A 266263-nucleotide genomic window follows, 5' to 3' on the forward strand; every position below is an offset into this window, starting at 1 on the left:
GTTAGGAATATTCTCTGGAATCTAGGAATGATCTATGTATAGCCAGTCTGTCAATTCTGTGAGTGTCAGGAAGGGATGTTCCCAAGCTGGAAATGGCCTTCCCCCCTCACAGCTATTTGCCCTGATTCCAAAGTTGGGTTTCACGACATAGCTCATATAATACTACCCTTGGAGTAGGTGCCAGAAAGAGAGAAATGTCCTTCATCTCCAGCCCACCATGCTGGCATCTCCTTCCCACAGAGTACAGAGGCATCATACCCAAGGGGTTAAAGCAAGGACCTGGGAGGCAACCAACCTAGGTTTGCCTCTAAACTTGTTGACTCATGCTGAGAGTGCCTTCCGACAGCCTGCTTAGCTCCTCTGAGCCCAGCTTCCTCATCTCTAATGCAGGAATGATGAAGACCCTCACCATACAGCTGCTGGAGGATTACAAGATGAGGCACCAGAGCACTTGGCTCAGTGCCTGGGAGGGCAAGCATCCAATAAAGAATGACTAAAATACCCCAAATCATGTATCAGGAGGAAACGGCTAGATTGAGCTGTCATCCTGAAGGCACAGAGTTTTTGTTGGAGTAGAGGGGCATCTACTGAGTCTGTTCCTCCCCTCCTCCAGGCCCACCCTCATCCGGTGTTTACCAGACACAGCTGGGCTCTATTGTTCAGTGTGGGCCTCAGGGCTCTTCTCCCTCTTCCTTTATGGCCACTCAAGTCTGTTTTGCTTGGCACCCTGACAACAGCCGATTTTCCAAGTCATTCTTGAAAGGTTATTTTATAATACCCAAATGCCTCACTATCACTGAGGAACAGAGAGCTGAGAACACAGTGGTTATTTCAATCCTCAAGGGAGTTACATGGTATCCAGTGCTCCTAGGTCCCAGATTAAGCCTGCAACTCCCCAAAAAGTACCTGACCCTGACCTCACACTGAATCTCTAATCCCCAGACGGAGCCAATTTCTCCCTTAAATGCCGATTGCTGGGCTCAGCAGAAGAGAAAGGACTCAGGATTGTCCAAAGCCCAGAGTGGGGGCCATGGGCGACAGTTTTACCCAAGGATCAGTCTGGTTGGGCTGGGGTGGACCCGGTGGTGCTAACTACATGTCCTTGTACTCCACCAGACCCCTGCCAGAACCACCACTGCAAACATGGCAAAGTGTGTGAGCTGGATGAGAACAATACTCCCATGTGTGTGTGCCAGGACCCTACCAGCTGCCCTGGTCCCATTGGCGACTTTGAGAAGGTAAGGGTAGGGGGTTGGGGGATCAAGCCCTTGCAAACATGGAGTGGCTGCCCAGAACACTAGTGGCTTGGTGGCTCTATGGGGCAGCTCTAGTCTCAAAAGTTCCTTTGCCATGTAGTCACAAAGTGGAAGTAAGGCTCTGAAGCCTCTGCCTGTCACTGGGTCTCTCCAGCAACCAGCAAGAATTTATGTGGCACCAACAGGTTCCCAGCTCCTCACCAGATCTAGAAAGGAATATATCAAGAGCATCAGACACTGAGATAGGGGCTTTCTCTGCTTGGGAGTAGCCTAGCAAAGCATCAGGCCCAAAAATATGGGTTCTGGGGTCAGACTGAAGGTTGACTTCAAACCTCATTGCCACCCTTTTAACTTAGCTGTTAGATCTTAACTAAGTGCAGAACTTTCCCAAGTCTCAGCTTTCTCATCTCTAAAGTGGGTGTAGAAATAGGCTTTATTTCATAGGGCTATTGTGTGGATTTGTAGGAAGTACTTAGTACCCAACATATGCTATATAAAAAAATCTTTCAAACCCATCCATTCTGCCTCCAATCGGACTCATTTATCCAACCATCCATTCATCCATCCATATGATTATTTGTTGAGTGCCCACTCAAGACAACCAATGTGCTAGTGATGGCCTAGCTCAGGATAGCAAATCTGGTATCAACGTTATTCCCATAACCTCCTATCTGGGTTCTCCATCTTTAGTCTCTCCCCAGTACAACTTCTCCTATGGGCCCCAACGTTTAGCATCCTTGCCAACTCTTCCCTCCTCTTCACCCCTTTTCCTCCCATCCCACTGGTCTCCAGTGCCCATCAACTCTCCCTCTGCAGTGATATATAAGCAATTTTGAGTAAGCACATACAGGAGGTTTGACACAAGGCTCCCAGCCTCCTGACAGAGATAGTGCCACTGTCCTTGTTCTGCCCTCAGCACCTCTGCTCAGCCACCCCCATGTACAGAGATTCATTAGGAGGACTCGCATGCCTCAATGTACAGTTGTACTCACAGTGAAGACTTACTGCAGTGGCATGTTAAAGACACATAGCTAAAAAATACTGGAACAAGACATAGGGAGAGTCTGGAGGAACCCACGTACAGGCTTGCTTCCTTTCTCCACCTGCATGAGGGGTCTTACAAAATGCACTCTTTCCTCAGCTACAAAGATACTGGCACATGGGAGCAATGTTTCTGCTCAAGGAAATCCATTAGTGACTTAGCACTCAAAGTTTTCATTGAGGACTGGTCACGTAGGCATCCCTCTGCCTAGCACATACCCAAATTCCAGACTCCCAGAAGGAAAGCAGACGTTCAGCATAAACCGAATTGTTTGTACAAGCAGTCTAGGCACAGTGAGGCGTCCTTATCTTCTATGGAAAGTTTTATGGCAGCACAGGGACTTGTTTACCAGCCAAGTTCTTGGATGCCAGCCAAGGGCCAACATCGCAAGCGGGTCTTTCTAAGCATAGCAATCCCAGGCTCTCTGTGGTAACTTTCTCCTGTACCCTCTGCCTTTTTTGCCATCTGCATCTTTAACTCATCCTTTCCAGATCTGCCAGATTTGTTTTCCCATGTCTCAGCCTGATTCTGTTGTAGCTCTGCTCGGAGACCACCTGTGGCTCTCAGCAGGGGCTGAACATCGGCCCGGGAGCCCAAAGAGCGGGTTCTTATTGCAGCCCCACCACTAAGTCACTGCTTGGCCTTGGGCTCATTGCATTCCTCGCCTGGCCCTTTGTGTCTCCACCTCTGAAATGGGCAAAGATGGTGGTGCCAGCGAAGGGCTTTGGAAGTGAAGACGAGGTGCTCTGTGCTTTTTGCCGACAGGTATGCAGCAACGACAACAAGACCTTTGACTCTTCCTGCCACTTCTTTGCCACCAAGTGCACCCTGGAAGGCACCAAGAAAGGCCACAAACTCCACCTGGACTACATTGGGCCTTGCAAATGTGAGTCTGTCCTGGTGGCTCTTCCAGGCTCCCATCTCGCAGAAGAGCCCTGATCTGGTGCTGACACAGGCTCTGCCGCCCCATGCTAGGTGACATTGGGCAAGTCTCTTCCACTCTCTGAGCCTCAGGATTGCCATTTATAAAAGGAGAGGATTGTCTACGAGTAGCTTCCTCTGGGCTCTGCATTTAGGACGCCTCCCAGGAAGGACTGAGCAATTGTGGAAGCACAAGGTCAGGGTGGATTTTTGGAGCCTCTTGCTGGCATCCAACACACCGCATTCTTCTTCTCTAATGATGAGGATGCTCTTCTATAGGGCTAACCCAAATCTTTACTGCTTCAATATTGTAAGGCAAAAATGATGTTCTCTCTGGGCCTATAACAGATTTTTGTTTCATTTACAATTTTTAAAAAAATTTAAGTAATCTCTTGCATTACACAACCTCAAACTCACAACTCTGAGATCAAAAGTCACATGCTCTTCTAACTGAGCCAGCCAGGCACCCTGGGCCTATAAAGTGTTTTGAAAATATTTGAATTTGAATGCTTTAAAATATGGGGCATGCCTGTCAGTTCCCTTTAGGCCCTGTTACTCGGTGTTGCCATATCCTCGGCATTTTCACTCCATCACATTCCTAACTGCCCACTTGAAAAAGATGAACCATCCTCTTCTAGAAACCTGGGAGTTAGGTATTTGGGGGAAAGAATTGCAGGATATGGTCTAGCTTTTTTTTTTTTTTTTTTTTTAAGATTTTATTTATTCATTTGACAGAGAGAGAGGGGGAGAGAAAGAGAGAAAAAGAGAGAGAGAGAGAGAGAAAGAGCACAAGTAAGGGGAGCAGGAGATAGAGTGAGAGGGAGAAGCAAGCTCCCTGCTAAATAGGGAGCCCAATGCAGGGCTCAATCCCAGGGTCCTGGGATCGTGACCTGAGCCAAAGGCAGATTCTTAACCAACTGAGCTACCCAGGTCCCCTTTGTCCAGCTTTTTGTTAGTGATTCCAGGTGCAGATTTCACTGGCCTAGGTGTCTCCCGGGTACATCTGGTCCTCCTCCAAGATAACACCCATGTTGTGTTGTGTGCCTGGTATATTCTGGTATTACATGCCATGGGGGAGGGCCACTCACCTGCCTCAGGTATACAGAGTGCACAAAGGTGGAGAAGAAAACCAGGTTCTCCTGTGGTCAGCCCCACTTTCCCAGTTCTGGGACCCAGGGCATGAAATGAGAAGGCACAGGAAGGAGGCAGGGGGAGGGGAAGGAGGACTGGGGAAGGAGTGTTGATGGGAATCTTTGGGCAGTGAGACTGAGGAGTGTGCCAAGGGGCCTTTCACCAAGTGGCTTTTACTGTCCTCTGGGGCATATTGTTCACTTGCTCCAACTCCTAGTGTGTCCACTACAGATGTTCCCGTCTACTCCTCAGCTGGTGGTGGAGAAGGTAGTGCTTCTAACCACAGAGGGAACTTGCCCTAGACTTAGGATGAGGGAAAGATAGGCCTCTAAGCCCCAGGACAACCATATGCCCTGGATGGTGGATAAGGTTCTGATCATGTGGCCTTGAGCAAGCTCCTTCTCCCCATGCTAACCAATAAGACCAATAAGAGGGTGGACTTGGTCTGACATTCTGGTATTCTAAGTTCCAAAGATCAGGATAGAATCATTATCATGAAGAATGTTCTGGTGGGTAAGCATTACTGACCTCCCCACCCCAGCTAACCTGGGCTTATGGATAGACGTTATTCCTCAGCCTCTCAGCTTCAAACCTCTCCCAATGGTTGGAATCACCAGTGTGGGACCTGGGCCTCTGTCTTTCAGACCCCATCATGCAGAAAGGTGCAAGAGTCACTGGAGTGACCCGTTTACCTTAGCAGATCAGATTAGGCCAAGGGAACAGCAGGCATGTCTTTGTGTCTCCATTTGCAGAGCATTCTTCCCTCCACACGGTCTCCTTTGCTCACTAGGGTGAAGACACTGGCCCAGAAAGGCCGAATCGCCCACTGAGCCAAGGTTGCTGATGGAGCTAGCTATAGGAGGGGCCCGGGGTGGGAAGCTTGGCCTAGCTGGCACGTCGGCCCCCAGGCATGCAGGGTCAGGGGCTGTGCTGGCAACTCCTGTGTTTTGAACCTAGACATCCCCCCCTGCCTGGACTCCGAGCTGACTGAATTCCCTCTGCGCATGCGGGACTGGCTCAAGAACGTTCTGGTCACTCTGTATGAAAGGGATGAGGACAACAACCTTCTGACCGAGAAGCAGAAGCTGCGAGTAAGTGCCCCCTTTCTGGCCTGTCCCAGGCCTCTGCCCAGCTCTGAGCCAGATGGCTCCTGGCCCCACGCTTGCTGAGATCCACAAGGTCCCAATCCTAAAACTAGGCCCCCAGGTGGGAGCCTCAACCCCTGCTCTGACGAGTGCCCTCATTCTGGGTGCTGGGACACAGACGTCTCACGGCCTCTGGAGGCCCACTGTATGCGTTCACTTCTTAAGGACCCTGAGAAGTCTTGTAATCAAGAGACCTGCTCAGTTCATTGGTTTAGCCCAGTGTTAAACACAAAGGGACACAGACAGCCCTAAGCTTTTCTCCTTCGGAGTCTGTGGATCTTATGCTTTATTGGATCTATGGAGCACTTGGAGTACTGATAAAGTACAGATTCCTGAACCCTACCTCATGCCTATAGAATCAGGGTCTCTGTGAAACCAGGTCCAGGAAGCTGCATTTTAACACACTCCCCAGATGAGTTTGATGGGGCAGCTCTATGGAGATAGACTCCTTTGAGATCAGCCCAGGCCTCCGCTTTTGTGGATGAGATACTGGCACCCATCTCTGCCTCTTTTTTCCCTCATTTTGAACCTTGGCCTTAGCTGGCCTCTTCTGGCTCTGGCCTGCTGTCAGGAGTGGAGAGGCCCTGACTGGCCTGGACTGTCTCCGCTGGACCCTTTGTCACGCAGCGTCTGCTCTCACAGGTGAAGAAGATCCACGAGAACGAGAAGCGCCTGGAGGCTGGAGACCACCCCGTGGAGCTGCTGGCCCGGGACTTTGAGAAGAACTACAACATGTACATCTTCCCTGTGCACTGGCAGTTTGGCCAGCTGGACCAGCACCCCATTGACGGGTAAGGCCTCCGGCCCTTGGATCCCTTGGCGCTGGTATAGACAGTGTCACAGGTCAGGGCTGGCAGGTGCACTGGGTCTGGTCAGAAACCCTCTCGGCCGTCTCTGCTGCTCCCAGCCCTGCAGCCCACAGTTTGTTTGCGCAGGGGCCGAGGCAAGGAGGAGCAGGCATAGGAGAAAACACGCAGGACCGAGGGGAAGAAAGCCAAATACGTTTTCATGCCAGAAGAAGTGGAAGTCCGAGGGAACTGAAAATCCCTCCTTACCCCTGTGCATGCTGGCCTTGCGTCTCCGTTAGTTGAGGGAGACTGAGCTAGGGAGGCGCTCAGACTCCCTGGGCCAGCGCGGCGGAGGTGGGGCAGCCTGCGTGCTCACAGTCCCTCAGCAGGACCTGAGACCCGGCCCCGATAGGGCAACATCCACGGAGCCAATCCCATCCACGTTGCAAGCCTTGGTTTAATTGTTCTTGCTTCTTGTCCAAATGTGAAGAGCCGTGCAAGTCCACCACAGAGCAGTCAGGCAGCTGTCAGCAAACACTTACTGAGCGTCTGTTATGTGCTCAGCACTATTCCAGGCAGGAGCTTTAACAGTAATCAGAACCGACATGGTCCCTGACCCCGGGAAGCTCACGCTGTGGGTGATGATGGGCTTCTGACGATCGAAGAAACAAGTAAAAAGGCTCCCAGAAGGTGCAGGTGGAGGCCTGCTGCACGTGAGGCCGAGTAGTGATTGTCAGACCCTCGGCACAGCTTTCTGGTCTCCTTTTGCCGGGTGTTCTTGGGGGGGCAGAGAAGGATGGGGCATGCTGTTGACATGCCTGGGGGAGCACACTCTGTACAGGGGTGCTCCTTACTGGAGGCTTACCCCTGGTTCTCCATGCAGGCTGTGTGCTTGGAGTCCGCCCACCTTGTCGGCCATCCCCTGCGGCCGGGGTCTCCTGAGCTCTGGGAAACTCCCTGCTGCTTCTCTCCCAGGCTCTTTCCATGGCTGGGATCCAACTGAGTCACTCACGGTGGAGGGGGAGGGAAAAGTCAGGAGGACATCTGGAACTCAGGCTGAGCATCTGGATTCCACCACCATGAAAGGACCAGGAGAAGAGACTTCCAGCTGGGGCGATGGGGGCGGTGCATCTGGGAAAGTGCTCCAGCCTGGGCCAGGGGATCCAGCCGTCCCCTCTTCTCATCCCAGAGCTGCGTGGTGACCTTGCCCGAGCCCCTGCTTCCCTTAGGGCCTTGATTTTCCGACCGATAGACTATGTAAGAGGAGGGAGTGTTCCTTCCCATTCGAACACATTGTGTGATTCCTTCTGAGTTAGGAGGGGCGAGAGGGTCTGGGGGTTAGAGAGAAAATTGGAATCACAGTGTGGCCCCTTGGGGAAGAATATTTTGAGGACAACTAGTTGAGGGCTCTGGGAAATAAGGAGAAAATTCATACATGGGCTCTGGAGTCCAGGCTGGCCGGAGGAGTAGGAATGGAGGACGGTGGGAGAGAAACGAGAAGGCCTCCTTCTCACACATTATGATATACAAAAAACTAAAGCTCCATGAAGGTTACGGTTCTTTAGACCCTCCTGCCAATCCCAGTCCCTTCCCACTTCTCCCCAGAAGGCAGCACTGTTACCATTTTGATATATCTCTTTTTAGACTTTATTTTTAAAAGGGAGGGGAGGGGGCGCAGTGTGGAGGGGCAGAGGGAGAGAGAATCTTAAGCAGGTTCCATGCCCAGGCACAGAGCCCGACGTGGGGCTCTATCTCACGACCCTGAGATCACGACCTGAGCTGAAATCAAGAGTCGGAGAGCTTACCCGGCTGAGCCACTCAAGCACACTTAGACTCTTTCCTATGCATTTGTAGCTACACAAATGTGTGTCCACCAGAAACACACATTGTGGTTTCATACCAGATTCTGGCCTACCAATAGCAGAATATTTTCATTTTAAGTTTCTTTGCCCCAGTTCTCAGCCAATTAGGAAATAGTTAAATGCACCGAGAGGCCTTTGTTACGAATCCATGGGATCTCAGAACGGGAAGGGCTCTTAGACATTATGGTCAACTCTCCCCGCTTCGATGGAGGAGAAACAGGCTCAGAGGGGGACAGTGCCTGCTCTAAGCCCCACCGCAGGTCCGGGGTACGGCGAGGGGTAGCCCAGGATCCCGGCTTCCTGTTCTGCTTGCACACCCCTTCCTTCTGCTCTGTGGGGCAGGCTCGCTCTCCCCTGGCTCTCGTGGAATGGGGGGGCTTTCCCATGCCTCAGGCCCTCTAACCTCTTGCCCGCAGGTACCTGTCCCACACGGAGCTGGCCCCACTACGTGCACCCCTCATCCCCATGGAGCACTGCACCACCCGCTTCTTTGAGACCTGTGACCTGGACAATGACAAGTACATCGCCCTGGACGAGTGGGCGGGCTGCTTCGGCATCAAGGAGCGTGAGTGTCTGAGCAAAGGGGCCACTGTCCTGTGCCCTCTCTGTGCCTCGTTAACTCCTTTTTCTGCTCTTCCCGTCCGGGTGGGCCTTGCTTTCTCGGGCGCCTTCTGGTCCATCCCCTTTCTCTTTCTCTTCCTCAAGGGCAGCACTCGGTCTGTGCCTCGCACTATTTTGGTAGCTGGCAGGCACCTAGAGAGGGGATAGGAAGTGTCACTTGGCAGCGGGTGTGAGTGACAGGAACAGGCCGGGGTCAGGGAGACCACAGTTCTCAGTCTTCAACCTCCTGGGTGACCTTGGGCTGGTCCCCCGACTGCTGGCCTGGGGTGGGGGGGACCCACCGACTGCTGGGGAAGCCGTCTTCCCCTGTTCAGGGCCTCACTTCTAATTCTGTTTTCTCATCTTGCTTTGCAGAGGATATTGACAAGGATCTGGTGATCTAAATCCACGCCTCCTTCCGCAGTCCCGGATCCTCCCTCTTTGATCTTTCCCTTCCTGTTTCCCCCAATGTTTAAAATGTTTGGATGGTCTGTTGTTCTGCCTGGGGACAAGGTGCTAATATAGATTTAAGCGAATACATTAACGGTGCTAAAAATGAAAATTGTAACCCAAGTCATGACATTCTTAGTCATCACACGGCTGTCGACGCCTCTTGCTCACCCACTAACGGTCCCCTTCTCTTGCCATTTGCTGCGCTGCCTCGTGTCCTAGTGGCGTAGGGGTGGGAACTTTGATCTGCTCGCGTCTGCCTTCGACACATTGCATCTTCAGATTTTCTCTCTGTTTCTCAGTTTGAGACTAATGCTCACCAAGTTAGTCTTTGTGTTCGTTTTATTTCAGGGTATTGGCTGCTGGGGGTTCGCCCTCATGTGGCCTGAAGGTGGGCGAAGGGAAGTAGCAGGCACGTGATGCTGGCAAGGATGTTTCTGGGGCTGGGGAACTAGTGGGAGAAAGTCCTGCAGAGCCCAGCAGCCAGAGCCGCAGATGACAAGGCGGTCACTCACAGCCAGGACCTGAGTCTGTGTTAGGAAAACATATTAATTCTCATATAAACCCAGTTCCTCACCATTTTCCTCTCATCTTTCAGTGCCATTTCTCTTCATGTTAGGCTGTTTGTACAAACTTTTGGGAGCCGGGGTGGTACATCAGTTCTCTGGAATCCGCCAGGCCGCTGGGGGGTGGATCACCACACCCTGTAGGGCTTCTCCCCTCCTAGCTGTCTTTGGGAAACGCAGGACTGGGAGGCTGTTTTGACCAGAGAGGCCAAGGTCAAGAGCAAGGTGTAGAAAAATTGTAAAATAGAAAAAGTGGTGTTGGTGAATTGGTTTTGTTTTGTTTTGTTTTGTTTTCACATTTGGATAGCTGTCACAAGAGGTCTTTCCCTCAGTTTCCAGCATGTTCTTCCTTTTCTCCCTTTCTCACGTTTTTCCTCCTATTAATCAAGAGAAACTTCAAAGTCCATGGGATGGTCGGATCTCACAGGCTGAGAACTCGTTCACCTCCAAGCATTTCATGAAAAAGCTGCTTCTTATTAATCGTGCAAACTCTTGCCACGATGTGGGGAGTTTGACAAATCTTTCAAAATAAAAAGTAATGACTTAGAAACTGCCTTCCTGAGTGATTTTGCATGTGTCTCAGTCTTAGACATCTCTAATTAGCCTGACACACAGGCACACGGATGGACGTGTCTGCACACAACGGCACAACCGCAAACCTTTGCAAACACACTACTATGCCTTGATGTACACACAGGCTTCTTTATATACCACGGATGTATTTGTACACAGGGAATGTACAGTTCCTATAAGCACAAATCTAGCTTACTTTTAAGATTTTATTAATTTGTTTATTGAAAGAGAGAGAGAGCAGGGGGAGGGGCTGAGGGAGAGGGAGAGAGAATCTTAAGCAAACTCCCAACTGAGCGCAGAGCCTGACACAGGGCTTGATCTCAGGACCCTGAGATCATGACCCGAGCCAAAACCAAGAGTAGGACGCTTAACCGACTGAGCCACCCAGGCACCCCAAACTTTTCTTTCTTTCTTTCTTTCTTTCTTTCTTTCTTTCTTTCTTTCTTTCTTTCTTTCTTCCTTTCTTTTTTTCTTTCCCTTCCTTCCTTCCTTTTTCAATTTTATTTAAATTCAATTTGCCAACATATAGCTAAGCTTACTTTTGATTTTATGAACGGTGTGCTGAACTTTTCTCATTACTGTACTTTATTATAGAAGCACCAGGCTAAGCAACTATATTCACCCACTATCCATCCATCCTCTTTTTTCACTGCCTCATATTTATTTATTTCTAATTTTTATTTAAATTCTACTTAGCTAACATACAGTGCAATATTGGTTTCAGGAGTAGAATTCAGTGATTCATCACTTACATAAACACACAGTGCTCACCATAGTGCCCTCCTTAGTCCCCATCCCCCAACTCCCTCCATCAATCCTCTGTTTCTACTCTGTCTTTAAGAGTCTCTTATGGTTTGTTCATCCATCCATCTATCCATCCACCCATTCAGTCAACAAATGTTTATGATACACCAACTATGCACCAGGTCCCATACCAGGTGATAGAGACTCAGTTGTGGCAAAGTAGATGAAGCATTCATTCTAGAACTTCTAATCTAGCAGGGAATAGATTAAACAATTGCACAACTAGGGGTGCCTGGTTGGCTTGGTGGAGCATGTAACTCTTGATCTTTAGATGGTGAGTTTCAGCCCCATGTTAGATGTGGAGATTACTTAAAAATAGAATTTAAAAAAATTGCACAACTAAATACAAATTATAAGAAGTAAGAAGTACAGTGAAGGAAGAATAAGGGAAGCCAGAGTATGTGCAATAGGAGGACACAGCATTACTCTAGAGCTTCACTCTCCACATGGTAGCCACTACCCAGGTGTGGCTATTTAGATTTAAGTTTAAATTAATTAAAATTAAAACTTCCAATCCTTAGTCACAGTGGACACTTTCAAGGGCTCATGAGCCACATGTGAATAGTGGTTACCTATTGAACAGGGTAGATCTAAGCATTTTCATCATCTTGGAAAGTTCTATTGGGGGACACCTGGGTGGCTTAGCAGTTGAGCCCCTGCCTTTGGCTCAGGGCATGACCTGGGGGTCCAGGGATCAAGTCCCACACTGGGCTCCCTGCGAAGAGCCTGCTTCTCTCTGTCTATGTCTTTACCTATGTCTCTGCCTCTCTCTGTGTCTCTCATGAATAAATAAATAAAATCTTAAAAACAACAACAACAAAAGAAAGTTCTATTGGACACAGCTGTTTCATGGCTTCCTTGAGAAAATTTGAGCTGAGTCACAAGGGAAAGGAAGGATTAGGTGTGTGGAGTAGGGAGAGAACAGAGAAAGGGCAGGGAAAAGCATTCTAGGCAAAGGGAACAGCATGTGCAAAGGCCTTGAGGTAGATGGGGAGCAAGATGAATTGAAGCTGATATGACTGGTGTACAAAGTGAGGTGTAGGTCATATCAGATGAGGCTGAAGAGGTGGGCAGGGGCCAGACTCTGCAGTCTCATAAGCTATGCTAAGGAGCTTGGATTTTATTTTTTGTGCAATGGGAATTCATTGGAGTGTTTTAAACCAGAGAGACAAACAGAATTAGATTTGCTTTAATAAGCACACTGATTCTAGAAAGAGATAATAACATTGAAAATCCATAGAGCAGTTTTCAAAATCCGTGCATGTTCTTCATGCCAGTGCGATAGCTCAGGCTAGTAAATTTAAAACTCCTGTTAGAGATGGAAAAATAAGCTCAAGAAGGTGTGTGCCACTGCAACAGAGCTGAATCTTCAGGTGCCAAGTTGGTTTTCTTCCTCCTTTTATTTGAAATTATTTTCAAACCACAAAAATAATGCAAACTTAAAAAAATCGAATTATATTCTAGTGTTCTCTTTTTTCAAGAGTTTGGTCTTGGGCATTTGAGAAATGCAAGCATAGCACTAGTAGTCTCAGTCTCTAGGGATCCAAGCAGAGATGGAGTAAAGTCAGTTCTGGTACAGGCCCATTCATTCATTCATTCATTCATTCTCTGGTATTGATCAGGTGCCCACAGGGTGCTAGGCACGTCCTACATGTTCAGGAGTAGGGCAGGTGTTGATCCCAGCAGGGAATAGATAAAACAATTGCACAACTAGGGGTGCCTGGTTGACTTGGTGGAACATATAACTCTTGATCTCGAGATCATGAGTTTGAGCCCCATGTTAGATGTGGAGATTACTTAAAAATAAAATTTTAAAAAATTGCTCAACTAAATACAAATTATAAGAAGTAAGAAGTGCATTAAAGGAAGAGTAAGGGAAGCCAGAGTATGTGCAATAGGAGGACACAAATTACTCTAGAGCTTCACTTTCCACATGGTAGCCACTACCCAGGTGTGGCTTATTTAGATTTAAGTTTAAATTAATTTAAATTAAAACTTCCATTCCTTAGTCACATTCATTTGGAGATTTCCTTCCAGCTAGGCAGACAATGCCCAAGTTAAGGAACAATACCATTTCAGGTGGAAACACATGCCATGAAGGAAATAAAGCAGGGAGCTATGATGGAGCCTGGCTTTACAGGGTATTTGGGTAAAGAGGGAGATGTGACATCTGACCTCAGGACTGTGGGATATAGTCCTTAGGCCTTGATTAACCCCAGGGCAGATTATCTGTGAGATGCGTGGCACCCATGAGTATAACAGCTCTGCCACCACTTACAGAGAAGCAAACAGGTTCTGGGAAGTCGAGGGACTGTGTCATATGATGAGACAAGGCAAAGAGGAGGAAACTGGGACCCAGAGCTTTCTCCTCCATACTGGAATGTCTCCCTCTGGGAGCTTTTCAAGGGCAAGGCAGCACCAGAGGGGCACGAAGCATGAATCCCAGGGCCCTGGGAGGACAGGGCTGCACCCCTGCTAGCTGCAGAACCACTGATCAGCTCAGTTAACAGGGGCCCTCAGGACCTAGAATCCTTCAAGGCAGTGAGTGTTTCTATATTCTATCTGTGCTTTCCTTACTGTTAAATCAAATCACTTAAAAACGAAACAAGACAACTTAACACTTAAAGGAAATGATTTCATTACCTTAGATCGAAAATCAGTATCCTTTACCATAACTAGAGATAAACCTTACGGATAAATACAATAAAAATATAAATACAGTGAAAAAACAATGTTATGCAATTATTGTGTCCCATGCTTGAGGGGTGGTCTGTTTTTTATTAAAAGAAAGAAATCTAAGAGATTATCTCTTTGATAATCAGATGGCCCCAAAGAGAACTGAATTATAATTAATTCAATGTTAACGAATGCCAAACCTGTAACTCTCCTGAAATCATCTCCTAGGTCATAGTTGGGGGGAGGTCTACCTCGCTTTGGGCAACTCCTATCTGCAGTGAAAGGAGTGTGAGTCTCAGCTGGAGACCATCTGAGTCCCTGGTAACAGAAGGCTCCTTCCTTCTGAATGTCTGCTGTAGAACTGGATTGAGCCCTTCTAGTCCAGTGACCTAACCTGGATCTTGTTTCTTGTCTGATGACAGTGGTCCTCTTAGGTGTCTGACACAGAGGAGGCCAATAATAATAAAAAGATTAATACTTAAATGTAAGGGGCTCGTCCCCACTCCCCACCACCTAGACAGATCCTTTGTCCCCAGTCCTCTCTCAGTTGTAAGGGCTCCTGCCTCAAGGCCACATCCCCTTTGTGAAGGGGCTCCGAGGTTATCTCTCTTATTAGGCTGAGCTGGGCTGCCCGGTGTCTGTAATGGCTTTGGCTACAGGACTGCAAGGGTTAAACGTGTGCAGCAGGAAACAGAGAAACAAGGCACCCTTAGGAGGTAAAGGGGTCTTGGTCAGGGAGATGGGAGTCTAGTTCTCAGACCCCTGGTGTGGGCCTGGACAAGTGCTTCCCCTCTAGGGGTCCAGGCTCTTAAACAATGGTAGAGGGATGCTGGATGAGATGGTCTTTATCTTCAGAGAGTCTATGAGGTCTCCATTTGTGTCTTTGTGATCTGGCTGCCCTACGGATAAGTGAGGCCCCTGGGCCATGGAGGCCTCACAACCTGGTTTCCAGATGGCTCCCCCAGAGCCAGCGGGACCTAAACCTCCTTGCGGAGCCACAGGCCTGCCAGGCCTTTGAGGAGGGTAAGGGCGCCCTCTAGCGGGATGGAGGAGAAAGGCTCTCAGAGCTGTGGAATGGGTCTGAACTGACCACAGGAGCATCTAAGCCCTAAAGACCCATAAAAGTCATCTAGCCCAAGCCCTTCATTTTCCAAATGGGAAAACTGAGACTCACAGGAGTGAAAGACTCTCCATAGGATAGATTTGCCAGATAAAATGCACGATTCCCAGTTAAATTTTTTCCAGATAAACAATGAATTTTTTTAGTATAAGTATGCCCCATGCAACACTTAGAACTTAACTTCTAGTAAATAATTACTTGTCAGGTCCCTGAACTTCAAGTTTAACCAGGTAGGTTGTCTTTTCTTTTGCTAAATCAGGCAACTTGACCTCCAAGTCCATCCACTGCATTGACGTCTAAGCTTAGACTGCAGCCCAGACATGGTTCAGGGCTTCTTTACCATCACCCTTGACCAAGGTGGTCTGAAGACCACAGTTTGAGAAACACTGCCTTAGGAGGCAAGAAAGTGGACAGAGCTGCCCACTTCCAAATACATATTGGTTGCCCTCCATGTCTAAGAGTTGAGAGAGTCAGGGAAATTTCTGGGGTGAGCTGGGCAGGCCCTGGTCTTGAAGGATGGGAAAGGCTCAGAGAAGCAGAGTTAAGTATCACAGTCAGGGAGCAAGTAGTCTGAGCAAATGGGAGACTAGGGTGGATCTTGCTCATAGCTGGTGTCTAATAAATGACCTCTCTAGCCCTGTCTTCTATCACTACTCTCCCAGTCACTATGTTTTAGCCACAGTGGCCTTCATTGTGTTCCTGGAACATGACAAGTTCTGCCCTGCCTCAAGGCCTTTGCACTTGCTGTGCCCTCTGTTGGAACTACAGTCTTTCCCCAACTTTTCCTTAGTGCCTGCTTCTTTATCACTCTCAGATCTCAGTTCAAATGTTACCTTCTCAGAGACAACTTTGCTCTCTACCCTTCTTACTCCCATTTTCTCTCCTTCATATCAACAATCACAACTTGTGGGTGCCTGGGTGGCTCAGTGGTTGAGCATCTGCCTTTGGCTTAGGACGTGATCCCGGGGTCCTGGGATCGAGTCCCACATCGGGCTCCCTGGATGGAGCCTGCTTCTCCTTCTGCCTATATCTCTGCCTCTCTCTCTGTGTCTCTCACGAATAAATAAATAAAATCTTTTTTTTTAAATTTTTTTTATTTATTCATGATAGGCACACAGTGAGAGAGAGAGAGAGAGAGGCAGAGACACAGGCAGAGGGAGAAGCAGGCTCCATGCACCGGGAGCCCGATGTGGGATTCGATCCCGGGTCTCCAGGATCGCGCCCTGGGCCAAAGGCAGGCGCCAAACCGCTGCGCCACCCAGGGATCCCTCTCACGAATAAATAAATAAAATCTTAAAAAAAAAAACACTAATCACAACTTGTAATTATTATCTAGTTTATTCAATTTGTTGCCTGGCACCAATGCAAAATGTAAGATCCATGAACACAATCACCGGATCTGTTGTTCACTGCTGTGCCCCTAGCCCTGAGCACATTTCTCAGAACATATTAAGTTCTCCCTGTCAATATTTGTTTAATGAATGAATGAGATATGGGGCAAGGCCCGAGTAGGGAAAGCCCTTGGAATAAGGAAAAGGGTAGGTAGACATTGGGGTCTGAGAAAATACAGGGAAAAAGCTCCTTGACATTGGTTTTGGTAAAGATTTTTTAAATTCGATGCTGAAAGTACAAGTAACAACCAAAAGTAAACAAGTGGGACATTATCAAACTAAAAAGGTTCTGCACGGCAAAGGAAAGAGTTAGCAAAATAAAAGGCAACCTATAGAATGGGAGAAAATGTTTGCAAGCCATTTCTCTGATAAAGCATTAATATCCAAAATATATCAGGAACTCCTACAACTCTCTAGCAAAAAAGCAAACAATCTGATTTTAAATGGGCAAGGTACTTGAAGACATTTTTCCAAAGAAAATACTCAAATGGCCAACAGGTTCTTGAAAAGGAGCTCGGACAGCCCCGGTGGCGCAGCGGTTTAGCACCGCCTGCAGCCCAGGGCGTGATCCTGGAGACCCTGGATCAAGTCCCACGTCAGGCTCTCTGTATGATGCCTGCTTCTCCCTCTGCCTGTGTCTCTGCCTCTCTCTCTCTCTCTCTCTGTCTCTATGAATAAATAAATAAAATCTTAAAAAAAAAAAAAAAAGAAAAGGAGCTCAACATCACTCGCCATCAGGGAAATGAAAATCAAAACCACAGTGATATCACCTCATGCCTGTTAGAATGGCTGTCATCAAAAGGACAAGAGATAATGAGCATTGGTGAGAATGTGAAGAAGAGGGAACCCTTGTGCACTATTAGTGCGAATGTAAATTGGTGCAATCACTCTGGAAAACAGTATGGGGATTCCTTGAAAAGTTAGGGAGAGAACTACCATGTGATCCAGGTATTCTACTTCTGGGTTTATATCTGAAGAAAGTGAAAACACTACCCTGAAGAGGTATCTGCATCCCCATATTCACTGCAGCATTATTCACAGTAGCCAAGACACAGAGAAAACCTAAGTGATCATCAATGGGTCAATGGATAAAGAAGATGTAATTTATATATACAATAGAATATTATTCAGCCACAAAAGGAAGGAAATCCTGCTCTTGGTGACAACATGGATGGACCCAGAGGGCATTACACTAAGTGAAATAAATCTGACAAAGAAAAAGAAACATTGTAGGGGATCGCTTATGTCAGGTCTAAAAAGGCCAAACTCAAAGAAATTGAGAGTAGAATGGTGGTTGCCAGGGGCAGAGGAATGGGGGAAATGGGGAGATGTTGGTCAAAGAGTCTAAATGCCAAGCTGTATGATGAGTGAGATCTGGGGATCTAATCATGGTGACTATAGTCAACAATACTGTGTGATATACTTGGAAGTTATTAAGAGAGATCCTAAATGTCACCACCGCACACAAAACAGAGGTAATTTTGTGAGAGCATGGAAACTTTAAGTAGCCTTTTTTTGTTGTTGTTAAGTAGCCTTATCATGGTAAGCATTTTGCAACGTTTATGTGTATTAAATCACCACATTGTACACCATAAACTTACACATGGTCTATACTATTTCAGTAAAGCTGGAAAAAAGAAAACAAAATAGAATCGCTGCATTTCCTATATCTCTGAGAATTCAGTAATGTTTAGTTCTCCATCTGTTAAAAGAAGTCTCAGATGTCTTTGGTTGTGAATTTGCCAACGGATATGGCTACAAAAGCAGGCAGTACAAGTAGGTCAGAATGATAACAGCACAAGTGCCACTGTGATGCCATTTTAGGAGGCGGTGAACAAATCTTGGTGAAGCGCCAGGCAAAAGCAAAGCACAAGCATCCATCAACTCACAGAGTCGTTGCCCTTCAGTCTACCTTTAAGCAGAGCAAAACAAAACAACAAGAAACAAACAAAAACCCAAACAACTTTGTTAATGTTTGCAAAGGAGAGCAAGATTCTGGGCTCGGTTCATTAGAAACAGGATTTCTTGATTTGTTCATTGAAAAGACACACAGGACATGAGACAATTCTTGATGGTACAGGACTGTCACATGCACTGTGGGACGCCTAGGTCTCCACCCCTGCCTGCTAAATGTCAGTTGTGCCCCTGAAACTGTGGCTGGCCCCACAACTCCAAAAGGGCCCTGTCCCCAGCCCTGGGGGGTATACACCACCAAGGAGAATCTGCTTCTTGGAAGCTTGCTGAGTACCACCTGACACCAGCAGGGGGAAGCCTGACTCAAGAAATGAGAAGTCCTAGGCCTTGGGCTGGACTCCGGTCTGCCGGGAGCCACCTGGCCCGTCCTTTTTCAGGACCCTGAGCAGGATCTCCTGCTCCACCACACACCCCAAGGCACACCATTTTACAGGTGAAGGAAACTGAGTCTCAGAGTGGAAGAGGGATTGGAGATTTGCTCCACAACTACCTTAGTGGCACGATTTGTGAAGGAACTCAAGAATGGAAGCCCAAAGCCCTAGGATGCCAACATCCCTGTGCTCTGAGAAACATAATCTTCACATCCCTGGTTCCCAGCTGTGGGACACACAGCCAGGCGTCTGAGCCCTCCTGTGCCCAAGGCTGGCTCCTGGGCTTGGCAAGGAAGACTGTGCTAGGGACAAAAGAGAGAAGCCCGTGGACCGGTCCCGGTCCCAGCCCTGGCAATAACTGCAGGACTACATGATTCCCATCTCTGAGCCCCCAACTTTCTGTTTGCAATGAAAATGTGATATTCATAGTAAAATCCTTCCGAACATACAACTCCAAACTGTACAGAAGGGTATAAAATGTAGCTACAATGCCTTCTCCTCAGCTTCCATTTCATTTCTTAAACTCTTAATTTTCCTTATCTTTCTGGAGAAATATTGTAATGTAATATGTAAAGGTATTTGTGTGTTCATATATATGTATACATACTTTTAAAAAAAGTTTTATTTATTTAAGTAATCTCTATGCCCATTGTGGGGTTTGAACCCATGACCCCGAGATCAAGAGTCCCATGCTCTCCTGACTGAGCCAGCCAGGCACCCCCATATGTATGTTTGTTGTTACACGGATTGGATTGTACTATACATTTCATGATGTGCTTTGTTTGTAACTCAAAGTGTCACTAGTAATCTCTCCGCAGCAGTGATGTGTATTTGCCTCCTTCCTTCCTTCCTTCCTTCCTTCCTTCCTTCCTTCCTTCCTTCCTTCCTTCCAATGCCTGCACACCACTCCGTGGTACGGATGTCCCACTGTGCAATGTCCCTTCCCTGCCGGCGCCCTCCTGCCCCAGGAGTGTGGAAGCCCCTGGAGGCCGCCCCGGTCCAGTTCCCGGGTCCCTGTGGGAACCTCGTAGGGCCTTCCCCACCAGGTTCAGCAGGTTCTGTCTTCCTTCCCAAGCGCTCCTCTGCGGGTCTCTTGAGATAACATCTTATGAAGGCCTTTTGCCAAAAGCACGCCTTTTTCTGCCCCTGGAAGGAATTATTTTCACTTGTTCTGAAGAAGAGTCTCTGCATGTACTTGTAACTCCTGCCAAGAAACCTGAGAGGCCCCGAATTCCTCAGCGCCTGGATCCCAGAAGCGCTTAATCTGCGGCTGCTCCCTTCCAAGGGGCGCTGAGACCAGGGAGTTACACGCCGCTTAAAGGCTTAGAGGGTGTCAGCTTGACGAGGGGAGAGTGAGGGAGCGTCTGCTGCCACTTGGCTCGACCCTGCAGACGAAAGCGTTTGGGAGAAGCGAGTGTTTGCAGGGATCAGACCAGACACAGTGGAGGGGCCAGAGCTCCCCTCCGCTTTGCAAAGATGACAGAGGATTGACATCCTCAAAGCCCCTGAGGAAGACTCGGACTCTTGCCATCCCGGGTGGGGGGTGGGATTGTTAGCACCTGAACTTTTGTGGGGATTGGGAAGGACAGTCCAGGCTGCTGTATCTTGCACAACTCCAGGGGGCTCCATTTACATTGCCTGTGCCATGAACGGTGCCCAGGAGAGGTACAGCGTGGGGCTGTTGACCATACTACAATAGCCACTATGATCTTTTTAAAATGTAATAAAACCTCCAAACAAAAAACTAATGATTTCTTGCTATGCCCAAAATAAAACCCATAAATCTCTCTGCACTATCCAGTGTCACTTTCCTCTCTCTGTCCTACCATCACGCCAGCTTGCTAGGTTGCAAGCACATTGACCTTTCTGATGCCCTGACAGGTCTAGTGGCCTTAGTTCCTGCCTCAGGGCCCTTGCACAGGCTGCCTCTAGACCTCCCCAGGGTTGGCTGCTGCTTGTTATTGAATGTTCATCTTATTTTCTTTTTCTTTCCTTCTTTCTTTCTTTTCTTTCTTTCTTTCTTTCTTTCTTTCTTTCTTTCTTTCTTTCTTCTTTCCTTCTTTCTTTCTTTTTTAAGATTTTATTTATTTATTCCTGAGAGACACAGAAAGAGAGAGAGAGGCAGAGACACAGGCAGAAGGACAAGCAGGCTTCATGCAGGGAGCCCGACGTGGGACTCAATCCCAGGGCCTCCAGGATCATGCCCTGGGCCAAAGGCAGCGCTAAACCACTGAGCCTCTCAGGGATCCCCCTCATCTTATTTTCAGCTGCGGGCTTTTTCTATTCACTCTTGTCTTACATCGAAGTCCCATCCACAGGAGCTATGCTCCTTTTGAATATGCTCTTCTTTTTTTCCAGCAGCTGGCAGATCAAGCTTATTTCCATAGAGTCAGCAAAATGCATGACACCTTATAGATGTTCACAGTTATTTACTGAACAAATGTTGGCTTGGGTCAGGACAGTGATGACACTTTTGAGCCTGTAAAGTGTGGTACTTGGATGAAAGCCATCCCAAGTTGCAGAGAGGAAAGAGGGTCAGAGGAAACTCAGTGTCCCCAAGTTTCATAATTCTTAAAAAATAGAGAACTTTTCTTTGGGGTCAGGGCATCATTGTATCCCTCCTTGCCTGCACAGGCTTATCAATGGTAGGGCTGGCAGTAAAGATCCAATCCAGCTCCTTTACTGTAATGATGAGAAAATAGAGACCTTCCCAAAGGGGAGGAGGACACAGACATTAATAGTTGAGCGGAGATTAAGAGCCACTGGGGCAGTGTACCCGGTGTCCACTGTATAGACAAGGAACCGAGTGGATCATGTACTGTGTGGACAGCCTGATGTGCCCTGAGAAAACCATCACAATGCCCGAGACTCCTCACCATTTTTCTTTATCATTTCATTTTTCATTTTTCTTTCAGGGTAGTGTGTCTGTAGAAGACTTATATGAAAACGGAAATGCTTTATCAAAATCTCACCCCTTAGAGAAGATTTGTTTCTTAGATGAGCAGATGGGGAAAAGGGAAGGATTGGACCCCAAATGGGAAGGATATTCCGTAGGTGGTGGCATCGGCATTGTGTTAAAGGGTAAGGTTTGGAGGGTCTAGGTTTGGGGGCAGGAGAGTGGAAGCGAGGTGTGGCACCCATGCCAACCTCCCCCAAGCCTCATTTTGCCTCAGGCCGGCCTCAACTGTGAACCACAGAGAACTGTTCGGATGCCAACAAATGAATGCAAGCAGCAAACAAAGAGCTGTTTGTGCTGAGGAGAACCAGTCCTACGGGCGGTTTGGGTGTAGCGGAAAGCAAGGCTCAGGGGTTGGAACAGAGGGCATTTAGAAAGCTGAGGAGAGAGCGGGCCATCCCCTACTCCCCCGTGCCACCCTAGCCAGCACCCCTGCGCCTTGGGAACAGTCTGCATTGGAGGCACCTGCTGGGGGCTGTACCATGCAATCTGAGCCCCTGTTCGTTCGTTTATCCTGCCCTCCCAGAGGGTAAGGTGAGAGAGACCGGGAAGGGGGGGTCTATCTACTGCTTGGACAGCTGCAGAAGGCAGAAAACAAGCAAGTTCAGCAAGACTCTGATATTCTAGCTAAAAAGCTCTGAACTGTCCACACCCTACTCCCTGCAGTCAACAACTAGAAACACCTGCAGGAAACACAATGGCACAAAATAATGTCGCCAGTGGAACTGGGCCTGAGCATCCCTTGTCTCTGTCAGCAAGGTTTGTTCCATTCCACCTCTGCTGCTCCAGGGAGGGAAACGAAGCCAGGAACTGCCTCCAGAACTTAGTTTGAGGTTGGCTGAATAGGCTTCCAAAGTGCATAGAGTTTTTCCTTCTCTCTCTATTCAAAGCCTATCTGTCCCAAAAGGCTCAGCTAAAGTCCTTGCCAGTCCACGGCAGCCTCTTTCCTTTGAGCTCCAGTGGCTGTTTTCCCCCCTTGGCACTTTGCGCAGACAGTCTCATATCACAACTGCTTATTAGATCCCCCAAACCATCCTCAAGTTCTTTGAAGGCACAGTGCTGAGCACACAGTAGGATGCCCCTGATAAATGCCTGGAGCCGGGTCACCAGGCCCAAGTCACCATGACTGTCTATTCCCCTCATGTTATAGATGCATGGGAATTGCCAGAGGCTGGGAGAAGGGGGCAAAGGGGAGCTGTTGTCTAACAGCTTCAGTTCTGCAAGATGAAAAAGTTATGGAGACTGGCTGCATTAACAATGTAAATATACTTAACTGCTATTGAACTGTACATTCAAAAATAGTTGAAATGATAAAATTTAAATTATATATATTTTATCACAAACTAAAAAAATTAGATAAGTCTTTGAAACTAGTAAGTGACTTAATGAATCGTGGATGCTTCCCCAGGACAGGAATTTTTGTCTGTTTTATGCACTGCTGCGTCCCTTGCCCCTAGAAGGGTGCCTGGCAGGGAGCATGTGCTCAGTACATGTTTAGGGAGTGGATGAACCTCAGTCACTTTGCACCGATGATTTGTTCACAACCCCTTTATTTTTATAAGATTTTATTTATTTATTCATGAGACACACACACATACACACACATACAGAGAGAGAGAGAGAGAGAGAGGCAGAGACACAGACAGAGGGAGAAGTAGGCTCCATGCACTGGGAGCCCGACGTGGGACTCGATCCCGGGTCTCCAGGATCGCGCCCCGGGCCAAAGGCAGGCGCCAAACCGCTGCGCCACCCAGGGATCCCAAGGCTGCCCTATTTTTGTTTTTTAAGTAAACTCTACCCCCAATGTGGAGCCAACCCACAACCCCAAGATCAAGAGTCACATGTACTACTGATTGAGCCAGCCAGGCACCCCTATTCATGAACCCTTTAAGTGCGATGATGACATTGCAACCACTGCTTGAAGGTCAAGCCAAACTCTAGAGGGTCCTATGGGACTTGCCCTTTCCCCTACTTCATGCCACCAGCTCAATTGGTGCAGCTGGCGCCAGAGCAAGGGAGCCAACTGTGTGTGGGCTGTGATAACCCAGAACCTATTCAGCACCTGACCTCATGAGCATTCTTATGGAGAACTTAAATAAAATGTCTCAAAACAGTCTTTGTTAATTTGCCCTATCAGACATGAAGATATCAAACCGTATCTGAAACTGGACAAAACAAAACAAATAACTATGTCCGAAGAGTATAATGCTTCTCATTTCTGTTACAATTAATGTTTTGGCCATATTCCTTCTCTTCCGTAACATGCTCGATTCAAAGTGGGAAGCTGTGACTTGCCTTCATCCTTTGTTCTGCATTCTTATACAATTCACTCCCATTTGCTTCATATCTACTCACATCCACTTCCCCCTTTTCTATTGTTTGTGTAAACTTTATTTAAGAAAAGTATATGTACAGAAAAGTGGACAAATCATACATGTACAACTTAATGGATTTTCACAAATTGGACACATTCATGTGATCAGTACCCACTTCTGGAAAAAGAACATTACCAGTTCTCCAGAAGCCCTTTTGTGTCTCTTGGAAAGATTTATTGATTTCTGGCTTAATGTTTTCATTTTGCAGAAGAGAAAACTAAGGCCCAACAGGGAAAATGTCCTAGGATGACAAAGTGTAATACTCTCCTGCTACCTTGTAGACCTGGAAGTGCAGCATCTCCTGCACAGAACACAGCCCTCCATCCGGCCACCACAAGCACCCACGGAGCAGAACATTCCTGGCCCCTAGTTCCCCTCTGCCTGGATGGTGCTGAAGTCAGGGCATAGGCTGACCTCCTCTTTGTGGGACTGTTGCTACACTCGGGCCATTCCCAGGGTTCTCTTCTGGCCTTTCCCCTTAATAACAGACTCCCAAGAAGCTTAACAAGATTGTACCAGAAGAGCCCTTAAAGATCTGATCATCTTATGGTTTGCTTAAAAAAAAGAAAAAAGAGGGGTGTCTGGGTGGCTCAGTCAGTTAAGTGACTGTCTTTGCCTCGGGTTATGATCTCAGGGTTCTGGGATCAAGCCTACACTGGGCTCCCTGCTCAGGGGAACTTGCTTGTTCCCTTCATCCCCTGCTCATGCTCTCTCTCTTTCTCTCTCTCTCAAATAAATAAATAAATAAATAAATAAATAAATATCTTAAAAAACACACACTAAAAAAAAAGAAGAAAGAAAAGAGAGAGAAAGGAAGGAAGAAAGAGAGGGAGAGAAAGAAAGACAGGAAGGAAAGAAGAAAGGAAGGAAGGAAAGAGTGAATAAAAGAAAAAGACCCTACAAAACTTTATTCTTAAAATTCCCTAAATTAGTGAGTTGTTATTGCAAAAAATTTTTTTTTCTAAAAAATAGAGAAACATACTAGGCAAGCATAGAACATTCCCTTGCCTGGATTGTGAACTAGTCAGGGGGTACAGGGGGCTGCATGGTAGATGGGCTTTACATGTGTGCATATGTGTTTTTTTTTTTTTTAACAGCTACTTCTTTTCCTTTCCTCTCCTTGGCTTTCTCTCAAAGTCATTGTTTTGCTGCCAAAAGCTGGATGAGAAGGAGATGGGAAAGAGATAGAGTGATTGCCCCTGGCTATGTACCACAAAGGCCCAGGCTTCTCATTCACTTGTGGTGTGATGTCTCTGTGTGTGATAGAAACACAGAGCAACAAGGGTATTGTCAGCACTAAGTCTCTGTAAACAGGGTCATGTACCAGAGAATATAGAAGGTTAGCATGTGTTGCAGCTGTAATGTTCAACCACATAATCATCCATATGGATGATGTGGGGAAGACCAGAGCAACAGTGTTGTCCTGGGATCTCTCCCACCAGAATGCAGATTAAATGAACTTAAGCAAAAAGGGAAATCGTTGGCTCATGTAACCAGTAGGTTGGGATTTCAGGCATGGCTGGATCAAGGGCTCTCTTCTCTTTATTCTTTAGTTTTTTTGTTTTTTTTTTTATTCTATTGGTGTTGGTCTTTCTCTTCTGCTGCTGCTAAGCTTCCTCTGCATGGTTGGGTGTGGTGGCTGAATGGTGGCTTCCTAAAGATGTCTATGTCCTAATCCTCAACTTGCAAATGTTACCTTACATGGTAAAAGTGATTTTACATATATCATTAAGTTAAGGATGTTGAGATGAGGAGATGACCCAGGTGAGCCCAGTGTAATCATGTGAGTCCTTATAAGAGGGGGACAGGAGGATCACAGTAGAAGAAGGAAATGTGATGACAGAAGCAGAAGTCAGAGAAAGAGAGTGTGTGTGTGTCTTGAAGATGCCACTCTACTGGCCTTGAAGATGGAGGAATAAGCAAGCCATAAACCAAGGAATGGAAATAGCCTCTAAGAGCTGGAAAAGTCAAGAAAATGAATCTTCCTCTAAGGTGTCCAGAAGGAATGTGACCCAGCTGATACTTTGATTTTAGGACTTCTGACCTCCAGAACTATAAGAAAATAAATATATGTTCTTTTAAGCCACCAAGTTGGTGGTAATTTGTTACCACAGCAATAGGAAATTAATACAATGGGCTTGGCTTGTGTCTCCAGATTTGTATCTTCTTAGGTACTAATCCAAGTAGTCCATGGGGAGTGGAAAAGGTTTCTTTCTCCCAGAGTCCCCATGAGACTGCCAAAGATTCTCCTTAGCCGCAGTCAGGTCATGGGACCATTGTACCAATCACTGGTGCAAAACAGGCAAGTAAGAAAGCTAGCTCAACCTGAGTTATGTGCCTGTGGTGGTGGTTTCGGCAGGCACGCTGTGACGGATGGGCCCCTTAGAATCACTTGCAATGGAGAGAGGAAGGCCTGGATAAAGACAGTACACCTCCCCTAGAGTGGTGTGAGGAGAAACCCAAGGCTGGATTAGGAGGTGCTGAGTGTGGGGAGGGGTGGGTGGACTGGAGGAGAGGCAGACAGAATTTCTCGAAAGGTTCTGGGCTCTCCTGAGCCATGTGAGAATTTCTGTGGCTACATTGCAGAGTTGTCAGTGTGGATATAGCTGGAGAAGGATTCAGCGTGTGTGTGTGTGTGTGTGTGTGTGTGTGTGTGCACGCATGTGCATAGGAGGTTAGCAGACAGAGTACAGTGGTTAAGCTCTGAAAAGTCTGAGTTCCTAGCCCAGCTCTGCAAACTTACTAGCTGAGCAACCTCTTCACCTCTCCTGAGACTCAGACTCCTCATCTGTAAAATGGGGACAATAGTAACCCCTTGCTCGTGGGACCATTGTGAGGGGTAATGGAGATCAGACACCTCAAGTGCTTGGCATGGTGTCTAGTACGCAGCAAATACCACACTCATGGTAGCTATTGCTACTATTATTTTAATTAAGGAGAAACACCTACGATGCCTGAGTGATTTTGAAGTGACAGCTCGCTTCGTGCAGTCCTGGACTGCATGGGCCCAAAGGGTGGAAGCCACAGCTCAACCTAAGAAAGAACTTTCTCTGGATCCTCTGACGGAGGGCCGAGCTGTCTGGGGAAGTAGTCTGGAGAGGTACCCATCACCGAGTACTCAGATGGAGACTGGGGGCTGCTTGGAGGGGATGCTATAGAGGGCATAAGCACTCGGAGGTTGGAGTGGTTGCCTTTTAAGTTTCCCTCTTGCTGGGGAAGCCAGGGACTGTCAGCCGTCAGTGGGGGCCATCCCCAGGCGAGCTGGGCATTAAGGTTTCAGAAACTCACCAGGCTCCATCAAGTCCACATGCATTTGGTTCTGACTTGCCCGGACTGGGATTTCTTCCAGGCTTTTCCCTTGCAGCCAGAGCTTGACTCCATCCCTAACTTGTTCAGCTGGAGCTCAGAGAGAGGAAGGATTCATCTGTGCTCAGTAACTGCCCAGGAACCCTGTGTGGAAGGCTTGGGAAAGTAGCTTCTGTTCGGGGGTAAGATGCCAGTGTCCCACTGGAGAGCTGAAAACATGAGCAGTTGGGTCTTCGGCCACTTCCTATGTGCCTGGCACTATGCGAGCTCCTATCAACCGGAATTCAGCTCAACTGTGTAGCAAAAAAGCCAAGTAACCATAGCGTACACATAGAAGGTTTTTCTTCTTTATAAGGAGGTTTGACACAAGGGGTTTCATATTGATGTGATGGCGCCGTGCCATTATCAGGGATCCAGAATCCTTCTATTTTTTTCTTTTTAGGGCAGCATTTCCCCCAAAGTCTTTGGTCAGATAAGTTTGGGACACAGTTATCTACTATAACCCCCCTGTAGAGATGGATTCACATTCAATTCCAGCATGCTCAGGACCTACACTGCTTCCTGGCACTTTTTATGGATACTGTTTTAAAAAGATTATTTATTGGGATCCCTGGGTGGCGCAGCGGTTTGGCGCCTGCCTTTGGCCCCGGGGCGCGATCCTGGAGACCCGGGATCGAATCCCACGTCGGGCTCCCAGCATGAAGCTTGCTTCTCCCTCTGCCTGTGTCTCTGCCTCTCTCTCTGTGTGAGTATCATGAATAAATAAATAAAATCTTAAAAAAATAAATAAAAAGATTATTTATTTATTTATTCATGAGAGACACAGAGAGAGAGAGGCAGAGACACAGGCAGAGGGAGAAGCAGGTTCCATGCAGGGAGCCAGACGTGGGACTCGATCCCGGGTCTCCAGGATCACGCCCTGGGCTGCAGGCGGCACTAAACCGCTGTGCCACTGGGGCTGCCCTTATGGATAATTTTTAAGAAGTGTTTGCTTTTTCACTTAGTTCTTATCTGCTGTGAAAAAAATTTAAGTACGAAGTGCCAAAAAATAAAGAATAAAAAAGAAATTGTCCTTATCTTTTCACCCAGAGAGAATCCTTAATAGAAGATTGATACATTCTTCCAGACTAGACATTAAAAATATATGCAAACGTAAGCATCCCCCCAAATGAGATCATTCTCACACACTATTCCATAACCTGTTTACTCCATTTAACAAAGTATCGTGAACATCTTCCCATGTTAAGAAATATGGTTATAGTATCAAATTAATTTTTTATATAGTATCAAATTAATTCATTTGTTTCTTCAACAGTTTATTTGGTGTCTAAAAAATGACAGATGCGAACTACTCCAGGCCAGCTGGACACAAGTAGAAGCTATCCCTTCCTCTTGGAGCTCTGAGCTCTGCTCCATTTCTCTGCTGTGCTGTGTTCCACCTTGTAGATTTTATTAAAAAATTTATTTGCTTATTTTAGAGACAAAGAGAGCACGACTGCAAGGGTCAGAGAGAGGGAGAGAGACTCCCAAGCAGACTCCGTGCTGAGCAGGGAGCCCCATGCAGGGCTCGATCTCACAACCCTGAGATCATGATCTGAGCTGAAACCAAGAGTCAGATGCTTAACCGACTGAGCCACCCAGTTGCTCCCACCTTGGAGATTCTTGATTGCACACACACAGGATTTATATAGATACGACTGTTTATTGAGATATCCACAGAGTAAGGGGTCACCATCTCATGATCACAGCTTGATGATGTATGCATCCCTATAACCACCACTCACATACAGAACATTTCCGGTACCCAGAAAGTTCCTTCTTGCTCTTTCCCCAGTCACAGACCCCTCTTAGCTGAAATATATTTTGGAGGGTGTGGATTTTTCATAGGAGTGGGTTTTGTTTCTAGAACTAGATAGAATTTGAGCTCCTCAGCACTGCCAACGTGCTGTGCCTATCTTGTGCCTTGGGACAAACAAGCCAGTGAGCGTTACTGAGGACTGCAATGTGCTCCATGGGACCTTCTACCCACCTCTTCCAGTTGGGCATGCTGGAGGCAGAGGCTTAAGTGTCTGTGCTCCCAGGTCAGAGGAGGACAGCTTAAGGGCTCACGGCAGCACCTCCCATTGCATCTGGTCTGGGCATGCCCTAGTGGAGAGGGCAGTGGAAAGGGGCATTAAATGGGAGGTAGGGGGTGGGAGAGAAAGGATGAAAGGCCTTATTCATGTTGCCTAGGGTGAAAAGGAGGGGCGCCTGAGCACAGGGGTACTGAGTAAAAATAATAACCGGTTCCGAGGTTTGAGGATGGGTTTGAGGTGGGGGAACAGGTAAAGAAATTGAAATATGGACCATAACATTAGATTTGCTGATTTTGATCACTATACTGTGGTTATGTCAGGGAACATTCTTACTTGGGAAATACACACTGAAACACTGGGGGATGCTGTGTTTGACTTACTTGTCAATGGTTCAGGTAAAAATAGACATGAGTGTGCTTGCATGTGCAGAGGAGAGAATGGTAGAGAAAATGGGGCTGTCAACAAATGATGAATCTGGGTAAAGGGTTTATTTAAATGTCTTGCACTATTTTTTCAACTTTTGGGGTTAAGTTTGAAATCATTTATTTTTTTTTAAATTTTTATTTATTTATGATAGTCACACAGAGAGAGAGAGAGGCAGAGACATAGGCAGAGGGAGAAGCAGGCTCCATGTACCTGGAGCCCGACGTAGGACTCGATCCCGGGTCTCCAGGATCGCGCCCTGGGCCAAAGTCAGGCGCTAAACCGCTGCGCCACCCAGGGATCCCTAAGTTTGAAATTATAACAAGGTACAAAGCGATAGAACATAATGGTGTCTAAGCCCTGCCTGGGTTTTGGATGTGTTCACTCTGACACTGATGAACACTGTGGTTTGGAGCCACTTCCTATTTCTCTTTGGTCCTAAGGCTCCACTGTGTAGATTAGGAAACTGGATACCAGATGGTCTTTGTGAGACAGAACAGCTCTGGCTTTCTGGAAACCTGAGGCTCTGGGTTTATGGAATCACAGGATCAAGCAGGTGACCCATTGAGAGGCTGACAAAATACGGGGCCTCTCTGTCTTAACCTGCCCTTTTTTTTTTTTTTTTTTATCAAATAGCCTGGGGCAAGGGGTTTGCTTCCTACTGAGGAGGAGGCGAAGGGAGGCGATGACTTATCAGTGGTTGCCTTTCTTCCAGATTTAAAGTAGTAATAGGAAAATTTTAAGTGTGGAAAATGGGGAAATGACAATCAAAAGGTAAAGGCATCTATAATCTCATGACCCTAATGTTGACACCAGGTTTGACAGGTACAGGCTGTTAGAATAGGAGGGAATCCCCGCTTACCATAATACAGGGGAAAACCAAGGCTCAAAGCTGAAATGGGGGTGAAGTAGGGGGTTGGGAGGATGATTTGTTCAACTACAAAGATGCCCCCTGATGGCAGGGTCAGATTAGAGACTATGTGTTGTGAATTTCAGACCAGTCTGATATTGTTTTTTAATATGTGTTATTTTTTTCTAATTACATAAAAAATGAGTAAGATCTAAAAATACAGAGAAGTCTGAGGAGTCATATCTAGTGCATTTGCCTGCTAGTTTTCCTACTCTAAGAATCTCCAGAGCCCAGATGGAGCTCTCCTTTCTGCCTTTGGACCCCACACCTGGCCCTTCCTTCCATCCAGCTGCTGGGGCAGGGCAGGGTAGGGCTGGGTTTGACTCTGCTCCTCGTCGGGATGTCCTATAACAGTCAGCAAAGCACCAAGGCCCTGAGTCTTCCCTGCTGATTCCTTCTCCTACCCCCAACCCATGGAAGGTTGAGTTGGGGCTAGCCCAAGGTCTGGGTACCACTCCCAGAACCTGACTTTGGGGAGCCAGCATGATAAAACCTCTGCACATTGTCCTACGTGGAATTACACAGTCAGTACTTCATTCCTTTAACTTAAATTTCGTCCAAATTCCGCAGGTCTACCTCTATGAGTTTATCAGGACATTGGGGTTGTTCTGTTTGCGGGGAGGGGAGGTATCCTGATTTTCTTTTTCTCACTCCCTAGGACCCCTTTTGTGCTTTTCTCAAGTGCACATCTGAGTTCTGCTCTGGGCCCATGCCTGAAGGACCTTATTGTGAATCTTAAGTTGGTCAAAGTGAGAATGCCTGAGAGTGGATACATTTAAGCTGTTTTACAAAATAAAACAAAAAAAATGATGAACATAATGCTTATTGAGCTGTTATTCTGGGCTAGGCACTCTGCGAGGTGCTTGACTGGCATTACTTATATACTTATATTAATGCTCAACGACCACATGAGGTGTATTTTCTTCTCCCTGGCTTATTCCTTTTTTTTTTTAAGATTTTATTTATTTATTCATGAGAGGCAGGAGAGAGAGAGAGAGAGAGAGAGAGAGAGAGAGGCAGAGACACAGGCAGAGGGAGAAGCAGGCTCCATGCAGAGAGCCCGAGGTGGCTCCATCACAGGTCTCCAGGATCATGCCCTGGGCTGAAGGCGGTGCTAAACTGCTGATCCACCCAGGCTGCCCTCCCTGGCTTATTCCTACAGGAAACCTGGCTAGAGAGATTATATGTAGTTTGAAAGAGGAGGGGGGATGGGGTCAGGGGTGCAAATCCAGGTCTGGCTCTGGGAGGTGGAGGTCACTGTTGCTTTCGGGGATTGGCTATCCACCAGCTTCTAGACCTTCCTGTCTCTCACGACCTCTGGCAGAGCGCGAAGGCCATGGCTCCCTCCCTCCTCCTGTCCCAAAGCCGTGCTCAGGCTGATGCACAGTGAGATGGGGAGTGCCCTCAGACATGGTCCGGGCCAAGCTTCGTCCTCACTTATACAGCTGGGAAACACGGCAGAGGCAGGGCTGCTGGCTTGTACAACTCTAGGGGAGTATCCTTTCACTGTATTCCATGCGACAGTTACATCTTGGAGCTGTGAAATGCAGGGCCTGTGAGAGAGAGACAGGGACTAGCCCAAGTCACACAGCCACTCCGAGTAGAACTTGACCCCAGAGCCCATACAGCCCTATTGGTGTGCTTTGGGAGAATGGGGACGGTCAGACTTGAGATGGGGAGATGCCCAGGGGCACCTAGGTGACTTGGTGTCGTTTCAGCCATTCCTTAGGGGGAGGCCTTCCCTGCGGGAGGATCCACAGCCTCTTACATCTAGCCCCGTGGCACAGGGAGGCCAGGTGTCCATGAGCAGTCAGGAGCCCTTCTCACCCTGGTTCTGGGCAGCTCTCCAGGAAGGCCTGGCCAACAGCGGTGAGTGATGAGGCCTACTCCTGGAGTCTGCCCTGGCCTGGAGCCTGTCCTTTCACATGCAGCCAGGGAAGGAAGTGCAGGTCCACCAGGTCATTTGTCCCTTAGAAACACCTTCTGTGGTGCCCCGCCCCACTGCCTGCAAGGTGGAGGTATCCAGACGCTTCTGCCCAACTTGCAGGATCTGCCATAGGCTGGCTCTGCTTTTCCAGCTGCATCTCGGACCACAGCCCTCTTTGTGTCCCATCAACCCCTGACCACTAGTAATGGGTCCCCCAATAATCCTGCTTTTTATAGATGAAGACACTGAGGGTCAGAGGTGAAGTGACCTCCCCACACCACACAGTTAGTAAAAGGCAGAGTTGAGACTAGAGTCAGGTCCCTTGATTGCTAATCCACTGGCCTTTGCTGTATCTCAGCTTCCTTCTTTTGAGCTTCTTGCTTATACTCACTGCCTACTTTCACTGCCGCCCCCCCTCCCCACAGTTGCTGAGGGACCCTTCTCCCCATAGGCTCAGACCTTACTATGGCTTATTTTCTTCTGCCCCAATCAAAATGGCCAGTTTCTGTCCCCTTCCATCCTCACTGGGGCAAGGGAAGAGGGCAGAAGATCGTGACAGTTCCCAGAGTAAGTGGATCATGAAGAAATGTCTACCCTCATGTCCATGTCCTTAGAATTCCTTATGAACCAGTTTAAGCAAGTGCCCCCCTCTAGACGTGGATTTGCCCACCTGGTTTAGCTGATCCCAAACCTCTTCTGAGGTGATCCCCAGTCAGTGTTGCTATCCTTCATTTCCTCTCTTCCTCCCAATTTTTCAGGTGCTCTGCATGTACCAGGCACTGTGCCTGGCACTGGGGAAACAGCCAGCATGATGGACACTCCTTTATAAACGTAGAAGTCACAGCCTTTCACCTCTAATTTATTGAGAAGGAGTCTTCTCCACTGGAAACTTGGAGTACAAGGCCCCAAGGTTTGTTCATCTTTTCTAGGGATTCTCTTTCTGTTACTCATGCTATGGCTGTGTGACCTTGGGCAAGTAACTTAACCTGTCTGGGCCCCTATTTCCTCATTTATAAAGGGGAAAAAATCATAACATCTTTGAAAGGGCGTTGGGAGTTTTAAGTGAACATATATAAAAAGTAAATATACATATGTGATATTTACATTAAAATAAATAAAATGTATATGTTAATGGGATAGAGTGATTTAAAGCTTGGGCTCTGGGGATCCCTGGGTGGCGCAACGGTTTAGCGCCTGCCTTTGGCCGAGGGCGCGATCCTGGAGACCCGGGATCGAATCCCACGTCGGGCTCCCGGTGCATGGAGCCTGCTTCTCCCTCTGCCTATGTCTCTGCCTCTCTCTCTCTTTCTCTCTCTCTCTGTGACTATCATAAATAAATAAAAATTAAAAAAAAATAAAGCTTGGGCTCTGGAGTCACACAAATGTACATTCATATCCCAGCTCTGCTACTAACCAGCTCTGTGACTCTGTGTTTGTGTCAATAAAATGGGGATAACACCAATGACATCACAGGTTTGTTGAGTAGATTAGAGGAGGTAATGCAGGTAAAGAGGCTAGCTCAGTGCCTGGCATTTTACAGGCCCTCAGCTTCCTGGTCCTTACCTGCTCTGTCTTCTCACAGTCTCCGCCGTGCCTCCTTCTTCTTTTCCATTGTAATTGTATTCTGGTTATCATATGAGTAGGCGATCCATATGAAAGCATGTGAAAAATCTCCTCCTATAACCTTATTCCCTGTCACCTCCAGGGGATCTCTATGTCGCCCAATCTTTTCCCTCTTTCAGAGACTTGTGTGTGTGTATGAACAGATTGGCTTACAAATTCTCTCCTTCTTTACCCAAATAGTAGCTTCTCCCTCCCACCCCATATATAATTCTGCATTTAGCTTTTTACTATGTAATACTGTAATATCGAGATCATTCCATAGCATATAAAAAAAACTTTTCCATTCAATTTCTATAAAATACCAGTTTTATAGGATATTCCATCATGCGGACGCCCCATAGCTGATTTAACCAGCCGGGTGCTGGTGGTCATTTAGGCTGCTGGCAATCTTTCCCAGTTAGAAACAGTGCCCAGGGAATATGCTGTCCTTTTGAAATTCCTTTCAGCCTCTCAGCTGTGATGTCCCACGCAAAAGGGACATGGGGATGGCAGGACACAGGCAGTACAGCCTGGAGGTTAGACTTGTGAGGCCCAGAGCAGCAGGAACAGTGTCCGACCCCAGGATCTACTACCTGCTGCCCTGCTGCCTTGAACCCAGTGCTCACTCTCTATAAGGCAGTGGGGCCTGGGAATTTGCATTTCTAACAAGTTTCCCTGTGATACTGGCGTGGGGACTGTACCTTGATAACCACTGTGCTCATAGGTTTATGTGGGATTAAGGTATGTAGCCCCTTAGCACTGTGCTAGTACCAGACTAAGAACTTAATATCTTAGTGATTATTACTCTATGAGCCCCCTCACCACAGACAGAAAAGTTAACCAGACTCAGAGATGATGCAGAGCAATCCTCAGAGCCCTGGTCCATTCTCCAGGGATTTAGGGGGATGCTGGAGCTTCTCCCCCAAATCTGCTTTAAGACCTAAGTCTGGAATGGCTGGGGAACTCTGCCAAGCTGCCTGGCCACCAGAAACTGTCATTTCTATGGTTGCTGGGAGTGGAGAACTGGTTGGAGAAGCCCAACCTGCAGCCCCCACACTGACTGGACTGATGGATGCTTCTGTGGGCACCATCCTGTGCCAGCCTGCTTGCTGCCCGGGGAGAGGCCAGAGGAGGGGCTCATCCCATCCCAGCTCCCACCCCAACCATCAAAGGGTCCCCTTCCATTCTCAGAGCCCTTGTAATTTGCTCTCATTAACAGTGCTTTGTTCTGGGGGGTGGGGGGAGCAGTGGTGGAGAGATCCAGGCAGCCACTGCAGGCCTGGTCATGCCCCCACTGCTCTCTTCGTCCGGCCCTGGGAGGAGAGGGAAGCCTAGAGTGAAGGCCATGCTTTGCTCCTTCCCACGCCACCCTCTCTGCAGAGAGGCAGGGACTCAGGAGAGCTGGTGGCTGGTGGAAGTGTGTGTCTCAGAAGAGGGGCACTTGGCAGAGCGCCAAAAATCACTGGGGTAGAAGAAGTGACTGGGCTGGGTTCTGGCTTGCTGGGTGACCTTGGGTAAGGCCTTTCCCCTCTCTGAGCCTCAGTGTCCTCTTTTATAAAATGAGATGTGCTCAGTCAGGCTCTGCACCTGTCACCCTGAGTCAGTGTCGAGTCGCAGGATTAAGTCTACATCTGAAACTAATGATCTACTGTATGTTGGCTAATTGAATTTAAATTAAAAATATATATATAAGTCAGCAGCATTTTCCTTTGGCTCACCTATGCGTAGCCCCAGAGACATTGAACTTCTGGCACCTACATTTGGGCCTCCTCTGCTGCCTGGTACCCCAACCTGCCGCTCTCTCATCCCAGCCTCCTTCCACCCACTCTGGTCTGCATTCTATTCCTTGAGCCTTGCAAGACACACCACAGCGATGCTGTGCCCCTCGCTGGCTGTAGGACGTCAGGCGAGTCACTCAAGCACTCAGGTTCCCCATGTGTAAAGTGGAAATAAGACTATTATCTGCTGACTAGGGTTTTGCTAGCATTCAGTGAGACAAGCCATGCAGAGTGCTCAGCATGGTGCCGGGCGCGCAGCAAGCTCCTAATACCCGTGAGCCATTTCTTGCAATTATTACCATTATTGCTTTAAAAGCTAAACAGAGCCAGGGCTCTGCATACACAACACCTTAACTCTTGAGACCCTATGTGTCTGCTTGATTTTCTGTTTTAACATTTTACCATTCTCTCCTTATCTCTCCACCATCCCTAACATCTATGTATCCAGAAAAACTATCCAAGTGGTTTCATTTTTGTCAAGAAAAAGACACAGTTTTATTACTCTTTTCTTTCAACAAACATCCACATTTTTACAAGAGGCCCCTCCCACATCCCAGGCATGGCAACCATCAAAACCAAAGAGACTGTCCCCTCAAATAAGTTAATAAGTATTTATAACCAAGAAGTGCTCTCTGGATGGTGCAGCAGAAGGAGAGAGAGCCTGAGGATCTTAAACCGAGGGCTTCTGCAGGCATGCTTTGGCCCAGTAGTCTGCAGAGGGGGCACATCTCACAGCAGGACAAAATCAGATACTACAGGGATCTCCATTCCGAGGGTGTGCAGGGGCCTTTAGAGGTGGCAAGGGTGGGTGGAGGAGGACTGCAGTCAGCTATGACAGCAGGTATGGTGGGATTTGCTGAGTGACTATAAGTGACTAAGTCACTTGGCCTCTCCAAGCTGTTTAGTTTTTTTTAATCAGGGCAAAAAAACCAACTTTCCTCGGTCCCAGGAAGGGCCGCAGAGTCCTCTCATGAGAAGGAATAGTGTGTGTGCATCTTTACTCATGACAGAGTCCTCGAGTGCCTATTCTGTGCTCTGTACTGGAGGAACGATGAATCCATGCACTCAGCTGTTTTTTAAAAAAAAATTTTTTTATTGGAGTTCAATTTGTCAATATATAGCATAACACCCAGTGCTCAACCCGCCAAGTGCCCCCCTCATTGCCCATCACCCAGTGACTCCAAACCCCCACCCACTTCCCCTTCCACTACCCCTTGTTCATTTCCCAGAGTTAGGTGTCTCTCATGTTTTGTCACCCTCGCTGATATTTTCGCTCCTTTCCCTTTTTCCCTTTCACTAATTTTTATATTCCCCAAATGAATGAGACCATATAATGTTTGTCCTTCTCCGATTGACTTATTCACTCAGCATAATACCCTCCAGTTCCATCCACGTCAAAGCAAATGGTGGATATTTGTCGTTTCCAATGGCTGAGGAATATTCCATTGTATACATAGACCACAGCTTCTTTATCCATTCATCTTTCGATGGACACCGAGGCTCCTTCCACAGTTTGGCTATTGTGGACATTGCTGCTGTAAACATTGGGGCATGCACTCAGCTCTTGAGAGGCTAATAGGAACAGCCAGTGCTTACTCAGCTGGTACTATGTTTTAGGCCCTTTACCCATAGTAAGTCACTTTATTGTCATAAGAGTCTTAATGATGATAGGTATTACAATCATCCATATTTTGTAGACAGGAAATTTGAGACATGGAGAGGTTGTTAAATGCCTCACCCAAAGTCCCAGACTTTGGCTTCAACTGCTGTATCAGAGGTCCTCATGGAGTGGTCTGGGGACCTCTGGGTCCCAGAGACCCTTGGACGTGGTCCACAAGGTCAACATAAATTTCATTATTGCTAAGAACTTCCTTGTCTTTTTTACTCTTATTTTCTCATGAGTGCATAGTGGAGTTTTCCAGAAGCTACAGGACTTGTGATATCACAGCAAGCAGGGAGGAGAATCAGGTGTTTCTTGCAGACATTTGAAAAAATGTACAATGACACTCTTCTCCTTATTTTTTGATTTTGAAAATATTTTCATAGGAATACTTGTATGAACATGTGATGAGTTTATTGTTACTTTTTATTTTTTTTATTGTTACTTTTTAAATACATCCACATAAATACTTAACATGTTTCTCTCGGTTTTAATAAGGTAAGAGTGTAGAGGGGTCCAGAGACCAAAAAGCATGAGAACCACTATACTCACAGAACTGCTCCCCAATCACTATAACATGGGTATAAGGCTCCCAGGGAGGCCTACTAGGGGTGTGTCCCGGGGCTGCTTGCCAGTGTCATTAGCATTATTAAGAAATAGATCCCTGGATCATGCTACATGGAGTGGCCCATGGGAGAACCAGCTCTATCACAGATCAATGTCTGTGATTCAGAGCGTCTGTCCTTGTGACTTGCAATATGGGAGTTAAATTGTAAATCCCTCCTTGCATTTCTCCTTCCATAGCTTCCTGAGGGCTGTGGCTTGTCTCTCTTGACCAGCAACCCTGCCAGTGTCTAAGATGACTCTCTTGCTTTTTGAGATGCTCCCCACCTGATCCCTGCAAAAAAAATTCTGTTTCCTACACAGCCTATGTTTTACACAAGATGCTCACAAACATTTCTGCCAAATTTCATGAACACCCATTTTGTTGTTTTCACTCGGTATAGTGACAAATGGAAACTGAATAATGAAAATGACACTAACAATATCAGAAATTCAGTAAACATGGATGGCACAGAAACAAATGTCCAATGATGGCAGAGCTAGAGAAAACTTTCTGGAAATGTTCCCAAAATCTGCATACATGTCTCTTTCAGGGGAATCTGATCTTCTGGATGGTGATCTTAATTTAATCGTTCATATTACCTTTTATCCAGTACTTTGCAGGAAACTTCTTAGAGAAATTCCAAAGGACAAATACATTTAAGAAGAATTTCATTCCAGAAATATTAAGTTAGGACCTGACATGAACATGATTCTAAGTTTCAGTGTTTCCATAAAGGTTTCTTCAAAAGCTGTGTTTTTCGGCCACGTTGGTTAAATTACTACAGTCTTTTTATTTATTTATTTATTTATTTATTTATTAAAAATTACTACAGTCTTACGGGATGTGTTAATACTCTATATAGACACATCACAGAGCGTTCTGTATCGTGCTCGGGGACTCAGCTCTGCTTTGAACTTTGTAACCCAATCAGAGGCTTGCCTGAGAGCTGCTTTTCTTTTGGAAGCTCACAATGGTGCAGTGTCAAAAAGGAACGAGCTTCAGATCTGACCTAAAAGGTAGTGATGCTGGCTCAACTGGCAGATACTCTAGAGCTTCAGGTCTTCAGCTGTGAAATGGAAAAAGAAACCTACACTTCTTACTCTTACAGTTCTGTTCTAGGGATCAAATAAGATACTTAGAAAAACAGAAAGTGCTTGTGTCTCTCCTGAGGAATTCCCGCATGCCGTTCTGTCTACCTGGAACCCGCTCTGCCCCAGTAGCTGTGTAAGCCCAAATGGTCCTACAAGGTGGCTTGCTCTGCTCAGTCCTGCTGGGCTGTGTCTGCAAGTCTGTTTCAGGGCCTTCAGACTTGTAACACCTTTTGCATGGAGTGTTTTTCCTTTAGGTAACTGCATGGTTGAGCCCTGATCTCCTTCCCATCTCTGTTCAAATGTCACCTTATCAGAAAGGCCTTCTCTGGACACACTGTATGTGTCCAACCCCCAGAACCTCTCCTATTCACCTTGCTCCACATCCGTGTTCTTTGTGGCACGTAGGCATTTTATAGCTATTTGTTTACCTGTTGATTATCTGACTACAGAGTCAGTTCCATAAGAGCGGGCACTTTGCTTTGTTCTGCTGTAATCCTAATGCTGAGAACCTAGCATGCACACCCTCCTCCGCCAGGAAAAAAAAAAGAAAATAAAAAGACAAGAAAATTGCAGACTGCCGGGCAGCCTGGGTGGCTCAGCGGTTTAGTGCCGCCTTCAGCCCAGGGCCTGATCCTGGAGACCCAGGATGGAGTCCCATGTCGGGCTCCCTGCATGGAGCCTGCTTCTCCTTCTGCCTGTGTCTCTGCCTGTGTATGTGTGTGAGTGTGTGAGTGTGTGTGTGTGTGTGTCATTAATAAATAAATAAAATCTTAAAAAAATTGCAGACTGCCATATCAGAGCACGAGACAGGGTGAGCTGGGTGGAAGAAATTTCAGCAGGGCAGACCATAGAGAACAAAGACGAGGAGACCCCATGTTTCCTCCTGCTCCCACTCCCATCTCTTGGCTTAGATGTATTATAGCAAAGCCTCAGTGTAATTATGGGCATTTAGATTGTTTACTCCTTGTTAACCACCCTCTTTGCTCACTTAATTGGTCCAAAGCCTGTGGCATGAGTAACTAAGTGTGCAGCAATTTGGCATGCGGCACACCGGCAGCAGTGGGTTTGTGCAGAGACTGCTGCCTTCCCACTTACTGGGCTCTGGATGCAACCCTCTGCCCAAGTGGAGCTCAGACAGGCGCTGACTGCCTACGGCACCTTTGATGCCCTGGCAAACATGCCAGGGGGACTCACTCAACCTTGGGATCTTTACTCTGGGCTTCTAGTGGGTGCCTGGTTGGTCTCCCAAATCCCAGGCTCTCTCTGCATCCTACCCAAGGGAGTGAAATAATTCCCCTTTTTGCTTCAGGGGGAATAAAATCCAAGCTGCATCTGCCTGGCCTGACTTTTGCCTGCTTGGCCACCTCACCTCACCTCACCTCACATGTCTCCCCTCCTCACTCATCTCTTACCTGCTTCCCTATACAGGTCCTGCCTCAGGCCATCGGCACTAGCTATTCCTCTCATACCCTCACAGCTGCTGCTTCTTCTCCATGTAGTAGTTACATGAATGACTGAAGGGATCATATGACTGGGCAAATCCTGGTCTCTCTCTGTATTTTAATTTCCCCATTTGATAAATAGGTAGATGGGTTTAAGTTCTATGTTCCTTTCCAAAATGTGCATCTAAGCATTAGACAAGTCATTTAATGAGGCCATTTAAAAAAAAATTTTTTTTTAAGTAGGCTCCACACTGAGCATGGAGCCCAACATGGGGCTTGATCTCATGACCCCAAGATCAAGATCTGGGCCAAGATCAAGAGTGGGATGCTTAACTGACTGAGCCACGCAGGGGTCCTGAGGCCACACAAGTTTTTGAAGACCCCACTAGGCACTGGGTTCTAGGGGCTATGTAAATAGTAGTGAAAAAATAAGATAGAAATCCTGCCCTGAAGGGGCGTACTAGAATTCTAGTAGGTGGAGACTGACAGACTATTAACATAGTAATAAGATGATTTCAGTTACTGCTAAGTACTGTAACAATAAAAATAAGGGAATGTGATGGAGCATGAGCCATGGCAGGGGCTTCAATTAGACTTGTCAAGGGGGGGCTCTTTGAGGAGGTGACTATTGAGTCAAGGCCTGAATGACAGTGAGCTGAGACAAACCCTCCAAGGAGAAGCAGCAAGTGCGGGAGCCCAGAGAAAGAAGCTAGTGTGTTATCTTCAAGGAGCAGAAAGAAGGCCTGTGCAGAAGGAGAGAGTGTGTGGTGGGCAGGAGACAGGGGAGGAAGGTCTGGTCTGGGGGCCATGGCAGAGAGTGTGTACTTCATGCTAAGGGCCAGGGAGGGTTTTAGGAGGAGAACAACTCATTCTGGCTGCTTCTTGGAGAACAGGCTAGAGGGAGATAAGGGAAGGGCAGGAAGGACAGCCATCCATGGGAGAAAAAAATGGCATCTGGATCAAAGGCAGAGGGGCTGACAGAGTTCAGGGTGTATATTTTGGAGGTAGAGCTGAGAGGGCTCACTGATGGATTGGATGTGCTTATGAGAGAGGGACACGTATGTAGAATGCAATTAATAAGTGATTAATAAACATGACTTGGTGATCCCCGTGGGCTGCTAGTTTGCCAAAGAGCTCAGCACTGGGATTTGGGCACATCTGAAATGACAGTAGGGCGACCTTTGTGTTTCCTACTTGTCATTGTCTTTGAGGGCAGGAACCACTTGGGTTTTGTTCCTTTACTCCTGGTGCCTAGCACAGTGCCGGGCACAGAGTGATGCTCATATGGTCACGAATAGTCCCTAGAGCTTGTATCCCTCCCAAGGACCCAGGGAGACGAGGCCAAGAAGGCACCCCTGCTCTCTCACAGTCCTATCAGTCCCACAATCAACCAGAGTAGGTAAGGCAGCTATGCTGCACCTCCACTGCCATCCTCAGGTCACCCAGAGCCCTCTTCTGGCCCGTGCCCCCTCATTGGCTGCAGGAGCCAAGATCCCAATTTTGATGCTGCTTTCCCAGCTCAAATATATGCCGTCTGCTTAAAATTCATCAATAGTATGGACCCCCATCCCCTTCTTCCCTTGCGGGTCATACACATGTTCACAGAGGCTTTTGGGAGACCTGAGAGTCGGCCTCATACTAAGGGGTACAGGTGTAGTGGTGTGATCTGTATTAATTCATACTTCTCTTGGCTAAGGAGAGCCCCCCTTTGTCTATAATTAAGGCTGATACAGGAAAGATATTCTTTTTTTGGAAGGTCTTCCCCAGAATGCCTCCAGAGGGGAAAAGTGCTCCCTCAGAGCTTCTCAGGGATGGGACTCTTGAGCATTCTTGGCTCAGCCTGACTGATTATGCAGGCTTCACCCTGTTCCAGGGCTAATAAAAAAGCACAGCCCCAAGGCACTGGGGCTTTGTATTAAATTTTTAATAGCCATGGTGGGTTTGATCCCGTACTCCTGGGTGAATTAGTCACTGCAGGTTCAAGTGAGGAATTTATAGACAGGCCTCAACAATCTGCTTCTAATTTAGGGATGGAAACTTTGATTTAAGAATCCTAAAAGGCACTATGGTATAGTCGAGGGGGCTAGGTTTCTGTCATTCAACAAATTCTATTAATCTATGTGTTTGGCATTGCGCTGATCCAGCCTCCTCCCTGTGAGTCTAAAGCTATGTGATCGTGACCGACTTATTCCCCATCTTTGGGCCTCAGCCTCCTGACTTGCAAATGATGGAGTGGGGCTCTTCCCAGCTCTTTCCAACTGTGACATCCCGCGTCTGGATCTCTGAAGGACAAATGGCTTCTCCAGCTGCAGCCGCTCCCTGGGAGGCCTCCCTTAGGGAAAGTTGGCTTGGAGTGCGGAGCAGTTCCTAGAAGCCTACGCATGCCCTGCCCTGAGTCCCTGCTCGCCTTCCTGCTGCTGGCGGAGGGTGGAAAGGGTTAAAGTGTTGGCTCAGCAAGGCAATAATAGACTCGCTGGATCCCCTCCCTCTTTCGGTCCTCTCCCCTTTTTGTTCTCAGGGATTTGCTCAGCTTGCTGAGGTTAGGTAAAACTCCTTGCTGGGCTGGGAGCCATGCCTCTCTGCCTCTCTGCTGGGAGCGAGCTGAACTGTAGCAACTTGCCCAGGCTCTTCCCCCAGGCAAGAAATCTGAAGCCACCATGGGGGAGGCGGGGTAGAGAAATCTTGGAACCTGAGACAATGATTCTGGCTGGAGCCAGAAGTGCCTTGGCAGATTATGGAGTCCAACTAGCTACTTTTGCAGGTGGGGAAACTGAGGCCCAGAGAGGGGGCTTTTCTTAGGTTTGCCCTGTGAATTAGGGATAGAAGCCAATGCAGGTTCCAAGATTCCCAGGCCAAATTCTTTGTCCTGGGCTGATCCCTGGACTTTAGGGACAGTCTTTTGGTCTAAAGCTGGCATGAATAGATAATGTTGGAGGAAGGGGACAGAAGGAAAGCTGAGGGGGCATAATCCCAGGTGTTATGAAGCAGGCAAAAGGGACTGACTCTTTGTTGAAGCTTTTTTGGGGCTGCCTTCCTGATACTCATCCTGCCTCTGCCAGGCTGTCCAGGCATCCTAAATATCTACCCATTGGATCCTCAGATCACAGTAGGCTGCTTTGCTTTCACTAAGAACCCAGCTTGGGTGGAGCCTCCTTCATTTACTTAGGGCCCGGTTTTTTTGTTTTTAATTTTTTTATTTATTTATGATAGTCACACAGAGAGAGAGAGAGAGAGAGAGAGAGAGGCAGAGACATAGGCAGAGGGAGAAGCAGGCTCCATGCACCAGGAGCCCGATGTGGGATTCGATTCCGGGTCTCCAGGATCCCGCTCTGGGCCAAAGGCAGCGCTAAACCGCTGAGCCACCCAGGGATCCCCAGGGCCCAGTTTTTTAAACAGACCTGTTTCAAGCCCCAGCTTCTCTTCTTATTAGCTGGGTGATCTTGGGCAAGTTGTTTCACTTTTCTGAATCGGAGCTACCTGTCTGTCAAATGGTAGTACTAATAGTACCTTCTTCACAGCATTATGGAGAGATGAATGAGATAATGCAGGGTCAGGTGCAAAGTAAGTGCTGGAGAAATGGCAGGGGTTACTAGCACTCCTCTGCCTTGAGTGCTCTCTCCACATCTTTCTTGTCTTTTCTTTCTTTCCCTTTCTTTCTTTCTTTCTTTCTTTCTTTCTTTCTTTCTTTCTTTCTTTCTTTCTTTTTTTCTTTCTTTCTTTCTTTCTTCCTTTTTTTCTTTCTTTCTTTTCTTTCTTTCTTTCTTTCTTTCTTTCTTCTTTCTTTCTTCTTTCTTTCTTTCTTTCTTTCTTTCTTCTTTCTTTCCTTTCTCTTTCTTTCTTTCTTTCTTTCCTTCTTTCTTTTTCTTTCTCTTTCTTTTTATTTTTATTTTTTAAGATTTTATTTATTTATTCATGAGAGACACAGAGAGAGAGGCAGAGACACAGGCAGAGGGAGGAGAAGCAGGCTCCATGCAGGACCCCAATGTGGGACTCGATCCTGGAACTCCAGGATCACGTCCTGAGCCGAAGGCAGACACTCAACCGCTGACCCACCCAAGCATCCCATCTTTCTTTCTTTTCTTAAATGTTATTTATTCATGAGAGCACACAGAGAGAGGCAGAGACACAGGCAGAAGGAGAAGCAGGCTCCCTCCAGGAGCCTGATGCGGGACTCTATCCGAGGACCCCTGGATCACGACCTGAGCTAAAGTCAGGCAGACACTCAACCACTGAGCCCCCCTGGTGCCCTCTTGTCTTCTCTTTCAGTAGAATGGAACTTTCTCTGGGCCTGCCCTCCTCACAGGGTAGTATGAAGCTTTAATAAGACGATGGAGTTAAAGGAGCTTCATAGGGACGCCGAACCTAGTGTGGCTCAGCGGTTGAGCATCTGCCTTTGTCTCAGGGCGAGATCTCAGGATCCGGGATGAAGTCCCATACTGGGCTCCCTGTGGGGAGCCTGCTTCTCCCTCTGCTTATGTCTCTGCCTGTCTCTCTCTCTCTCTGTGTCCCGCGTGAATAAATAAATAAATCTTAAAATCTTAAAAAAATAAATAATGGAGCTTCATAAAGGACTATGTAGAACCAGTGGTCTCTCTTGGTGGTCCCTCTGACTAGTTTGTCCCATGGCCCTGTGGCTCCTGAGCTATCTCCCTGGGTTGACCAGTTGTCCGTCAGCTCAGGATGTGGTGTAGGAGAAACATTGGGAGCTCAGATGCTTCCTAACCATTGGATTCACACTAACCATCCATGAGCCAAATGGCTCTTGGCATGTCATTTTGCCTTTCTAAGATAGTTTTGACCACTGCTAGATGGGGCCAGAATCCCTGTTTTTCCCAATTCATAGGTCTAAGTTGGAAACTGCAAAACTCTCTGTCTGCTCCGTGTCCCTTCCCCCTTTTTCTGGTTCCACACCTAATTTCCATGAGACATCCAGCCCATTCTGACCTCCAATTCTGACCAGTGGTTTGGGGCCACTGACCCAACCTCTGCTCCAGTGTTAGGTCTGAGATCAGCCTTGCCAGTCAGTGCTCTGAATTCCCGATGGTCCCTGTGATTGGTTCAGGAATGGGCCTGTGATCCAATCACAGCCAACTAACATTTACCCTGGAACTTTGGCTTATGGCAACAGGGAGAAATGACTCACTCTTTTTTCAACTTGACAAAAGCCTGGGAGAATGAGAATTTGGAGCTCCCAGGCACCGTCAGGTGTCAGGAGAATCTACCTGACCAAATGCAAAACAAAACAGACAAAAGGCAGAGAAGGGCAACCTATTGCCAATATTGTTTGTACATTCAGTCCTATACTTACCTAAAACCAAACTATTCCTGGACTTCTCAGGAATAGGAGTCTATTTATTTATACACTATATATGTATATATATTATATATTATATATATTTCCTTTCCTTATTTCTTTCCTGTTCCTATTAATTCCTCTCTCTATCCAATTATTTTTGCTTAAGTCTGTCTGATTTGGCTATCACTTGGAATCAAAATTTCCTAATTAAGACAGTGAAAGAAATATGATAGTCACTGGAATAAACAATGTTAGCGATTGACTTAATTTCCATTTCCCCTTCTTCCTTACTAATAGAACCCTGGATGGAGGATGGGAGCAGGGAGATGGTATGGTTTAGTCCTAAGAGAGATGTGATGTTTGGTCAAAGCTAATCATGACAACCCTATTTCTTGTTTTTCAGAATCCTTGCATTAACAATGACCATGTGATTCAGTTCTGGATGATAAAACAAGGAGAAATCTGCTGGAAAGTGGGTACCTGGGAAAGTAGACAGCCAGCTGGCATCGCCCTCTCTTCTTCTTCCAGCCATAAAGAAGGATGCAATGACTGGAATTGCAGCAGCCACAATGTGACCATGAGGTAGAGGCCAAAAGAATTACAGAGGTACTTGTCCTCACATCATTGCACCATTAAACTAATGCCAATAACTGTCTGCCTGTATGGTTCTTGTAATAGAATAAAAACAAACATCTATTTGTTTAAGCCAGTGTTAGTTGGATTTTCTGTTATTTGCAGCTCAAAGCATTCTTTAGGAATGAGTCATTTCACTCATACAGAACTCAAGTAGCTATCCAACAATGTCACTGATCCAAAACTCAGACAAGAATACTGGTAAGAATAAAACAACTCAGCTCCTTTTTGCTTCCCAGGAAAAAACATGGAAAAAAAAAAAAGAGTAAAACAAATAACATTTATTGAATAGCTACTATTGGCAGTGTGTTAAGAGCTTTAATTGCATATAATCTTAGGTTCAGTGGCAATAGCTTTATGGGTGGATACTATTATTAGTCCTGTTTTATAGATCAGAAAACTGAGCCACAGAAAGATATTTTTTAGGGTTACTTGGCTAAGAAATGCCGGTGACAAAAAGGCTCCTACTATGTATTTCATTCATAAAAGAACACCTTGCCCAGAGTTGATAGACTCATTTTCTACACGGTGTAGCATGTAGTTATCTAACAGATTTACTGTTGTAAAGAATGGAGAGGACGCCTGGGTGGCTCAGTGGTTGAGCATCTGCCTTCGGCCCAGGGCGTGATCCTGGGGTCCTGGGATCGAGTCCCACATCGGGCTTCCTGTGAGGAGCCTGCTTCTCCCTCTGCCTGTGTCTCTGCCTCTCTCTGTGTCTCTCATGAATAAACAAATAAAATATTAAAAAAAAAGAATGGAGAGAGAAGGGCCCTTGAAATAAGTTGCAGCTGACATTCTATCAGTGAGCAATAATCGATTACAAAAAAAGGAAACCCTGGATTTTCCAGGGTAGTGAAAATAGCCTAATAGACCTACACAGCCCTGAGGACACCACTGTATTAAAACTCAATTCAAGGGCAGCTCCAGTGGCCCAGTGGTTTGGTGCCGCCTTTGGCCCAGGGTGTGATCCTAGAGACTTGGGATCGAGTCCCACGTCAGGCTCCCTGCATGGAGCCTGCTTCTCTCCCTCTCCCTCTGCCTGTGTCTCTGCCTCTCTCTCTCTCTGTGTCTATCATGAATAAATAAGTAAAATCTTAAAAAGAAAAACAACCTCAATTCAATCATTAATGTTTTATAATGGCCTGGAGTCATCAAAGAAAGATGAAATGATGCTTCACCTCTCGTTTGAGAAGGCAGGGAAGCATGTAATACATCCAGGGAAGCTTCCTATCTGAAACACTTAAAACAAAAGAAAATTGTAGCATTTTCATCCCCTCCCCTCTCTCCAGCGCAACTTTCTGGAAAACACAACTTACAGAATGCTTCCCCTCCTTGAGGCCCAGAGGCTAAGGTTGCTAGGGGACTGCATTTTTCATCGCCACTGTCCCACAGTGTTCCCTTCTCAAGCTTATAAATGTCAACCCGTGTGTTTCTAGAAAAGGTGCTCTTAATTAAGCCTGCGGGTTACCCATGAGTGTTCACCCTGGAGAGCCCAGGGGCAATGTGAAGCCTTGGAGAGTGGCACTTGTTAGGACCCCTGGACGTTGGAGTAGGCTCTGAGAGGCATTCCATGGACCCGCTGGGCGGGAGCTACTGAAGGTAAAAACCACATCATGCTGAGGCCGGATGTGGCCTTTGAGGTTTGTAATCCAACCTGCTCTGTGAACAGATAAGGAACCTGAGGTCCAGAGAGGGGAAGGGACTTCTCAAGTTCACACAGCAAGGTTATCACAGAGCTCAGAGTCCTGTTTCCTGACTTCTGACCGGGGCAGAGGGAAACACCAAAGGGTTGGAAAGGTCCTCTGAGACTTGTTCTCAGAATGGGATCAGCCTGGCTGATGTTCCTCTACCACCGTGGGCCTCCTCTTTGGGATGTTCTGCGCTTCCCGGGCAGCTGAACCAGGTGAGGGCCTGCCTCTCTGAGATAGTAATTCAACACCTGCGTATTTAGTATTTAATATGTTCTCACGATAGTGAGAAAAATCATGAGTGGTGCCTGTCCTCAAGGGGCTAACAGTCAAATGTAGTGGTTGAGATGATAGGTTCTGGCATCATTTGCCAGGCACCAAGTTTGGGGTGCTCTTGCTTGCTGCACTTAGACACAACCTAACTTACAGAGACAAAGACACATAGACCTATATGACAGCCATACAGACATAGGCAGAGAAGCCTACGCCTTCACACACACACAGACACTGTACACCCACTGATGCACACACAGATGTGTGTCTAGACATGTGCCCCCATCAGAGACACACACACACACACATCCCATATACATATACACAGACACATGCATGTATGTACACACCCAAAGGCACATATGTGTGCACACACACAGAGCCCTCTTGCATCGCCCCCCTGCCCCCCATGAGCAAATTGCAGTCTTAACGACACTGGAGATGCCATCTACCTACTTTCCTGGTAAAACACTTCCTCAACAATGCCTGACCCCAAACCAGACATGCCTGGGTCCCTCCCCCATATCTGTTGCTGCTACAGGTATTTGCTGAATAGAGGCTGGAAACCAGGATCTGAACCACTCCTGCCTGATTCATTCCTCTCCGGGGCCACAGAGCTTCCTCTTCCCGGCTCAGAGCAGCTTCCCAGGCTTAGCACCTTCAGCTCTCCCCCTGACTCATCCTGCCTTAGTGCAGTATGAGGCCTGTGGTTTGCACAAGCTGGGGCATGAACCGAGGTGGGAAGGGGTGATTTTGGTGTGGGGTGGGGGTCACTGTTAGGTAAGGGCCCTGGAGGAAGTATGGGCATGAGCTGCATGTCCTGTAGGGACATGAGGAATGTGCACCAATTGGTCCTGCTGGAAAGTTGCTTTATGGGGACAAAGGGCGAACCTAGCGGTAACCCCAGGATTGTCTGCGGTTTGGATTCCACTCCACCTGGAGCTCTGGGCCCCGCCTGCCCCTCCGGCAGCTGTGTTCTCCCCATGGAATTAAGAGGTCTGTGGAGCTATTGGTATGGTTCACCCCAAGCCTATGATCCCCCACTTCCTGATCACATTCTGGGCACCCAGGATCTGGACTTCTTGTTTAAAGAACCCCAGATAGTTCCCTAGGCCTGTACAGTAAGCCCCTGCTAGGCATCTTCCTCTAAGGGCAGGCTGGGCGCCCCTAAAGGGTGTGAGGGGGTGCCAAATTGGTGCTGTTTGCGGGGCAGGATTTAGGGTGATGTGGGTGGAGCTTGGGCTGGGAAAGCTAGTGGGAGAGCAAGCAGGAGAGAGGGAAGGTAGGTGGGCTGAAGCCCTGGGGCCCTCCGTTAGCACTCTTGCTTAGTGCTCCACCTGAAGTCAGACTGTTGGGCACAGGGATGTTGAGGACTCCCGGTGGCAGAAGCACAAGGCTGGATGTCAGAGAACCTGAGCTCTGGCCAACTTCTGCCAAAGAGTCCCACTGAAGAGGAGCGTAGGCTCTGCAGTCAGCTACCTGGGTTTCAAATTTCTGGGGACTGTTTAGCTATGTGACCCCAGACAAGATGCCCTCTGTGAGCCTCAGTTTTCTCATTGATCACATGAGACCAGTAATTGTCCCTACCTAGTGTTGAACAGTAAAGAGCTTAGCACAGTAGCTGGGACATAGTAAGTGATTAATCAGTGTGATTATCTCTGACCTTGGTAAATCCCTTGCTTTTTCTCTGAGTCTCAACTCCCTTTCAGGAAAGGGAGGCATGATGCTAAGTTCAATGATGTTTGAAGTTTTTTTGGATACTCAGTCCAGGATTAGGCCCGAGGGAGATGCCTCTCGGTGCCTGGAAAGCCCCACGGATGGAGCACAGCAAACACAGCGAGTGCTCTCTGGGTATAGAGAGCAGCCCTCTGCTCTCACTGGTGGCTTGGACCTGCAGATCCTTTTCAAAGGGCCTGGAGACAAAAATGGTTTGCAGAGAGCCATCTCCTTCCACCTCAGGGCTTTTGCATGTGCCCGTCCCATTGCTGGGAACACCTGCACTGTTTTTCAGTACTCACCAGTTAACTGATGTGTGTTTCAGATCTTAAATATCACTTCTGCGGGAAAGCCCAGATCTGCTGTGACTGGTCTTCCTTGTTCCTCGTATCCACCTTCCATCTATAGTGATATCTATGTGGGCAATCACTGGATGCCACTTCCTCCAAGGGGCCTTCCTTTCAACCAGGTCAGAGTCCTGTGCCCTCCTGATGGACTCCCAAAGCACCCGGCACTTTACCATTTCACATTTCATCTGTGAAATCTTTGTATTTCATCTCTGGGGTGTAGATGAAATGTCTCATCGTGGAGGTCCTGAATCAAGATAGGTTCCCCGGCTGCGCGTTCCCATGGTGCTCCTTATGCTCCTTTCATAAAATGCACTGAACTTGTCAAACTTGTCATGACTTATTCAATATCTGTCTTCTCTCACCAGAACAGGAACTTCCCGAGGCAGGAACATACTTGCTTCATCCACCGTTGTGTCTCTAGTGTGTAGAACAGGGCTTAGCACATTGAAAGGATTGCTAGCTATGTTTATCCTTTCACCTCTGCGGACATGCGAGCATGTGCACACACACACACACACACACACACACACACACACACACAAACCTAGTTTTATTCCCATTGCCTATGACAGTGGCCAGCACAAGGTAAGCTCTCAGCACTCGTTAAACATGAATAAGTGAGTCTCCTCTACTACAGCTGAAGCTCGGGAGGCAGGGAGCAGGTCTTCAATGATGCTGTTTTCCATCTCTTGTGAAAATGGGATCAAGTGAAGCCCCCAAGGACCAGATCACACTCCCACTACAGGCAGACATAGGGGGGCCTCCAGGTTCTCCCTTCTCACTGTTCACAACCTGCCCCATTCTCCCATCTGGCCCCACTCTTGCTCTCCAGTCTGAATTTCCACAACTTCCTCCCACTAATGGGGTCTCAGCCACTAATGCCTTCCTGGACCAAGGAGGTAAAGCCCACCTGGTTTTCTCCATTGTCCAATAGTCGTCATGTGGAGCCTTATGGGATGAGGGCAGGAGGAGATGTGCTAGTTCAGTGGGACAGAGGAGGCTTCACCAAAACAGTGACATTTGAGCCCAGCCTTGGAGGTGTTTATCTAGCCGGCCTGAGACTGTGAGGGGTGGAGTAGTAAAGAGCAAGCGAGGAAGGGCATTTCAGGCAGAGAAAACAATCAGCAAAAGCTCCAGGCAGAACCAGTTGAGATTTCTGGCAGTGTGGCTATTCTTCAGAACACTGGGGGCCAGCACCATGGGGTGGGGGGAACAGAACTGCCAGGGGCTAGAAGAGGCCCCAGAACTGGTATCATTTTAGAGAAAGGAAATAGTGGTACCATCAGCAATGGCAAATGTACGATGTGGCCTTTCCTCTTAAAGAAAGGAACCGTGTGTGCGACTATTGCCTTTCCTGGGCCTCAGTTTCCTAATCTACAAAATAAATGTTCTGGATGAGATGATGCCCCAACTCTTTCCAGCTCTGAAGTCCTGTGACTGAAACTGAAGTCTCCCTTGGCTTCTCTTTCTGGTTTTGGATCAGCACCAGAACTTGTGACCAGAGATGAGGTCGGTCATGCCGACTTCAAGACAAACGAGGGCTCTGTCTGTGCAGCTGGTGCCCATTTCCTGTGCCCAGAGCTCTGCCCTGGTGCTCGGGGCAGTCGGCTGTCACCACGTTCACGATGTCACCTGCCCTAGCAGCCTTTCATCCTCTGGGCTCCTGGAGCATCCCCAGAGCTTGGCCGGGGGAAAGGTGGCACAGCAGGCTAGGGAGGGTAGGTGGACAAAAGGGGGCCTATGGAGGGCTGGCAGGGCCTGGAGGACACCCTGATGATCCTTGGCTCGATGGCCTAGGCTTCCGCTTTCCTTTCCTATGTCCACATATGTTCTTTGCAGCCAATAGCTTTTGGAATGAGTCAGACCTGGCTTTGAATTCTTTCCTTGCCACTGGCTTGTAGGCATTTGACCTAGTTTACTTCTTTTTCACTCATTATTTCATTTGCTCATTAGCTTGGTTTGCTTGTTGGTTCATCTATTTACACATTATTTATTAAGTGTTTAAGACTACCTACTATGTGCCCACACAAAGCAAGGGCTATGGTGTTCAACAAGCTGACTTTGTCATTACCCTCATGATACAGTGTGACAGGGATGCTGGCCTGTGTGCCCAATGGGAGAGCCACAAACGTATGAAATCTGGCTGGGGTGACCGAGGAAATTTTTGCATTTCATTTAATTTTTATTCATTCAAATTTAAATTTTAAAACAGATACTTGGTTTGCTTTTAAGTATGCTGTCAGTAATAGGAATGTGAAGCTACGTTTCAGCTGTAGATTTTGTGAAATCCAAATGCTGATCAAATATTTAGCATTTAAGTCAAGATGTCCTGGACATGTATAAAAGCACATTGAATTTTAAAGCGTTAGTAAGAAAATAGGAATGAAAAATACTCTAAAATAAATGTTTAGATATCGATCATGTGTTGGAAATAACATTTTGGATACATAGAATTAAATAAAAATATATTAACAAAACTAATTTCATCTGCTATTTTTACTTTCTAAAGGTGGCTCATGAAAATTTAAAATCACACGTGTGGTTCACAAAATCTTTCTGTTGGACAGTGCTGTGTTCCGTACTTAAGCAGGCAACTATACTATGAACTCACAGGATTGCAGGGAGCAGTAAAATGACATGCTGCATAGGAAGGGCTTCGTTCAGGGGAAGTATTCAGTGTTGTACATCTGACCTTAGATGTCGAGCCGTACCCCAGATCCCTTCTTTCCTTCACCTTGACAAGTGGTGACAGTGCCAAAGCACCAAATCCGATTCCCTTTACTAAAGGTGGCTTTTTCCCCAGGAGCTTTGTGGGTCTTTTATGCAAATTTTATGCAAATAGGACCCTCTGTGCCCCACCTCTTGTCCTTAGGACACTCCTAGATTATGTTACAACAGGGGCCCAGGGGCCCCTCAAGACTCCATTTCATGTCATCTGTTTTCCTTCTCCCCAGCAGTGTGCACTTTGCCCTACCTCAAAATCTGGCCCATGCTCCAGGACTTTCTAAGTTACTTTTGAATTTCACAGATTGGTAAAATGCCCCACAATTTGGGGGGCCTTATATAGAATTGCTTTTTTTTCTCAAACAAGGTCATTAAAAAATTTTTTTTAAATTACTGTCTTTTATCACCGTATTTCATAAGAGAACACTTTTAAAAGTGAGAGCTGTTTTTTTGCAGTGTTTGACAAGCTAATTCTAAAATTCATATAGAAATGTAATGGACCCAGAAAAGCCAAAACAATCTTCAAATAGAAGAGCAAAGGGTGAAGAACTCATACTTCCCAATTTTAAAACTTACTACAAAACTACAGTAATCAAGACAGTGTGGAACTGGCTAAGAATAGGCATCTGGGCCAATGGAAGAAAATCAAAAGTCCAGAAATAAACTCTTACATTTATGGTCAGTTGATTCTGATAAGGGTAATAAGACAATTCCATGTGGAAAGAATAGCCTTTTCAACAAATGATGCCGAGACAATCGGATACACAAATATAAAAGAATGAATTTGCACTCTTATATCTCATATACAGAAACCTTGGCTCAATATGAACCATTGACCTAAATTAAAGAGCTATAAAAAAAATATCATAAATAAATAAAAATTAAAAAAAAATAAAAAATAAAAAAATAAAGAGCTATAAGCTCTTAGAAAATATAGGGATAAATCTTTGCAACTGTGAATTAGGCAATGGATTCCTAGATATGACCCGTAAAGCATAAGCAATTAAAGAAAAAATTGATAAATTGGATAGTGTGGAGGTGAAAACTTTTGCATTGTAAATGATATGATTGAGAAATGAAAGGACAAGCCACAGAACGGGAAAAATATTTGCAAATCGTGTATCTGATGAGGGACTTGTATCTGGAGTATACAAAGAACACTTACAACTCAACAACAAAAAGACAAATAACCTAACCAAAAAATGGGCAAGGGATTTGAAGGGACATTTCTCCAAAGAAGATATACAAATGGTCAATAAGTACATGAAAAGATGCCCAGCATCTTCAGTCACTGGGGATATGCAAATCAAACCCGCCGTGAGATACTATTCCATGTCTACTGGGATGGCAATGATCAAGAAGACTGCTATCAACAGGTGTTAACAAGGTTGTAGAGGAATTAGGTCCTTCTATTTTGCTCATGGGAATGAAAATGGCTGCTTTGAGAAACAGTTTGGCAGTTCTTCAAAATGTTAAGAATAGAATTACCATATGACGCAGCCGTTCTATTCTTATATATCTACCCAAGAGAAATGAAAACATATGTCCGGAAAATAACCCACAAAAAAACAACCAAAAAGGAGTACCTGAGTGGCTTAGTTGGTTAAGCGTCTGACTCTTGATCTCAGCTGAGGTCTTGATCTCAGGGTCATGAGTTCAAGCCCTGCATTGGGCTCCATGCTGGATGTGTAGCCTACTTAAGAAATAAAAATCCCCAAACCCAAAAGCCTCATACACAAATGTTCTAGCAGCATTGTTCTTAAAGCTAAAAAGTAGAAAAAGTCTAAATGTCCATCAACTGATGAGTGGATAAACAAAATAGGACACACCCATACAATGGAGTTTTATTTCGCCATAGAAAGGAATGAAGTGGTGATACATGGTACTACATGGATGAACCTCAAAAACATACTCAGTGGAATAGCCAGTAACAAAATAACACATATAGTATGATTCCATTTATCTGCAACGTCCGGATAGGCGAATCTACAGAGACAGAACGTAGATTAGCAGTTGGCAGGACTGGAGATGAAGGATAGGGATCAGGGAGCTGCTAATGGGTATGGATTTCTTTTTGGTGGGACGCCTGGGTGGCTCAGTGGTTGAGTGTCTGCCTTCGGCTCAGGGCATGATCCCAGGGTCCTGGGATCAAGTCCCGCATCGGGTTCCCTGCAGGAAGCCTGTTTCTCCTTCTGCCTGTGTCTCTGCTTTTCTCTGTGTCTCTCCTGAATAAATAAATAATTTTTTTTTTAAAAAGGGATTTCTTTTTGGGGTGATGAAAATATTCGAAAATTTGATTATGGTGATTGTTGTGTCCCTCTATAAATAAACTGAAAGCCACTGACTTGCACTCTTTAAACAGGTGAATTTGATGGCGTATAAATTATATTTCAATACAGTGGTTAAACATAAAAGCAGGTCCTAGGATGGACAGACAGCATATTAGGTAAGAGTGCAGAGCTCTGGTGTCCTGAGATCTTCAATGTGAATCCCAGCTCTGCTGCTTTTCAGCAGGCAAATTAGTGACCATGCTAAGCCTCAGTTTCCTCAGTTATATAAGGGTTGTGTTAAGGATTAATCAAGAACATCTATGTAAGGTGACACAGGTCAGGGACATAGTGATCGCTCAAAAATCACCAAACATATTTGTTGTTAGATAGGCCTTCATCTCTGATTCAAGGATAGTCCTTTAAACGAAACAAAGCGAGCTTCATGAAAATCTCAGGCTTGTCTTCTTTGTCTCATTTTGTAAAAACTAGTGAAAGCTTCTTTACAGGCCAGCACCAGCCACCCCTCCCCACCAGGGGGCCACTGAGTGCTACCCACCCACAGCATCATCCCTCCTTCTGACCAGGAGACTGCCAGGGCTGGAAGAGCTTTAGGGATCATTTACTCCAGGCCTTTCCAAACACATTTTAGGAATGGAATCAGTCTTCACATGAAATTAAGATCCAAATAATCATAATGATATCTAATGATTCTTGAGCCTGTATCATGAGCCAAGTATGATGGCAAGCGTCTCACACGTATCATCTCCTTCAGCAAGCTTCGAGGTACTCTTGGCCACAGGGTTAGCCAGTAGGGGAGCTTCAAGAGCCTGTCCGCTTAATACAAAACATCCATGCTCTTGGTCAAGGGGCCTGACTCAAGTGTCTGCATCCTCACTCAGATCCTGGATGAGTTATCTAACAGCCTCGGTTTCCTGTAAGATGTATGTTCTCATGATACAAATACTGTGCGGTGTTACTGTGCGAAGCACTTGGCATGCATTATTGCATGGAATCCACCCAACAAGGTGTGACGGCTCAATGTTTGCTTTCATTATCACTCCAAATATCACCTCCTTGTAAGGAAACCCAAAGTGAGAAACAGATTAAAGCAGGGCTGTTCTGGTTGAGAAGGGGAGTGGGGGCCCCCACTTCTATCTGTCCTATCTTCTGCTGCCCCTCCCTGCAAGGCAGACCCTTAAGAGCCCCTCTTTGGGACCCTAGGGCTCCTCGAAGCATAGTGTGAAGCCACTCTTCTTACCCCACCCTCATTCATTGTGTAGATGAGAGCACTGAAGCCCAGAAAGGGGAGGATACCCACCCAGGGTCACACAGTCACTCAGGGGCAGAGCTAGGATTAGACCCCTGGCTCCTCCATCCCAACCTGGTTCTTGCTGCCCCAGGTGGGGGTCCCCAGGCCTTCCTGCTGCCTCACAGCAGTTGGGCTGCTGCCAGAACTCCCAGGTTGGGCTCTGTCCCCTCCCCCAGTCTCAAGGATAATCCTTTAATGAATTAAGTGGGGCAATTATGGGAGGGGAGAAGGAGGCTTTGTTACTTTTTTTGGTAACCAACTGGCATCTTGCAGAGTCTCATTTACCATCAGTGGAGTACTTAGACATAAACCCTCTGACTTGCCACGTCTTCACCAGCATTTCCTCCCCATCACTCTCCATTTCTGTTCCCATAAACACCCCCAGTTGCGCCATGGGGGTGAAGTGGCTAACAAGACCCGCATAGCACCTCCTTTGGTGGGGCTTCTACCTAGTACAGCAGTCGGACACCCAACAAGCAAAAACTGGAGCAAAACCCAAAAAGATAAATAATCTCAAGATATCTTCCAGTTTTTGGTTCTCTTGCTCAGAGTGGACTAAGGGGTTGCATCTTGGAAGTAGCACAAAACAAGGCCTGGTTGCTGCTCCCCTTTCTACCTGGAATATCACCTCTCTGATCTGTGCAGCTGGCTCCATATCACTCCGGGTCCCCTCAAGGGTCCTCTGGTCAGAGTGGCCTTCCCTGGCCATCTTACCCAAGCAGTTCTGGACATACGGAGGCAACTAATAGTGTAGAATGAGTGAGTGAAGAGATGGATGGATGAAAGGTGCTCTGAAGGGGCACCTGGGTGGTTCAGTCAGGTAAGCGTCTGGCTCTTGTGTCTGGCTCTTGGCTTCAGCTCAGGTCATGATCTCAGGATGGTGGGATGGAGCCCCACATGGCAGCATGGAGTCTGCTTCTCCCTCTGCCCCTCCCACTGTGTGCTCTCTTCCTCTTTCAAACAAATAAATACTTTTTTTAAAAAAAAGAGAGAAAGAAAAGTGCTCTGAAATTCCTTCCAGGGTGGACGACCTAGGGTCAAGGGTTCCCATAAGCAGGGAGAATTAAAAGAAGAAGTAGGCATTCGGGCATGTACCTCCGTTGGCATTTTAGCTTGGATATCTTCCTCAGAGTCCTTCTGAATCCACTTCCAGGGGTTCAGGCTCTTCCTGCTTTCCCACCCCCTAAGGCAGAGAACAATTTGCTCCACCAGAGTGAAGACCAAGGAGGGAGTGGTACAAAGGAGAAATATGACACAATGTCATTAAAGAGTATAAGACAGGGCAAATTATCACATTATCCAAACAGCAAAGTATGTAAAGGCGATACAGCAACAATCCTGTGGAAGGCTAGAGCCAGAGCAGAGTTTGGCACATGTTTTCTGTAAAAAGCCAGATTGTAAGTATTTTATGCTTTGTGGACCATACTGTCTCTGTTGCAACTACTCACCTCTGCCGTTGTACCATGACGGCAGTTACAGACAATACACAATGAACAATCGTGACTGTGTTCCGATAAAACTATCTATAGATGCAGAGGTTTCGACTCCATACATTACAAAATATTACACTTGATTCGATTTTTTTCAATCATTTAAAAATGTAACACCATTCTTAGCTTCCAGGCAGTATGAAAACAGGGGAGGGTGGTTTGGCCCACAGTCTGTAGTTTATGGGCCCCTGAACTAGGAGGGAGAGGACAATGTTGGGTGGCCTTTCTGGGAGGCTTTCTGACGGAGAGACGTGGAAGCCAGGGCAGGACTTGGATGGAGGAGTCGCGGAGGTTTGAGTTGGAGGTGAGAGCAAGGACGCACACTCAAATGCTAGCAAGAGCCTGGGAAGCCAAGAAAATGAGTGAGGCAGGCTGGATGGGACTGGGGTGACTCAAGTACTTGCGTCTGGTCCCATAGAAAATGTGCAGTATCTGAGCTGCAGTGCTTTGCTGCCAACACGCTCCCCTTTTTTTTTTAGACCATCCAGACTTTCAAGAGAAGCCTGGACTTTTCTTTAAATATTCCCAATTTTTAGAAATTGGTGATGAGTTAAAGCTTTTTTGAAATTAAGGAAACGAAGAGTGGGTCAAATAGAACCTGAAGAGGGGTGATTGTGGCTCACGGACCAGTGGTTTACAACTTGTAGCTTGCCAGGTTTATGGAAATCATGCATATTGGAGTGAGGGCAGGGAGATCCTTAACTAGGGAGTGTGCCTTACAAGGGCAATTAGGCACCCGGAAGGGGGTGCCAACAAACAAGACCTATATTCTGGGAGAGTCCATTTTACGGAGATGTTTCAGAGGAGATCGTTGTTAAAGGAAGCACAAGCATATTTGGATAGATTGCAAAAACTACATATTTTTCCTTTTTTAAAAATTAAAAACCATTTTAATTAACATTACACAGAATAAAGTTCACTGATCTTTACAGCACAGCTCATAGTGTTAGTTTTGCCTATTCTTGAACTCCACGTATTATAGGGCATGCGCTGTTTGGGGTCTGGCTTCCTTCTCTACACATGTTGTCTGAGACCCACCCATGTCATTACCTGTGGCGGTGGTTTGTTATTTTTCCTGGTCATGCAGTATTGCTTCATTTACCTATTTTACTATCAATGGATGTTTGGCTTGTGTCCAGTTTTTGGATTTTATGAGTGACATTGCTATGATGATTTGTGGACATATGCACTGGCTTCCTGGGGTATATGCCTCATGTGGACTTGCTGGTGGTGGTGGTGTGGCTGATGTGTGTCTCAAAGGAGGCAGTACTTCCTGTGGGTGTTTTTTTTAAAGATTTTATTTATTTATTCATGAGAGACACAGAGAGAGGCAGAGACACAGGCAGAGGGAGAAGCAGGCTCCACTCAGGAAGCCCAATGTGGGACTCGATCCTGGGTCTCCAGGATCATGCTCTGAGCCGAAGGTGTCCCTAAACCGCTGAGCCAACCAGACTGCCCCTGTGGGTGGTTTCAAACTCTATTCCCAGACCTGCAGGTACCTAAGTCCACTCTCCCTTACAGTTAGATGACCTCACTGGAAAATTTGAGAACACTGGGATATAGGGGTAAGGACATGGAATGAAGAACCAGAAGACAGAAATCAATAGATGGTAACATTAATAGCATCATTTTGAAACAGAGAACAAGTTGATTTGTCTGAAGTCAAATAAATATTAAGGGGAGACACTGCATTTAAATCCAGAGCCATGTTTCTAACTGCTCTACTCTAGAGCCTGGGTATGAGCACTTACATTTTCATCTGCCCAGTATCTATTTCTCTCCTTGCACTAACAGCATCCAAATGTCCTTTGGAGAGGCATCCAGTGGCTATCTGATGCAGTCTCAGTGGGCTGTCACTTCAAGGGCACTCCAAGGTTCAGGCCTGAGACCCAGCTCAGCGCCAGGGTGAGGGGCACCAGGTATCTCAGCCATATAGGGTACAAAATTTAAGGATGCACAAACACTCAGGGTCAGATGAGCACAGGGTCAGCCTTCCTTCATCCCAGCCCTGCAAGGGACCCAAGCACAGCCAGCTCCACTCCTCTTAAGCATTCTGGATCTTGAGAGGAGGGACATCTGTCCTTCTGGGGGTGACAGCCTGAGTGGATTGTGCACTCCTTCCTGGTTATTCCTTTTTGAGGGGGTCTAATTTTAACTCCTGCACTCACATTCATTCTCTGTGTCATTCATACCCATGCATTAAATTCCCATTCTGCACTAGGAAGGCAGGCAGGTTTTGTTGGTTTTTGTCCTTTCTTTTTACTTTTTTTTTTTTTTTTTTAGAGAGAGAAAAAGTTCGAATGGTGATGGGGGTGGGGAGGAGAGAGAGAATCTTAAGCAGACTCGATACCCAGCATGGATTTCACAACTCTGAGATCATGACCTGAGCCAAAATCAAGAGTCAAAAGCTTAACTAACTGAACCACCCAGGTGCCTCTATTTCTGCACCTTTTAAAGAGCACGTTATGTGCTCTGGGACATGTTACCCAGCATTTCTGAGTCTCATTTTCTCCATCTGGGAAATGAGGATTCAATGCTTAGCACTTCAGCTGGAGACACAGCAAGTCCCTGGGGAGGGGATGCCTCTGAGCTCTGCTTCTTAACTCTAGCTCCACACTGGCACCACACAGGGAGTCTTCACAGTCTGGTGCCCAGGCTTGCACCTCATCCTGATGCGTTCAGATCTCTGGGGGTGGGCCCAGGCAGCAATAGTTTGTAAAGTGCCCCCCCCGCCACCGCACCTCTCCCTTGTGGTTATTGTAATGAGCAGCTAGGGCAGAGACAACTGTGGGAAACAAGCCTGGGGTTTCTGTGAGTACTTCTCCTACAAGGCTCCATGGCTCCATGCCTGGGACTTTACTATAGGCATTAGAGTGGCCTTCATCTGGGCAGCAGCCAGATGGGAGGAGGAACAAGAACCATTTATCTCCCTTATCCCTAGGTTTTCAAGGATCCCACCAGCAGCCCCGAGAAAGCTGCAGGCTTAGCTCAAAATCCTTAGGCAATTGGAGCAGCCTATGTCTGGTAGTTGCTGAGGGGTCTGAAATCTCAGAGTGTAGGGCCATCAAGAGGTCATTCGGGCCATTTCCTAGTCCCTGGGTAAGAGGCAGTAGTGGGAGCCCTGGAAAAGGCAGCAGGAGGCAGCAGGACAGCTGGGTTCAAGTCTCAATCCTGCTGGACACCAACCAATGCAAGCCACAGCAACTTATTATCCTCAACCTGGACACATCAAAGTGCTCTGATTTAGAGGACAGGGCAAGGACCCCACAATCTCCTCTTGTCCGTGGCACCCTGGTGATTCTGATATTACTGGGCTCTGGATACTGCCCCTGAGGCTGACTTATCAGGGTAGATAGAGGCACATCTGGGCATCACAGCAGTGGGGCTGCACTGGGGAGGATGATGTGCTTTGGATGGTGAGACAGAATTGTGGAAGACACTGAACTCAAGCAGTCCCAAGACACCAGGCCCTTGGTTTGCTCAACTGTTACTTGATGGAGTAGGACCTACTGTGTGTAATATAAATTCCAGCTCCTAAATCTATTCTCCTTTCAGTCACCCTTTTTTAATTTTTAAATTTTGAGTATAGTTGACACACAATGTCACATGAGTTTCAGGGGTACAACACAGTGATTCAACTTCTCTATACATTATGCTATGCTCACCACCAGGGTAGCTGCCATCCGCCACTGTACAATATTGTTACAATATCATTAACTATATTCCTTATGAATCTCTCACTCTGTCCAAATTTAGGTATAACTAGATCTAAGAAGTCCTTTATTATTTTTTTTAAAGATTTTATTTATCTTTTCATGAGAGACACAGAGAGAGAGGCAGAGACACAGGCAGAGGGAGAAGCAGGCTCCATGCAGGGAGCCCGGACACGGGGCTCGATCCTGGGACTCCAGGATCACGCCCTGGGCCAAAGGCAGATGCTCAACCACTGAGCCACCCAGATGTCCCTGAGAAGTCCTTTAGATTTGCTTATAACCACTATCCTCTGACAATTGCAAGTAGCTTTATGCAGAGCTTTCATCTAGTATTTCAGGGAATTCTGATAATTTCCTGGGATAGGTGGCAGGCTGGACTGATCATTTCTATTTGTAACACAAAACCCTCATTGGTTACATGGCCAGTAATAGTCAATAAGCAGAGAGGCCCAAATCTAAATTTAGATACCTGATCCAAAGTCCAATAATCCTGGACCAAGATTATCTATCTCTTTGTTTGCCCATCCTATCCATCCACCCACCCACTCATCCATCCCTCCATGTGTCCATCCACTCATGCATTGCTAACTTACTTTCATCTGCTTATTTCTTATCTATTTAAGGTACTCATCTATTTCTATGTATCCATTTATCATGAGTTGGTCTCTATAACAATCTATCAATTTATCATTTATTCAGAGCCTGTCATGTGTCACACACGCTCCCTATTTATATCTTCTGCTTCCATTCTCTATATACCTCATTTTTTTCTGTGAATGCTTTCTCCTCCGACCTTCTATGGGACCCATAGTCTTTGTGACCATGATATGTATTGGCCTTTCTTCTGACCCTCACTCTTCCCCAAAGGCTTGGGAGTAGACCCCTGGTCCTTTCTTGACTGCCTTGACCTGGCTCCTCCATTCCTGCCACATGCTAAACTCCAGGGAAATACTGATTGACTGGATGACTGGATCCCCCAACTTGGCTGTTTGCATCATTTGTTTTCCAGGTTTTGGTACCCCTCAGTTCTCACTCTAGGGCTATGCACATGGTAAGTATTTTAATCGTAATGGTTGCCTTAAATTCATAGTCCTTGGGAGCTGGAAAGGACTTTTCAATATTTATTCATTCAACAAACTTGCATAGATTTGCTTGCTAGATATATTTGTCAGGAATAGAGATTACTGATTATAGCCTTATTTTATAGTTGCAGAGAGAGAAGCTCTGAGGACAGGGGCTTGCTCAAGTTCCCACAGTGATGGCAGAGCCTTGAGGACAGTGAAGAGATTTTCACTACTCTAGACCCAGACAGCTCTTAAGTTCCCCACAGAGGCAGATGATGTGTGCTTGGAAGTCCCCGGAGAGGAGGTATTGAGAAACCACCAACTCCCTACCAAGTCAAACCAGTCAGGCCTCATCAAGAGCCATAGGGAGCTGCCTTCTGGGTGGCAGGGAGAGCCTGAGTCAGTCCTAGCCTGCACAGATGACATCAGGGTGACTAGGGGCTGTCAAGGCAAAGAGGGTGTGGCCCTGAGAGAAGGGAAGAGGAAGAGAAGGGAAGGGAAGTGGGGGAGCCTATTTGAACAGTGGAGTGCAGTTCTAAGGAAGTACCAATTAGGCCAGACTTCCCCTCATTCCTGGGGAATATCCTGCTAAGTCTGCCCCTTCTCTATGTTGAAATCAGACTCAGGGATTGTGACGTCAGTGTTTATCTAGCTCAGAGGTTCTCAAACTTGAATGAGCCCCAGAATGACCTGGAGAGCTCCCAGTGTGGATGGATCTATGTGTACTCCACGAAAAGACCCCAAGACAAATTGCTGAGTGAATAAGTTGCAGGATGACACACAAGATACTATTTCAATAACCATCCTCCTTCCCCAAACAAACCAAAAACTCCAAATGCTATATATTTCCTTCTGGTACATTTATGTATGAATATAAATATCTACAAAGTTTGCACACCTAAATAATTATCTTGGTTGCCTTTGGAAAAGCTATTTGTGGCGGTGGCAAAGAGAGCTTTAACCTTCAATGTAATATTTTATTATTTCACAAGGAAAATGTATCACATGTTACTTGTGTAAACGCAAAATCTAAATAAGATTTCTCCAAAATTTTTTGCCCATTTTATCTGGTTGGAAGCGTGAGAATCTTCATTTTAGCCAACTTTCTGGGGGTTTCTGTGGAGTTGATCCATGAAGTGCACTTTGACAAAAGCTAGTCTAGCCCACCATTGTACAGATGAGTTACTTGGGAGTAAGGGTAAGAAACTTGCTTACAACCACACAGTATGGCAGTGACTGAGTTGGGGCCTGCACCCAGGATGTTTTAATCCAAGGCGGTGCTCCCTCTAATACAAGGTAACGCCAGAAGGAAAGCCATCAGGAGAGTAGACATGCAGGGTGAGTTGTGTAGATGTACTTCCAGACCAAAGTGGGAGGCGCTGGGGATCTGTGCACCCCTGAGTGAGGCCAGTTGGCAACCTCTGGAGGGAGAGCGGACACAAGGACAATGGTGGAGCGGGAGGGAAAAATATTGCCCATCTTTCTAACTTATCTTTGAGCTGCCCTGTTTAAGCCCTTCACTTCACCCTTCTGCAATCCCCTGTCTTTGTGCAGTTTCCGTCTGAGTACTTCCTATTTGCAGAAGGAGCAGCAGTCCTGAGGCCTGGCCTGTGGAGAGGGCCTGGGGGCTGCTGAGGAAGCCAGAGTGGCCAGTGCTCCCTGCTCCCAGAGACCCAAGCTCCTCTCCCCACTGACTGTCTAGGCCTCGGTTCCGGGGTTCCTAGCCTTAGGGCTGCCCTCTTCCTAACCTGGCAGAATGTCTGGAATGTGGCTGTTGAAGGAGACAGGGCTGTTGGGGCTGCCAGAGCTGCCTCTGGAATTCAGGCAGCAGGGAGTAGACTCCTGCCCCTGAGGGCCTCTGCCCTGCTGGCCTTCAAGTGACCCAGCAGGACCCAAGCATCAAGAGCAGGAGAGGGGGTGGGGGGGCTACGAGGCCCTGAACAGGCCAACAAAGCTCACTAGGCCTCAATTTCTTCATCTGTAAAGTTACATCCTACTTCTCTACATCCGTGGCATTGCTGCACTTCCAAAGCCATTTCACATCTATCCTCCTCCGCACCTTGCACATTTCCTTAGCACCATGTGGAGAACTATGGGAAATTCATAGATGATTTAGACACCAGACTGATCCAGGAAACTACTACTTTTTGCCCCAGGCATACTGCTTAGTGTTTTACCAATTCATCCATTATTTAATTTTAATAATTCCTGCAAGATATGTTACTATCACTGTATGGCAGATGAAGACATTGCTACCCAGAGAGGCTAAGTAGCTTGTCCAAGGCCACACAGCTGCACACACAGCTGGCAGAGCTGGGGTTGAATCCATCTATCCAATTTCAAGTCCAAACTTCACCCTGTGCTCCACTCCCCTGACAACTACAGCAAAGGGAGGATGAGGACCACACAGTGATATCCTGCCCTGACCTCACTGTGATACCAGAACAGGGCAGTCTGCTCCACACGGGCCCAGAAACCTTAGTGGTTCAGGGGGGAGGCGCGGTGGGGGCAATGAAGAGATGCTCATGAGCAGGGAGCCTTGTGACAGACCAGGTGGGTGTGCAACCAGGTAGATGCAGGAGGGATGGCAGCCTGGACAGAGGCCTGGCATGAGCAAAGGGAGGGTGCCGGGTCGAGGCTGGGGAGCCGCAGGCTGGCTGATGTGCCCAACTGGCTGCATCACCTGCTGGGCCCAGTGCAAAATGACAATGAGAGGAACCTGATGCCAAATTATGGAGATTCCGAGACACAGACAGCAGAGCATTGTGAGGCCTTTCTAAATTCGGGTGGTTAAGTCCTTGGATTTGATTGGAGCAACACACAAGGCAGAGTGGGAGTGGGGAGGCTAGAAGCATGTTTTTTCTTTCTTTTTTTTTTAAATAAATAATATTGTTTTACTTGAAGAGCCTTTAGCAGAAGAGTACATAAGTCATTCCATAAATGTTAACATAGAGATCTTAAAATATTCCTTGGGAAGAGTCCTCAGTTATGCCCCTTTCCTTCCAGAATTAAATAAAGCCATCACCCAACAATTATTTCCTAGAAACAGCTTAAAAATGAAAACAACTAACAAGAAGAAGAAGAAAAAACCAGCCACTGTCATCAGTAGCGGTGGCAGCAAAAAGATCCATCAACAGACTCTTGCCTGAAGTGGAGATGCACCCCACTTTCGTGATAGATGGAGTGGCCTCAGTGTTTGCTTTCTCACTCGGTTAAATATTTCCATGGTAGAAGTATGGGTTTTAGAGCTAGCTAAACTGAGTTCAAATCCTCACTCTCCCATTTAAGGGTATGATGACCTTGGATGAGTCACTTTAAACTCCCTGAATCCCAGTTTCTTCTTCTGCAAAATGAGAATGAAAATAATAATATTTCATGAGGAAGGTTTATTTGAAGATAATAGGATATGATAAGCTTAGCTAGCACTTCATAAATTATAACAAATATCAGTTATTATTACCACAAGTACTATTATTGCTGTTGTTACTATGCAAGAGGGAGACGGGGAGATGAGGCTGGAGACGCAGTACATGGTTGTGGGAAAGAGGATGTGGGAGGGGTACTGGCTCCCATGCCAGGGCCACATCAGAGCCCCAAGTCTGGGGGCAGCTATACTTGGGGATAACAGTAGAGGTTCTGTTTCCAGACCTCAGAGTGACTCCCCTATCTCAGCTTCCTATTGGGGTGACCTAACCAAGGCCACTGGACCAGCCAGCCTGGCTCCAGGAGCTCTCAGCATCGGAGTACCACCTGCCAGCACCAGCCTGGGGCGGGCTGACTGAGGGCTGGATTGACAGCAGATGAGCTCATGCTCACCGGCCTGGCCAACAAGGCCGGACGCTTCTCCTGGCAGGAGCCTGTCAGAACTGCCAGCTGGGGGTCAGGATGAGCTGGAGGGCCCGGTGGTGCCCAGATGCCCATGGCCAGCAGGTCTGCTGAGTGTTTGATTACATTCCCGAGCACCCCAGGCAACGCCAGGGCTGGCTGTTCCAACTCCTGCTGGGGCCCGTCTGTCCGCGCCAGAGCTGACATCCCGGGCTCGGCCCCCACGGCCCACCTGCCTCCCACCTTCTGCTTCTCCCTCTCGGCTGCAGGCTGCAGCCTTCGCAGAGCCAGGTGGCCCCAGCCCCTCGATGACTTCATTCTCCTTAAAGGCATCATGTCCCTTTGACAGCCGGGCCTCTGGAGCCTTTCCTGTCCACAGGTCCACAGCCCAGGCTCCGGGGTCTCTGCTCTGTACCTCTCTCCCAGCCCACTCCCCTCCTGCAGTGTGGCCCTCTCCAGGGAGAAGGCTGCGTGATGGCAGGGGCCCCCAGCCCTGGAAATGACAGCTGCATTGCAAGTTCATTGACATGTTGTTTCAAAATAGCCAGTCCATCAGCCAACTGTCCCCGAGCTGAATCTTCTCTTAAGAATGGTCTTCCCAAGTGGACCCCACTCACTCGGCACCCACACTGGGTATGTGACACATATGGGTGACGCAATAATGCTGCAGTTCCCTCCGGTTGGGTGACCGCCATTCCTGTTTCTCTGGGACCGTCCTGCTCCTGATCCCTGGGAACCCCTCAGCCCCGGGCCAACCTAGATGTTGGTCAGCTGACCCTGCACTCGCATCTGGGATAATGCTGTCTGTCTCTGAAGATTTGTATCTGCTTTTCACGGAAGAAATCTGAGCCTTTAGCCTGCCCCCAAAAGAATCAAAAGGATCCAGTCTGCTAAAAATGAAAATAACATGATCTGTGTTTTCAGACTTTATGAGCGCCCTGAAGTTAGCCACCTAGTCAGAGTTTTCATCACTGCTCAGGCCCCCCGTTTATACTGTCTGTCCCATGGTAAAGGTGCACAGATTGCTCTGGAAAGGATAACCCAGAAGGGAGGAGGGAAAGCTCACCCAGTCCACAGGGGTAATATGGCTTTCCTCAGGCCGGTAACAGGAGTGGACAGAGACTATTTGCTAGGTTTGTCTTTAGAAGCCTATAACATCCTTGTAAAGAATATTAGAATTTTAGAACATCAGGGATCCCTGGGTGGCGCAGCGGTTTGGCGCCTACCTTTGGACCAGGGCGTGATCCTGGAGACCCAGGATCGAATCCCACGTCAGGCTCCCGGTGCATGGAGCCTGCTTCTCTCTCTGCTTATGTCTCTGCCTCTCTCTCTCTCTCTCTCATGAATAAATAAAATCTTTAAAAAAAAAAGAATTTTAGAATATCAGTGCTAGGAATTAAAGATCTGAATTCAACATCTGCTTTGTTGAGATAGGGAAACTGAGGTCCCTAGAGAGAATTCAGATCAGATGTAATTCCTTTTAACGTCCATAACGTGCCTGGCACTGTGTAGGAAACACCGATGCCCCGGGGCCCACCCCCAGAAAGTAGGATGTGATTGGTCTGGGGGTGGGCCTGGGCATCAGGATTTGTGAAACTCCTCAGGTGATGTCAATGCGCAGTCTTCGTTGAGAACCACTGAGTTAGATAGAGATCCATCCCCTGAGAGCTTACTATGGAGCGGGCCAGGGTTGCAGTGAAGACAGGGGTATATGGAAGCAGAACACAAAGCAGAGGGTCACACAGGTGGTTTAGTCAGAGGGCTGCAGGAGGAGGGACAGACCCAGGACAGTGCAGCCCAGTGGTTAAGGACTTCAGACAGATGGGAGGTTGAAAGCTTAGTCTAGACCTGTGACCTTGGGCAAGTAATTAAAGCTTTTCTGAGCTTCAGTTTCTTCATCTGAAAAATAGAGCATGATAACCACCTAATCCACTGTGGTGGTGTTCAGAGAAACGAGATAATCCCCACAGAGTGCTGAGTTGAGTGCCTGACATTAAGATTAGCTATTATTGTTATATTATTACTTCTCACTCAGGTCAGGAGTGTGGTCGGGGGAGCTCACAGAGGGGAGGTGGCCTATGGGGGCTGTACCAAGATGGATAGGGATGATCTTAGATGTCCAGGAAGCTGTGAGTGGAGCTCAGGAACGAGAAGTGTCCAAGTATGCTTGGGGGACACTGTGGAGTCCAATTTCCCTGGTGCATGGGGCACTGGAGGCCAGCAGATGCCCCAGACAGGTCCTGGGGCCAAAAAGGAAGAAGGACGAGGGTCTGGATCAGTAGTGACTGGGGAAGTCATCCCTTCCTTCCCTCCCTAGGCTGTAGGTTATCCCTGCACTGGACAGGCTGGAGGCCAGCCTTGGCCCAGGTAGGGACCAGAGGGGAGACAGCTGCCTGCCACTCTGCACATGACTAGTCAAAGACCTCTTGGGGGCCACTCAGCCACCTTCCCTTGGGTTAATGCCTAATCGGCCCGGACTCGGAGACTTGGGTGATAACCAGTCAAGTGGATAATTGTCCAGGTCAGCCTTCCCACTGGAGCTCCCCTCATGCTGCATATCCAGCCCTAGGCCTCTCAATCAGGGCTGAGGCAGCTTGTAGGAGAGAGGCCTGGGAGATTCTCCCCCCAGCTGGGGAGCTCCTCTGGGTGTCTTGGGCAACATACCACAGCAGCCTGCCTGGCACCTGGTCATCCCCGACGCTGGTGACAGATTCCCAAGCGTGCCGCCCACAGTGGCTGCAGCAGGTCCATGAATGAATAGTTGCCAAGAGCTGGGAAATAGCCAAGAGCCTCATTACTCCTTTATAAGCATCAAGACCAGAACCTTAATGCCTCCAGTTGCCCTTAGGGTCCAGCCTGGACTCTTAGAGAACCGTGTCCTAGCCATAGAACCAGGCCTCAGCTTTTGTCACATGGCAGAGAAAAGACATCTGTTCTGAGCAGCCCCAGGAGTCGTCAGCTCATTTAACAATTGAGGAAACAGAGACTTAGCAAATTTGAGTCATCTGCCTTGGGTCATGTAGCTTATAATAATGGTAATAATAAAGAAATGCAAAATTTTTGTTTATTAACCAGGTTCAAGGGTTGGGGCTCAGCTGAACATCAGATAAAGATGCCAACAGTCAGAACTGATTGGTGGGAGAGGTAATGAGTTCCCGATAATTAGAGGTATGCAAGCGAAGACTCACTGGTCAGGGAAGCTGCAGAGGGCTGCGAGTCCTGGGTAGCAGGGAGGGGATTGGATAGGATGGTTGCAGAACCATTTTCCGCTGGGAGGGTGGGGCAGGAACGGCTTCATTTACCCTTCTTTCCCCAGCACCAGGTACAGTCCCTGGAAAAGTGTAGGTACTGGGCCTCACACAAAACAAGCAAAGGAATGCATTCTATAACTGAAAAGCTAATCCCTGTCTGACTTTTTTTCCCTTCCCTTAAAACACTGGTTCTCGACGCAGGGAGCATATTAGAGTCATTTGGGGAGCCAGAGCAGAGAGGTACCCCATAAATTGTACCAAAACTCAGATATCTTGCTTCCCAGTGAGAGGCAGGTGCTGTGCTTGGCACTTTACACACAGTATCTGTCCCGTGGATCTGCACAATCTTATGAAGCCAAGATTCCTATTCCCATTTCACAGATGGGGCAGCCAGAGCTTGGAGAGGTTAAGCCACTTGTAGAGAAAGTCACAGCGAGTCACAATGAGAAGAATGACCTTTCACGGGAGACTTTCTCTGCTAAGTGACTTCCTTTTAACCTTTATTTCATTTAATCCTCATAAGATAAGAGTTATTATTATCCTCATCTGTAAAAAAAAAAAAAGAAAAAAGGAAATTGAGGCTCAGACTAGTATCTCACCCAGGGTTACTGAGCTGGGAGGCAGCAGCGCCAGGGTTTTGGAACAGACCTGGGTGGGTGGGGGTGGGGGTGGCGGTGGGGGGTGTCCTAGATCTGCAGCGTCAGGGAGGAATGTTCAGGGAGCGCCAGCCCAGAGCTTAGCCACCCAGGTCCTTCTTTAGATGGCTCATGGTCTCTGTGTGTCCTCCACCAAGGACTACCTGCCTGGGGCCTCAGTTTATCCCTCTGGAAAGCCCAGGAGGGAGGTGGAGATGGGCCTGGTTTCTCAGCAACTTTCCAGCCATCATTTTCCATGACTCGATTCCCCACTGTGAGTTCTGGGCCACAAACCAGTTGGCTCCCCTCCCTCCCTCCCTCTCCGTGAGACCGAGAGCTGGCAGGAGGGGATGATCCGCCTCAATTCTCCTCCTCCTCCTCCTGGGCTGGGACACACCTACTCCAACTTTCTCAGCAGCCTCCTCGGAGCGCGAGTGCACGCGGGCTTTCCTGCGCGGAGTCTCTGCGCCTCCCTCCGGAGCCTGTCAGCCCCAAGCTCGCGGAGAGGGCTCCAGCCCAGCGGCCCAGCAGCCCAGCCTGGGGCACCCTCCCCTACCTGAAGGGCATAGGTAAGGACTGCTGGAGGATGGGAGGTTGGGGGAGGGGGTGCACAGCGGATCCATTCTTGTGCCTTGTCCCAGAGCAGGTGGGGGCGGTCCAGGTTCTTGGAGGGTGGGTGACGGGATCAGGATTGGACTGGGGCAGTCATGGTGGGGGTAGGGCAGGGACACCTGGGCCCAGGGCACCTAGGTACACTGATTGCAGCCAGAGATGTAGCCAGCCCAAGCCTGGGGGCTGGAGATTGGGGCCCAGGAATGGACAAGGCCAGGAGTCTGATCTCATGGAGGAGCAAGGTCATATTTGCACGTGTGGGAAGTTGGAGTCGTGTCCTTGCAAGAATGAGAGTCTCCGCATGGGCTTTCTGGGGATGAGCCTTCAGAGGGATGTGGGGACATTTTCCTACGTACTTTTAGGGGGAGGTTCTGGGACCAGGGAACCAAGAGGTGCTGGCTTCTTGGTGTATGTCCAGGGGGCAAAGGAGTCCTATTACAGAAAAGCCACCTGGCGTGGAGGAGAGAAGGAGGGCTTGCGGGACAGTCTGATAAGCTGGCCAGCCCTGGCTCCTGTATGGCTCTTGAGGCACCCTGATTAGAACCTCAGCTTTCCTGGTTGTAAAGTGAGGGTGCTCACCATCTCTAAGGGCTGTAAAAGGCTGTGAGTCTGAGAGGCACCCCTGAGGTGGGGTGAGTGGGAGCAGGTCTGTTCCCCTGTCTTGGGGGAAACAGGAATCCGATGCATATCTTTGGAGGAAGGTGAGCTGGAGTGGAACGCTGAACAGAGCCACCAGGCCAGAGTTCAGCCTTCCACTGGAGAGAGGGTGTGCCGTATGCCCCAATGTGGGGAGCAGCAGAGCATGCCCCGGTTTGCGGAGGGCTCAGAAAGGCTGTCTCTGGCCCCTGCCACACTCTAGGGCTGGTGGCCTCGGCTCAGGAGAGAGGAGGGAGGCAGAGAAGCAGGCTCAGGGCTCCTTTGACAGATGGGGAGCTGAGCCTGGGCAGATTAACAGAGCCCTCCACGCAGAACACGACTAGTATAATAGTTATTATTACTGTTGATACTTACTGGATGCTTCCCAGTTCAGGGACTGGGCTGAGTACGCCTGGTCATTTGAAAATTGAGAGTTTTTGAAGCAGGGGGGATGGAAAGAGAATTTCATGATTCACGTCTCTGTAACTCGCAGGCTGTGTAGCCTAAGATGGTTCCATACCTCTCTGGGCCTATTTTCCTACATATAAAATGAAGGTGGCTATGATCCACTCTTAGCTGATTCACCCCAGTAAGCCTGTGGGATAAAGGCAAAGAGGGAATGGTTGTCAATTTTGCAGGTGAGGAATCCCGGGGCAAAGTTTCCCCTGGTGTTCTCCACAGACCCCAGCTTACACCGTGGCAGGGAGGTGCTGAGTCCATGACACTGGCTAGCCCGAGAGAGTGCAACAGTGACACCCTCCTCTGCCAGAAGCTCCCCAGGTCTCAGTTTTCTCATCTGTAAAATGGAAGAGGAGCTAGAGGGAGCCAAGATCTCCCTGGAAACTCCTTCTGATTCCATGATTCTTAGTGGTCTCCTTAAGGACTCAGGAGACAGACCAAGAAGGGCTCTGACATTCTCCAGCCCCTGTGTGTCAGCGGTGGCTGTCCTTTCTACAGGGAGGGGCTGCCAGCTGGTCCCCTGTGAGTTGGGCCACCGTGGTCTGCTCCCTGCACTTTCTTCCTTGGGCACAAATGAACTCACCTCGGCCTAGAAGTTCTCCTTCCAGCAGCCCCGTAACAGACGATGGTGCTGGCACTGCTACTGGCCAGGTGAGGCCAGGTGGGACAGAATGTGGGGCAAGGGCCAAGTCTTAAAGAGAGCCAGGCAATGATGTTGGTATAATCAGGGACCTTCTGTATTCCCTGGGTGCGCCTTGCCTTTTGGGCTCCTTCGGAATTGGACAGGGCGGAGCCTCTGGGCATTTCCCATACTTCCTGGGTCCCCCACACAAGCTGAGTTGGCTCAGAATCTCAATGCTACTATTTATATGGCTGATGGTCTTAATGCTTACATTGATAATGGGGGTTTCTAGATAGACTTACAAAGAAAAGTGTAACTCCAAATCCTGGATATTATTTTAGTTGTGTGACTGGGCCTCAACTTCCCTAAACCTCCGTCTTCTCATTTGAGAAATAGGGCTAACGATTGTCTTTTTCTCAGAGATCGATGTGACATTTAAATGTAGCGCACAGGGTCGTATTCAGTACACTGATGGTCATCAACTAACCGGCTCCTTCTGCTTTCCCTGGGTGGAGACCACCCACAGCACCCTGAAGTCTTCCTTCATAAGAAAAATTGCAGTTGTAGTTACTAATTATTCGAGGGTCTTTTTCTGTACTATCTCTCCTACTAAGTGTTGCTCACTGCTCTGGTCCTGTGTCTAGCACAGCGCCTGGCCAATCAAAGATGCTCATTGCATATCTGCTGAGAGAACAAATGAATCTTCATTTCTAATTCATAGATGAGCACTGTCACTTACAGGGACTAAGCATTAGCCAGTCACAGATCAATAAGAGTGGGGAGCGAAGGATCCTTAGAGATAATCGAATCAGACAGATGGAGACGCTGCAGCCTGGACAGAGAATGCTGAGCACTTGGCTGAGGTCACTCAGCATGTGAGTGGGGAAGGCCTTTTCACTTACCTCCACCTCTCTCTGCCGAGCCTGGCTCAGAGTATTGCTTCCGGGTCGGGTTGGTCATTCACTTAGGAGGCCGGCCAATCATCCCCACAACACAACCAGGCTGGTGGCTAGACTCTGAGTGGCCCTTCAGGGGACAGGGGACATAAACCTCATAAATTGGACCTCTCCCCCAACTCCCACAAACACCCCCCCCGCCACATGCACATGCACACATGGGGTTATACACCACTGCCAGTGAGTTGGCAGGTATCTGTAACTGTGCAACTAGAAGGTTCCTCAGGAGTTCCCTGAAGTCTCCAAGAATCATTGGTCCCATTCAATGGATGGAAACATAGAATTTTTTAAAAGATTTTATTTATTTATTCATGAGATACACAGAGAGAGGCAGAGACATAGGCAGAGAGAGAAGCAGGCTCCCCATGGGGAACTCGAGACTTGCTCCTGGGTCTCCAGGATCATGCGCTGGGCCAAAGGCAGGCACCAAACCGCTGAGCCACCCAGGTGTTCCAGAACCATAGATTTTGAATTACTTGCCTCAAGTCACCAGTTTGTAATGGTGTCCTGGGTCGTTGTACAGCCAACAGGGAGCCATTGCTGAGCATGAGATTTAAACATGTAAAGGGGAGTGCTCATTGACTGGGCTGTCACCAGGTTAGACCATTTCACAAGGACCTTCTACTCTGCATAACTGCCCTGCAGGCCAGCCCAGTAGTGCCTCTTGGCTGCTGCTGGTGCCGTTTTCCATGTGAAGATAAGAGACACTCAGAAAGGCTAAGCCACTTCCTCTCCATCCCACAGCTTCTGTCCTCTCGGCACTCAGTTCACTACACCTAATGAGTGTGTTCCATGTGTCAGGTCCCCAGAGATTCACGGTTGGGGGAGGCAGACCTATATAGATGGATGGATGAATACCTTGAGGTAGGCAATAAAATAGAGGCACACTGAGACTGTCATGGGGGCCCAGAGGAGAGATACTCAGCCTAGTCATAGAGTCAGTGAAGGAAGCTTTCTTGGAGGAGCTGTCACAAAACTTCAGTTTTGAACTCTGAATAAGGCTTAAATAAGGAATGGATAGCAGGAAAGGGACTTCAGAAAAAGAAAGTAGCATGTGTCAAGGCAAGGCAGGTGTGTGCAGGAAACCATCACCTGGGTGGAGAATGGTTAGAGATGTGCACTCAAAGGTAGGGTGGGGCCGGGTCATTGAAGGGCTTATGTGACATGCTAAGGCATACGGCTTTTTTTTTTTAATGTAATTTATATATGATTTTTTTAATTCATGGGAAATTATAGAAATAAACAAAAGTTAGCAGAAGAGTATAAAAAATCACTCAGCTTCAACAATTGTGTTTCCTCCACTAATTCTTCCCTCATCAGATTATTTTGAAGCAAATCCCAGATATATACTTGCATCTGAAAATATCTTCATATGTCTGTATATAAAACATAGGACTTCAGAAAATCATAGTAGGAGCATGGCCTTTATTTTGTAAATATTGGAGGACTGTTTTGAGGGAGGTTAAGTTGAAGGGGGACTTGGCTACTGTGTGTGGCTGTGGGGAGGAGCAGAAATTTAAGGAAGGGAATTGGAGTACAAGGTTATTTTGTTGTCTCCCCTTGGGCAAGTGCATGCCTGATATTTCCACTGATTAGCAAACTCTCTCCTAAAATTCATCTCCTCCTGAAAGAGGCAATTGCCTTAAACATTTCCCAGTGTGGAGCTTGTGGAAGAGAGAAATCGCACCCCCCCCCCCCCCTTGCCTTCTCTCAGTCCTGAGTCTTTTCCCATTCCTGAGACTGGAGTGGCCCCTGCGAGGCACCTGTCCATTCCATTGCTGGGGGCAGGGAGCCCATAGTGGAGAATTCTCCATTTTCTAGGTCCTGTTTGGCTCCAGTGCTCAAGCGGTTGGCCTCCGTGCAAGCTGAGCAGGACTGTACATGCCAGCTGTGGGGTAATGTTAGTGTGCGTGTGCTCACGCGCCCCAGGTCAGAGCTGTTGTCTGTACCTGCAGCATCCCCTTTCCTCTGGATCCTCTCAGCAAATGCAAGACCGCACGGCACAAAATGCATCATTTTGGATGCCCAGGGGCTTAGCCTTGGGAAGCGGGGGAGCATTGCGTCAGGGTTTGGGCACATGAGCTCTGGAGCCAGGGTGCTCCAGCTATGTCCATGGCCTTGGACACATCACTTCACCTCTCTGAGGGTGCAGGGTGTGTAATGCTATCTACCTCGCAGAACTGTGTGTGGATGCATATAAAGTTGTTAGCATAGTAGCCAGCACATATTAAAAGCTCACTAAACATTAGCTACTATGACAGATTTGGGGGCTCCTGAAGTCTTGGGAATTGAATCGAGAGAATCATAGCATCTTGGAAAATTCAAGTCCAAGAAATCTCCAACTCTTGGAAATATATAATTAGAAGAACCCTATTAGATCCCTAGTATGTCTCTACCCTGTAAAGATTCCTTATACAGTGTCCCTGACTGTGCTTTTTTCCATCTTGCAAACATTCAAGAACATCAAGTTATAAGTTATAATCAAATGAACACACCAGTGTCCAACCTGTGACCGGAGCAAAAGCAGATACCCTCAGCTCCCCAAGAGCCCTCCTGATGCTCCTGGCCAGTCACCCTCCTGCCCCTTCACACACACACAAACATAGTGATTACCCAGGCAGCTGGGGTGTTGTCAAATACTTTCTTGATGGGTTGTGTACCATCGTTAGGGGAACTCTAATTATTAGAGAGGCTCAGTGTGTTAATTTGGAAGTTGTAAATGAAACTTTACCTTTAAGTTGTTTTGTTTTCACTGTCCTATTTCAGTGGCAGTCTAGCTTAGGGCTGAACTTCTCAAATGCCTAGGGCTGTTTTTAAAAATCCAGATTCCTCAGCCCCATCTTGATCTACAGCCCTAGAATGTGGGATCTGGGTGTGGGGCCCGGGAATCTGTATTTTTACAAGCTCCATTGGAACTCCAGGTGAGGACCAGCTGGGTTTGGAAACCACTAAACGAATGTTTCCGAGCTCCAATTCTGGAGAGGCCATTTTTCCAATCCACATACCATCTTACTGGCCACTGACCTGGGACAGGCACTTGGGCTTCCTGACTCTCAGTTTTTTTCATTTGTAAAATGGGGATAAAATGATAGTACCTACATCCTTGGGTTGTTGAAAGACTCTGACAGCCACAGGCAAGGGATGAAGCTACAATCAGCATGACTATTACTGAGAAGAGCCTATCTGTGATATAGCCAAAGGAATGTTGGACTTGGTAGCTGAAGACCTGTGTTTGAGTTCTGATTGGGCCATTTGCTGGCAGTATGAACTTGGCCAAATCTTCCGGCCCTCCCCTCTCTGCGTCTCAACTTCCCTATCTATAAAATGGAAATACTCTTTGGTTGCCTTTGAGGGGATCAAACTAGAAAGTGGACAAGAAAACTGCTCTGAGGATAGAAAAAAATGCTGCATGAAGTAAACCCCAGTGAATGGGGACTCAGCTGAGCCTGGGAACCCAGTGGAGAGTGGGCTTGCCTTGCCCTTGCGGTTCTGTGAGGGTGGGGAGAGGGAGCTGCTGAGTGTTCAGTGTTCCACAGTCCTGGTATGCTCTGGCACAGCTCCCGTGCTTCTTGGTTTCTGAGAACTATCTCCTTCCTGGTCCTGGGGCAGGAAGAGTCCAAGATCCCAGAAGCAATGAAATCCTATGCAATGTGCTGTAGTCAGAATGCTTTTATTATTTCAGTGTCTTCCCTTTTATTAAAGGTTCTTTGAAGTCCTTTATTAGCATTTTCAGAAAACTTTTTAATGAAGTATAATATGCACGGAGAAATGCACAAATCATAAGCTCAATGAACATTCCAGAAACTAACCAGCTCCCAGATGAAGAAACAGAATATTTCCACCATTACAGAAACCTCCTTTGTGCCCCTGCCAGTTACTAACCCCCCGCAAGGACAACTTTGTCTTACTCTAATCCACAGATAAGTTTGCCTATTTTTAAACTTTATATAGTCGGAAGAGTACAGTATGCACTCTTTTGCATATGGCTGCTTTTGCTCCACGCTATGTGAGTGGGATTCATCTGTACTGTTGCCTAGAACAATACTTCATTTCCCTTGCTGTATAGTATTCCCTTGGATGAATATCCTCATTCTGCTCTTGATGGACATTTTAGGTGTTTCCACTGTGGGGCTACTACAATAGTGCCTCTTTGAACATTCTCTGTTAGTCTTTGGTGAGTCCACGTGCACATTTTTGCTGTGTCCCCTAAGAGCAGGACTGCTGTGTCATGAGATGTACATACGTGCATGGAACCCTTTTTATTTTCCGGTTCAGCTCCATTCACTGCAAGTAGAATATGGTTCACGGGGCTAAGCATCTATCTGGGAGATAGACAGACCTGACCACAGCAAGATAAACAATTGCCTCCGGGGTCTGAGATGCTGATGCATAGAGCGATCTGCAGATTCAGAGACTCTCAGGTGCAAGTCAGACACGGGAATCAGACCTGTCACTTTCCCTTTCCTGTCTGCTCTTCTAAATGACTCCAGAGATAACTGTGGGTCTGCCCTACCTGAGGGGCTGTGTCTACACCCCACCCCCCTCTCCCCACAGGGGCCAGCAGACCACCTGTAGGGGACACTGTGCGCTTCAGCGCACTGCAGCCCTACTAAATCAGACTGCTTGCGATGAGGCTGTGATTTTTAACGCACTGACTTTGGGGAAGCACTTCTATGAGCCTGCGGTCTTCTCCTCCCTTCCCCACCCCTCTCCACCGGAGCCTAGGAGAGGGTCACGGATGGGATATCCATTTTGAAAGGAGGCATGAGAGGATCCTAAAGGAAGAGATGCCCTTGCTTAGCAGATCCCAAACACCCGTCCCACCAAAATCACCCTGGGAACTTGTTAAACATCTATTCCTGAGCCCCACCCCTAATGATTTTGTTTAGCAGAGATCTGGGGTGGGGCTGGCAATGAGTGGTTTTAACCCCCACCCGCACCCTCTTAGGGGATTCCCAATGGTGGGAACCACTGGTTCAATTCAAGGGCCAGCCCTGTCTGGTGATAACGCAGTGGGCCCAGTGGCTCCACTCTGTGTGTGCCACGGTGGAGTGGAGCTCAGAGCTACTGTGGGAAACAGGAAATCAGTATGGACTGAGCTCAGGGGGCTTGAGTGTATGGAACTCCAGGGCTTGGCCTGGAGCCAACCAGCAGAGGCTGCTTGGCATCTCATTAGTATGCACCTTGAGGCTCACAATCACCCCTAACTCTTTCGTGCCACCAGCCCACCACAGGTTCAGCCAGCTTCGCGGCACTGACAGGGGCTTCAGAGAGGATCTGCCTGTGGCATCCCACTGCTGGAGTGCCGCTCCCTGCCTGCCCAGGCCTGCCTGCCACCTGCTTTGTCGCAGTTGTGCGCAGAGGGGTCTGGCCTCGGCCGGACGGGCAGCATGGCGAGGCCAGGCCAGGCCAGGCCAGGCCAGGGGGAATGGGCTGAGAGGGAAAGCTGGACACAGAGCCTTTGCTGACAATCTGCGTTTGCTGGGCTGGGAGGGCCCGTGGTTCTACGATCCCTCTCCTCTTGAGTGCTATTTCCAACCCTTCCCCAGGGAAGGGGGAGGCAGGGGATCCCATCACACACCGGTGATCCGAATTTTAATCCTGCCGTGGCCACATGCTGGCTGTGTGCATTGTTAGTTGGGTAACCTCTCTGAGTCTCATTTACCTGGTCTACAAAATGAGGATAATTACAGAGTTGCTGTGAGCGAGTTTAAAGCTACAATGCGTGCCAAGTGCTTACTACAGGGCCTCACCACATAGTAAATGTTCAATAAATGTCAGCGGCGACAGTGTCTGTATCTCCGTACACATTTCACATTCCCTAAACGTCACCATCCTGGGGGTATCACTGGACAACAGCTCAGTGGAGGGCCAGCTCCATGAAGGCAGGAGACAGGGACCAGGCCCCGTTCCCAGATGGACACGGGAGGTCCCATAAAATGAGGGGGTTCTGCTCAGCCCCCACTGGGCCCCCTGCTTGGCCCTCTGATGGGTTACCGAGGACCCTTGACACCAAAGGAGTGGGGCCCACCTTCAACACCGTGTCTGCAAGTGAGGGCTCCTGTGTGGGGCAATGTGAGGATGGTTTTAGGCACTTCGTTTTAACTGAGCCTGATGATTATCTTCTCTGATTTATGTATGAAGAGACTGAAACTCAGTCAGGTTCAGTAGTTTACACTACATCATACGGCCAGCAATGGTCATAAACGTAGGCGGCACTCCAAACAGCTGCCTTAGGCCCAAGCCTGAGCGGGTGGCCATCATGTTCTGTGGCCCTAACAGTGGCCTCCCCACCTCCCAGGGTGCTTGAGTTAGAGGAGACCTGACTGGGAGTGGCCTTGGGTGGCTGATGGTGGCATGCACGAGGAACAATGAGAAGCTTCCGTCCCAGCAGCGTCTCAGAGCCAGCTAGGAGGAACGGGGTCCACTTTACTGGTGGCTCCGGGGCCCGCTAGCTCCTGGGAAGGCAGCTTGTCATGTCCTGGATAGAGACGGGAGCTATGCCGAATGGACTCATTATACAGATCACAGAGGATGGGGCGTGGAGAGGCCACCCCGGCATGCCAGCGTCGGAATGAAAAAGATCAGGAAATTCATGTTGTTGGGGTGCACCCACGACATTCTCTACCTTCTGTTTTCACTGGCACCTCACATCCACCCGACTCCCTCCCTCAGCCTCTGAATGACGTTACATTGATTAGCTCTCTGCACCCACTACAGGGGAAAGGGTGACAGGAAAAGAAAATATGGAATAGAAATTCTTCCTTTTTTTGAGAGAGAGGGAGAGAGAGAGAGAGTGTGTATGTGTGTGTGTGTGTGTATGTGCATGAGTGGGGGGAGGTGCAGAGGCAGAGAGAGAGAGAGAGAGAGAGAGAGAGAGAATCTTAAGCAGGCTCCATACCCAGCCCAGTGCCTGAAGTAAGGCTTGATCTCATGATCCTGAGATCATGACCTGAGTCGAAACCAACAAGTTGGATGCTTAACCGACTGAGCCAGTGGCACCCTGGAATACATATTATTCTTATTATTTTGATGTCATTCAACCTGCCTGCTTGAGCTTTGCTACAGATCATTGCAAGGAAAGAAGGGATGTCACGAAGACCCATGGTGCGTGTGCGCACACACGTGTGTGTGTATATATAGAAGGGTGCTTTGGGAAGGAGCTCCTGGGACATAGGCAGGGATCAGTACACATACATGGTTCCCTTTTTTCCCCATGTACTTTCTTTTTAACACCTAATATAATTGTAGTAACATTACTGTATTTTTACAATAGTAATGACTAATAATAGTAATAACATTAGCTATTTCCTGTGTACCTGGCACTGTGCTAAATATTTTCCATGCAGAAGCTCATTAAATCCTCCATGAGGTAAGAACTCCATGGGACTTACCATGAGGTAAGAACTGATATCTCCATGTCACAAATGGAGAAACTGAGCCGGGGAGAGACAAAGCCATGTCCCGAGATGCAAGCAGAGGCAGGATGAAGGCCAGGTCTGACCTTGAGGCCTAGCTCCTACCCCCTGCAGTCTCCTCCTGGCTGGTGACCTTAAGGATGGCCTTGTGGGTTCCAAGGAGCCTCCAGGTGGGGAGAAAGGCCAGGCTGGGGGCAGCTGCTTGGTCAGTGAAAAGAGCCCAGGACAGGGAGACTGGGTTCTGGTTCTAGTTGCGCCACCACTGTCGTACATGACTTAATACGATGCCTTCCCTTGTCTGGGCATAGTCTTCCCATCTTTCTAAACAGATTAGACTTCTAGTAGTCTTCCAACTGTGCCCTCATGGAGCCTGGGAATGTCACAGAGATGCCTCAGAAGGTGGAGGTGGCAACAAATGGGAGTTAAGACTCTGTACCCCCAACTTGCATCTACCACAGCGCCAGCTCTGTTTAATTCACCTATGATAATGATTATAGTTTAAAAATCACAACAGTAAAAATCACACCAGTTAGCATTTATTTCGTGATGGCTGAGTGCTGTGCACCATGTTAAGTATTTAATATGAACCATCGAATCAAACCTTCTGAACAACTGCCTGAGGTGAGTTTACTTACTATATCCCTCTTAAAGATGAGGAAAAACAGAGGCACAGAACTCATGTTAGTTACTCAAGGTCACCCAGTGTGGAACTTGGTGTCTACATGTCTGAAAACTCACCCTTTTGCAAAGGATTCCACTGGATTCAGAGTGACAACAGGCACAGACAGGAAGCACCCCACTAGACAAGGCTATGTAGCAGGGACATTCCGGCCTCTGCAATTTGTGCTACTCACTGAAAGATGCTCTAGGAAACAAACGGAGGGTGCTGGAAGGGAGGTGGGGGTGGGGTGGGGTAATTTGGTGATAGGTTTTAAGGAGGGCATATAATGTGATGTGTGCTGGCTGTTATATACAAGTGATAAATTATTGAACACTACATCTGAAACTTAGTATATACTATATGTTGGCAAACTGAATTTAAATTTAAAAAAAGAAGCTTTTCATTCCTCTGGGGGAGTCTATCCCCCATGACTTCAGAATACAAACTTCCTCCCTCCCAGAGAGCCACCCCAAACCCAGACCTTCAGGATAGCTCTTCTCCCCTCTCCTTATCCCTCTTCCTGTACAGGGACCTCCTGTCGCCTTTCCAGTCAGGAGGAGAAAATTGAGATTTCCCATGGGCCTTCCTACAAGGTTGAGTTCACACTTGTGTCCCAATCTGTCCCAGGGCACAAATGTAGAACCTGGAGGAGATGCTCTGTTGCCCTGCTTGTCTCTCAAGCTTCTAATTGATAAATATTGTTCTCTGTCCTGTTGAGCTGGAGCTGGTTTTCATCTTACAAACCACTCTGGCCCAGGAACCCCACAGGAAATGGGGCGGGACCCCTTCCCTCCTGTCTCTTCCTCCAAGCCTGCAGATCTTGGGGTGCCTCTGGTTTAGGGAGTTTTCAGCTCCAACCACAAAGTGCATGGATCCACGTAGGCAATCCCAAGAGGAAGAGACCTCTTGCTCCCTCTGGGCCTCACTAAGTGTCAAGGTCTGCAAACCTAGAATGCCCACAGCCAAACTGTCCTCACAGTGTAGATAGAGATGTGGGTGTGAATGGGTGTCTCTTCCATTCGAAAATTGACCTTGGTGATAAACAGTAGCTGAAAGAGCCTCAGTGTCTGGGAAGCGCTCTCAAGACTTTGGAGAGTGCTTGCTCCCTCTGGTCTATCTGCATGACCTCCTTGTTCCTGTTGTGGAGCCTCTGCACTGCCTGTTTTTTTCTGCCTGGAACTTTCTCAAGAAGTCTTTGTGGCCCTCTCCCTGCTCAAATGTCACCCTGTCATGTAAGGCTCCCCTGACCACGCTGATTTACCATCTTTTTTTCTGCTAATTAGAATAGACTTACCACAAGAGTAAGAACCTCATCTGTCTTGTTTCCTGTTCTAGAATGCCCTCAGTGCTCAGTAAATAAGTGCTGAATGAATAAATGAATGAATGACTTTGGCAGAGGAGGCCCAATAACAAAACATTTTCTCATCCTTCCCCACTTTGTCCCTTTTTGTCCCCAAAATTCAGGTGCCTGGAAGCCCTCTGTTTCCTTCAAATATTCATCTCACCAGGGTCATATTAATACTTTCAAGGTTCCTAGGCATTATTGGCCCTTTATCCATGAAGAAATATTAGAAGTTATAGTTTATGGTGATGTCGATATAAAGATATATATATATATTTTTTAAAGATTTTATTTATTTATTCATAGAGATACAGAGAGAGAGAGGCAGAGACACAGGCAGGGGGAGAAGCAGGCTCCATGCAGGGAGTCCGACATGGGACTCAATTCAGGGTCTCCAGGATCATGCCCTGGGCTGCAGGCGGTGCTAAACCGCTGCGCCACCGGGGCTGCCCAAGATATATTTTTATATATGAAAACATTTTCTTCAACCTAAAAGACTGTTTTCTTTCTTCTGAATTTAATAGAAATTAAAATATTTTCATGGGTCTCTGGAAGTACGATGGGCCTTCAGGTGTGCCCACCATGTCTACCAGATAGGTGGATCTTGCATCCTCCTTTGAATCCCAAGCATCCTTGGTTCTTGGTTCCCATGCCATGCTCTCTAGAGCTGAGCTGGCCAATTTAGTAGCTAGTAATCACATGAGGCTATTTAAATTTAAATTAAATAAAATTACAAACTCAGTTCCTCTGTTGTACCAGCCACATTTTGAGTGCTTGACAGCCACACGTGGCTAGTGGCTCCCATACAGGACATCTCAGATATATAGAACATTCCCATTATGGTAGAAAGTTCTTTTGGAAAATATTGTTCTAAATAACTGGCTCCAGCTACACCAGCCCTCTCTTCTTGGAATATGGATTCCAATTCTTGGCTGGCACTTGAATCCACCACCTATTAGATGGATGAATCTGGGCAGAGCCTTCAAATTATCCAAGCCTCAGTTTCTCATTTACAAAATGAGGATCATAATAAGTGTCATAATAATGGTGATGTTGATACAATAATTAACTTGGACTGAATGCATTCTAGTGCTTGGCTATTTGTCATGCATTGACTCATTCAGTCTTCTCAACAACTCTGTGAGATGGTACTTATACCATATCCCTTTTACTGGGACTAGAGAGGTGACATAACGGCCCAAGGGCACACGGCTGGTGAATGGTAGAGCTGGGACTTGAAACTAGGTCTATCTGACTCCAGAGCCCACTTTCCTGACTATTATTAATTCTACTCAGTGCTGCACTTCTCCCTCAAAACCAGGTGAGATAATGCATGCAGATTTTTTAACTTACAGATTATATACAGATATGACACTATACTTTTTGTCATCAGTAATAAAGAAGGGGCCCCCCAGGCCCAGCTCCTTTTCACCCATGTCCTAGGTGAGGACTTCCTTTGTTAGTCATCTCTGCCTTCTAATTTCAGGTGTGGGCAGACCTGGCCTTTGACAGCTCCCCTGAGAGCCTCTCAGTCGGCTGGCAGTTCGGGCTGCCATTTACCAAGCCATGTAATAAGGTGTTCCTCTGTGTCTTTTCCTCCCTGCACATTCACCTACCATATTATCTGTCTCCCCTGCAGCCCTGGGAAGTAAGTAGGAGTAGCTATTATTATCTGCAGTTTACAGATAAAGTGAGGCTCAGAAGAGGTTCTGTGGCCTTCCCAACGTCACACGACCCATCAAGGGCTCAAGCCACTGGCTCCTTTCCCGCTTGTGTCCAGTTCTTGGACTTGTTTTGTTACAGCAGAACCTGGCAGGGGCTGTCTACATACTAACAAATGACTCAGGGTTCATCCAAGTTTCTGAAAAGTAAATCAAGCCTCTCTCCCCACAGGGAATTCCAGTTGGCTTAATCCAGTAGAGCTGCTCTTCAAGCCTAGTCCACACCAGAGTGGGAGTCTTGAATGGAAAGATCTCCCTTTTAATTTGATATCAGATTACTCTTCTCAGCATGTACTTCTTTTCCAGTCCTGCAACTTCTCAAAAATCTTCAGGGGCTCCCTACTACTAGGAGAAAAAACAACTTCGTAGCTAAAGACTTTGGGACTAGCAGGCACCTGGAATGTCAATATTCTTTCACTGATGATTTTAATTCTGGTTCAAAGGCACAATCCCTCCTGCTCCTTCTCACCTTTAAGCTATTGTCACAAAGAGAATATACTTAGGATTTTTTTCTTGAGAGGCATGAGAGCCAGCCCCAACACTGATGCCAGAGGCAGACACCATGGAGGGGAGGGGAGTGGGATCAGAAAATACTTACCAAGGGCACTCAAATCCATGGTTAAGTGGATTGGACATTCTCCTATCCAGAAAAATGAATCCAGGGACTTTTTCTTTCATGAAAGTATCTCCAAACTTTAAACAATATCTTATCTCATTGCATTTTCCTACAGCCTAGGAAATCCAGAACATTTGGGTTTGGGAAGTCTGGCTGTGTGTTTTCAGTTCAGCCACCATCTTTCTGGGTGGCCTTGGGTATGCTGTGCAAATCTCACGTCTCTTATCTGAGAGGTGGGAGTAAAAGGGCAGATGTGCTTCCTTGGAGTATTATGTAGGCTACTACATAATATCTGGACATGCCTACAGAAAGGGAAGGTGTTGTGCCATGGGGGAGAATGTCATCACTGGTCTGTACCTGGGTACTTCTGGGAGTGACAGGCAGGAATTTCATTGTCAGAAACAAAGCTTGACAGTTTGAAGAAATCTGGTAAAAGCTTCTTTGGTGGGAGTTTGATTTGGCTTTGAATTAATCTGAGTACATCTGGTTCCCCATTGAAGGGACAGCATTAGTTAGAACTAAAGTCATTGCATGTGGACCATTACAGATATAGATCATAGTACATTAGAATCATAGCGCATCCAATTGTGTGTCTTAGGACTTTTTTATAACAGGGCACAGGACATTAGAAGAGCAGAGCCCCAGCCTGTCAGATCTGCAGGGGTTCCTAGAGGCCATCTACCCAGTTTTTAAAATCTGTGCTTCCCAGTGGGGTGAGGGACAAGCCTGTGGGCAGGGCCCTTGCCTTGCACCCCTGCTCCTAATAGTGCAGCTCTGCTTTTCTCTATTTATAATTTCATTAGGAAAAAAAAAAAAAAAAAGAGAGATCCTGCCCTTGAAAGCAATAGAGGGGTTTGAAATCATGAACCCATTCCAGTCCCTTCACCCAACATATCGCACGTCATTTACAGAGGAAGAAAGAGGTTCACAAGGGTTTTGTGGCTGATTTGACCAAGGCCACACAGGGAACAAATGACTTTAGATCCAGGTCTCCCAAGGGCCAGATTAGCTTGCTACAAGGAACCCTGAGCAAGCATCAATGAGCATGCAAGCCTGATCCACAGCCAGAGGAAATCCATTCGCTGCTTTTGAGGACTCTTTCAGGGTCTAGTAGAGATCATAGGCCTGCAGAGGCCAAAGAATACCTGTGTGAGTTGGAAGGGACTTTAGAGCTTTATTCGTCTCCCCCAAGGGCAAATATCCCTCTAGAGTACCATATCCTTCTCAGGTTGCCACCCAGCCTCTGCTTAGACTCCCCAGAGATGGGGAGCTCTGTATTCTGAGGTGACTCATTCCAGAATTGCACTTGAGGTCACTAACCACAAGAATGAGGAAAGATCTCATAGCACTGCTCCTCCCATTTGTGCTTAGACTTTTTATCAGTGACTTGGATAAAGACATGGGTGCCACAACCACCAAGTTTCTGAATGTTAGAATCGAGATTCTGAGAAGCCATAGTGGTGAGCTGAAACACTGGCTAAAGTGTATCATGGTCTCATTAAAGCCCTAGAGCATTTAGTTGGAGAAAATCAGCCTGTGAAGAACAGATTGGGGGTGATGTGATAATACATCTGAGAGTTTTCATTACCTACAAACTCAGCAGTCAAGAGTGTGAGCTGGCTGCTAAAAGTAATAGTAGTTGATAATATTTGTTGAAAACTGTGTCACATACTATATTAAGCATTTATGTATATTAACTGATTTTGTTCTCAAAATGGTACTATGAAGTAGAGAAATGAAAATCAGAGAAGGTAAGCCACTTGCCCAAGGTCACGTAGCCAGACACTGAGTGTTGTGAACCACTTTCGGCTGTTTTCCCCATCAATGAGAGGGTCTGGGAGTTCCAAGGAGGCAGATTTAATTCAGACTTATAGCCTAGAAGCGTCTATTCATGAACCCTCACCCTGCACTTGCTTACGCTTGTGCACACACAAGCCCCATAGCTACAAACTTATGTGCTCATATCATACTCATTCTGTCCAGCAGGCACACACAATTAAAGTACCCATACAACTTTTCAAAAATAGACACCTAAGTATGTATGCGTGCTCTCCTGCAAATGTGCACATTCACCCACATGCAGATTTTCTTCTAAGTCTGGGGAGCCAAGAACGGGAGGCCCCACCCCAGACAAGCGCCTGCTCGCAGCTTACCAGAACAGCCTGTGGCTGGGCCAGCAAGCTTAGACTCGACCAGAGACCAGCGGCTTCCTGCTCTGCTGGGGCACAGCCTGGACCTTCTCCAGAGGAGTCAGTGGACCCCACCCTCACCCTGACCTCAGGCTTTGATTCTGTTTTGGCTTTAAAAACTAATCATAACTAATATTTATTGAGTGCTTTTCTATTGGCCAAGAGCTGTGCTAACTACATGAATGGGCATGATCTTTAGTCTGTATAAAATCCCAGGAAAACAGGACTCTTCATAGCCCCATCTTACAGATGAGAAAACAGAGGTCTGAGGAGGTTAGCTTACCCAAGGCGATATAGTTAGCAAGCGGCGACTTTGGACTTAAACCCAAGTGGTCGGATTTACAAGTAATTGTGGCTTCTCCTTCTGGCAGTAGGGTCAGGAGGAAAGAACCTGGCTCTGGTTCTTACCCTGAGATTTTGGGCAAGTCCCTTTCTTTTGGGGGGACTTCATTTTCCAGCTTCAGAAAGGAAGGGATAATCACCAAAGGTTCTTTCAGTTTTCATTCTCTCATTGCTTTTCCTAAGTCCAGATCCTTCCATTTTTCAACTGTTGAATAGGTTATGTGCCAAGCACTGGGAATTTATGCATGAATAAGATACACAAAGCTCCTATCTTCATGGAGCCCAGTGTCTAGCATAGAAGACAGTTACTAAACAAATTAGAAAGAACATAACTGAGTGGGGCTAAGAGTCATGACAAAAACGGTGCGGTATGATAAAGAAGGGTGCTAGGAAGGAGGCTACATCAAATTGGGGGTTAGGATATGACATTTGAGCTGGGCCAGAAAGAGGGATAACAAGGAGTTAGCATTGTGAAAATCTTTTTTTTTTTTTTTTTTTTTGTGCGTTGTGAAAATCTTAAGTAAAGGGAAACAGCAAGTGCAAAGGCCCTGAGGCAGACTCTAGTTTGGCATGTTTGTGGAAGAGAAAGGAGGCCCGTGTGGCTGCAGCTTAGTGAACAATGGGGAGAGTGCTGGGAGGTAACATTGGAGAAGCAGGCAGGGCCCACATAGAATGGGGTCTTGTAGGCCTTGGTAAGGGGTTTAGATTTTAATCTGAATGCTATGAAAGCCACTGGAAAATTTTAAGCAGTAATTTGAATTGGTTTATGATTTCACAAGATGTTTCAAAATAGTGGTCCTAGGTGCTGTGGGCTGGGAGGACAGCCCAGGGAGCCCACCATGCCTCTGCACCTTGCAAACCTATTCACTTGCCCAGGCATAGTGCCAGGAAACAAATGTCCAGACACAGGCTGGTCTGTGGGTCCTACAGCTTGAAAACAACTCTGGTCACCAAACCCTCATTCAAGGGTGCATCCTCTTTGCATCTTATCCCCTTCTAGGGAGATCCTGCCCCTGGTCCCTTCCCTAAGCTCATCTCTACAAGATGCCTGTGCAGCTGCTGAGTGCTGTGTCTTGTTGGGGCCTGCCCTACACGGGTGCTGACCTGGTGAACAGAAAGCTTTCCGCAAAGCAGGGCAGGCTGAGCAGGGAGGCTGCATGAATGCTAGGCTCCCTGGGCTGCCTAGTGAGAAGATTTGGGACTGGGGTAAGAACTCGTTTTTCCTTGGGGCTTCAACTTCCAAAGCAATGCCATCCTGTAGGGTTAGGGTCCACATGACTCAGGGGTCCACTCCCTCTTACAGGAGACTGTGTCAGGGATGGTTGAGTGGAATGGGGGTGAACATGGCTTCTGCCTGAGGCCTGCTTCACTGTGGGCCGCAGCGGTAAGCAAGGAGTAAGAGTAGAGGAGTAGGAAGGATGGGGAGAAGATACCCCAAGTATAAAATCTGCCTCTATCCCTGCTCCCTCTTCTCTAAGGTGCTGGGCCTGGGGTGCCACCAATAGGATTTCAAGAGAAGGATAGTGGGGAGGCTGGAAGGATGGGGCATATTCAAATTCTTTTCTGTCACAGGCTTGCAGATCCCAAGATAGGCAGACTTTTCCATTCCTGCCTCCATCCTGCCTCCCATGTTGGGATGCTCCCTACCAGGTCTTAAAGAAGCTGCATTTAGCTCCCTCAGGACTCTGGAAAGCAAGCCTCTCTTTTTCCCTCTTGCCCCAGGAGTTTAACTCTTTTTTGCCTTTGAAGAGCAAGGCAACTGGAAAAACAAGTCTTGCCTGTTTCATCCAGGAATGCTCCGCACATCTGGCTGGCAGCCATGAAGCTCCTTGGAGTCAAGACTCTCACGGGCAGGCCAGGCACTAGCCTGGTGTATGCAGCCTCACATTCTGCTTCTGGAAGGCTTAGTTTGGCAACCAAACTCTGCCCTCCCTTACTCCCCTTCTACCTTCTCCCTGATGAGTCTGGCTGGACTTTTAACCCAGGTTGGAGTTCAGGGATGAGCCATGTGGGAAATGACCCAGGAAGGAATGGGAGCCGCAGCAGGTCTTAGGGGGTGAAGCACTCATTTGTAGTTAGTTCAACAATTCCCAGAGACTAGTTATTTCCTGGCCACCCACTATGTGGAATGGGGCAAGACTCATCACCCCTCTGGGGCTCTATTTCTCCATCTATGCTTGAGGAGTGGGGTCAGAACTCCATGTCTCAAAGATCCATTGTAGCTCTGACATTCCAGGAGATTCGAAGTTACAGGATGAGTCAGAATTAGGCCCTATCCAAAGGGGCTTGCAGTGGGATGAGTGCAGATAAGCCTGGGATAGGGGAAGCTAGCCCTGGCCTATGATGCAAGGAGCCCCAGGTCTAATTCTTGCTTTGATGCTATCTAGCTGTAAGGCCCTCGATGGGTCCCTTCCCTTTACGAAACTGAGTTTCCTATTAGTAATAATAGCCAAGATCGAGTTAAAACTTCTTTTTTTAAAATAATAAATTTATTTTTTATTGGTGTTCTTAGGGTTAGGGTTGAGTTAAAACTTCTATGTCCCAGGCACCCTGCTGCATTATTTACCTTTGTTATTTCACTTCATTTTCACAACCATCCAAGGAAGTAGATAATATCCTTATCCCCATTCCATAGAAGAGGAAGTTGAGGCTTACACAGGTTAAATAACCTGCCCAGAAAATCACCCAACTAGCAGGTGCTGGAGCTACAGCTGATGGCCAAGTAGTCTGATGCCAGGCTTATGGTCTTGGTCGCTTGGCTTTTCTGTAGTCCCTGCATGTGCAAACACAGCTCCACTTGGCTGGCCCTCAGCCTTCATGGAGCAGTCTTAGAGGAAGTACTTAGAGCCAGGTTGTTAAGCTTGGGACCTGGGTGAAACTACTTCAACACCATGGGGGAGCCGTGATGATTTTTTAGGAAAAGGAGTCAAGTGGTCAGGGTTGTGTTGTATGTGCCAGGTACCCCTGAGAAAGCATTTAAACTAGTCTGTCTCGTCTTCAAATACAGGGTTTCTCAGCCTCAACACTATTGACATTTGGGGCTGGGTCATTTTTTGTTGTTGGGGGGCTGTCTTGTGCGATGCAGGATGTTTAGCAGTACCCCGGCCTCTCTCCAGTCACTAGATGCCAGTAGTACCCCTCCCCCCCAAACCAGGATAGCTGAAAATATCTTCAGACTTTGGCAAGGGTCCCCAGAGGGGCAAAATCACCCCAGCTAAGAACCACAATAGGAGCTATTTCTTTCCTAACTTACACCCTTCCTTTTTTTTTTTTTTTTGCCTAGGGCTTCGGGAGCTTATCCATCATGGTTATTGCCTTCCTGGGCTTTGTCATTTTCTTGCTCCATTGTACAACCTGTGAGAAGCCCCAAGAAGGGATTGAAGGGATTGTCTCCTCCTCCGCCTGGCGCTTCACACACTCTCTCTATAATGCAACCATCTATGAAAACTCTGCTCCCAAGACTTACGTGGAGAGCTCCGTGAAAATGGGCATTTACTTGGCTGAGCCGCAGTGGGCAGTGAGATACCGGATTATCTCTGGGGACGTGGCCAATGTGTTTAAAACAGAGGAATATGTGGTGGGTAACTTCTGCTTTCTGAGAATAAGGACAAAGAGCAGCAACACGGCCCTTCTGAACAGGGAGGTACGAGACAGCTACACCCTCATCATCCAAGCCACGGAGAAGACCTTGGAGTTAGAAACTTTGACCCGTGTGGTGGTCCACATCCTGGACCAGAATGACCTGAAACCCCTCTTCTCCCCACCTTCATACCGAGTCACCATCTCTGAGGACATGCCTCTCAAGAGCCCTATCTGCAAGGTGACTGCCACAGATGCTGATCTGGGCCCAAATGCCAAGTTCTATTATGCCTTTAACATGAGGTCGGAGATGTTTGCCATCCATCCCACCAGTGGTGTGGTCACCTTGGCTGGGAAGCTCAATGTCACCTGGCGAGGGAGGTATGAGCTCCAGGTGCTGGCTGTGGACCGCATGAGGAAAATCTCAGAGGGCAACGGCTTTGGTAATCTGGCTGCACTTGTCATCCATGTAGAGCCTGCCCTCAGGAAGCCACCAGCCATCACCTCGGTGGTGGTGGTTTCACCAGACAGCAGTGAGGGCACCACATATGCCACCGTGATGGTGGATGCAAACAGTTCAGGGGCTGAAGTAGACTCACTGGAAGTTGTTGGTGGAGACCCTAGAAAGTACTTCAAAGCCATCAAGTCTTATGCCCGCAGCAGTGAGTTCAGTTTGGTGTCCGTCAAAGACATCAACTGGCTGGAGCACCTTCATGGGTTCAACCTCAGCCTGCAGGCCAGGCGTGGGAGTAGGCCTTCTTCTTATTCCCAGATCAGGGGCTTTCACCTACCTGCTGCCAAACTGGCTTCCCTCAAATTTGAGAAAGCTGTTTACAGAGTGCAGCTTAGTGAGTTTTCCCCTCCTGGGAGCCGTGTGGTGATGGTGAGAGTAAACCGAGCCTTCCCCAACCTGCAGTATGTTCTAAAGCCATCCTCAGAGAGTGCGGGGTTTAGACTTAACGCTCGCACTGGGCTTATCACCACCACGAAGCTCATGGACTTCCATGACCGAGCCCACTACCAGCTACACATCAGAACCTCACCGGGCCTGGCCTCCACCACCGTGGTTATTGATATTGTGGACTGTAACAACCATGCCCCCATCTTTAACAGGTCCTCCTATGACGGTACCTTTGATGAGAACATCCCTCCAGGCACCAGCATTTTGACAGTTACTGCCACAGACCAGGATCATGGAGAGAATGGATACGTCACTTATTCCATCACTCGTCCAAAAGCTGTGCCCTTTTCAATTGACCCTTACCTGGGGATCATCTCCACCTCCAAACCCATGGACTATGAGCTCATGAGAAGAATTTATACCTTCCGGGTACGGGCGTCAGATTGGGGATCCCCATTTCGCCAGGAAAAAGAAGTGTCTATATCTCTTAGGCTCAAGAACTTGAATGACAACAAGCCTATGTTTGAGCAAGTCAACTGCACTGGATCTATCCGTGAAGACTGGCCAGTAGGAAAATCTGTAATGACGGTGTCAGCTATAGATGTGGATGAGCTTCAGAACCTAAAATATGAGTTTGTGTCAGGCAATGAACTAGAGTATTTTGATTTAAATCATTTCTCTGGAGTGATATCCCTCAAACGCTCTTTTATGAATCATACTGCTGGTCAACCCATCACCTATTCCCTGAAAATTACAGCCTCAGATGGGAAATACTATGCCTCACCCACAACTTTGAATATTACTGTAGTAAAAGACCCTCGTTTTGAGGTTCCTATAACATGTGATAAAACAGGAGTATTGACACATTTCACAAAGACCATTCTCCATTCTGTTGGGTTTCAGAACCAGGACACCAATGATGAGGACTTCATTTCCTTAAGTGCATATCAAATCAATCATCATACTCCCCAGTTTGAAGACCACTTCCCACAGTCCATCGATATCCTTGAGCGTGTTCCTGTCAATACCTCCCTGGCCCGCCTGGCAGCCACTGACCCTGATACTGGCTTTAATGGCAAACTTGTCTATGTAATTGCAGATGGCAATGACAAGGGCTGCTTTGACATTGAGCTGGAGACAGGGATGCTTACTGTGGCTGCCCCTTTGGACTATGAAGTGACCAGTTTCTACATCCTCAATGTAACAGTGTATGACCTGGGAACTCCCCAGAAGTCCTCCTGGAAGCTGCTGACGGTGAATGTGAAAGACTGGAATGATAATGCACCAAGATTTCCTCCTGGGGGGTACCAGATAACCATCTCAGAGGACACAGAAGTTGGAACCACAATCGCAGAGTTGAAAGCAAAAGATGCTGACTCAGATGACAATGGGAGGGTCCGCTACACTCTGTTAAGCCCCACAGAGAAGTTCTCCCTCCATCCCCTCACTGGGGAACTGGTTGTCACAGGACACCTGGACCGGGAATCAGAACCACAATATATACTCAAGGTGGAAGCCAGGGATCAGCCCAGGAAGGGCCACCAGCTCTTCTCTGTCACTGACCTTATAATCACATTGGAAGATGCCAATGACAACTCTCCTCAATGCATCACAGAACTTAGCAGCCTGAAAGTCCCAGAGGATCTGCCCCCAGGAACTATTCTAACATTTCTGGATGCCTCTGATCCTGACATTGGGCCTGCGGGAGAAGTGCGTTTTGTCCTATTGGATGATGCCCATGGGACCTTCCACGTGGACTTGATGACTGGTGCACTCAGTCTAGAGAGAGAACTGGATTTTGAGAGGCGGGCTGGATACAATCTGAGCCTGTGGGCCAGTGACAGTGGGAGGCCTCTGTCCCGCAGGACCCTCTGCCACGTGGAAGTGATAGTCCTGGATGTGAATGAGAATCTCCACCCTCCCCGCTTTGCTTCCTTTGTGCACCAGGGCCAAGTGCAGGAAAACAGTCCCTCAGGCACCCAGGTGATGGTGGTGGCTGCCCACGATGATGACAGTGGCTTGGATGGAGAGCTCCAATACTTCCTAAGGGCTGGCACCAGTCTTGCAGCCTTTAGCATCAACCAGGACACAGGTACGGGAAGTGGGATGGATGGGAATGCTAGGTGCTGGGAGAGGATGGGTCTCAGCAGATGAAGGGTCATCCTGAAAGAAGGCAGGTTTCAGGCTAAAAAGAAAGGCAATAGATAGGGACTCTCTATCTTGTCCCTTTTATTTTACTTTAAATTTATCTTTATCATATTGAAGATGTGTGTGTCTGTGTGTATGTGTCCCATTTAAGTCAAATCACCCATCTCATTGGCATCTGTGTATATATTTATGTACACACATTTATTACATATTATATATTACTATTATATATAACATATTACATGTATATGCTTATAGAAGTAATGCATCATCATTATAATTTTTAATATAATTGGAAAATGAATGTACTTTTTTGTGTCCCACCTCCCCAGATCTAATCTTTATTAGCAATTTGGTCTATAATTTTGTAAACTTTTCTTCTTTGAATCTTATATATTATGACTGTTTATTCTATTGTGTGAGAAAATAATACAAAAGACACTAAGCTTGCAACACTTTTTCCCCATAACACACCACCAGGATATCTTATATATCAGTGTATATGAATAATTTCCCTTCTTTTTTAATGGCTGCATTTTATTCTATCATATAGATGTAATATCCTTGATCATATACCTTTGCTCAAATGCATAAGTCTCTACAGGAAAAATCCTTAAAAATGCAGTGGCTGGGTCGAAGGACAATGCATATTTTCAATGTTAATAGATAATTCCAAATTGCCCTCCAAAGAGGTGGCACCAACTTATTTATTCCTTTTGAGCTTCATAGAAAATAAGCACAATTCCACAAACACTTGCAAGTACCCTCTGCTTGTGTAGTTTTGGAGACGGGCACCTTGGGGGAGATCTCAGGTGAATAGAGGTGGGGCACTGTCCTCGAGGAGTTTGCAATTTATTTCCAGCGTGAAGGGCAGGGGTGATGTGGTAGAAAGAGCATTAGACTGAGAACCAATGATAGACCCGGCTCTTCTGCCCACTTGCTACATGATCTTGATCAAATCACATTCTCTCTATGGGCCTCCATCTCCCCACCTGAAAAGGAGTGAGGTTCCTTCAGCTCTGACACTCTGTGGCTGTGAGCCTGGGTCCTGTCCTCTCATACAAGTTCTTGCAGCTCGGTGTGACCCATGAGAACCTACGGTGCACTCTTGTACCTCACTCTTGTACCTTTGACTTCTAGAACAGTGTTGGCCCGTAGTAAGAAATGGTGGTGTGAGTGAACTAATGAATCACCATAAGACTCTGAAATCATAAAAAAAAAAAAAAAAAGACTGAAATCATGAAGATGCTGGAGAGGGGGACAGCAATTTATTTATCAAACCCCGAACCCTTAAATTGGTACCTATAATATCGGAAACTTAAAGGAACTAGGTTAAGGACAATTGCCGTAGGCCTATTTTAGCAGAGAAAGTTTCCAAGAGGCTCTACAAAAGGATATGAATTCCCCTAAATTTGACTCAGCAGCTCCCACACCATCTTGGCTGCATCCCCTTTTCTTGTGGAATTCCTATGTCCACAGTACTGCTTGGGGACTATTAGGGAAGATTATTTCTAAAGCTATTTTAGGCTCTAAAGTATTTTGGGTTTGGTGATCAACTGTCCTTAGGTATGATTCAGACTCTGGCACCCCTGGATCGAGAATTTGTGTCCTGCTACTGGCTGACGGTACTGGCAGTGGACAGGGGTTCCACACCTCTCTCTTCTGTAACTGAAGTCTACATCGAGGTTACGGATGTCAACGACAACCCGCCCCAGATGTCCAGACCCGTGTTTTACCCCTCCGTCCGGGAGGATGCACCTTTGCACACCTCTGTGCTTCAGCTGGATGCCCGGGACCCGGACTCCAGCTCCAAAGGGAAGCTGACCTTCAACATCACCAGTGGGAATAACATGGGATTCTTTGTTATTCACCCTGTTACAGGTAAGGACCTCAGAAATCTGGGTGAATGGGGGGAGCTCTACAACAGTGCTTTTCAAAGTTTGGTCCTCGACCAGCATTATCAGCATCACCTATGAACTTGTTAGAAATTCAAAATCTTTTTAAAAATTTTTTATTAATTTATTCATGAGAGACACAAAGAGAGAGGCAGAGATGTAGGAAGATAGAGAAGCAGGCTCCCTGCTGGGAGCCCAATGCAGGACTCGATCCCAGGACCCCAGGATCACGACCTGAGCCAAAGGCAGATGCTTAACCACTGAGCCACTCAGATGCCCCAGAAATTCAAATTCTGAGGCCTCACTTTATACCTACTGAATCAGAACACAGGTTGGGGCCAGAAATCCATATTTTATTTACAGGGGATTCTTATGTGTGCACAGTTGGAGAACCACTGCTCTACAAAGTCCACGTCTCTGGGAAAATTCTTACTTATGTTAACTTTCTTTCTTTCCTCCAGGCCTAGGGCAGCTAAGCAGGTTGACTGGTGGTCAAGCTGGGACTACTTTAGACCTGAGTGCTCCTAAATTGACCCTTCCCCTGAGTCATAGCCACACTGAATCTCTTCACCCTCATTCTGAACTGATCTAAAGCCTGCCCACAGAGTGGTGGCAATGGAGAGCCACTTTGGTGTAGCCAACCATCTCACAAATATCTATCCTTGGCCCAAGGCCATCTAGGGCAAGGATGGTGGACGGTTTGGAGGAATCCAGAGGTCATGAGCTTGCAGCTGTGAGCCAGACATAGTCCTCAGAGGTGTTCGGTTTGGCTTGCACAAGTTTTAATCAATCATTTTTCAAATTGTTGCCAACATTTAAAAATTCCATAAAACACTCCAAATTTCTCATTGTTCATAAACAACTAGGAGATCTGGCCATACTAACCCCATATTTGCACAGGGCTGTAACTGCCTGGAGCCAACAGCAGCCCTCTGTGCAGAGCAGGTGCATGTCCTCTGGTACTCATGGTTCCCTCACTCCCAGTTGTACCATTCCCAGCCTGCTTCCCAAATCTATGCTGCCTGCCTGGCTCCTGTTGGTGTTGGAATTTGAGAGCTAGCTCTCAGCACTCTGGGTACATCTCTAAGGCCACATCTTCCTCCTAGAGAATGAACAACAATCCTATAGCAGAGGAGGCTGACACTTTCTTCTTTGAACCCAAGATCCTATTTTCTGGTTCTAATAATTCACTTTTAAAAAGATTTATTTATTTATTTTAGAGAGAGAGAGTGGGGAGAGGCTGAGGGGGAGAGAGAGAATCTCAAGCAGACTCCCTGCTGAGCACAGAGCCCAACTCTGTGAGTCAAGCAGACTCCCTGCTGAGCTCAATCCCAAGACCCTGAGATCATGACCTGAGCTGAAACCAAGAGTCAGACACTCAACCGACTGAGCCACCCTGGTGCCCCTCCCACAATTGACTCTTGGAAGGACAGAACCCTGGTGAGATTGGAGAAGGTGGGAAGGGAGAAAACTCATCACCCATCTTTAAGACAAAAGGGTACAAAGAGGAACATGAGCCTGAGGTCCTGGGACAGACAGTGGGTAGAGGACACTAGTGTCTATTTGCACAGGGACATCTGTTTGGAGCCTTTCCTGTTAACTTTTGACATCAGGGAATGGATTAGTCCTTTTAGAAGGACCCTTTAGCCCTGGAATATAGGCCTAAGCTGCCTCTTTACCTGGGCCCATCCTGTCCTAAGCCTTTCAGAAGAAGGAAGAGGTCTCTCACCTAAGGCACTGGCTTCTCAGCATCTTCCAAATCCCTATTCTGTTTACTGTCAACAGTTCCCTGACAGAGGGTCTGGCAAAATGCCCCAGAGAACAGAGATGTTCTTAGTCTTTCTGCAGTTGAGAAGAAATCTGAACCAGCATGAACATTTTTTTTTAAGATTTTGTTTATTTATTCATGAGAGACAGAGAGAGAGAGAGAGAGAGAGAGAGGCAGAGACACAGGCAGAGGGAGAAGCAGGCTCCATGCAGGGAGCCTGACATGGGACTCGATCCTGGGACTCCAGGATCACACCCTGGGCTGAATGAAGGCAGTGCTAAACCACTGAGCCACCAGGGCTGCCCCAGCATGAACTTTAAAAATTAAATAATAAGTCAGCAGTGGAGCCCCTAGCCCACCTTTCTTATCACTCCTATTACATCATCCCACTTCCTTGCTTGGATGCCTTGGATGGTTTCCCCACATCCTTAAGATAAAGTCAGAACCTGTCATGTCTCATACACTTGTGTCTGACATGGCCCACGCTGACCTTTCGGGCTTCATCCTGCCTTTCTCACTCTGTCATTCTCTGGTTTCAGCCATGCGGCCTATTTCAGTCTATGCCCTGTCCTGGCACACGGCCTTTGCACACACTGTTCTTTCTTCCGTAAGTTTCTTCTCCTCTTCTTTTGTCTGGCTAACTCTTGCTCTTCTTTCAGATCCTAGCCTAGCTGTTATTCCTTGAGAGTTTTTCCTGATGCTATGATCCATCTCCTAGCACCATCCACTCCTTTCTTTTTTAAACACTTATCACATAGATAATTATCCTTGTCCTCCACTAAGCTTCAAAAGCTTTCTAGAAAAGGAACTTTGACTATTTTTGCCCTCTATAATATCTTCAGTAACTGGCACACAGTAGGACCTCAATAAATAAGAAGGAAATGAATGAATGAATCTCTGCCAGCATCTACAATCTCTAGGGAAGCCTGAGCTTCATTCATTTGTTCAGCAAATGTTTAAAGGTGTCTGCCCTTATGAAGCATTGAAACTATGTGCCATGTTGAGATATGAAGATAATGAAACACAGTTTCAGGCCTTGAGGCATTCAATGCCACTACTGCTCAGAGGAGAGAGGGAGCTGCTCCATGTAGTAGAGTAACAATGGCTGCATGGAGTGGGGGTGGGGATGCCCAGCCAAAGGGTATGGAGGACTGACAGGCAGCAGTCTGTAGGGGCACGGGGGCAGGGAGAGTCACTGGAGCCCTAGCCAGCAGGGAGGATGAGCCAGCAAGTAGGTCAGTTGTCTGAAGGTAGATCCTATTCCCCCCACTTATCTACTCTAGGATCTCAGGACACTTACTCAGCTATTCAAAGCCTGATTTTCCCACCAGTGAAGTGCAAATGATAATGGCCCTCTCCTGTGTGGTTGTGAAGATTAGATGAGTTAATTGAGAGAGAGATATAAAGAGCTTGGAAGAACATCTAGACACACAGGAACTTCATGAGTGCTGACTGTTGGGATCCTGGGGGAGAGGGAGGTGGGCAGGTGGTTGGGGTTAAAACCTAGACTGTGGTGGGTCAGGGTGAATGGCGTAGAAGGATCTGGAATCCATTAGAAGTGGAATCAACAGCAGTTGGAAAATCACTGGATGAGGAAAAGTCATAGATGGGCTTGAGGTGGGTGATAGGAAACATTTGTTTGGAGAGGAGAAAGGATAGGGGCCCACCTCATGCCAGGAAGGGTGCTCAGTGGGCCCTCACACAGCCCTGTGGGGCAACTCTGCTATGTCCCCATTGGATGTGGCACTTCCTGGGAATCTGGACACTGAGCTCAGAGAGGCAGATAAGGCTGACAACGAAGGCAATGCCATGGGCAGCAATTCCACAGGACACTGGCTCTTAGAAGGTCAGAGGATGTGTTGGGGAGAGAAAGGAGAGAGAGAAGAAAAACCAGAGAAAGAATGTGCAAGATTCAGAGGTAAACAGGGGGAAGACAGAGTGGAAGAGAGGGGTAACGAAGGGAGGAGGTTGGATGAGGGAGAAACAGAGACAGACAGGAGGGAAAGGGGCAAGAGGGGGTGGAGAGAGAGAAGGTGCAGGGAGGAAAGTCAGCACTGAACCAGAGGAAAGGTTTACCCGCTGAGGCCCTCTCTTCCCTGCACTCCTCCTGGAGGCCCCCTGGATCCTGGGTCTTTGCCCATCAGGCCCCTTAACTTGGGGATGAGCTGGGTGGGGGGATCTGGGACAATATTCACACTGTCTCAGAGGAATGTGCCTTTCTTCCTTAACTGGAAGGATCTCTGGCTGTGGGGTTTTCCAGGAAAACTTTCTGCTCCCCACCATGCCTGAGGCAGTTTGGTTCTCCTGGTGACTTGGTTCTAGTGTGCAAGGGAAGAACACTTAGCTAACAGAGGCCACTTCTCACACGTGCTCCAGCATGGGAGGCTCCATCCCAACACTGAATCCCCACTCCTTTCTCCCCTCACCAAGCCCCCATCTCCATACTTCATTTCATTACTCCATCCTTTTATTGCCTAAATAAGATTTATTTTTTTAAAGATATTTATTTATTCATTCATTTATGATAGACATAGAGAGAGAGAGAGAGAGAGAGCGAGAGAGAGGCAGAGACACAAGCAGAGGGAGAAGCAGGCTCCATGCAGGGAACCTGATGCGGGACTCGATCCTGGGTCTCCAGGATCATGCCCTGGGCCAAAGGCAGGCGCTGAACCGCTGAGCCACCCAGAGATCCCCTTAAATAAGATTTATTTATTTATTTATTTATTTATTTATTTATTTATTTATTTTTATTTTATGATAGTCACAGAGAGAGAGAAAGAGAGAGAGAGAGGCAGAGACACAGGCAGAGGGAGAAGCAGGCTCCATGCACCGGGAGCCCGACGTGGGACTCGATCCCGGGTCTCCAGGATCGCGCCCTGGGCCAAAGGCAGGCGCTAAACCACTGCGCCACCCAGGGATCCCTTAAATAAGATTTAAAAACAAAAACACCTTACTGAAAGTTTCAGATGATCCATTGACCTCATTTGTTCTGCTTTCATTGAAGAGAACTTCCTTCTCAGCCCTGACCTCTCTGTCTGTGGGCTTGGATGCCCCTCTCACATAATCTGCTTCTTGACTTCCCTGATGCCTGCAGAAAACTGGCACCTTCTCTCCTCTGTGGCTTCAGATGGCCTCAATTTATAGTTTGTAGTGCCTCAGAAAATTAAAACTAGACTTGCAGATAACCAAATCCACCTTCTTCAATGTCCAGGCAAGCTGAGCGGGACCCAGAGGACACCAGCTGCCTCCCCCCCTCCCCTGCCACCATAGAACCTGTGCACAGCATCCCTCCTAAAGGTAGAAGCTGGGATGCATGTGGGAGCCTCCGCTGATCCCATTATCTCTGCTGTACTCTCCCACCTCCTCACTTTCCCTTCTCCTTCTCCAGAGTCCCATCCCCCCTTTAATGTCCTTGTCCTCCAAAGACCAGAAAAGTTCTAGCCCAGGATTTGGATGTATCTGTGAACTTGCTCCTGAGTAAGTGGCCCTGGGAGCCCTCTGCTCAGGTCTCCCTCCTTCCACCTCTCCCCCAGGTCTCCTATCCACAGCCCGGCAGCTGGACAGAGAGAACAAGGATGAACATATCTTGGAGGTGAGTAATGGTACTGAACTCATTCACTGGATTCTTTTTTTTTTTTTTAATTTTTATTTATTTATGATAGTCACAGAGAGAGAGAGAGAGGCAGAGACACAGGCAGAGGGAGAAGCAGGCTCCATGCACCGGGAGCCCGATGTGGGATTCGATCCCGGGTCTCCAGGATCGCGCCCTGGGCCAAAGGCAGGCGCCAAACCGCTGCGCCACCCAGGGATCCCCATTCACTGGATTCTAAAACCTCCTGAAGGAGTCCGAGCAGAAGCCTAGCCAGGCCTTGGGGCCACTAGCACGTCTCCAACCACCGTGGCTGAGGAGGGCACTGGGCTCAGGGCGGAGGAGTTTCTTAAGCTGAGTCTTGCTGTGGTTGGTGATGAAGATTATCAGAGTCTTCCCTGGCTCTCCAGCACTGGGAAGGGAAGGAATCTGAAACTTTGTCTGGGCTGGGCAGGAAGCACTGATTGATTAGTAAAGCCTGCAGCAAGTGCAGGAAAAGGGAGCGGTACACACAGTACACGCGTGCTATGGTTTCCAGCCCATCCCTACAGTCAGAGGGAGAGCCACCCAAGGTCAAGCACTAGGTCAGGAGCTGAGCCTGGATGAAAACCCAGACCTTTGTTCTCTAGATCTGTGGGTTCTAGGATATCTCTAAAATCATATAAACATCCCTGGTGCCCATTCCAACAGGGGGAGTCAGTCTTGATCCACAGGGGAGTAAATCAGAAGGAATCTAGTTATGCCCCCTCTAGAGCTATTCATAGCTCACGAACAGGCATTTCTTCCAGGCCTAAAGACATCAGATGGGAGGGGCACACATTCTTCAGCAGAACTGAAATAAATTGGCCTTCTCTGCTCCTAGCTCTGGCACATTCCCTTTGTCAGAAATAGGTATTATTAGTAAGCAGCTGCTGCAAATGGCCTTCTAGGGACTGAGGCATCCTCCCTAGTTCAGTAGAGGTATTTATCTTTAAACACCAAAATATTTAAAAAATTCAGTACCATTTAGAGTGCAAATGTCCTATCTTGCATGATGCCCTTGGGGCTATTGATGCATGGGCCGATTTGCCCCAACATGAAATAGCCCCTGATTCTGAAATTGTTTTAGTGCCTTTTCTCTCACTCTGGATTTCATTTCATGCATCGGTCCACACGCCTGACTCAAAAGGTACCACCCACTCCTTTATATACATCTTCTCATTTGTTTTTTCTAACCCTCAGTAGCTTACGGAAACCAGAGAACAAAGCTTGTGAGAATTACAAGCAAATAAAAAGTAAATGGTCTCTGAGAAATGGCCCATGGGCCTCCTGAGTAAAGAGCACCACTTTTCTCTAGAGCCTCTGTGGCTTTTTTTTTTTTTTTCTTCTAATTCTTACTAGTTTCTTTTTTCTGTTCTTGCTGGCTTTCCTGTGGGCGAGGTTACCAGAAAGCTGGGTTCCAAGTAGGTGAAGTTAGGATAATAAAACTCATAAGCATATACCAAAGAACAGACTGACTCCTATTTCCAGGCCGCTGAAGGCAGGGGTCACGTGTTAGGGTTGCAGTGGGTGGTGATGCATATTAACTGCTTCACACTTGGCCATTCATACTCTCTTCTGTCCCCAGGTGACTGTCCTGGACAACGGAGAGCCCTCCCTAAAGTCTACGTCCAGGGTGGTGATACACATCGTAGATGTCAATGACAACCCCCCTGTGTTCTCCCACAAGCTCTTCAATGTCCGCCTTCCGGAGAGGCTGAGCCCGGCAACCCCTGGGCCCGTGTACAGGCTGGTGGCTTCAGACCCTGATGAGGGTCTCAATGGCAGAGTCACCTACAGTATCGAGGAGAGTGATGAGGGGAGCTTCAGTATTGACCCAGTGACGGGCATGGTGTCATCCAGCAGCATCTTCATGGCCGGGGAGTACAATATCCTCACGGTGAGGAGGGGATGGAGGCCACAGAGGGGGGAGAGTCATAACTGGTTAGTGATTTTCTTTGAGGATACAGGAGAAGGGAAACAGCCATCAGGCATGGTGGAGGTGGTACTCCCTTCTCTGGCTTTTTCTGAGAGAAATGGGAGCCCTGACATCAGCGAAAGCATCAGAATTCTTGGCCTTTCTCTTTGAAGGCAATAAGGTCCTCACCTGGGAAATCTGCTCTAGTCTTAGAGGTAAGGATTTTGGTGAGAGTAGCATAGACTTTGGAGGTAAGCCTGCATTCCAACCCTAGCTCTGCCATTTTATACCTGCGTGGCTTTGGACAAGTCACTGAACCTCTTTGAGCCTTTGTTTTACCATCTGTAAAATGAAAATAAGAACATTTTCCTTGTAGGAAGCCTATATAACATGTGGCTAAGATGTGGACTCTCATGTCTGACAGCCCGAATCCAATCCCGGCTACTTGCTGGCCAGGCAGATGATCCCAGGGAGCTGAATTCAGCACGCTGAATGCATTTCCTCCTGCAGAAGGGAGATACAATGGTACCTCTCTCAGGGCTGTCATGAGAATTAAATTAGATATTGCATATATTGCTCTTAGAGCAGGGTGGGATACTAGTGAAAGCTCCATAAATTCTATTTAGTTTATGTTTATGGCCCATTATGTACAGTCCATCTCAGGAACCACACCTTAAGGCTCTGATAATTTTTTTGCTACGCTTGAAGTTCTTGAGCACAGGTTGTTTTGCTCACCACTGTGCCAGCAGCAACTAGCACGGTGCCTGTTTACAGTGAGCCTTCAACTGTGTGTTGAATGAAGGGATAAGTAGATAAAAGTCCAGCTCCACTAGTCACAGGGTACTCTGTCTCTTCACTGACCACCTGGGTCTTCTTATTTCTTGGCCCCAATCCTACAGACACAGCCTCCATTTCAGGTTTGGCTTCTTTTCAGATCAAAGCAACAGACAGTGGTCAGCCACCACTCTCAGCCAGTGTCCGGCTACACATCGAGTGGATCCCCCAGCCCCGGTCCTCATCCATACCACTGGCCTTTGACGAGCCCCACTACAGCTTTACAGTCATGGAGACAGACCCTGTGAACCACATGGTGGGCGTCATCAGTGTTGAGGGCCGACCCGGGCTCTTCTGGTTCAACATCTCTGGTGAGAGCTCTAGGAGGGCCAGCCCCTCCATCCTTATAAACCAGCCCTGGTCCACATAGCACAGTCCTCTGAGCATTCTCATTCAGGTCATGCTCCCTGGCAGCCCCTCTTTTGTCTATGATTAGTGACTGTCTCTCCCCTTATTCTCTGGGGCAGTGGGTGAGTAGAACCACCACTTCTGCCAAACTGGCCTTCCACACCAGCTATGATCTCAGGGAGAACCTCCATGGTCTCACTGGTAGCTCCCAGGCAGAGATGGGCAGAGCCACAGTTACTCCAAGTGCTTGGAAGACTCAGGAGACAGTACAAATTTTGTGTTTCCTCTACTGCCTCAGTGTGAGATCCATGTCAAGCTGCCATCATTCACCATGAGCTTGAAGACCACTGTACTCTGGGGCCATGCTTGATATTCTAATCCCAGGTTCCATCCTCACAATCGGGGAAAGTGTCCATTCTCTTTATAGGTCTCTATATAGAGACCAAGCTCTTTTGGTCTTCTCTGAAATTCCTTACTGTCTCTAAATGAAGATTTTATTAAAATATCTGGGAAGAGGGAATCTCAGACCCTTTTGGTAATCTGATGAACCGTTTGGGACTCTAATGAACACTCAGGCCCTCTTCCCCGAAAGATGTGCATGTGGACACACCAACGTTTGCACACAAATATAAGGATTTGTAGATCCTCTGAAACCCAGCCAGGAATTCCAAGAACCTCTGAGAGTTTAAGTACCACATGAACCATAGAGTCCTATTATAGAGATTCCCACCCTGGTTCAGAGATTGGATGTACACCTGTCCCAAGCTTTTTGACTCCTGGATCTACTTTCAATTCTGATTCACCATTCTTTTTGTTTGGATTTTTTTTCTTTTGTACAAAATTAACACATGTATTCTGTAGATCATTTAGGAAACACTAAGAAATGCAGAGAAGAAAATTAAAATCACCCGAACTTCCACCAGTCAGAAGATAATCCACTGCTAAAATGTTGATGTATTTTCATTTAGTTGTTTTTCTTAACACACACACACACACACACACTTAGGGTTATATTAAAGTATTGTTTTATAACCTTTTAAAATATAATGTGAACATATTTCTATGCCACTAAACAGATTTCTATTTAGTAGGCATTTAAATAGCTGCATATTAATTCCATATTTAGATTTGTATAGTTTATGAAATCAATTCCCTCCTGGTGAACGGAGTTATTTTCATTTTTTCCCTACATATAGGCTCCTTTAGACTATGTAAACTATCTGAAAAGCCACAATATAGAGCTCCATTATTCATGCATGTTTCAGTCCTGGTAGCAGAACACGTTCTATGGCAGACACTGGACTTCCTCTGGCACTCTTCAGTCCTTAAACATTACCTTTCTCTGTACTATCATTTAGATCTTTAAAAATTTGACAATAACTTGACAGGATCTACTATCACCTCCTCTAAATCTGCTAGCCAAATCCCGTTGCACTACTGCTGCCTTCATCATTGAGGCCATGTGTGCTTTCCCCCCTGTTCCCACTCCAGGTGGCGACAAGGACATGGACTTCGATATTGAGAAGACCACAGGCAGCATTGTTATCGCCAAGCCTCTTGACACAAGGAGGAGGTCGAGCTATAACTTGACTGTGGAGGTGACCGATGGGTCACACACCATTGCCACTCAGGTTAGAGGTCTCCCCAGGGACTCCTGAGCCAAGATGGGATGGGAGGCCTCCTTGGTTGGGATAAAGCTACAGAAGGTTTTCAGTGGATGTGGTGTATCTCAGAGGGCACTGAATTTGGAACCAAAATTTTGTCTTCCAGTCTTACCTGATATGCCTTCTATGGTCTTGGGGCAATTCTTGTTCCCATTGTGGATCTCTGGTAATGAAGGACTTTGTCTAGATGAGCAGTTTTCATTTAAAGACAGAGTTCCATAGGGGCTACCATGGCTATGAGGAATGATGGTAAGTGGGGCCCTAGATTTCTACCCTAGTTTCAGCCAGAGTTTTATCTGTTTCATATGTTGGAATTTCACAAAAAATTTCACTTGAAGAAAAGGCCCTTTTAACCAGAATTTTGTTTTTGAAAACCACTACACTGCATGTGATTTCAAAGCCTAGGGATTTTGAAATCCTGTCTTTCATTCAACAAATATTTACTGAGTGATAGCTGTGTGCCAGGCACTGTGCTAGGCACAAATGATATGGTGAAGAACCAGACAGACAAGGTCACTGACCCCCTGGAGCTTACAGTCTACCTTCTCTCTCATTCTCCTCCCTAGGTCTACATCATCATGATTGCCAATGTTAACCACCATCGCCCCCAGTTTCTGGAGGCTCATTATGAAGTCAGAGTTCCTCAGGATACACTGCCAGGCGTTGAGCTCCTCCAAGTCCAGGCCACGGATCCAGACAAGGGCAAGGGCCTCATCTACACCATACATGGCAGCCAAGACCCGGGAAGTGCCAGCCTCTTCCAGCTGGACCCAAGCAGTGGGGTCCTGGTAACTGTGGGGAAGTTGGACCTGGGTTTAGGCCCCTCCCAGCACACACTGACAGTCATGGTGAGTAAACTGAGAAATCAGGGAAGGATGCACTTGCATGTGGATGTGTGGGGGTGGACACATATGGAGCAATGCTGAAGGTTCTCTTTCCCCTGATGAGCCAGGTGTGCTGATGCTCATGATGATCCATGACACGAGATGTGACATTTCACAGCCTGACAGAGGCAGGCTTAAGGGGTGCTTGAGAATAAAGAATAGGGGATAGCTGCCAAAGAAGCTCCTGCCACCCTGGCTTTCTCTGAGCTCACTCTAATACCCCTCAACAGTTCTCTCCCTGCTCCATGACTGCATGGCCACAACATGGACTGACACAGTGTCAGAGCTGGGAAGAACCAGAGACTATTCGCCCTGGAGCTAGCACCATGGTGAGGGAATGAGGTGTGCAGGGCACAGAATTGAAGAAGGATTCACTTTCAGGGTTTGGTTCCCGCACTTTTATGACCCTGAGAGTGAGCCTCCTTCAGTCTATGCCCTGCATGCCTAATGTGTCTCACTCAGTCCCAACCCTGACCTGACTCACTACTCTCATACCTGAGGCCCACAGAGGCTCACTATCATGCAGTTCTTTATGAAGGAACCAGAATCAAAGCTAGCCTTCCTGACCCAAGGTGCAGCATTTTATGTGTCAGTTCATCATCCTTTGGGCACATTAATATACATTAAAGGCTCTGTAAAATCCTACAGCAAAGAAAACTTTAACTTCATTTAACTCATGCCTCTTAAATTTAGTTGACCAGAGAATTTTTTTTCCTGTCTAACATGTTAAAATCTTGAAGAACTAATATTTTCTGAGACCTAACTTGGAAAATACTGTTTCTGTGCTTATCTCTGCCTTCCTCCTAAAGCGGGATTTTCCATGAAAATGGTCAAGCCTAATAATCACTAATTTATAAATTTATTTTAAAAAAGAGTATAAATGAGAGCAAAATTTAAAGGAATACAGAGAGTTACAAATAGGTATATTTTTCACTGGCATTCTATCTCATTGACCTTAATTTGACCCTGCCTTCTTGCAGTCCTTTCTCTGTTCATGGCATTATCCCTTTGGGCCCATAGGTCCGAGACCAGGAGATGCCCATCAAGAGGAACTTCGTGTGGGTGTCCATTCACGTGGAGGATGGAAACCTCCACTCACCTCGCTTCACCCAGCTCCACTATGAGGCAAGTGTTCCTGACACCACAGCCTCTGGCACAGAGCTGCTCCAGGTCCGAGCCATGGATGCTGACCGGGGAGCCAATGCTGAGATCCACTACTCCCTCCTCAAAGGTGAGAGGCCTGACAATGAGTCCAAACTATGAGGAAAGAGTTTATGGCAATAAGAAAAACCACTGCAAGTCAAATGCCAGGCTTTCTAAATTTTGGCAAATATCATTTGTAGAGTATTCTTTGAGCTTATAATTGCTTAACACACTTCCAAAGATGGTAAGAATAATAACTAAGGGCCTATTTAGTAATGGGAGAATTTATGTACATACTATATAAATTCACCAACAATCGTATATGTGAAGGATGTTTATGAAGTCCACATAACATTTTAAAAGGCAATTCCCTTTGCCTTTACAATAGAAGGGACCTATAAATACTTTATTTTATTTTATTTTATGATAGTCACAGAGAGAGAGAGAGAGAGAGAGGCAGAGACATAGGCAGAGGGAGAAGCAGGCTCCATGCACCGGGAGCCTGATGTGGGATTTGATCCCGGGTCTCCAGGATCACGCCCTGGGCCAAAGGCAGGTGCCAAACCGCTGTGCCACCCAGGGATCCCACCTATAAATACTTTATAAGATGTATGGGACAGTTTTAGGAATTACATTTAGGAGTAACATTTTCTGTTAAAGTTGTATTGTGACTTTATATCTATTATATGGTTTTCCTCCTCTCATAAATGGGAACAACATTCTTTGTGCCAGAAAGCCTTTTATAAAAATTAAAAGAGAAAATGTATGTTAGTATATCTTGTAAACTGTAAAATATTATATGAATGCTAGGGGTTTATTGCTATCATTGATAAGTGTTAATTACACATAATTAAAGAAACAAAAATTATAATACCTAGTATCTAGCTAATTATTAATAATTTTAATGTTTGCTAATCCATAATTAATGATATTTAATAATTATTATTATCTTTAATAAAATTAATACTCCATAGTGCTAGATGTTGTGGAGGGACAAAGTGAAGATGACTTTGCTCTCATAGAGCAGAATGTTCATTTATTGCTTATAAACTTTCCAGAAATCAGAGCTTTTACATTTTTTTAAGAAACAGAAGTTGTTATACCTTGCCATGTGGCAGAAATCTATGCATCACTAAAGAAAAATAATACAAATTCTAACCCATTAATTGCTTATTTTTGTGATTTATGGAGCATAGTCACATCTTTTATATCATTTCATCTCATTGACAACCCCACTGATGGAGGTACTAATTTTATCTTACAGATAAGTTAAGATTCGTTTTAAAATATTCTTCTGATTATAGAAGTACCACACGCTCATTTTCTAAAATATGGGAGAAGCAGGAATACATAAGGAAGAAAATAGCACTCAGCCATAGTTTTCAGTACAGACAAAATAATTGTGTATATTTCCTTCCTATCGTTTTGGTGCATTTTTGCCTTAGTGAGATTGAAATGAATATACAATTTTGTGCCCTAATTTTTTTCTCAGCAGTATAATCTAAATTATAATTACCCGTAGGTAGTTTACTTGGCTACTTTTAATAGAACTCCTTTTATTTTTTTATTTTTTATTTTTTATTTTTTATTTTTTTTTATTTATGATAGTCACAGAGAGAGAGAGAGGCAGAGACACAGGCAGAGGGAGAAGCAGGCTCCATGCACCGGGAGCCTGATGTGGGATTCGATCCCGGGTCTCCAGGATCACGCCCTGGGCCAAAGGCAGGCGCCAAACCGCTGCGCCACCCAGGGATCCCCTAGAACTCCTTTTAAATTACAGTCTACCTACTGAAACTGTATTCTTTGATGGAACTTAGGGTTTGTATCACAAGGGCAAATTAGGAATTCATCTCACTAGTCAACTGGACAATAGCTTCCATAAATGGAGGGAATCAGATGGAATGTTCTGTGATGAAGCCTAGCTATTTGTTTGCATTGAAATAATAAAATATGCACCTGAATGATAAGCAGAATAAGAATAGTAAAGAGCAATACTTTCCTGAGTGGAAGACCTGTACCCTTGCTGGTGAGCAAAATTACTCAGGTGTTACTAAGAGCATTAAATAGGTAGTCATCTCATCATAAGAAAAAAATTGTGCCTATGTGAGATGATGTTAGCTAAACTTATTTTGGCAATCATTTTGCAATATGTATGTATGTACATCAAATCATTTGTAGTACACCTTAAACTAACACAGCATTATATGTCAATTATATCTCAATAAAACTGGGTGGGGGGAAATGTCAGTTATGCAAGATGAAATTCTAGAGATCTGCTGTATGACATTGTGCTTTTAGTTAACAATACTGTGCTATAACCTTAAACATTTGTTAAGAGGTAGATCTCATGTTATCTGTTCTTCCTATAAAAAGAAAGAGAGAGAGAAGGAAGGGAAGAAGGAAGGAAGGAAGAAACTGTTGCTGTTTAAATGAGGTCAGACTTTAAAAACTGATAACTTTGAGAAACTACATTTTTAGGGAAATAGAACTAATTTTCAACATTATATTTTGTGAATCATATAATGTTGTATAACCATAACTTTCCTCAAAACTTAAATTTGAAATATTATTGTGCATTTATCAAAATAAATATTAAATTTTAAAAGGCCTAGAAAAAAATAGGCAATCAGATGTGGAGAAAGTACTCTCCCTTGATTCTCATTTGGGCTTCCTGATTAGTCAAGGACAAAACTTTTCCCAGGTACTAGGAAATTATAGAATCTCTATAATTCTTCTCTAATCCTTGCTACTCTGTTTTTACTGTAGGAAAAGGATAGGTCTCAGGCTCACATCCTTTAGCAAGTAATAGATTTTATCCAGAATTTAATAAGATATTTTTTCCCACTGACTTGTTTCTATGGTAACCTCTGATTTTATGACAAGCAATAATGATTTTTTCTTTTTTTATGATTTTCTTTTTTAAAAAATAGCAATACAAAAGTTGCCTGTTAAAATATTTTAAGTTTAAGAAAATGAACCAATTTAAAGGAAAATAGCCATTAAATAATGGTACAAAATAGTAAAGGTAGAGGCTGGATATTGAAAAAATTGCAAAGGCAATGTGAGACTGTCTTAAGTTTAGGAAATCCAAGTGTGGTAGAAAGGGCATTTGACCAGGAGCCTCTGGGTCTGTGTGTTCTATCCAGTTCCTCCCCACTTAACTCTGTGCCACTCAACCCCCAAGCCTGACAAGGACCCAAGGACCTTCCCACCATAGACTATATGGGGGAGCAGATAATGCAGTGTTTTAAACTCACCTATAAAAGCCACCACTGAAATAGAGTGGAGTGTGCTTTTCCTGAAAAGTATATGTTTCCTTTCTTTCAAGACCTTCTATACCTTTGGTTTTTTGGGGGGTTTTTTGAAAGATTTTACTTATTTATTCATGAGACACACAGAGAGAGAGGCAGAGACACAAGCGGAAGGAGAAGCAGGTTCCTTGTGGGGCACATGATGCAAGACTCGATCCCAGGACCCTGGGATCAGAACCTGAGCCAAAAGCAGACGCTCAACCACTGAGCCACCCAGGTGCCCCTATAGCTTTGATTTGTAGCTTAGTTTGTGACCCCAAAACTGAGTAATCATTGAAGCTGCCATTTATGGAGTAGCTACCATATGCATCACATAAGGTATTTTATAAAGTAGGTATCTTCCCTATATACTATATCATAACTAAATCCAGAGTAGCATAACATGTAGATTTTGTCCTGTCCAAGTTTTGTGTAATAGCCCCTTTACTGATCTATAAAGCCAAGTTAGTCTCTCTTGCCGTGCGGCAAACTTCAGTTTGTCTTGTCTTTTGTTTCAGGGAACAGCGAGGGTTTCTTCAACATCGATACCTTGCTAGGCATCATCACTCTGGCCCAGAAACTTGACCAGGCAAATCACGCCCGGTATAGTCTGACAGTCAAGGCAGAAGATCAAGGCTCCCCACAGAGGCATGACCTGGCTACAGTGATCATTAATGTCTACCCCTCAGATAGCAGTGCCCCCATCTTTTCCAAAGCTGAGTACTTTGTAGAAATCCCTGAATCAATCCCTGTTGGTTCCCCAATCCTCCTTGTGTCAGCTACAAGCTCCTCAGAAGTTACCTATGAGTTAAGAGAGGGAAACAAGGATGGTGTATTCTCCATGAACTCATATTCTGGACTCATTTCCACCCAGAAGAAACTGGACCATGAGAAAATTTCATCTTACCAACTGAAAATCCGAGGCAGCAATATGGCAGGTGCATTTACTGATGTCATGGCTCTTGTTTACATCATTGATGAAAATGACAATGCCCCCATGTTCTTAAAGTCCATTTTTGTGGGTCAAGTTAGTGAAGCAGCTCCATTGTACAGCATGATAATGGATGAAAACAACAACCCCCTTGTGATTCGTGCCTCTGACAGTGACGAAGAAGCTAATTCCTTGTTGGTCTATGAAATTTTGGAATCAGAAGCTTTGAAGTTTTTCAAAATTGATCCCAGTATGGGAACCCTAATCATCATATCAGAAATGGATTATGAGAACATGCCCTCTTTCCAATTCAGTGTCTATGTCCATGACCAAGGAAACCCTATCTTATTTGCATCCAGGCCAGTCCAGGTCATCATCAATGTCAGAGATGTAAATGATTCTCCTCCCAGATTCTCTGACCAGGTATATGAAGTAGCAATAGCGAAGCCCATTCATTGGGGTATGGAGCTCCTCATCGTGCGGGCCAGTGATGAGGACTCAGAAGTCAATTATAGCATCAAAACTGGCAATGCTGATGAAGCTGTGGCCATCCATCCCGTCACAGGTCGTATATCTGTGTTGAATCCTGCTTTCCTGGGAGTCTCTCGGGAGCTCACCATCAAGGCTTCTGATGGCCTGTATCACGATACTGCACTGGTAAAAATTTCTTTGACACAAGCCCTTAACACAAGCTTACAATTTGATAAGATTGTCTACAGAGCAACAGTGAAGGAGAATTTACAAGACAGAAAGGCACTGGTGATCCTTGGCGCCCAGGGCAATCATCTGAACGACACTCTTTCCTACTTCCTGTTGAATGGCACAGATATGTTTCATATGGTCAAGTCAGCAGGTGTGTTGCAGACAAAAGGTGTGGTGTTTGACAGAGAAAAACAGGATACTTATGAGGTGGCAGTGGAACTGAGGGACAATCGGACCCCTCAGCGGGTGGCTCAGGCTCTGGTCAGAGTCTCTGTTGAGGATGTCAATGACAACCACCCTCAATTTAAGCATCTGCCCTATTACACAATTATCCAAGATGGCACAGAGCCAGGGGATGTCCTCTTTCAGGTATCTGCCACTGACCAGGACTTGGGAGTAAATGGTGCTATCACATATGCATTTGCAGAAGATTACACATATTTTCGAATTGACCCCTATCTTGGGGACATATCACTGAAGAAACCCTTTGATTATCAAGCTTTAAATAAGTATCACCTCAAAGTCTTTGCTCGGGATGGAGGAACCCCATCCCTCCAGACTGAGGAAGAGGTACTTGTCACTGTAAGAAATAAATCCAACCCACTATTTCAGAGTCCTTACTACAAAGTGAGAGTGCCTGAAAATATCACACTCTATACCCCCATTCTCCACACCCAGGCTCGAAGTCCAGAGGGACTCCGACTCATTTACAACATTGTGGAGGAAGAGCCCTTGATGCTGTTCACCACTGACTTTAAGACTGGTGTTCTAACAGTAACAGGCCCTTTGGACTATGAGTCTAAGACCAAACATGTATTCACGGTCAGAGCCACAGACACAGCTCTGGGGTCATTTTCTGAAGCCACAGTGGAAGTCCTGGTCGAAGACATCAATGATAATCCTCCCACTTTCTCTCAATTGGTCTACACTACTTCAGTCTCAGAAGGCTTGCCTGCCCAGACCCCTGTGATCCAACTGTTGGCTTCTGACCAGGATTCAGGGCAAAACCGTGATGTCTCCTATGAGATCGTAGAGGATGGCTCAGATATTTCCAAATTTTTCCAGATCAATGGGAGCACAGGGGAGATGTCCACAGTTCAAGAGCTGGATTATGAAACTCAACAACACTTTCATGTGAAGGTCAGGGCCATGGATAGAGGAGACCCCCCACTCACTGGTGAAACCCTTGTGGTTGTTAATGTCTCTGACATAAATGATAATCCCCCAGAGTTCAGGCAACCTCAGTATGAAGCCAATGTCAGTGAGCTGGCAACCTGTGGACATCTGGTTCTTAAAGTCCAAGCTCTAGACCCTGACAGCAGGGACACCTCCCGTCTGGAGTACCTGATTCTTTCTGGCAATCAGGACAGGCACTTCTCCATTAACAGTTCATCAGGAATAATTTCTATGTTCAACCTTTGCAAAAAGCACCTGGACTCTTCTTACAATTTGAGGGTAGGTGCTTCTGATGGGGTCTTCCGAGCAACTGTGCCAGTGTATATCAACACTACAAATGCCAACAAGTACAGCCCAGAATTCCAGCAGCACATTTATGAGGCAGAATTAGCAGAGAATGCAAAGGTGGGAACGAAGGTGATTGAGTTGCTAGCCATCGACAAAGATAGTGGTCCCTATGGCACTGTAGATTATACCATCATCAATAAGCTGGCAGGTGAGAAGTTCTCCATAAACCCCAATGGCCAGATCACTACTCTGCAGAAACTGGATCGGGAAAATTCAACAGAAAGAGTTATTGCTATTAAAGTCATGGCTCAGGATGGAGGAGGAAGAGTGGCTTTCTGCACTGTGAAGATAATCCTGACAGATGAAAATGACAACCCTCCACAATTTAAAGCATCTGAATACACAGTATCCATTCAATCCAATGTCAGTAAAGATTCCCCAGTTATCCAGGTGTTGGCCTATGATGCAGATGAGGGGCAGAATGCAGATGTCACCTACTCAGTGGACTCAATGGAGGACTTGGATGAAGAGGTCATTGAAGTCAACCCAATTACTGGTGTTGTCAAGGTGAAGGAGAGCTTGGTGGGATTGGAGAATCGGGCCTTTGACTTAAAAATCAAAGCCCAAGATGGGGGTCCTCCTCACTGGAACTCTCTGGTGCTGTTACGACTTCAGGTCGTTCCTAATGAAGTATCCTTGCCCCAATTTTCCGAACCTCTGTATACTTTCTCTGCATCTGAAGATCTTCCAGAAGGGTCTGAAATTGGTTCTGTTAAAGCAGTGGCTGCTCAAGATCCAGTCATCTATAGCCTAGTGCAGGGCACCACACCAGAGAGCAACAAAGATGGTGTCTTCTCCTTGGACCGAAACACAGGAGTTCTAAAGGTGAGAAAGGCCATGGACTATGAGTCCACCAAATGGTACCAGATTGATTTAATGGCACATTGTCCCCATAATGATACTCACTTGGTTTCCTTGGTCTCTGTCAATATCCAAGTGAAGGATGTCAATGACAATAGGCCTATATTTGAGGCTGATCCCTATAAGGCTGTTCTCACTGAGAACATGCCAGTGGGGACCTCAGTCATTCAAGTGACTGCCAATGACCAGGACACTGGGAATGATGGCCAGGTGAGCTACAGGCTGCCAGTGGACCCTGGTAGCAATATCCACGAGCTCTTTGCCATTGACAGTGAGACTGGCTGGATCACCACACTTCAGGAACTTGACTGTGAGACCCACCAGACCTACCGCTTTTATGTGGTGGCCTATGACCATGGAAGGACTATCCAGCTATCTTCTCAGGTTATGGTTGAAGTCTCCATTACAGATGAGAATGACAATGCTCCCCAATTTGCTTCTGAAGACTACAGAGGATCTGTGGTTGAGAACAGTGAACCTGGTGAAGTTGTGGCCACTCTTAAAACCTTGGATGCTGATATCACTGAGCAGAACAGACAGGTCACCTGCTATATCACAGGTAAGGATATGTGTCTTGGTATGGAGGAACTGGGGTACTATAAAAAAAGTCTATTAAGAGGTACCCTAAGACATGGGTTTCAGTCCTGGCTCTGCCACTTATTAGCAATGTGACCTTGGGTAAATCAATTAACCTTCCAGGATCTCAGTTGTTTCATCTATGAATGTGGCATGCCTGTTCTCATTCACCTTACAAGGATGCCAGTAATATCTAACTTGAAAAAGCTCTTGAGAGTTTCCTATAAATTGGCAGGTGTTTTGTAGAGAGAATTTCTTATTATTTTAGGTGGAATAGAATAGAAGAGAGATACTGTAACTGCTCTCAGTTAGCTTCTAGAGGATGGGGAAGACATCAATAATGGTATAATCCCTGGAAACTCTGTCAGATGACTGCCCCTGTAGAGTCTATTCTGCCCAGAGCAAGATACTAGAAACACTCCTAAGTCAATCACAGGACATACGTGTTAGAGTGAAAACACTTCCATAGCTCTGATTCCAGTTCAACCCCCTCATTCACACACAGGAAAACCAAAGCCCAGATAGGGGCAGAAACTCAACCAAGGTTACACTCCAAGTTTGAGTCAGGTCTGGGATTAAAACCCCACCCTACGAGCTGCTTTCCTCAGTGGATACCTATTGAAAACCTAAATTACCCCAATCTCTGTCCAGTGGCTGAACCAGCTAGCCAGGGGCCAAAAAAAAGAGCTTCTTTTCTTCTCAATGTCCCTTTTCCTCTCTCCTGGATGCCATGTCATCTCATCCCCATAGACATGGTTCCTTCTGCTCTCACAGCTGTCTGGGAGAAAGTTAATGAACCTGAAGTTACAACCAAAATTCATAAATTCCTATAGAGACAGATCCTGTATCAGAGCTGTTTGAAATATGGAGATGTAGGGAAATAGAATCTTATCATCCTATAATATCAGACTGAAAAACACTAAAGACTTAATATCTCCGAATGATAGAATAAATGTCAATAGATCATCAACTCCTAGAATAGTTGAGTCTTGGAACTCTGGAATCTTGGAATCTCATAAATCCATCTCCTCTATCAGTGCTTGGTGTCAAGGAAAAAATGACTCAGAAGCAAACCTAGTGATCTATGGAAACCTCCATGTAGTCTGTGTTGTCATTTATTTAAAAAACAAAACAACAACAACAAAAAACCCCAAAGGGATCCCTGGGTGGCGCAGCAGTTTGGCGTCTGCCTTTGGCCCAGGGCGCGATCCTGGAGACCCGGGATCGAATCCCATGTCAGGCTCCCGGTGCATGGAGCCTACTTCTCCCTCTGCCTGTGTCTCTGCCTCTCTCTCTTTCTCTCTCTCTCTCTCTCTTTGTGTGTGTGACTATCATAAATAAATAAAAATTAAAAAAAAAACAACCCAAAAAACAAAAAACCTCAGGGAGCTTAGTGTTTTCGGTCACTTCCCACCTCTCTACTGTTGAACAGATAAACCAGATACAAGAAGGTTCTTGTTTAAAATTGAAATGTGCTTCCTTAACTTCCCCCAGTGCCTTTCAAAGCACACACACACACACACAAAAAAAAAAAAAAAAAAAAAAAAAAAGAAGGAAAAAAAGAAAAAGAAACCTGCTCCTCAGCTACATATTCTAGAGTGGTGCTTCTCACAGTGATAATTCCATTTAATAGGTTGAAGTCAGAAGAATCTTCATAACACCAAATAACTCAATATACAACTGTGGGTCCTTAGTTAAGGGAGGAAATTTTTGTCTTTCCCAGCAGTCCTAAAAAAAATGTCATGTGGGAAGCCACCTATGGTACAAAGCCTGGTTCATTCCTATTCCTTGGCTTCTGGAAGCTCTGTTTCATCTCTTTAGAGGGAGACCCTTTGGGCCAGTTTGGCATCAGCCAAGTGGGAGATGAGTGGAGGATTTTCTCAAGGAAGACCCTGGACCGTGAGCACATGGCCAAGTACTTGCTCAGAATCACAGCTTCTGATGGCAAGTTCCAGGCTTCGGTCCTTGTGGAGATCTTCGTCTTGGACATCAATGATAACAGCCCACAGTGCTCACAGGTGAGAGCCTTGTGAGGGTGAGGTGGCATTGGAGGCAAAGAAGCTTGAGTAAAGGCCAAGAGGAAGGAGAAGAGCTTGGGGGAACTATCTCTGAAGCTGGGCATCACTGACCAACCCTTGCTTCTCCCCAGCTAGCCTCAGACTAGTGCCTTAGGCAGGGTACATGCTAGGTAATTCCTCCCTTCTACCCGGGGCATAGGGATATCACCAAGCTCTTTAAAACCGTTGGTCCATACTTCTCTCCTTACACTGCCTTTAAAAGTCTACTTCTCTGAAAAATATATCCAGAAGTAAAGTAACTTCATTCTCCAGTCTGCTGTGCCCAGTGGGAAAACCCCTCCACCACTCGGTTTGTTAGCATGGCTCATTATCAAATATGTCCAAAGAGAATAGCCGCTAGAGACACCCTGCACTGCTACCATGCCCATATATATACATAACTCCACATCTACATGGGTAATACAGAGCACCACAGATGCTCTCCCGAGGTTATATGTATACACAAACATGCGGACTTCCCTGTGTTACATTTTTGCTGAGGACTTCATTTAACTCAACCTTAAATTTCCTGTGAAAACAAATGTTGAAGTGGTGGTGGTGGTGGTGGTGGTGGTGTGTGTGTGTGTGTATGTGTGTGTGTTGGGGATGGAACTGTGTTCTTAGAGGACATAAATGAACAATCATTGTCCTGTAGCTTTGCATTTAAACATATTTTTTTAAATACAGTAAATAATTTTTAACTTTTGGGATTTGCATTACCTTAAAGTTTTCAGATAAAGTTAAAATGTTAACATTTTACCTTTATAACATTTTTAATTAAAATAATTTAAATTTACATAAAATCCAGCCATTCAGTATACATGCATAAATGCAAACTCCCACATACTTATTCACATACACATACACAAAGGATCATCAACTCTATATATACATGCAAATACACACACACACACACACACACACACACATATATATATACACACACACACAGAGATTCATAAGCATATACCTAATACCCACAACATTCATCCATCTGTATGCCCATCCATACAAGAAAATATACATATAAAACTCACACAAACATACTTACATGTGCATTTGCATATATACACTTTGTTTGCACACATATATGCATCACATACCCTGTAACATAAAACAATGCATTTTCCCATCCCCTTTTCTTCCTTTGTCTTCTACATTCCAACCACATAAAATCATAGTAGAAAAAGAGAACCTACATTATCAGGATGCATGGAAAATGTCTTTGCAGGATCCAAGACTATCACCTTTTTGGTGGTCTCAGAAGGGCAGCCTTTTTTGGGGGGATGGTGGCCATACTTTCTTCCTCTTTCGTATTCCCCTTAGCCATCCTAACAACCAGCCTGCATCCTCCCCATGCTGGAAGAGACCAGGATCAACCCCCGCCCCCCCCAACCTGGCCTTCCCAGGGGTGATCAACACCATTACTAGAACCAGGGAGAAGAGGTCTGGGGACCCAACTCTACAGCCCACCCAGGCTCAAAGCCTCCATCCAGAGCACATACAGAGGTTCATGCTCACCCACACCCTGCAGTGGGGGGTACTAGTTTGCTTGAAGACTATGCTCAGGGATAGCAGCTATAGGAACATTGGGCTTCCAGGATGCTCCAGCCTCTCCCCTCTGCCACAACCCCTGCTATGGAGGTGCCTGCAATGGAGGGAGGATGGGGCAGACCCAGGGGGTCATTGGGTCCAGACCTGACTCATACCCAAGAGTCTGTCTTGGGGTGTGAGCAGGGAGTGAGCCTGACAGCATGACCTCACCACAGAGACCAGGATGCCTGGCCTGGAGTGAGTAGCTTGACCTGACACCTTCCAGAATACCTCATATCACACCCATCTCATCAACCTCATCCAGAAGCCTGAAAGGGCCCCTGTGGAGTAGGGGGCAGCAGGTCCTTCTAGCTATGAGTGTGGGTTTTCAATGTGGAGCTTCTCTCTCATTCATTCTCTTTTCTGATTTGTCCTCTTGTCATCCTACTCCTTGCTTTTAATCTCCATTTCCTTGCATGTTTCAACTTATTCTCTCTGTTCCACCCCTGCCCTGCTTCTCTCTTTTCCTCTCCCCATCTTGCTCTCTATCTCTCTCTGTTTTTCTCTCCCTCTCTGTCACTCTACCTTTCTCTCAATCTAGGTGTATCTCCCACAGTCTCTCTCTTCTTTGTCTTCCATTTACAGCTTCTCTATACTGGCAAAGTCAGTGAAGATACATCTCCAGGACACTTTATTTTGAAAGTGTCTGCAACAGACTTGGACTCTGATACCAATGCTCAGATCACATATTCTCTGCATGGACCTGGGGCAGATGAATTTAAGCTGGATCCTCATACAGGTGGGTTTCCTGAGCTACAGGATCAAGCCAAGAACTTATTTAATGAATACCAGTGCCCAGTACCATGTTAGATTCCTTGGAGAAGAAACAGGAATTTATTTATCCATCCATCCATCCATCCATCCATCCATACATACATACATACATACATCCACTCAGCAAATATATTGGCACCATGTGTCAAGCACTGCACTAGGTGGTGGGGACATAATCAAGAGACAGATAAGATCTGGTCTTGTGGGAAAGGCAATCATTGAATCAGTGGTTTGAAATGTGCTGAGTTAAGAAAAAAAAATGCAGGATGCTAAGAGGAGGTTTGACAGGAGCAGGGAGGGCGGCATGGGAGTAAAGGGAGTAATAGGGATGGACATTCAAGGCAGAAGAATTTATACAACGGTTTTGTTTTAGGAAAGAGCACATACATCTGAGGTCCTGATGGAAGGCCAGAAACTGGTGTACAAAGGGGAGGAGAGAGGACAAAGAGTGAGGGTGGGGGGTACAAATCTCTCCTTTAGAGCCACTAGAGGATTCAGGCAGATAAGCTTCATGGTCAAGGGCATGATTTCAAGATGCGTATACTGCAGACCTCAATGTATCATTGTAAAAATCCTAAGAGATGAAGTATATAGAAGTCTAGCTCAGGTCTGGCACATAATAAGAGTTCAGTAGATGTGGTTGCCATTGTCATTATTATTAGAGGACAAAGCACAGAGGTGGAAGCAGACAGCCCTGCAGGGTAGACCACCCAATGCCTGGGAGAGGTTGGGCTGCGAGAGTCTGGTGGAGAAGACAGGATGAGGTCTGCTTCCTTTGGAAGAACAGCCCCATAGTGAGATCCCTGTCCTGCTGCTGGGCGTGGGGACAGGCAGCACAGAAGGCCTAGGCCTCAGAGGGCCAGCTGCTGACACTTGGCTTGGAACCAGTAGCTCAAAGGATGGCTTGGAGATTCCTGAGCAGGGAGGTGGCAGGTGAGAGTGATGTCCCAGGAAGCTGTCTGGATAGATAGGAGACAACATTGTCCTTTCTCATTCTAGCATGGGCATGCTGAGTCACCCCCGGTAGGTTACCTAATCTCTCTCTGTTGCTGTTTGTTCAGCTGCAGGATGATTGGTGGGGTCTTAAAAAAAAAAAAAAAAAAGAACTGGGTGGTTTTTCTAAGTATGGAAATAATACATGCTTATTGTTAAAAAATTCAAACACTGTAGGCATGTATTATGCAGAAATTGGAAAGTCTATATAATAACCAGCCCCTCCCCAAAGATAAGTACTCTAGAGTACTATTTTGTGACTTGCTTTTTTTTTTCCACATAGCAACACCTTGGAGGTAATAACAAGGCATTACATAAAACTCCATCATAATTCCTTTTGGGTTGTGCAGAAATTTTACCGTATGGTTAAATCATGATATATTCAAACAGCCCCTTTTTGAAAGACATACAGGGTATTTTCAGTATGCTGCTATTATGAACAATACTGCAGAAAATATCTTTATTTATGCATTTTTACACTTGGTCTGATTATTCCATAGGCTATATTCCCAGATGTGTAATGTTGGACCAGAAGATAAACACATTTTATGTGTTGTTAGAAATTGCGTCCTTGCCCTTTAAAAACATTGTGCCTCTTTGTAGCTTGTGGTGAGGATCTTAAACTGGTGACATGGCTGTGGAGTGCATTTGGGAGGATTAGGGAGGAGGTAGGTGTGGGATTCACCTTCTTTCCTAACTGTATATAGGCAGGACTGACCTGTTTTCTCTGACCCCTTTCTGTCACAGAGTGACAAAACCCTGTGTGCCTGTGGTTGTCTCGCATGGGTATCTAGAAGGCAAGTTCTGGAGTAATGTCCCCTAGGGAAATCTCACCTGCTGTCATTTCTCTGGCCAGGGGAGCTGACCACCCTAACAGCTCTAGACCGAGAGAAGAAGGATACATACAGCCTTGTTGCCAAAGCGACGGATGGAGGTGGCCAATCGTGCCAGGCAGATGTGACCCTCCATGTGGAGGATGTGAATGACAACGCCCCCCATTTCTTCCCCAGCCACTGTGCTGTGGCTGTCTTCGACAACACCACGGTTAAGACCCCCGTGGCTGTGGTATTGGCCCGGGATCCTGACCAAGGTGAGGAGGAGAAGGATGGGCGACTTGCTCACAGGGTCACTGGGGCTGAGGGTTTGGCTCTTCGTGTGTTGCTCTGAGATGCAGCAAGGACTCTGCCTCCTTGCTGAGTCTACAAACACTTACAAGAGGAAAGTGTTTGCCCACAAACCGCATACCTAAGTGCTAGATGACAAAAGATTTGGGTAATGTTTTGAGGCCGGTACAGGGCCTTTCAGCCTCCTTGTTTCTCACAGGCTCTCAGACCTGGAGCCCTTTCAATTCTGCCATTTACGCTCAAGGACATTTTAAATACAACCATCTAATCTGAAGTACGCTAATTGGAACTATTCAAGTCCAATAAATTTGCCAAAAGAAAGGAGTTTTTGTCACGAATTCTACCAAGCTATTACATTTTGTGCTCAATTTTCTATACAATAAGGCGGAATCATTTTCAGTATTTTACATTTTTATTTTAATGACATTATTTGCACTGGAGTTAATTCTCTTTAGAATTTACAGGGCAAATTAGATTTGTGCATGATATTTGTTCCATATTGTACCAATTATAACTTCTGCCATCATGAAGCATTGTGTGCTTTATATATATATACAGTACATATGTCCAATTTTCTTGAGTTTTAGCTTGGCATTGAAGGAGATGGGAGATTTTGGAGAAATGTAAGGGTTTAAGAGAGGGCAAATAGAGCAAAGGCATCTAATGGCTACAAGGTCCTGCTGTGCTCACTAGCTAGTACTTGCACACTTCCAGGGACAGGAAGCTCCCTACTTCCTAGGCAACCAATCACCTACTTTCTCATGGTACCTCCCTACTTCCTAGCAGCTACCCTACTGACCTTCTGTGGTACCTTAGATAATTATCAAGTGCTACCTATTTTGAGCTGGCACCCATCAGTCCTGGCCTTGTCCTCTGTAGTCACAACAGGTCTCCTAGACTTCCACCCACTTCCACCCACGACACCCTTCCAAGACTGGGAGGTGATGATTATCTGCTCCAGCCCTAAGCTTTCCTTTCTGGGTGGAGGAGACCTAGTTTCTTCAATTACATGCTTCTGATCACGCCTTCTTTCTAGGACACATCCTGTAGCTTTGTACCCAGTTTACCATTAGCCCTTTAAAACTGTTATTATTCTAATCTAAATACTCCATCAGATATTCCAAATGTGACCTGACCAGAAGCTTCCTCTCTTTAGAAAGAATATGGTCTTTCCAGAAAAATGTATATATGGGGAAATTGCATGGTATGTGTCCTTAACTTATGTAAGTTCAACTATTCTAATAGGCAGTTTCTGCCACTATTCCACCAAAAGGGTGTGTGTGAGATGTGAGAACCTCAGGCTCAGGGTGTGTACTCCTCCCACTGGGTAAGGATCTTAGGGCTGAGCATTCAGTATTGGTGTTCTTCATACACAATGGCCCCTACTGCTTTATTTAGTACACAACCATACACAATGGCCCCTACGGCTTTATCTAGTACACAACCAAAATCATAGAATTTGAGCCAAACCTGAGGAAACACCACGTTTTGATTTGCTAAGGACTTTCCATGGGTATGTGTGTTTCCTTAACTTTTTATTTTGACATAATTGTAGATTCATAGGAAGTTGCAAAAATCATACTGAGAGGCCCCTGCACCCTTCACCCAACTTTTCCCATTGGTGGCATTTTAGCTATAGCAGGAAATTGGTACTGGGACATTACTGGTAACTGGACTATTAACCTTATTCAAACTTCACCAGTTTTTTTTTTCACCAGTTGTAATATGCACATTTGAATGTGTGCGTGTGAGCATGTCTTTATGTGTCTAGTTCCATTCAATATTATCCCATATAGAATTTCATGTAACCACCACCACAATCAAAATATAGAATTGTTCTATCACAACCAAGGGACTCACTATCGATTTTTCACTTTGTAAGCTGGCATTGGACTCTAATTCCCACATAAGCAATTTCAGATAATTGTATAGATCTGCAGATACTCCACCCCCAGGAACCTTTCTATGAGGCCTTGAACCCCCAGTGAAGAATCTCCCACTGAAAGATTCTCACTTTTAACCTGAGTATGTTAGCTTCTATGGGGACCCTCCACCCTAGTCTCTCCTGTGGTTAGAAAATTCACTGCCGGTGGGGCCAGAGAAGGGTCTTTCAGTATGAATCATGCTCTTGGTCTCTCCAACAGGTGCCAATGCCCAGGTGGTTTACTCGCTGACGGACTCTGCTGAAGGTCATTTTTCCATTGAGGCCACCACAGGTGTGATTCGGCTAGAGAAGCCACTACAGATCAGGCCACAGGAAGCACTGGAGCTCACTGTCCGTGCCTCTGACCTGGGAACTCCGATACCACTGTCCACTCTGGGCACAGTCACCATCTCAGTGGTAGGCCTCGATGACTATCTGCCCGTGTTCCTGAACACTGAGCACAGTGTACAGGTGCCCGAGGACGCCCAGCTTGGCACAGAGGTGCTGCGGCTAGCCACCCTCACTCGTCCCGGGGCCGAGAAGACTGGCTACCGTGTGGTCAGTGGGAACGAGCAGGGGAGATTCCGTTTGGATGCCCGCACAGGTGAGCCAGCACCTGAGGCTACCCCCCCTCAACATGCACCTGCACACCCAGGGTCTTGGGGACCACTGACTTCTTCACATATAGGGCAAAACTCTTTTGGTTCTTTCTTTACTCTTCATCTTTCCAGGTCCCAAGCCCCTCTTCTGCCCCGGGGCCAGCTTATGTGGGGACACCCTTTATTCCTTCACGCCCCCACCCAGGATGCTTGGCAACCCGCTCTCCTCCCACAGTTTGTAGCTTCATGGTCCCAGCTCAGGCCCAGCCTCTGGAGGATGAGACCACTCTCTGCCCTCGGCTGACAAGGCACTTGCTGGAATCTGGGGCATAAGCTTCCCAGGGTATGGCTACCTGCTTCCCTCCCACAACCCTCCCCAAATATCCTGGTACCCCTGCCTCTCCCCTCAGTCTCATGAAGAGAAGTAGGAAACGGTCTCTTCTTTCCTTCAGAAGAGCCTGAGTCAGACTCACAGAATCTCATGAAAGGGCCTCAGAGCCTGCTCAGGTCAGATTCCTCCCCATAGCACCCTTGCAATAGTATTTTCTACCTTCTAATGCAGCTGTCTTATCACTGAGCAGTATTTTTTAATGGTTGTACTGTGGAGACTTTAAACATATAAAAATGTAGAGAGAACAGTGTAATGAACCCCACGTTCCCATCACCCAGCTTCAGTAATTGTCAGTGTCCTGGTCTGATTTGACATTTGCCCTTCACCACCACCCCCATGCACACATACTGCATTTGGTCGACAGGCAGTGTTTTAAGTCTCTTTTAATCTCTAACATTTTCCTCTCCCTCTTTATTTCATCTACCATCTAACTAAGGAAACTTGAGTCATATGTTGGGCAGAATTTTTTCTATTTTGGATTGATTACTGACTGTATTTTTTTGATGTCATATATCTCTCTAGCCCCTATATTTCTCATAAATGACATTTAGATTAAAGACCATGATCAGGTTCAAGCTTAATCTCATAGCAACAGTGCTTCATAGATGATGTTGGGCTGTACTTTGCACTTTGTCAGGAGGTATATATAACTGATCGGATTTTTTTCTGAGGTTAAGATGGACAATGGGCTTGTGTGTTGTCAGCCTGACCCAACCTAGAGCCAAATCCCCATAGAGTTCTTCATCAGCTGTTCTTCTAATGGTTTTAGCAACCTTAGATGATTATTTCTTAGATACATTATTTCATTAGGCACAGCATAATGACGATCTCCTAATTTTATCATTCCTTATTAATTTACTAATTGGAATTCTTTTATAAAGAAGAGCTTTCCACCATATAACTATGCAGGAACAACACAATAAGTCCTTATTCTTTTCCAATTTTCAGAAAAATAAATCTGTGCCTTAGCAGTTCATTGAACAATTTTGGGTAGTATAAAACTCCTTATAATCTAAGTTCTGTCACTTACTAGCTGGGTGAACTTAAGCAGGTCATTTACTGATGAGAGCATCAGTTGACTCACTTAGAAAATAGGAACCACAGTTATTCCTACTCTACAGAATTATTATAGATTTATATGAGAAAGATTTGATATTACAGATTTAAATGAGATTTCAATGAAATATTATAGAAGTAAATGAAGGAAACACTGCTGTTGAGAATGACAATAAGGAAAATGAGAGATGGAGGAGGAGGGGAGAGGAAGGTAATGGAGAAATAGAAAACAGAGAAGGTGATGTAAGAAATGAAGGATGAGATGATAGGAGATGATGGAGGAGAGGAAGGAAGAGATGATGGAATGAAGGAGGAGGTGATGGAGCAGATGATAGAAGAGAGGAAGGAGGTGATGATGGAAGAGATGAAGAAGGAGATGAAGGAGGAGATGGAGGACATGTTGGAGATGATGGAGATAGCGGAGGATAAAATGGAAGAGATCATGGACAAGACAGAGGAGATGATGGAGAAGATCTGTCTTTCTCAACCCTATTGAGCTGCCTCTTCTGGGGTTTGGCTCAAGACTCTTCAGCTCTATACCTTTGCAATCCCAAATGCTTCATTGCTTCCATCATCTCTTGTTTCTTCAGGGATCCTGTATGTCAACAAGAGCCTGGACTTTGAGACAAGCCCCAAGTTCTTCCTATCGATAGAATGCAGCAGGAAAGGCTCTTCTTCTCTCAGTGACATGACCACAATTGTGGTCAACATCACTGATATCAATGAACACCGACCCAGATTCCCCCAGGATCTGTACAGCACAAGGGTCTTAGAGAACGCCATCGTGGGTGACGTCGTGCTCACAGTAAGGATCTGCAACTTTGCCTTTTAGGGGGCATGGACTTGGGTGGGCTTTTATCTCCCCCTCTCCCAGATGTCTATGACCATGGGTTAGTTTATCAATTTATACACTAGGGACTTAACTCTGACTTGCAGCTACTTGGCCAAACTGTTACTCACGACAGAGGGTCTCAGAGCCATGTTTGATAAGGTCTAGATTGGGTATTGTTAGAATGGGGCACAGGAGAGATCCGAGAGGACTGCCAGAGGCTCCAAGGCCTGGGAAAGGCCTGGTCACTGTGTATGACAAGGAGTATTGGTGTGTGTGTAGGGAGAGAGGCACCAAATAGCACCTCTTTGCATCTAAACATGTAATTGCTCCCTACTACATAGAATGAAACCAAAGTCAAGGTCCTCTATGACCCCTCTTTATTCTGCCTTCTGGTCTTATCTCCTCCCACTCTCTGATATGCATCCTATGCTCCAACCACACAGGAAGATGTGTCTTTCCCTAAACAGCCTCTGCATTTTCACACATTCTGGGCTCGTGCCTGGAATGCTGGCTCTACTCCCAGGAGCCCTCCTTATCCTTCTGGAACCCAGGAATGCTTTGCTAATCTCCCCAGGTAGAATTTATCACTGTGTTCTCTGTCCTCTCATAAAGATGATCATACTTTCCCCCAAATTAGAATTACCCATAAAGTTAAACATTAAACTTCCTGTGGGCATATTCATTTTGGCACACCCCTCACTTCCTAGCTCAGGACCCAGCAGCCGGTCAGTATGAGTGAATGAGTAAATGAATGAAACATGGCATGCTGAAATCTATAGTAGGCTATAAAATGAAGAGATTCCTTTATAGGGATGACTGTGGTCCAGGGACTGCCAGCCAATGGCTGTCATTGGAGTGAGGACATATCTGTTCCCTTACTCTCCCAGGGGCAAAAGTTCCTTTCTGGTTCCTCTTGCCCTCCATTCACAACTACTCTCTCATTGCTGCAGGTGTCAGCGACTGACGAAGATGGACCTGCAAATAGTGCCATCACCTATAGCCTGGTAGGAGGGAATCAGCTTGGGCATTTCACCGTCCACCCCAAGAAGGGGGAGCTACAGGTGGCCAAGGCCCTGGATTGGGAACAGGTGAGTCATGTGGGAGGGGCCCAATCTGAGTTTATCAGAGCTATAGATATGGCCTTAATGCAGGTCCAGGGGATAAACTGAGGTCCACACCCCATGCTGACTTCTCCAGGCTTGTCCTCAGTGTTCCACCCTTGTTTTTTCTGTGTGGTCTCTATGGCTTGTGAGGCCAGAGGCAGGAGAGGGACTAAATTGACCCTTAACCTTCACTACAGGAGCTCAGGCTAGGTTCTTACTATTGACCAGGAATCATATCCTTATCTAACCATCTTCAAAGGCAAGATCATTATAACAAGTTATCATTAATTATCTGCTCTGTGCCAGGAACTTTGATAAATTCTTTATATATATTATGCCATTTGGTCCTTAAAATAATCCTAGGGGGTGGGTCCTGATAGCCTCACAGATATTTAGTCACCTTCCCAAGTTCTCATAGCTAATAAATGGTAGAACTGGGAATCAAATCTATTTCTTTCTGACTCCAAAACCTGGACCCTAAAATAGTATAAGTGGGTAATAGGGGAGTGTCTCCAGCCTTATTTTTTTGAAAACATTAGCAATGAGTCACAGAACTGAGGGGTCTTGTTGCTAACTCTCCACTGGCATCTTGCTACAGACTTCTAGCTATTCCCTGAGGCTCCGAGCCACAGACAGTGGGCGGCCCCCACTGCATGAAGACACAGTCATCGCTATCCAAGTGGTTGATGTCAATGATAACCCACCAAGATTCTTCCAACTCAACTACAGCACCTCTGTCCAGGTACGCTTGAGCTTCCAAAGACATCCTGAAGCCTTTCTCCTTTTGTTTCCCTCCTGGTAGAGGGTGCTCACCATTGGTATCAGTCCACCCAAACAGTGGCCATGACCTTGCCACTGATATCCCTAACAGCAACACAGCCTGCTAAAGGGGACTATGAACTATGGAATTAAAAATAATCAGGGGCACCTGGGTGGCTCAGCGGCTGAGTGTCTGCCTTTGGCTCAGGTCATGATCCTAGGGTCCTGGGATTGAGTCCTGTATCAGGCTCCCTGCAGGGAGCCTGCTTCTCCCTCTGCCTATGACTCTGCCTCTCTCTGTGTGTCTCTCATGAATAAATAAATAAGATCTTAAAAATGGCACTGAGGTGGGCACTTGACGGGATGAGCACTGAGTGTTATTCTATATGTTGGCAAATTGAACACCAATAAAAAATAATTAAAAAAAAAAAAAGAGACAACAGCTGGAATGCTAAAAAAAAAAAAAAAGATCTTAAAAAAAGAAAAAACAGTATATATGGTGTGATACTATCCATGGTTTCAGGCATCCACTGGGGGTCTTAGAACATATCCCTATGGATAAAGGGCCTACTCTGCCCTATTTACAGATTTTTTAAAATGGAAGTGCAAAAATGTACCATAGCTAGAATGTGGCAGACTTGGGATTTAAACCTAGATAGTTTTCCAGATCCCCAAGCTATTTCCACCGTACCAATGGTTTACAAATGGGATTTGAAGAGGCCTAGGGATTCAATGGGAACTGTGACAATAAGAGGTGAGGGAGGTGAGGAAGAGGACAGGAAGGTGGAATCTGGGTCCTGCTATGTATCAGCTAGAGTCACTCCACTTTTACTTGTTTGTATGACCATTAGTTAGGATGCTTTGATTGCCAATAACAGATTACCTGATTAAATGTCATTAAATAATAAGGTGTTATTATTTCCTATAAAAAGGTATGATGGTGGGAAGTTCTATTACAGAATTGGTTATTTTAGCAGAAAAACAGCACCACAGCTTTGGGCTAGCTTCTTTGAAATTCCCTCATCTTTCTCATGGTTACAAAACGGCTGCTGCAGCTCCAGCATCATATCATTATCTAACCATCTTCAAAGGCAAACAAACAAAGACTCCACCCCACCCCATCCCAGGATCTGTTTTCATCAAAGAAGAAAATTCAGAACCCTCACCTGGTTGACTTCTCCAGTGATCAGAATCAGATTGCATGATCACCATTAAACCAAAAACTGGCACAGGAAATCAGATTTTATAACTGATTTAGACCAAGCATACATAGTCTCTCTCTCTCTCTCTCTCTCTTAGAGAGAGGGAGCACGAGTGGGGACGGGCAGAGGAAGAGAGAGAATCCTAAGCAGGCTACATACCCAGTGCACAGAGTCTGATATGGGACTCAATCTCATGACCCTGAGATCATGACCTGAGCTGAAATCAAGAGTCAGACATTTGGGGATCCCTGAGTGGCTCAGCGGTTTAGCTCCTGCCTTCGGCCCAGGGAGTGATCCTGGAGTCCCGGGATTGAGTCCCACATTGGATTCCCTATATGGAGCCTGCTTCTCCCTCTGCCTGTGTCTCTGCCTCTCTCTCTATGTGTCTCTCATGAATAAATAAATAAAATCTTAAAAAAAAAAAAGAGTCAGACACTTAACTGACCTGAGCTACCCAGGTGCCCCAGTTCATCTCTTCTTAATAAGGGCATATCTTTTCTGAGGATATTGGCACCCACACTTGAACAAAAGTCGGCTTTTGTAAGAAAGGGAGGAAGGAATGTCTGTTGGATAGGCAACCATTAGTTTCTCTTCATAAGATTCTGTTTGTAGATAGGATTTTGTTGCAAAAAGACTGTTAACAACCACTGTGTTATAGATACTGAATTCCCATGTTATAGAACAGAAACTGGAACAATACCCAGGGAATCCATTTTTCTTAGTTGAATTCCTACTCATTTTTAAATTTTCTCATTGAGCTGGATATTCCATTGGTCTTCTACACAGGAAACCATTTATAGGTGTTCATTTGACCCTATGAATCACAAATTTCCGCTTGGATCCCAGGCATTAACTAATTTATATACACGAATCATCAGCTATGTGACCTTGGGCAAGTCACCTTTTATAGGATTGGGCAAGTCACCTTTTATAGGATAAAGGGACTCTAAATACACTTCCTGCCTTTTTGTTCTCTGTTTCTAAGACTGAGACTGCCCTCAGGAAGCTCCTGGTCTAGATTAGCAAAGCCAATAACCAATTTACAGGCTGGCAGAATGAATGAATGAATGAATGAATGAATGATAGCTCAAAGTCCAGACATGGTCTGAGAGAGCAGTCGGAGTGCTGAGGATTCATCCCAGATGAGAGGATCCAGAAAGATACCAAAGAAAGGACTGGAACTCATTTTGCTCTTTGATTTCCTGGCACTCTCTGCCTCAGGAGAACTCACCCATTGGCAGCAAAGTCCTGCAGCTGATCCTGAGTGACCCGGACTCACCAGAGAATGGTCCCCCCTACTCATTCCTAATCACCGAGGGGAATGATGGCTCTGCCTTCCGAGTGACCCCTGATGGATGGTTAGTAACCACTATGGGCCTGAGCAGGAGAGTCCAAGAATGGTATCAGCTTCAGATCAAGGTGAGAGCTGTGTTGGGCCACTGGTGGTGACCATGGGGACATTAATGTGCTGCCAAAAGCACTACTAATGCTTCTATAATTAGAGGAAAATGTATGGAGCTCTTACTAGGTGCTGGGCCCTGGGCTGTACTTCACATGCCTTATTGCATTAACCCCCCCACAACAGGTTTTAGGGTGGGTACAGTTACCACCCCCACTTTATAGATGTAGTAATTGAGGCACAAAGAGGTTGAGGGACTGTCTTAAAATACTACTACCAATAAGTGGCAGAGGTGGGTTGTTTTCAGACCAAATACTCTGAGCCTAGAGCTTTAGCTCTGAATTCCCACACTGCTCCCAAGCAGAGCAATACCCTCACTCACCTTGGCTCTAACTCCTTGAGTTTGGCTAGGACAGCTCTCTGAACCTCACAGAAACTGTTGTGGGGTCCAAATTTGAGAAGATACATACATATTTAGGGGGTTATGGTGGTATTGCAAAGGATAGTGTGAGAATAGCCAAAAGAAAGTGGTCAAGGTGGTAGTGAAACGTTTCTTCTTCATTTCATTCCCTCAAGATCCCTTTCCTAAATCTCAAGTCCTAGTGGACCCTGTTATTCTGCAAACTTCTCTGGGCTCAGGATGCTATACATCCATTCATCCATCCAGCTAGTCAGTGATTTGCTAAGTCTTTCAACAAATATTGAGCACCCATCCTGTGCCAGGGCCTATGCTTGCTGCTGGTAATATATAGCAGGGGGGAAAGAAAGGGTGATCCCTATCCCCATGGGCTTTTGATTTGAGTCATGGAGATAAACAATTAACAGATGAAGAAATAAAGAGATGAAAGGCTCATAAGGCACAGGGGAGACATATTCAGAGGGTAGCTGCCCTCATAAGGAAGGACATTTGAGCTGGGACCTGGGGAGCCAGCCACATGAGAATGGGCAGGAGAGTGCCACAGGCAGGAACAAGATAAGCCAACACCTCGAGTGGGGAAAGAGCTTAAAGTGGCCTGAGATGGGGCCAACGTGGTCAGCATTATGATCCTAATGGGAATAAAGCTGAAGAGATGGGTGGAATGGATCATGGAGGCCTCATAGCTCAGGTGACCATTCTACTTGAGGTCCAAACTGTGATGCTCCTGAGAGGGAGAGAAGCACTAAAAATAGTTAATTGGTGATCACTGAGACACAACAGGATCAATTTGTGAAAATTAAGACTGATCTGGGCAAACCAACAAATACAGCCATCCTAATTATAAGTCTTGGTAATACATTTAGTATTCATTCCAATCCCAGCTGGAGCTAGCAGTGCAGAAACCTTGGGCTGATAACGAAGATGCGAGAAGTGGACAGACTAGGGACAAGCTCTTCTAGAAATAAACCGGTTTTGGTGATAGATTGGATATGGGGAGAGAGAGAAGAATCAGGGGTGACTCACAGGTTCCAGACTCTAGTGAAGACTGGGAGATGTGCCCATTGCTGAGGCTGGAAGGACGGTGAGGTGGGTGAAGGACAGGTTTACGGGGTAAAATGAGCACTCTGTTTTGCACATGTCACCTTTTAGTTGCCTTAGGTGAGATGTTTAAGTGGAGGTGTCCAGTGGGTAGCAGGGAATGGGAGTCTGTAGCTCAGAGGACAGCTCAGAGGACAGGTGTAGGCTAACGTAGAGGGTTCTTTCTCAAAGCCAAAGTCATGGACATGATTGCCTAGGAAGTGATGAACTCTGTATCCTGACCCAGACAATCTCTCAGTAACTACCGGCATCGCCATCTCTTGCCCTTGCACTAGAGGCCAGCAAAGGAACAGGCTATGGACACAAGTAGGAGTTGAGATTCTGCTCTGACCTTTGGTTAGTTACTTGACCTCTTCGAGCCTCAGTGATGGCTTTTTTAAGATGGGAGACTTCGTCGTATCTATCTCATGAGAAATGTTAAGGTTAGGGTTGCTGCGATATCTGATATCATGCATCAGAAGTGGTACAAGTGACTGGCAAATAGTCTGTGCTCAGTTGATGGCAGCTGTATATTAAACTTAGCAGAAGTACTAATTACTGTTGCTGCTATTAGTAATATGTCATCTGTGCTATGCACAAATCCCAGCACTAGGTGTAGTTTCATGACTTGCTCACCTACCCAAACCCCTGGAATGCATATGAACAACTCTACTGTCGGGAAAGTTGTGCAGACCCCTGGTGACAGCTGTGAAAGTGATAACGTCACTAAAGGAAACTTTGTCCTTGCTAATCTGGACAGAAAGTTGCAGGGATGCTTGGCGAAATATCAAAGGAAAAGGCATTTTTTATTTACATTCTTTTTGCTTCACTGAGGTCATAGCACAGCCTTGTTAAAACCTTCAATGTCTTTTCATGGCTCTGACATAAAACCCGACCTTGTGCTCCTCAGCCTATCAGTGACCAGGCGGCCTCCTTCGCACCCTCCTCTGGCCCTTGGCCCAGCCCACTGGCTCCAGCAGCTATGGCCCTTTCTTGCTTGATAGAGCTCACCACATTCTTTCCACTCCAAGGCTTGACACTTGCTGTTCCCTTTAGCACCTCCTCTCCTTACCTCTTCTCATCCCTTAGGACTCAATTCAAATGTCAACTCCTCGAGACAACTCCCCTCCCACCTGATCTGAGTTAGGTCCCTTTCACTCTTCAGACTTCTGTCCCATGCTCCATTTATCTCCTTCACAGAACTTTATCTATGTCTGACATTCTCTTGTTTAGTTAATAACATATTTATGGTCTCTTTTCTCCTGATCACAGCAGAGGGCTTGGCCTATTGAAAGTACTCAGTATTTGTTGACTGGTCTGAGGAAGAAATGCCCACCCTGACCCCAATCACATAGTAAGGGGAGATTCCAAAGAGAACCTTCTTAGGCTGGCAGGAGTCATGAAGGATGTGTACAGGAATTTTGAAGAGACATTTGATGACTCACCTAAGGAAAGAGATAGAATGAGGGACACTGGAGAAGAAGAAGGCATAAGTGTGAGTGGCTGGAGAGATTTAGGAAGAGGCTCAGAGAGCTGTCAGATGAGCAAATGGAGTTAAGTCTTACTGTGTGGTATGGGATATAACTCCCTCCACAAAACCTTCTGTGTTTTGCAGTTATTGTTCTCTTTTTTTATTGTGATAATTATGTTGAGTCTGCCCTCAAACACAGAGACATGGCTGCCCAAGGAGGCCCAGCCTTGTCTGAGCGACAGAGAGCTACAGTCCTATAGTAATGGCAGTGCTTGTTTTGCCCACAGGTGTCAGACAGCGGCATCCCTCCCCTCTCGTCTTCAACGTCTGTCAGAGTCCATGTGACAGAGCAGAGCCACTATCCACCCTCCACCCTCCCACTGGAGATCTTCATCACTATTGGGGAGGAGGAGTTCCAGGGTGGCATGGTGGGCAAAATCCATGCCACAGACCGAGACCCACAGGACACACTGACCTACAGCCTGGCAGGAGAGGAGACCCTGACCAGGCACTTCTCAGTGGGTGCACCTGATGGCAAGATTATTGCAGCCCAGGGCCTGCCTCGTGGCCGCTATGCATTCAACGTCACAGTCAGTGATGGGACCTTTGCCGCCACTGCTGGGGTCCACGTCCATGTGTGGCATGTGGGGCAGGAGGCTTTGCAACAGGCCATGTGGATGGGCTTCCACCAGCTTACCCCAGAGGAGCTGGTGAGTGACCACTGGAGGAACCTGCAGAGGTTCCTCAGCAACAAACTGGACATTAAACGAGCTAATATCCACCTGGCCAGCCTTCAGCCTGCAGAGGCCACAGCTGGGGTGGATGTGCTCCTGGTCTTTGAGGGACATTCTGGAACCTTCTACAAGCTCCAGGAATTGGCATCCATCATCTCTCACTCAGCCAAGGAGATGGAGCACTCGGTGGGAATTCAGATGAGGTCAGCCATGCCGGTGGTGCCCTGCCAGGGCCCCAGCTGCCAGAATCAAATGTGCCAAGCGACGGTGCACCTGGACCCCAGGGTGGGGCCCACATACAGCACAGCCAGGCTCAGTATCCTGACCCCGCGGCACCGCCTGGAGAGGAGCTGCTCCTGCAATGGTGAGGAACAGGCTTCCCCAGGACAATCAGTACTGTAGGGCTCAGCCAGACTGACTCTAGAAATAGAGATCCCAGGGAAGCCCTGTGGGGCAGTTAGAGGGGGGTTTTAGCGAGGCAAAAGGCCACAGGCCACCATGGAATAGGTAGTGTCCTCCCAAAATCTAGTCATGGGATGACATCCTATTCTTGACCCTTTTGCAGTGTTTTGAAAATAACAGTAAGGCCACAAGAGACAGGGCACCTGGCTAGCTCAGTTGGTTAAACGTCTGCCTTCAGCTCTGGTCATGATCTCAGGGTCCTGGGATCAAGTCCCGCACTGGGCTCCCTGCTCAGCAGGGAGTCTGCTTCTCCTTCAACCCCTCCCCCCTTGCTTGTGTTCTCATTCTCTCTCTCTCTCTCAAAAAAAAAAAAAAAAAAAAAAAGAGGATACAAGAGGCAGTTACCATGATGGCTGAAAGCACAGGCATCAGACTGCCTGGGTTTTTAAATTTTTTTATTTTTAAAGATTTTATTTATTTACTCATGAATGAGAGACACACAGAGAGAAAGAGGCAGAGACACAGGCAGGGGAGGAAGCAGGCTCCATGCAGGGAGCCCAATGTGAGACTCAATCCCGGGACTCCAGGATCATACCCTGAGCCAAAGGCAGACTCTCAACTGCTGAGCCACCCAGGCGTCCCATAGACTGCCTGGGTTTAAATCCCAGCTCTGCCGCTCGCTAGCCGACTGACCTTAGGAAAATTATTTAGCTTCTCCCTGCCTTTGTGCTATTATAGAGATTAAATGAGTATTAAACATCAAGGGCTTGCTTAGAAAAGTGCCTGATACAGAGAAAGTGGTCACTAAGATGAGTCACTAATAATATTACCATTATTACTACAGCCTGGTGGCTATTAACCTCAAGACTTAAATTAGGCAGCTCAGGTTTTAACTCCAGCTCCATCTCTTACTAGCTGTGTAATCTTGGGTGGGCTAATAAGTTTTCTGAGCTGTTGTTTCTCATCTAGAAAATAATGAAAATATTATCACCTGCCTTCTGGAGTGGGTTTGGAAAGTAAATTACTTAATGGATATAAAAGCACTTAGCCTTTTTCTGGCCCATAAGCACCCTGTCGATGATGGTTGTTATTCATGTGGTAGCAGTTGTTGCTAGAAGGACTCTGCTATGTGCCAGGCACTGTGTAGATGTTACCTAAACTGACTGTCACCAACACCCTACATAGCAGGGTCATTAGTTCAAACTACAGTTGAAACTGAGGGATGGGGACTGTATTGGTTTACTTGAAACCACACAGCCTCCACTGAAGGGCTGGTTATTTAAATACCCATGTGTCCCACTCAAAGCCTGAGCTCTTCACCGCGCTCTACAGAAAGTCAGTTTTCAGATAAGACTCACCCCAGCACCCCTGGCATCAAGAATCCATGCTCTGGACCAGCTCAGGAGTATTGGCAAAAGGAAAATGATGTTGCTTCCAGGTCACCATCACCCCCTGCCTGGTCTGGCCTGCCCTTTATGGGTTCCCCCTGTTTGCATTGGGGAAATTCTTACTCTAAAGATTTGTGGACTTTCTCCAGGTCCCACTGTATTGAAGCTGGGTATGCTACTCTTGGGGTGTGTGTGTGTGTGTGTGTGTATGGGGTGGAGGTGGGGAGGTGGGGGACTGGGAGGTCAAGTGTGCTTCCCTTCTGTGTCTCTTGCTCCAGAGTTACCTGCAAGGGGAACTGTGATAGCCAAAGGTTCTCTCTTGGTCACCTGGCACCAGACACCAGAGGTTCTAAAATTCATGCTTATGTATAATCATCTGGGGAGTGTGGTTTGTTTTTTGTTTTGTTTTTTTACATTTTCTAAATTTAAATTCAATTTTCCAACATATAGTGTAACAGTCAGTGCTCACCTCATTAAGTGCCCCCCTCAGTGTCCACCACCCAGTCACCCCATCTCTCTACCCACTTCTCCTTCCACAACCCTTTGTTTCCCAGAGCTAGGAGTCTCTCATGGTTTGTCTCCCTCTCTAATTTTCCCACTCAGTTCCCCTCCTTTCCCTTAATATCCCTCTCACTATTTCTTATATTCCATGTATGAGTGAAACCATATGATGATTGTCCTTCTCTGTTTGACTTATTTTACTCAACATAATACCCCCCAGTTCCATCCATGTTGGTATTTTTCTCTTCTGATGGCTGAATGATATTCCACTGGGGAATGTGGTTTTAAAGAGATGTGCTCCTGGGTGTCATTTCCAGAGTGTATTATTTAGAAAGTCTTGTGTGAGGCCTAGAATTGGCATCTTTTATTAAGTTTTTATTTTAATTCCAGTATAGTTAACATACAGTGTTGTATTAGTTTTAGGTGTACAATATGGTGATTAACAATTCTGTACATTATTCAGTGTTTGTCATAAGTGTACTCTTAATCTCTTCACCTGGTTCACCCAACCCCATCCACTCCCCTCTGGTAAACCATTAGTTTATTCCCTATAGTTAAGAGTCTGTTTCTTGGTTTCTCTCTCTCTCTCTCTCTCTCTCTCCTTGGAATTGTCATTTTTAACCAGCGTCTCAGGCAATTAACATTTTGGTGAAATACAGCATACAGAAGGGTCCATGTCCCATAGTGTACAGCTCAACTATTTTTCACAAGCCAAATACACCCATGTAACTGGCACTGATACAAGGATCACAACATGACTAGCTTCTCAGAAGCCCCCTTTGGTCTCTCTTCCAGTCACCACACCCATTGTGGGGAGATTTTAAAAATACAGATCCATGTGTGCTTCCAGAACTACTGAGTCATAATCTCTGAGGGTAGAGTCTGGCATTCTGTATTAGATGAGCACTGGGTGTTATTCTGTATGTTGGCAAATTGAACACCAATAAAAAAATAAATTTATTATTAAAAAAATAAATAAAACTCTCTAGCTGATCCTGATATTTAGCCAAGTCTGGGAATTCCTAGATAATCTAGATCATCTTCAATATCCCATCTATTAATGACCTACTACAATAGAATTGCTAGCAGCAGAGAGTTTTAGACCTAAGGGATGACAGACTCAGGATCTTGAAATCCCATGTGCCTCAGGCTTCATGGTTCTTTCTTTTCCTCATGGCTTTTGCTCCCTCTCTTCAACAATCTGGGACATCTGAGGCCTATACAACTCTTCTCCTTGCCTGTCCACTGATGAGCTTATTCACACTGAAGTTTTAGGGATTTAACAACTGGACTCACTTCTGGGGAGGGTACTGTTTGATATATATAACACAGCATTTCTCAAAGTGGGTCTACAGAATGCCATTTCTGAGAACTTTGAAGAGGTGGTCCACATAAGAGGGTCCCATGGTCAAATAAACTGGAGAAAGTCAAGTTTAAGAGGAGACTCCTGTCTCTGCAACTATGCGCTAGCAATTGCTACAGGGTGGTGCACATACAGGACTTCATAGAAGTTTACCCCCCTTCTTTGGTTACAGTGACTCTCAACCTCTCAGCAGTATTTTATCTGGTTACATCTTCTCAAACAGTTACACTCCTAATAATGAAAGGGAGATCTTGAGGCAAATGACCTTTATGGTAGTCCTGAAATCACACATATATACAGAATCCTCTCCATTCTTCCTCCTTCTTCCCCCAGTGATATCAGAAATAACACAGAAACTATGGAGGATAGAAATTTTGATTTTTACATGTTTAATTGGGTACATTTCTGGCTTGATTCTTGCTTTCTTAATGGTTTGAGCTTGTAGTTCCAGACTCAAGCTAGGACCCAAGGCAAGGGGCTCTGGGGCCAAAAGAAGGTGTGCAGGGTCATGGCCTCTGTCTAGCTGCAGTGACCCTGGCCAGGTACCTCCCCCTGACCCCCAAGAAGCCTCACTTCTTCATCTATAAAATGTGAGCAATATGACCCAAGGGTCGAATGAGACAAAGTTGGTTTGAAGATTCTGTGGAGACCTCTTCATGTGGAGCTGACATCTCCGGTTGCTTCTACAGGTACTGCCACAAGATTCAGTGGACAAAGCTTTGGGCGGTACAATCTTCCAGAGGCACAGAACTGGCACATCCATTTCCGCCTGAAAACACTCCAATCACAGGCTATTCTCCTGTTCAGCAATGAGACAGTGTATGTCTCCCTGAAGGTAAGGCACTGCCAGCCTGAGAGATTTCATGTGGGTGTGCCAGGCTAGGGAGGTAGGGACAACCTCAGGAACAGCCAAGAAGTCCAGTTTCTGGCAAAGAAAACCCTGCATAGTTTTCAGGGATGCTGGTGTGACTATTGGGTTAAGACACAAGACTTTCCAGTTGTGATGTCCAAAGCCCCCCTCAAATGGAAATATATATCCAAAAAACAACCAGAGGTTGGACTGCTCTGTGGGAGGAGAGAGAGCTTCTGAAGATGGAGAAATGGGAGGCCACTTAGCCATGGTGTGCTGTTGTTGTTTTATCACTTTTGCTGAGTAACAGACCAGCATTTTCCAAGATGAGTGGGAGGCTGGCTACCACTGGGGTGCTCAAGAATACAAACCCCAGCATTAAGTTATATGGGATCACATGGAATAAAAATGAATTTCCTTTCTAATGGTCTCTTAGAGCTTTCACCCCTACAAGGGGAAGACTGACAATAAACATAAACATAATAACTCAGAAAATTATAGTTTGTCCAAATGTGGTATGCTTTGGCTTAAAAAAAGGTTAAGGGGCAGGGCACCTGGGTGGCTCAGTGGTTGAGCATCTGCCTTTGGTTCAGGGTGTAATCCTGGGGTCCTGGGATCGAGTCCCACAGCAGGCTTCCCAAGGAGAGCCTGGTTCTCCCTCTGCCTATGTCTTTGCCTCTCTCTCTCCGTGTCTCTCATGAATGAATGAATGAATGAATGAATGAATGAATGAATCTTAACTTTAAAAAGTTAAGGGGTATCAGCACTGTAGGGACTTGCAATTTTAAGTAAGATAACCAGGGAAGTCTTCACTGAGTTGGTAATTGCACCATAATATGAAGGGGATAAGGGAATTAGCTAGGTAGACATCTGGAGGAACAGCATTCTAGGGAGAGGGAATAACAATGCAAAAACATTTTGGTAGAAGAATGCTTAGCATGTTCAAGGAACAGTTCAGATGTGTATATGGCTTGAGTAAAAAAAGTAAGGGAGAGAATAGTAGTAGGAGTTGAGATCATAGGCCTCAAGTTCTCATAGGCCATTGAAGGACTTTGGCTTTTATTCTGAGCAAAATGGAAGGCATGAGAAGGTCTGAGCAGAGAATTGACATGATGTGACATATTCAAAAAGGTCATATGGCTCCTGTGTTGATAAACAACTTTAGAGAAACAAGGATAAAAGCAGAGAGATCCAGCCAAGAGGCTATTGCAATAATTCAAGTGAGAGTAGTGGTCTAGATCAGGGTAATGACAGTGAACTGGGAAGAAGAGTTCAGATTTTGGAGAGACTTTTGAAAGTAAAACCAACAGGATTTCCTAATGAATGAGGGCTGGGAGAGAAAGCAAGGAGTAATATGTGGGCCTGAATAATTGGAATGGAGTTGTTGCCAACAGAGCCGGGGAAGGATATGGGTAGAGCAGAGGGATGATCTGAATTTGAGGGATGATCAGAATTTCAGTTTTGGAGATGTAAGTATGAGATGCCTATTAGACTTCCAAGTGGAGCTGGATAAACAAGTCTAGTGTCTGTAGGAAAGGTCTGGGATAGAGATGAAGATCTGGGAGCCTTCAGCAAATACTTAGTATTGAAAGCTGTGAAACTGGATGAGATCACCAAAGGATGTAGATTGAAAAAAGAGTAGACCAAGGATTCATCCTTATGACACTCCAAATTGAGATGTCTGGGGAAAGAGAAGGATCCAACAAAGGAGACTGAAAATGTGCAACCAGTGATGTTGGAGGAAAACCGAGAGTATTGTATCCAGGAAACTGAATGAAGAACATGCATCATGAAGGAAGGAGTGACCAGCTGATAACATACTGCTGAGAGGTCAAGTGAGATGGGTAGTGATATTACTCATGGATTTGGCAACACAGAGGTTACTGAATACTCTGACACCAGTGGTTTCAGTATCATGGTGTGTGTGTGTGTGTGTGTGTGTGTATAATTTTGCTGCAAAGAGACAGCAAAGGAAGAAGGTCTTATCTAGGGGGAGAAGTGGGTTCAAGACAATTTTTTTAAAGATTAGAGCAATAAAAGCATATTTGTGTGATGACTGGAATGTACAGTAGAGAATGAACAAAGATATAGGGAAGAAAAAGGAGAGTCAATGGAAATTCATCCTTGAGGCACCAGGGTGGGACCTAGTACCTGAATGGAGAGACTGGCTTCCACCAAGGTCGATAGATGTGATGGTCAGAGTGCCTGCAAGTTCCCATTTGATTGCTGAGAGCAAGGATGGGGAGGGGAGCATCAAGGGTCTGAAGAGAGAAAAGTTGTGAAAATAGTCATCTGGGAGAGTAAACCAAGGAAGATGGCGCCATAATCAGGCACCACTTAGGGTGAGGGAAACTAAAAAGATATAAGCCAGCGGTTCTCAGACTTCTTGGTTTTCAGGACTTTTTAAGATTTCAGGACTCTTAAAAATAATTGAAGATCTAGGGAAGTTTTGTTTTTGTGGGTTAGAGCTATGAATTTTTCCAGTATTAGAAATTAAAACTGAGATGGGATGCCTGGGTGGTTCAGCGGATGAGCATCTACCTTTGGCTCAGGGCGTGATCCGGGGTCTGGGGATGGAGTCCCACATCAGGCTCCCTGCAAGGAGCCTGCTTCTCCCTCTGCCTATGTCTCTGCCCCCCTCTCTCTCTCTGTCTCTCATGAATAAATACATAAAATCTTAAAAAAAAAAAGAAATTAAAACTGAGAAATGTTAAAATCTTTATTAATTTATTTAAAAATAGCAAGAAACCTATTATATGTTAACATAAATATCATATGATTGTGAACAATAATTACATTGTCCAAAATTAGGAAAAAAGCAGAGTGGCACCGTTTTACATTTTTGCAAATCCCTCTTATGTATAGCTTTATAGTAGATAGCTGGATTTTCATTTTTACATCTGCATTCATCTGTTTTGATAGCACATGTCTGGAAATCACTGTATATTTGTGACAGAATGAGAGTAGAAAAGGCAAATAATTTTTTAGGATTATTGTGTAAAAATGGTGTCCCCTTGTGGGTCCTCTGGAAAAGTCTTGAAGACCCACTTTGAGAACCGCAGAACTGTTGAATAAGAGAACAGGAGTGAGGGAGGTTTTCTGTTTGGTTCTTGAGGGCCAACTTTGAGGAGTGCAGAACATAGGAGAGGCTTTGTAGAAGAATCCAAAAGACATAGTCTCGGTCAGCAAGGCTTCTCTGGGTCTCGGTTTCCTCATCTGTGAAACGCAGATGGCATCCCTCCAGACCATTCCATGGAGTGTGGTAAGGACCAAATGAGACCATAGATAGGCATTGAGGGCTTTCATACTCTACAAAGACAATGTTTAAAACAGCCTTGAAAATCACCAAATACTGCCTCTCTCATCCATAAAAATATAACCAACATTCTTTGCACCCTCAGCCTGTTAGCAGTGCTTTTTACAAGGACTTCTTGGCTTTGCTCATGGCCATCTGGGTTTTCTTTGCAGCTGGTCAACGGAGTCCTACAGCTGGAATACCATTGCCCAGGTGGTTTCCATGGAAATCTATCCTCCTGGCTCCACGTGAATGACCAAGAGTGGCACTCCATTGTGGTGGCGGAGACAGGCACTTCCATTCGCCTGTTGGTTGATGGCTCAGGCAATACCTCCCTTGCGCTCCCAGAGAACTGCCAGGGTCTCAGGCCTGAAGGAGACCTCTTTCTGGGTGGCCTTGTTCTCCTGCATTCTTCCCCGGTTGTGTCCCAGGGTTTTGAAGGCTGCCTGGATGCGGTCATGATCAACGGAGAGGCGCTGCAGCTGCTGGTCCATGGCAAGAGGGCATCAGGCTTGCTAGAGAGGCAGGCCCTGACCCAGTGCTGCTGGCACAGTGAGGACTGCAGCCAAAACCCGTGCCTCAACGGCGGCAAGTGCTCGCAGACCCGAGGGGCAGGTAAGGTGCTGGAAATGGCTCCACGGCTTATCCCAGGAGGCGCCTCAGATGACCCCAGCCTGTTGAACTAGCGATCACATATCACTGAAGAGTTTACAAAGTATATTCCTCCAGCACAGCCCCATGAGGGAGAGAGGGGTTGAAGAAAGCCATGGATGGCTCCATTTTACAGCACAGGCAACTGCTGGGCTGTGTAAGGAAACCCAGATCGGGGAAGGAACTTGCCCAAGGGCACATGGCTGTTAAGTGTTAAGGTGCATTTGGGGTGCAGATCTCAAGGGAAAGCCCCCCCCCCCAAATCCAAGTGTCTCTCTCTTCCCCCTACTGTCTCGTGAGTAACGGATTGGGATGGACTAGGTTTACACTAAGGGAAGCCAGCAGGCTTTGCTCTCGCTCAACCAGGACTGACTTTCTACTTGTTTGGATGGAGGACAGGCATGATCAGGGACCTCTGGTGCTGCAGGCTGAGGTCATCACACACCTCAGTGTTATCCCTGGGCTGTGCCAAGTTCTTCTCTTTTATTCCCCTTTAATCTATACTCAGCTGCCGTCCCTCTTCCCCAAACCCATAGGCAAACACTTAAAGTTTTTAAATGAGTTCTTGCAAAATGTATACTACTGACTTTACACAGGCTTGAATTTCTAATTACATAGGTGCCATATAAGTTTTTACACTTTTCCGTCCACATAGCCACGATTCATAGTCGTTGCTTTTATTGTGGCTCGGTACACCGATGGGTGTGCAGTCCCATCTTCCCTCTCTACTCAGTTGGCACCAAACACCCTGGAAATCTTTCAACGATCCCACCTCCCAATCTTTTTAACATCCCACCTCCATCAACAATGCTGTGTGAATATCCTCATATGTATCTTGTGAACTGTAAGAGAACTTCCTACACACACACACATACACATACACACACACGCACACACACACACATACACACCATGCCGGGGATGGAATTCACATACCCAGAGAATGTAAATAATTATTTTAAATTTACATTCAGGGCCATGTTGCTCTTCAGCATGGCCACAGCAGCCTGCACTTCCACCAGCAGTGAGGGAGGATCCTAGATCTCTGTCAACACTTGGCATGATCCCATTTTCTCATTTTGGCTTGGATAATAGTATTGTCATTTCCAAAATATCTAAGGGGCCCGTCACGTCTGTCTGTCTGCACTACCAAGTGGCTATCGTCTCTCACCCTCGGGCCGGCCGCCTCCCTGTTCTCTTTTCTCTCCCTTCACCTGCGCCTGCCAGCAGGGCACCAGAGTGACCTTTATACAAAGCAGATCTCAGAGTGTCACTTTCCTGCTTGGAAACCTTGAAGTGGCTTCCCCTTGCTGTTAAGATAGAGTCCTGTTTCCTAATTCCTGCATTTGGCTCAGAGTGATGCTTCGGCCCCTCCCACCTCCCTGGCCCTGCAACCCCCACTCTCCCTTGGCTTGCTAAGCTCTGTTGTTTTATGATAATTAGTAATATACTGATACTATATACAAGTGGTTCAATAGGTTTGAATCCTATATTTGCCATTTCCTTGCTGGGTAATCTTGAGCAAATGTCATGCATTCTCTGTGCCTCATCTCCTCACCTGCCATCAACTTCTATGTGTCCCCTAATGAGGATGACATTAATCAATTGCAGAGTGGTCATGAGGCTCAAATGGGCCGATACATGCAGATTCTTGGCACGGTGACTAGCACTAAACAAGTGTCGTGTAGGATGATGAAGTAGAGCTCCATTACTATTCTGTAGATGCCTGTTCTCTGTAGACTATATATTTGAGGGCAGGGATCACGTCTTCCCATCCAGCCCGGCAGCAGTGCTCTGCAGGGTGCTTGTGACAGAAGGAGGTTCTCAATAACTAGACATGGACGCTCGGATCTGCAGACATGCTGAGGCCTCCCCTCTGTCCCAGAGGGCCTCTCAGCCTGCAGCTGCCTGAAGCTCTTCCCTCCCTCCCAGGCTATGTCTGCAAGTGTCCCCCCCAGTTTTCGGGAAGGCACTGTGAACAAAGAAGAGAGAACTGCACGTCCATGCCCTGCCTGGAAGGTGGCACTTGCATCTCATCTCCTGAAGGTGCCTCCTGTAACTGCCCTCACCCTTATATGGGAGACAGGTAAGTGCAGAGGGGCCACCTGCCATTGGCTCCTCACCCTGGGTGGGCACTGTTCGGAAATGACCTCTGCACTCTGCTCTCCAGAGAAGCCAATGGGAGACCAGGAGCTGAGTGCTCCAGCGACCTGGCTATCTGGCTTTTCCCATGTGCCGAGGCTTCTCCCTCCAGCCACCTACGCCAGAACACTCAGGGAAGGAGGGTTCTTATGAACATTTCCCAAGCCTTGTTCTAAACCTACTGAGTCAGACTCATTAGGCTGGGGCCCGGGAATCTGCACTTCTCATCAGCTCCTCAGGCACTTCTGATTTTTGCTGAAGTCTGAAAATGGCTGAAGTTCTTATTCTCTGGTTCTGGACTGTGACTTCCCAGAAAGTGGCCAGGGAACAATGACTCCTTCAGGTACAAACACTGCTGTAGGTCTCAAACCCCGCTGCAAGCTACCTGTGCTCCATAGTGTGCTGGCCTGGGGGACTGCAAGCATCCTTAGATCCCTAGAATCCCAGAGGTCTAGAGGCTTGGTGATTATCTGCTTTCATAACCCTCCAGTTTGGGAGCTTTTAAAAAATCATCAGGGATACTTGTGAAAAATAGATTTCTGGACCAGCGATATCAGAATCTCCAAAGAATGAGACCTGGGATTCTATCTATAACAAGCTCCCAAGGGATTCCCCTTCCTGTCAGCTTGTGCATAAGACAGCCAATGATACAGTCCACTCACTCACCTTACAGATGGGGAAACGAAGCCCTTAGAGAAGGAAATGGCTTGTCCAAATCCCCTCATGTGTTTATGACCCAAGTCCGTTCCCTCAGCACCTGGCATTCTGGCCCCACCGCACACCTCACTCTGCAGTAGGTGTGCTGGCAGGACACGTCCTGGCTGAAAGTGGTAGTGTTTGCATTTTAAAAGAGGAACTTGGGAATGACAATGTCTAACCCAAAAGGACAAAGTGTTGGTGGTGAAATTGTAGACACTGAGACTCAAACAGGCTGCGGGGAGCCTTTCCCAATAGCCCTCAAAAGTAGATGAAACTGGCCACGGAAGCCTCCTAGGAGCCTTACACCATGGAATGCCAAGCTGACGGTGACAATTCCAAGTGCTCTCTCTGAACGGTTGTCCAATGGAAGGTCTGTGCAGGACCACATTGGGTTCTGTGACCTCCTGAAGAACAGTGGGTAACACTGGTGGTGTCCAGCTGCCATGGCTGGGTGCTGCTGACTTGCAGCAGGGACTCTGGCATTACTGCTGAGGACAGCTGGCTCAAATGGGCTGATACATGGGGTTGGAAACCTCACCTCACTGGTGGAGTGGATAGCCAATGCCTGAATCTTATGAATCAAAAATAACAGATGTGCCCAGAGCCTAGATTCCAAATGGTCATGAATGAAGTTGTAACTGACTCCCACACCTTACTGGTGGAAGATGGAAGGCTCTGATGTTGATATGTGTGATTGTTATCATCTGCTGCCTTTTTGTTCTTTTTTTTTGGTTGAAAACTGAGAAGGTAGGCTTGAGTGCAGGGGTCCATAAATTTTTGTGAGAGGGGACATGGAAAGGGAAGTACAGCGACTCAACCCCCTGACTCCTTCTCTGTCTCTGCAGGTGTGAAATGGAAGCAAGGGGCTGCTCAGAAGGACACTGTCTAGTCACCCCTGAGATCACAAGGGGGGACTGGGGGCAGCAGGAGATTCTGATCATCATAGTGGCCCTACTGTTTATCATTTTAAGCACCACTGGGCTTCTCTTCTACTGCCGCCGTTGCAAGTCCCACAAGCCCGTGGCCATGGAGGACCCAGACCTCCTGGCCAGGAGTGTTGGTGTGGACACCCAAACTATGCCTGCCATCGAGCTCAACCCGCTGACCACCAGCTCCTGCACCAACCTGAACCAACTGGAGCCCAGCAAGACCTCGGTTCCAAATGAACTTGTCACTTTCGGACCCAGCTCTAAGCAACGGCCAGTGGTCTGCAGTGTGCCTCCCAGACTCCCGCCAGCTGCGGCCCCTTCTCACTCCGACAATGAGTCCATCATTAAGAGGACATGGTCGGGTGAAGAGATGGGTCAGTATAGCCAGAGGCCCTCAGCCTCTGGAATTGACAGAATAGGGTGATAGACCTAAACACTCCATTATGTGAGGCCGCCATCCAGCCCAGTCCCTTGGGATGGAATATGAAGGGATGTGCTCAAGGTCACAGGGCACTAGTAGGCTGGACCAGATGCCACGTCTCTGGACTCAGAATCTGTGGCTCATTGCACCACTGCACCATGAACTCCTCCTCTAAATTCCAACTCACTCCATAGGATTGACATCTATGGCAGAAACCTGTAGACCCTGGCTAGGTGTAAATGGGATACCTGGGGTGAAAGTGGGGCTTCTGTTCCTTTGTGGTTTTCTGGGAAAGGCAAGAGTAGTAGTCTAAGCTTCTGATCACCCAATCTGGAGGTGTGGCACCCCCTGGGCTAGACCTGACTGACCTAGAGGGGGGATCTTCACCTCACTCTCATCTTTGGCTAAAAAGGAGGTGAATTTGTAAAGCACTTTATATTTTCTGGCTTATCCACCAATAGTTTAAAGGTATTTTCATAAACTTTTTGCTGATAGGGTAATCAGGGCCCATAAAGACACAGTAACTTGTTCTAACTCACGCAACTATTCAGTAGCAGGGACAGGGCGAAGACCAAGGATGCCTGGTCTCTGATCTTCCAAGCCACATCTCATGCAGTCACCCTCTGTGACAGATGCCATCACCCCTCACCCCCCCAGTCCAAAATGTGTGTCTGTTTCCTTCAATTGAGGAGACATAAGTCATTGGTAGGAGTTGGGATGGAGTTGCTGTCTCTAGCAGTGGCGAGTGGGTTGCATGGAGTCATCCATACTCTTCCTTATTCACTGACTCTTGGATCATTGGTACAGATGTGCTATTTGAGCTGGCTTTGGGTTAAACCCCTGGCCTTGACGTTGGCCCTGTTGAATTCTAGATATCAATCTAAGCTGCCACAGACAACTCATACAGATGGCCACATACCCACCCAGTCTTTTGCCCATTTGTACCACATGCAGAATTATGTATAGCAGTGATAAGGCCTGCTGAAACCTTCACCAGGGAAACTCGGAGCTCATTTGTCTCTATCTTGTCATTTTCAGTGTGCCCCGGTGGAGCTACGATCTGGCCCCCAACTTACTCCAGGAAGGAATGCTGGGAATACCCCCACACTGAAATGACCCCTGGCCCTCTGCCGCCATCGCCTCACCAGCACCAGATCCAACCTGTGATGCCGGACCCAAGTGGCCTCTATGGGGGCTTTCCCTTTCCACTGGAGCTGGAAAACAAGCGGGCACCCCTCCCACCCCGTTATAGCAACCAGAACCTGGAAGATCTGATGCCCCCACGGCCCCCCAGTCCCCGGGAACACCTGCTGGCCCCCTGTCTCAATGAGTACACAGCCATCAGCTACTACCACTCACAGTTCCAGCAGGGAGGGGGAGGGCCCTGCCTGGCAGAGGGGGGCTACAAAGGGGTGAGTATGCGCCTCAGCCGAGCTGGACCCTCTTATGCTGACTGTGAGGTTGGGGCTGGGCATCCCACAGGGCGGGGCCAGCCCCAGGCTCCCCCCAACTATGAGGGCTCTGACATGGTGGAGAGTGATTATGGGAGCTGTGAGGAGGTTATGTTCTAGCTGTCCTCAGAGGAAGGCAGGTAGGAGGGCAAGGACTTGGCACCTTCCTCCTGTCTTCCAGGAGTGAGTTGAGCATGGCTGGAAAAGTGGGAAGGAAGCCCTCATACCCAGTCCAGGCTGCCATATCTTGAAACGTGCTCTTACAGACCCCCAGGTAGTCCCTGAGGATGGAGGGAAGTTGAGGGTAGAGCTCCAAAAACAGCACTAGGGCCTCCAGCAGAATGGGGATGTACAGAGCAGTTAACCGTGGAAAACCAGGACAAACTGATTCCTGGGACCAGCAAGAGGCAGTCTGTCTCACTGATTGTCCTCTCTCTGTCCCCAGGGAGGCAGCTGTCAGGGAGCATTCTTACACCCGCCCACAGATCCATTCCAGAGGCAGAGGCAGAGGCAGAGGCAGGTCTACCCCTGACAGGCAATCACTACATCAGCTACAGAGACAAGGTCCAGGGTCACCTGACCCTGGAGGGCCACAGGTATCCTCTTGGGGCTGAGAGGTGAGCAATGCACCTGTGCATCCTGCCTCATTCATACGTAAATGCAGCATCTGCTCTGTGTGAGGCACTGTGCTAGGCATGGGGCACGATGTGAATGAAGGCGACAAGGGCTTCTGAGGAGCACCACTTGACCTCAGTCTCCTGAGGCCTCACTCCACGAATCCAGAGTCCAAGGAACTTGCTCCACCTCTTTAAGTCATATGACTTTCCACGAGCCAGGGCCTGCCAAGATTCATGCAGCCCTGAACCTTCTTTGTTAAAGAATGCAGACCTCATGGAACTCTGGGTTCTTCACCCCAAGTTTCTCAAGCACTTTGGTCCAAAGGCAGGCAGGACGTAATTCTTTGTTTTTAAAATTCTTAGGCACTTTTCAATCTTGCTGCCTGGATGAGTTGCCCCAAAGGGATTTTTCTTCCCTAGACATAAGGAACTAAGAACTCCCCATTCAGGGCATCAGGGCAGGGTAGAGGCGTGGAGCTGGACATAAGTGTCCAGGCTGGACACTCTGCCTTTTCCTGCCCCTCCATCTCAGATGCCTGCCAATCTAAGTGTTACCTGCAGTGACTCAACCCTATGCATGGAGGGTCAATGTGGGCACGTGTCTGCACATGTGGGCACCTCATGTATAGTATGTGTGTACACGTGTAGAGTATATGTAGCCAACAGTGGCAGGGACCAGAGAATTCTGGTGGGCCTTGCCACTCCCTTCCTTTACCAATCCCTTTCTCTGGTCCATTGACTTTTCATTCGTGTTGCTTCTGGAGACAAAAGTCAAAAGGAAGAGCAATAGAGACTCTCACCCACAGGGTTGCTGCTTATGGCGAGAGGGAGCTGTGTGGGTGAGGGCGTATTCGTGCGAGTGGCTCACAGCTGTGTGTGTGACTGTGTGTGAGTGGCAGGATGCATGGTTTCATTGATCACTGGTTGTTGTTTTTTTAATAATAAAGTGTCTTTTTTACGGTTATTTTATCTGTCACTTACCTGTTTGACGTTGGTCAATAATTTGTTTTTTCCCCTGTCAGTCTAGCTAGTCTAGTCTTCTGGGGGAGGGGCCTGCTGTACTGATTTTCAGGTGTTAGCACTTGGGGCAGCTGCTCAACCCCCCCCCCCCCCCATTCAGGGCTCAGTGAGTGATGTTTATCCTGTTTATCCGGTGAGGCCACCATGAGGCTCAGTGGGGGTTGTTTACCCCGTGAGGCACAACACACAGGAGGAACAACCACAGTGGCAGCAGCCAGCTCTGGAGCCCTGGATTCAGCTCCCGCAGTAACTACAGAGCTCTCAGTCTGCAGGGGCCTGGATGCTCCGGGGGTGGGGCTGCTGATCTGCTCAGCTAGTGGGGGGGGGGGGGCGGCACGCCCGGGCGCAGGAGTGTCCTTGATCCTGTTTAAGTTTGGGTCAGGGGAAGGGCCTGAGGGTCTCTGGGCCCCTCCAAGCTGAGGTTCATGGAATATGAGGACTAGAAGGGATCCCCCCCTTGAGGTCATCAAGCACTGTGATTCCCAAACCTAGCAAAATGGCTAAAATATAGCCCCAACGTCAGATATACAAAATCAGAATCTCTGGGGGCAAGGCCCAGGACTTTCAGGGAAAAACATCTCTAATTCCAACACAACTGCCCAAAATCAGGGGCAAGTCCACTAATCAGCAAGTGAGTAAATAAATGGCCTGGGGCAAGACTTCAGGACTTGCACCAGCACCCCCTGCACCACATGACACTGGTAGGGGAGAGTGAGCTTTATAGCACAGGTCTTGGGAAGCCAGCCCTCCTGGGGTCCGGAGCCAGCCTACGCCTGAGGCTCCACGGGCTCACTTCACAGCCCAGCTGGATATGCATGTCACTGGGCAACTGTGACACGAGCTTGCAGGTGACACCAAGACTGGCAAGCCCAGGCCCTGCTGCTGAGTTCCCAGTAGAGGTGGGCAGAGAAGGCACATCCATGGGGGGGCACCAGAGTACATCGTGGCACCGGAGCCTGACAGACTGGGTTCCAAACCCCCTCCGCCACACACCAATGTGGCCTCAGGCAGGTATGAATTGGCTTTCTGTTTTTTTTTTTTTAGAACAATAAACAACAAATGGTGACCATTGTACTAGAGAATAATACCTGCCTTTGGCCCAGGGCGCAATCCTGGAGACCACGGATTGAATCCCACATCGGGCTCCTGGTGCATGGAGCCTGCTTCTCCCTCTGCCTATGTCTCTGCCTCTCTCTCTCTCTCTCTGTGTGTGTGACTATCATAAATTAAAAAAAAGAAAATTAAAAAAAAATACCAGATAGTATGTAGATAAGGTTAGCTTATCAGAACTGTGCAGGAAATCACATCTAAGCTAGTCCAGTGTTGCCCAGATTTCTGTTTTTTTGCTTGCCACTTTTATGATTTTCGCCTAATACCACCTGTATCATTATTCACTTTACAATTTTTAGTGCATTCCAATTTTTTTAAAAAATATTTTTATTCACCTTAAAATGACATATCCACAAACTAAAGGATTTGAAAGTTACTGTTCTTTTCTAGAACACATGAAAACATATAAACATTCAGATTTTTTTTAAAAAAATTTATTCATGAGAGACACAGAGAGAGAAGCAGGCTCCCTGCGGGGAGCCCAATGCGGGACTCAATCCCAGGACTCCAGTATCACACCCTGAGCCAAAGGCAGACACTCAACCGCTGAGCCACCGGGCATCCCAACATTCAGATTTTTAAAATGACTGTCCAGGGTCTGCTAAATCAACTGTGGAAGATGCTGATGTAGTGCATCTTCATTCCTGCTGTTCCTCATCCCAAGGCCCACAGGGGAGAAGAGGAGACCCACATTCAGGCCTGCACCCAGCTTGGTTATCTCCCTACAACACAACTTGCTCTCCTTTTCCTGGATGGGGTTGCCTGTCTCCACCCAGCCCACCTTCCCCCACCCCCCACAACAGGCCCCTCCTTCCCTTTGTCTTCCCGAGCCTGCACCTTCATGTACCAACCACCAGAGGGCGCTCTGGGATCAAGACTCAGCCTACTGAGCGGTAGGCGATCCCAAGGTTTTCAGGGAAATTCTTCAGTCTCAAGTCCCTGGGGCTCTGGTTCCAAACGTCCTGAGTCTTACACAGCGTAACAGTGGCCAAGAAAGGCAGAGACGCATGTTTCTTGACTTCCCGGCTGGGTGTCTTTACAGCTGACCAAAATCATCTTTGCTACCACCACTCACTGGGGCACTTGCCGTATGACAGGTGCGGGGCAAGCACTGGACAGATTTTGCCTCATTTAATCCTCACAAAACCCAGCAAGGTAAGTACCGGGACAGAGGGACAGAGGGACAGAGACATACATAAATTAAGTGGCTTGTAACTTAAATTAGTGATTTAAAGTGAGGTCACCCAGTTCACAGGTGGCAGGGCCGGGATTTAATCCCAAGGCAGTCTGACTCCCAATTTTGCCTTACATTTGGGTTCATGAGACAAACTGCAGACACAAGACATCAGGGATGGAGGGTCAGCAGCAAGGAGGACTGACAGGGCTTAGTCTAATGAGTTCATGGGCCAAGAGTGTCACCATAATTCTAAGTTGTATTAACAGCCAGAGGGTCCGGATCCTGGGAGGTGGTGGAGTCAGCGCAATCCTGGGGCTCTCAATCCCAAACCAGTCCTGTGATCCTGTGCCTAGTTCTGAGGCTGGACCTGAAGAGCACCACGGCAACCTTGAGCATTGCTAGAGGGCACCGGGAGGGGTGGGATTGAGGGCTCACAACTATTTCCAGCATGGAAGGGCAACTGGAATTCACCAGACAATGGTAAAGGAGCTGTAAGCCTGCTCACTTGGAGGGCCATGGAGGGAGGCCGGGCCGGCACAGCTGCACCATCACATGGGGTTTATCAGGGCCTAACAGAGAAGGCCAATGTATCTTCCAAAAACTGGAGCAATGCTCTGGAGGGGACATGTGAGGTCTTGGGGGGAAGACTTAGGCCATGGCTAGAACCTCAAAATGAGCATCCCAGGTGAAGAAAAGCAGAGCCCAAGGCCTTGGGGAGGAAGAACATTCTCTTTTGGACTGAAGATTATGGAGATTCTGAAAGATAAGAGTTGAGAAAAATGAAGTATATAAAGTTTTGAGATATGGAGTGATTTGCCCAAGGCCAGTGGCTAGTTTTGTATAGAACAGGTGGTCCATCCTGAAATCCCATGGTGAATGGGTAAATGCCAGCCTATGAGGGCATCTGGGCCCAGATGCTGGACAACAACCCATACTTCAGTGTCTAAAGACATACTTTAGAAGACCTCTAAAGGTCTTCTGATAGCTCTGTCTTGAGGAGAGGCACAGAAGGTCTCACCAAGTAAAGAGCAAGAACTTTCTCAAGGACCCCGCTGGGAAAGGACAAGCCTTTAGAATTTTCTCAAGATCCCTCAACAAATCTATAGGGTGAAACCAAGGAAAGTGCTTGGTTAGACTGATAGAAAACAAAAAGTAAATGCAGTGAGTCAACTCCTTAGAGGATAGACATCATGCTCTACTAAAGGAAATCACGCTGAATTTAGTAATCAGCTAATTCCAGATACAATATTAGTCCCACAGCCAGGTACTGGGAGATCAAGTCTGAGCCGAACAATGCCTCCAATAGCTCATGATCTAGGGAGTGGCCAAGTAGTCACAGATCTCTAGCATAAGCAGAAGATGAGGCTAACTGGAGAAGAGATGTTATTGCTCTTGAGAAAGGAGCCATAAATTATGACTGACATAGCCAGGGAAGGTTCTAACGAGCAGCCATCTGAGCTGGATGTTAAAATTGAGCTTTCAGTTTAGCACAGAGGGAAGGGCCAGGCAGGCTAAGGGAAAAGCTCAGAGTCAAGGCCTAGGGGTTTAAAGTATTTGGGCAGTGGTGGGTAGTCCCAATATGTTGGGGTTGGAATGGGGGGGGCGCCTTAGGCATTCAGACTAGGGCCTGGAAATGTTCTATGTCCACTGAGGGGTGTGAGTGATGGAGTTAGTGGCAGAGAGGCAGATCTCAGGGGCAGTATGAAGTTTGGAGTCAGACAGACCTGCTCCACCACTTAGGAAATGTATGATCTTGGTTAAGTTATTGAGCCGTTTATGCCTCAGTCTGCAAAGTGGGGATATTACCAGCATCTTCCCTCACTGAACATTGAGTACTAGAAGAGATAATATAGGTAACATGTTTAGCATAGTGGCATAGTAAAGGCTCAAAAGTTGTTATATATTTTATCATTACTATTAAAAAGGCAGATCGTTTTGTAGTATCCATAACCATACACTTACCCTTCCTTGTTCAATGGCCAAGATAAAAAAAAAACCCATCACTCCAGCTAGGGATAAGGAGGAGCTAAATGTATTATGGCTGTAGTTCTCAATAGGAGAGAGGGTGATTCCCCCCACCTAGCCCCCCACACAAGGGTACCTCTGGCAATGTCTGGAGACACTTTTGATTGCTACAACTGGCATTTAGTGGCTAGAGGCCAGGGATGTTGCTAAACATCCTACAGTGCACAGGGCATTCTCCACAGCAAAGAATTATTCACCCCCAAAAGTACATAATACCGAAGTTGAGAAACTGTTCTAAGGAAACATATGTGGGCTTTATGCAGTACTATAGCAGCTGGGAACCTGGGCTAAGGGAGAAGTATACTTTTTTTTTTTTTTTTTGTCTTCTGAACAGAGAAGTCTGGACTCTAACCCAGATTCTTTTTTAATTTTTTAAATTTTTTTATTGGTGTTCAATTTGCCAACATATAGAATAACACCCAGCGCTCATCCCATCAAGTGTCCCCCTCAGTGCCCGTCACCCAGTCACCCCCACTCCCCACCCACCTCCTCTTCCACCACCCCTAGTTCGTTTCCCAGAGTTAGGAGTCTCTCATGTTCTGTCTCCCTTTCTGATATTTCCCACTCATTTTTTCTCCTTTCCCCTTTATTCCCTTTCACTATTTTTTATATTCCACAAATGCATGAGACCATATAATGTTTGTCCTTCTCCGATTGACTTATTTCACTCACCATAATACCCTCCAGTTCCATCCATGTTGAAGCAAATGGTGGGTATTTGTCATTTCTAATGGCTGAGGAATATTCCATTGTATACCTAGACCACATCTTCTTTATCCATTCATCTTTCGATGGACACCGAGGCTCCTTCCACAGTTTGGCTATTGTGGACATTGCTGCTAGAAACATCGGGGTGCAGGTGTCCCGGCATTTCATTGCATCTGTATCTTTGGGGTAAATCCCCAGCAGCGCAATTGCTGGGTCGTAGGGCAGATCTATTTCTAACTCTTTGAGGAAACTCCACACAGTTTTCCAGAGTGGCTGCACCAGGTCACATTCCCAGGGAGAAGTATACTTATGCCAATAATAGCAGTTATGGCATGTGGTTTTGCTTATTTACAAAGAGGCACCATTCTGGAGTCTACATTTATCAGATTAAATACCAGGGTGAATACAAAACAGTAGATAATCCAACAATGTATAAAAATAATAATATGCCATGACTAAGTAGGATTTAATCCAGATAAGCAAGACCAGTTCAATATTGAAAAGTCAACTTAATCCGCCATATCAATAAGTGAAAAAAGAAAAGCCATAGATCATATCAATTGATGGAGAAAAAATTTGACAAAATTCACTTATTTGTGATTTAAAAAAAAATCTCTCAAGGATGGATGGCTCAGTGGTAGAGTGTCTGCCTTCGGTTCAGGGCATGATCCTGGGGCCCTGGGATTGAGTCTTGCATCAGGCTCCCCATGGGGAGCCTGCTTCTCCCTCTGCCTATGTCTCTGCCTCTCTCTCTCTCATGAATAAATAAAATATTTTTTTAAAAAATCTCTCAGCACGGAAATAGAGGGGAACTTCCATAAAAATCTTAAAGCTTATATCATACTTAGTAGTGAAAGACTGACTGTTCTCTCTATAAGATGAGAGACAAGGCTAGAATGTTCACTCTCACCAACTTTTTTTTTTTTAACACAGTGCTAGAAGTTCTAGCCATTGCAATAAGAAAAAAAAAAAGTACATAGACTGGGAAAAAAAGGAAATACAACTATTTATATATGCAAACAACATGACTATATACACAGAACATTCCAAGTAACCTTGACAAAAACTCACAGAACTACTGAGTATAGATAGGTTGCAGGACACAAGATTAACATGCAAAAATCAATTGCATTTCTATAGACTACCAATGAACACATGGAAATTGAAATTAAAAACACATTACCATTTAAAATTGCTCCAAAGAAAATTAAATATTTTAGGTGTACATCCAAAAAAACATTTACAAGATCTGATAAATAGCTAAAATAAAAAATAATGAAAACACCAAATGCTGATAGAAACTGGGTCACTCACACATTGCTGGTAAAATGTAAAATGGTACAGCCACTCTGGAAAATGCTTTGCAAATTCCTTTTAAAACTAAAAATGGGCTTACATACAAGTCAGCGATTTCACTCTTGGATATATATTCCACAGAAATAAAAACTTATTTTCATGCGGGAACTTGTATGTAAATGAATATTCATAGCAGCTTTATCTGTAATAGCCAGACCTGGAAACGATGCAGTTTAACAATGGTTAAATCAACTGTGGTACATCCACAACATGGAATATGACTTTGCAATAAAAAAAGACAAACTATTAAAACAGGCAACAATTTGAATGATCACCAACGAAATTATACTGAGTGGAAAGCAGCCAACTTCAAAAGGGTACATATTGTGTAATTCAATTTATATGACGTTTGTGAAGTAACATAATGATAGAGATGAAGAACAGATTAGTGGTTGCCCAGGGTTGAGGATGTAGTAAGAGCGCAGGAGGTATGTCCCTATACAGACAGCATGAAGGAGTCTTGTGGTGATGGCACAGATAAGCATCTTGACTGTGTTAGTGGAAGTTATAAATATGATAAAATTGTTTACAGCCACACACACACATACACACACATACACATGTGCACATACAAATGAGTGCATATGTGACTGAAGAAATCCAAAAGAGTTCTATATATATTGTGCCAACATCAGTTTCCTGGTTTTGGTCATGTACTATAGTTATATAAGATGTTAACATTGGGGGAGCCTGGAAGAAGGGTGCACTGGACCTCCCCATACATTTCCTTGCACCTGAATCCATAATTACTTCAAAGCAGAAAGTTTTAAAATTTCTAAGACTAACTTTTAAAATATAGCACTAAAGAAGACTGTCCAATGGCAAGTAAGCCAGGAAAAGGTGCAGGACAACACTAAGCATTAGGCAAATGCAAATTAAAACCACAAAGAGGTATTACCCTATACCCATTAAGCTGGCTAAAATTTAAAAGACCATAATATCAAGTATTGGTGAGGATATGGATGGAGCAACTGGAGCTTTTATAAATTGTTGGTCAGAACAGAAAATAGCGGAGTCACTCTGGAAAAACAATTTTCCAATTTCTTATCAAGTTAATATACACTTACCATACAAACCCACAATTTCACTTCTAGGTATTTACCAAGAGAAATGAAAACATATGTCTACATAAAGGTCTGTACATGAATATTTATAGCAGCTTTATTCATCCTAGCCAAAACCCAGAAGCAACCCAAATATCCACAATTTACAAATGAATAAACAAATCATGGTTCATCCATACAATGGAATATTATTCAGCAATAAAAGGAAAGAAACTACTGATAACAAGGCACGATACAGATGAATATAGAAAGGATTATGCTAAACGGAAAGAAGCCAGATATAAAGGCCTATATAATTAATGGCTGCATTTATGTGACATTCTAGAAAAGGCAAAACTAGAGACAGAAAAATCAGATCAGTTGTTGTCAAGGGCCAAGTGTAATGGGGATGGGATTGACTGCAAAGGAGCACAGAGGAACTTTTTAGGGTAAAACAAACATTCCATATCTTGATTGAAATGGTAGTCAAATGCATTTGTCAAAATTCATCAAACTGTATACTTTGAAACAGGTGAATTTTATTACCTGTAGATTATACTCAAATTTTTACCCCCAAATGGGGTGGGGGAGACCAATGACCAAGGATCTAGTAGAGTGCACCAGTTAAAGATATGCAGTTTCTTGCGTATGTCTGCTATAGGCAGAGTCTAAGGAAGCGAACCTACTTAGCAAAGAGCCCCAAGTTTAGGGTCCCAATTCAGTTCACTGTCACTCAATTTATGCCTCCAGCAGTTCAGTGGGTTTACATTGAGGGCCCTTGTTACCCGGAAGGGGAGATTATAGCCATTAAGTGTGAACATGAACGGAACAAAAATGTGAAGAGGCAAACAATCTAAAAAGTTTCGAATGCTCTCCACAAAGGAAGTGAGCAAAACATGATTATAGTGAATAAATGCAAAACCACACAGCAGGTAAAACTGCTTTGGAGTCTTGGTTTTCTTCAATTCGGCTAATAATTCAGAAAGTGCTTTATAAGCTCTCATGCCCCGGCGGTTTAGAACATTCTCTCTAACCCTCACAATAATTCCTAAAGGAGGACCTCCCTCCTGAGGCTGTAACAGAGAGGAGGCGGCAGCCAGTGCCTTTGGGAAGTGCTTGTGTCCTGGAATAACAAGGCTTGCCTGTGCATCCTAATTCTGCCACTTACTGGTTGATGACTTGGAACAGTCACTGAATCCCTCTGACCCCACAATTCCAGAAATAAATATTGATAATCAAAAGCAGTCATAAAGCATTCCCTGTCTTCCTCTCTGTAAAGTGCTATACTTCAGAAGTGTGCCTCGAGGGCTCTGCTGTTGAGTGGGTATAATTCAGTAGCCACCCAAGACTGGTTTTCAGATCATCTTAGAGGCAGCTAACATAGTCTTGTTTTCCCTCTTAATGTGACAACAGAGGATGAGAGTTATCTCTTCCACTGCTCTAAAGTCAATTTCCCTGCTTCAAACATATATACATGCGTGGAAGGGGTAGGACTTCAAGGAATTGGCCTATATGATAGTCAGGGTTGGCAAATCCAAGACTTACAGGGTAGGCTGGCAACTCTTGTACAGGAGCTGATGCTGCAGTCTTGAGGCAGAATTTCTTCTTTCTCATTGAAATGTCAGTTTTCCTCTTAAGGCCCTTCAAATGATTGGATGAGGCCCACCCACATTTTGAGGACTAAGGCAACTGATTATAGACATCAACCACATCCACAAAATACCTTCAGAGCAACACTTAGAATAGTGTTTGATTGAATAGCTGGATTATTCGATATTACAGCCCAGCCATGTTAATACAGGAAACTAACCATCATACCTGTCAAGTACAATCATCTGACATACACAGACAGGGTTGAGAGTTCCTAATCAAGTTTTTAGGAAAAGCAGGAGTAAGCTAAGGAAGGGCTGAATTGTCTAACAGAAAAACAACTACCTGGCCCCTTTCTTGGGAACTCTCAATTCCATAAGTGGTTCTTTTATTTGGACTACTCCCCCGGATCATCTCTGTGACATAAACTACAAACATTTTGACCTAGTCAGATCTAGTAAAGACATCTGAGTGATATTTTTTTAAAAAGGCAAAAACAAAGATGCAGACTGCAACCTCTCAAAAATAAAAAATAAAACTCGTTTATTGATAAAGGAAAAGTTTAACACATGATACATGTGCAGAACACAAAAATTCTTCTATGAGCTCCTGCATGATCTACATCTCTACACATACCATGCGAGAAATAGACATCCATGTAGGCACATACACAGTATAATATACACGGCACTGTCTGGTTACCAAGACCTGGGGATGGTAGTTTCTCATATTCATTTTATTCACACATTCATTGACGTGGTTTACAAGAGAGTCACATAATTTTATTGTTCACTAAAACAAAACAACTTCCCCAGCATCACCTTGATTGAAACAAAAGAACATGGCTTAAAACAGGCACCCTCCACCCTCATCCCCCACTCCTCCTTCCAGTAACCACATATCAGCACCACTTACATCCCCTGGCCTGAAAATGGCCCAGTGGTACAAAGAACAGGGAAGAAATATCACAAGCTGATGCTGTCAGAGCAAACAGCCTTGCGAACAGCGGGACTAATTAAATTATCTAAAAGTATTGATCATGATTGCAAGCACAAACTACACCCTCTCCTTTTCCCCTAATGGTCTTGGAGATTTGTAATGTACTTTGGAAAATTTAATTCTAAGGCAGACTTTGGAGCCGACTCCCTAATCACGTTGTGCCACTTGGACTTTGTGTCTCTGCTGGAAGGAAGTGGCTTTGTGTTCCGACCAGGGCCAATGCCGGGGTCTGCCTTAACATCTGACTGGCTATGAAATAAAACCCACTGATGTGGACTCCTCTGCTGTGAGTAGTGAGTAGAGAGAGCTGTAAACAGAGATAAAGTGAGATTTTGCACTTCCAGAAAACATGAGGTGAATATGTAGTGTCAAACAGAGATGATATTCTATAATTCAGGAAGGGAGACATTTGAGAAGAAAAAAGGAAGCCAGAGAACAGGGCAGGGGGACAGATTTCCCTAAGATCCCTTTCTGGGATCATCACTTTAAGACAACTGAAAAAACTGCAAATTGTACCTTTCATGGGGGTAGACTAAGTAGTGAGCACCAGCCAATGAATTTGGCTGGAGAGGTGAGGGGAAGAGAGGGATGGCATGAGCTGCAGGTTCTGAGCTAAGACACGACACACATTCACATACGGCTGGCCTGCGTTTGTGCAGGTGAAGGGCTCCTAGCCAGGTGGACAGCAGCACAATATAAATAATGACACTTGTAAATGTTGACAATGGCTAGAAAAATTAAATAGAAGACACCAGATCACATTCTTCCCAACGAATACCTGCATTCCGACTCTTCCCAACAGAGTGGGAAACCTCTTGACAGCAGCATATGCAGGAAGGAACGAGGGGCTCTGAGAAGCTACCTCTAGGCTAATGGAAATCTGAGGCTGCACTGGGGAGGCTGGGGAACAGACACAGCGCCTAACAGTTATGGGGCCAGAAAATCCCACAGTTTGCCTTTGGCCCCGCAGATGCAGCCTCACACTCCAGAGAGCCTTGCTCTGTTGCTCCTTGATCAGACTTCTGCTTATGCTGGGCCTTTTTTGCCAGGGACCAGAGCAGGACACAGGGAGAAGCTGGGCAGCTGGTTCCTGAGGGGCAATGGGAAGAAACCAGGGAAGACTCTCCAACTGAAGAAGCCTCGTGGGCAGAAGAGTAAGCTTCCCTGAGCTGGCCCAGAGGGCTGCTTCCAGGAGAAGAGAAAGGGCTTCCTCTCACTTCCGTCTTCTGGCTGACCCTTTACTTGACACCTAAGTGCTAGCAACTGCACACTGAGAAAGGCCCACTCACAGGATGCCCTCACCCCCTCGGCCTGGGTCTTCTGAAGCAGCAAGAGCACAGGGAAAAGACCAAACAGGGAGAAGGCTGTGTCAAATTAGCTTCCAAAAACCCCGAAGCTAGCGCCATCTCTCCTCTCACCTCATTTCCCAGGCTAGGGACCCTGAAGCAATGAGGCTACATTTTGCTAAAGACCTGGGGCCAGAGGACCATAGTTATGCACCACCCAGTCCTCAGGTCCAGTCTTACTATTCACCTGGACAGGACGGCCTCTCGCAGCTTCCTGAGTCACAGACACTTCCACCACAGAAAATGTGGGGAGGACACACATCTGATCCCTTTCCTCTGGCACACGCCTTCTCACTGAAAACAACTCTAAGGACTGCCGTGGAAAGACGGCTAGATCCTGGGGCTTCCAAACAGAAGAGAACAACCCTTGAACCCAATCTGGTAACTTCTAGGCCTGAGACTTCATGGGGCACGCCGTTGCCACCTCCAGCTGGAGTCTTGGTCCTATAAGCCCCTATTGGCAACTACAGAAAGGGTGGTGAAAAGTATCGTTCTCCTCAGGGAGTCCAAGTCACAACTGATCACATGTCCCTTAGTTAATAAATTATTAGTAGGTTGGGAGTCACTGTAATGACAATTTGGCTTTGGAGCAGAAGAGAAAGGTAGGGCTGGGTCAGGGGATCACAGCCCTTACGAGCTTTGGTGAAACACACAAAAAACATGAGCCCTGATGACGCATGCTGCTCTCCAACTTTCGAGGTGAACTGCATCTCCAAGTAAGCAAGAGGCTGGTAGCAGCAATGGAGGATGACCTTGTCCACATGCATGAACACACACACACACACCTCACCACACACACACGCACACAGCTCAGGGGATGGAGAGTTCATGAATGCCCTTCTGAATAGTTCTCACACTAAGAGGCAAGAAGAGACAGCTCAAACAAGGCAATTCACCTTTCTCTGCTTTCTCTGCAGTCTGTTCCCAAATCTCAAGGCTGACCTTGAGGTGAGCCATCACTGAGACTATTTCTGACACTCAGGGAGGCATGCAGGGGAGGGACGGGGTCATAATTAGTGTTTAGAACACAAGGGACCAAAGTCCCTACTGAGTGGTTCCCTTTAGAAGTCTAGGTCATGGAGGCAGCTTGGGGCAGGGCACTGCTTCTCCCTGTCCCTCGTTGATTGTAAACGACCAAGCACCACACATAGTATCAGACCAGCTGCTTCTTAATTCTATGAACTTAATTTCGCACTCTCTGTGCACACTGGCCTCATCTTCTCATGCACGGCAAAGTGTGGGTGTCTCCCCAACATACTGGAGACTGAACGCTACTGTGCCATGTGCCTGTCAGGGGCTGAGGCTGAAAAACAGGCCCAAGTGCACAAAGCACCCATCTTGTAAGCCTCCTGTGGACAGAAGCGCATCCCACGTGGCCATTTTTTCCTTGGCCTAGTGCGCCGGCAAACATATCCTGAGTCCTTCATATCTTCTCAATATGAAATCAGGCTGGTCGATGGGAGGCAAAGTCCATGCCTCCCCACAGAGGTACACATTTAGATGATCCTGATTAAAACCTTTGGGGTACTCAGCCAAGAGTGCTGAGTACCAAAGCACACATTTCCTGGAGCAAGTTTCTTTTCCGCAGGAGAAGCCTAGTAAAAGTTTACTAAGGAAGGAACAATTCATAATAACCCCAGATCTAGAGACAGAGTCTAAAAACAGAAGCTAATTTTAAATAAAATATAAATATTTTCAATTTAGGCAGCACTTGATATCTTTCAGAAGCTAAAGCAACTAAGAATATAACATCGTGACCCACACAAGGAATTCAGAGAAGGTGTTGCTGAGGGTCACAAGCCAGAGAGAGTAAAAGATTAAAAGCTCCAGCTTTGGGGGCTGGTTTTAAACTACTAGGTAGGTCCAGGCACCTCCTGGATACTTGGATAGCTAGGAGGATACTGAGGTAAAATATTTGGGAGAGGTATGACAAAGAGAGAGGCCTAGCCTTATAAAGAGAGGGTGGTTCCCACTCATTTAATCCAGGCCTGGGCCTGGAAAAGAGAAAACATGAGGTGGGGGATGCTAAGATTTTTAAATAAAGTGAGCTGTGCAACAGGAATAAATCAAATGAGGTGGGTCAGAAGGGGGGGGGTGAGTAAGGGAAGAGACATCATAAAGGAAAACAGTTGAAAAGTTCTGGGTTAAATAAGTACAAATGCACAGGGATGGCATTGCCACTAAGAGGGACTTCTGCATATCTGCTACCCATCCTCTCCTCTGCCCTCAGCCCCACCTGGCCCAGGGTACCTAGGTGTCAGCTAGAGGGGTTCCCTGACAGCAACCCTGCCTTCCCCCAGAGCCTGAACCCTACCCGAGGCTCTGGGGCCAGGTTCTGGGGAACACACAGAGGTGGGGTGGGTAGCTGCAGGGAATGCACCCAGATTGCTATACAAAGGCACTGGTGGAGTTGATGAAGATGGGAGCATTGCTTGGCTGGATCAGCTCGTAGAGGGCTTCATATGTCCCCACCACAAAGCCCACGAAGCCCAGGATGCTGATCAGGGCGTCCTTGGCGATGGTGAGGGGGCTCATGCCCTCCGAGTAGTACGTGGTGATCTCCAGGAGGGGCGGGATGATGAGGGCCAGGGCGCTGCTGCTCACAGACCCCACCAGAGAGATGACCAGGTCCAGGCGGGGGATGAGGATGGCCAAGACGCCTGTAGGAGAAGAGGACACACCTGTTCAAGACTACCCAGAGCTGGAAGAGACCTCCTCACTGCTGAGCAAATTTAGCAAATGTTCTTCCTCTAGAATGGAGAGCTCTGTAGAAACCCAGACATTATCCAGTCCAATCTCTCATTCCACAGATGAAAAAACAAATGCCTATAGGTATGGAACAACCTGGGTCTCACTGCAAGGTTGGCAGAACTAGACTAGAACCCAAATCACCTGGCTTTTGGCTTTTCCTGCCACAGAACATGACTTCTATCTTTCTGGAGCAAAGGAACTAAATTACATTCCAGGATAGTCTGGTCCCCACCAGAGGAGATAGGCTAGAGCAGAAAGGGAGGTGGACTTGAGTGGTCATTTTTGTACCACTGAGGGTACCTCCAACACTAACATTTCTACTTAATGGACAAATACCAAAATGGGAGGGGGGGGAAGCTGTCCTTCTGAATGGTATCACTATAACCCCATTTCACAGAGCATTTCCCCACAGGGCAGGGAGAAGCAATTCAGTGTATAGGCTGACCTGAGAAGCCAGGCCCCACACAATGACTGCATGCCTACGCCAGGACAAGCTAGTGGCTCCCACACCTGAAACTTAGCTGCAGGTGTACATGAGGGAAGTGGAAATGATGGAGAAGAATGGTAGGCTGCATTAGGAAGCCTAGCTTCCACAGTATAGCCATGACTGCCTCGCTGTCCAACTAAGAGAAGGAGGCTTCACTAACTGCCCTTACTTTGGTGGCCACTGATTCCGCTGTTCCCATCTGACTCAGCCTTCCACTGGGGGTGAGGAGTGAAGGCCAATGTTTCACAAGTTTATGGAGGATTATGGGCTCTGGAATTAGGCTCTTGTGTTTAAATCCTGGCTCTCTCTGAGTGACACTGGGGGAAGTTATATAGCTGCTTTCTGTTCACCGGTTTTCTTGTTGGCAAGATGAGGATACAAATGGCTCCTGTGTCACAGAGATATCATGATGATGAAATGAGCTGACCCAGGCACTTAACAAAAGGCCTGACATACAACAGGCTCATAATATAGCTCATATAATCATTGCTAGTATATATACTGTTGCCCAAGAAAAGTGCACTAATAACTCAGTAGTAATCAAATGTATTTTGATGAATTGTCTTCCCCCCCCGCAGGCTCCAACTGGAGATCCTTAGCACATCCTGACCTTGCTGATTCCCACCAGTTACATCTTATATGGGGGCTTCAGTTCCTTTGCTCCAACCTCATTTCATAGAGCAATTTAGCCAAGTCGTTCTGAGGAAGGCACCACAGTGGTGAGATTGCCAGAACATCTCAGTCTAAGGCAGCCAGTTTTATCCTCAGGTCAATTCTCCTCCTCTGATGGACTGTCCGCATTGATCACTGCTTCTCTGAGCACAAGGGCTGGGTTGCATTTAGAAGCCAGGTTTTATGAGAAGCGCTTGCTTTTGAGCTGGAATAGCACTCCGTTGCAATAAGAGGAGAGGCACATGGGACCAAGACTCACCAGGGCAGAGAAGGGTCATGCCTCCTTGTCTCACATTTACCCTGAAAATGTATCAACTTAAATGAATTCAGTTCCTCATTCACACTGGCCACATTTCAAGGATTTAACAGTCACCGGTGCCTAAAGGCTACCGTCCTGCACAGCACAGATCCAGAACACTCCCATGAAGGCAGAACCTTTAGTGTCTGGTAGACAGCACTGTGAGGCAGCCAATCATGGGCTGAATCTGCCTTGGGTCTATGGGAATATAACTTGGCAACATTATTACTATTGTCCCCAAAGAGGTTAAATTATAGAAAGTGACAGAGTTGAGACTAGACTCCAGGACCTCAAGTCCCTGGTACAGTCACATCACAGAGCGGACAATTAAAAATGCAGAATGATACCTGTAGGAGGGAGAACAGAGGAGCTGGCTCATCAGCAGAAAGATCCTGTCTGTCAAGAACTGCAGAGTCAGATGCTGGGTTAACTTTTTTTTTTTAAGATTTTATTTTTTATTCATGAGAGACACACACAGAGAGAAGCAGAGACAGGCAGAGAGAGAAGCAGGCTCCATGCAGGGAGCCCAATGTGGGACTCGATCCCAGATCCCAGGATCACACCCCGAGCCAAAGGCAGACACTCAAGCACTGAGCCACCCAGGTGCCCCCCTGGGTTAACTTTTGTAGGAAAACGTTGCAATAGTTTAGCAGAGAATTGGTATACAATCAGCCCTGACCTCTCTCAGCTTTGTAAAGAAGTAAGACAAGGGTTTTGAAGCCTGATGACAAAAGGGAATACAAGGATATTGGGTCTCAGATCTGCCTCTGCCATGGTTTTACAGCCCTGCGGCAGGCAATCCCTTCCTCTTTCCCCATTCTAGTGTCCGGCCATAATGACAATTATCCACTAACACCTTCACTGTTCTGAGGCCTTCAGAGAGTCCACAAAAAATGTAGGCTTTTAATTTGCCCTCCAAGTTAAAAATAGTCTGTTTCAGCCCTTAGCTGTTTCTAAATACAGTTGGTGATGCCCCTCAGATCTTCGGGGTTGAATCTGGAGGAAAGTTGAAAATAAATTGTAGGCTGATGACACAATGGCATTCTCATCGTGGACAACCAAATGCTCAATAAGAGTTGATCTGCTGTGTGACCCAGAAAAGGACACCTGCCCTCTCTGAGGTCTGGGTCTACATCTGCCTAATGTCAACCTCAGTGATGGCTCCCTTAGTTCCAATACAAGTGAGTAGCTGGCAACAGCACTGGGGCAGCAATCAGAACTGAGCCCTGAGAGAAGCTGGTACAGGAACATGGTAAAGAGTGTAGGTTATGGACTCAGAACCTGAGCTCTAATACCAGCTCCATCACTAGCCAACCAGCTACTTAACCTGCCACTGAATAGCGACGGTCACATGAAACCATTCACATAAAGAACTTAGAGCACTGAGTGCACAATAAATGCTTCATAAATGTAAGCTAATACAATCACCAGTCCTAGCACAAATAAGCTCACCATGCAGAGCCTCAGCTCAGTCACCCATGAGGTCAGGCAACTATATTAACACTGCATGGTCACTGAAGTCTCACTCAGCTCTGAAACACTAAGGAACTATACAATGCAGGTTAAGTCACTTAGCAATGTGTTCTGGGAGATGTCCCTCAGCTCACTGTCAACTGGGAAGTACCATGTACAGCTTAATGGTGGCACAGCAAAGCAATGGGGTTCCTCTCCTAGAACACATGGTCGTGCCAAAAACACAGCCTCCAGCCTGCCTGGTTTTGTGCCATTACAGGGAGTATGAGTTTTTCTTCCAGTGCCAGCCCCTGGTCTCCATGGATGCTCCAGCCCACTCAAGAGAAGGGAGGCATTTCTCAGAGACAATGAGCCCGAGGAGAGAGACATCGGATGACCTGTCTGGCCCTCCCAGCATTGAGTCTGCCATCCCCCCCTCCCTCCCTCACATTAACCTGAAGGACATATGGTACTTAATGATACGACTTAAGTGAGATCAGATGTGCTCAACTCTCTGATAAGAATTAAGAGGAAACAGCAACAGAAGCTTGTGTGATTGCAATCTTTTCTCAGATTGGACAGAGATGTTCCACTTCATCATGACATTTTAAAAGCAATCTAAAAATTTGTTCTTATTTTTACTACAAAGAATATACAAGATAAGCTTGCTTAACAAAAATATCTTTAATAGAGATTTTTAAAAGTGGCAAAACATTTCTCTTAAAGTCAGGATCATGGGGCTGCAAAGGGAAGGCCCTCTTCCTGTTCTGGCAGGACCAGACACCACAACTGAACCTCAAATGAAGCTTGACACTGGAGAAAGATAATGAGGGGTGAGGGGAGAAGGCAAGAATTGTAAGCCTCCCACTAATATGCTGCCGGAAGAGGAAGACAAAAAGACCCAACCAAATTAGCCCAAATAGCCCAAGGGCTCAATAGCAGGGGTACCTGTTTTGCCCCTACACAAAATGTAGCAAACTAGTTTTAGCTAATTCCAAAGATGGGAATCAGATATTTAGGAAAAATGTGGGAGCAAACAAACCCTCTTCTAGCATGGTGTCTTTACTCTGAGTTAGAGCCCTCTAGAAAAAGAAACTCAAGAAGAAAGAGACCTCAGGAAGCAGCCAACCAGGAATATCCTGCCCTTACTCTCTCCCTGCTTCCCAACAAGAACAGCCCATAGAAAGAGGAGGACAGCACGCTCCTCACTGGCAAGTCCACTGCCTTCTGCAGCAGCCTGGCTGTGGCATGCACAGCAATGGGGGCTGAGGACAACCCTACTAGCCCACGTGATTAGTCAAGAGGGCTCCAATGGTATTACAAAACATCTTCCCTTTGGGTTAAGGGATACTAAAAATAGGATCTTTAAACTGCTGAAGCAACACAAGGCAACGTTCAGAGAAGGAACTGACTGGGATTCTAGAGCCTGTGGCTTTAAACCAGCAACAGAAAAGCTGATTGATGCGCCAGAAGAAAAAGCACTTAAGAGAACAAACACACACTTCCAGAAATATGTTGGACACCAATAGCCCTGTGTCCGGAAGCTCTTTTTGCTATTTCATCATGATTGATGCTGGTGAAGCCTACCTATGTTACTCTAAAACGCCTAGAAATCTACCTTTAAAATTAATAACAGTCTTGAACACAATATATGTAATGGGAGTATAAATTAAAAAGCACAAAACCAAGGAAAACCACCTACATGTCCAACACTAAAAGAGAGTTTAGTAGGTATGACATACCAATATACTGGAATATCATGTTATCATGAAAATATTTATGAAGGATATGCATATTCATGATATAAAATATAAAGCAAAAGACAAAGTTCTATGCATACTATGATGACAACTATTTTAAAAATGCACCCATGATGATTAACACCAAAGATAAAATGCAAAAAAAAAGTCACTTTGTTAAGTCCGTGGGATATTCAGAATTTCTTCAAGTAACCCCAGATCTAGACACTCTTAAAATGTTTTTACATTAACTTTTTTTTTGAGCAATATTTTGGTAGAAATTTAAAATCAGGCTCAAAGCAGATGTGCAGAATCACAGAATCACAGACTTGAGAGAAACCTTAACAATCAGATACCCAGCATGTCTCTGTAGCTGCAGGATAGAGAAGTGTGAAAGGCCAAAAGGTGCTGAGGAGCCACTCTGTTTGGACCTGGAAGCTTTATGTTCGATAGGGTCTGGCTGCTTGGAATGTTCTACAGCTGTGTATTCCAGTCCAAACAGACCTTTTTAATACGGTTTTATGGTTTTCCATCTTCAACAATACATTTTAGAAATGTTTACTTCAGCAAAGTAAGATGCTTCATGTGGCAAATGCCACAGAGAGTTAGTACAAACCACTGAAGGACAGGTGGAATGCCTCGTGAACCTCCAAAAAACTACTTTTTCTATACCTCTGTGCTCCCTCTGGAGCCAGCCTCTTCTAGCCTCTCCTCCTACACAGACTGTGCACACAGGTGACCTGCTAAGTCTGCAATGCAAACATATGGCCTGGAAATAAATACCATTCCATATGCAATCACAACAAAATGAGCACCATTCCCTAACACATGTATTCCCCCTACCTCTCTTCTCCAACAGTCTAAAATTAAGCACCAAAAAGTAGACAGCAGTCTTTGGGGAATGGGGGAGAGTGGTGAGAAAGGTGAATTACAAATGGAAAGAAAAAATGAGTCTGGACCAAATTCCTCTGCTCCCCGTTGGGAGTGGAGAGTGAGGAAGGGGAGGAAAAGTTGGGGAAAAGGACAAGAATACACCATAAATAGCAATAAAACAAACTGCTGTTAAAATTTATGGGTATAATTGAAAACAATCAGTTCTAGCAAAGTTCTAAAATCATATGCCAATTAACCTTAGGTAAAAAAGATCTGAAAGTACAGAAAAAAATAAAAACAAAATGAACTCACATAAATACATTTAAGTTGGTACTACAGTGAAATGCCTCTACTCAATCCCACAATCACTTCAAAGTCTCCGGGGAAGGTAAGAGAAGCCCGAGTGCTCAGAGATGAAGAGGCTGCATCATTTAACAGGCTGACCATGCAATGCTAAGTCACAATAGATCACAGAAGGGGAAAATAACTGAGTGTGTTTAAAGATCAAAAACAGCTTATATCCTTTGAGCATCACGCTCTATAAGAGAGATGAAACCCTCAGACAGAGTCAGGAGAAGCAAAACAAAAATCAAGAGACATCTAAGGATAGCATGAGGTCTGTGAATCAGAGACTGCTGGCTCCTGTGGGGCACAGTGGAAAGAAACTTGGCAGGAAGCAAGACATATGCTACCGGAGGCTAAGCCAGGCTTGAGAAGAAAATGGGGCCAGGAGAGAAATCAGGCCCAGCATCGCTGTCCCAGCTCTTCAGGCAGGAAGAAATTGGTATCTAAGCAGTTAGAGCATATGTTACCTAGACAGACCTACCTTTTCTAGAGGAACCACTGTGAAAAAAGCCAATTATCTGAACTATCCCCACCCTTTCTTTCAGTGCCCTTTGGATTCCAGAATGAGAGCAATGAAAGCTATCATAAACACTATACACATGAAAGCTGTCTCTTCCACACTTAGAGATGATCCATCCACAAAGAAACATATACATCTGAGTCAAAGCATCGAGAGTTGGAGGCAGAAGATAGGAGCAAAATCCAGAGTACCTCAGCACATATTAAGGCAAATTACTGGAAAAGTAAGATACATTATATTCTTTCCTTCTCAGTTGCTCTGGGGTAGCAGTGGCCTATAGATAGCTCCAGGCACTGGATTAGCAGCTAAGTGGGCTTCTTCTATAGGCTGGACTAGATAGGGCCAGAAGGTCTAAAGGCTACATGTAAGAAGTGAGATTCTTGGTTGCCATCAATTTAATTTGTTGGAGTCAGCAAATTCAAGCAGTCCACCCTCTGCCTGGGTCCTATCCAAGCCTATCCTATAATAAACAGATAGAATGCTGCCCAACATTAAATCCAAAGGTCCTGAGACGGCATTCGGTTCCTTAGCTCTAGGATGTCCCTTCTACACAAAGATCCATGACACTGAGCTTTAACCCACAACTTTGAAGAACAATGAGAAAGAGAACTGCAGGTAGCTTGAAGAAATCTCTTCTAGGACAGGTATTCTCTCAAGGAAGTTCATTCTGGGATGGGCACCAGTTTGTTCTTTGAAGAGATGTATTCTGGGGTAGGCACTATTCAGTTCCCTTAAGAGGGTCCTATCTAGTATAGCCACCAGTCTATCCCCTTGAAGAGGTCCATTCTGAGATAGGCACTAGGCAGTTCCCTGAGGAGGTCTATTCTGGGAAAAGCACTAGGCTATTTTTGGAAAAGGACCATTAGTCTGTTCCCTTGAGGAAGTCCATTCTGAGGTAAGTGATTTCACTTCTACTGAGAAGACTATTTTGAGATAGGTACTAGTCTGTCCCGTTGAAGAGGTTTACTCTGGGATAGGCACTAGGTTACTCCCTGAGGAGGTCCATCCTGGAATAGGCACTAGTTGATTCCCCATGTCTAACCTCTACTTCCCTTCTCTTCCTATCAGTCAACTCACAAGTCATTTCTGATTTTCCAGACTATGACCAAATGCTAGACAACTTTCACATCATTCATCTCTAAAAGACTCCATTCTGGTTCAATTTAAAAATTATATAGACCTATCTTTACTCCAAAGACAGAGGCTTGGACTGGATAATTTAAGAAGCTACCAGGGAAGTCTCAATATAATAAAACCAGGACATTTCTTTTCCCAAAACAGTACAATTAAAAAAATTAAATAAAAATTCAAACATAGCTAGAAAGTGAAGCTAGATTCAAGGAGTTCGATCTGGAAAGAAGTTGCAAATCTTCTAGAAATTTAAATTAGATATTATAGACCAATTTATTTAGGGGTTCTCTATCAACTCACAGAAGCTACCAAAGAAAAGATGAAAAGAAAAATTTATTTTTATTTTAAAATTTATACTTGTTTCAACCAACAGCAAATATTACTACATCTTGTCTCCTAACTCACACTCCTGGGGATGTGGTCAGGGAGGAGGAATAAAAGACAAAGTAAAAAATCAAACATCTAGATTAATCCATACAGATTTTCTAAGAAATGCATTTAGTAAAGGTCTAGTATAGTATCATGTAGGCTCAAAATGAAATCTAAGGAATAGATTGTCACACTGGAAAATTTCACACTGTGAAAACACAAATAAGCATGCACCCGCTATCAAAGTAACTCGCACTCATATGCATAGGAGTTAAATGGCTCTCTTTAGACTCTTACCTTATATTATCCCAAGGACATGGGATAGAAATTTTACAACTTTACTATGAATTATGCCCATCACCGTAGCATTTTATGCCATCTCTACAAATAAACTACTTTTCTCATTTCCATGTTCCTGAGAGCACATATATAATCAATTCACTTCACCACCTGGCCAGGCTTCAACTCTGCATCTGAGACTGCAGGCCAAGTTTTCTGCTCACACATGACAACTGTTTCACTCCAACAGGCTCTCAAGAAAGCCCTGGGGACTGGGTGCCCTTTGGGAAAAGAAACAAACAAAGCAATCATCTTGTCTTCTACTCACACGTCAGGCAGACCAGCACGGTGCGCACGAACAGGTCTACCACCAGCTCCCAGTGCTCGGGCACACGGGACACGAAGAAGGGGATGATAATCTCAGCTGGGACATAGAACTGGAGGGCGTACGTGAAGAAGATGCCGATGGAGTACAGCAGCTTGACTGACTGGTACAGCCTGAAGAGAGAGACAAGACAGGGTCAAAAGCCTGCTCTGCTTCCACGTGCATGAGCAGTGAGAGGGCTAAGGGTCTCACTGTGATGTGGCCATATCTCTCCAAGTCACAAACACATGTGTCCCTTGGACCGAGCAGCTTCATGTCTAGGGATTTATCCTGCAGATATACTTGCAGGTGTGCACAAAAAATTTACATTCAAAATGTCACCGCAGCATATTTTAAGTATGAAAGACTGAAAACAGTTTAAATGTTAATCAGTGAGGAACTAGTTAAATAAATCAATGGTGTCCCACACAGCTGTTCAAAAGTATGAGGGAGAACTACAGGTGCTGATAGGGAACTAGCTCTGGGATACACTATTAAGTGAGAAGCCCATGAAGTGGAATAGTGCCTACAGTGTGCTACAAATTGTCCCAAAAAAGAAAAAAGGAAAAAACACTCCCCCTCACACACACGTACAAGATGGCATTCTTACATCTAAACATTTCCAAAAGGGAAATACAAGAAATGTGATTGCCTCTGAAATGGGAAACTGTAACGTTGGAGACTTGGGAGAGGGAAATGGAAACAAACATATTCTATATACACCTTGAACATCTGGAATCTTTGCCCAGGACATATATTCTTTTGAAAATTAAAACAACTAAGATATAACAGGCCTTCTTATATTCTTCCCCTCCAATTCAGTGTTCCTTAGAATCAGATAGTGACCACACAGGCAAGAAGCAGGAGCAAAACCCATCTTTCCACCCCACTGTGGCCATCTCTCTACCAGTGTTTCATATGTGGCTTCTCAGGGAGACCATTAAGTCACCATCCACTAACTCTATCTTATCTCATGCCTGGGACTGTGCAGAGTATAAAACAAGTCTCATCCCTAAGTACTCACGGAACTGACACAATCATTAAAGGGAAGGCTACCCTGTCTCTTACCAATGTTCTAATTCAAACAAGACTCTCATGCATTACGGCAAGATACATGGACCTCTCCCATCTTGTTGGAAATCTATTTAAAAGTGGTAATTATATTGTATATGATGTGCACTGAATTTCTTTGTGGTTGAACTTAATACCTAGAAGATGCTCTTATGCTATAAACAGGAGAACACCCTGGGAGAGACTGAGTTTGACAAAAGGTCTTACTTGCTCCAAGAACAGATAATAAAACCGCTTTGGAAAAATCAGCTGGTGGCTCTATAATTAAACTCAGTAAAACACCAAAGCCTTCTGGAGTGCTGGGCAGTCTGGAAGCAGTATAGTCACCTGCAGGGATGGCTAAATAAATTGCACCCAAATGGAGATGGAAAGATTAGAGTAGCTGGGATTGGAGTGTCAGAGGAAAGAAGACAGGTGCTTATCTATGGCTTTGGATTACATGGGCTGCTTCTGTTCCTGCTGATATATTTATCTTTAGTTATGCCAAGGTACCACCTGGCTCTTGAAAGGATAAGAACATTCAGAAATTTAAAAGCAGGCATCAGGGAGAAAGAGAAAGACTTTCTGAAAACAATAGCCCATTGCAAGGCTACCACTTGGCTGGCCACCCCACAGACCTTGTGCCCAGACCCCCCTAGACCTTGTGCTGGTTAGGGGGTCTTGTGCTAAACACTTGACGGCACTGCTGAATCAATGCTTTTCTCCATTTTCTCCACCTGTCCTTGCACAATGCCTCACTGATTGGAGCTCTGAAAACATGCACAGACAGGTCAACTAGGCCAGCCCAAAAGGTCCTACTGATCCCCAGGGCACTCAACAAGCTTCTCAGTGTCTGCTCAGCTGCCCTCCACAATGAAATTCTAATCTTCAAAACAGAACAGTTGCTTTCAGACACACCCTGTGACAGCTACCTTTTATTTTTTTTTAAAGGTCTTATTTATTTATTTATTTATTTATTTAGAAAGAGAATGTGTGGGTGTTTGTGTGTGTGAGAGAGAGAGACACACACAGAGACAGAGAGAGAGGACACAGAGAGAGAGAGACAGAGACAGAGACAGAGAGAGAGGACACACACAAGTGGAGGGGAGGGGCAGAGGAAGAGGGAGAAGCAGAGTTCCCGTTGAGCAGGGAGCCTGATGCAGGGCTTAATCCCAGGATGCTGAGATCATGACATGAGACAAAGGCAAATATTTAACCAACTGAGCTACCCAGGCGCCCCTGACAGGTACCTTTTTAGTTAGCATTTCAGTGTATCTCAGTGTTGCCCTGCAATACAGTAACCACAATCTAAGCAAGGTGAGATACAGAAGGGCTCTCCACAAGCCTTCAGCCAGGGGCTTGCACATCAGGCCAATGACTGCTACGGGAGAGGCACAGAAGAAGCTGGGAACTTCGCTGATTCGCCCTCCTCTCTCCCTGTCTTTTTGGAATGTTTAAGGGGAACCGATGGGATACTTGGCCCTTCAAGGCTCAGATTTCCAGGGTAGAATGGCATTTCAGCCACCTGATCAATCAATCCATTTGGTATACACCTCCACAGGACTTCCTCCTCCAAACAAAGAAGAAAGCTCAGGGCAGGGTCCTCCTTCTGATCACACCAGGATAGTATTACAAAGTGCTTTCTCATGCATAGCATTTGGTTTTCCTGACAATCCTGGCAGGAAGAAATGACTACTCCTGGTTCCCAGAAGTGGGAGCTGAGGCAGTGAGCAACTGTGACATGCCCAAGGCCAGGGCTGGAGATGGCAGACCGCCTCTATCCTCTATGTATCAGGTGCTCCCTGAGAACACCTCATTCCTAAGATGCTCACAGTTCCTGCATTTAGTCCTCCTTTTCATTCAAAAGTCATCCCCTGGGTGATGAACATGTGCCAGACATGGTGCCGGGTGCTGGGGTGCAATGGAGCCCTGCCCTCCCAGAGCACACCATATAGAGAGATCACACTTTGGGTAAATGGACAATTACAGCACTATGAAATAAGAATTAGGCTAGGGTCCGAATGGGGTCCCACAAAAGCAGAGGGAAGGGGCATCTAACCTAGAAGGGAAGTTGTGGGTGAGACAGCAGAGAAAGTTTCTCAAAAAGAGTGACTCCTAGACTAAGTTTTCCTAGCCGAGTAGGAATGAGGTACAGGAAGGGCTAGAGCCGAAGTGGGACTAACAGGCACCTTAGAGGTTTTGCCTTTATCAGAGGAGCAAAGGGAAGCCCCTCAGGACTCTCAACAAGGGAATGGACGACTAACTTGAGTCTGAGATGGCTCGTACAAGTCATGGGAGAACAGGTCTGGAGAAGTAAGACGGAGGTAGGTGTATGAGTCAAAAGGCTCAGTAGGTGGCCAAGGAAGGATGGTGCTGGCCTAGGGCAGGGGTCAGGCTTGCAGCAGTAGGCTAAAGTGAAGTGAGCTGATTTAAGGGATAAGAAGGAGGAAAATCCACATTCTCACCCATTAATGTAAAAAAAACCCCCAAACATCCAGTGCTCCCTGGCTTCCATCCTCCCCCACATACCAGCAATTGGGCAGGTTGAGGGTTATGCTCCCTTGGATATTAGCTCCAAATTGCAGGTACCCCAGACACCCCAGACTGATGTAGAGGGCAGTGATGATGGTCATTCCCATGTATAGGATGAGCGGAAATTTCTGGGGATCCTTCATTTTGTTTTCAAGGGGCAGAACCTAGGAGAATAGCAAGAGAAAAGAGAAAACACAGGAAAAAGCAACATTAATGGCCAAAATAAATTGTAATATTTTCAGAAAAAGTAACTGCTTTATCCCCAGGATTTCCCCAAAAGCACATCTATCTTTTACTAGACAAATAAACAAAGGCAGGTTATTTCCTTAGAGCTGAAGAAGACACAAGAGCCTGCCGTGGAAGCAGAGAAATCCTGAAAGGAGAAGGCAGGCCAGAGCTCTGCCTCCTGCTCCAGGATCCCCATGGGCTGGGGGTGCTCTCTGCTCCAGGCACAGCCACATGGCAGCTGCATCAAAGGGGAACAGACCTTGTCTGAGATCACAGCTCTGCTAACCGGCTCAAAGAATACAAAATGTAGGTCAGGGAAAACTGCCACTCTAGTTTCCAGAAACTGTTTCATTACCTCCAAAAGAGCAGGTGCCAGCAATGACATGTTAAATCTCTGAGTTAGAGAAATAGAAGTGCTAGGGGCGTCACGAGGTAGACCATAGGGAGATTCAAGTTGGCAAAAGTACAATAAAACCCACTTTCCAGATTCCTATTCCAAACCACTGATCTTGCCACCCTCTCCCTCACAGGAGGGGACATTCCAAAGCAAAGCAAAGGCCCTTTTGAAGACTGGTTCATTTAAGGAACAGGGAAAATGGAAGGTATTGTTGATAAGCTGCACAATCTGTTATCAACTACATTTGGCACAGCTGACAAGGAAAAGCAATGCAGAGCAATGTCTAGCCATCCCATAATGAGCAAACCATCTCTGATCTTGTCATGACACTCCTTTTCCTTGAATACCTGCAGCCATGAGGCAGAGTGGGTCTGTGCCAGACATACCCTGGCAGATGCCACGGGCCTGCTACAGGTCCAGAGCTGTGAGGGATGCCATGGCTCCCTATTTCCTGCCAGGGCCTAAGCACCGCACCCCCTCCCCCACCAGCTCAGGGGGCTCAAGCTTGTTGATCCGCATCCAACTAGAAACAGCTTCTATGCTTTCCTTCCATTACCTTTTATGGAGAGTCTAGAGAGCCAGGGGGCAAGCAGCCCATCTCCTCCATGTCTGCCAGGCCTGGGCCAGTGGCACAAACACAGAGGAAGTACAATGACAGTGAGCAGGGGCCCTTCGCCTGGATGCACTCAACAGCCCTCAAGTCCACACTAAGTGTTAGAACAGCAGTGTTCCCTCCCTTGTAAAAATAGAAAGCACAGAGAAATCTTGAAGTAACAGATAATGATTAGAGAATGAGTCCACAGCCAAACCTGGGCTATTGAAATGAAGCAAAGAGCATCTCCTGCATTGCACTGTTGAGGAAAAGTGATAAATTCAGTACAATGTTACACAAGAACCCAGGGTCTCCAGGCAGCTTCCCACATTTAACTCAATCTTTTCTTTCCAGTCCCACATACTTGCAGCCTCTTTCTCGCTGCTGCAATATGGGCCATTTCATGCTGTGGCCCCAACAGCAGGGAAACATTTTTGTTTGTGAGTCAAGGAGAGACACTCTTCCCGCGCACTGAGCAGCCCCAAGAAAGAGCAAAGGGAAAGGTGCAGAACCTCAGGTCAACAGCTTACACGCTGATCCCTTAGAGAGCCTCCCCTGTGAGGTTAGAGCCCTAACCCATTCCTCAATACCACTGGGCCAATTTCTAAGTATTTTCACAAAAAAAATCTGTCCAGCTTCTAGGTTTTCTCAGAAGTGTATAAAGTGATAGACAAAGCAAAAGGGGATAAAAAGATAATCCATGAAAGGAAGTGTCTTCCCTTTCCCTACGCTCTTGGCCAGCAGTACTAATAATTTTTTTCAAAGAATAACTCCAGACTTTTATTATGAAAAATATAAGTAAAAATCAAATTAGGTACAACTGAGTGGCAGATTCCTCTCCTTAAAGGGAAGAATTGGGTGAAATCACAGTAATGATGGGGGAAGCTAAGCCAGGAGTGAAGGTGAAGGTTATCTACACATACAAAAATACAACACTCCAGTGTTCCAAGGCAGAGAGATGATTTGTGTGTTTATTGATTTAATAATAAGTCAATACTATTATTACTAAAAATAAAAAATTATTTAATGCACACTATGTGTCAGGGACTACGTGAAGCAATTCACACATATTTAATCCTAGCAACTACTAATCATTAAGTTTACCTCTCAGAAGCAAACAATGAATGTGTAACAGAGGGGGTTGAATGTAAACATTCCCAAATCACATTCAATTTATTTTCACAAGCTAGAGCTGGGAAACTCCAGTGAGATCCCTGAAATGCTGTCCATTAGCTGGCCAATAAGTTTCAGAAGATATTTTCTAATAGCATTTCCTCAGCCTTCCATAAAGCAGACCTCAAGGACACCAAGGACAACAGATGATCACAGTGAAACTCTTACCATCCCAATGCCTTCAAATGCAAAAATGGCTGTGCCAAAGAACAGAGGATAGGTCTTCCAGGATGCCACCAAGGGAAGGTGGCTGGGGTCTGGGATATTCTGAAAGAGAAAACAAAGTAAATGTTATACAGAGATTCGAGATTTAAACTCCAACATTGGAGAGGTCGTATCTTTTCCTAAATCCAAGATCTTCTGAAGGAAGAGAGTCTGATACCTGACAGATGATTTGAGGACATTTAGCTTTTCTATTTTTTTCCCCTTCAGGCTGAGAAAACCCTACCTGCTTCAGGGAAAGACTATATAGCCCTTTTTGTACTACAAAAAACTCAAATACTGCATTTTGCATAAAAAAGTCACATTCTTTCATTAGGTAAGCTCATCCCCAGAAATTTAACCTAAGTAGGAAAAAAAATCAAGATATAAAAAGAAATAGAACAAAGTTATTTAATAGTAACTAAAAACAACCTAAATATTCCCAAACAAGTGAAACAGGTTTAGCTTACTGCACATCAGCCATACCACAGAATATTATGCACTATTTTAAAAGTAAAAATTGAGATAGCTAAGCAGCACGTGAAAAATTACTTATGAAATAATAGTGAAAACATCAACTTTTTAAATTTACATATTCACTATAACACAACTACATAAATACTCCACACAGATAAAGCTGGAAGAAAAGTTGGAAGATTTTTAAGAGAGTTCTTTTCTTTCTTTCTTTCTTTCTTTCTTTCTTTCTTTCTTTCTTTCTTTCTTTCTTTCTTCTTTCTTTTCTTTCTTTTCTTGTGAATGAGTTTGGACACTTGAAACGTTTTATTTATAAACACATTAACAGAAGTCCTGGAACATTTAGGAACAGAACAGCAAAAAAAAGCATTTAAAAATAGAGGCAAACAAAAATCATGGCAATTGTTAACTGCGGATACAATGTAAAGATGTACAAACAAGCAAGGAGGTGCAGACACAGAATCCTCCATGGCTCACCACTGAACAATAGCCCCCATAATGGATAGCATGGAAGGGACAGGACTCAGTGTGGGACTGAAGCTTCTGTCCATTCAGAAGTGGTTTTTTCAACCACGCTCATGCATTGCTTACATTAAAATAAGAATTGATTTTAAAACTGCCTTTACAATGTTTTAAAACTAATTTAACTGTAGAGGCATTTAGATAAATATGGGGCATGCTCTAACAGTATAACAGAATCATATCAGTGAACGAAAAGAGATCTAATATTAACCTCTGTAACAGGCTTCTCTTTGAAAGTTTTCAAAGCAATTGCTTTGTTATACCATAGTCTCCCTAAAATAGAAATAATTTTTAAAATACTTTTTTCCCCTGAACCCCTGCTAATAAAGATCTCTTTATAAGAAGTATTTCAGTATTTGGAATGAAGACAGACTAATAAATATTTTTGCTCTGCAATGAGACAAAGAGTGAAATTGGCCTGTAATTATTCTTGAGTCACAGTGCAACCTAAGTTCTGGAAACAGGAGCGATCTGTTGGTTAGTGGATGACTATTGCTCAGGTTCATACATCAGATCTGGCTGAGTTATCAGAGAGAGAATTTCAGAATACATGTCTGGGAATACTAAGGTGAATGAGAAAAACAAAAGGAATCTGTAATTCTACATACTTAATGATTCCTACTAACTTAGAGCCCAACCCATTAAATGAAAAAAGTTTAATGTGCAAAGAAACATACATATTAAAATCAGCTTATTATCTTTTTTTAAAAGATTTTATTTATTTATTCACGAGAGACATAGAGAGAAGCAGAGACATAGGCAGAGGGAGAAGCAGGCTCCATGCAGGGAGCCTGATGCGGGACTTTATTCCGGGACTCCAGGATCATGCTCTGGGCCAAAGGCAGGCACTAAACTGCTAAGCCACCCAGGGATCCCATCAGCTCATTATCAACAATATTGTCTCCTCAATTCTATGATACTATTAATTTTAGTGATAATAACTTTTTGAGAAAATGCTGTTAAATGTACATAAAAATTGCAAGATATACTCCAATTTTGGAAACACTGTAACTGTGAAAAAATTGCATCTCAGAATTAAGGAAATGCAGTGATAAATACAATTATTGGGAGCCCCCTCTGGGTGAAGCACTCTGCTTAGAACTATGCCATCTGTCAGTCCAGGTGATGAAGATATGGGGAAACCTGAACAGGTGGAAGACCTGAGTCAGCTTCCCGGGATGGCACATGCATGACGAGCAAGAGCACCAGTTACACACATGCTCAGGACTGGGGAAAAAAAAATTCAGAAACACCGGACAGTGGGAGAAGATGCCAAAATGAGATAGTAGTTAAAATAGCATCAGCAACAAAAGTGACCCGAAAGGAGCATCTTCACCTATGTATCACTTCAAAATGAAGCTGCTCAACACACAGCCAAACCACTGTTCTCCCAAGCTGCCCCCAGAGCAGAGAGCACTGTGTGATCACACAGGCAGCTCCTGACTGAGTCCAGAGGCAGGCTCATACTCACTCTCAAGAAATCAGCAGGGTGCCTCATCTGCAAGTGCAGGTTGCATGATCCACAGACAATGCTCTGAATGAGCACTGCCTTCACCTGGGTCTGAGACACTGTTGGAACCCACATTCCCATCCCAGGCTTCAGTTCATGGCAGCCACTATTGTCCAATGATCCACAGTGCTTTAAAACTAAATGTAGCATGTGTACACATCTGTGTGAGGTGACCTAGCTCATTTTCATGTCCACTGCAGTGTGTCCTAAGCACTGATTGAGATCTCTAATTACAAAGTTAAATCATGCATTTATTTGCCCTCCTTAGTTTAACTTAATTTGCCAGAGGTAGAGAAGGAAACTCTCTAGAAATGGTCAATCATGCGTTCAAAGGCCCGCCTTCCATTCCCATAAAAAAGAACAGGACAGGGATAGCAATTTATTCTGTTCGTAAATACTAGTTCTGTAGAAGAAGAGTCAATATCTGCCACTCATTTGACTTCTTAAGACAGGGAAAAATCAGTAAATGCTCACTGAGTACAGTGTTAATCTAAATTCATTATGTCATATCCTCAGTTCAGGAAATGTTATTTTACAACGCACTGTTTTCCTAGAAACCATATCAGTGATTGACCGGGTCACTGTTCAGCAGACTGTGTGAAAATGAGTCAATGTTCATCTGTCAGGCTGACCAAAATTAAAAAGATTGATACATCTAGTGTTGGCTACATATGCACTATGGGAGTCTATATGAAATTGGTAAATGGCTTCAGGAAAAAGCAACATGGTAATATAAAAATTCAAAAGTGCAAACTCTTTAGCAACTACATGTCTAATAAATAAATACCTTGGAGGAGTATTTATACATGTCTACAGAAAGGAAGGCCTGAGAATATTCACTGTCATAATACTAAAATAACACTAAAAACTATAAGCAACGTGATGGTCCACTAACTGGGGACTGGTCCAATGAACTATGGCACATCTATTCTCTGAAATGCTATGTAGCAATGAAAAAGGAGGTAAAACCGTGTGTATAAATAGGGAAAGCTCCCTGAGGCTCTGTTGAGGGAAAAAAAGCAAGGTAGATGAATACTACATTTAATAATTTTAAAAATTATGTTAAACACAAGACAAAACATACTTTTGTTTTATGTATTTCTCTACATACTAATATAGTGTGTAGATATATTCATAGGACCTAGACAAAATCAATCACATAGAGTGAATCCCTGAGAAAAAAAGACTCAAGGTAGACATGTGGTTTTCAACACTTGTGTTGCCTGCATTTTAATGAGTATGTACTGATGAGTTCTTGGGGGAATTAAATTTAAATACCTTTTTTTTTAAAGTTATGCTTCTATTCACTGGCTTTCACTTTTCCTTTTCTCAAGTCTTGGCAAAATGCACTGTCTTGTCCATAAAGAGCTACAGTGTTTGAGGGCACACTTTTCTCAGCCTGGTCTTCTACCCAACGACAAATAGATGTCCTCTCTTGTACTACTCTACACGCCTGGCCACATGGGCTATGTAAGGGGAGGTACAATAACTGAGTTTATAATTTTGACAAATAAATATATAACTGAACTGGTAAATAATTATTTTATCTAAATATTAAGTTAGAGAACTTGATTTTTATTTTTATCTTAATATTTTTCTATTTTCCCATTATACAATGATTCATGTATTAACATGAAATCTAAACCAGTTTAGATGTTTTAGATTTAGTGATCTCAATGGGGGTGATTTTGCACACACACGCATACCAACCCCATTCCCAGCATATTCTTCAATGTCTGGGGACATTTTCGGTTGTCATAACTTGGGGAATGGCTGCTACTGGCACTTGGTGTGTAAAGATCAGGGATGCTGCTAAACGTCCCATGATGCACAGGACAGCCCCCCATGACAAAAAGTGACCTGACCCAAAATGTCACTAGTGCCAAAGCTGAGAACCCCTAATCTAAATATACCACACGTAAATAACATATCCCTATTTATGTTCCACTTACTTGTTTGCTGCTTTGATTATATAATAGGCAGAGGGAGAGCCTTGGCTCTTCTTACCTGGACAATGAACTGGTAGAGCATAACCAGGCTAACTAGCATGGTGATGTTGGCCAGCAGAGAGAAGATGGACAGGGCTCGGAGGTTCCGGACAAAAACAAGCAGCACCAGGAAGGGCAGGAAGGAGAGCATGTAGAGTCTCGAGTCCATGGTGGGCGTCAGAATCACCGTCTCATTGTTATGGCAGTTGTTGGTGGTCCCATTGGCCGCTTCTATCACCTAAAAGGAAGAGAAGAAATGCAACAGGAAAGGCCTCTCAAATAACAAAGGCCAGTGGACCTCCCACCAAAAGGGTTTCCTAACTGAAGACTCAGTATGTGAACAAGGCCATATAGAAGCTGTAGTAGGAACCACTTTCCAAGATCTTCATAATTATCAGCAACCCAACTGTCTCAGCTGGGTTTGATCATATCTTACCTTAAGACAGGAGAATGGACAAGATATCTTGGAAGTTTCGTAATGCCCTAGGTCTTTAGATGAAATTAAATAAAACACACTTTTCTATGTAAAATGTTAAAATCTTAATTCTTTTGTTGACCAAAACAGGCTTAGAAGGAATCCTAAACTCAAAGTCCACTCATTTCTTGCCATTCTCTCTCTCTCTCTCTCTCTTAACTGGGGCCCTACCTGTTTAAAGTTGTCAGCCAAAAAGACAAAATAGACACAGCAGAATCCCAGCTGAGTGACAATCAGGAAGAAGTCCACAATGTGCCTGCAGATGGGGAAGGGAAGAGAGAGTACAATGATCAGAAGGATAAAAAGCAAGATTCCCAGACAGATAGGTGTTTGAACGGTACTTCTTTTTCCCAGGTCATCACAGACCCTTCCTAGCAGGTGACAAGAATTAGTGTGCCTTGATGAAAGGAGAAACTGTACTAGGTGCCACCAGTCTGGAGCTTTGGAGGAAGGTGAAGAAGGTCATATCTGTGTGGTGACTGAGGTTCCCTTCCTATGTCAAGAATGCTGCATGGGGTCAGGCAATCCTGAGATCAGAATGGCCAGAACGAAGCACACACACCAGGACCACAGACCAGCCCCTTGGCCTCCCTCTTCCCATGGCCTGCCTATGCCATCTCATACTGTATGTTCTAAAGCTACAGGGAGCCCTCAGCATAAAGCCAAGGAAGTGGACTTCTTCATAGTCTCTGGATATGAGAATCAACCTGGATCTGAGAATCAACCTACTCTCACATAAATACACAGGAATAGATGTACCAGAATAGACTGCTGGTGGAAGCAGTTACAACAACCACTGGTGACAACCTAAAAGGTCATCAAAAGGAAAATGAAATGACAGACCATTCTTAAATGGAGTAGTATACAGCAGGGAAGAATATGTTAAACCTACATGTACTGATAGAGATATGTCTAGGATCTCTAATACAAAAAAACAAATTTCCAAACAGTATGCACAGTATGGTCAATTTATATTTAAAAAGGTTAAGAACATGTGTACATTTGTATACACACAGAATATTCCAGAAGTATACCCATGCAACTATGACCAGTATGTACTTTTAATTTTCACTTTATAAATGCCTATCTTGCTAAAAAAAAAATTCTTTTTTACCATAAACACACAATAACCTCATTAAAGATAGAAAGTAAGGGAATAAGGGAGGAGGGATAGAGAGAGAGAAGAGGGATTGGGGAGAAAGAGAAAGAGAAAAACAGGGAAAGACAGGAGAGGAGAAAAGATGGAAAGGAGGGAAGAAGGGAAGAAAGGATCAATCAACAACCAACCAGCCAACCAATCAACCTGCTAATCAATGTTGGCCACTTGGCACTATGGCTTCTCCCAGTCACAGAAAATGATCCTGCTGAAAAAAATCACAAAATAAACCTGCATCACAGGAGGAAGCTGACTTTGTGTGGAATTATAAAAAACTCCGATGACTACGAGAAGGGGTTTTCCTGGAGAACAGAGTTTTAATGTAGTTCAATTTAAAAAGAATAGAGAGGAGCCTGGGTGGCTCAGTTGGTTAGTATCCAACTCTTGATTTCAGCTTGGGCCATGATCTCAGGGTCATGAGATAGATAGAGCCCCCTGGTCGGACTCTGTGATCAATGGGGAGCCTGCCTGGGATCCTTTCTCTCTCTCTCTTTCTCCCTCTGCCCCACCCCCACCCCATGTGCACCAGCTCACTCTCTTTCTCTCAAATAAATAAATCTTTAAAAAAAAAAAAAAAAAGAATAGAAAAGGATTCGGTCTCTGATATCAATTCTTTATCTTTAAACATATCATGTCCTCAAACAGGAAACAAAAATTAGAGTATTTCCCTGTAGGCATTTGAAAAGTTACCATAAGGACAAATTTCCAAACACCCTCACCTCTTTCTTTCCCCATTAAACCATTTGTTCTAGCTCAGCTCACCCCTTCCTTGAGGCCTTCCTTCTCCTACCCAGTGCCCCGCCCTTAAAGCACCTATCATGTGGACTTCTCATCTGGCACAGGCAACAGTCCTTAAATCTCCTCCCTGTCTGAGCTCCTAAGATGCACTTCGATGCTCTCTACTGGGATAGACTATTCCTGATCTCTTGTCCTCTTGATCTCGAGCTTCCCACACACCCTTTTCCTTACAGAGACTATAAGTCCCTAGAGGGTCAGGACCACATAATTTACCCCAGGGGGATCCCCCTTCCCAATACCTAGAATTGTTCTGTACCACGTATAAGAAAGTGCTTAAATATCTTTACTAAACAAATGAGTGAAATAAAAAATAATCACTGGTCATGGACTGCCAAAGCAATGAGGAAACCAAGGACCAGAAAGAAAGGGGTCACACAGCCAAAATGACTGCTGGCAGAGCTGAGGTAGAAGCCAAATCCACAGACTCAGTGCTCTTTCCACTGCTCACACTACATGTCACATTTCCCCACTCTGTCTGAAGGCCTCCACTCTGGGAGTTCACAGCAGCAACAACAGAAGAAACTGGTTACAAAAAAAAAAGGAAAGGAAAGGAAAGGAAAGGAAAGGAAAGGAAAGGAAAGGAAAGGAAAGGAAAGGAAAGGAAAGGAAAGGAAAGGAAAGGAAAGGAAAGGAAAGGAAAGGAAAAGGAAAGGAAAGGAAAGGAAAGGAAAGGAAAGGAAAGGAAAGGAAAGGAAAGGAAAAGAAAGGAAAGGAAAGAAAGAAAGAAAGAAAGAAAGAAAGAAAGAAAGAAAGAAAGAGAAAGAAAGAAAGAAAGAAAGAAAGAAAAGGAAAGAAAGAAAGAAAGAAAGAAAGAAAGAAAGAAAGAAAGAAAGAAAGAAAGAAAGAAAGAAACTGGTTACCTTCCCCAGTGTGCGTGGTTCCGGAGCCAGGAGCTGGGGCTGGATTCCAGTCCATACATCACTGTGTCCCCATAGTCCACAAAGGGCTTGTTCAGTCTAAGACGGGAGAGAAAGAGGAAGGGAAGAGTGTATGAATTCAACAAAAAGTGACAGAACAAACATAGTTCACCGATACCTGGGCCAATTCTCTACTTGTCACCCTGGTGAAACCACTGAGTCCTGTATCTGATGCTTTCAAGGATCAGAAATGTTAAGTCGACAGGCCAGTTACTTTCTTATAAGCAACAACCATTTAGTAGAATCATTTCAGTGGGGGTAAATACTACAAAGCACACAAAAGTAGAATGTGGTCTTTGGCCACTGCACATAAGGAAATACGACAGATGGCAACAAACTAAAAAAGAACAAAACTAACCAGGGAAAAGGAGTACTGCAATAATTAGCAGTCATCTTCAGTTAGCACAAAGAATTTAGAGTGGTCTGCTTAAGTCTTCTCTTTCACTGCTGGTAAAAGAACCCAAAAGGACAATTTGGCAGCTCAGAGGGCTCTCACCTGCGGCAGAAGTGGTGCGCACATCTCACCAGGATACTCATACAGTGCACAGCTACGATGCCTATCACCAGCAGGCTGAGGGGACCCATCTGGAGACAGGTGTTGCAGATAAGAGAGAGAGAGAAGTAGATTGAATTAGGAGTGAGCCCAACAGAGATTGGATTTGCAAATGATCAAAACTCTACTAAGGCACCTTCCAGTGACAGAACTTCTGGCACAGCATTACAGAGAAAAATGTGATCCCAGTAGAGATTAGTTCGGTGAGAAAGCACCATCTGAACCTTAGCATGCCTTCAAAAGAGTTAACCTCATGAAGAAGAATGACACAAGGCTATTCCAAGACAGTTATAAATCAGCAGAACAGAAGGCTCCTGTGGTCTGGGAAGAAGAGAGAGGTCAAGAGGTAGAGGGAAGGGGAAAGTTCTCATCAGGGTAATACCAGTTCAGGATAAATAGCCCTCAGGTAAGAGCAATCCATATCTATGAGCTATCTCCAACTCAAAGAGAAACCAACCAAATGGCTTTAGATTATAGTCTATAGGGGATGAATCATAAAAAGAGAAAGTAAAATTCTCAGAGTTGGCCTCCTATGGGTGAGGCATGGAAGGACTATGTAGAAAACGAACAGGCTTCTGTTATGAATTCATTAGTTAATATTGATAGAAAATCCCTGAAACATTTTAAATATATCCTCCTCACCACAGAGTAAGCTCCACGAAGAATCTCTTTTTTATTCACTGTTAATATTCAGAGCCTAGAATAACATCCAGCACACAGAAGGCCCTCAATAAATATGTTTAAGTGCATGAACACTTGAATTTTACTCTTTCTCGGCTGAATTAAAAAGCTTTCCATTTTTAAATGTTGTAAATGAAGTAAATTAAAACACACACACACACACACACACACACACACACACACACCATCTCCTAAAATTTGTCATGATACTTCTCTTCACCAATGCAGACCCTTACCAAGATGCCTGCATTTTTGACTGCCAGAGGCAGCCCCAGGAGTCCTGTGCCAAGGTTGCCTTTTAACAGGTGAATCAAAGTCTGGAACCATCTGAAGTGGGAAGAAAGTAGACAAGAGCATGTTAACAATAATGGCAGCTAACATTTATTAATCATGTAGCACTGTGCTAGGTGCTTTCATATGTTACCTCACTCAACTTCCACAATAGCCCCCAGGAGATATGTATTAACTTTATTTCATGGAGGAGGAAGATACTTGCTCAAGGTCACACACCTAAGAAAGAGTTCAGCCAGGATTCAAATCCAGGCAGACTGACCCTTGAGTCCTCTCCTGGCCTCTGTGCTATAAGCTCCACTCCCTGTGGCACTCTGTCCTCTCCTAGTAGCTCTGGCCTGGGTTTCACCAGAGCTGTCCACTGTAAAGACCCAGATCCAAAATTGCAACAGAGGATGACAAGCAGGAAGAACAGACACTGATAGGAGAGAAAGATGAGTGAAATAAAAAAGCCCAGAACTCTAACAGAAAATTTTATGCAAAGTAAAAGAGTAAAAGGAATATGGTCTCACAATTGGTCAGTCACTGGGATACTTTGGGCTAGAAAAAAGGTCAAATGCCAGAGTCCTAGGATTAGAGAAGCCCTCTTCAAATGTCTGTCACCTAGTTTAATCTGTTGCCTTGAGGATAGATTTTCCCCTCACCTGTTATACAGACTACCCACTTCAAGCTGTAATTATAAAGCCTCTTGGGCATCCTCATTCATTTTTTCACTCAGCAAATACTATGTTATGTGTAAAACACTGTGTTAATACAGTGGTAGAAATAAGTATGAATCAGATATGGACTTTGGTTTCTAGAAATTAATGACTCACTGAAAATAAAGCAGATACATTAATGCCACCCAGGTAGAAAGATGCCATATTAAGTGCCTGGGAAGAGTGCTCAGGCAGGGGAAGGCAAAGTGGGGGTTTGCAGAGGGGAGACCTGAGCCAAACCCACCAGGACAGGCAGAGCTTGCAGGTGTGCCCAGGGGGAAGAAAGTCCTGTGTACACAAGCCCAGAGAGAGAGACCTGGGGCGTCAACAGAGAGGAGTATGTCAGTTTGGTGGCCATGTGGGTGGGGATGAAGGTGAGCATCCTGTAGACAATGAGAACTCCTCAAAGGACAGACCACAGAGAAGTGCCCTCATCTGCTGCATTTTCTATCCTCTTACCTCCAGGATACAAAACAGGTCAAATATAGCATCATTCTGCCTCCAGCCACAGACTCACTCAAGATTTGGCCCCTGGCACTGTCTGGAAATTCTCCTGCACAAATACCCTAAATCCCTCCTAAATGATGCTTCCATGTATTTCTCCGAATCTGCAATTCAGTAGAAACTGAAAGCAAATACTACGTGTTAACTTGTAAGGACCACAATAACTGGGACCTATCTATACTCTCTGTAATGAAATTTTACCTCTGGTGACCTTTCTCCTTCTACCTCCAGGAAGAAAACCTCTTGACCCTTCTGCTGTCCTGAAGCTTTTCTTTTCTTTCCTTTTTTTTTTTTTTTTTAAGATTTATTTATTCATGAGAGACAGAGAGAGAGAAGCAGATACATAGTTCAGAGGGAAAGCAGGCTCCTCACAGGGAGCCCAACATGGGACTTGATCCCCACACTCCAGGATCATGCCCTGAGCTGCCGAAGGCAGATGCTCAACTGCTGAACCACCCAGTAGTCCCTGTCCCAAAGCTTTTCAGTAAAGATCCAGAAAATATCTTTGAATCTAGATGAGAAGAGGCTGAGTGCTCTCCTGCACTACCCTAAGGAGGAAACAGCCTAAGGACCACAAGGGTACAGAGGTGACTCCTTCATTATCAATGGCCAGTGACCAAGAGATTAACGGGCAGGATGACAGGCCAATCAAATGTCTATCTTAGCAAATGTTTAATCCACTCAAGGCAAAGGTAAGCATTGTAGCAAACCCACCTGCCCACCAAAGGCTTCCCCCAAATGCCTCTGGGCTGGGTTTTGTAGATCAGGTCCCTTTTAGCCCTTGCTTTACTAGTAACTCCATAGGACAATTCCCTTCCCTTGTCTGGACCTTTGTCTCAGCTGTAGAGGGAGGGGACTGGACAGGACAGCATACCTTCCAACGTGACTTCAGGATTCTAGGCAACTGGCCAACATTATTCTTTCTAATCAATGGCTCCAAGCTTGGATCACCCAGAACCATAGAGTATCACAGACTCAACTCCATGGACTGCAGAGTCTTAGGAGGGGTATAGGAAGGGAATCTTGCAAATCTCTGTAGCTCTGATTATGTTCTCAATCAGTAGTTCTTACACTTTCTGGTCTTGAGAGTCCTTTATACACTTAAAAATTATTGAGGATACTAAATAGTTTTTGTTTATATGGATTATGTCTGGTGATATATATTACAAATTCAAATTGAGAAATTAAAAACATTTTATTAACTAAAACAGTAAAATTACATGTAAAATAACATTTTTTTTTTTTTTTTTATGATAGTCACACACACAGAGAGAGAGAGAGAGGCAGAGACACAGGCAGAGGGAGAAGCAGGCTCCATGCACCGGGAGCCCGACGTGGGATTCGATCCCGGGTCTCCAGGATCGCGCCCAGGGCCAAAGGCAGGCGCCAAACCGCTGCGCCACCCAGGGATCCCTAAAATAACAGATCCCTGGGTGGCGCAGCGGTTTGGCGCCTGCCTTTGGCCCAGGGCATGATCCTGGAGTCCCGGGATTGAGTCCCACGTCAGGCTCCTGGCATGGAGCCTGCTTTTCCCTCCTCCTGTGTCTCTGCCTCTCTCTCTCTCTCTCTCTCTCTCTCTGTCTATCATAAATAAATAAATAAATAAATATTTTTTAAAAAATTGTTATTTTTTGAAGGTTTTATCCATTTCTTTGAGAGAGAGAGCGAGAAAGAACACTCAATAAAGCACAAATGGGGGTGGGGGGTAATCAGAAGGAGAGGGAGAAGTAGGCACCCCGCTGAGCAGGGAGCCAGATAGCGGGCTTGATCCCAGGACCCTAGGATCACAACCCAAGCCAACTGAGCCATCCAGGTGCCCCTTAAATTGTTATTATTTTTTAAAATAATGGATTTTTAATGAAAAGTAATTCTATATTCCAAAATAAAAACTGGCATTAATTTACTTTTTATGCAAACCTCTTTAATGTCTTGATAGATGGATTATCTACTTCGCATTCAATCTGTTGTGATATGTTGTTTTGGTTGAAGTACATAAAGGAAATCTGTCCTCATACAGACATGCAGTTGGAATGTGTTTAAATAGTCTCTCTAGATAATTGTGGTAATTTTCCTTCGATACTATACCGAATTTGACATGTGGTTGTTTCTTAGAAGTTGTAATGTGGAATCTGAACTTTTCAATATCCTATAACATTAAAATCTACTGGTAATCTTGCTCTTCAAATGGATCTTTTACTCATGCACACTTTTCTAATATCACACTGGCCATTTGGAAGATACTTATTCCCTGAGTTATGCAGATCTTTGAAATGCTGGCACATTTCATTATACAATGTCTGAAAAAAATCATATTTATTAATATCACTGACCTTATCAGAAGTCTTTAAGTAGAGGGAAGCTGTCAAGCTCACAGTGTTAGATACTAGTTTTTTTCTAGTTTTGCTTGAAAGCTCAAATTTTATTATGGGCAACAAATACTATTAATTGTTTTTCTTGAGGTGATGGTCTCATTCCTCTCATTTTCAAGAAATTAAGTACTTGGTACCGCCAAATACTCAGGTCTGAATTACCTACAATTTGTTAGTTCTTCCTAGCAAAAAGAGTATTCTACGAAAAATAAAAGCAGTTGGGCTCACAATTTCAATAATCACTCAAGGTCTTGTCCTTAAGACAAGCATCATATACTTAGGTATGCAGTAGAACTATTTCATGTGTACGTCCCATTTTGTCATGCAGGTTATTTTAAAACCTGTACTGAAAGGTTAAGTAATAAAATGAATAATTTGCTTCATCAAGGGCCTACTTAAGTGAAACTGACTTATTCTTTGTACATGTGCGGCAGCAAAAAATACGATGATTAGCATACGTTGGTGGCACTGCCTTTATTTATGCTAATGTACCAGCAATTTTACCCACCATGCTGCTGAACCATCAGTGTAAACGTCAACACCATGAAAAGACAAATAACATCTTAGTATTATTATGAAAATAGTTTCAATTTCACAGACTTCCTGAAATGGTCCTGGGAACCCCTAAGGGTCTGAAAACCACATTTTGCAAACGGCTGCCCTAGATAACGTAGAGAAAGCCACTTTCAGTGAACTGGTTTCTTAGCCTGACAGCCTGGGAAAAAGTACCAAAGCTCAATCAACAGCTGGTACAATGTGACTCAACAGGGCAACAAGAAGACAAACTTGCTCAATAGAATAAAACAAGGCTGTTGTCAAAGCAGTCAATAGCTTGACAATATCAAATGTTAGGAAATAACTTCACTAAAACAGCATTATGGAAATGTCTAGGGTTTCAATTTGCACACCCAACTAGGGATTTTTACTGACCCTTAACCATTAGAAGAGCCAGTTACATGCATGTATGTACTTTATTCCTTGCATTTTGTTCCTTATACTTTGTTCAGCGTTCTTTGGTCCTTGGTAAACTAGATAACAGGGTAGGGCAAGGCACAGTAGACAAGGAATCCAGCTCAAAAACTTGTCTCTAACACTCTGATATATTAGAGATTCATGTGAGCTAACAAAGTCACCTGAATCAGTTTACACCTTAATCACATCTGCATATTTTCTATACATAAATGCTTATGTGGATCCAGGCTCCAGTAAAGTACTAAACCAATTCTCCAGGTCCAACGAAGTATTTTTCTCTAGGTCACTTGTGGTAATTGACATCATTTACAGATGGGCTTTCCTGGTCCCATATATCACAATATCAGAGCAGGATGGGCCCTCACAACAAAGTACACCCTGGAAAATATCCCAATACAAGCCCAATGAAGGTATCTCCCAATTTTCTCAATTTCTAACAAGCAAGGAGAAATCATTTTGGGTTGACTACTAGTTATAACCCAATGTGGAAAAAAGAGATAATTAGAATAGCTAGCAGGCACACATTACTTTTAATATACACAAAACTTGTGTGAAGTTGCTAGTGGTTGGTTTTGAACTTCAGAAAAGTCCCTTTAAAAATGAAAATCTAGACCCCATGTTGCAAGGATTGCACAGACAAGCTGATGCCTGAGAACAAGTAGGAGCAAAAACTGGAAGGGAAACTATACAGAGAGAGGCTCGGAAGAAGTATTTCACAATGAGTATGACTTCTGAAAGGAAAGCTATCAGGTGCCATTGGCTGCATCTGGAGTTCCTTCTGCCTGGGGGGAAGTCAACTGGGTAGACAGGTTAAGGAAAACAGGGGAGAAATGGTCCTCACTGCTGCCAGTTGTTCTCTGTGCAATCTTTCCCCTCAGCCAAGCAAATGGAGAAATCTACAAAAGCATGCCACATGAGAAATAAGCTAAAGAGACCGAATCTTGAGGAGCAGAAGTCAGCTAGTGGTAATGTGGACAGACCATATCCTCTGGTTCTATCCTAGTTCTATGCCCTGCCCCAGGAGAGATGCAGCCAGGGGGAGCTTTACCAGGAATGACCTCCAAGAGAATCTTCAGTAGTTAGCTTGGGCAGTCACACAGGACAGCGTAAATCTAGCACAGGAAGGATCCCTCGTTAAGTCACACCCAACCCACAAGGAAACATAGAAAGGATAATAGCTAAGCTTGGGGAATAAACAGAAGGGCCAAAAAAAAAAAAAAAATAGATGGAATGCTGGGATCTAGAGAAAATATAGAAGTCTGCTGATATTCAGGACTGAGTCAGAAAACTCAGTAGGGTAGAAAACTCTCCTCTGAATCTTCTAATTCAAGTGAGTGAACACAGTTTTCACAGAGGACTCCTCAATTTTCTCTTACATTTGGGGAAACTAAGGCCCGGAGAGGGCCAAACCACCCAGATGAGTCCTGGGATTCAGTTTCCAGAGAGAAGACTTAACCTTGCCTAGGAGTTGTAAGGCAGAATCCCTCCACTCAGCCTCTTGAATTTTATTTTATTTTTATTTTTTTGAGAAGAAGGGGGGAGAGAGAGTGGGGAGGGAGAGGTAAAGAGAGAATCTTAAGCACACCCAGTAAGGAGCCCAACATGAGGCTTGATCTCACAGCCAGAGATCATGACCTGAAGCTGAAATCAAGAGCCAGATGCTTTACAGATTGAGCCCCCAGGTGCCCCTTAACCTCTTGAATTTTTTAAGTGCAAGAGCAATTATTCCTTCCTCCATCTTACCACTTCTTCTGCCAAATGAACTGGCTATTAACTGATGGGGACAGAAGTCTAAGCGAGACTCAGCAAATGAAGCTTCCAATTGAGCCTAGAGGTATTTGAGGTTCTAGCACAGATGACCCATGGTTCTGAGTTAAGAGAATGTTCTCTCTAGGAGTTTCTCTTATGTTCAGCACCAGCCTTCCTGGGACCAACACAGCTGAAAGGAGCAAAGAATATAAAACAAATGGGAGGGAGAGCAGACAGCAAGGAGCTCAAATCTCAGAGCTGTTATTCACCCAGTCTTCCTTCCATCTGTAAAATGGGGAATTGATAAAACAGGGGAGCAAAAATACCTCTAAGGGAGACTATGTTACTAATACAGAGCTTAAGTACATGAATCCCACCCAGGAGAGAAGAAGAAATAGCTACTTACGTTGTGCTGTTGCTTTCCCCAAACCGCTGGTAGGAGCCGGGGGAAGAGAAGTTGTTTAGGCCTTCAGATGGGCTCTCCTCAGGGCTCACGTCTGTGGAGCTGTAGTCATGGTAGTCCTCATTCCGAAGTCTCTGCGTAGACATGGTAGCTGGGGGGACAGGGTCAGTGCTAAGACCCCCAGTGGCTGGGGCCTTTAGCTCCAAGCCTGTAGTGGGCTCTGGGGCAGAAGCAGCCATTGTTACAGCAGCTCAGGGACAGCTGCACTATGAATTAAGTACAGTGACAGTGCCTGATACCAAGGGAAATGGGAAAAGTGCAAAGTACACATGGGCGGGCTGGGCTCACTTGGCTTCTGTCTCCCAACCTTCTCAGTGCCCCACTCATAAATTTCTAAATTTGTCACGGCACACCTGGACAGAGCAAAGGTGAGGCACTGCGTGGGACGATTGGGGGAAGATGCAGACAGGTGCTTCCCGGAAGCCTTTCCTGCTCCTTAAGTTGGGAGTAACCACTCTGTCTCTGAGCTAATTTCTTTGAACCTTGAACAACAGTTATATTGTATCTATATCATCTTCCCCAGGAGTAAGGTCTCAGAGGATGGGAACCTGAATAGTCCTCACAGAATCTTATATTACTTCTGCATGCAAGAGAAAAAAGACCTTGTTGCATTCAAAAAATCCCCTCCAAATCATCCAATTCTGTGCAGATTCCCCCACCAGGTTCCAGAGCCACAGATGAATTCCTCTCTCTCTCCACCATGACCTCTGCCTCCATCCTGTACTGTTTGGAGGTCACCAGGGACTCTCAGCCCCTGACCCCAGGACTCTTACCTTGCAATAAGTCAGAATTGTAAGCAGCTCAGAGGAAGAGCAGGAGCATGAGAGGGCTCACCACTGGCCCTCATTTCAATACCTCCCCTCTACAACCCTTCTTTTTTATTTTTACGGATTTGCCAATTCCGTAAAGATAATGAAAGAGGAAACCTTTTCTGTCGCGTGCTGGGGAAGGATGGTGAGGGTATTTTCTCTAGGGTGGACTTTTTCAATAATGTTACTACAGAAAAGAGAAGAACAACAACTTCTCAGCCACACAATAAGCATACATTTTGGGAATTCTGTAAGCCCCCAGAACCCTAGACACTATTGCTAAAAGAGTCCTCAGAGGTCACTCCAAACTGATCATTTTACAGATGAAGAATCAACCCCCAAAACGATGAAGGAACCTGCTCTGCTACAGGCAGGTAGCAGCAAAGCAGTAAACATATATCCTGCTGCCCTGCCAGACCTGGAAACCTCTACCTGAAGGTACCGCCACTTGCAATGAGGGAATATTATAATGGAAGAGAGTCAACGTCCTGCCCTCCAAGAACTGGCAACCACGTGAGGGAAGAAAAGTACATGTACCTTAAAAATTACAAATAAAAATCCTCCTGGCACTTGACAGACTGGCATACCTGCCTGCTATAAGCAGGCTCTCCCCCAGCATGCAGCTGAAGCCTGCAGTGAGTCCGATGCACTGTCTCAGATACCTGGTGAGAGACAAGATCTCCATCGCTCATCACAACACATCATCCTGCCCAACCCCCCACTAGCTGCCAGAGGATCGCTCTGTGGGACTTTTCCCACAGGTCAAGTCCCAGAGGACTCTTTGGAAACTGGCCCTACTCTGCCCCTAAATGTGATCCAAGGGATCTCATTTTCCCTCACTGACTGTAATGAAGAGAGGACCTACATAATCCCACAGGGAAAGTGCTTCCAGAAAGCTAGTAAAGTCCCAGAGAGGATCCTGCCCAGATTCACCACCATAGGGATTTTGTTAAATATCAAAGAGGACATCATTTACTCACATGCTAGAGGGATTCAAAGCAGTCATCTAGCTCTGCGGTAATTAAACTCATAAGAGGGCCACGGGAAAAATCTATAAATTATCTTACTATGAGCAGTTGAAAGCTGCTATCCACACTGAGCTAAAAGGTCAGTGTCTACGTATGTCAGAAGCCCTGGGTTCTGAGACTGCTTCTACCACCAGTTTCCTTAGTAACTTGGAACAATTCTCTTTATCGAAAAAGTGCAGAAAGGGGTAAGGGACAATGACTGAAAGACCTCTCAACATCTCTCTAGCTCAAATATTCCAGGATCAACTAATGTAATTATCTATGCAAACAACTAATTTCTAGTCTTTTCCAACATACCAAAGTGTCTGAGGAATAGAGTCTTCCAGGTGAATCGTGCATATTTCTGAGGGAGAAGGGACAGGATACAGGGACCAGCAAACTCCTCTATCCCTCCTCAACAACCAAGAAATCACTCAATCGCTTACCTGGCCCAGATGCTCAATTTATTTCAAATACTGTAGAGAGACTTCTTTATGTTGTATATGAAAACTGAAGCTACCCCTCCAGCAGAATATTACTAAGAAACTGCTCAAATAGAAGCTAAAATCTATAGCTCTAATGTCTGAGAAACAACTGCAGGATGTGGCAGATGTGGCTTGGCAACTGCATGCCATGTTGAAAAGAAAAAAAAAATAACACTACTTATAGGCTTTAGCTGATGATAAGCTGAACAGAAGTCAATGATTTAATAATAGATGCCAAATAAGCTAATTCTAGGTTGCATGAGGATGAGAGAACCACAGGTAGATGACAGCACCATTTGTTTTTGCCATGCCCTGTATTCTGTTCCAGGCGGTATACTGTTAAGGGAACAATAAACAGTGGTAGAGCCAGGGCTCAGCACCAGCCTGAGAAGGGATGACTAGAAGCACTGAGAAGGCTCAACCTGGAGAAAACTGGCAACTTGGCAGGTGTACAAACTGCTTTTAAAACTTTTAAAAGCTGTCCTAGGGGTGCCTGGGTTCAGGCTGGATGTCTGCCTTCGGCTCAGGTCAGGATTCTGGGGTCCTGGGATTGAGTCCCACATCAGGCTCCCTGCAGGGAGCCTTCTTCCTCTGCCTATGTCTCTGCCTCTCTGTGTCTCTCATAAATAAATAAAATCTTAAAATAAATAAATATCCTATGGATATTCCCCTTGTCCTGGGGAATGGCGAAGATGAGTCAGAAAAAGGATCAGTGTGGGGGGGTGCGGGGGGGAAGTAGAGGGAGGCAGGTGTTTGGCTAGACATAAGGAAGGACCTTTAACAAAAGGAGTTGTCCAATGGAACAGACTGCTCTGGGAGGGAACGTGTTCAGTCCCTGGGAAAGTCCGAGCAGAGGTCCTTCTCAGAGCTGTGAAGTAGGAATCTAAGTACTATAGTGGGTGCAGTCCCTCCTGGAGCTCCTGCTATGGCTCTGTGACCACTAAGTCTCTCTCCTCTTGTTCCCTAGCTGCCCCCATTGAGTACTGGCCTCCAAGGCCACCCTGCCCCTGGGCTCCCTTTGATAAAACCTGGTTTCCAAATCTCTTGTGCAATTGTGGTTCCTCCCCCGTGGGAGATTTTAATAGCACCTGCTAACTGTTAACATGAGGGGTATGATATGTGAAAATTCAGGACAAGCTTGTCCTTCAGGTTCTTGGAGACAAAGAAGAGAGTTTATACATTATGTGTGGCCCATCAACACAAACTCAAAATTTTCGTTAAATATTTAGACCCAAAAGGGTTAACTACTACACAGTAAGAAATGTCTACATGTTTGGTGGGAAAATACTTTTTTCTTCAAGTATGGATTCAACCACAATTGCACTAAAATATCAGCTATTTATATAACCTTAACAACTTTTTTTCTTACATAAGTTATTTTTTAGTTACCAATATTCTCGTTATTTTAAGGTTTTTCCCACTTATTTCATATCTACTCTTCTTTTGATCTGTAGAGTACACATAATAATGATTAGTTGCAATATAATGGTCCATTGTTTGGATGGACCATTATATCAATTATTATATTATATATATAATAATTATATTATATATATGCCATTATATTATAATGACATAATAATCTGCTTCTCTAGCTCCCAATAGTTGGATATGAGGATTATGCCTTTTAAAAAATCTCTTATATCCCAGCTAAAAAGAATTTATACAAATAGTTTTTAATTTTTGAGACATATTTTTGGTGAATAAGCTCATTTTTATGGTTCCTGATATACAAATGGTTGAACTAACCTACAGTGTCACTAGCAATATATGGATGTAACTGTCTCTTCATAACTGTGCCAATGTTGGCTTTTATCATTTTAATTTTTGTTCTTTTAAACAGAGGTGGCTCTTTGTACTTGTTTTATTTTACGTTTCTTTAATTTCCAGCAAAATAAAAACAGCATCTTTAATCTATCAGCTTCATATTTACTTTTGAAAATACATATGTTCTCAAAATAACCATCTAAGAGTTTACTGATCGGTTTCTATTCCAAATTCAGTACAATTATCAAGGCCAATTCCAACAAGAGAAGGAGAATCCATTTATTTATATATCCATCGATATATATATCTTTTGGGGTATATGAGAAGGTTAGGGGAGGAAAAAGGAATGAAGGGAGAGAGAGGCAGTACTAAAGTCTTATTTTGCTTTCTCACCAAAAACTAAACAATACTTTTAAGTGTGATTTGTAAACACATAAAAAATATTATGCCCTAAAAACTAGGAGAATTAGTAAATTCAGCAGAGTTGTAAGATACAACATCAGTATACAAAAAAAAAAAAAAAAACAGTTGAATAATCTGAAAATTGAGAAAACAGTTCCATTTGCAATAGCATCAAAAAGAATATTTCTTAGGAATAAATTTAAACCTAGCATGTGTAATGTACATGAAAACACAAAATATTGTTGAAAGAAATTAAAGGCCTAAAAAATTGAAAAAACATTCCAATGTTCATGGATTAGAAGATTCAGTGTTTTTAAGATGGCAAAATTCCCCCAAACTAATCTACACATTCAGTGGAATGTCTATCAAAACCCCAGTTGCCTTTTTGCAAAAATTGACAAGCTGATTGTAAAATTCCTGTGGAAATTCAGAGGCTCAGATTGGCCAAAACAATTTTGGAAAAGAACAAAGTTGGAGGACTTCCCAATTTCAAAATTTAGTACAAAGGTACAGTAATCAAGACAATATGGTACTGGCTTAAGGAAAGACATATAGATTAATGAAATAGAACTGAGAGTCCAGAAATAAATCCTCACATCTATGGTCAACTGAATTTTCAAAAGGGTGCCAAGATAATTCAATGGGGAAAGAATCATCTTTTCAATAAATTATGCTGGGACTACCGGATACTCACAAAGAACGAAGCTGAACTCTACCTCACACCATAGGCAAAAATTAACTCAATATGGATCAAAGACCTAAACACAGGAATTAAACTATAAAATCCTTAGAAGAAAACATAAGCATAAATTTTCAAGACCTCATACTAGGTAATGGATTATTACATATGACAGAAAAAGCACAAGCAAAAAAAGAGAAAACAGGTAAATTAGACATTATTGAAATTAAAAATGTCGGGACGCCCAGGTGGCTCAGTGGCTGAGCGTCTGCCTTTGGCCCAGGGTGTGATCCCGGAGTCCCAGGACTGAGTCCCACATTGGGCTCCTTGCACGGAGCCTGCTTCTCCCTCTGCCTATGTCTCTGTCTCTCTCTCTCTCTCTCTCTCTCTCTCTCATGAATAAATAAATAAAATCTTAAAAAAAAATAAAATAAAAAATAAAATAAATAAAATAAAAAATGTCCTCAAAGGACATTTGAGGTCCAAAGGACACCATCAAGAAAGTGAAAAGCAGCCCACACAATGAGAGAACATTTCTTCAAATCATTTATCTGATGATTTATATCCAGAAAATATAAAGAACTATTACAAAAAAAAAAAAAAAAGGAACTATTACAACTCAATAATAAAAAGAAAATCCAGTTAAGAAATAGGGAAAGGGAGACAGAAAGTGAAGACTCGTAACTCTGGGAAACGAACTAGGGGTGGTAGAAGGGGAGGAGGGCAGGGGGTGGGGGTGAATGGGTGACGGGCACTGAGGGGGGCACTTGATGGGATGAGCACTGGGTGTTATTCTGTATGTTGGCAAATTGAACACCAATAAAAAATAAATTTATTATTAAAAAAAAAAGAAATAGGGAAAGCATTTGAACAGCTATTTTGCCAAAGATGTAAAAATGGCCAATAATCACATGGAAAGATACTCAATATCATTAGCCATTAGGTAAACGCAAATCAAAAACCACTTCATACTCACCAAGATGGCTAAAATCTAAGACAGATAATTAATAAATACTGATGAAGCTATGGAGAAATTAGAACCCTCTAACACAGTTGGTAAGAATGTAAAATGGTGCAGTCACTTTGGACAACAGTCTTGCAGTTTCTCAAAATACAGTTACCAAATAACCCAGCAATTCTATTCTGAGGTATATCCTGAAATGAAAATGTATATCCACAGGAAAACTTGTACACAGATGTTCACAACAACATCATTAATAGTCAAAATGTGGAAATAAACCTGATGAATACATAAATGATATGTGGTATATCGATACAATATTATTTAGCAATAAAAAGCAATTAAATACTGATACATGTGACAATGCGGGGTGAACACTGAAGACATTATTCTAATTGAAAAAAAGTCAGTCCCAGAGCACCATATAGTATACCATTTTGTTCAAATGAAAGAGTAGAACAAAAAACAGATTAGAAATTGCCGAGGGTCTGGGGTAGGGAGTTAAGAGGAATCAGCAAGTGACACCGAAGGAACAGTTTCTTTTAGGGTGATGAAAATGTTCTAAAATTGATTGTGGTGATAGTTGCACAGGTCTGTGAATATACTAAAAGCCAATGAACTGTATACTTTAAAGAGCTGAACTGTGTGTCATGCCATGTGAATTATATCTCAATAAAACCGCTTTAAAAAACCAAACAGATTTCTCAGCCCAGTCTGATTCAACCTGAGCACTTTATTTTTAACCAGCTTCCTAAATGATCTTGATTACAGGTGGATTTATATAAAGCACTAGAAAAAAAAATACATGACCTTATGATAGGTACACCCCAGGCCTCATCTCCTACTAGAGTTCGTGGATTGGTGATATTTGCAGACTATAAGTGCCGCCCATTATTCTGAAACAATTATATTGGGTTAGACTTTGGAACCCAGAGAAACAGTGAATTCTCTAAATGCATTTTCTCTTTTCTGTTGCTGAAATTCCAAAGTCATGAACAAGGACACAGACTGTGTAGCTATATGTGGTCTACAAGGAGGGAAATGAGCATTTCTAACTTCCACATGATTTTTTTCTGTTAAGATTTTATTTATTTATTCATGAGAGACACAGAGAGAGAGAGAGAGAGGCAGAGACACAGGCAGAGGGAGAAGCAGGCTCCATGCAGGGAGCCCAATGAGGCACTCGATCCCAGGACTCCAGGATCACACCCTGAGCCGAAGGCAGACGCTCAACCACTGAGCCACTCAGGCGTACCCTACATGATTTGTTTGTAAAGGGCATCAGATAAAACTCCATTTAAACTACCACAGAAGTACATTCCATAATTTGACTCCTGCCTAAAAGAATCTGGTGAGAGGGCAGCCGCAAAGCAGTTGCTGACCTCAGCAGGCTCTGCATAGCAGGAGCTGATGAGACAAATACACTTACTTTTTATCCATAATCATAAAAACCACTAAATGTTAGGACCAGGCAAGACTTCCAGAAGATAAAGCCGCAGCCTCTTATTCAAAGGTGAGAAAACCAAGGCCCCAGCTGGTTAAGACATGGGATTAGAATACAACATACCAGATTCTCAGTCCATGTTTCTATCATACCATAAATTATCCTCCCTGCAGTCTGCTTGGAACAAAACTGGAGCAGGATTAGATGTGCAGGGGGAACTGTGCATAACAGAGAGTACATGAGTTCACCACAGAGAAATTCAGAGCAGGAAGTCAGAAAGTTGACAATGCAAACTTGCAGTTCTGCAGTTCTCTATCACTCTGGAGAGTTGCACCAGGTCCCCACCTTGGAAATGGTGGCTATGTGCCTTAAGCATCGCAGTACCTCGGACACACAGATTCCCAGCTTCACGGAATAGGGAAGCACAGAGGAGTATTTCCTACTAGAGAGGGTCATTGAGACCTGGCCCTGGGTGTCAAGGCTTCCAAGAGAAATGTCTGGGGGATAAAAGGGTGTCAAGGCTTCCAAGAGAAATGTCTGGGGGATAAAAGGGACAGCACCAAATGCAACATCATGTGGTTTCTATTTTGTCACATTTACAATGTCCCATCCACGAGACCCCATACCTACAAAACAGAGCTAGCTTTGTGTACCTAGACCCAGTAAGGTTTGGCTTAAGGAGGGAGGCTCAGGACTCCTCCAAGGCCTGGGTTGAGGTAAAAAGACTCAGTGTGAGTTTCCTCTACGGGACAAAGAGAAAAGCTAGCCCAGGTGTTAGTGGTCGGTCAGCCACACACATCTAGAAGGGACCATCAGAGCTGCCAGCCAAGTATAAACCAAAGTCCATTTACTCAGCCCATTTCTAGGATCTTGCTTTCAGGTCAGAGTGTAAAGAAGAAATGTATCATTAACAGTGCAATGACTCTTTAGCATCTGACCTTGGAAGAGACAGCAAGCATTTGAAGAATTAAGACACTCCCTGGGGAGGCGAGGAGGAATTAAAAAACAAGCAAACAAATGAGTACTTCACACAAGAGAAGGTAGTATGGGACAAGGGGGAGAATAAAGCATTCACAAAAAGTGGACATCTCATCTATTCCACCCACCGTACTTCACAGTCTACATGCTAACAAGTCCAGTCCTAGGATTCCACAGAACTCCTTGAGTTGGAAGAAAATTTCAAACTTATGTAGTCAAGCTTATGTAGTCCAAAGCTCTACCCAACAAATAATATAATCATCTATAACATTCCCAAAAGTAACTGCCCAGTGACCATGATCTCCAGTGACAGGGACATCCACGCTCTGTGCTGCAACATGAAAGAGCTCTTGTTCTTTGAGAGTTCTCATGGTCACCCAAAAACCACTTCCCTCTGGGCACTTGCATCCATTGGTCCTAGTTGTAGTCTCTGCAATACTGCAGAAGAAATGGAATCTGCCTCTAAAAGAGACAAAGATAGCTCTGAGCACCTCAAGCTGCCAAAGAGATGAGGCTGAACGAATAACTACATGGTCTAAAGGGAAAATAAGGATCTAACAGCAGGACGCTATAAATGGCACATTCAGAAAACAAAGGATGAGAGACTTAATACTGTCATCATAACAGCCTCTTCTTCATACAGCCTCCACCTCGAGGTCTCAGACCAGAGCAAAAGACCAAGTCTTTTGTGTCCCCTTTACTTCTTGACTACAAAAGCGTCTCTAAAGAAAACATACTCTACATGCGCAAGTTAATTCCTGTGGACTACGCTCTGGACTGGAGTCACAGAGGGCCTTGAGCATGCTTAAAGAAATTAGAGACCGTCAAAATCATTTTCAGCCGTCCTTGTTTAGCTTGGGCTTCCACAGAGATAAGAAGACAGAGGAGGATTTCGTAGCAACCTAGCAATAAGTGAAGTAGGGAGACTGCTTCTGGACAACTGGACTAACCCTTGTTGCAAGGCGACAGCAATGCACACAGGGGAAAACCCACTCAGATTAGAAGACAAACAGAGCGAGGTGCACAGAAGGTCAGCGTGGACGAGGTCCTTGGGGATTCAAGTCCGTGGTTCTGCAGGCTGGGAAACCTGAACCCACTGCAGGATGGGAATCACCTAAGGTTGCAAAGCCAAGTGTCAGAGCCAGAACAAAAAATCTCCTCATTCCCCAATCTCGGTTCTTTCCATTACGCCATGCCGCTATCTCATTTCAACAAGCTTCAGACGACTGCATCCAAATAACCAGCATTCTCCCAAAGGAGACCAGCTACAGAATGAATGAATGAATGAATGAATGAATGAATGAATGAATGAATGAAGCCAGCCAGCCCGCCAGCCCAGGGCTTTGCATTCTTCAAGTTAATGCCAGGGCTCTCCACAAAACCCAGCTGGGAGCCACCTAGCCTCCCAGGAGCAGACTCCAATTCTTATTTCCTATTTCGGTGTGATTTACACAAAATTGCAGGACAGTCAGAAGCAAAACGATGAGGCTGCAGAAAAAAAAAAAAAAAATCGTGCACACTGAAACGGGGAACCACACCCAGGGCCAAGCCAACCGGGAGATGGAGAATGCAGGGCTAAGAACGGGAGCGCCCGAAGAGACGGGGACGGAAAGGGGTGTCTTTTCACGTGTCCCGTTCTCGGCAGGAGGCAGGAGGCAGGAGGCAGGAGGGTGCTGAAAAGCAAGCGGCTGCTGGAGCTTGGGGAGGCGTGCGCTGGGGTGGCAGGGCGCCCTGGGCAGCCCCCGCCGCCCGCCGCCCGCCGCCCGCCGCGCCTCGAGGTCCCCAGCGGGGGATGCACCAGGCGACGTCCCAGGGCCCCGGCCCGGGGGTCTGTGGCCCCCAGACCCACCACAGCAAGTCCCCGCAGGGCTCCCGCGCGGGCCGGCGACCTGCCCGAGGCGACTGCGCCCCTCTCCCGGCGGGTGCCTCGGGGTCCCCCCCTGTAGGCGGCGACGGGCGCTCACGGGGCACCGCGCCTCCAGCGCCTCCTCGGGGAGGGGCGCCGGCACCTTGCGGCGGCTGCCGCGGGACGCCGAGCCCACCGGGACCCGCACCCGCACCCGCACCCGCACCCGCACCCGCACCCGGGCCGGCGGGTGCCTGAGCCCCGAGCGCCCGCGGCGCCCCCAAAGGAAGGCGAGCCGGGTCCCGCAGGAGCAGCCCCGCCGCAGCCCCCGCCCGCCGCCGCGCGGACTCACCGCTCGGGCTGCGCTGCGGCGCGGGCTCCGCGGCGGCTCGGGCTCCGGCTCCCGCCTCGGCGCAGCCCCCGTCCTCGCCTCAGCGCGGAGCCCCAGCCATCCCCCTCGGCCGCCGGGGCCCGCCGCTTCCGGGCCGCGTCACGTGACGCGGGCGCCCCAGCCGGAGACCCGAGTCACGTGTCCCCGCGCGGGGCAGCTCCCGGGGCGGCACGACGCTCCGGAGCCCGGCGCCGCAGCACCACCCGGCGACCGGTTGCCGCCACTGCAGGCAGGGCCGAGGGGGGCCCGGGGGCGCGGGGGCCACTGGGCGGGGCGTGGGTCCCGGAGCCCGGCCGCCGGTCCCTGGAGCTCCGCCCCCTGGGTCGTGGGCTGCCGCGGCACACGCGGTGTTTTCCCTAACACGGGTCCAGGAGCACATGCTGCTTGTATCATTTTAAAAAATACATCTTTAAAAAAAAAAATCACCTAGTCAGATTTTTTTCGAAACTTACACAAATTCATTTGTGGTTGCTCCTGGAAATGGGAGAGTGTGATGTAAGGCGGGCAACATTATCTTTTCAATATATTTAAAAATTGGGGGATCCCTGGGTGGCTCAGCAGTTTAGCACCTGCCTTTGGCCCAGGGTGTGATCCTGGGGTCACCGGATCGAGTCCTGCATGGAGCCTGCTGCTCCCTCTGCCTGTGTCTCTGCCTCTCTCTCTCTCTCTTTCTCTCTGGGTCTCTCATGAATAAATAAATAAAATATTTAAATATATATATATTTAAAAATTTAAGTGACATTTTAAAATGGGTGGCGACATTTCAGTATGTTTGAGGTGTGTTATCTTCTCTTGCTTCCTTCTCCTTGAATTTTTCCTTTAAAAATTATGTAACTAAAAAATAAATAAAAATTACGTAACTACTCACACATGAAAAAAGAATAAACTATTAATATAGCTACAAAACGGATAAATCTTAAGATAATTGTGCTGAGTAAAAGACATCAGAAAAAATTGTCCATTTATTTCATATTCTAGAAGGTGCTAGGTCATCTTCAGTGACGGGAAGCATATCAGCGGTTGCCTGGGAGTGGGTGGGGAGGTCAGAAGGGGAGAGATTATAGAGGGGCCTAAGGAAACTTTCCAGGTGACAAATAGTTTCACGAGTAAACATAGATTTTACATTATCAAATTATACACGTTCAATACGTGCAGTTTAAAAATAAATTTTAAAAAATATGCATAGCTTACTGTATATCAAGTATACGTCCATAAACCTGTTAAAATGGTAAAAATTATATGATACATGAATGTATTTTTATTACTAGAAATGTTAGACAATATATAAGTATATAAGCAGTGAAAATTTCCCTTCTCCCAAATTCACTCTTTTCTTCAAAGAATTATAGCTACTAGCATCTGAGTATCGTTCTCCATACCCTATATTATGTATTTATAGAAATATTTATACAGAGAGACATACATAGATTTGTGGTGTTAAAATCTAGAATTATGAGGATCCCTGGGTGGCTCAGGGGCTTAGCGCCTGCCTTCGGCCCAGGGCGTGATCCTGAGTCCTGGGATCGCGTCTCATCTCAGGATCCCAGCATGGAGCCTGCTTCTCCCTCCTCCTGTGTCTCTGCCTCTCTCTCTCTCTCTCTCTCTCTCTCATAAATAAATAAATAAATCTTTTAAAATTTTTGAAAAAATAAAATCTAGAATTATGAATAACAGTACTTAGTGTTTTGCTTAAGACTTTTTACTCTTCACTGTCTATACTGTCTAAATTATTTCTTAAACACACACTACTTTATATTTGAAATCTTTATATGGGATCCCTGGGTGGTGCAGCGGTTTAGCACCTGCCATTGGCCCAGGGTGTGATCCTGGGGTCACCGGATCGAGTCCTGCATGGAGCCTGCTTCTCCCTCTGCCTATGTCTCTGCTTCTCTCTCTCTCTCTCTCTCTCTCTGTGACTATCATAAATAAATAAATAAATAAATAAATAAATAAATAAATAAATAAATAAAAAGAAAATGCAGTCTTTAAAAAAAATAAAATCTTTATATGTTCTGTAAAGATAAAACATATGCATGTTTTCTTTAAAAATATACCCCAGTTGGTTCATTTCACCAGGGAAAGAGAAAAGAATGCAGGTTCATGCTAGTTTAGAATAGGAAGGGCAGTAGGTTCATCTCATCGTGGAAGAACCCACCAGTTCATTGAATGCTCAGTGCCAGAACTATGCTTGGAATGTTTCTGAGCCCATGTCACCCCCAGGCCTTGAATTTCATTGATTCTATGGCAATTTCTAAAGTCTTACTCAAGAAAGCCAGATCTTATGAGAATCACAGAGCTCCCTGTTGGAATTACTGATGAAGTGAGAATTTGCCTTCACCAGTCTGCTGCTGAGATACATTGATTATAATAAGAATTCTTTTTTATACCTGGCCACCATACTCTTACTAGAGACAACCTTGAAAAAAGGTCGCATCATTTTCAGATATTGTTAGGATTCCATCAACCTTATCATTATGAAGTCCTAATTAGAATTAACACAATTACATATCCTTCCAACTATACAAATCTCCACCTCTGCTTCCACAGTTTACTCAGGAATACAAATTAAGATTTCCTGTTCTTCATACAGCAATTTGGCAGTGTGACAGGATACAATATCAATGCCCAGAAATCAGTGGCATTTCTATACACTAACAATGAGACTGAAGAAAGAGAAGTTAAGGAGTAAATCCCATTTACAATTGCACCCAAAAGCATAAGATACCTAGGAATAAACCTAACCAAAGAGGTAAAGCATCTATGCCCTAAAAACTATAAAACACTTCTGAAAGAAATTGAGGAAGACACAAAGAGATGGAAAAATATTCCATGCTCATGGATTGGAAGAATTAATATAGTGAAAATGTCAATGTTACCCAGGGCAATTTACACGTTTAATGCAATCCCTATCAAAATACAACGGACTTTCTTCAGAGAGTTGAAACAAATTATTTTAAGATTTGTGTGGAATCAGAAAAGACCCCGAATAGCCAGGGGAATTTTAAAAAAGAAAACCATAGCTGGGGGCATCACAATGCCAGATTTCAGGTTGTACTACAAAGCTGTGGTCATCAAGACAGTGTGGTACTGGCACAAAAACAGACACATAGATCAGTGGAACAGAATAGAGAATCCACAAGTGGACCCTCAACTTTATGGTCAACTAATATTCAACAAAGGAGGAAAGACTATCCACTGGAAAAAAAGACAGTCTCTTCAATAAATGGTGCTGGGAAAATTGGACATCCACATGCAGAAGAATGAAATAGACCACTCTCTTGCACCATACACAAAGATAAACTCAAAATGGATGAAAGATCTGTGAGACAAGATTCCATCAAAATCCTAGAGAAGAACACAGGCAACACCTTTTTTGAACTTGGCCACAGTAACTTCTTGCAAGATACATCCATGAAGGCAAGAGAAACAAAAGCAAAAATGAACTATTGGGACTTCATCAAGATAAGAAGCTTTTGCACAGCAAAGGATACAGTCAACAAAACTCAAAGACAACCTACAGAATGGGAGAAGATATTTGCAAATGACGTATCAGATAAAGGGCTAGTTTCCAAGATCTATAAAGAATTTTTGAAACTCAACAGCAAAGAAACAAACAACCCAATCATGAAACGGGCAAAAGACATGAACAGAAATCTCACAGAGGAAGACCTAGACATGGCCAACAAGCACATGAGAAAATGCTCCGCATCACTTGCCATCAGGGAAATACAAATCAAAACCACAATGAGATACCACCTCACACCAGTGAGAATGGGGAAAATTAACAAGGCAGGAAACCACAAATGTTGGAGAGGATGTGGAGAAAGGGGAACCCTCCTACACTGTTGGTGGGAATGTGAACTGGTGCAGCCACTCTGGAAAACTGTGTGGAGGTTCCTCAAAGAGTTAAAAATACACCTGCCCTATGACCAGCAATTGCACTGCTGGGGATTTACCCCAAAGATACAGATGCAATGAAACACTGGGACATCTGCACCTCGATGTTTCTAGCAGCAATGTCCACAATAGCCAAACTGTGGAAGGAGCCTCCGTGTCCATCGAAAGATGAATGGATAAAAAAGATGTGGTCTATGTATACAATGGAATATTACTCAGCCATTAGAAATGACAAATACCCACCATTTGCTTCGATGTGGATGGAACTGGAGGTGTTATGCTGAGTGAAATAAGTCAATAGGAGAAGGACAAACTTTTTTTTTTATGATAGAGAGAGAGAGAGAGAGAGGCAGAGACATAGGCAGAGGGAGAAGCAGGCTCTATGCACCGGGACCCCGATGTGGGATTCGATCCTGGGTCTCCAGGATCGTGCCCTGGGCCAAAGGCAGGCGCCAAACCGCTCTGCCACCCAGGGATCCCAGGAGAAGGACCAACATTATATGGTCTCATTCATTTGGGGAATATAAAAAATAGTGAAAGGGAATAAAGGGGAAAGGAGAAAAATGAGTGGGAAATATCAGAAAGGGAGACAGAACATGAGAGACTCCTAACTCTGGGAAACGAACCAGGGGTGGTGGAAGGGGAGGTGGGTGGGGGGGTGGGGGTGACTGGGTGACGGGCACTGAGGGGGGCACTTGATGGAATGAACACTGGGTGTTATTCTATATGTTGGCAAATTAAACACCAATAAAAATAAATTTATAAATAAAAAAAATTTCCTGTTCAGTATGGATGTATAAATAAACATTTTGATTCTTTACTCCTAGAAAACTATGCAAAAGCAAAAAGGAAAAACTTTGAAAACTCTATCTTCAACAACGGTAGAAGATAGAATCCACAGGTACCAAAATACGTGTGAAGGCTAACAAAAAGCAGCTGCAATCAGACAGAAGCTATAAAGGAGAATGGAAAAAAAACTCCAAGAGAAGTAAAGGGACCCAAGTGGGGACAGATCTCAGAATCTCGGAAATGCATTGGTGAAAACACTCTTCTTGAAGATGAAGAGCTCCCTTAGAGCTGCATGGCTAGATTTCTTTTATTTGCAACAATGGACTTGGAAACAGTTCAGCAAGACTCAACAAAAGCCCTCCTGAATCTGGTTTGGATTAGGGAAGCCAAGAAGATGAGGATAACAACAAGAATCACAGAGATGAGCCATATTTAGAAGAAGCAATTGGTCTGTGGCAATAGAACAGAAAAGACTGAACATATACTTGTGGGTGAGAATGCAGAGCAACTGAAGTCTCATCAACTGCTGGGAAAGTGTACAATGATGCAACCACTTTGGAAAACTGTATGACAGTTTTTTTTATGAAGCTAAACACATAGCTCTCCTGTGATCCAGCAACTCCACTCCTAGATATTTACCCAGGAAAAATCAAAATGTTTATCCACACCAGGGCCTGGACTAGGATAAGGCAAGAAAAGTGCAGCAACTAGGAAATTTAAAGAGGCACTCACCTTCAGGGGTGTACAGGTGCAGAGTTGGCACTTACATGAACACAAGGGTGAGTGCCTCCTTAAACTTTGTGACCTAGGCTTCTTGGCTTTCCTCACCTTCCTCCAGGCTGTTGTCCACACCAACTTGTATTCAGATTTTCACAGCAGAGAGCTCAATAAAGGTAAATAATTAACAACCCACACATTTATCAATAGGTGAATTGATAAACTGTGGCATATAGAGCAGGAAGGAATTACTGATATATGCAAAAATGTGGATGAATCTCATTACGCTAAATGGAAGAAGCCAGACACAGAAAACTGCATACTATATGATTTGATTTGTATAAATTTATAGAATGAGCAAAATTGATTCTTGTGACAGAAAGCTGAACAATGGCTGTTTGGGATGTGTGGGGTGAGGATTGGCTGTAAAGGGACACAGAGAGCTTTTTGGAATGATGCTAATATTCTATATATTGATTGGGATGCTCGTTATGTGGATTTAAACATTTGTCAAAAGCCATTACCTGGACAATGAAAATATATTAACTTGATTATAAATAAATTATATCCCTAAAGATTAATTTCAAAATGTTAATGAGACTACCAGACATCTGGAGAAAGTCTCTAAGATAAAAGAAATATCAAATGCACAAACCCATGAAGTACTTTGGAGGAGACTATGCAAAAAACAAGCACACAAACAAATACCCTCAGAGAGATAATATGTTACAATCATGACATAAGAACCACAGCAAAAAATATTGCTTTTAAAAAAAATTCTGAGGGAAAAAACAACTCTTGGAAGTTAAAAATATAATGACGGAAATTAAGAATCAAATGGAAGAGTAAGAAGATAAGGATAAGGAAATTTGTTCTTTTTCGTTATTAAATATTTATTACCTATGTGCCAGGCACTGTGAATAGAACAGTGAACAAAATAAACAGAAATCCCTGCCCTTATGAAGCTTGCATTTTAGTGCGGGGAGATAGACAACACAAATAAATAAGTAATATACATATCATGTCAGCAGGTGTACTGTTAGGGAGAAAAATCAGGAGAGTAAGAAACAGAGTCTAGGGACTGAGAGGAGGGATTGCAGTCTCTTTAAATAGGGAAGATACCACTGAGAGGTGGTATCTAAACAAAGTCTTAATGTAGGTGAGGAAACAAGTCCTTGGATTTCTTTGAGAAGAGCATTCTGGGCCAAGGGAATAGCATGTGCTAGGGCCCAGGAGGGAATGTGCCTAGCCTATTTGAAAAATTAAAAGGAGGCCAGTGTGTATAATACTATATATAGCCAACCTTAAAGACTCCACCAAAAAACTACTAGAGCTAATAAATGAATTCAGTAAAGTCACAGGACACAAAATCAATATACAGAAATCTGTTGCATTTTTATACAGTAATAATGAAGAAGCAAAAAGAGAAATTAAGAAAATAATCCCATTTATGATTGCACCAAAATGAATAAAATACCTAGGAATAAACTTAACCAAGGAGATGAAAGGCCTCTACTATAAAACATTGGTGAAAGAAATTGAAGATGACACAAAGAAATGGAAAAGCATTCCATGCTCATGGATTGGGAAAACAAATATCGTTATTTGTTCCTATCAAAATACCAACAGCATTTTTCACAGAACGAGAGCAAATAATCCTAAAATTTGTATGGAATAACAAAAGACCCCAAATAGCTAAAATAATCTTAAAAAGGAAGAGCAAAACTGGAGGTATGACAATCCCAGTTTTCAAGATAAACTACAAATCTGTATTAATCAAGACTGTTGGTACTGGCACAAAAATAGACACAGAATAAAGAGCCCAGAAATAATCCCACAATTTTATGGTCAATGGAACAGAATAAAGAGCCCAGAAATAAACCCACAATTTTATGGTCAACTAATCTATGACAAAGGAGGCAAGAATATCCAGTGCGAAAAAGAGTCTCTTCAACAAATGGTGTTGGGAAAACTGGATAGCTACAAGCAAAAGAATGAAAATGGACCCACTTTCTTACACCATACACAAACTGGATTAAAGACCTAAATGTGAGACTTGAAAGCATAAAAATCCTAGAAGAGAGCACAGGCAGTAATTTCTCTGAGATCAACTGTAGCAATATTTTTCTAGTTATGTCTCCTGAGGCAAGAGAGATAGAAGCAATAATCTCCTGTTGGGACTACATCAAAATAAAATATCTTCCTTAAAACAAAGGAAACAACAACAAAAAAAGAAACCAAAAAAATTTTTTAAAAAAGCAAAGGAAACAATCAACAAAACTAAAAGACCTACTAAATGGGAGAAGATATTTGCAAATGATATGTTCGATAAGGGGTTAGTATCTGAAATACATAAAGAACTTACCAACTTAACACCATTTAAAAAATCCAATTAAAAAATGGGCAGAAATATCAGAAAGAGAGACAGAACGTAAAGACTGCTAACTCTGGGAAACGAACTAGGGGTGGTAGAAGGGGAGGAGGGCGGGGGGTGGGAGTGAATGGGTGACGGGCACTGAGGGTTATTCTGTATGTTAGTAAATTGAACACCAATAATAAAAAATAAATTTTAAAAAATGGGCAGAAAACATGAACAGACATATCTCCAAACAAGACATACAGATGGCTAACAGACACATGAAAAGATGCTCAGCATCACTCATCATCAGGGAAATGCAGATCAAAACCACAATGAGATATCACCTACCACCTACCACCTGTCAGAATGGCTAAAATAAAAAACAAGAAACAACAACTGTTGGCAAAGATGTGGAGAAAGGGGAACCTTCATGCGCTGTTGGTGGGCATGCAAACTGGTGCATCCACTGTGGAAAGGCTCCTCAAAAATTAAAAATAGAGTTACCATATGCCAAGTCAATCGGAGAAGGACAAACATTATATGGTCTCATTAATTTGGGGAATATAAAAAATAGTGAAAGGGAAGAAAGAGGAAAGGAGAAAAAAATGAGTGGGAAATATCAGAAAAGGAGATAGAACATGAGAGACTCCTATCTCTGGGAAACAAACAAGGAGTGGTAGAAAGAGAGGTGGGCGGGGGGTGGGGGTGATGGTGATGGGCACTGAGGGGGGCGCTTGATGGGATGTGCACTGGGTATTTTGCTGTATGTTGGCAAATCAAACTCCAATAAAAATAATAAAATAAAAATAAAATAAATAAAATAAAATAAAACAAAATAATTACCATATGCCCCCCTAATTGCACTACTGGGTATTTACCCAAAGAATACAAAAACACTAATTTGAAAAGATATATGCAACATAATCCAATAGTGAAACTGTAGAAGTAGGCTAAATGTCCATTGATAGATGAATGGATTAAAAAGATGTGATATATATATATACACACACACACACACATGCGTGCACACACATATATGATGGATATTACTCAGCCATGAGAAATAATGAAATACTTCCAACTGCAGCAATATGGATGGATCTAGAGGATATAATGCTAAGTGAAATAAGTCAGAAAAAGACAGATACCGTATGATTCCCCTCATATGTGCAATTTAAGAAATAAAACAAGTGAACAAAGAGAAAAAGAGACAAACAAGAAACAGACTCTTAATTACAGAAAACTGATAGTTACCAGAGGGAGGTAGGTGAGGGGATGTGTGAAATAGGTGAAGGGGATTAAGAGTACACTTATCATGATGAGCACTGAGTCATGTATGAAAGTGTTGAATCACTATACTGTACACCTGAGACTAATATACCAATGTACATTAACAATACTGGAATTAAATATAGGGAGGTCAGTGTGGGTGTAGCAGAGTGAGCTATAGGAAAAGAAGTAAATTAGGTCAGAGCAAGAAAAAATGGGTGAAAACTATGTAGATCTCTGTGAGCTATATTAAGGACTTTGGCTTTTACTCTGAGGGGGCTAGGAAGAAACTGGAGGAGTTTGAGCAGAGGAATGCTGTGATCTGACTTGGGTTTAAAAGGATGCTATATCTTTGGGAGTAAACCCCAGCAGTGCAATTGCTGGGTCATAGGGCAGATCTATTTTTAAGTCTTTGAGGAACCTCCACACAGTTTTCCAGAGTGGCTGCACCAGTTCACATTCCCACCAACAGTGCAGGAGGGTTCCCCTTTCTCCATATCCTCTCCAACATTTGTTGTTTCCTGTCTTGTTAGTTTCCACCATTCTCACTGGTGTGAGGTAGTATCTCATTGTGGTTTTGATTTGTATTTCCCTGATGGCAAGTGATGCAGAGCATTTTCTCATGTGCTTGTTGGCCATTTCTGTGTCTTCCTCTGTGAAATTTCTGTTCGTGTCTTTTGCCCATTTCATGATTGGATTGTTTGTTTCTTTGCTGTTGAGTTTAATAAGTTCTTTATAGATCTTGGATACTAGCCCTTTATCTGAGATGAGCACTGGGTGATATGCTATATGTTGGCAAATTGAACTCCAATTTTAAAAAGATAAAATAATAAAATAAAATAATAAAAGCACGCCATGTCTGTTGGGTTGATATAGGCAAAGGCAGGAAGGGGAGACAAGTCAGGAGACAGTTGCTATAATCCAGAATAAGATTATGATCATTTGACAAGAATAAGAATGACCACAGTGAAGGTGGTGAGAAGTGGTCAATTTCTGAAAATATCTTTATGGTAGATTGGAAATGTCAAATTTCGATGGATAGGAAATGGAGTATGAGAGAGGGGAGACAAATACTTTGGCTTGAGCCCCAGGAGGGTAGAGCTGCCTTTTACTAGACCAGGAAGACAATGACAAGAGCAGGCCTCTAAGGATCAGTGAGTCCAATCTCTCTTCCTTTGGTGGAGAAAATAAGGTCCAGAAAGGAGAGATGTACCTAGAGTCACACACACACACACACACACACACACACACACACACACACATCATGTGTCTCTTCGCTTCAGCTTCCAAGCCCTTGGCCCCTACCTCACACAAGGGTAAAAAATTATAGAGGATGATCACATTTTGTTAAGAAAAAAAACAGGGTGCATATACACGCAACACAGTCTGTATACATATCTGAATTACATGAATTTAAGATAGTGTGATATAAAAATATTAGTAAAGTTCCACTTCATATGCAGAATTTAAGACATTAGAATCCCACCCAAGTTTGACCTTTCACAAAGTATCCAGCCACTTCTGTGAGAATCCAGTGAGAAACACCACTGGTGACATAGAATTTCTGTGGGTGGTATGAGTAACTATTAGCTGTAGTACAAGCATTCATCATCAGTGTAATTTAAAATCTTCTATAAGCTATAAAACTATAATTCAAGGATTCGTTAAGTGGCACAAATGCTGAAAATCTATTTTAACATCCTTAATTTGGGTATGGATATTAGAAGAGATAAAATTCCTATAACAAAGGCCAGACACCATCATGGCGTGACATGCTGATGACTAAGGAGAGTGCATCCTGTAAAGTAAATTAGGAACAGAGTGGAAATGAAAAGCAGCAATTAAAGCAAGACCCTGCTAAGGAACAAATACCAGCTCAAGTACATAGGAAAAGTGCTGGTGCCAGATCAACACACTGTAATGTGCCTCTTGGCCCAGTTACTGTTTTTTTTTTTTTTTTTTAATGATCTGAAAGGCAGTAATGATAATAAGATGTTTACCACTAATATTTCTGTGGTAAGCAAAGTATGTTTAAAGAAGAAAAATATCATAAGGCTGAAAGATTTTGCACTCTGGAGTCCCAGAGAAAAATTGCACAAGCTCTTTAGAGCCCCTCTTGTGAATCCAGTAGAACTGCTGTGCCACGACCAATGCCAACACTCTGATGTCTAGGAGAGCGTGTGATAGACAGCAAATTCTGCTGACACAGAACTGGGAGGCATATGTGAAAAGACGGCAAGGGGTACATCAGTCTGACAACCTGAATTAACCAGCAGGATTACACTGACAGGAGCATCAATCACGTGTGTGAGACACAGCTATACTCATTGGAACCAAATGCTGCTCACACAGGAAGGCATCACAAGAACAGACTTTAAACATGTTGTTTTAACGTAAGGAAGACTTTTCCAATAGTGTGTTATGGCCAATGGGGTACCATAAATGAGTTAAAGGGGTGCTGAGGTATTGATACTCCTGCCTTCTGAAGCAGCCAGGCAAGTCCCAAGGTGCTCCTGAGACATTACCTCGTGCCATAGCAGGCTTGTTCCTTTATCCTGAAGATCTATAAAATGTTATCATTTTATACATATGTTATGATATAAAATGAAAGATTGGGAAACACTGGATAAGTAGGGTATTGATGTAATTTGAAATGGAGACATTTTTGAGAATGAAAGGGGCTGTATTAACTTTTGCATCAGGACAATAGGCATATAGTGGGACTATTCCAGGAAAATTGGGATGTATGGTATAGTAGGCAGAGTAATGGCCCCCAGACAGGTTCATGCTCCTAATCTCCACAACCTGAGAATACATTACCTTAGATAGCAAGAAGGATTTTGCAGATGTGATTAAATTAAGGATCTTGAGGTAAGGAGATTGTCTTGGGTTGTCAGGGTGGATCTAATGTAATCACAATGATTCTTACAGGAAGGTCAGAGAAGAGAGAACTATTTCATTGGCTTTGGAGATGGAGGAAGGAGCTACATGTCAAAGGAATGTGGAAGGCCTCCAGAAACTGGGAAAACGTGGAAGCAGATTCTTCCTAGAGCCTCCAGAAAGAATACAGCCTTGCTGAGATCTTGATTTTAGGACTTCTGACCTCCAGAACTGTATGAGAACAAATTTGTGTTGTTTTAATCCACCGTGTTTGTGGTAATTTGTTCCAACAGCAAAAGGAAACCAATACAAATATCTATAATTTATAACAAATTTACCTTTGTGCTTATATAACTTTAAGTTACACAGGTAAGAAAAACTGAAACGAGTATAAATTTTTATCTAATATCATACTGATAAGTTGAAAAATATCTTTGAAGTATACTATATAGAGAGATGGAAAACTAAAGAACTGGAATAAACCTGATTTTAAAAAGTTTAGCCCCAGAAAGAGGGACTCTGCATGGAGAGGGTTAGATAAAGAGACTCTAGGTTTCTTTTATTATATATCCTTTGGTTAAAAAATTAATAGTTTAACCCTGGGCATGTATAGTTTACTTTTAGTATTAATTTTTAAAGTAGGATTATATTGGAGGAAGCCTTCAAGAGATTATTGGGCTCAGGTTCTCCAAAGCTGTAACCCCCACCCTTACCTGAAACCTGCTTAGGTCCCACCTCACCCACAGGCCCTCCCCTAACCTTTTATTCAGCCAACAGCTTCCTTGGCACAAGACAGAGCCAACTGGTAGGCCTTCCTGAAACAAGGCAGGAGAAAGCACTGTTGGACGAGGAATATTCCCAGGATTGGACCCAGGAGCTTTAACAGATCTGGAGCAAACCCTAAAGCCCCATGTGTAGGGCTGGCAGACCTTGGGTTTACCTCACAATGCTAACAAAGGGCCTGGGAGAGCTTAGAAGAGAGAAGGGCCTCCTGTTGCCATTGAAAAAGCACTGACGTAGGAACCCAAAGGAAAAAGCTGAGGCCAGCTCTGCCATTGACTAGCAAGTCTCTCTCAGTCTGGGCTTCAGCTTCTGAATTCGTTCTGAAGTGAATAGGGGAAGGAAGTTCATCTCCTAACTCTTCCAGCTCTGTGAATCCTTTACCCTGTTTCAGCTGTCTTCCTCCTTCCAAAAATAACTGGGTAGGTGCTAGGTCAGGCACAGAATCATCATATATCACATCTCAGAGTTTCTTTGAGATAGTCTGCTGCAACGCATTCATTTTATACATGGGAAAACAGCCCCAGAGAGACAAAGGTATTTCTTCAAGGTTACACTTGGTAGCAAGTGTGAGAACTTCTAGGTTCTCCAATGATCCCTCACTTAGACCCTGGGGTTCCATGGTTATCATTTGCCATATGAAGGCACAGAGTGGTACCTGTTTAATATGCAAACAAATTGTATGAGTTTTTGAAAAATCCAATATAATATGCCATTATGGAAAACAATATTGCAACAACCATATATAAAAAATGAGTGGTTATAGTAGTTTTCTATTGCTGTGTAATAAATTACCACAAGCTTAGTGGCTTAAAATAACACACATTTATTGTATCTCAGGGTTTCTGTGAGTCAGGTGTTCATGCAGGAGGCTTAACTGGGTCCTCCGGTTACAAGGATCATAAGGCTGCAGGCAGGTGTTAGCTGGGCTGCATTCTCATCTGGAGGCAGAAGTGGAAAAGAGTCTTCCTCCAAGCTCACTCAGGTTGTTGGCACATTTAATTTACTTGCTATTATAAGACTGAATGCCCCAGCCTCTCACTGGCCATCAGCTTCTTATTGGCCCTCGGCAACCAGCCATGTGGGCCTTCTAGAATTGCCACTTCCCCAAATGCAGCTAGACTTTAGGCCTCTAGAGAGAGTCCTCTAAGAGAAAATTGGATATGACATAATGTAATCATGAAAGTGACATTCCAATCACCTTGGCCACATTCTGTTGTCAGAAGTAAGCACAGGTCTCACCCACAATCAAGAGGAGGGGATATACAAGAGCCCAAAATAGCATATCAAGAGGGGTGATACCTTAGCATTTATCCACCAGACAGATAAATGTAAAGAGGACTGAAATTCCAACTTGAGTGAAATTTCTACTTAAATCAATGGTAAAGAGGGTTGAAATTTCTACTCTTATAAAGACAAGAAGAGAAATAAGGTCAAGTCATTGGATTTTGGCACAGGAGGCATTGTTACCCTTGACAAGAATGGTTTCAGTGAAGTAATAAGGATCAAAGTCTGCCACAGTAGATTCAGGAGAATGGAAAAGGAGAATTGAAGAGAGCAGAGATAACTTTTTCAAGGAGTTTTGCTATGAAAGAGAACAGAGAGATGAGAGAAAAGATACTTTATTATATGTATATGTTCATTGAAATAATGCAATAGGAAGGGGGATTTTAATGTTCCAAGAGAGAAGGAAGGATCATGGCAAGAGAAAACCTCTTGAGTAAGTAAAGGACAAGGGATGAGATCAGTGTTTGAGGTAAAGTAACTTAAGACAGATGAGGACGGCTCTCCTGGTTTCATGGAAGAAAACCCTGGTATATGGATTCAGGCACAGATCAATGGATAGATTTAATGGCCAGAGGATAAAGAAGTTCTCTTTTGATTGAACAAAGAACAATGTCAACAGCTGAGAGTGATGGTGGTTTGAATCAAGAGAAAAGATAGGAAAGAGTCCTCCTGAAGAATGGGACAGCAACATGAATAAGACAAGTTAGAGATCTGCCCAGCAGTGCTACGACCCACCTGAGGTTTGTGTTCATAAAGTTAAGATGTGACCAGCTGGCAAATCTGTGTATTTTTCTCTCACCACATTCAACTGCTTGAGTGTAGTCTCAAAGTAGAGGCAAAGGTGCTTCTAACCGGTGTTAGATGTATTGTGTTTTTGAAAGTTAGATGCAATACAAGGAGAGGGGACAAGATGGATGTGAGTGTGTAGCAGGAGTAACAGCAATGACTGTCCAATCACTGGGTAAAAATGGGAGTGAGGATATGAGAGGACGAGTGCAGATAGGTAGCAGAGTAGCACCGGTAGACTGGAGACCGATGTTAAAGATCTGGTACAGTCTGCAAACTAGTGGATATAAGATGGACCGAGAGGAGTTTGTAAGCCATCCAGAGAACAGGACACTTGCAGTAGAGATTTTGAAGGTGGTGCAATCTTTGGTGATGACAAAGTCTAGGGAACGATAGGGGCGTGGGTGTCTACGACAGGATGGAAGGCAAACTATTTGGAAGCAGTGCCCTGCAGAGGAAGTGGTAACTCAGTAGAGCCGTATTTTGGTTAGAACAAAGAGGTGAAAAGAACATTGCCGCGCAGGGACTTCCCTCTTGCTTAGGAAAACCTTTGTTGACCCCTTTCAAGAATATCTGCTTTTATTACACTTAAGTCTTCAGAGCACTGACTACAGTTGAAATTTTTTGCTTATTTATGAGTAACACTGATAAATATTCATGATGTCCAATTAAGCTCATGGAAAGCAGGCACCACACTGCCTGGAACCAGGGGTTCTCAGCATCCAGCAAAGTGCCTGGCACATGAGTAATCAACCAGTATTGGTGGCAGGAAGGAAGAAGAAAAAGAACAGACTCACAGAGCAATTATGAGGAGTCTCTGCATGAGTGGAGGAGAAGTGCATTTATCCACCCGTTCATGCTTTTGATCTTTTGTTCTTCCTAAGGAGCAAAACCTGTATCATTCCAGGCCAGGGAGATGGAGTTGTATTTAAGTTCCTGAAGTGCTAAGGCTCAAGCAACCAAGAGCAGGGCATTGTGGCTCCTACAAGGAAAAGCTATTTTGCTTCTGCCAAAGTCATGGAGGCTCCTAACCCCACACCCACTCAGTGTTTGGAGCTGAAGAGTGAAGTATTCATCTCCCTAAAGCACTTCCACTAGCAGCCAGTCCCTGAGTGGTGCAGTCCAAGGAATACTCCAGGGGCTCCCAGGCAAGGCTCAGCAACTCTCCCATCAGGGCTCTTGTTATCTGGAGGAAGCCAATGGGATCTTGTAAGTGTCCTTTCCTCCCCAATGGGAGCTCCTGGGTCTAGGATATTGTACCTTAAGACTTTTGTGGGAATTCTTTCCTTCTTTTCAGTATCTCAAAGAGCAAAATCTGGGCTCTTCTCCATTTCTGACAGGCAAAGAGAGATGTAGGGAAGTTATATTGGAGCAAAGATAATGTGCCTTGAAGATAATACTCTAATTATAAGCATAACTTTCTAGGGATCCTTTCATTCAACATTATTGAGGACCCAGGCATCATGGGGTTACAACAATGAACACAAGACACCATTATATCCCTGCCTCCAAGGCTCTCAGAGTTCATGGAGGAAGATATGCACACACATAGCTGAAATCCTAGAGAGAATGACATGAATGAAGTCAGTGTTCTATAAGGGTTCAGAAGAGAAGTGTATTCTTTCCAGATAGTGAAAGCAGAGAAGGCTTGTATTAGAGGTAGCATCTAAACTATTTCTTGGAGAAATGGTATTGCCAGTGAGGACACTGAAGAAGACAGACCAGACTTTGCCAACAGAATCAAAGAATCCTAGGTTTGACATCGACCTGGGTCATTAGAGCATTGTGGAAATAAGCACTGGTTTTGGAGTTAGTGGGAACAGACTCCAAATCCCAGCTCTGCCACTTACTAGCTGTGTAACCTGGTACAAGTTTCTAAACCTATCTTAGCCTCAATTTTCTGATCTGTTAAATGGGGGTAATAATAGTTTCTACTTCAGATGATTATTGTAAAGAACCAATTAAGTTGAGCCATGCAAAGCACTTAACACAATGCCTGACAGGTAGTAATTGCTGAAAATGTTAGCTGATTCTAGCATGAGTCTGACTAGCTGCCCAGACCGTAAACACCCTGAGGACCATGACCAGGCCTCATTTACCTCTGAATCCTCCCAAGCCTATTACTGGGCACACAGAGCCATCCTCTTTATCAATCTCTTAAATTGGAAGTGAGGGAAGATTTTTAGGGGAATAAATGTGGTTGAATCTTAAAAAGAGCTTTAAAGAAGGTTGTGTTAGTGCCAAAGGTTTTTTAAGAAGATAAACATCATCTGTCCTTTAAGGCACTGGTCTGCCTGAGGTTTGTTTCTAGAAGTATATTGAGCACTGTCCATAGTAGGAACAATTCAATAATTTTATGTGAGGAAGGAGATCGCTGAGCTAGATGACCTCCGAGGTTACCTGTGGTAAGACCACAGAAAAATGCACTCACTCATTCCCATCCTGGCTCTGCCATTCCCATGATAGCTGTGTGACCTTGGGCAAGCTCTCCCATCTCTGACTCATAGGTGCAATGGTGAGAATAAATCCTATTTCTTTTAGAGGTGTTGAGCAGGTTACATGAGGTACTGGATATTAAGCATCATGTAAGTAGCCCTTACACCTGGGATTTCTCCCTCAGATCCTGTGTAGGGCAGGTCTGAGTCTGATGCTGTCATCCCATGGGTTTTCTGTCACAACTTGACCCATTTTATGAGATCATGAGGAAGGCAGAGGAAATGTTCTTTATCACTTGTCCCCAGAACACCCCAAGTTAAGGTCAGGTCTCCTGTCCTGGAACCCTGAATACAATTAGATCCAGAGTTAGCATCTGTGCCAAGGAAACAAGAATGAACAATGGATCCAGGAGACTCACTGCACATCAAATTCACTTCTGCTTATACCTGAAGAGTGATGTAGGAGCTAGGTCACCTCATGCTCCCACCAGCGTCTCCTCATCTGCCTTAGGAAACCAGAAGCAGTGCAAAGTTGGAGACCAGGCACTGAGTTCCCAACAGGGGGCCTATTCCATTGGCCCACAAGCTACACAGGATGGGGTGGGTTACAAATCCCAGTCACACCTCCCTGCTTTTTTAAAAAAATAATGGTTAGCATAATTCTATTTGAAGTTATCAGAAGCACAAATATATATATAGCTATTTAGTATCCTATGAGTCTCCAGTGTTCTGATGGAGCCCATGACAGAAGGAGTTAGGGTCCCTTTTTTTATCCTATTCGTCCTTTCCTCATGACCATTTAACTGCTCCAGCTCTGGTCTACTCTCTGTAGTGTCTTACTGTCTGTCCACATGAGACTGACTACTTATATACTTGTATCAATAATAATCAAACTTCAGAATTCATAATCCCTCTGTATACATTTCTTAAATATTCAGGATTTTTGCTTTGTTTTATTTTGTTTTATTGGCTTTATTTTTTTAGAGTGGTTTTAAGTTCATAGTAGTGTTGAGCAGAAAGTACAGAGTTCCCATATACCCCCTGCCATACCACATTCTCAGTTTCTCCACTATCAGCGTCCCCCACCAGAGTTACCATGTGTTACAATTGACGAATCCACACTGATACATCATTTCCACCCCAAATCCATAGTTTACATTAGGGTTCACTCTTGGTGTTGTATAGTCTATGGGTTTGAACAGATGTATGACAGGCGTCCACTATTGTGTTATCCTACAGAATAATATCACTGTCTTAGAAATCCTCAGTGCTCTACTTGACCCTCCCTCCCCTCACCTCTGGCAAACACTGATATTTTTATTGTTTCCATAGTTTTGCCTTTTCCAGAATGTCATATAGTTGGACTCATACATTAAGTAACCTTCTCATGTTGGCTTATTTCAATTAGTAATATGCATTTAAGTTTCTCACATGTCTTTTATGGTTTAATAGCTCATTGCTTTTAAATATTTATTTTTTAATTTTTTAGAGGAAGAGTGCATGAGCAGGGGGAGGGGCAGAGGGAGAGAATTCCAAGCAGACTCCCCACAAAGTGGGGAGCCCGACTCAGTCTCAATTGATTCCAGGATCCTGAGATCATGACCTAAGCCGAAACTAGCAAGATGTTCAACCAACTAAGCCATCCAGGTGCCCTGATAGCTTATTTCTTAACAGTGCAGAATAATGTTCCACTGTCTGGCTGTACCACAGTTCATCTATTCACCTACTAGAGGACATCATCATTGCTTCCAAATTTTGGCAATTATGAATAAAGCTGCTATAAGGATGCATGTTTAGATCTTTGTGTCGACATAAGTTTACATGCAACTCATTTGAATAAATACCAAGAAACAATTGTTGAATCATATTTTTTTTTCTGAATCATATATTAAGAATATGGTTAGTTTTGTGAGGAACTGCCAAATTGTATTCCAAGGTAGCTGCACTCCCACCACCAATGAGTGAGAGTTCCTATTGCTCCACATCCTTGCTGACACTTGATGTCAGTGTTCTGGCTTTTGACCATTCTAACAGGTGTGTAGTGGTATCTCCATGTTGTTTTAATTTGCAGTTCCCTAATGATATAGGATGTGGAGCATCTTTCATATGCTTATTTGGCCGCTGTATATCTTCCTTGTTGAGATGTCTATTCTGGTCTTTTGCCCACTTTTTAGTTGGGTTGTTCTTTTTTCCATTGTTGAGGTGGGTTTTTTTAAAGATTTTATTTATTTATTCATGAGAGACACAGAGAGAGGCAGAGACATAGGCAGAGGGAGAAGCAGGCCTCATGCAGGGAGCCTGATGCAGGACCCAATGCCGGAACTGCAGGATCACTCCCTGAGCCGAAGGTAGATGCTCAACTGCTGAGCCACCCAGGCATCCCTATTGTTGAGTTTTAATGAAGGCAACAGTCCTTTTCCTGTTATGTCTTTTGCAAATATTTTCTCCAAATGGCTTGTATTCCCATTCTGTTGACAAAGCCATTTTTGGCTCAGTCAAGGGTTCAACTCTTGACTTTGACTCAGGTTATGATCTCAGGATCATGAGATCAAGCCCCACATCAGGCTCCAAGCCCTGCTTAGGGATTGTTTCTTTCCTTCTCCCTCTGCTTCTCCCCACTCACTCATACTAAATAAATAAATAAATAAATAAATAAATATCCATTTTTGTCCTGTGTTTTCATCCTATCATACCTACTCAACTTTCTTCCTTCTGTCCACATCCTCATTTCCAGCTAGGTCCTCTCAGTCAGCTAGTGATAGGCCTTGTGGCCATGCACTGCATGGGTGTCCTGGTAACTGGGCCCACCACTTCTGTCACAGGTGAGAGCCTTCAAACCTCCTCATGAACAAGACTTCTTTTGCTTTAGTTCCACTGCCATGTTTTGCTCAGTGTCCTGCTACCTTTCTTTATATGCATCCCAGAACAAGGCCACTCAATCATGCCCCACTAGCCAAGAACTTACTCAGTTTTTCCTCTCTGCAGTTTCCATCACAAAAGTAGTTCCATTTTTCACTTTCCACTCACAATTTAAAAAATAATATTAAGTATGCATTTTTAAACTCACTTTAAAATACCTATTTATACATATATTTATAAATTATTATATATAATATTTACAAATACATAGAAAAGGTATGGATTTGAGAACACCACACGCTTTTAAAAGTAGCTATTTTTGAGGAAAGGAGTAAGGAGGAAAATTAAATTGGGATGAGGCAGGGAAGGCTATGAATAGGTATGTTCCTTTTTTCTTTATATACTTCAGTGCCATTTAACCTTTTTATAATTGGCACTCATCACTGCTGTATTTTTTAATTAAATGGAAAAGAAGTCACATTCCTTGTTATATTTCCTTGAAATTCTGATGAGCCCACAGGAGTATGAGCCTCTGTACTCCTGGCAAAAATCGTTGTACCTAGAGGTAGCATGCATGATGATATTCACCACTAGCACAAAGACCAGCAATTTGTGTGCTCTCAAGGAAGCAGGTATAAAAGGAAAATCACTGTGGTGAGAGCCAGGACACCTGAAGTCAGGTCTTGATGTTGTCCCAGCTCGCTGTGTGACTTTGGACAAGTGCCCTGCCCCCTCTGGGCCTGAATGTCCCCATGCGTTCAGTGAGTACATGTGACCATTAATTCACTTGGCCAACAGCTCCAGGAGGATGGGCCTTGTGTCTCTTATTCAGTAACATGTACCCTACTGCCTTGCACAGCTGCAAACACTCAGGTAGCCACTCATTAAATGTTTAGTGAGTTGTAAATGATTTTTGGAACCCTTCAGGGAAAATGAGAGGGCAGAGTGAGCATGAGTGGGTGTTGGTGCCCATCATTTCTGCCATACATCTACCATTTATCTTTCCATTCAGCCTTGTGCTAAAGAAAGGCCTGCCTTGCTTTCTTCCTATTATATACTTCTGAACCCAGCAGAGACCCATTTCCTGCACTCTCTCCCTTAGACTTAATGAGCCCTTTATGAACTATCTGGATATGTTGATGCAGCACTAGCAGCCAGCCCCTGTACCTGGCTCTGGGACCATGCCCTCTAGGGGAGGTACCTTGTTCTTTTCTTGCCTGGAATGGGGTAGGATGGTGAATTCCAGTAAGGTTTCAGAGAGCTTCTGGCCCAATGTTGATATCTGTCTCTCTGGAAACACATCTAATTAATATCAACAATTTTGGATGTCCTAAAGCAGTTCTCAATGTTGGTCCCCAATCCAGCTGCTGCATCAGTGTCACTTGGGAACTTGTTAGAAATGCACATTTTTTGGTCCCACCCCAGACCTACTGAATCAGAAACTCTGGGGATAGGACCCAGCAATCTATTTTTAACAAGACCTCCAGATAGTTCTGATGCACATGAAAGTTTGAGAAACACTGCCCTAAAGAAATGACTGTGCAATGTTGACTATCAAAGAAGCTTCTAGGAGCAAATTAATATATAAAAAAATGGACATTTCCTGTGCTTAACTGGAGAATTTTCTTTAATCCTAAAAGGAAGACAGCAATGGAAAAATAACCAAAACTCAAGACTTGCACATGAGTCCAGATGGATTTTTACAGGGTCAGAGCCAGGAGCTTCTAGAACCCAGCCCTCTAAAAGTACAAATCGAGAAAATGAACTTTCAATACAGGGAACAACTTGCCCAAAGGTACACAGTGATTCATAACAGGCTGAAGACTCTGGGCAAACATGTTATATAAATGCAGTCAGTTTCTAGTTCCCCCAGGAAAAAGAATAACTGCTAGTTACTCTGAGTGTAGATTAACTGATTCTTGGTGGTTAGAGTTTGGAGTCATTTCTCCTGGCAGTCAGGGGATAGCAGAGCTATATTGTTTTTGCCAGCTCTTCTTCCTCCCCTCACCCCACCGCCCACTATTCTGTAGTCATTGGAATTCAAAAGATTAAATGATGAAGCTACTGAATACTGCTTTCACAGTGTGAAATAAATCACTCTCAATTCATGGATGTCATGCTGTGGTAAAATCTTTACTGGCAATCATTTATTTATTTTTTAAAGATTTTAAAAAATTTATTAAATATATATATATATATATATATATATATATATATATATATAGAGAGAGAGAGAGAGAGAGAGAGAGAGAGAGGCAGAGTCACAAGCAGAGGGAGAAGCAGGCTCCATGCAGGGAGCCCAACATGGGACTCAATCCCGGGTCTCCAGGATCAGGCTCTGGGCTGAAGGTGGTGCTAAACCGCTGAGCCACCAGGGCTGCCCCTGGCAATCATTTATAAGAAACACATTTTGATATCACACTTTGATGTGATTGTGATTTGGGGTACTCTGTGAACATCTTTATTCAACGCTATTGGTTCTGTTAATCATGGACTTGGATAAACAGAAAAAGCATAGTTGCAAGGCAAGCTGGGACCAGGGTGTAGGACATGGGTGGTGGAGACCCTCCAGCTTCAGTGGCTATGGTATCCAGGACCCAGAAACTAGAAGGTAAATGTAAGCAGAAAGTGGTCAGACTAAGGAAGCCCTAGGCGAGTCTGAGATGGTTCATGACCCTGAACACCAGGGGATGCTAGGCAGCATGCAGTGACTCAAAGTCTGCTTTCTAGAAGATGAGTCCATTTACCGAGAAACCAGGGTCTCAATCACTCATTCATTTGTTCACTCACTTACTGAACAAGTGTCAGCTCAGTACCTACTCTGGACCAGGCACCAATGCTAGGTGCTAAGGAGACAAGTTGAATAACACAAGCATGATCCCTACCTTGATAGAGTTTTATGACCTAGCAGTAGATATGGAAAATAAATAAGAAAAAAAAGTATCATTATGAATTAGGAAAAGAGCAATAGGGGGTTGTGGAAAACTTGTCCAGAGGTAAAGTTTAAGCCAAGATCTGAAGTAAAAGCAACCTCTTGAAGAGGCGTGGGAAGAACTTCCTTAGGGAATGGTATCACACATGGTTGTGAAGTGGGAAGCTCAGAGTCCTCCAGAGGCTGGCAAAGCATTCTGAGGAGGAAGAGATATAGAAGGAAAGAATGGAAAGGCAGGCAGGAGCCAATCATGTGTTAGAATGTTATTTCAAGAGCAGAGAGAAGCTCTTTCTTTAAGTAGAGAAGAAATGGGTAGGAAATATCAGAAAGGGAGACAGAACATAAAGACTCCTAACTCTGGGAAACGAACTAGGGGTGGTGGAAGGGGAAGAGGGTGGGGGGTGGGGGTGAATGGGTGACAGGCACTGAGGGGGGCACTTGACAGGATGAGCACTGGGTGTTATTCAGTATGTTGGCAAATTGAACACCAATAAAAAATAAATTTATTATTAAAAAAATAAATACATAAATTTTAAAAAAAGACCTTGAGCTGCTGTGTGGGGCATAGATTGGAGGGACAAGAGTGGAAGCAGATTCATTCTATGGGGGATGGGATGGCCCATACTGAGTAAGGGTTCAGGATCCAAGTCAAGTCAGCAGGAATTTGCAGGAGGACAAAACCTTCCTTCTCCAAGCCCATGAGACTGGACAGCAGGTAATGGGATAAGGAGACCAAGGCAGGTCCTCTTGGCTCCATAGTTCCATAGACACAAAGGTTCTGCCTGAAAACGTACCTGAACACAGGTGTAATGAGCCTGCCAGGGTCATTCCTGTCCCTTCTGGAGCTGGAGGAGGTTTGAGGCTGCTGCAAGGCTTCCTCGCCGTGGCTGTAGGTAGCAAGGGCACCCACGTAGGGGAGGTGAGGCAGGGGTTGATAAGACAGCACATTAGGTGGCCCCATATTCTCTCTGCCTTCCTTCTTTTTATAACAAATAATCTCCTCCCAACACCAGGGTACATCGTGTTCTTCTTCCTGGTTGTAGATCACCTGGGCTTCTATGCGTTCCTTATGTTTCTGGCAGATAACTGTAAGCAAGCAGAGCCCTGGAGCAGAAACACAGATGGCAAGAGATATCCCAGCTTAAGCTTTGAGCAGCTTTCTCTAAATCAACCGAGTTAGTGAAAGCTTAAACAATTCAGCCTTTGCTTTGGAACTTCCAGGTCCCTACCTCAGAGCAGCGACAGATAAAACCAAGCACACCTTGAAAATATTCAAGGTCTTCCTGTTGGAGAGGATATTACTCTGAACACCTTAATCTGGCTCATGAGACTCTGCGTGACCTGGCACTCAACTACCCTCCAGCCTGATCTTCCACTTCTCTTCTGTATGTGTCTTATGCTCCAACACAACTGTGCTATCTACTGTTCCCAAATATATCCTGTCTTTTTCCACCCCTGAGCCTTTACTTATGCTATTCTTCCTACATGCAAGGTCCTTCCTCCTCCACTCATCTCCAAGTATCTAACTCACACCTATCCTCCTCATCCACACAGCAGAATTGCTACCTTATTTTTTCTCTATACATATATATATATATGTATAGTTGAAATTAGTGTATGCATATATATACAAATGCTATATATGTATATATGCATTAGATATGTGTATATGTCTATATATACATGTATATGTCTCTATATACATATATAGCTTCTCTTAAATATAGTTATGGGTCCACATCTCTTCTTTACAACTAGCTTGCGAGCTCACTGAGATAAGAATAGTTCCTCTGGAACTATTAAAACAAAGTATCTGCTCATAAATACTTGTTGGGTATGTATTTTCAGCACACAGTTCTTTAAGCCCTAATGCTGAAACAAACTCAAGTGGTGTAGCCTGCCATAAAAAGGCAGGCTACAAGGTACTGTGTGCATTTAGGTCTCACTTTTTGTAAATACCTATGTCTGCATGTGTATATATACAAATATCTAATTATATATAGATATATAGGATCTACTCTAAAATAATAATAGCATTTATCTCTTTGAGATGAACCTACAGATGTATCTTTTATCTTCATTTTTAAATCATTATGGTTGATTTTATCCCTTCACAACACAAAGCCAACACAGCTCTTTCTTAAACAAAATCAAACAATATAAACATTATAGAATTAAAGCTCTCTACAAATCTCTCTTTTGCAAAAACATGCCACTTAAAGTTATGTGAATCATTTTTCAAGTTTTTTCATGAATATTCAAATATCCTATGTAGTAATCATTCTTTTCAAACTATGATATTGATCTGCTATTCCCTTTTTTTTTCTTGCTTAATGATATATCCTAAATTCATCATAGGTGATTTATTTACCAAGTCCTTATTGACAGACATTTGGGTTACATCTATTTTAGCTTATGCTATTGCTATTATAAATAAGACAAAATCTCTAGAGATAATTTTGCTTTGTTTCTTTGTTTTCTAAATTTTTAACCACAAATATTTTCTATCATCCTAAAACAGTACCTTTATTTTGAAAAAATGGAGTATCCAGGCCACCTCTCTGTTCAGAATTTCATTAAATGCTCTCAATTCATTCATCCATTCAACAAATGGGTATTGACTATCGACCATGAGCAAACTGGATACCTATATTCCGGTGGAGAAGATCAACATTTAGCCATAATAAGCCAGTTAAAATCACAGCCTCTGATAAACCCTATTGAGGAAATGGGCGAGGTGCTCTGATCTAGTTGAGAGGCCTGATTTAGTTTGGGGAGCATTTTGTCTGAAGGCTGGGCAGTCACTACGAAGAGAAGGTTGAGAGAGAAGGGAAATGTTCCACAAAGGATACTTCCAGTGGCTTGGAGCTTCCTAGGGCCAAAGATTGGCCAGAAAGGCCGGGGTGGAGGAGGGGCATGGGGAAAGGGACTGGTAGGTCTAGCTGAAATTCTCATCATCCTTTCTTATCTGTAGGTTATTAAACAGCCAATGGGACCACAAGCGACTGCTGGGCCCAGCGCTCGCTCGTGTCTCCCACGTCCACGGCCCAGGCCCACTGGGGACATCCACATAAGCGCAGTGTGGGCACTCCCTTCTTCTGGCGCTGCTGGTGTTCATCTGGAGCCTCCCTGGCCTACAGACCTTCTCCACGCTGGCCAACATTCTCATGCTTGGAATCCTTGTCCTCATCTTCCAGCACCTCTTCCAGGCAGGTTCCCCACCCCAGGCCATCCCCTTGGTAGATGTGCGCGTGGGTGTGTGGGCACGAGCACATGCATTTACACACATAGGTGTGTGTGGAACCAAAATCTGGAAACACACCTCCCAGACTGTTAATGATGTTCTCTGCAGAAGAAATTTAAGGTTGAGATGTGCTTTTTTGTTTGCACTATTTGACGTGTACAGGATCATCTCAATATTTTTTCCACTGTTTTCTTAAGGGAACGTCTATTTTTTTTTAATGCCCAGACTGCATAGAATGAATGCATCTCTGCCACTCCAACTTTTCTGTACTTTGTTTACATAGATAACATTTACATATATGTCCCCAAAGTCAATATAACAGATTTAACCAAACAATCAGTGACAAAAGCCTCAAGGCATTTCTTAAATTGTTTTATATTACAGATGCAATCAAGCGTGGGAATCCCACATAGCTTGAAAGGCAGAACAAAGGTCCACAAAAAGGATGTGGAAGATGTTACTGTAGATAAAGCAACTTTTTGCCACATCAATTTGTCCTGAATATCACATTGTAAGCATTTATAGCCAAACATAGTTTATTGCTTACCTATAGACATTTAACTGAATTTTACTTATGTTTCCAAAATTGGTTATGTGTTTGGCATTGATGTGTCATGTGACATAATTTTTTCCATTCAAAATAATAGGAACTTGTTATCGCATCTTTGTACAGGTTGTGAAATTTTAGGAGATTACTGATATCAAGAAGAGTTTCCCCGGGCCACTCAACAAGTATACCTACTGTATACCTTTTGTTATCAGAGACAAACTGTAATAAGGTCTCTTACTCAACTCAATTAAATGTAACTGGGGAAAGGAGAATGTAGGACAAAGATCCTTCAGGGAACTTTCCTGGAACAGCCAAGCCCCAAGAAGGATCCTAAGTCAGTCAGGCTTCAGGGGTAGCAAAAACCCAGGAGTCAGGCCACATTAGGGCTTCTGATGTCTCTGCTCAGGTTGGCTCTGTGTATTGGCTTTCTTTCTCTTGATGTGAACCAACCCTGCCCCTAGATCTTAAGTTTTAGATTTTACCATTTTTTGGCACTAGAAGAACACAAATCTGAGTTCTAGCTGGTCCCAAAAATCCAGGGAAGGAATTCACTGGTTCAGCTTGGGTCAGGTGCCATCCCTGAACCAATTAACTGTAGTGGGGGAAGCACTCATAGAAACTATAACTGATAGAAAGGGGTCAGGCCACTTTAGAATGTTGAAGGAGGGCAGGCCCAGTGGCTCAGTGGTTTAGCGCCACCTTCAGCCCGGGACGTGATCCTGGGGACCCAGGGTTGAGTCCTGTGTTAGGCTCCCTGCGTGGAGCGCTTCTGCCTCTGCCTGTGTCTCTGCCTCTCTCTGTGTCTCTCATTAATTAATAAATAAAATCTTAAAAAAAAAAAAAGGAATGTTGAAGGAGAGTTGTTGAGTAGATAATCCCATAGATATCCTTAATAAGCCTTGACGAAAGAAAAAATAAATGAATAAAGATTGGGCATAGTCCATCCCTAGCCTTCAACTTTGCTCATCCACAAGGCACAAAACCTTCCCCCCTAGACATCCAACAGGTGTAAGGTCAATCAAAAAAGGCCTGAAATGTGGATTTGAGTCCTAGCTTTGCAACTCACAAACCATGTGATCTTGAATAAGTCATGCTTTAAAATCAAGCTAACAATTTTTATCTTGTTAGGCTGTTGTGGTTTAAACTACTTTGTGAAAACTCAGTGATTCTCAGGCAGCAGAGCAAGTTTAGCGGGTTCAGGTATCCACTCTAGAGCAGTGGTTCTTAAGCAGGGGTAATTTGCCCCCCAGGGGACATTTGGCAATTCATGGAGACATTTTTGGATGTCACAACTAAGAGGGTTCTCTCCACTGGCAGTTAGTAGGTAGAAGCCAGAGATGCTATGTAACATCCAGCAGTTCTCAGGACAGCCTCAGTCAGTAGCACTGAGGTTGAACATCTCTGCTCTAGAGCCAGGTGACCTGAATTCTATTTATAGCTCTCCCATTTCAACTTTGACAAGTTATCTCACTTTTTTAGGCCTCAGTTTTCTCATCTGGGAAATGGGACTGATACCAGTACCCATCTCCTAAGGCTGTTCTGAGGTTCAAACAGATTAATAGACATGAAGAGCTTGGGCCCCTATCTGGAACTTAGTAAGTTAGTAAGTACCACTAAACATAAGCCATTACCTCCCCCAAACCTGGCTAGGCAGCAGAATCACCTTGAGATCTTATTTAATAACAGATCCCCAAGCCCTGCTTTAGTTGTACTGGATCTGAATCTTTGGGATTAGAATCTTTTTCTGTTTTGGGGGGGGGGTGTTGGTTTTTTTACTTCCCCAGCTGGTTTTGATGATGGGCCAAGCATTGGAGTGACTGTTCTAAAGCATTACTATGCCCAAGCATTGTCTTGGGACCGGAAGCATCAGCAGCATCTCAGAGCAGGGCAGCGCAAACTCCAGGGTGCATACAAACCACCTGGGGACCTTGTCACACTGCAGGTTCTGATTCAGGAGATCTGAGTAGGGCCTGAGAGTCTGCATTCCTAACAAGCTCCCGGGCGAGGCCAATGCTGCCAGTCCTCTGGCCACATTCTGCATCACAAAGCTCTAAAGCACTTTATATACATATACGTTATGGTGCCCAAGACTGGACTCAGTTATGGACTCAAAGCCTGTCTAATTCCAATCAGGACTGAGCTCAGATAGCTGCCACTGGTTCTGCTTTTCAGCAGCCAAAGCAGGATAAGGAAAGGATACTGCACATGAACTCCAGATGGTCTCTACCTCCAGTGGACCATCTCCCCCTCCCCAAGCCTGAGCAACAGTGGAAGCCCCTACTCACCCTTTCAGGTCACCCTGGCTGGAAGATCTCTCTGTTCCCAGAAAGAATAAAATACCCTCAGAGGCTTCTGGAGACAAGTTTGCTGCAAACAACCTGGCGATCATCTTGTTTACAAGTGGATTTTTAAGGTGTTCCTTTTCATGGCTGGTGTCTCTTGAAGAGCATTGTTCTTAAGCTGTCAGGCCTCACCAGACTCCAGGATTCTGTGTTTTTACAGAGTCAGAGATTTGGACTGGACCTGGAAATCATTTAATTCATTGGTTTATCAAAGTATGTTTCCATACCTCTGGTGGTGTATGTAATGAGTTTAGGGGGGAGATAGTTAGGTAATACTTGTTCATTTTCTTAATTACGTATTTGTATTAATTCATTCTCTTCTACCTATGGCAATTTAGACTTACATTATAATCTTTTATTTTTTTATTTTTTTTAAATTTTATTTATTTTTTAAAATTTTTTTTATTTATTTATGATAGTCACACAGAGAGAGAGAGAGAGAGAGAAGCAGAGACACAGGCAGAGGGAGAAGCAGGCTCCATGCACTGGGAGCCCGATGTGGGATTCGATCCCGGGTCTCCAGGATCACGCCCTGGGCCAAAGGCAGGCGCTAAACCGCTGCGCCACCTAGGGATCCCCACATTATAATCTTTTAAAAACAAATATTGTTTTGAAATATTGACTTGTTGAAAAAAATATATAAGTAGAGCACATGTATAATAAATGACTGAAGTTCAGATATGCTGTTTTAGTTCAACTTCCCTATTTTGGGGAAGGAGAAACCAAAGCTAAAAAAGCCCTGAGCCTGGATTTTCTAATCCTTAAAATGAAGATAATCTTACTCTGTAGGGCCATGGTGATAATTAAACAGTCCATTTAAAGAATTCAGTACATGCCTGACCCCTCATAAAGACCTAAGAAATATTAGCTGCTCACATCTGTATTAGAGAGGAATCTTCTTAATAGGATCACTTCTTGGAGCCTCAGGCTTACCGTCTGTAAAATTAAGGCATCAGATCAGAGGGCTTGGCATCTGTGGCCTTCAAACTCCCTTATTTTCTCACTGAGTTCAGGTCTTCAGTTCTAGAGAGTGGCTGAGACCAAAAGGCCAACTTCTATCCCTACTCCATCCAAGTCCCCAGCACACCTACATGTGGAGAAATCGAGGTCCAAACACTTGCCTGGTGATTTCTGCCCTAGAACTCAGCCCCTCTTGCTCTCAGTTCTGTCCTGACTTTCCTATGGCTTTTCTCTCCTTAAATAAACAAAGCCCGTCCACCACGGGCGGTGGTCAGCAGAAGGTTGAACATTGTAAAACTCTGCTGGCTGGCTGGCTCTCCATATGCTGGATTTCCAATGTGTTTTCTCAAGGCCAATTTGATCATACCCATGATCATTTTCCTCTGCCCTCCCAGGTTTCTCTGTTAGGAAATCCTAGACCCCTAGTGGCAAACCTGAAGACCTGCCCTTTGTTCTTCAGGACAGCCACCCCTGCTTTCAAAGGTATTGGGGTGGTTAAGTTGGCGATGGAGTGAGGATCCCATTCCCTCCCCAGATGAGGGTGAGGAAGCAGAGTAGTCTAGGTGAAGGGCACTGGCTATGGAGCCGAAAGATACGGGTTTGAGACTGGCTTCGTCTTTTCAAGCTGTATGATCCTGGGCAAGCTATCTAATACCTCTAGGAGCCTCAGTTTCCTCATTTGTAAAGTGGTTTTATAATACTAACAAAACAAGGATGTTGTAAGGCCTTAGTTAGATAATGTAGGTAAAATAGCACGTTGTTGGCACAAAATAAGTCACCATCATTATTATTTTGTTTTGACGGTCCTTCACCAAGTGTGGGTGAGAGAAGACTAACACGCTAGAGAAAAATATCTGACAGAAAGCCTTGGGATGTTGGGCAAATCTTCTCTTTTCATGAGTCTTGTTTTACCTAGCTGTAAAATAGAACTGTAAACCTCTTTATGACAACCCCGACAGCAAGTTAACCTACTTAAACACATGGTCTTCATATTAAAAATTTACTATTTACTTTGCTATGTTCTTCATCTGCACTTTTGGATGCTAGAGAGATTTTAATGCAGCATGAGAAAAATTACTAAAAAAGCCAGCACTACAAGCGAATTTAGCAATGGTTTTCAAATAAATTTTTTATCCTGAGAGCCCTTTCAATGAAATCACAAGAGGAACACAATATTTAATACAAATCAGTACCTCACATACCTCAGAAAAAAATTATACACACACACGTATGTATACATATATCTATGTGTGGGAATATATATATATATATATATATATATATATATATATATATATATCACACACTCACATGTACAGAGAAGATGGCAATAAAGTAAATGTGCTTAATTTTGGGGAACCCGGTGAAGGATATATGGGTAAGGCATAAGGGTATATTCTTGCAACTTTTCTGTAAGTCTGAAATACTTCCAAATAAATAGATCAGAATTTTATCCCCAACCTGAAGTGGTGCTCACATCCATACAAAGATAATAAAACCAGGGACTAGAAGCAACGAGCCTTGCCTAAGCACATAAGGCTCTGAAATTCCAAAGCCAAGGCTTAAGCCCTCACCTTCCAGCTTCTAGATCAATGCTTTTCTCTGCTTAGATTCTTCTTCTAATCTTCCTCTTCTTTTTAAACAGTTTATCTGTTAGTTCTGTTTTGACTGAAGTGTTACTGGGTCTCCCTGCCGCCAACTCCTCCACAGTTCCCTCCCTCCCTATACACACACACACACACACACACGTACACACACGTGCATACATGAGTAAGGCTTCCTGAACTGTTATCCAGAGCTGATGCCCCCATGTTACTACTCTGAGACACAGAATCACAGATCATAGACGTTGGAGCTGGAATAAAGCATTCTACAGATTTTTCTAGAGACTAACACTATAAATTAGGACACATTTCTTCAGTACAATCTATATTCTTTTTCCATCCTTCGGTAAGGAGCTGTTGCATATTATGGTGTGTAAGGTAGTCTCCCCTGTAGTCTCCAAGCAAAAGGAATCCAAAATTATCCTGCAGGCCATACACGGGTTGTTGCTGGAAGGTCACCTTCCAGATCTGAAATTAGGGATGGTGCTCCCCCTGGTGGGATGCATGCCAAAGCACAACTCCTGCAAAGTTGTGCAGCTGTGCAGACAACCAGCTGGTACACTCTAAGATTTTCTGTAACAGCAATCATCATCATCCTTGGTCCACAAAGCTGCTCAGAGGTAGAGCCTTTCCTGGGCATGGAAGAGGACATTCACATAGGGATAGATGAACTAGAAGACGTTTAAGGTTTTTTCAATAACTAATATTGTCATAATTCAGTAGTTCCTTATACTTAGTGGTGCCATGTCTTGGAGTTTCTTTTTCTCTCTCAAGCTTTATGATGGTAGAGATGAAGGAATTTAGAATAATAAGTAGTGGTTAAATGAGGTCTCTACATAGATGGGGACCACTGTGTGATTATGGCCTCCTGTCCACAGGTTTTGCCTCTGAAAAACAAGATGCAGAACCATTCTCAGTTTCCACTCACCCTATGTGGAGGGATGTTCGAGATCACCATCCTAGCCTAGGGACCTTGGGCTATCTCAGGTTTAGGGCCATCACTCAGGCAAGCATCACCTTCAACCTCTCTAACTGCTGGTGAGTGAGTTCAGGCTTCAGAGACAAAAGGATGATGTGCAGGGTGGGGCTGGCCTAGCTTCCCCTTATCAGTGGGGAGTAGCAAGAGCATGAACGTGGATCAGGTCTTCAGTGTGGAGAAGAGATGCCAGGAAACTGCACCATAGAGAGAGGTGGACTGGGTGAATCAAGAGATCTGGACTCTTGTCTAGCATGGCCATTAATTTGCCTATGTTCTGGGCAGGATATTTTTTTCTTCTATGACTTAAGTTTCCCTATCTACCCAACACGGGGATTAGACAAATGCTTTTTAAGTGCCCTCCCAGCTTTGACTGAGGTATTACCAGATCTCTTTCATTTACAAGCAAGTGAAAGCCAATCCAGTCTGGCCTAAATTTTTAAAAAAGAAAAGAGAAGTCCACTCATATGTATAACTTCAGGCACAGCTGGATCCAGCTGTTTAAGTGGTATCAGCAGGACTCTGTCTTTATCTCTGCTTGTTTTCCTCTGCATGGACTTTATCAAGTAGACTCTTCACAAATACAGTATACAGTAGCAGATCACTGCTGGCAGCCTCTCAGTGACAGGCCATTCTCCCATCAGTCTCTCATAAAAAGAACTTCTCTTTTCTGAAAGGTCCATAAAATCCTTAGAATGAATTCTGATCCCTGAAGCAGGGGCCACATGTCCATTCTGAGCCAATCCTATGGCCAGTAGATGAAATGTGCCTATTGGTTGGCCTGGATTCTGAGCCTTGCTGGAGCAGATCTGCTCCCTGAACCTAGCCGACTCAGAGTGGGGACCAAGTGCTAACTGATCCCCATCAGCAGCTGGCTGCTCAGTTAATCCATTCGAGGCCCATGAACACGGACCATAATTGCAGTCAAATCTGAGGACCACAGATTATGTGATAGACATCCTTCCAACTTCTTAGTAAGCCAGAGAAGGTAATCATTGCAAAGGTGGTAAATGGGATATCACTAGAAGGTGGTTAACAGCTTCTTTTCTCTTTTGCTCACCACCTTGACTTCCCGGAAGTGCTCGGATTCTCAGGTATGTAGACCCCTTTTGGATTCTGCTCCCTGCTTTACACCCTTACATTAACATCCTCAGGAATATTCTATGTGAATTAGATAAAGAGCTTAGCATGGTGATAATCACAAAGATCACAAAGAAGTGACTCAATAAATTTTCATTATCATTATCTTCCCCTGAAAATATAGTTCCATACATGTGATTCCCTTTAAAAAAAAAATCTAAACCAAGATATATTGTTTTCCTTGTGCATGGCCTCTAACTGATTTTTGACTACTGTAAGTTTGGCAGAAAAAGAACTGAAATTAAGGGGTGCCTGGGTGGCTCAGTAGGTTAAGGGTCGGACTATTGATTTCAGCTCAGGTCATGATCTCAGGGTCATGAGATAGAGCTCCCCCCTTCCCTCCTATTCTGTTGGGCTCCTTGCTGAGCAGGGAGTCTGCTTAAAATTCTCTCTCTCTCCCTCTGCCCCCTACCCTGCTCATACTCTCTCTCAAAACAAAACAAAACAAAACAAAACAAGAAATTCACATGCTTAATCTCATGTATAAATAATAAAAATTTAGAAACATGTACTGTGATCAGTTGGATTTCATTTTGAATGAGTAATTCACACTCATCGTTAATATAATGGAAAAGAAAGAATACAAGTACTTACTGAGCATTTCTCAAGTGGTTTACAGGCATGATCTCATTTGTCCTTAACATAGCCCCATCCGCCAAGGGAGATAACAGTACCAGGTCAAGGAGTCCTGACACAATTTGGCCACATTCTCTAGCCTTATGGAAAGGCTGATATGTGCATAACCAATGTATATTCCGTGTGAGAGGCTCTGGAACCTGAATGAGAACCAAGTGTTATAAGCACTGAGAAGGACAGTTAATCTTGACCAGTGAACAGAGAGGCTTCACAGCAGTCTCTGAGACTTGAATGATGAACAGGAATGTGACAGGTGATGATTGGAGGAAAGGGCATTCTTGGTGGAAGGAACAGCGTGTGTGCAGAAGCAGTGATGCTGAGGGTATGTCTCACTCTCAGGGGATGGCTCTCATTGTCTGGTATAGTTGCAGTGTTGAGCATGTGGGGTGGGGCAGAGGCAGGGACTGTTTGAGATGAGTCGGTGGGAAATTGCACTTGAAATATGATGGGCATTTAATCTCAAGCTCGGGTTTGACACTCTTTCTTTTTTTTTTTTAATTTATTTTTTTATTGGTGTTCAATTTACTAACATACAGAATAACACCCAGTGCCCGTCACCCATTCACTCCCACCCCCCGCCCTCCTCCCCTTCTACCACCCCTAGTTCGTTTCCCAGAGTTAGCAGTCTTTACGTTCTGTCTCCCTTTCTGATATTTCCCACACATTTCTTCTCCCTTCCCTTATTTTCCCTTTCACTATTATTTATATTCCCCAAATGAATGAGAACATATAATGTTTGTCCTTCTCCGACTGACTTCACTCAGCATAATACCCTCCAGTTCCATCCACGTTGAAGCAAATGGTGGGTATTTGTCATTTCTAATAGCTGAGTAATATTCCATTGTATACATAAACCACATCTTCTTTATCCATTCATCTTTCGTTGGACACCGACACTCTTTCTTATCAGCGATGAGATACCATTAAGGTCTTTTTGAGCATTATAGTAACATAATCACTCATCTCTTTTCTGTCTTATGTCCACTAAAAGTACTGTGTTTTCTTTTCTATTCTTGAGTCCCGTGTGTTTAACATTTTATGATCAGGGACCATCAGATCCAGCTCCTGCCTTTTAGCAAATACAAAGTATATCCCCATTTTATAGATAGGGCCAGTGAAGTTCAGGGAATTAAAGTGACCTAGATAGTTAATGATAGAAGATGAGTTAGGATTTAGAGCTCCTACAACTCAACCTACTTTTTGGAACATACATATCATACACTGTGACCTCATGCAAATTTGATTATGAAAGAGGGAGAGTGTGCTATTTTTAAAGTGCTGGCAGTTTCACTCATCATCCCCACTCATCAGATAGATGTTCCTGAAGGAGGTGAGAAATGTGAATCCACCACCTTCTCTGTAGGTCTTGATCCCTTCATGCTCTTCAGAGACTAAAGTTCTTCACACTCTTTCTTGAGTAGGACTTTTGTGCCTAGATATACGTGTATGACTTTTTGTACTATATGACCTCTTAACACATTGCTATATTTTAGGGTGTTTAAGGGATTATTCAGGGCAGTTTTGACAATTCCCCATTTCTGCCCCCTTACTCTGGCTAACTGGTTTCCCTGCCTCAGCAGGTTCTCCAGAGGTATGCTGCTGGTATCTACAGATAGATCTTTGATGATCCCCTTTGCCTTCCACACATTGTATGAGTCTGTCAAGCTCCTGTCCTTGGGTAGTATCTGACTCAGACCCCTGCAGCTCTGTGTCCCTGTGGAAATCATCATGCCCTCCACTGAAGCACCGGGCCTTCATGTAGACCTGGGCACCCTTCCTGCTGTGGTCTGTCTACAGAACATGTGAGTAAAAAAGCAGGGAGCCTTGCTTCTCCTGTCCCTCCATGATACCCCAGCAGTGTCCAGAAGTCAGGCTACCAGAGCCACCTCAGGGCAGAACAAAATTTCAGGCAGAGTTCATGTTTGTGGAAGTAAGCCAAACCTAAGGGAAGCTGTTGTGGTAAGAAACAGAATACAACGCAAGACTACTGAAGCTAACACAAAGAGATTTGGAGGTAGCTCACAGAGACAAAGGAAAAGCAAAAGCCACAAACCTTGAAAATGAGAAACCAGGGAAAGCCTGAGATTAAAGTCAGAGGAATCAAGAGAATGCCTCTGGGATGAATTTCCTCCAATTCATTTCCATCCTCATGCTCTCTGCTCAAGATGCAAATTCTATGTCTTGCATCAAGATGCAAGACAGAGTTCAATCACACATGCCATGCATTGGACAAAAGAGGTTGGGGGCATTCAGACTGAAGTGCCACCCAGACCCCTATGTAGTGAGAGAAGGATGGCAGGTCAATGCAAAAATAAGGTTCTAGTTATCTTTACAACTTTTTCTTTGATGCGTGGGTTTTTTAGCAGTGTGTTGTTCAATTTCCAAATATCTGGGATATTTTTGATAACTTTCCATTATTGATTTCTAATTTAATTCCATTTTTGTCAGAGAACATTCTGTGTGATTCCAACATGTGGATTTGTTTTATGGCCGAGAATATAGTTCATCTTGGTCTGTGCTCCATGTGCACTTGAAAAGAATGTGTATTCTGCTGGTGTTAAGTGGAACATTCTATAAATATTAAGTAGGTCAACTTGATTGATGGTGTTGTTCAGGTCTTAAATATCCTTACTGATTTTCCACCTGCTTATTCTGTTAATGACTGGGAGAGGAGTATTGAAGACTCCAAGTACTTTTATGGATTTGTCTGTTCTTTCAAATCCATCAGTTTTGGCTTCATATTGTAGAAGCTACATTGTTAGATATGTGCACATTTACATCATTTAGATTTGTCTTGATGCATTGACCCTTTCATCACTATATAATGTCTCTTTCTATCTCTGACAATATTCCTTGTCCAAAATCTATTTTGTCTAATATTAACACAGCCACTCCAGGTTTCTTTAAATTAGTGTTTGCATAGAACACATTTTCCCCTTAATTATAACAAATTTATGTCTTTATAGTTTAAGTAGGTTTCTTATAGACAGCAATTAGTTGGTTCTTTCTTGTACATTCAATTTGGCTATCTCTTGCAATTGGTGTGTATAGACCATTTATATTTAACTATTGATATGGTTGGGTTAAAATCCATCCTGCCATCTTGCTAATCATTTTCTATTCCATCTACTCTTTGTTTGTTTTCATTCAGCTTGCTTTTGGATTGTATATTTTTTAAGAATTCCATCTTATGTTTACCTCTTTCAACTTTTTTAGGAGTTGCCCTAGGTTTTATAGTACACATCTTTAACTAATCACAGGGTATTTTCAAATAATATTATACCATTTGTGTGTAGTGAAAGAATGTTATAACAGTGTACCATCAAGTCTTTCCTCCCATTTTTGTCCTGTTTTTGTCGTATATTTGTTTTTATATATATATTATAAACCCATAATATATTGCTACTATTTTTGCATTAAACCTGGGATAGCCATAGCCAGACTTTTTCTTAAAAGGCCTGGTGGTAAATATTTTAGGTTTCAGCCCACATAGCCTGTACTACAACTATTTAACTCTGCCATTGTAGCTCAGAGCCACCACAGACATTACATAAACTAATGGGCACAACTGTGTTCCAATGAAACTTTTCTCATGAAAATAGCCCACAGACCAGTTTGCTGATTCCTGCTTTAGATAATCCAGTCCCTTTAAAAATAAGGGGAAAAATGGGATGCCTGGGTGGCTCAGCAGTTAAGCTTCTGCCTTTAGCTCAGGGTGTGATCTCGGGATCCAGGATTGAGTCCCACATCGGGCTCCCAGTCAGGAGCCTGCTTCTCCCTCTGCCTGTTTCTGTGTCTCTCATGAATAAAGAAAACTTTTTTTAAAAAGGAAAAAATATCTTTTATATTTACCTTTCATTAACTATTTCCAAATATCCTTATTTCTTTTTGTAGATCCATAATTGCCTGTCACCACATTCCTTCTTCCTGAAGAATTTCCATTAACACTTATAGCACCGATCCGCTGGTAATGAATTATCTCAGTTTTTGCTTGTCTAAAATAAGTCTTTACTTCTCCTTCATTTTTGAAAAATATTTTCTCTGGGTTGAGAGTGTTTACGTATTAGCACTTTCAAGATGTCATTCATTGTCTTCTGGTTTATATGATTTCTGACGGAGAATGCTGCATTTCTTATATTTCTTCCTTGGTATATACATGTCTTTTTTCCCCTGGCTGCTTACAGATTTTCTCTTTATTTTTGGTTTTTATTAGTTTGAATATGATGTGTCTAGGTGAGTGAGAGTGTTTATATGTGTGTGTGTGGGAGGGGGGAGTGGTGCTTATCCTATTCTGTTTTGATGATTTTCTCTGAACTTCTTGATCTGTAGTTTTATGTATTTAATTATTTTATGAAAAGTCTGGGCCAGGGCAGCCCTGGTGGCGCAGTGGTTTAGCGCCGCCTGCAGCCCGGGGTGTGATCCTGGAGACCCTGGGGTGGAGTCCCACATCGGGCTCCCTGCAGGGAGCCTGCTTCTCTCTCTGCCTGTGTCTCTGCCTCTCTCTCGATCTCTCTGAATAAATAAATAAATTTAAAAAAAAAGAAAAGTCTTGGCCATTATTTCTTCAAATATTTCTTGTGCCACATTTTCTTCTCCCTCTGGGATTCCAATTACTGTTATGTTAGACTGTTTTATATTGTCTTATAGCTCTTCTGATGTTCCAACTTTTTTCACTCTTTTTAAAATTTTTATATTTCAATGTGGGTAATTTTCATTGAGCTATCTTCAAGTTCACAGATTCTTTCCTTGGATCTCTTGAGTCTACTGCTATTCCTATCAAAAGAGTTCTTCATATCCTATCAAACATTCTTCATAGTATTTTTTTTTTTTACTATTTTTATAGTCTCCATCTCTCCACCGAATTCTCTATTTGTTCACACACTGTCCAAATCAATTTCAGAAATGCCATGAAGTACAAATAGTCACGTTCTGAATTCTTTCTGCCTTCTGGGATGGTGGAGAGCAGTCTTGGAGCTGAATCAGTTTGTGAGAGTAGCCTTTTGTAGAAGACAACCAGGATAACAACCTAGAGAATCTCTACTAGAGTCACAGAATCTCAGAATTCTAAAAGCTTGTCATCTTGGAATCTTGGAAGCTAGGGTTCAAAAAAAATTCATAGGATTTTAGAATTGAACTTCAGAGCTTGAATACCTCCCGGGAAGGGAGTTCACCAGCTCCCAAAGGCAGTGGTGTTCAAAGGGATGCTGTCCTCCCTCAGGCGGGATGATGATGTTAATGCACCACTAGAGGGAGGCCACTCCCTCCTCAGTGTCACAGTCACAACAAAAGTAGGATCTCCCCTCTCGCTGACCTTCACCTCCACCATATACCAGGAATGATATAGCCACTGATTGGTGACCTTCACCTCCACCATATACCAGGAATGCCATAGCCACTGATTGGAAGAAAAAAAAAAACTAAGGAAGATCAGTACACACTTGTCTTCTCTAAAGTGTAACAGAATGTTATTGGATATAGAGTTTTAGTTCCTTCTCAAAGGAAGGGATAAAAAACAATGCCCTAACCTTCTCGAATATCTTTTTTCTTAAATTTGCTTTTCCAAATTTTTGTTGATAGTTGGAGCCAATAATAAGACAGATTATTGTTATCAACTAGAGGTTATTTTAACCTCACTAAGCCTCAATGATCTCGTCTCAAGTGGAATCCATTTCTGTTCCGTTTCCTTTTTAGGCTTTAAAATCCCATAATGTAACATTTTAAAATGCTAATGATATATTAACTGAGAAAGACATATAGTAAGACAAGGTATATTATGCAGTGCCATTTGTAAACAATGAATGTGAGTGTGTGTGGGGGGATTGGTGAGTGTGTGTGTTTTGTATGTGTCCAGAGGGGGTGGATAACAATTGATCTCTAGGTGGTAGAATTGTGTATATACTTTCTATGTATATTTTCCAGTTATTCTATGTTGAATATATTTTTTAGGAAACCAGGTTATATAAAAACTCAAAAGTACGATGCAAGTATAAAGAATGATTGTCTATGCAAAGTCCCTCCCTGAATTGAATTTATTTATTTTCCCTCTTTACTGACACTAGTGATTTTCTTTTTTTTTTTTTTTTTTTTTTTTAAATTTTTATTTATTTATGATAGTCATAGAGAGAGAAAGAGAGAGAGGCAGAGACATAGGCAGAGGGAGAAGCAGGCTCCATGCACCGGAAGCCCGACGTGGGATTCGATCCCGGGTCTCCAGGATCGCGCCCTGGGCCAAAGGCAGGCGCTAAACCACTGCGCCACCCAGGGATCCCGACACTAGTGATTTTCAACCAGAGGTAATCTCTGCTCCCTTTTGCAACAAAAATAACATATACACGTATATGTAGGTTGTGTGTGCATGTATATTTGGTATATGTGGGGTATATATATATAGAGAGAATAGAATATATTCAGCCATAAAAATGGAGGAAGTCCAACTGCCGTTTGTGAAAATGCAGATGGACTTTGAGGGTCTTATGCTAAGTGAAATAAGTCAGACAGAATCCCACCTATATGGAATCCAAACGACAAAAAATAAACTTATTGAATAAGAGGTCAGATTTGTGGTTACTTGAAGCAGGGGGTGGGAAAATGAATGAAGGTAGTCAAATGGTACAGATTTCCAGTTTTAGATATGTGAGTACTGGGGAAGTGATATACAGCATGATGACCATAGTTAACACCACTGTGTGGTAGATGTGAGAGCTGTTAAGAGAATAAATCCTAAGGTTCCCATTACAAGGGGAAAAAATACTTTTTTCTTTTTTTGTATTTATATGAGATAATGAATGTTAACTTATTATGGTAATCATTTTATAATATATGTAAGTCAAATCATTATGCTCTTTACCTTAAACTTATATAGTGATTCATGTCAATCATATTTCAATAAAACAAAAACCACACATATTCTTGTAGTCATTTTGATTCAGAGGACATTTTGTTATTAACACATCAAAATCCACAAACACCAGTTTTTCTTTCCATGTGATGGTTTTAGAGACTTGTTTCTTCCCTTATTCCTGAGTATGTCTTAATCCCAGGTATACCACAGGGAGTATAGGAGAAAACAATGGAGAAGAGGAGTTAAAGCCAAAGAACAGGATAAGAAGTATTTTCCACATTACTTGGTAATTTTTTTTTTTTATTACTTGGTAATTTTACAAAAGACTAAAAGTCTATTGATTTGTGTTTCAGGCTTTATCAAATCACAGCCCCAATACAGTCACATTGAAGTTGCCCCACCACAATAACCTGTCCCCATAAAGCATTATTAGCAGGATGAAGAGATCCCCCTCTGTGGTCTAAAGACAGCTTTCCAAAGCTCTGCTATGTTAGGATTCTTTTTTTTTAATTTTTATTTATTTATGATAGTCACAGAGAGAGAGAGAGAGGCAGAGACACAGGCAGAGGGAGAAGCAGGCTCCATGCACCAGGAGCCCGACGTGGGACTCGATCCCGGGTCTCCAGAATCGCGCCCTGGGCCAAAGGCAGGCGCCAAACCGCTGCACCACCCAGGGATCCCTATGCTAGGATTCTGTTACTATAGATGTGTTCCCTCTAGAGAATTTGGAAATCAGGTGTTTTCTTCACCTGCAGGTTCCATGGTCATCCTGATCCCCAAGCTGGACCTAATCATGTCTGTAAGCCTCAGTACCCTGGTCGTCTTCATTCTATCCCTCCTAGAGATCACCACCTACCCCTCAGAGAGGGTGAGCACTCTCATCATCACCTGGGACACCCTGATCAGCATTCTGGGCTTTGTGAGCTTCATGGTAAGGACCTGCCAAGCCCCTGACAATCCCATCCAGCTGGGAGATGCACTTCCTTTCCCAGCAACACTGGCACTGTGGAAGAATGTTTTCTATTTGACACTTCTCCCTTCACTCCTTAAATATACTAGCCTTGTTTGAACAAAGATCCCCCTTTCATTGCTAATGTCTATATTTTTATGAGACCTCCATAGTGCTGGGCATTTTGTACATTGCCTGACCCACAGCAAGCCTGGATCAATGGTGCCTGCTCCTGGGGTATTGCTACACCAGATCTCCTGTATCACAGATGTGTCCTCTCAGCTTCCAAGCTGAGATACGTTAGCCTTGCTTGAAGAAAAGTAGGTTCCTTTCCTGCCTCTCTGGCCCTCAGAGTAGGAAACAGCAAAATAATAAGAATCACTGACATTTGTAGAGCACTTTATCTTTTCAAAGTAGCTTGTCCACGTACCTTCACTCGTTTTCCACAACACTCAGAGGTGGATGATGCTGGACTCTTTAACCATATTTGTAAAAGTGAGGCATCTGAGGGTATGTGGGCTGGCCCAGATCAGGTAGGAGTAAATGACAGAGCTCAGGATTAAAACTCAAATCTTCTGACCCCATTTCTGCCCAGCTGCATGACTTAAGTGACTTTTCTCTGGGATTCCCCATTTATAAAATGGAAGGGTTGGCTAGATCTCTGAGGACCCATTCTAAGCCATCTTTGCTCTGTACACTTCAAAGTCTTCTTAACAAGAGGCAGGCCTCCCCCTCCCCGCCCCCACTTGTTGGAGCCAGCTGTTGCCTTGCCTTCAGCCTTCTGTAGCTCCCTGAACTGGTTGCTTTCCCTGAGCCGATCAAGTAGAAACAGGAGAATGATAATGGGTTTGCAAACACTGGTTACCTCAACCAGATGAAGATGCAGCTGAGCACTAGCATAGCATCTGTATAACATGAGCAGCATCTTGATTCAAGGGGTACTGCACTGAGCAGAGATTCATATAGAACTGGATTTTAGTTCCAAGATTACTTTCAGCTAGCTAGGGGAGTGGACATGTGGAAGGCCTACCTTCCCATCATTCTTTCCCTCATTCTAGAAACAATGCCATGATTTTGCCTTAAGGAACCACCCTTTCTCGCCACTCCCAGCCCATGTGATTTCAGAAAAGGAGACTCCACCTTGACTCCAGGAGTGGGCACATGACCCAGACTTCATTCATAGTCAGTACAGTCACCCCCTCTGCCCATAATTTTTTGTTCTGAGGTGGTCATGTGATCCAAGGGCTTTGATCAGTGATACCAGGATAGGGGAATCTTTGTGCTGTAATTAGTAAACCCAGATGCTCAGCAGAAGCATGTCTTTAGTATGAGAAAATTAAGTCAAGAGATGGAGGAGAAGCCTGTTAATATCACTGGAGTTCCTTCTTCCATGGGCACGTGATGCAGAAGCCACCTTGTACTTCCCAGTTCCCTGGGCTAGTTTTCTTTTGTTTAAGTCACATTAGGCTAGGTTTCTGACATTTACAACTAGAGAACCCTAAGTCTCTCAGTGACCTTGAGCAAATGTGTTCACTTCTTTCAGGGTTGCGTTATCCAAAATAAAAGAAATGAAACTCTAAGATCCTTAGCATCAACAGTCTAATTCTATATTATACTTAAAATGGAATCTCACTATACATCCATCAGAGTGACTATACTTTAAAAAGATGAACAATACCAAGTGTTGACAAGGATGTGGAGAAACTGGAACTCTTGCAAACTTCTGATAGGAATGTAAAATAGTTGGAATCACTTTGGAAAACAGTTTGGCAGTTTTAAAAAAGTGTATACTTATCATACAACCTAGAAATTCTACATCTGAGTATTTATCCAGGAAAAATAAAAACACACGTGTCCACACAATGATGTATATGCAAATATTCATAGCAACATTACTCATAATAGACTCAAGCTGGATGCAGTCCAAATGTCCATCAACTGGTAAATGGATAAATAAATGTGGCATATCCATAGAATGGGATAACATTCAACAATTAAAAGGAACAGACTATTGATGCAAGCTACACCCTGGATAAACCTTGAAAATATGCTAAGTGAAAGAAGCCAAATGCAAAAGACTACATATTGTGTGAATCCACTTATGTGAGATGTCTAGAAAAATCTAATTTATAGAGACAAAGAGCAGATAAATTGTTGGTTAGGGCTGCGGGGGTAGAATTGGGGGTTAACTGTAAATGGGCAGGAGGAGATTTTTTGGTGTGATGGAAATGTTCCAGACTGGCTTGTGGTGGTGATTGTACAATTATAGATTTACTAAAATCATTTAATGGTACACTTGTAATGGATGAACTTTATGATATGTAAATTATAACAATAAAGCTATTTGAAAATGGAATCTCTTTGGTTAGCATCTCATTTATTAGCAGAGAGTCTTTTAGAAACATTAGAACAGAAGAAAAAGATGCCTCCTCCAGCAATTATCTCTTAAAAATTTTCTTTTAAGTTTACTCTTTCCTTTCAACTCTTTTTGCATCAGGAAAAAATGCATTAGAGATGTAGTTTGAGTGGGATGGCCAGGAGAGATCTAAAACATTCATGGATGTTGTATCCAAGTTAGTCAACTCAGGAAAGTGTGAAAATGTTTGAAGCTGAAGACATGGTGGTTTAAACAGTGTTGTTGCCCTGGCGAAAAGAAATCGTCAGTTTGATATGTGTTTTATAGCTCTAGGACTGAATATTATCTCTTACACGGTCTCTCACATGACCACATTCAAATCACTAAGGCACTTGAAAAAATGTAGATTCCTAAATCAACATTAAGGGGTGGGGCCCAGGAATCACAACCTTAACCAGCTTCTCAGGTGGTTGCCTGCCCACTGAAGTTTGAGGACCATTACTCCAGTCAGTAATGGCTACTAATTGGGTGGGAGGGAGAAATTTCTCAGGGAACATGTATTCATTTCACATGTCACAAAATTCAAGTTCTAATCCTGTAAAATAGCAGTGGATTTCTGGAAGTGGAAGAGTAAGAAGACACAGAGAACACACAAGAACTTTTTCACGTTCAAAAAAGATAGACTTAGGTCAGAGGTTGACAGAAATTTTCTGTGAAGGGCCAGATAGTAAATATTTTAATCTTCGTTGGCCATATAATCTCTGCCATGACTAAGCAAGTCTGCTGTTGTAGTGTGAAAGCAACTGTGGATAATATGTAAATGGTAGGACATGGCTGTGTCCCAATAAAACTTTATTTACAAAGATAGGCATCAGGATAGATTTGGCCAAAAAGTCACAATTTACCAATCCTTGCCTTAGATTGACACAAAAGAGAGAAATCAAACAAGATCAGTAGCAATTCTTGGCATCCACTCATCTTGTAAGAAAGTATAAGTCAATGAAATCTCCTACGCTACAAAATCAGCAATGGAAGTTCAATCTTTCCTATGTCAAGATACATACCCCACCCCCACCCCCCGGTGGTGCTAGAATGGCTCCTTCTAGTGTAAAGAGGAGTGAGGATTTGTCACTAATACTGGCTACCAGCAATATTTCTCTTGCTGCTGACTATCACACAGCAATAAACTCCTTAGCTATGTGAGCCTGTGGCTAAAGCTGAGAGAGTGGTTGAGGCTGACCTTCTGTGGCATTATGAACGGAAAACAAATGAGGATTTTCTGGTTTTCCACCAACACCTGTTTGTGGCATTAACCCTCTCTGGCCTCAAGTGACTCATCTGTAACAAGAGGACAATAACCCCTCTTCTTCTTTCTCTCAGGTTGTTAATGTCAGTGGGATCCTGGTTGGGTTATGTCCTTGGGAACTGCATAGTCCTGTCCCCATGGGAACACTCTGCCTGGGTAAATATTAGCTGCTGGATCTCTCTCCTTTGCCCCAATTACCTGCCTCTTTTTTCTTCCTTAATGATCCTCACCTTTGAATAAGGAATCACTAGCAGGTAGAAGGGAAAAGATACCTCTGAAGTTAAATTTGAGGAAGAAAATCGTCGCCAGTTCTGTAGCACATTTTTTTCTTTTTTCTTTTTTTTTTTTTACTAAATTTATAGCAGAGAACTATGGCCAAGAAGATGGATTAACCACAACCTAAAACCCAGCAGTTAGCCTCAGTATGGAAGGATTTTGTTGAACTGCTTCCTTCTTTGTCTTAGTATGAGTGGGTGAGAGAGTGGCTTGAAGCTAGACTTCAGTGTGTGCATTTCTCCTTGCAAAAGTTTAGGAGGTGAGCCAATCCTGAGAAAGGAATTGCAGCAAAGAGACAGTGTAACTGAGGCACGTACTACTTGTGGGACTCTACACTTAAAACAAAAAGGAATGCAGTGATCACCAGCACACAGCCCCTCTCCTCCTAGAGCTGATGGTCTCATGCTCAAAGGGACATGAGTACTCAATAGACTTCTCAGTGTTTTCCCTCTAGCACATTATCAGAGTCCCCCTGTACTCTTAACATACCCTTTTTAAAAATTTGACTTTTGTTGCAAAAATAATATATATGTCTTTAAAAATTAAAGCCCTGAAATTAAAATGTCAAGTTCCCACCCCTGCTTCTACCCCTGTATCTTCTCTTATGCTGCTACAATGCAGGAGAAACTATTATAAATTCTTTTTTTTTAATAAATTTATTTTTTATTGGTGTTCAATTTGCCAACATATAGAATAACACCCTGTGCTCATCCTTCCAGACTTTGCAAGCACATATAAACATGGATGTGATATATGTGCGTCTTAGTCCATGCTCGCTGCTGTAGCAAAAATACCACAGACTAGGTGACTTATAAATGACAGAACTTTGTTTCTCACACTTTTGGAGTCTGGAAGTCCAAAATCAGGGTAGCAGCATGGTCAGGCAAAGGCCTACTTCCAGGCTGTAGACTTCTCATTGTATCCTCATGGTGGAAGGGACAAGGGAGCTCTCTGGAGTCTCTTTTATAAGGTGACCTAATCACCTCGCAAAGGCCCCACCTCCTAACACCATCACATTGGACATTAGGATTTCAACATTATGAATTTTAGGGAGACACAAAGAGTCAGACCACAGCAGTGTAAGTGTATGCATGTGTGTTTTCTATGTGTGGGTGGGTATTTGTGGTTGTATGTGTATGTGGCTTTTTATTTTTTAGAAAAAATGGTTATATTATACTTAGGTGAGGATTTCATTTTTCACGATAATATACCCTGAACATCCCTCCACATCAGGATGTACAGATATACTTGGATCTTTTTCACAGCTGCAGCCACATTTTACTCAATAGAATTCTGATAGTTCATTTAATCATGATCCCCTTGAGGTATATGCAGGTTGTCTCCAATATTTTGCTAGTACAGATAATGTTATGGTAAATATGGTGGTGTACACCTGTGCAACCATCTCTGTAGGATGGATTCCTAGGAACTGAATTGCTGAGTTAAAGGGAATGTGCTTTTTAAAATTTTGATAAATATCAATAAAATAAAATAAAATAAAATATTGATAAATATCACCAAGTTAACTTCCAGTGCTATGTCACATATTTTAGTGGGCCTGTCTTTGATCAATAGAGGTCTTACAATGCTGTGCCTTGCATTATAGCTCCTAATGTTGAAGTTTTATTTCTCCTACATGATGAGCATCTTTCTGCCATGCAGCATCCATTCTCCCTTCTGCTGATAATTGTTCCCTGATTTTCCTTTGGAAAACCACTTCTGCCCCCCACCATGTACATAGTTCTGAAGATGACTCTGTCCCCCCACTGCAGGGGTAAACAGATAACCCAGTCCTGGGCCATCAGACATACAGTAGCTGGTTCAGGCATGGGCACATGTGTGTCCCGATCTGGTCAATAGCAACTAGTGCCAGGACTATTTCTAGAGCTACTGAGAAAGAGGGGGAGTAGCCCTAGAATATCCCTCTTTCCTGTCCTATCAAAGTAGACCTCAATCCAATGACCCCCAACCCCAACTGAGAGGTGGGGCTCTAGGTCCAAGGCAGAGTCAGTCTCCCTGAGCCTGTTTCCCCATATATAAAATAAGGAGGCTGGACTGTGTGTTCTCCAAGGTCATTTTAGCTCATGTGATTATGCACAGAGAAGCACAGGGACTTGTCTGAAGTGTAGATATTTATTTAGGTATGAGATCATTTCCTCCAGAATAGCTGTTCTGCAAACCAAACCTAATAAAATGAGGACATCAGTGTTTACCCAAATGAGTTGAAAGCTTATGTCCACACAAATGTTTATAGCAGGTATATTCACAATTTCAAGAGGTTGGAAGCAATCAAAATGCCCTTCAGTAGGTGAATGGATAAACTATAGTATATCCAGATGGTGCAATATTATTCAGTACTAAAAAGAAATGGGCTATCAAGCCATGAAAAGACATGAAGGAACCTTAAATGAATAGTAATTGGGGAAAGAAGCCAATCTGAAAAGGTGACATACTGAATGAGTTCAATTACATGTATTCTGGGAAAGGCAAAACTATGGAGACAGTAAAAAGATCAATAGCTGTCAGGGATTGGGGGAGGGAAGGATGAATATGCAGAGGATTTTTAGGACAGAGAAACTCTCCTGTATGATAATATAATGGTGGATACATGTCATTATACATTTGTCCAAACCCACAGAATGTACAACACCAAGAGTAAACTCTAATGTGAACTACGGATTTGTGGTGATAATGATATGTCCCTGTAAGCTCATTGGTTGCAACAAATGTACCTCCCTGGTAGGGCTGATAGTGGGGAAGGCTGGAGGCTGTGGGTGTTTGGAGTCAGCAGGTATAATGAAAACTCTACCTTCTGCCTAATTTTACTATGAACCTAAAATGGCTCTAAAAAATAAAGTCTATTAATAATAAAAAAAAATTGTAAGACAACATCAGGTTTTGGTAGACAGTCCTTAAACTGAGAACCCTATTTGAGGTTCTTTTCCTGGCTCTGTCTCAAACACAGTTTCTGTGTATGATCATTTTCTCTCTCTGAGCTTCAGTTTCATGATCTATATAATGAAGAAACTAGTCTGTGGTTTGAGTTCTACAGGTCTGTGACACCTAACGATAAAAAGGGAGGAAAAACAAGAGAGAGAGAAACAGGCAGAAAATGAAGGAGGAGGCAGGTGGCAAGAGGAGGGAAAAGGGAAGAAAAATGGGACAAAGAAACCACAAAGTCATCAAGTGGTAGATAAGGAGCTAAGGAAGAAGGCAAATTGAGCCAGAGCCATCAGTAGTATCTGCTTCAGGTAGATAGACAAGGAAAATGGGTTGGCCCAGAAGCCACATCTGGGTCCTTAGTCATACCTGAATGAGAAAAGCTGTAATGCCCCAAGGGAAACAGTTACATTTATTTGATGAGCTCTGTGTGAGAGGTAATTGTGTGCACAACCATGTGCTAGGTACACTGGCCCAGCCATGGAAACACTACCACTTACCAATTGACAGTTTGACTCTAAAAGACAGATCCGGGTTTGATGATTGGCTGTGTAAAGCAATCAGGTGAATAATGGCCCCCAAAAAATCCACATCCAAGTCCCAGAATCTGTGAGTGCTACTGTTTTTGGCACTTTGCAGACATGGTTAAATTAAGATACTCAAGATGAGTAGATTATCCTGATTATCTAGGTGACTCTGAATGAATCACAAGTATCCTTCTAGGAAGGAGGCAGAGGGAGAGTTGATGACAGACAAAAGAGAAGAAAACCATGTGATAGAAGCTGAGTCAGAAGGAGAAGCCACCACACGGTGATGCAGGAAGGGCCTGGAGTCAAGGAAGGCAAGGAATGCAGCTCTAGAAGCCAGGAAACACACGGAAACAGATTCCTCTAGAGCCTCTAGGGCCCTGCTGACACCTTGAAATTGATTTTAGCCTGGCATCCAGAACTCTGAGAGTGTAAGTTTGTGATGTTTAAGGCCACTAAGTTTGTGGCAATGTCTTAAGGCAGCCAAAGGAAACTAATCTAGGCAGGGGTAAGGACCTTAACTCTTCAAGCCTTATTCCCATATGTTACATATTCATTCATCAGATGTTTTTTGAGAGCTACCATGGGCCAGCCCTAAGCACTGGGGACATCAGGGGACCAAGCCCTTTTCACCTCTATGGAGCTTAAATTCTAGTGAGAGAAGCCACTATGTAAGTAAGACAATTACAAACTGTGCGAAGCAGCGTGAAGGTAAACAGCGGGTGTGGACCCACTGTAACTAGGTGCTTTAAACAGGGTGATCAGGGGAGGCCCTCAGAGGAGAAGAAACTCCGGCTAAGACCAGCAAGGCAAAATGCAGAGTAACAATGCAGGCACAGGGAGGAGCAAATGGAGGAAAGGCCAGAATTTTGGAGAACCAACAGATACCTGGTATGGCCTGGTGTCCTGTTCTAGGGAGAGGGCTGAATAAGGGGAGGTTGAGGGGGCAGCAGGGGCCAGAGCAGCAGGGTCTTGGGACCTCTGGTAAGGAGTCTAGATTGTTATTCTCAAGGCAATCCGGAGCAGGAGGAGGATTCAGGCAAGGGAGTGGTGTCATCACCTGCTGCTGTGAGGACGTAGGTTTTTAGGCAGGGAAGAGAGAGGCAAGGAAACTCCTTGGGGAGCTCTTGCTGTCCTCCAAGTGAGAGGTGGTGCTGGCCTGGACAAGGGTGAAGGCCCTGAAGGTGTAACCATTAAGTAACATGATGAGTGTCACATACCTGGCACGTAGGAAATGGCCCATAAGTGGAAGTCTCGTTATGGTATCATTATTACCACCACCACCACCACCATCATCATCATTATCATTATAAGCTTTTACCAAAACCAAACTGGGCTGAACACCACTCACACTGGTTTGGGTCATGCAAGCAGTGCAACACCTGCAGCAGGTGAAAGAGGCCCCATCATGTCCTCATTTCTCTTACCAGGAGAGATGGTAGAGACACCCTTGTCAGCATCTCATAGATGAGGAACACCAAGGCCTGGAGCTGTGAGCCACCAGAAAGGGACAAGTGCTTTTAGCATTAAAAACATCGTCCTTTTGGGGCACCTGGGTGGTTCAGTTGGTTAAGTGTCTGCCTTCGGCTCATGTCATGATCCCAGAGTTCTGGAATGAAGTCCTGTGTTGGGCTCCCTGTTCAGTTGGGAAGCCTGCTTCTCCTTCTCCCTCTCCCCCTGCTTATGCTCTCTCTCTCTCCCTCTCAAATAAATAAATAATATCTTTTTTAAATTAAAAAATAAAAAATGATAACATAGTCCTTTATCCTAAGATTGTGTCCTCCCAGCTTTTGGGGACTGAGATATTCTTTCTTTTAAGAAATGATCCTTTTAAGATACTTACAGGAAAAACATGAGAATTTGGCCATCTATACCAGTCCCTAAAATTCATTTGGAAATTTGATAGCTGCAGGAAATCCCAAAGTCTTGAACCTCATAAATTATGACATGGATGAGTTTATTATTATTATTATTATTATTATTATTATTATTACTATGGAGTTTTTAGTATACATTAAGCATTGTCAGGGCACACAGGGATAAACTGCAGCTTCAGAGGCACATTCCAAGAGGCCCGGATTCACATCAGAGCTCAGCCTCTAGTGCCTTAGACAAGTCAAGTAACCCCCTTGAGCCTCAATTCCCTCCTCTGTAAAGTGGGGGCATAACGCACTCTCAAGCACATAGAAGAGAGTCACTGCAGTGAGTTAGGATTATCGCCACTGTTGTGCACTGAGGGAGAGAGTCCTAGTCATTGGCTATAGGCTGTGAAGAGCTGCAGGGCGGACGGGGGGTGTTGGCGAGCACAGGCGATGAATTCCTGTCTGGGTAGGGGTTTCGGTGTTGTTTCTGGAGTCTCCAACTTCCTGCCTGAAGGAGAGCTTTGTGTTGGGTCCTGCCAAGTCCTACAACTTTAGGCAAAGCACTTCCCAGCCTCTAATCTGTTAGGGGGGGCGGGGTGCGCGAGCAACGACTTTTACCCCACAGCACGGTGGAACTCGAACTCTGGTCAGCATCAGAACCGCCTGGGGAACTTGGTCAAAATGCAGAGGCCCAGATTCTCCCTACTTCAATGAGTCGGAGTCTCTCTGTGCCTTATTACCTCCGCAGATGATTCAGATACACGCCAGCTTTCAAAACGGCCGTCAAAGAATGAAAGAAACAAGGCCCTCTGTTTGCTCTAAAGGGTCATAAAAGATTATTATCATTATTTAAAGCCCATTTGTTCCACCCATTAGGGCGATGCCAGCTGAGTAGGGTGTCCTCACACAAGCGGCACGTGCCCCGACCCAAGGGAAGTCGGGCCTGCGGCTGGGCAGCCCGCGGGGATGAGAAGCGCGCACCCCAGGGTCCTCCGTGCCTCAGAAGCCCCCAGAAACTAGTATCCGTTTCCAGAGTTGGAGGAGAGAGGAGCAGCACCTTTCCCAGGGTCACAGCAGCTTCAGGGGAAGAGTGGCAGTGGAATTAAGAGCTACGGTGCCGGCCAGCGTCACAGGGCTTGCTTTGGAGGCCCCACCTGGGAGAAGGCCTCTTGCCTGCGCACTCGGGGTGCAACAAGTGGGGTGTCTGCAGGCAGCGCTCGGCCAGTTTCCTTGTAGCTGAGGATGTCCGGCGAGGGCCCCAGCAAATTCCCGTATTCCAGCGGCTCCTTCCCCGAAAGTCCGAAGATTAACTCAGGCTTCTCACAAGCTGAAAAGGAAAAGAGGAACTAGCCCCATATCTCAACATCTCGAGCTCCTTGACAATCTCCTTCATCCATCTTGTTGCCTAAGCGGGAACAAAGATCTGCTGGTGGGATGAAAGCTGAGATTAGAATCGAATTACTGAGGCTCAGGGCGGCGAAGGAGCAGCCCCAAGGATGAAGCCTGCCGCCCCGCAGACCAGGAATGCTGCCACGTAAGGCTGCCAGGCGAGTGAGCGGAGGCCGTTTCTCAAACCACAGCAAGTGTCTCAGTTAATTCAGGGCAAGAAACTTGAAGGGTGGGGCCGGGATTCAAACCAAGAGGTCAGTGTGGTGGCCAAAAAGCCACAGGTTTCAGAGACAGATAGTTCTGGCTAGGGTAGATTTGGGGCTCTGGCGACGATTAGCTGTGACCTCGGGCAAGCTATTCTCTACCTCCCTAAGCCTCAGTTTCCACATCTGTAAAAACAGAAGGACAATGCTACCCAGAGAAGTGACCAGGCTTTTTGGAACCTGAAACTTATACCACTTGGGTGGGCTTGGAGGGGTGGGTGTCGGTAAGGGGTGGAGAGGGCCTCTTTAAGAACAGGAATACAAAATTACACGTTCAAAATTGCATATGGGATCTTGGAAGGGGTCCCATGTAAGGGAGGGGCCGGACAAATCTGTCTCGGGTGCTACCAGTTAGCTGAGAGATGACTGGAGTAAAGCTCTTGGCACATGAGATGATGGTATGGGGAGTGGTATGACTTGAGAAAAATGCTATAATTTTGAGGAAGGAGGAAGTCTTGGCCCATTCATCTGTCACTGAAGCAGAGATAATGACAGAGGATAGAACACCAGAGAAACCCCCGCAAGGCCTTCTTTAGCTGCAGTTTGTCCTGAATGTCATGTACAACCTTAGGCAAATCACGTGCTTTCCTGGTGTCAGTGTCCTACCCACTGAAATGTGGCTGGGGGGTTGTACGATCTCTGCCCTTTTTCCAAAAGAACCCTCACTGCTTTCTCCTGGAGCTTCACAAAAGCTACGAAGCAGCTACAGGTGCGTGAGTGCTTGCTCCTTTTTACCCTCAACTTTTCCCAGGGAAGGGGATCTCCCAGAAGGATGCCTTACAGTAGGTGTTAGCCAATGAGAAGTGGAACCCCTGACTTGGGATGAACAAGGAGATGGGGTATGTAGGTATTCTCTTGGAGACAGAAACAGGGTATTAGTAGGGTACCTGGGGGTTCAATTGGTTAAGCATCTGCCTTCAGCTCAGGTCATGATCCCAGGGTCTTGGGATCAAGCCCTGCATCTGGCTCCCCGCTTAGTGGGGAGCCTGCTTCTCCCTCTCCCTTTGCCCCTTCCCGCTGCTTTTTCTCCCTCTCTCTCAAATAAATAAATAAAATCTTAAAAAAAAAAAAAAAAGAAATAGGATATTAGTTAAAAAACCTGCCAAGGTGGGCCCTGGTCCCTACTCTATCACTTTCTGGCTATGTGATCTTGCTTGGGCAGGTCCTTTTAGTTCAGAGTCTGATTTCTTCATTATTTAATTTACAGAATTAAATGAAAAATACAGGTAAAGCACTCAGGAGAATATCTATCTCTTAGTGAAGTGCTTCATACATGTTAGTTATGAACATGATGGGTATTGGAGTCACTGCTATTAGGTGAGATGGATGACTTCTCTCCCAAATTCCTTCCCGCCTCTTCTGCTCCAGCTTCTCTGGCACTGGGCTTCTTCGGGCAGGAGGAGTGTACTCCGGGGGAGGTAGGCGGGGCCTCATTCCAGCTCCACCAGAGCCTGCTGAGGCACAAGCCGCTGAGCTGGGGTTTGTACCTGTCGGACACCTTCCTGCGTGCCTCCTTCCAGAACAGACCTCCTCAGCATCCACAGTCCTCTCTCAGAAGCAGTCATGCCTGTGACAAAGAGTGGCAGGGGTCACCAGGGGGCCGTTGACCTCAAACTGGACCTCACATCCTCGCCCAAAAGTGCCAAGAAGCTGCAGAGCAAGGACTCCAGTTTCTGGGATGGACACCCTTCCGAGTCACCAGGCTTAGAGAAGACCAAGGGCATAACGTGAGTGCTTTTTTCTGCCACCCCTATTTCTGCCTCTGGGCCTACAAGCTTGCCCTGACAAAAACCCTGGGGTGGCTGTGTCTGACCCCCAACCCATTATGCTGATGGGAAAAACAAGGTAAAAAAAAAGTGTAGTCAGAGACTGAGTCAAGGTGAGAGCTTATAGGGGCAGGAGCAGAGGCTCAGAAAGCCCCAGGATTTCATGGTCCCACACTCAACACGTGCAGATGGGGACACTAAGGCACAGTCACTCAGGCCACACACTGGGTCATTGGCAGGATGGGCACTAGAATCCAGTGCTGGCCCTAAGCCAGTTTTGTTCTGGTCAATCCTGATCATTGGGAGAGTCTCAACTTCTCCAAGGAGGTGGGATCTGAACTTAAGACCACAGTGGCTTCCTTGACAACCAGACATGGACTCCTCTCTGCCTCCTTCTTACAGTGACCCTGGCCTCTACTTTGACCCATACTTCAATTTTGAGGATATCCAAAGCAAAGAATGTGGAAGACTTTCTTCCACCTCCCTGGGGTGTAATTAGGGGTAGGGAAGACTTGCAAACCATGACAAAAAAGGGATTTAGATGGGGGAGCCAAGCTACAGGGCTCAGCAACCTCCGCCTCCACCACTCAAGCAGAGTGGCCAGTTCACTTAGGAAATGTGGGTGGGGTGGCCTGCTGGAGAGTGCTGCTGCTTTAAGAGAATGTTGACAACACTGATAAAGTAGAGAGCACCTGCGTTCAACTAGTCATTCTGCACTTTCCTCCCCTAGCCCCAGCGTCCCCCATATGCAGAATAGAGGTAAATGGATGGCAGTGTGAATTTAAAGAGGCTGCCTGTGGGAATGACATCTGAGGGGAGGGGGTGGACAGCAAGCAGGGAGAAGTTATGGGCCAGCAAAGCCCCTTTCCATCATCAGCACAGTGATTGGCACTCGACAGGGTTTGGTTGCCCTCAGGTGCTAGTCCTGGGGGCTGTGAATTCCTGACACTGCGAGTGAACTTTCCAGGCCTTGGGCCATCCACTGCTGCATTGGGCTGTTTCTCAATCTGAGGCTTTGAGGAAACCAACTAGCTCTGGTGTCCTAAACTGACACATGGCTTGGTGGCAATTTCAAGAATCAAAGAAATAAAGTGTGAGAGAACCCAGAGGGGTTTGGAGGGAAAGAGAATCAAGTCAGGCAAGCATGGAACTCAGATCAGCTCACCTAGGTTCAAATGCCCACTTAGCTGCTAGCCAGCTTGAACAAGTGACAGAACTTTTCTGTGCCCCACTTTCTCCTCTGTGATATAACATTTCATTCCACCCAGGATGGCTGCAAAGGTGATTTGCACATAAAGCCCCTTGCAAACCCAGCACCCTTAAAAGCTGGCCACTGTGAATACCATGAAGGTCCAAGGTCAACAAAGGAGTTAGGGCTCAAACATGAGTCTCCTGCCTCCCAGCTCACCACACTAAGTTTTTCAGTTGGCTACATGGCCCAAAGTTAAATTCTGATTTCTTAAGTCCCTTGGTTAGAAATTTCTAAAGTGACCTGTTGACCCTTCCCTTGTTGCAAAACAAGCCTATTATTGGAGGGCCGTAGGGCACAAGTGCTCAGTCAGCGATGTTGACACCCACTGGGAGAGAGAAGGGCACGCGATTCTCCGCCCACTTTCTCCCTCAATTGTTCTCTTTAACCCATAACAAATCAATGGGCAGATCCTCAGAAAGCTAGAGGAGCTAGGGATTAACATAAAGATAAGGGTGGTTGGGGCAATCCTTTCAAAATATCATTCCTCCCAACATTTACAGAGACTCAGCAAAGTAGATGTGTTGCCCAAGATGACACAGCTAGCTAAGTAGTGGCCTTGGGATTTAATCCCTAGTTCATCCAACCTCAGAGACCAGGTTCCTTCCAGAATACCTCTGGTGCCCTTCACAGTCAGTGTCCTCACTAAAAGTCTCTCCCAAGTAATTTCCGATGTTTCTCAAGTTGTGATTATAAATCCAACACTCACATTGGTTGAATCTGATCCAGGTACCAAGAGGTATAGTAATAGGTGGTTCTGTAACTCATCAGCATGGAGAGTACCTCCCTGAAACTATTTATCCCTGAAGGTACCCGTCTGTCTTAAGGGGTCTGAGTTTTTGTTTTTGCTTTTCTTGGGGCAGGGAGGAGACATGCCTTTCCCCAGTTTGAGGTCCTGGCCTGATAGGCAAAAAAATTCCTCTGAAGCCCAATCCCCAAATGACCCTGTCTCCACAGATCCCATTTGAGGATCTGAATCATCTGACATACTTAATTGAGAAGGTACTATGATTTCTCTTCGCTGATGGTCTCCATCCCTCTTCTCTGAGTTCAGTCCTGTCTCAGCTACTGGTTCAATGACCTTGGGCTGTCCCCTTTCTCCGCTTCTGTTTCCTTGGTTAGAAAATGGAACTTTTCCCTCTATGCATCTCTCTGGGCCTGTTTCCAGGAGGTGGTCCAGTAGAAGTGGGATGAAGAACAGGGACTCTGAAGTGGTTCTGGGTTCGCATCCTGATTCCACAGTATATCTTTGGACAAGTCATAAAAAAATCTCTATGCCTCAGTTTGCTCATCAGCAAAATAAAGGCAATAACCTACTTTCTAGTCTTGCCAAGAGAATTAAATAAGACAATACGGGTAAAATACTTAGTATGGTATCTATTATATACTAAATATTAGAATGGCTATGTTGAATGTTAGCTGCTAAAACCAGGACAGTTTTGGCAAATGGGATGGTTGACCACCCTACAGGAGATCCAGAGGTGCCAATCAAGGCCACAGGGACTGAGTGATGGCCAGGGGCCCAGCTATCCAGCTGTGTTCAGGTGTCGGCATGCTGTGAGCAAATGCCTGTTGGACCTCCTCACCTTCACACACCTACCCTCATGTCTCTTTTCTCTCCTTCAGAGCGTTCCAGACCTTGGTTCACCTGGTGAAAGGCAACATGGGCACAGGGATCCTGGGACTACCCCTGGCAGTGAAGAATGCAGGCATCCTGGTAAGAGGGGCTGCTGCAGGTGGGGCCTGCATGACTGAGTTGTAGCAGAGAGTGGGAGGACAGTCTCTAAGAGTTTATAATGGCTTGCAATAAGCACTCTTTGTGGGAAGCAGCTTGGTCCAGACTTGGAGTCTAGACATCTAGGATCTGAGTTCTGGCTCTGCTGCAGACTTTGAGAGGCCCTGGTGAATCATTTGTCCCTTCGTTGGCGCTCCGTTTTCTCCCCTGTAGAATGCAGGGGTT

At 44.9% G+C, this 266263-nt stretch overlaps 4 protein-coding genes and 1 long non-coding RNA gene across 10 annotated transcripts in view; 3 read left to right on the forward strand and 2 right to left on the reverse strand.

Annotated features, from left to right (window-relative positions):
• SPARC (secreted protein acidic and cysteine rich) overlaps positions 1 to 10311 on the forward strand; it is a 22623-nt gene extending 12312 nt beyond the window's left edge. For all 3 annotated transcript variants that reach the window (XM_025434234.3, XM_025434236.3, XM_049109225.1), the window contains exons 5-10: positions 1117 to 1238; positions 3064 to 3184; positions 5308 to 5441; positions 6138 to 6286; positions 8562 to 8710; positions 9121 to 10311. In XM_025434234.3, coding sequence (XP_025290019.1) covers positions 1117 to 1238; positions 3064 to 3184; positions 5308 to 5441; positions 6138 to 6286; positions 8562 to 8710; positions 9121 to 9149 — 704 coding nt within the window. In that variant the 3' untranslated portion in view covers positions 9150 to 10311. The remainder of the gene's footprint in view (positions 1 to 1116; positions 1239 to 3063; positions 3185 to 5307; positions 5442 to 6137; positions 6287 to 8561; positions 8711 to 9120) is intronic.
• Positions 10312 to 71467: 61156 nt separating this feature from the next.
• On the forward strand, positions 71468 to 152385 carry FAT2 (FAT atypical cadherin 2). Its single transcript, XM_025435257.3, has 24 exons — positions 71468 to 71628; positions 91917 to 95205; positions 96828 to 97142; positions 102458 to 102516; positions 104120 to 104431; positions 105384 to 105594; positions 107123 to 107262; positions 107862 to 108143; positions 109200 to 109410; positions 113131 to 117189; positions 119028 to 119224; positions 121442 to 121595; positions 123480 to 123713; positions 125892 to 126275; positions 128308 to 128522; positions 129500 to 129637; positions 130251 to 130394; positions 132835 to 133032; positions 136266 to 137076; positions 141056 to 141201; positions 144685 to 145126; positions 147095 to 147248; positions 148849 to 149306; positions 150392 to 152385. Exons 2-24 carry the CDS (start codon positions 91938 to 91940, stop codon positions 150922 to 150924), a joined length of 13065 nt encoding a protein of 4354 aa, XP_025291042.1. The 5' UTR covers positions 71468 to 71628; positions 91917 to 91937; the 3' UTR covers positions 150925 to 152385.
• SLC36A1 (solute carrier family 36 member 1) lies at positions 143918 to 220965 on the reverse strand. Of its 4 annotated transcripts, XM_025435262.3 has the most exons (12): positions 220808 to 220959; positions 219989 to 220279; positions 197312 to 197459; positions 190559 to 190649; positions 189585 to 189673; positions 189032 to 189127; positions 186389 to 186473; positions 185762 to 185980; positions 181216 to 181314; positions 178655 to 178821; positions 175040 to 175209; positions 161970 to 166455 (listed from the first exon to the last, which is right to left on the reverse strand). In XM_025435262.3, the coding sequence occupies exons 3-12, from the start codon at positions 197452 to 197454 to the stop codon at positions 166184 to 166186; spliced, it is 1431 nt and encodes a 476-aa protein (XP_025291047.1). In that variant the 5' UTR covers positions 197455 to 197459; positions 219989 to 220279; positions 220808 to 220959; the 3' UTR covers positions 161970 to 166183. The 4 variants fall into 4 exon arrangements, with proteins under 4 accessions (XP_048965183.1, XP_025291047.1, XP_025291044.1 ...); XM_049109226.1 differs by lacking the exons at positions 161970 to 166455; positions 219989 to 220279; positions 220808 to 220959 and adding exons at positions 143918 to 145185; positions 208099 to 208246; XM_025435259.3 differs by lacking the exon at positions 219989 to 220279 and having other exon boundaries at positions 220808 to 220965.
• A 10710-nt stretch (positions 220966 to 231675) lies between these two features.
• LOC118354459 (uncharacterized) lies at positions 231676 to 237463 on the reverse strand. Its single transcript, XR_004814934.2, has 3 exons — positions 237207 to 237463; positions 233652 to 233774; positions 231676 to 232231 (listed from the first exon to the last, which is right to left on the reverse strand). It is a non-coding gene; the product is annotated as an uncharacterized LOC118354459 (long non-coding RNA).
• A 25186-nt stretch (positions 237464 to 262649) lies between these two features.
• LOC112651703 (proton-coupled amino acid transporter 2) overlaps positions 262650 to 266263 on the forward strand; it is a 24725-nt gene continuing 21111 nt past the window's right edge. Inside the window, exons 1-2 of the mRNA XM_035715471.2 lie at positions 262650 to 263015; positions 265930 to 266020. Of these exons, the coding sequence (XP_035571364.1) occupies positions 262852 to 263015; positions 265930 to 266020 (255 nt within the window). The 5' untranslated portion in view covers positions 262650 to 262851. The remainder of the gene's footprint in view (positions 263016 to 265929; positions 266021 to 266263) is intronic.

The sequence above is a fragment of the Canis lupus genome, chromosome 4, assembly GCF_003254725.2.
Source record: "Canis lupus dingo isolate Sandy chromosome 4, ASM325472v2, whole genome shotgun sequence".
NCBI lineage: Eukaryota > Metazoa > Chordata > Mammalia > Carnivora > Canidae > Canis > Canis lupus.

Coding starts and splice junctions, on each gene's coding strand:
- FAT2 (XM_025435257.3), top strand. CDS start 91,938: ATGGTTATTGCCTTCCTGGGCTTTGTCATTTTCTTGCTCCATTGTACA. Junction 128,523..129,499: donor TGGGTGACGTCGTGCTCACA/GTAAGGATCTGC, acceptor TCATTGCTGCAG/GTGTCAGCGACTGACGAAGA. Junction 130,395..132,834: donor ACTACAGCACCTCTGTCCAG/GTACGCTTGAGC, acceptor TCTCTGCCTCAG/GAGAACTCACCCATTGGCAG.
- SLC36A1 (XM_025435259.3), bottom strand. CDS start 197,454: ATGTCTACGCAGAGACTTCGGAATGAGGACTACCATGACTACAGCTCC. Junction 189,674..190,558: donor TCAAAAATGCAGGCATCTTG/GTAAGGGTCTGC, acceptor ACCTGTCTCCAG/ATGGGTCCCCTCAGCCTGCT. Junction 189,128..189,584: donor GCGCACCACTTCTGCCGCAG/GTGAGAGCCCTC, acceptor CTCCCGTCTTAG/ACTGAACAAGCCCTTTGTGG.